The sequence below is a fragment of the Juglans microcarpa x Juglans regia genome, chromosome 4S (genome assembly GCF_004785595.1).
Source record: "Juglans microcarpa x Juglans regia isolate MS1-56 chromosome 4S, Jm3101_v1.0, whole genome shotgun sequence".
Taxonomy (NCBI): Eukaryota; Viridiplantae; Streptophyta; class Magnoliopsida; order Fagales; family Juglandaceae; genus Juglans; species Juglans microcarpa x Juglans regia.
In genome coordinates, this window is record NC_054601.1 from 13097131 (window position 1) to 13359109 (window position 261979).

The 261979-nt window shown below is 37.5% G+C and overlaps 3 protein-coding genes, 3 long non-coding RNA genes, 3 other non-coding genes and 2 pseudogenes across 10 annotated transcripts; 7 read left to right on the top strand and 4 right to left on the bottom strand.

The window, feature by feature from the left end:
* Positions 1–26455: 26455 nt before the first annotated feature.
* Positions 26456–27698, top strand: LOC121261971 (protein FANTASTIC FOUR 3-like). Its single transcript, XM_041164417.1, has one exon. The coding sequence runs from the start codon at positions 26738–26740 to the stop codon at positions 27515–27517; it is 780 nt and encodes a 259-aa protein (XP_041020351.1). The 5' UTR covers positions 26456–26737; the 3' UTR covers positions 27518–27698.
* Positions 27699–30926: 3228 nt separating this feature from the next.
* On the bottom strand, positions 30927–32832 carry LOC121262795. Its single transcript, XR_005940175.1, has 3 exons — positions 32518–32832; positions 31071–31167; positions 30927–30986 (listed from the first exon to the last, which is right to left on the bottom strand). It is a non-coding gene; the product is annotated as an uncharacterized LOC121262795 (long non-coding RNA).
* A 10842-nt stretch (positions 32833–43674) lies between these two features.
* Positions 43675–46021, top strand: LOC121261848. 2 transcript variants are annotated; one of them, XR_005940014.1, is made up of 5 exons: positions 43675–43929; positions 44036–44191; positions 44290–44356; positions 44825–44881; positions 45733–46021. It is a non-coding gene; the product is annotated as an uncharacterized LOC121261848 (long non-coding RNA). The 2 variants fall into 2 exon arrangements; XR_005940015.1 differs by lacking the exon at positions 44825–44881.
* Positions 46022–48139: 2118 nt separating this feature from the next.
* LOC121261847 lies at positions 48140–51041 on the top strand. The gene is made up of 2 exons (XR_005940013.1): positions 48140–48391; positions 50574–51041. It is a non-coding gene; the product is annotated as an uncharacterized LOC121261847 (long non-coding RNA).
* Positions 51042–57827: 6786 nt separating this feature from the next.
* LOC121262059 lies at positions 57828–62722 on the bottom strand (annotated as a pseudogene).
* On the top strand, positions 62619–62725 carry LOC121263921. Its single transcript, XR_005940403.1, has one exon. It is a non-coding gene; the product is annotated as a small nucleolar RNA R71 (small nucleolar RNA).
* Positions 62726–98459: 35734 nt separating this feature from the next.
* On the bottom strand, positions 98460–98561 carry LOC121263911. Its single transcript, XR_005940393.1, has one exon. It is a non-coding gene; the product is annotated as a U6 spliceosomal RNA (small nuclear RNA).
* Positions 98562–119787: 21226 nt separating this feature from the next.
* LOC121263856 (probable inactive patatin-like protein 9) lies at positions 119788–121748 on the bottom strand. Its single transcript, XM_041166936.1, has 2 exons — positions 120451–121748; positions 119788–120192 (listed from the first exon to the last, which is right to left on the bottom strand). The coding sequence occupies exons 1-2, from the start codon at positions 121387–121389 to the stop codon at positions 119959–119961; spliced, it is 1173 nt and encodes a 390-aa protein (XP_041022870.1). The 5' UTR covers positions 121390–121748; the 3' UTR covers positions 119788–119958.
* A 9966-nt stretch (positions 121749–131714) lies between these two features.
* On the top strand, positions 131715–159709 carry LOC121261974 (ent-copalyl diphosphate synthase 1-like). Its single transcript, XM_041164420.1, has 15 exons — positions 131715–131859; positions 132878–132964; positions 133381–133469; positions 133977–134256; positions 136142–136325; positions 136405–136619; positions 136926–137046; positions 137158–137270; positions 137697–137923; positions 138573–138688; positions 141021–141119; positions 141308–141547; positions 156857–156983; positions 158445–158639; positions 159284–159709. The coding sequence occupies exons 1-15, from the start codon at positions 131781–131783 to the stop codon at positions 159524–159526; spliced, it is 2415 nt and encodes an 804-aa protein (XP_041020354.1). The 5' UTR covers positions 131715–131780; the 3' UTR covers positions 159527–159709.
* A 5635-nt stretch (positions 159710–165344) lies between these two features.
* LOC121263916 lies at positions 165345–165451 on the top strand. Its single transcript, XR_005940398.1, has one exon. It is a non-coding gene; the product is annotated as a small nucleolar RNA R71 (small nucleolar RNA).
* Positions 165452–176755: 11304 nt separating this feature from the next.
* On the top strand, positions 176756–222179 carry LOC121262060 (annotated as a pseudogene).
* The last annotated feature ends 39800 nt before the right edge of the window (positions 222180–261979 follow it).

Genomic DNA, 261979 nt, shown 5'->3' on the forward strand with positions numbered 1-261979 from the left:
CACCACAATGCCAATCTCCATCCTTTCCTTCTCTTTTGTCAAGAGCTGCATCAACATTTACCTTCATATGGTCAAGCAATGGTGGTCTCCAGACTCTCCTTTCAGCACATGTTTCTACTCTTCCTTGATCCTCACCACTCTAAACATGAGCCAACTTAAAAGCCTCAAGATCCTGCATTGCCAATTGTAAAAACAGTAGAAGGACCATTAAACTTTTCATAAAAAACAAACTCATATCTCCTCCTCCATAAACCATGAAACATAGCAGCTACTAAATCCATATTATCATCATCTAATCTAGAAATGAGATCAGACCATAGAGACACAAAGACATCATAATTTTGACTCCATTTCTTGACTGAACTATTATCCTCCCCCCATACATCAGCTGCAGCAAGATATTTCCACAATACATGAATAAATGTTTCCTCCTCATTGTTGCAGACTGGACACTTTGGACTATTCACAATCATTCTCTTATACAATTTGCATCTGGTGGGTAAGATTCCATTAAGAGCTTTCCAAAGTAATTGTTTAACCTTGCCTGTGCTTGTCAACTTCCAAACTTTCCTCCAAAGCCCCTCATCATGATCTCCATCTGAAGACTCCCCATTCTTTTGTTTCTTTTTAACAAGATCAGCAAAATAAGCATTTTTCACAGAAAAGATCCCCTTGTCAAATAAATCTCAAATAATTTTATCATCCATCCCCTAGCACTGATAGGAATGCTCCAAATACAATGGGCCTCTTCTTGTCTAAAAACATCATGAACAAGCTCTTTTCTCCAACTCGTACTCTCCTCATCTATCAGAACATCCACTATTGCATTTGGCTCCAAAATGGTAATAGGTGATTGAATCTGAAAGGTGGAAGGGATTGGCACCCATTTATCTTTCCATACTTTTAACACTCTTTCCATTACCAACACTCCAAACAAACCCGGCCTTAACCAAATCCATAACAGACCAAATGCTCCTCCAAATTTGAGATAGACAGTAGCCTAATTTTTCATCCACAAAGTGACCTGTTGGAAAGTATTTCTCTTTATAAATTTGAGCCACCAATGAAGAGGGCTCTTGAATGATTCTCCACCATTGTTTAGCAAGTAAAGCTCTGTTAAAATAGATTAGGTTATGAAATCCTAACCCTCCCATGCTTTTTGATGTGCCAAGACTATTCCAACACTTCCAATGAATTCCCTTACCATCCTTTTTATAGCTCCACCAGAATTTAGCAAGTATAGCTTCAATCTCTTTAAGTAACATCTTTGGAAACCGAAATACACTCATTGTATATATTGGTATGGCCTGCAGCACACTTTTAATCAAGATATCCTTTCCCGCAGTTGAGAGAAAGGTTGACTTCCAACTATTTATCTTCCTTCAAATCATTTCTTTAAGCCCTCGAAAAGTGTTATACTTGGATTTTCCTACCACCATAGGCAAACCCAAGTATTTATTGTTGCTATCACAGATGACTCCTTCAACATGTTGTGATATACACTCCTTTGCAACAGCTTTAGTATTTCAACTTAAAAAAAATTGAAGTCTTCTGTTTGTTCAGAGTCTGTCTCAAAGCAACTTCATACACTTTTAATAAATGGAGAATATAAAACCATTCCTCCTGCTTAGACCTACAAAAAATCACACAATCCTCAGCAAATAAGAGGTGGTTGATCCTTATGCCTCCCCATGATGCTGCCATTCCCTTAATTAAGCCCCTCAATTCAGCTTGTTGCAACAAAACAATAAGTCCCTCAGCAAATCAAGAACAAGTAAGGGGACAGTGGATCCCCTTGACTTAACCCTCTTGAAGGCAAAATTACATCACCTGGAACCCCATTAACAACCACAGAGTAAGTGATGGATTTAACACAAGCCATGAGCAGCTTAATCCATCTTTTACCAAAACCCAACTTCTCAAACATAGTTTCAGAAAATCTCATTTCACCCTGTCATAAGCCTTAGACATATCTAATTTGATAGCCACACTACCCTCCCTTCCCTTTTGTCTAAACTGTATATTATGGAGAAGTTCACAAGCAACCATAATGTTGTCTGTAGTTAATCTGCCAGGGATGAAACCACATTGGTTCCAAGAGATAATTTTTGGCAACGCTAATTTCAGCCTATTAGCCAAAACCTTAAAAATAAGTTTATACCACACATTGCAAAGACTAATAGGTCTGTATTCATGAACTGTTTTGGGAGAATTATTAACCTTGGGAACTAAACAATGAGAATATGATTCAAACCTTGAGGCATAACCCCACTGCTGTGAAAATCAAGTACAGCTTGGACCACATCAGAGCCAACAATTCCCCAATGATCCTTGAAAAACCCTGCACTAAAACCATCTGGCCCTGGAAATTTGAAGGGAGACATTTGTTTTAAAGCTACTTCAACATCTTCTCTTGTGAATTCTCTTTCCAACTGTTCCCTCATGTCTAGAGAAATTATGTGATCTCAAACACTGCTGAACAGACCTGGTAGTGGGATTCGAGGTTTGAAAAACCTGAGAGAAATGAGTCAAAAACCCTGCTGCAATCTCTTCCTTAGTCAATAAAATATTACCTTCTCCATCCACTACCTTATTTATTAAATTCTTTTTCCTTCTTTGATTTACATAAGTATGATAGAATTTAGTATTTCTATTCCCTTGTGCCAACTAATGAGTTTTAACCTTTTGTTTCCATCTTACATCTTCCTGATGAAGTAAAAAATCCAACTTATTTTGTAACCTTTTGAGAACTCCCATATCATCAGCCCTCTCATCCCCATATAAGTCATCTCAGAAAAAAGGAAAAAACCTATATATGCCATTGCCAGCGCGCCGTCCCGCACCAATAAAAAGATACACTCCTCACGCAGAAAGCCCACTAGCTCCTATATATGTCCACCCAACCTTGGTATTAACAAAACCTCATGACCCAGAAAAGACCAGACCAAACAGGGTATTCACTAATTCCCTCTCTCACTCTCTCATTATAGGAAAGGTTGAGTTGTCCCTGTGCAGGTGAGGTGCTACTTGACATGATAACAATTTAATTTACATACGAAAAGATGCAACAAATAACCTACACAGAATATTTGATTGGCTTCTTTTTCCAATGTTAAGTCGATGGTAGACGTACGGGCGACGATATTAGTACTGAGACCAACAGTAAGTAGTTCTAGTCCCTCTCAAAAACGCCTGAAAAAACAATAAAAGGAAAACGGTGAGTTCTTTTCTTCACAATGGCTGACAAATAAATCCTATGCAGGATTCAGAGGATCCAATTCCAGTAGGGTATAAAAGGTGGACCACCATCCCGTAACCAATGGGATCAATTCTCATGTGATGTTGGGAATCGTGCTTCATGAGTGTGCATGTTTGTCTTTTTCCATTAATAATTAATACATAATTTTTATACCATTATCTAAATTCTTGTTTAATTTATTTAATCTCTTTTCTTTAATATATTTAAATTCATAAAATAGTAATTTTTTTTAGAGTATTGTACGTTTAAAAGTAATTAACAGTTGTGCATATATCAATTCCCATGAGAATTGAATTGTGACGGCCATAAGCAGTGGAAATAAGAATTTATATGAGGAATTTGCTTGGGCTAGTTGAAAACGCAGGCGCCAATGAAACATTGATCCATTGATACCAGCTTTTAAACTTTTGTTAGCAAAATAGAAAAAACTAAAATGACTTGTTCTAATAAAATTACTATGGTCTCGTAACAAACAAAGAGTATGAAGATTGGTTGTATTATACTTTCATTATCTTCTAATAAATTACTTGCCGCTAATGTTATATACAGTCTTAAAGTGTGCAGTCCCTGCTTATTCCTTTTGAAAAAAAGTAGAGACCACTATTAAAAAAATATTTTTTTCATGCGGGTTTAAGATTTATCAACTTTTTTCAAATGGAGTATGTGGGGACTGCACATCTTAACACTATACATATCATTTCTCAATATGTAAAGTATGTAACAATAAGCAAGTAAGCAATAATTATACTTTGAAATTCTATTTTTTATTTAAAATAGCACGATTACTTACAATCTTAAGTTTTACTTGAATACATCACTTGAGAATTCAACTTGGGTTCACAGGATACAAGAAGAAAATAAAGAAGTGGTTTCTCCTCGATTTTCTCTCTTTATAATTTGCTCTTTGGTTACTGGTGTTTTTCGTCGTGCCACTCTTCGTTTAATGATCCTCCATTTTATAAGGGTGGGAGTTGAGAATACTTGTTGGATTCCTACAATTGTGGTCTTTCTTTTCCTTTACCAAATTTATTTTCTTTTTTACTTTAACATGATAGGACTTTGAAGATTCTTGCAGTGGTCGCTTTGCTTTTTTCTTCTGTCAAATTATTTTGCTTTCGACTTGTAGAACAGAAAAGTTCAGGATATAAACAGTTTTTAATCCTAGTATTATGCTTAATTTCCTCTATCCCGTCTTTGGCTAATATAAGTGTTGGAGATCCTAGATCTCTTTTTCTCTGTCAAAATGCATGGAGGAAATAATCCAAAGGCCTTCCGTTAAAAAAAATGATAACCTCCAAAGAACGACAACAATTTGTAATTGGTGTCTGGTCTAAGTGAGGGGAAGGGAGACTTGATCGTTCCTCCTCCGCCGTAGGGGGAAAAGTGATGGATATATATGTATTGAGTTTTTTGTAGAGGGTAATTCCCTGCCATGCTTATATAGATGTGCTTTACTGAGAGGGGTGATTCCTTTGCCATGTTTTACAAAACATGCGTTTTTGTCTAAGAGTGTGACTCCATGCCACGCACTAATGCATGCATTCACCCTAGTTTTTACTGCATAATATTGCTCATTACATATTTACGAGCATTGTTTCTCATTGGTGATCTTGTCATTGTTGTGTAACCTGCCTTTGGTTTCAGTATCGAAACCATATGTTTTGATGTTGAAATAGACTGAGGAGTAATACACAAGGAGGAAGAGCTGATCCAGCCCGAGCAATAGGCAAGTAGGCCTATTTTCTATTATAGAACTTGTCTACCTATGAAAACTGTATTTATAAATATTATTCAAGTGACCAAGTTTGTTCGATAGACCATATTTGGGGGCGTACGAACTAAAGAGTTGGAGATGTATAATTAAACTCTTGGTACTATAATGTTTAGCCTTTAGACTAAACCTTTACTACTTTTCCGCTGCGAACCATATCTTTACCTTACATGTGCAGTTCTTTGTGATCGTTGCACACCTAACCTAATTCAAACCTTGGGTGTTGCCATGAGACAGGCACCCTTGGCACCATGCATCCTCATCAGGTCCTTTACCAAGGAATGGGACGCCACAGACAATGTATGTAATGATATAATGCACAATTTCATGTAAAAAGGGCCGTGAACATGTGTAGTGTGCATGATGAGGAATCACCCTCTAAGTAAAACACGTGCTCATAGTTATGTCGCGGAATCACCTTTTGAGAAATTACCCCATACATATATATATATATATATATATCGTCAAGGAGAGGAATCACCTTTTTCTCAAGCATATAAAACTCATGATATCATATAAAATTATAACACATAAAATCTCACACAAAGATGTTTTTAGATCATTAGATCTCACACAAAAATGTTTCAAATCTTCCAATCTCACATAGAGACATTTCAAACCATCAGATCTCACCCAGAGATGTCTCAAATCATAAGTTCTCACACAGAGACATTTCAAATCACCAAATCTCACACAAAGATATACAAGTTGCACCGGAGAACACATCAACTGGCTAACCAACTGGAAGACACCACACATGATACGCCCGAGGTATTCTCCTTCTCGTCTACCAAGTGAGGATAATACGAAAAAGTTCCACCCCAATCATTAAGAGGCATTTTCTTTCCTGTATGACATTAGTAGAAACGTGTCTTAGAAATGGCTCGGAGAATGTCTACCTGTTCACGATGGTTGACACACGGTAAGACCGACATACACACACTCACCAGTAATAACTACATCACAAATTCAAGCCATTCAAACGTCTAGATCTTAAAATCACAAAGTTAAGATATTCAAGCATTGCTCTTCCTCTTCTCTTCCTGTCAAACCCTTGAAATCACTTGCTTTCTTTGAAGATTACAACTTCAAAGAATATCCAACACTTAGTATCTTAGTGAGATTTTGGCTTTTACCTTAATCCATTTATAGCACGGAACTGCCATATGTTCTTATGATGTACTTCTGACTCCAGGCATGCTTGAATAGGACCCATTTGGTCTCAGTTGTCCCATTACAGGATGATAGAGATAGACTGTCAGGTCAAGGCACGCATGTCCTTACAGAATGCCTTGCGTCCAATCCACAATCTCTCATTGAGTGAGGGCCTCCCATGTGGTGCTGGATCATATCTCTAGGTTTAGACGGTATAGTCTGCAGTGTTGTAGCCTTTTCCCTGCAGGCCCACTCTAGACGTGATCTTTCAGATGGAGTGTGGGTTTCTGCGTACGACAATGTTGCCTCTAAGAGTTTTTGTGTTATTCCAAAAAGCTTGTACATCTGCTTGGGTCTGATCCTTGATCGTTGCTCACCATAAGTTTGTTCCTCGCCTTACGGTTCCAAGCATCCTCACTTCGTACGAATGATGCATTTTTTTGAACTATGAGCCTTTTCAGCTCCTCATTCTTTCCATGGAAACTTGCTTGCTTGGCACAGGTGAAAATTCCTTTATTACACCCTATGCTGAGATGCTTCTGCCAAGGTTTCTAGATGCACTTTGCAGACCACTTCTCTATTGGACTAGCTACACTTTGCATACCGCTTCTCTACATTTTTTACCTAACCAATGATGGAAGATCATCTTTGCCTTCACCTTGCGAAGGAAAGGCACTTTTCTTTGCCTTTCCTTTGTTCTCGAAAGTTGGTATGTCCTCTTTCCCTATGTGCTCCTCACAGACATATTTTACCCGGTCAACTGACTCGAAGCCACCACATAGGAAACGCCTGGAGAATCTCTCAACCCGTCTATCAACTTAGACCAATACGAAAGAGTTCCACTCCGATCATCACAAGGACCCTTACTCATTCGTATGAAACTCATGGCAACATGCCGTAGGAATGGCATGAGGACTCCTCAACCCATCCATGATGATTGATACACGACAAGACTCACGCACCCGAAAATCCACAACATCATCAATCTAAACCATTCAAATCCATCATCTCAAAATCACCGTGTAAATATAGGTCATAAACATAATGAAGAAGACGTATATTATTTTCATGCGAAAAAGAAAAAAGTTACAGATTATGCAAGGCTAAATCTAACAACATACCTACAACATTTATCCCACATTTTCAATACTATTTTAGAAGCTAACCTCCCTCAATATTATTAAGAATATTACCGTAGTGCTGACATTGCTCACTTGGTTGCTCTCGTTGAAACCACTTGCTTTCTTTGAAGACTTCGGCTCAAAATAAACTCCAACACTTACAATCTCAAAAATGAGATTTTTTCCCTTTTCCAATCCCTTTTATAGGGTGCGACAGTCAGGTGTCCTTTTGAAGTACTTCTATCTCCAAGCATGCTTAAATAAGAGCCCTTCAATCTTAACCGTCCCTTTGCAAGATGACAGAGACAGATTGGTGGAACAAGTCATGCAAATTCATGTGGTTTGTCTTTAATCTAGTTTGCAGTCCTTCCCAAGTAAGGGTCTCTCACATGGCATTGGACCATACCTCTAAGTTTAGATGATATGGCTTGTAGAGTTTATATTTTTCTTCGCAAACTCACTCCAGATGTGGTAAGGTCCCCAACATATCATGGGTTTAATTTTCCTCTCAGCCAAACCTTTTTACTCCCTTCATGGGTGATACCTTGAGATACACCCAGTCACCCTCTTTGAAGGTCAACTCCTTCATTCTTACATCGACATAACTCTTCTGCCTACTCTGGCCGTGGCCAACCTTTCCCTTATGAGCTTGACTTGGTCCTTCATGATCTCTACCCTAATCGTTCTAGCCTCCCCTACTTCGTCCTAACATAAAGGTGATCTATATTTTCTCACATACAAAGCCTCGTAAGGCTCATTCTGAATTATTGCCTGGTAGCTATTGTTGTAGGTAAATTCGATGAGTGGGATGTGGTTCTCCCATAGTCCTTTAAAGTCCAACACACATGCTCTCAACATGTCTTCCAATCTCTGGATTATCCTTTCTGACTGTTTGTCGGTCTATGGATGGTATGCACTACTAAATCTTAGCTCAGTGTCCATCATAATTAATTCAAACTTTTGCAAAAATGAGACGTGAACCTTGGGCACTTCATGGAGTCTGACTATCTCCCTTATTTATAATTGAGTCAATTTACTCAAGGTGTCCATCGTCTTAACTGATAAGAAGTGGGCACTCTTGGTTAGTCTATCTACATTCACCAAAATTGCATCCTTACCATTGGAGGTTTGGAATAATCCGACCACAAATTCCATAACTATGTCCTCCCACTTCCATTCTGGAATGTGTAAGGGCTATAAACTCTCAGTCAATCTCTGATATTCGGCCTTTACTCTCATACACGTGGCACATTTCTCAAAGAAGTGGATGATATCCCGTTTCAGTCCTTCCCACCAGAAACCTTTTTCGAGATCCCAATACATCTTTGTACCTCCAAGATGTACCTAGTATGGCGAGGAATGAGCTTCGGCTAGTACCCTTTCCAAATTTCCAAATTAGTCGGAACTACTATTCGCCCTTGATATAAAAAGGTTCCATTCTCAGCCATACTAAAATGCAAAGGTCCTTTCCCTCTTCAAACTCTTCATTGGATCTCTAGTAGCTTTTGCTCCTTCCTTTGTTGACCTTTTAGCTTGTCGAAGTCACTCACTCTTAATTCCTGCATCGCGGTGAGAAGGTCTCGGCCATACTAAAATGCAAAGGTCCTTTCCCTCTTCGGTCTCTTTGCCGGATCTCTAGTTGCTTTTGATCCTTCCTCTGCTTACTTTTTAGCTTGTCGAAGTCAATCACTCTGCATCGTAGTTAGAAGTTCTTACTGCAGTGAGACCTTCATCAACAGTTGCCTCATTCCTTCAAGAAGTGAATCCACATAAGTGGAACCTCCTACATCCTTAGACCTAGACCTACGACTTAGTGCATCAACAACTAAATTAGCTTTTCCTAGGTGATACATTATCCAGCACCGATAGTCACTTATAGTCTCCAGAAATCTCCGTTGTCCCATGTTGAAGTTCTTCTAGGTGAAGAGGTGCCTTAAACTCTCAATATTTGTGTACACTTCACATGCTTCTCCATACAAGTAATGTCTCCAAATTTTCAAGAAAAATACTATGGCTACTAACTCCATATCATGAGCGGGATAGTTCTTCTCATGCACCTTCAATTACTTAGATGCATAAGCTACTACCCTCCCTTCTGGCATCAAGACACATCCTAATCTGTACTTCAATGTGTCACTATATACCATGAATGGTTTGTGAGGCTCTGGTAATGCTAACATAGAGGTTGTGGTTAACCTTCACTTTTGTTCTTGAAGGTTCTAGTCACACTTCTCAGTCTGAATGAATTTGGCATTCTTCCTAATCAACGCAGTGAGAGAACTCAATAATCTAGAGAATCCTTTCATGAAACTCCTGTAATAACCCCCTAAACCTAAGAAACTCCTAACCTTAAGTATTGTGGTAGGATGCTGCCAATCCACGACTGCCTCAATCTTACTCAGGTCTACTGTAACTATTTCCCTGGATATCACATGACCAAGGAACTTAACTTCCCCTAACCAAAACTCGCCCTTGTTAAGTTTGGTCAACAATTAATGTTTCTTAAGCCTTCCTAGTACTAACCTTAGGTGATCTGCATGATCCTCGACATTCTTGGAGTATACTAAGATATCATCTATGAACACCACTACAGACATATCCAAGAATAGTCCGAATACCCTATTCATGATGTCTATAAATGTTCTTAGGGGCATTAGCTAACCCAAATGGTATCACTATAAACTCAAAATGGCCACACCTCATCTGAAATTTAGTATGTCACCTTCTTTAACCCTTAATTGGTGATAACTAAACCTAAGATCAATCTTAAAAAATGTTGTGGCTCCCTATAACTGATCAAACAAATCATTTATCCTTGGTAAGGGATACCTATTCTTTACGATCACCTTATTTAACTCTCTTTAATCAATGCACATTCTAAAAATCTCGTCTTTCTTCCTAACAAATAGTATTGGTGCTCCCCATAGTGATATACTCGGCCTAATAAATCCTTTAGTCAATACTTCTTGTAATTGACCATTCAATTCATTTAGCTGTGTTGGGGCCATCCTATAAGGTGCCTTATGTACTAGAATTATTTCAGGTTATAGTTCAATCGAAAACTCAATTTTCTTAGGAGGGGTAAATTTTGGTAACTCTCAAAATATTGCTGGAAACTCGTCTACCACATGTATTCCTTGCACCTTCCTAGACTCTTTCAGCTTAGGCACTAAGTTCACTAAATAAGCTTCGGGTCCACTCACCAATTCCTTATTTGCCTGCACTGAGGTAATTATCCCTGGCATTGATTGTAACTTACTGCCTCGGAACACTTTATCTCCCATTCCAGGCATTTAGAATATTACCATATGTTTTCTACAGTCAATACTCACAAAATGCCTAAACAACCAATCCATGCCTAGAATAATATCAAAACCCAATAAGTTGAACGCTATCAAGTCTACCTTTATGATGACTTCACCTATTTATAAGGAACAATCTCCAACCATCTTGGTGTAGAATATTGTTTCTTCATCTGGTAGTGCTACGAAAATCCTCTATTGCATTAGTGGATACGAATGACTGGGATGCACCTAAGTCAAACCAGGTACTCGCGCAATACTAAAACAGTCGTGAAAGTTCTCTATCTCATGAATGTTCTTCGTTTTTGCCAGTCGTGACAACCAATGAATTACGATGCTTTGTTCCATGATAGAGGCTACATGTTCCAAATTTTGAAAATCCTTAATCTCCAAACAAGCCACTGTATCCTTGTACGCATCTGCAATCCATCCTAGAATCGCTCCATTCGCAAACTCTCCATAGAGATAAGTTGATGGGTAAACCTTCCCAACTCCATGCATTTAGCAGTATACTGTCCTACCATCTTGCTGCGCTGGACCAAATTAGCAAAGTCTTTCGACTTCTACTATCTTACAATGGCAAGAAAGTATTGGCTGTCAGACTCCTTCAATCTTTCCCACGAAATCATTCCCATGGATCCCATCTCCGTTGGAGCAAATTGCTCATGTATAGTATCTTCTGATTTTCAGTGCATCCACACACTTTGAAAGTTCTCTCAATATCCATTATCCATTTCTCCACCTTCATAGGTCCTTTGTTACCTTAGAATCCTGTGTAACGGTAGGCTAGAAATCTCTCATACATGCACCCTCATTGTTCTTCCCTAGGGTTATTGACTTGTTGTATCTACATCTAACATTTATAGAGTTCGTGTTGCTGCTGTAGCACATTCGTGATACGATTAAGCGCCCTCACTAATTCACCTCTCTCCCATCACACGATTACCCGTAAGTTGCTCCTCTCAGTGAACTCTAAGTGGCACCATACTCAAGTCCTACCACACAACCCATAACACCGTGGTGCCAAGGGTGCCAGCAGATCAGCAACACCCCCTATTTAGATCGAGAATAGGCGTTTGATTTTCACAAGGAAGTGTATGTGTAAGCAAAATAGGCTTGTACGCGTAAATCGAAATAGAATAAGGAAATGTTTAGTTAGAGATTAAATGCTAGTTGTACTAGAGGTCTAAACCATAATAGCCTCATTCATTAACATAAATATCCATATGTCACTTTCACTTCCCAAATAATATTACACAGTACTATCCATTCATTTCCTACGCTCAGGTACAACAGACTACACATGATTCGTGGTCTGACTAAATAGTGCACCTTCCAAAAGTAACAAATAACTATTAATAGAGATAGACCTCCGTTACGTTTTCTTAGGCAGGTTAGATCCTTCTTCCTCGGGGTCCTCTCCTGGGGCTACCTCTGCATCAAAGTCTACTATTCTGATAAATAAAATCATAGGTAGGTTAAATAGCTATGAAAGAATTGATAATGAGAGATAATACATGTGAAATCGTAATACTTAGTTTCATGTAAAATATCTGTGAACACATATATTTGTGCATGGCGAGGACCTCTAGGCAAAAACATATGCATTCATAGTTATGGCGAAGAACTATCCTCTGAATAAAACACGAGTATATAAGCATGACGAGGAGCCACCCTATAAGAAATTACCCTTTGTGCATCTCAAGTATACATATTTATCACCAAGGCAAAGAACCACCCTCTTCTCTAGCACGTAAAACTCATCATATCTCATCATATAAATCTCACAATCAATCACTTCACCGTTCGACTCGGGGACACACTCCCACCCAGCCAATGTGTAAGCTAACTTACTTGTTTCAAATCATCTATCACACACATCCAGATATATTGGATTGGCCCGAGGACACACATCTAGCTTACTCACCTGCATCAACCGACTCTAAGATACCACACAGGCTACACCCGGGGAATCTCTAAACTCGTATATCAAGTGAGGCCAATATAAAAGCATTCCACTCAGATCATCACAAGTACCCTTACTCTTTCGTATGAAACTCATGGCAACATCTAATTGGAATGGCATGGGGACTCCTCAACCTGTCCAAGATGATTGACATACGGTAAGACTCACGCACCCAAAAATCCTCAACATCATCAATCCAAATCATTCAAACTCATCATCTCAAAATCACAGGTAAACATAGCTCATAATTATATTGAAAAAGATGTATATTATTTTCATGCGAAGAAATGAAAAAATTGTAGAATATACAAGGTTAAATCTCACAACATGCCCACAACATTTACCCCAGACTCCCAGTATTGTCTTAGAAACTAACCTATCTCAAAGGTATTAAGAATATTACGGCGGCGCTAACTCTGCTCCCTTCATTGCTCTCTTTGAAGCCACTTGCTCTCATTGAAGCCACTTGCTTTTTTTTTTAAAACTTTGACTCCAAAGAAACTCCAACGCTTATGATCTCAAAAGTGAGATTTTATCCCTTCTTCAATCTTTTTTACTGGACGAGACAAGCAAGTGTCCTTCTAACTCCAAACATGCTTGAATAGGAACCTTTTAATCTCAGCCATCCTTTTGCAAGATGACAAAGACAGACTGACAGGATAAGCCACACACGTTTTTGTGGCTTGTCTTTAGCCCAATTCGTAGTCCTTCTCTAAGTAAGGGTCTCCCACATGCAATTGGACCATACATCTGGGTTTAGATGATATGGCTTGTAGAGACGTAGTTTTCCTTCCATAGACTCACTCCAAATGTGACCTTTCAGGTGGAGTATGGGTCTTTGCGTACGACACTGTTGCCTTCTGAGCATTTTCGTCTTATCCTTCGTCCAAGCTACCAACATTTTCAGGCTTCCTTTCTCACTCTTTCTTGTTTGACCTGTTCTAGGTGAAAAATCCTTTCTTTTACCTGGTTCTTAGTTGTTTTAGCCAAACCTTCCACATTGTGCTGCTCGCCTAGTTGGATTAGTTGCACTTTGCAAGCCTCCGCTACCTCGTTTTCCATCTTTCCAAGGAAAGACTCTCTTCTTTTCCTTCCACTTGCCCTTGGAACGTGGTCTATCCCCTTGCGCTGTCACGATCCTTATAAGATGACAAGTGAGGAAAAGCCTCAGTGCTTTATTCTCTGATTGAGCCAGATCTTTGTGTCCATAACTACTACAAAATCTCCATCTACATCAAAAGTTACGGTGAGACTACCATGGTGGCTTTTCGAAAAATCTCAATAAGCTAAATTAAGACAAAATTCAAAGATGGATTCCAATGGAAACAAATATATGCAAGTAGATGATGCAAGGAAAGGTTTTACTTGACATACATACTTAACCAATTAAAGATATCCGAACAACAGTTAGTTCACGCAAAATTTTACCGTGTAACAAAACTCAAACCACTTTACACAGTTTTTGTACAAGTTGAAAACATACTCAAAATCCAGGTTTTAGAACATTCATTTTATTAATATGTGCACCATGGTCTCTGCTAAATGGGCCACCCACATATCCTTGCTCTCTTTGCCACATCACGGGTAACAACCGAGCATGCGACTTCGTTTTGAGCCACGCTTGGCTTTGCACTCCATCCTTCACCACAAAGTCCTCTAACCTTCACCATTATAGAGCTCATATCTTCAACTCGAGAGTATTACCATCTCACCTATGGACCCAACAACATTTTAGAATCTTCCTACATCCTAAAAAAGTCCAAACAAAGAGGAAACAAGGCTCAAACTCCATACAACCCAGACTATCCCATGGACTACATGATCTAACAACAATTTTTTTTCCCAACAAAATTTGCAACGCCAATTTGGCAACCAACCCCATGCAAAACATCAAACCCAAACTTCTATGGCTCAATCAAGCAACCAACACACCTAAAGAATCGAGATGTCATAGAAAATCATAGATGAGTACAACAACAATTTACAACAGATCACAAAATAGAGGCAACCCAAGTTTGCCTTTAAACAACAATCTATTTTTTCAGTCATACAACATAGGCATAGGACCAAAACCAGAGAACAACAACAAACCATTTCACAAACCAAGTAATAGAGGCACAAGAGTGAGAATATGGACAGTAAATGAGAAAAATTTCAAATCCTATCTCACCCATTTTTTAACTTGTTTAGAGAGTCACTTACCTCCATGCGGTGGGGGAAATTTTTGGATGACTAGTGCTAGGAGCTTAATGTTGGTTGCTACCCGTAGCTATTTACATCGGCTTAGGGGTAAGGATTTCTAGAGCTTGAGAGTGATGGGTGCTTCGAGCAGAGAGGGAATATATATATATATATATATATATATATATATAGAGAGAGAGAGAGAGAGCTTGAGTGGTTGTGAGGCTTTTCGACAATAGAGTGTGGCCGAAAAATGCTATGGTGCTTCAATTCAAATAACGTAGTGAGGGGCCCAAGTGGGTGAGAGTTTTCGGCACCGAGAGTGAGAATGGTTTGAGGTAGATTTTGGTGTAGAGGTGGTCGGTGGCCTAAGCAAGGGGAAGATCATGAGAGAAGGTTCTCATAGAGAGAGAGAGAAAGGAAGAGATAGAGAGGGAAGGTGAGAGAGAGAGAGAGAGAGAGAGAGATCAAGACAAATAGATAGAGAGAACTCACCATTATCGGCGTCGGGACAATTAGATGGAGAGGTGTAACACCAGTCCTTGTGGTAGAACTTTTTATAAAAATGATTTTAAGAAAGACGATGGGAATTACCGTTCGATTTAAAACCTTTTGTTTCCATACCCAGGGTGCAAAACTCTACATTATAAAATAAAATGTCCTTTGAGAATAAAAGAGGTTTACAGCGGAAAACATCAATTTTAACAATAAAAAGACCTCTCATACATTTAAACACTCATGCCTAGATTTTTGTGCTCTTCTTCATGGGCCGTGTCCTTCTTGACGTGTGCTGCTCATTCAGTTCCTGTGGGGGGATGAGCATGCATAAAAACTAAAATGAGTCGATGACTGATAAGCATTACTTCATACATACTCCCAGCCTTAAGTAAATAACGGTGACACTTGTCACCTTAGACTACAGGCCACATCACAGCTACTTCTGGACACTATTCCACAGTTTCTAACACTACTCACCATGCTCTACGCCCATCAACTACGGAATCATCCTTCTCTTTGCGACACGCCACATGGTGTATCGCTTCATCTCGTCGAGTACACTCCACATATACTCCTTTCACACACGCTACACCACATCACCACTACGGTCTACATGCCATATGGTGCATCACTCCACCATATGGAGTACACTCCACGTGTACTCCCTTCACACATGCTACACCACATAACCACTACGGCATACACGCCGTATGGTGCATTGCTCCACCATATGGAGTACACTCCACATGTCCTCCCTTCACACATGCTATGCCATATCACCACTATGGCACACACTTCACACCTACACTTCACAGCACAGTCCACAACACTTCAACGCACACTACACAGATATGCCTAACATTTCACACACAATACATCACATCACCACACAACACAGCGAACTCCACAATACTAACAGTACAGTCCACAACCTAACCAACCAACTAACATTTAACATAAATAATAAGGGATAGAGTGTTATGCCATCGACGGGATAACCCGTGCGTTGCTCGTTGTCCGGAATGGCCAGTGGCATCGGAAGCCACTAGCTTGAGCGGTAGCGGTCACTTTCGTGACCTTACAACGGGACTATCTCAGGGACCAGATCTAGGAGTTTTTGTGGGAAGATGTGGGCTATGCGAGGGTGGCCGACATGGTGGGATTTCATGGGTAGAGGGTAGCACCGCGTACGATGGCAGTCAGCCACGTGCAATGGCTATCTTGGCCACTGGAGGTGGCTACAGGTGCGAATCTAGAAAGGGCTGAGCATGAAGGGGCTTGGGAGGACCTTGGCAAGGTGGTGGTGGCTTCGGTAAGGTGGTGCGGCGGCTCCACGGCAGCAGATCTAAGCCTTGAGGTGGAGAGGAGCTGTGGAAGAAAGAGAGGGCTTGAGAGAGGTGGAGGGCTTGGCTAGCTTCGAAGAGCTCGAGGAGGAGTCACAGTGACCAGGGGAGGTGCTCGGTAGGGATAGGACTGATGCACAGCGGCACTAGGGCCGTCGGTGGCTGTAAAACCCTGTGAGACCCATTTCGGGAATGGGGCAAGGGGGAGAGAAAGGGAGGTTTTCGTGGCTTGGGTTCTATGGAGGGGGTCCATCCATGAGAGGGGAGGCCACTGGTGGCGGTGCGGTGGCCTAGGTTGCCGTGTACGGCGGCGCAAGGGTGATAAACCCGTGCGAAGAAGAGGGAGAGGGCTGTGGTGGGTGGTTCTGGCAGTGGTTGGAGATCGCAGTGAGGTGGTGGATCTGCGGTGGTGGCGAGGAGTGAGGTGGCTCCCAGTGGTGGCCAGCGGTGGAGTTGGGCTGGAGGATGAGGGATTCAGCTAGGGGAGGCGTACGTGTGAAGGAGAGGGAGGAGAGAGAGAGAGGGAAGGGAAAAGTGAGGGAGAAAGAGAGGGGACTTGGGTATTAAATCCAGGCCCTTCATCTTGGGATCTACAAGGCGATCTAACGTTGGGAATTAAACCACTGATTTGAAAATGCATAAACATTCACTTAATTAAAAACACTGAGAGGTATTAAGGTAGAATATTATTTAAACTAAACTTTAGTTTATAAAATAATATTTTTTCATCATTAATAAAATGCTGAAGTCTTATTTAATATTTTTAAAAGAATAAAACCATTTAATTAATTAGAGTGTTCAACATAATTCAAATCTCATAATATTTTAATAACTAAAGTTTAGTTTAATAATTGATATTAAAATGATTTTTGACAATTATAATATTTTTGGAGCTCTTTAAAAATATTATAATTGTCTTATTTAAAATCAAGCTTAGTTCAATAATACTAGAAATACCCCATATAAATATTTTCAGTGAATTTAAAACATTAGGCGTACTTTAGAAATCACATAATATCTTTAAAAATAAGCCTTCGAGATTCCACATGCATAACGAGACTCGCAGTCGCTAGAGAGAAGGGCAGAGTGTTACATAATTTCTATCCTCAGAACTTGCTTACGTCAGAAGGAAAGAGCGGGGTGTTACAAGAGGCCCGACTGTTGGGTTTGAGAGCCAGAAGGGACGGTTAGATGGAGAGGCACGATTATTGGGTTTGAGATTTTTTTAAACCCAAAATGGGTATGACTTTCAGGATAGAGAGGGGAGACTGAGGGAAAAAAAAGGAGGAAAAGAAAAGAGAAGGGAAAGAGGAGAAGAGAGGGTCTCGTTTTCGCAAAGGGTGAGGTGGTAGAGACGAGGGCACTAAGGTTTCAATTATAGGATGGAGATTGTCTTCACAAGCTGAACAAACTTGGCTCAAGGTTGGTGGAATTGATTAGTGGATAGGGGCGACAATGTGAGGGCATCACCATCACAAGGGGATAGACTATCAATGGAGTTGAGAGGAAAGAAAGATGAGGGACACTTCATTGGTACGGCAAAGAAAATAGTTGTACGTGCCGTAACGCCAAGTGGAAGACCCTCATTCAAGGAATTTGAGGAGTTAGCAAGCCAGAATGAGGTGCAAACCATGCCTTGGCCATCTGTCTCTGTCATCCTACAATATGATAGTAAAGCCTAAAGGTGTAATACCCCGCTCCTTCTTTCTGACGTAAGCAAATTTCGAGGACTGAAATTATGCAATAGTCTTCCCCTTCTCTCTAGTAGAGCCTCGTTATGTGTGCCAAACCTCGATGGTATGTTTCTAAAAATATTATGTAGTTTCCAAAGTACGCCCAGTGTTTTAAATGCACTGAAAATATTTATATGGGGTATTTCCAGTGTTATTGAACTAAGCTTGATTTTAAATAAGAAAATTATAATATTTTTTAGAAGCTCCAAAAATATTATAATTGTAGGAAATCATTTTAATATCATTTATTAAAATGATTTCAGTTATTTAAAATATTATGAGATTTAAATTATTGTGAAAACTCTAATTAATTAAATGGTTTTATTCTTTTAAAGATATTAAATAAGACTTCATCATTTTATTAATGATAAAAGAATATTATTTTATAAACTAAAGTTTAGTTTAAATAATATTCTATCTAAATTCCTCTCAGTACTTTTAATTAAGTTAATGTTTACTCATTTTCAAATCAGTATTTAAAACCCACCGTCAGATCGTTTTGAGGATCCTAAGATGAAGGGTTCCGATTAAATACTCAAGCCCTCTCTCTCTCCTCCCTCTCCCCTTGAGCCCGACGGAAACCCCCTCCCTCTCACCCGATTCTCACTCAGCCTAGCCTAGTGCCGCTGTGCGCCGCCCAGCCTCACTGCCATCGCCGGCGTCTTCCCCTAATGCCGGCAAGCAACTTCCTTCCACTAGTGAAGCCCACGCAGCCCCTCTCTCCTTCTACAGTAGCCCCACCGAAATGGGTTTCACCCATTTATCTCCTTCTTGCGCCGCCGTACGAGCCACCGAGCACCACTATGAGCTCCCCCTTCCTCCTCCCTTTGACCCAAAGTCGGTAGCCCCTTCCTCAGCTGCACAAAGTTCCTCCAACGCACGAGTTCTCCATATCCACGGCTGAGCCCCGCCTCCCACGGCCACTACACCACCACTAAATGCTTCCCCTCCCATCGGCGACCTCCCCTAACCACCCCTATGTCCAGCTGAGCCACCTAGCTCCCTCACTTTCTCTCACTCTCTCACGAACTCTCCCTCCACCTCACGGCTAGATCCGCCGCCTCTAGCCACAGTGGTGCCACCCTAACACCACCACAAGCTCCACCGCACCTCCCTCAGTTCCTCCATGGCCAACCATGACCAGCCAAGCTCCCCCGCCATTTCCATGCTTTGAGACACACGAATTTCCCTTGGAAACCCACGGCTCCGCCGTGTTCCACCACCCCAGCCACCATGAAGACCACCCTTAGCCTCCCCTAGCCTAGCCTAAGCCCAAACCGCCACTTTGTGTGGTGGACAGCCACTGTGTGTGGCTAACTGCCACTGTACACCCCAGCCACCGTGTTACACCCCTCACCGCTACCAAGAGGTCACCATGAGCCCTTCTAAGACCACACTTAGCTATCCAAACACCCAAACAGCCACTGTACGTGGGTTAGCAGCCACGTACAACCCTTCCGATGTCATCGACTGTGACGATCAGCGAGCAATGCACGGGTTATCCCGACAATGGTATAACCCTCTCTACCTTGTTATTTATGTTATATGTTAGTTAGTTGGTTAGGTTGCGAACTGTGTTGTTAGTATTTGTGGAGTTTGTTGTGTAGTGTGGTGATATGATGTGTTGTGTTGTGTACGTGAAGTGTTGGACGTAGTTGGAAAGTGTGTTGTGTAGTGTTGTGGACTGTGATGTGAAGTGTGGTTGTGGAGTATGTGCTGTAATGGTGACATGGCGTTGTGTGGATTGGGAAGAGTACACATGGAGTGTACTCTATGTGGTGGAGTAATGCACCATATGGCGTGTATGCCGTAGTGGTGATGTGTTGTGATGTGTATGAAGGGAGTACACGTGGAGTGTACTCCATGTGGTGGAGTGATGCACCATATGGCATCCATAGTGGTGATGTGGCATTGCATGTGTGAAGTGAGTACACATGGAGTGTACTCCATGTGGTGGAGTGATGCACCATATGACGTGTATGCCGTAGTGGTGATGCGTCGTGGAGTGTACTCTATGTGATGGAGTGATGCACTATATGGCATGTATGCCATAGTGGTGATGTGGCATTGCATGTGTGAAGGGAGTACACATGGAGTATACTCCATGTGGTGGAATGATGCACTATATGACGTGTATGCCATAGTGGTGATGTGGCATTGCATGTGTGTAGGGAGTACACATGGAGTGTACTCTGTGTAGTGGAGTGATGCACCATATGGCATGTATGCCATAGTGGTGATGTGTCGTAGTATGTGAAGGGAGTACACATGGAGTGTACTCCATGAGGTGCAGCGATACACAGTGTGGCATGTCGCAGAGATAAAGATGGTTGTGTAGCTGATGAGCGTAGAGCGTGATGAGCTATCTCGGGAACTGTGGAACAGTGTCCGGAGGTAGTTAAGATGTGGCCATTAGTCTGAGGTGAAAGGTGTCACCATGTTTAACTTATGGCTGGGAGTATATGTGAAGTGACAGAACAAGTGTAAGAGTGCAGCGGAAGCATGACTAGGGAATGTCACGAAGTGACATAGTTAAACCAGAAGTTGTGCTTGTGATGGGTGAGGAGTTAGTGTAGGAGTGACATAGCAGGATGTCAGGTGACGTGACAAGGTCACGGTATAGCTTGGGAGTAGTCTCGAGTTATATGACGTGACGTAAGGCATAGTTGTGAATGTAATCTTGTCGTGTTAAGTATTGGGATGAACTGTCAAAAAGGATGGGTAGCATGAAAAGTAATGCTAGTCGGGTTAAAAGAAAGTTCGTATCGGAGTATGGTGCTTGTCCTTACAAGCATGTGACCAACATGTTATATGTTAGTCTTAGATGATAAAGGGGTAAGGTACATGTGTAATCTAGTAAGACACATGTGCCAGACGGATTCACCATATGTAATAGATAATCTGTTCTAAACATGGTTACACGGTGCTTAAGTCTCAGAGTTGGCTTAGAGCCGTGTGGCATGTATTGATGGGAATGAGAATTTAGTGTGAGCTAAGATGCATAGAGGTAGTGACGGGTGTATTGTCTAGTATTGGGATGCGTGATTCCGTCAGTTGGAATCATGCGTCGAAATGTGGTTAACAGGAAGAGTAAGATGAAGGTCTTAGTGTCTTAATCTTAAGGTGAATCATGGATTCACTTTAGTGACTGAGCACTCGAGGTAAGACCTTGAGTTTGGAAGAGGTAGTGACCATAAGTTGACCCTGAAGGTTTTAACATAGTAAAGGGCACGTAAGAGCACAGGATAGAAGGAGAATGTTCCAAGTGAAGTATAGTTCTACTTCTAGTTTAGTTGCTTATGCATTAGATAAAGAATGACGTCAGGGTTATGTGTATGCGTATAGGTTGCCATCTGACACGCACATGAATGGACTGCATAATATGAAAGTAGCATGGAGTTCAGGTAAGTATTACATTCATACTCTTCTAAAGTTTTCTAAAATATACGAAATAAAAATAAAATGTTTTTCCCTCACGATGCCTTACGAAACGACACGAAAGATGTTTTACGAAAACATGCTAAGTATAAGTGTTCAAAGGTATACATATATATGGCCCTTCTTGGCAGCCCCATTTTACGCACCCAAAGTATTAATTGTACTCATGTGAATAGCTGACTATATGCAGTATCTATTGTATGTATTTTCCATGAAAAGAAATGTTGAGGCTTATGTTTGATGCTTTAACTGATGCTTTAAATGACGTGAAGAAAGTATGTTGTTTTAAAAGGTCTCTATGAACTAATGCTTTATGGATGCCATGAAAGATGATGTTTAAGCCCATGCTTTTAAATGACGTTTTTCCATGAAAGAACTGAAAAGATAGAGCTGAAATGAACTGAAAACAAAGGACTAAAATGATTGAAATGAAAGGACTGAATGAAATGAACGTTTAATGCATGAAAATACGTAATGGCCACATAAATGAATGAAAGGGTACCAATGGAATGGGCAGATTGCAATGCCGAATAAGTAGTACTGGTAGTGCACCCAGTGTTGCCCCCTGACAAAAAATGGATTCTCAACCCATGGCCACGGTCACGGGTGAAGTATGGGTCCAAAAGACCGCTAACCCCAATACACGGAGCGCAACAGTGTGTACTAGCCAATGAAAGTGATAAGAAAGAATGTATAAATGTATGAATGCATCGCATTCTTTAAGAAATGAAGGCACTGGTAGGTGAAACGTTTTACGAAAAGAAAGCCCATTTTTTACAGACTAATCACGTCCAGTGACGTTTTCAAACGAACGCACACATGCATGTACGTATAGTATGTATGGTATAATGAATGCATGAGTGAAAACCTATGTTATTATATTTTAACGGTATGAAGTAATGCTTACTGAGTATTCGACTCATTTTCATTTTTATGTGTGCCCCTCCCCTCACAGGAACTGAATGAGCAGTACGCGTCAGGACGGACACGACCCATGGGGAAGAACACGGAGGTCTAGGCATGAGAGTTTTAACTGCATGAGAAGCCTTTTTATTTTAAAGATTTATTTTTCCGCTGTAAACCTCTTTTATTCTCAAAACACATTTTATTTTATAACATAGAGTCTTACACCCTAGGTATGGAAGTAAAAAGTTTTAAATCGAATGGTAATTCCCGTCATCCCTTCTAAAATCATTTTATAAAAAGTCCCAACATAAGGATGGGTGTTACAAAAGGACTCCTACCCAAGATTACCTGGAGTTAGAAGTGTGTCAGAAGGGCGTCTAGCAGTCTTGCCCTATAAAAGGGATTAGGATATGAGATGAAATCTCTCTTTTAAGATCTTAAACACTTGATATCTCATGAAGTTAGATTCTTCAGAGGAAGCAAGGAAGGAGCGACGTAGCAAAGTAGTGAACCCGATGTTGTGAAGTAGGTTAGCTTCTAAGATAGTACTGGAGAATGTGGAATGAATGTTGTATATAAGAGGCATTTGCATATTCTGTAACTTTCCCCTTTTTGAGCATGAATAAATCTGGTTTGATCATTATATTTATCTTATGTTCATTTCCTTTTCTTTAAGACTTGAATGTGTTTGCTATTTTTTCCCTGATTTATAATCTCGGTGTGAATATATATCTCTGTGTGAGTAACTATACCATGCATAAATAATCATGGGACGAGCCGGAGTTCCCCGACCCATTCCTACAAAATGTCGCCACAAGCTTCATGCGGGTAAAGGGAGTCCCCGTGAATGATTGGGGTGGGGCAATATCGTAGTTGGCCACACCTAATAGTCAAGATGTAGAATCTCTCGGCATATCACGTATTGGTGTCTTCGAGTCAATTGGCCTGGTAGACATTTCCCCGGTACAACATATTATCTCTATATGAGAATTGACCTGTGTTGGGGTCTAGGCGAGCTAACTTGCACAATGTTGCTCGGGTAGATGGGATTTTCCCAATTTTGAACAATGGGGTGGCTGATCCCCTGTTTGCCCATCAAGCGACGTATATCTGTATGATGAATATCTATGAGATGAGTATCTGTGTGATTGAGATTGTGCCTTTGGAACCGATATGATTTTATAGACTTGATCTACTGGAGAGAAGGGTAATTCTTCGCCTAAATAATACTTATGCTTTAAAATATATTGTGTAAAAGGGTAATTTCTCAGAGGGTGATTACTTGTATATATATATATATATATAGATATATGTTTCATTAAAAGAGTGGTTGATCGCCATGTTTACGAACCCATGTATTTATGCCAAAGAGGGTGATTCCTTGCGAAGCGTATGTACATGTCATTTCACAATTTACGTAAAATTGTTCATTGCATCTTCAGGAGCATTATCTCTCATTAGCAATTTTTGTCATAGCTGCTTAACCTACCTATGAGTTCATCCTCAGAACTATAGAGTTTGACACAGAGTTAGAACCAAGAGCAATTCCCGAGGGAGAAGAGCAGATCCTGCTCAAACCCTGAGGATGTACGCTTGTCTCTATCGTAGGAGCCATGCATCATTTTGAGTTGTACTTAATACTTTCTAAGGGGAGACCACTTGTATTCAGTCTGCTGCTTATTAGGTGATGAACAAACCAGTTGGGGTGTATGTAACTCTAAGCTAATATCTATGGAGAATGACAGTAATTATTTTTATGATATGTTTTAGACTTCTAGTACTTCAAGGTGTTAGTTCACCAACTAAACCTCTTTTTTTCCATTGCGATTTTACATCTGTATCCAAAACGTGCACGTCCTTTTGGATGAGACATGCCTAACCCAACCAAACCCTAGCATTGACCGTCTAGTTGGCACCCTTGACACCATGAAACCTCGCCAAGACCTTTATCAAGGGATGGGGGGTGCCACAAATTGTGAAGCAAGGGTTCAGCCAAAGGGATGAACTGTTGGTCTGAGGGAGAAGCCGTTAGGGAGGGGGAGAGAAGATGAGGGAAATGCTTTTAGGGTTTTAAGGGACAGGAAGGGCTTGGCTTGGCTTGGCTTGGGGTCTAGTCAAGATTGGGCTTAGGTCAAAACATTTTTAGGCGTGTTCCTAATGGGCAACAAGACAAACATAGAAGCCAGAAAGAGAAAAGCAATGAGGAGAAGCAAACAAAGAAAAGGAAGAGGGGACGACAATAAGCAAAGGCTGGCTTATTCGTCTCAAACTTCACCTCCTTTTTTCCCCTTTCTCCTTGCAACAAAGAGTGAAAGTGGAAGGTGAGAATTATAGTTGATTTTATCCCAGACCTTGTGGATGAAGGCTGTAGGAGACAGTATTTCGTGCTTCATTTATTTTCTACAATTTCTTTATTTTATCAAGTCATGGTTACTCATGATCTCCAACATCGATGCCATTAATAAATAATCTGATCAATTGTCGAATATTAATATTGATTCGATGGAAGTAAAATTACTCCACCAATAGCCAATCACCACTGTAGACCCTTAGACATCAGTCGAATAAAAATGCTGAGAAGGGTCGCTTATATAGAAGAAACTACTCTTTCCAAAAACAAAATGAAATGTAAGAGCATAGTGGTAAAGCGTAAAGAAAAAATGTATAGGGCAAACTAACAATCCCAGACACAGAATATTATTGTACGCTTTACTGAGGCTGGAATTTTTGGAATTTAGGAACAGTAAGCAGAATGAGACACCATAATATTTTGTTTCGGCTCGAATTTTAAATAATTTTATCATGTTTTAGCCGAATTTTGGAATTCCGGCGAAGAAGCACTCTATTTATGATCTCTTACACTATATATTAATATATGATTTGTTATTTTTATTTTTTTATTTAAATATCTATGTATTAATGTATTAATGTATAAATATATGTATTTAAATAGAAGAATATAAATAATAAATCATATATTGATATGTAATACGAAGTATTTTCGCCTGCCTAAATATGTATTTCGGTTCGAAACATGATGTAATAGCACTTGTAATAATTATCATAAAAGTTCTACCTCTTGTAATTTCACTTTTTTATACAATTGATTTGTTGCTCACGTCTCTTCTTTCGGGAAAAGACAAGTGGGACCAGCGTGGATTTAATGTAATATATAAATATCATCGGTGCGTTTCTTCGATTGGTTGATTTTGACACATAAAATCATTTTATATAATTATTATAATTTTTTTAAATTTTTATGTAAAATATAATAAACACAATATTTTTCTATAATATTAACGAGAGAGAGTATGTATACAGTTCTTTCGGGAAAAAAAAAAACACCAGGGTATTGTGATTGCATGTTACATGAAGTGAAAGGAAGAACTAAGATCGTATCCATACAATTAAAAGTCACCATCTTATAATCTTATTTTACATCATACTAATAGATAATTTGAAGTTTATACATATTATATATATATAAATATAAAATATAAATTCAAAATGGTACACAAATACATACTTGTATTAAAATATTTCATCCCGATACTTAGATCGAAATAATTAATTAAAACAAAATTTAAAACTTTGGTGGAACCAACCAAAACTTTGGTGGAAAGGGTTGGTGTTGGTCCCAAAAGAGGAAAATTAAGCCATTTCGAGTAGAGGATGAACATTGATAAACTCTCGAGTCTTGACTCACTCCCCCCCATTCTTTTTTTTTTTTTTTTGAAAGGCACTCCCACCCATTCTGACTGTTTTTTGTATTTATAACGTCTGGCGGACTGAAGTTGTATAACTCTAGTGGGATTCATTATGTACCTCTCCCTCTCGGCTGCTTCTTCCTATAAATTCATACCTCACTTCCAGTTCTATCTCACATCATCCAGTCCTTTTCCCCTTCTCTCTCTCTCTCTCTCTCTCTCTCTGATCCATTTTCTTTTTCAGCCAAACCAAGAGGTGGGTTTTGCTCAAGTTCCAATCTTTCTAGCCCAAGACTAAATATTTCTCTGTTTCATCCTCTGTTTTGTCATTTAACATACCATAGAGTGAAGTAAACCATGTCTTTGAGTGGTGCTAATTCGTACGGCTTGAGTTTTGTCCAGGTTCTTACTAACAATTCCCACTATAGCAAAGAAAAAGACACCGAAAATGATAAAGTATACGTACACCCTCAAGTTAGGCGCTCATCCTTGAGGCTAAGCGAAGAAAGCCTTCGAATGTGCACCGAAAACTTGGGCAGCGAGACAGGTAGTGCTTGCACTGAAAGCGACATCGATGAAATTGATTTGTTTTCAGTAGTTAGCGAGAATGGTCAGTCGAAGAAGGCCTCGAAATTGCATGGATTTCGGGTGTCTAAGAAGTTGAATCATCCCTGGAGTTTTCCACCACCCTTGAAATCCATAAGTAGCTCGAGTGGTGTACGAGTTAAATCTCACCGGGAAGGAGGTAGGCTTGTTCTGAAAGCTTTCACAGTCCCTTCTTGTCGTGGCCTGTTTCATGCTGAGCGTGGGGATGGAAGGCTTAGGATTCGGATGGTTCAAGGTGAAGGAATTGGTGAGGATGGCGATGAGGAAGTTGCTCAAGAAGCGGAACCTGAAACAGAAGATGCTGAAGAGGAATTGGAAGAAGCAGAAGTTGGGGAAGATAGAGATAGTAGTGATGAGAAGATGTACTGGTGTGAGGAGGAAGAGAGAAGTGGAATTACTGTGGGTTTTGGGCCTGAAACGGCTATAGGGAGACTTCCCAGGCCGAGCAGGTGCATGGAAGGTGGGACTGGGAACAAAGCTTTACTGTATTTGGAGCCATTCTGGAAGGCTGCTTATAAGCTCTCTGTCTGAAAGAGATAACTATTATCTTTCTTTTTGGGTACCTTGTTTTTAGGTCAATTGGCATAGTACTTTTGATTTCTCGTGCATTAGGTTACTCAGAATAAGTTAATGTTACCAGTTATCTTTAAAATAAAATGTTCCAGAAACACAATTATTAACTTAAATTTGAATAAGCTACGTTTTGACGTAAGATTCATTGTACTCTCTGACCAAGAAGGACAAAGCAAAAGAAAGAAGGGACATTTGACAACCTATAACCAAGTTCGAGTAGAAAATATCTAGCTAGATGGCATAACTACAAATTGCCTCTATTTACTTGTGCCTACGGGTACCTCCTTTTGGTATTCAAACCGACTACCACATCTACAGAGCTCGCTTTGCCTGAAACATAAACGTTAATAACTTGTAAAGCATCCTAGACCATCATTTGTAAGCTGAACTTCCAAGTCTACCATGCAATGGTATCAAATTAATTATAGATAGAGATAAGCAGGATTAATAGTGCAGATCAATGCTTCCAGGGACTGTTTGGTTTCAGCAATATTGTAAAGATTAGCGACCGCAATGACTTTTTGATTGATGCACGCTTTTGAGTTTCATGCCCACGAGAAGTATTTTTTTGTAAGCCAAGGGCAAAACATCATGCAAGTTAACTGGTGTGCACAATCGAGAGTACGAACGCATTGGTAACTATCAGGCGTAGGGCCCAAGTGAGCAACATGCTGCACTGACATCATAAACTAATATCATCTTCCATGTGCTCGCTTTTCCATTTCTCTGATCCTTACGTGCATGGTTTCAACACTAATTAAGCAGTAACCCTTCTGATCCATATTCAAGTAGCATAAACAAAAGTGCACTTTCTATTTTTTTTTTTTCCCTTTTATTACAACACTATTTTTTTTATTAAAATTTAGGGTATTAAGAGGGTGAGGTTGGAATACGAGCAAGAAGCTAGGAAGTTAAAAATGGTTGGTAACGTTAAGTAGTGCAAGTAATGATGCCATGAGACGAGGGTGGGTAACATTAGTACCAAAAGGGGAAGGGCAGTGTCCGATCGTGGGGTTTGGGTGTCCATACATTACCCTATTTCTGGCTAAGGTTTTGATGGACATGATGGAATTGTCTACAACAGAGCCATCATTTTGCTCCGAACAGAGCCATCTTATTTGACAATATGTTCCTTTTAAGCAACCACTCCTTTTACCATATCTTGGGTGATCTCCTTCTTACCATATTATGTGACAGGTACTCTTTCTCGCACTCAACTATCCCTCTCCCCAATTTTGGAACCGAAAAAAAAAAAAAAACTATTTCCACCAAAATCCAACCCCATCCCTTATTGTCATTGGTGGTTCCACCGTACTAATTTTGCCATATTTTTTCCCTTTCAGAGTAATTTGGATTTAGAAATGAGTTGAGATAGTTTATGAATAGTAAAATAAAAGTTGAATTATTAATTATATTTTATGTGAGAATTTGAAAAAGTTATTTTGAAATTTGAAAAAGTTAAATTTTTTATTATATTTTGTGTGAAATTTTAAAAAAGTTGTAATGATGAGATGAAATAAGTTGAAATGAGTTAAGGTGGGTTTTGAATAGGGGTGTTCATCCAGGTTCCAACCCGGGAACCCGGGTCTACCCGGATCCGGAACCGGGTTTCAAACCCGGGCCGAAACCTAGACCGGGTTGGTCCGGGTCAAACTCGGGCCGGAACCCAAGTGAATCCGCGTTTTCAAAACCTGGAACTTGAACCCGGATTTTTTTTTTTTTTAACAAAAGTTTTTTTATTATTAATTATACTTCAAATATTTTGTCTCCATCTAGAATTTCAAATCATATTCTCAATAGAAAACCAATATAAATCTCTTTTAGTCTTACTTCTTAATACAACATAAGCATATAAACAATTAATTAACTTTTTAACTAAATGCATGTAAAAAAAAAAAATCAATATTCATCATGTAAAATGCATGCGACATACAAGATGCAATCAACTACATTGTTTGAACTAATTTGCTAAGAATATTACAAAACACATACATTGCTTTAATTAAACTCTAATACACAACAAATTGTTCGCAAAAAAATCAGGAATTTTTCCATCAATTAGCTCTTTCTTCTTCCAACAATTGCAGGATAGCTCTCTTGGCTAAATCAAAAACTAGTATTTGATGTTGTTGCACGACATATGGGAAAGGAGCACTTGTTACAACCGGTACAAACTAGAAGCAATATAATAGGTCATTGTTAGGTGGCTGATTGTTACAATCTGCAGTGCTCTGGAACTAATCTCAGTATAATTTATATGCTAGAAACTACTCGTTCATGCATGAAGTTCATGATTAGGTGGCTGATTGGGAGAGTAAAGCTGCTTATTGCTAAAATTTAGTAGAGCCTTAAGGCTCATCCCATTGGCAATCAGCATGTACTGCATTCCAAGAACATTGAGGAGCTAGCATATGTTCTGTATTAATCCTTGAGTACAACAAACTAAACCAGGAGAGTTTGAAAAGCTTACCAACATTTCAACAATGGATTTCGAGTCTAAGACAGCCTTATAACCTTGGTAGATGGGATCCTCTGAAGATTTAATTTCAGTTACTTCTGTATTACTATCACTAAAGTATTCATTGACACAACCTGCAAAGTTTATATTTTACTAATATTTATTGGCATGATCGAGCAAAGGAACATTGAAGCGTGATTAAAGTTTCAAAAGAATTTATTTGCATAAGCCAAAAAAGTTTTAATTTTCTAAATTTAAAGTTTGCATGCATTCAACTTCATTGTTGCTGTAATCTAAACAAATTTTACTAGTATATATGACTGGATGCATAGAAAATTGTGGTACCATACTACCATCATTGCAATTAGCATACCTGCAATAGATTTTCCTAGGCCTTCAAGCTTGAACACAGTAGAATGATGGAGGTCTTCCCCTGACCAATTTGGAAATATCAACAAACTTATGAAAAAATCTTTTGTTATAGATTGCGAAAAAGTTTGGACAATAACACTATAAATTTCATTGAAATCCATATGTGGCATGAAAATGGAACTTGAGCTATGGAATTCCAAAATTTCAGCAAGGTTAAGTATCATAAAACTACCCTTAAACTTCAGTTTGTTTAAATGAAATGAAGTTGATATACAAACCAAGGCTTATTTCATATCTTATGCAAATTACAATGGACTGAATATATTTATGTCTTAAACACTCCTTTGAAATAGCAAATGTCATTAAAACAAGATTCATTTGCAATTAGAAAAACTTAAGCAAGGCATGGCACAAAGCATAATAGTGAGTGTAAAAAGCTTCTCTAATAAATTGTGTACAACGAATTTTGCTACCCATATAACTACTTTAAGAAAGTAAGATTATGCAAGAAAAAAGTACTTACTCTAGATTTTTTTCAGCATGAATGGGAAGAGAGACTCACAGTAGCCTCTGTTGAAGATGAAGCTAGATAATCATCTAAAAAAATATTAAAAATGAGTTAGATAGATAATAAACCAAGATAGATAGATATTAAAAAAATACTTCAAGTTTCAAACTTACCTTCAAGATCTATCGACTGTACGTATTCTTCCAACTCCCAGATGTCGACAGGTTTGGTCCTTAACCAATTTTGAGTGCAAATGAGGGCTTCGACAATCTCTGGAGACAATGAACTCCTAAAAGAATCCAAGATGCGTCCTCCAATACTAAATGCGGACTCTGAGGCAATAGTGGAAATGGGGGTAGCTAACACATCACGTGCTACATCAGCAATGACAGGATAATTGGTGGCATTAACTCTCCACCAATCCAAAATATCAAAACTGGGTGATTTTTGTGCACACCCCTCCAACAAATATCGATCTAGTTATGATCTAAACTCCATAAACCCTTGCTCCTGAAGATATTTCTCTAACCTGATATCAAATTTAGTCGAGAAGGTAGTAGAAGTAGAAGTAGTGCTTGGCTTCCCTTGAGCCACATTAGAACTCCCCCCACTACCCACACGAAATTTGTTATACTGCTCAATCAAGCGGCTTAACAAGAGTTTAACCTTGACCTCTATCCTATCCGCCAACTCATCCCCTTTGCACTATTTCAACCAAAACTTCATTGCTATCATTTTATACCGTGGATCAAGCACAAAAGCAACATATATCATCAAGTTGAACCTATCTGTGCTACCCCAATACTTTTTATACTTACTTTTCATATTTATGCCCATGGTGCTAGTGATAATATCATAATATCATGACTATTGCACATATCATTTAATGTATCTTCAATTGTGCAGAGTTCTTGAAAGTATACATTAGCCGTCACATACAAAAATCCAGAAATGTTCAATGTAACATCATAAAATACTTTCAACAACTCTACAAAAATATGTGTTTTTTTCCAATCATCAACAGTGGGGTTCACGAATTCACTATCCACACACATATAATAGTGTTCAAAGGCTTGTTTGTGTTTTTTAGCGGTACTCAACATCAAATATGTGGAGTTCCATCTAGTAGGAACATCCAAGCAAATCATTCTCCCACTAATATTTTTCTTTACCGCACAAGCCTTGAATTTGGCAAATCTCGATGGTGATGACTTCACATATCTGACTGCATCTCTAATCCTTGTTACAAACTCATAAACCTCTCTCAAGCCGTCCGTAACAATCAAATTCAATATATGGGCAGCACACCGCATATGAAGAAACTCACCACCCAATATGGTACAATCACTATCCTTTATTCTCCTCCTCATGTAATCAACAACAACATCATTAGAGGAGGCGTTATCAACTGTAATGGTCAAGATCTTATTAATCTCTCAATCATGCAACCCCAAGTCTAACACCCTCTAAATAGTTTCGCCCCTATGTTGGGAATTTGGCAAAATTTTATTATTTTTTTGTGCAATTTCTAGTTGCAATCAATAAAATGTGCAGTAATGCACATGTAGTTCATATTTTGCACCGATGTCTAGGTATCGGTGGTTAGAGAGATTCTTTGACCATCCAACAATTTTTTTAGCTGTATCTTCTCTTCGTTATACAGCTTAATACAATCCTTTTTTAAAGTGATTCGGGATGGTAAAGTAAATCGATACTCTAAATCAGCCACATACTCAACAAACCCTTCATTCTCCACAAGCCTAAAAGGCAATTCACACCTAATAAAAAACTTAACGGTTGACACCCTAAGTTTTTCTGCATCATACTTCACTAGACTTTGTGGGTTACACACTCTTCCCTCTGCATCCCTCTTAACACCAAATGATTGACTTTTTTCAACTCCTTTAAATCTAAGAGGGGAAGTTTTACATGCATTCTGGAGGTGGTGTATCATAGATGATGTGTCATTCTTGTAATGGCAACTGTATAGCTTAGCGCAATAATTGTACTGAGCTTTTTGGTTATCATGGTCAATAGGTTGCACTTTAGTAAAGTGTTCCCAAACCACCGATTGGTTACTAGGTGTTTTTTTTTATTGCTTGGGCAAAGGTGAGATGGAATGGGTAGGCTGTTGTGTATATGTGGTTGATAGGGTTGGAAGACTCCCATGCTCCTCTACATCCACTGGAATAGATGAGGAGTTACCACCAACCCCTTGGGTTGAACCGACATTACAACTTACAGAATCTTCTTCCATCTGTTATTGAGTAATAAAAACCACCAAAAACAATATAATAAGTAATTAAACACTAATAATCAAATATAATAAAATATAACAACTACAACACTCTGGTGAGCTTCCTGACTCTCTCTCACAGTTGGGTAATTTAAATTTTCACCACAAAAGCTTGGTTTCTTTTCTGTCTTGAATTTCTTTTATCGTTCTGAACTCCATTGGAAGATATATAATTTCTTTTTAAAACTAATTCCTAGCGCACACAACTCAGCGATAAGAAAGGTTCTATAGATTACTTTTTAAAACTAATATAGATAAGTTAGAGGAAGAAAGAATAGTGGCGACTCTACGGGGATGTATTCAAAGAAGAATAATGCAATCACCCTTGACTTGGATGCAACCAACACCAAAAAATATTACATTAAACTACAATGAAGATAAAGGAGTTATAATTTCAAACAAGGAACATCAAGAACATTCTAAGTAGTTTTCCAAATTCTTGTTAGCCAAATCCTACATGCTCAAGCTCAAGTTCGCACGGAGAGATTTATAGAGACCCAAATCGAAATAAAAAGAAGAGAACAAACCTTGGATGACGGCGAGGACGATGGTGGGGTCACGAGGATGATGGGGTTTCTTCGATCGACAGATTCGGCACTGAGGGAGGCTAGGGTTCCTTAACGAGAGAGAGAGAGAAGGTTGAAGGGGGGCGGGGGGTTTTTAACCCTTGTGTCAAAACGACGCCATTTTGATTCATCAAAACGGCGTCGTTTTGACGCTGGGTTTGATTTTAAAAAAAAAAATCTAAACCCAGTACTCGGCCCGGGTTGACCCGGGTTTTGCAACCCGGGTTCCAGCCCGTACATGATCCGTGTCGGAACCCCATTTTTCAAGTTTCGGACCGGGTCGAGAAAAAATCCGGCCCGAATGAACAGTGCTAGTTTTGAATACAAACGAGACAAACCTAGAATATGTCAAATCTATTCTCCTTTCTTCTCTTACATGCGTCGCTCTATCAAAATTGCCGTTTGTCGACCTCCAAAAATGACTTTCAAACACAACCCTCCATGTTGCTTCTAAACCCTTGAGGCCATGTTTCATTTTAGAAAATTCATCTGATCATTATCAATTATTATTTAAATGCAAAAATAAAAAATCTTTTACAAATGCCAAAACTAAAAACACACCTAAAAATTTATATTAAAACATTTCTCGTGAATATATACTACCTATCCACTTTCACAAACCTCACTACACACAACTGATTATTTTTTATTTTATGAAAAAAAGTATTTAAAACTTTCTTTGTCCAAAACCAAATAAATAATACATCTCAAAAATATTTTCAAACGTTCTCAAAATCTTTTATAACCAAACATGGCTTATTGATTTGGAGTGTTCAATTTTCAGCTCATTTTGACTAGCCACAATTAGCAATTGTTCAAGCCTTTTTGTTTTCCAAGTTTTTCCATGCCAGTTTCGTCCATATTTCCACTCCTCTTTGGCCTAGATTTAAAATCCCTAAAACCCTCATCTATTGTCATCCACACATGCCTACCATGCACCGCCATGTTCCCTTTCATCTCGTTTGATCGAAGAAGACATGCACCAGTACTTCCTTCTTCCTTTATCAATGGTGTCTTTAGCCTTTAATTCAATTATAAAACCGTACGTAATTCACTACAAAAAAAACAAATTTTTGTGACTAGTTAATTCTAAAAAAATGACTATTTGTAACTAAAATTGATTACGAATAGTTTTTTAGTTGCAATAAATTGATCACAAAAATTTATTTTTCTTATAGTGATTCCTATATAGCTTGATCGAATATGGTTGTTTTTGTTGGCACCTGCCACTTCCATTAGTATTTTTTTTTTGTAAGATTCAATGAAATATTATTCACATAAAACATCATGTGAAAAGATCTCAAAAAATAAAAAGAAAAAAGAAAACAAATCCTATGACTAGGAAGCAAGATCTTAGGGCAATCAGCATGTCTTCCTCGAATTATGGTCACATGCATGAATTTACTATTTGTTTGTTGAAGTTACAACTACCTGCATGATTACTATCCTAATTGGCATGCACTAGATTCTAGATCAGTAACATTTTATCTTGAAATTTTATTATTCATTATTCTCATATATTATATATTATATATATTTTTTTAAAAATTTTAATTTTTTTTTATTTTATATTTCTTAAACTTAATAAATTTTTTTTATTCATCATTCATATATCACATTTTAATAAGAGAAAAAAATATAATATGTGATGTATAAAAGTACGACCAATAGAATTTTTCTGCATGCCTAACTTGTCATGGATAATTAATGCTTGATTTGACTTTCTATTTGTCAACTAGCAATTGTGAACAAAATCCTAGTCTCGTAGAAACAATGAATTAGACGGTAGACAGGACCCTGTTTATATAATCTGATTTTGATATTTGGGTCAACATTAATATCGTGTCATAATTATTATGGCCAAGCCTCCTCTCTAACGATAGCCTTTGTATGGTTCTTTTACCTTTTGACTTTGGGTTGTGGGGAATGGGGATCAGAGATTCTCCTAATTACTTGTCTCTTGATCTGGATGACAAAAAGGTGTGCTCATTGTGGTGTATTAGAATTCAATTAATACGCCCACAAATTGTTGATAAAAATTAATGTAATTAGGACTATAATATATATATATATATTGTTTTTACAATTTCTTGATGTCACTAATTAACTGCATGCTTCTAATTAAGTCCGAGTTGCTTGTACAAGAAACAAAGAAAAATACTGATCTGAACTTCCAATGCTTTTAAGGCAATGTGTTGCCCCCGTCTCATTCTTCAAGGATGATCCAGATCAGTGGAATGCATTTAATATGAGTATGAGATGTTGGTTAAAATCTCTGGCACGACACAAGGTTATGCCATTTCGAGTATTAGTCCAATATGCCCTAACCTTGAGGGCTTTTATGTATTTTGAATAGGGTTGTACATTTAAAACGCCAACCAGAACTTACTCAAATTTTTCGTACCGAATTACCTGATCTGGAATGAAATAATCAGAAATGGAGCTCTTCCATTCTACTTCCAAAATACTACAATTAGGATCAGTTAATACCTGTAATTGAAAATTGGTCCAGTCCCCGCAAGATTCAGCAGAGAGTCTCGGATGAAGTCGTTTCGTTTCTTCGACGCCAAGGCGTATGCAAATGTGAAAATGCAAACATAAAACAAAGCAATTCGATGAGTCTTACTAGGTTAGCAAATCGAAGCAGAGAACTTCGACATCCTTTTCAAGGGTTCTTTAAAAAAAGATAGCTTTGGAGAGAACGACAATGGCAGAAAGAAATATAGAGAGAGAAGGGTAAGAGAGATATGGTTAGGAAGGAGAGGATTTGATAAAGTAACCCGGTTAGTAGGAGATGTGGCACATTCTTGATCAAATATTAGCATTATTTCTTAATCTTCATGCATCTTTAAATTGGTGGATGATTTTCTCTAACCCCTTCTAACATTTTTGTATAGCATGGTAATTAAATTTTTGTAGTCATTAAATAATAATAAATAAATATTTAAAAAAAAGGTCGGGTCAAAATACCTGTTTTCCTGAAAATATTTTTGAATTGGGTAATCGGCTAATTGGCCAATCGGCCAAACGAAATACCCCTAGATCGGGTCGGGTCGGAAGGGCTATTTCCAGGCCGAGTAGAATGAACAGTCATTTTTTAATATATTAATTCTCCATTCATTTGTGAGCCTAGGAGTAGTTCAATAGCTCTACATATATACATACATATATAGAAAGTATGTGACGTTAGGACTTGCTGTAAACTAGGTCTTATGCATCCACAAAGGAGTAATATGATACATCTACAATCATTTTTATAACTTTTTACACAATAATGTTTTAAAATGAGGGTATTTATGTAAAGTGATGTTAAGTTACTTTATAAAAATACCCTTCATTTAAAATATAGTTGTGCAAAAAGTTGTAAAAAGTGTTGTATGTCTATAATTTTTCTTCTGTAAAATATTGTATAACTCAAGAGAAACATTCGGACCCAAGCCCTACGGTTCAACACCTAATCGCAATGACATTTCTCATCTTACTTGTGTCACTATGCAGCTCTTGTGAATCTACATTGATTGAAGTTGGTCTTGCCCGAACCACTTATATTTTGGGTGGTCTCACTACCATGGCCCGAAGGTGGCTGACAACCATTCATGGGTGGCAGCCACCCGTCTTGGGGTGAGGACATAACCGGTCAAGTTAACATGCTTAGTAGACAAAAATGTTCCTATTTTATGCAATGTTATTTAAACAAGATTAGGTGCAGGAGCATAAGACCTAAGCACTTGCACTCATATCACAATTGAATATATATATATATATATATATATATATATATATATATGCGCATGTGTAATATTCATTTGTCATCTCTCACACTATAAGAAAAATAAATTTTTGTGATTAATTTATTACAATTAAAAGATTATTCGTAACTAATTTTAATTACAAATAATTATTTCGTTAGAATTAACTAGTTATAAAAAATTATTTTTGTTGTAGTGTCAGAAAAAAAAAAAGAAAAAACCTATATATGCCATTGCCCGCAGTCCCGCGCCAAGAAAAAGATACGCTCCTCCTCACACAAAGAAACCCCACTAGCTCCTATGTATGTCCACCCAACCTTGGCATTAACAAAACCTCATGACCAGAAAAGACCAGACCAAACGGGGTATTAACAAAACCTCATGTCCCACCCCCAAAGCCTGCCCTAATACTCTCTCTCTCTCATTCTAGGAAAGGACGTTGCGTTATCCCTGTTTAGGTGAGGTACCACTTGACATGATAACAATTTAATTTACATACGAAAAGATGGAACAAATAACCTATACAGAATATTTGATTGGCTTCTTTTTCCAATTTCAAGTCGATGATAGACGTACGGGCGACGATATTATGTAGTACTGAGACCAACAGTAACTAGTACTGGTCCCTCTCAAAACAAAATCGCCTGAAAAAACAATAAAAGGAAAACGGTGAGTTCTTTTCTTCAGAATGGCTGACAAATAAATCCTACGCAGGATTCAGGGGATCCAGTAGGGTATAAAAGGTGGACCACATCCCGTAACCAATGGGATCAATTCTCATGTGATGTTGGGAATCGTGCTTCATGAGTGTGCATGTTTGTCTTTTTCCTCTAATAATTAATACATAATTTTTATACCATTATCTAAATTTTTGTTTAATTTATTTAATTTTTTTGTTTAATATGTTTAAATTCATAAAATAGTAATAGTTTTTAGAGTATTTTACGTATAAAAGTAATTAACAGTTATGCGTATATCAATTCCCATGAGAATTGAATTATGACGGCCATAAGCAGAGGAAATAAGAATTTATATAAGGAATTTGCTTGTGCTAGTTGAAAACGTAGGCGCCAATGAAACATTGATCCTTTGATATCAGCTTTTAAACTTTTGTTGGCAAAATAGAAAAAACTAAAATGACTTGTTATAATAAATTACTATGGTCTCATAACAAACAAAGAGTACGAAGATTGGTTGTATTATACTTTCATTTTCTTCTAATAAATTACTTGCCGCTAATGCTAAATACAACTTTAAAGTGTTCAGTTTCCGTTTATTCATTTTGAAACAAATAGGGATCACTATTAAAAAAAAGAAAAATTTTATTTACAATCCTGAGTCGGGGTTTGAATATGCAGTCTTATTGATGAATCAAGATAAAAAGAAAAAATCATTTTAAAAAAGATATTATTGTAATTTTAATTTCTTTTAAACATAACTGTATGAGCTTGCATGAGCAGTTCTAATTTGGAGATTATATGTAGACTAAATTTTTTAAAAAATAATTTTTTCACGTGTCCCGAATTTATCTACTTTTTTCAAATGGAGTACGCGAGACTGTACACTCTAAGACTATACATATCATTTCTCAATGGGTAAATTATGTAACAATAAGCAAGTATACAATAAATATACTTGAAAATTCTATTTTTTATTTAAAATAACAAGATTACTTACAATCTTAACTTTTACTTGAATAATCACTTGAGAATTCAACTTGGGTTCACACCAACAAGGATACATGAAGAAAATAAGAGAGTGATTTTTCTATGATTTTCTCTCTTTACAATTCGTTCTTTGGTTATTAGTATTTTTCGTCGTGCACCTCTTCGTTTAATAATCCTCCATTTTATAGGATTGGAAGCTGAGAATGCTTGCTGGATTCCAGCAGTTGTGGTCTTTCTTTTCCTTTACCAATTATTTTCATTCTTGACTTTAACATGATAGTACTTTAAAGATTCTTACACTGGTCGTTTTACTTTTTTTATCTTTTGTCAAATTATTTTGCTTTGGACTTGTAGCACAAAAAGATTGAGATACAAACATTTTTTAATCTTGGTATTATGCATAATTTCCACTATCCCGTCTTTGGCTAATATATGTTGGAGATCCTAGATCTCTTTTTCTTCAAATGCATGGAGGAAATAATGGCATGACGTTAAAAGGAATGATACCCTCCAGAGAACGACAAGAAGTTGTAATTGGTGTCAGGTCTAAGTGAGGGGAATGGAGACTACTTGACCGTTCCTCCTCCGCCGCAGGGGGGAAAAGTGATGGATATCTCAATGAAATAAGATTTTGCTTATCTTTTTCTTTGCAGACTGGATCTCCAGTAATCCCCAACTCTCACATCAACAAGTTGATCTACTTTTCCTGACAAAGTGGCCGGTAGGAAATCCCCAAATGCCATTTCTCATACGGCATTTCCCAAAAGCTAAAATAATATTTAGTCAGCAATTTAGACACAATAAATTTGATTAATAAAAATGATTAAAATTAAAAATACTGTAATTTTGTTGAATTTATTACAATAAATTTTTATACAATTTGTTAAATTTTAGTCAAAATATAATTTTGTTGAGTCTACTATTAGTACTCTAAGAGCATTCTCAATAGTTCATTTTATTATATCCTTCAAAATATATCACAAAAACTCATTTTTTTCAATTTTACCTACTGATTTTTACAATAGGTCATATATCAGTTTATTTATTTTTTTTCTATATCATTTAAATATTCTTTTTTAATGGTTTTTATTCATTTAAAATATTTCTTTTAACTACAAATGAATATGTAAAGGAGAGAGAAAATAATTAAAAATGTTTTAGAATTGTGAACACCATTATCTATATCTAGAGAATTACTATAGCAAAATATAAAATAAATATCAAAATACAAAATCCATTGGAAGGGTCTTTTGATCAACTTTCTTTATATTTTACAGAAAAATATATTTTACATGAGCCATTGTGAATGCTCAACATCAAATAACAAACTCTCTAAATCTATCACTATTCTATTAAAATATTTATTTTGACATTTTTTATTTATTTTAATTATAATGATAATTGAAATATTTATTCATTATTAAAAAAATAGATATTAATTTTTTAACGTTCATATTATTCCAATAGATCTAATTTTTTAACGATTTTCTTTTACAATGATTATATTCTTTTAACATATATATTTTTTTAATGATCATATTTTTTCGACGGTCATATAAAATTTCTGACCAGAAAGCATTAACTAGAAAATACCATCTCGATAAAAACAATCCAAGTCAAATATTCTTAGTAAAAGGATAAAGTCTCCACAGTGCAAAATATGATAGAAATCTATAGAAAAATGGGTATTCTATGGAGAGAATGCGTATGGAGAAAGAGGCGTTTTGTGTTTTCAGTTTTCACTGGCAGACGTTTTGTGGATGAGGCTTCGCGCGTGATGACTCGGGAAGAATATTTTTTGGCTAAAAAATGATCTGGCCATCAACTTGGATAGGTTAGATTTAGGTTTCGTTTTGAAGTTAAATTTTTTTTAATTTATTTCAACTCATTATTATAATTTTTTTAAATTTTAATATAAAATATAATAAACATAATAAATAATTCAACTTTTTTAAATTTTAAGATAATAATAATAATAAAAAATAATATTCTAATAATATTTTATCATCTCAATTCAACTCAACTCAACTCAGTTCAATATCCAAACGCAACCTTAATTAGCCAAGTACTTGATGGATAAAATTACTATTGATTTAGATAGTTCGAGGTAGATATATTTTAAACAAATTAGCTAAATCTTAGCTAAAGTTTGAATTTGCCAAGCTCACTACTAGTGCTCTTATGTGCCATTTTTCATTATCTTTCTTTCTTTCACGTATTGTTGGGAAAGAGACTCAGAACTCAAAAGGATCATAACATTGAAAACTTGTCTGTCATCCTAGACCTTCCTCCTCCTTTCATGTAATTCTCAGTGTTCTAGTCTGGTTTCCTCTGGTCGATCATTTATTTTGAACTGTTTCTCTTGTATTCTATGAAATGTTTGCAGTTGCAATATTATCATCATGATCAGTGTTGGATATAATATGAATAAAAGACAAAAAAAGATAAAGCCAATAGATATGACAATGATGAGATAAAGTCAGAAGAAGTTAGTAAGATAAAAAATTGAAAATGACACAAAACAAGTATGACTCAACTATATTAAATAAGAAAGAGACCTCCACAAAAGGAAATAATCTCTTCAAATTTACCGGACTTCTCTACAGACAAATCAGACCCCTAAGATTATTGGCTCATCTCGATATCTCTACAACAAAGACATCTTCTTCAACCTTCTGAGAACTTTACTTTTTTTTATTATATTGAGAGTTATAAAAGACTACAAGATATTCATGTAAAATCATTAAACATAATAGATGTCCTCCCAAACGATTGGTGGAGGTAGGTCTTTATTGTATCTCTCTTTATTTATATTTTATATGTTTTATTTATTATGTATTTCATGGGTATTATTGGAGTACTCTGGACATGCCAAAAAAATGCATCAATTAACAATCAGACATATAAGTGTCACTTGCTTAAATTTGGACGTTTATTTGGGACACATACATTTATGTCGGGCCATAAATAGAAGCCCAAGAATATGCCTGTCATCACAAGCTAGATAATAATTATGCAGATATATGTGATTAGTAACTAATAATATTTAGCAGTACTTATTAACAATAACGATAACATGTGCTATTTGAGATTCCAAGGGACGGCAACGACACCATTTGGCAAAAGTTGAGCTTCCGCAATAAGTTAAAGTTTTTCATTGGAATAACAAATATTCGAGCAACGACATCACGTACGTAATGTCTTCTCTCTGTATTTCGTGAAGTACAGAGAAGTGCTCGTTTGCTGCATCATGTACGAAAGCGTTGTCTCCTAGTCTTTGAGGACCGTGGAGTCATTGTATTACCGCACAGCATCTGCATGATAGTGTTAATAAACGGAGTCATGGCCGAAGCAATGGAGGACCCATGGAAGAACTTAACAGTGCATGAAGAGGAAGAAGCATCGATTGAGATGGGTGATCAGAATTTAGGAGTGTTCACTCCAATTCCACTCGAATTGATTAACATTTGAAGACCAATGTTGGGGTTAAAAATACTAGGTTCCAAAATAGCATTCTAGGCCCAATACATTAGGTGGCCCGTGGCCCTCATCAAAAGGTAGAAGGGAAAAGAAAGATAAGGACAAGACAAAGCAAAGCGTCAAGGCTCAAGGCTCAGGAAATGAAGTCAGAGATGTAAAGGAAGATGGAGATATGATATAAAGCTGACATTTCTCACCAACCAAGGCCTCAAAAAAATGGGACTTTCCTACCCAAAGAAAGGGAATAAACAATCTAGGATATGAGATTTGAGGAGAGTGAGAGAGGCTCTTGAGTAACTTTGGCTAGATTATTAAGGGGCTTTCTTCAACCTCACTTTAAGAGACTCCAGAGATATGATCTACTTTAGGTTAAAGTGGTCACTAAACACATTGTACAGTGACATGCAAGAGACTGTAAAATACTCACATTATAGTAGATTTAACATCTAAATGACTTGTAAACATAGGCTCTATGTTGAACCACGTAAATCTGTGTTTCATTCTCTCTTTATATATTCTGTATTCATTTATCATTTACTACTATGGATATATGTAAGAGCATCATACTAATGCCCCCATATTGCCATCGTGGGCTCCAAACCGCATCCTTAAGGCTCGAATCACCACCGTCGGCCTAAAATGATTCTTTCTTATGTTCCTGCCTACTGGACGATTTATGTCTATAATAGGTTGGCTTCGTCTGTAGGATTGACTTATTCCCTATACTAGAAGTGGGAGACGGATGATTTTTTGATTAGCGAAATCATCTCTGAAGAAGAGATAAAGTTTTCTCTCAAATAAATGTTACTTTTCGCCTCTTATTTTTATTTCGTTTATGTCAAATTAAGAGAGAGAGAGAGAGAGAGAGAGAGGCGAGAACCGAGTTCTCATCATGCACTATGCATGTAAGACACAGACCCTGTGAAGCCCAGGTTCGTGATCGAAGCCCAGCCCCATGAAAAACCAAAAACGGCGTCGTAAGCCTTCATCCCTTCTATCAGTTTTTTTTTTTTTTCTTCTCCATTTTCCCTCCCATCAGTTTCTTCCTCCCCCATTTTTCTCTGCCACGAAATCCCGTTTTTCCCATTCCCTTCCCGTTACTTAATCACTTTTATTTTTTTTTCTTCCTCACCCACAGCAAATTCGTTCCACTCTCGCTCTCGCTCTCGCTCTTCCTCATTCGCGTGCTGGTCGGAGATCTTGAGTGCTGCACGCCGCCGACCTTGCGTCTCAAGCCTTAGCCGCCGATGACTTCCACCGCCTAATCGACGCCGGTAAGGGCTTCGCCATTTTCACTCACCCACTGATTTTTCCCTCACCTGCACACACTCGAAATTTTCTCCCTCTCACGTTCATTCTCTCACTCTCCTACGATTTTAGTGAGGCTTTGGTGCTGCGATTTTGAAGGTTCAGCCCGTGGGTTTTTGGTGGATTTTCCCTGCGATTTTGTGTTGTTTTGGTGGTGTAATTTCGTTGTTCTCCTCGGATCCTCACAACCGTAGAGCCTCCAAACCAAAAAAAGTTCATAACGTTTAGGTAACTTCCTCCCTTCTACTTGTCTATTATGGGTGTTTCCATCGCATGATATCCTAAGATTCAAAGATTCAAGTGTTAGGGTTATTGCTGAATTACAGGGCAGAATTTTACGACTGGACAGCGTTGCTTCGCTCCCTTCTTCCACCGATCACCACACGACGCTAGGTATAGAATCTTGATGTAAACTTTCTTAGTCACCTGTTTACGTGTGTAAGATGAATGAAATATGATTTGCTGTATTTTGCTTTGGAAATAAATAGTAGTGACTCTTGTTGGGTGCTGGTTAAAATTAGAAGTTTTGGACATTTTTGTGGAGTTGTGAACGGAGAAAAGTTTGATGTGTATTTCTGTTTTGGTTGAGTTGTTGGTGCTTGCTTTTGAGTTATGGGCTGCTGAAGTGGGGTTGATATATTATTGATTATTTGAGTTTGATGTTGGATTTGGTGGATGTATAGGTCAATATTGAAATTGGTATTTGGTATTCTGGATTGAAGTGTGAGCTGTCTGGGTTATTATGTGGCTGTGAGTGCGTTAATTTGCTGAAATATGATTTGGAATTATGGGTTTTAATTATTTAGATTGAAGTTGTGTTGTTGGTCATTAACACTTGGTGTATATTTTTTTTATGAATAGGTAATGAGACTGGTAGTAGTCGAATTCAAGGCATAGATAATACATTGCAGGAGTTAGGTAAGTGGGGTTTTTATGCTAGGCTTTACACGAATTGTTTAGACTAATGTTGACTTTTTGAAAATTTTGCATGTTTTGTTATGAAATGAGAACTTGAGAAAAATAACCCTGGTCGTTTATTTGCATTACTCATGAAATTTGTATGAAAGAGGAAAAATGTTTTCTCACATGCATTGTGTAGATATGAGCTTTATTTTGTCATGCTGTATTTGAAATGTGAAAAAACAGCGATATTGAAAATCTGAAAATTTGTGCATTGATTAGAAAGATGCTCTAAATTTAGTTTTCAGTATGTGAGAATGATCTGAATATGTTACGATACTCTGTTTTGTTTTGATATGGCATTTGAAAACCTTTGGCATGGTGTGTTGATTTTCTATCTGACTCTGTCTCTCCCCTGCTCTGCTCTATTTGGGTTGGTATCAATTCTTCTGTCTTTGAGTGCACCCACTTTGAAAGCAAAATGGTTTTTATGTGGTCTTTCTTGTATGCACACCCGGGGCTTCGAGAATAATAAAGGGAAGATTCATCTATGTCTCTGTCCCGTTTGGCCACCAGGGATAACACAACCCTACCACGGGGGTTGAATATGGTCTCTGCTTTGTGAGATGCTTTATTTTGATGTGATAATGATGCTCAGGTTATGTTATGCCAAAGTACTATGGGTTTTATGTGTTTTAAAACCATCGCTCTGTTACGTTTGAAAATATGTTTTGTTCTGTATGATAACTTTGGAAAATATTTTGGTCTGCATATTGTACTCCGCAAATACTCATGTTTGCATGCTAGTATATGTCCTATGCTTACTGAGTTGTTGATAACTCACTCCTTATCTTTATAATATTTTTCAGATGATGTGGAGGGTCCAACTAAGGACCAGGCATAGGAAGTGTGAGCATGGCTAAGTTGAGGAGAGGGGGGTCAAGTACTTTAGGGTACTACTGTAAAAGAAGGAATCTTAATGTCTTTTAGTTATATTTATGTATTTGGTTTAATAGGACTTAAAGACTTATCAGTTTATTATGTTGAGGCTACTGGGAGATTGTGGAACCCTTAGTTTATGTTATTATTATAGTGATGACTTTGTAGAGTTTATAACGTGTCTATTTGGAAAATATAAGATTTTTACTGTTTATGAAATCTTTGGAGATTTTAGATGTGTTGGGAAACACGTTTATTCGTGACATATAGTAATTCTCTGACCTATCTGGGTATGGGGCGTTACAAACCCATTATGCATGATGAGAATCGAGTTCATGCACAATTGTGCACATGGGCGTGGACTGTGCACTTAAGTGCACTATGCACTATGGTCCATTGTGTGCGTAAGACATGCACCCATTGTGCATCAAGTGAGAACCAAGTGCATGGGCGTGAACACCGAGTTCATGCACCCATCGTGGAAATACACTTTGTACTTGAGTGCACAATGCACAGAAGGCATACACCCACTATGCATGCCATGCATAGTGGTGTGATGGGTGCAAGCTACGTGCACCCAAGAGACTCACGGTGGCAGGCTGGCTACCCGTCGCCCTTCACGAATGGCATCTTCTGCCTCCGGTCCCTCCAATGAATGTCCCATCAAAAGAGGCAAAGGTTGTTCCGCCTGGTTCTCGCCATTTAATGTCCCAAGGCCAACAGGAAATGGCTGCCAGCCAAACGTGAATGGAGTCGGGTTGTCAATGGCCACCATTTGGCTCACCAGCATCCTCTGCCGTGGGGATGGTGGTCCCCGATCACGAGGACCTCTGCTCGCGCAGTACCTCACCATTGCAATATTTACTTGCCACAAGAGTCCCTCGACTTGAACTCTATAGCTCGCTGCGAAAAGCTGCTTGGTCCTCCCTAATTTTAGCATCCTCTATCACCAATGGCAAGAGTCTCATCATGTTCAACCTAGGGGCAATGGTGTACAAGCATCAACGAACCACACTAGACCGGTTCATAGTGGATGCACCTTGCACGTCAAATGACGACATGAAGCTACTGGCAGCGTCGTAGCTAGTTATAGAGCCCTTTCACATGGAGCCCAATAGCGGCGACAGTTTCTATCGTCGACAAACATAGAATGAAGCTGATGAGAAAAAACAAACAATCCAAAGAAATCATCTAGACAAACATACATGAATTCCTGGAATTGTCAGTTTAGATGAGGAAAAACTTATGTGTTCAAAAATTGTCCACAATCATTCACCGACCATTTTACCTACACCCATGAAATTGAATAGCATGCAATAAAATAATTATAGATTAAGTTCACAGATTGCATGCTAGTATTCAAAGATTCCATGCTAGTATATTTAGATTAGATTTACAGATTCCATTCTAGTGTCAGATTCCTCATCCCTGCAATAGCCTCTTTTTTCAGTCTCACTCAACATGGTTTTTCATGAATAACTAATAAACTCTTTTATTGATATAGTGCTCTTTATTAAGAAGCACTAATACTTCTCATCTAGCATTAACAAGTTGTTCCCAGAAATTTAATATTGAGATTACTGATATAAGTTATTCAATGATGCTGTTAACACGCCTCACCTGAAAATCCCACGTTCCATGAATTATCTTAACAGATTCAATTATTAAAAACGTTTCCTATTAATCAAACCTTCAAAACATCATTTACATGTGCAGTATGCTCACTTTTATTCTTAGCAAACAAAGGTTACTTTGATGTCATACATGATCAGAAATTTAACTTCCCCAACATCATAAGGAATGTAAGGCCAAAAATGCTCTAGCTATAACTATGTTAATTCTAATGTCAATCCCTTATAGTGCAACCAGATCATGCTAACCTCACACAACTTACAGAGCATATCAATAACACTAACATAAACCCCACATATTATTTAATGGATCCCACACTCTACCCATATTTTTATCATAAACTAGTTGTGTTGAAATGGAAAATAAAAGTTATGCTCTACACATCATAGAATTTGTAACAGATAGAGGAATTACCAAATTACCTATTTTTCTTTACCCTCTCCATCAATAGAAGATTTTCCTAGCTGTGCTGAACAAAAGTATTTGTTCTACTGATCTCCCCATGACACCTTCATCAAAAGTATAGCTGTAGCTCAAAATACAAAATACAAAATACTCATGAGTAACTGCTGACATATTCATTGGGGCTAAGGATCTGTGGATTGAGTCTCTCTCTGAGACTCTAATTGTGTCCTTAGTTCTGACATTGTAATGTTGACAAGTTGCTCATACTCCTGCATATGGTCCCTCATAGCAGTGAACCACCTTCAATATCAAGCATGCGATTTTTGTAATACTCGATATTTTTCAGATTCTGTTCATTTTCCTCAGCAAGGCGTTCATACTCTTCATTGGTCACTCCAGGAACTGTAGATGATTCCAGCATAACAAAGTGGCCCAGCCCTCTAGAAGAGCCAGACCTATGTCCCAAAACCTCCCTAAAAATGGCTGCTGCTGCTTCATCAGTGCGATACTTTGGTTCTTTTGCATTCATCAATTCAACCATTTGATTCTGTGGTATTTATAAGAACCCAAACATCAGCCTTTTTCTTGCTCTAATCAGCTTAAAGCTCCCATTCAATATTATGTGTCATCACCTAACTAGTTGATCCTAAAATACATTAACGTTTATATATTCAGCTCACCAATTTTGAAAATGGATTATGAGCAATTCACTATGCAAATTGAGTGAAATTCCCAGCAATAACAGTATCTTTGATCTCTGCTGTAATTTTGTTGGGCATATAAGGTTGCTGCTTTCTTAACTAATACTGGTAAACAAATAATTAACTTATACTTAAGAGTAGTAAACACAATATCACAATACCATAGACTGAACCATTATCAATTTACTCGTACACAAAAATTGGAACTGAAAAAACCGTTTGCTTGTGCTTACATAATTATCTTTAGTGGATGGTGTGATGAATCTGCCCTTTTTATTTGACCAGTGCGCATCCTTGTAGAAATCAATTAGATTCCGGTCCTTCTAAATTTTTCATCAATAGGCAAACCAATCAAATATTCGGATCCCATTTCAAATAAAATGCAAACATTTAGAAAATGATTAAAATAAGTTTATACCCTTCTTTCCATTAGTACAACAAACGATGTTCTTCCACTTGTGTGGTTGACCATTTGTTTACACATATTCTCTTTGTTTTGAGTGGACATTTTCTTAAACAAAACACAAGTTGAAACTGACAAGGCATCAAAACATCTCGGTGATTAATAAGACATCATCTATGTTCTGTTTTAGCTATTTAGAAACCCACAAATTTTAGACAAAGGAATTTAGTAACAAGCTGTACATCTTATTCTCATTCCGGTTTTGATAGTCTTTAATACGTACCTTGAATTCAACACTAGCCCACCGACTGCATAACCACTCCCAAACTGGCCTCTCTACCATTGAACCTCCATGAACTAATGCCTCCTCATGTGTTGCATATTCCATGTATTTCCAGTGCAACATGTAATGAAACGCATTATATGCACGTGATAGTTGAGTTGTGACTGTCCGACGATGATTTTTCTTCGTCCAATCCAATACAAAGTCAGCCTACAAATGCCATTGTGTTATAAACCATTCATCAATATTTAAAACCTATTTTACTAATCTGGTTTTGTTAAAAACAGATGTCCAGTTGTGGGATTTTTCAGATTCTTGGTAATAAACCTACATGTCCCATGATAAATCATCTCAATGGTTAATCTCAGCATTGAGATATTCCCATTGAATGATTCACTACGTTCAAATCTCGTCCTCCAGCATTATTGAACATTGATGATATTATTGGTGATACTTGTAATCTGGATGGAATTTTATTTGTAATCATTGAAGATAAAAAACACTATACATTTACGTCATCAACATAAAAAACCTTCTACATTTAATCATTCAATGTAAAAAAACCTTACTCGAACTCGATCAATCAGTTCATCTTTCTCCTTTACGTCGACGACACTCCAGCTAACATGCCTCATTTCTGCATAGTTCTTGACGATCCATGTCACTCTCGTTATGTAGACTGTCTTGTTGTTACAGCTTGGGCCTGTCTTCCCATCTTTTATCTCCAATGGTATGTTGCCATACTTTTGCAGCCTCTCAAACTCCGTCCCTTTGGCTACACCCCTACCACGTGTACTACTCCTTGGTACTAAATATACCAAGCATAAAAATACATTAGACTAAATAAGTTGCAATAAGCTTTACATACCAAGCATAGAAATTTTCAGACTTTTATTTCGCAATAAGCTTTGTATACCAACCATAGAAATATAACTATTGCATGTTGCAATAAAATCCAACATACCAACCATAGAAATATAACTATTGCATGTTGCAATAAGTTGGCACTAGTTATAGAAATATTCAGACTTATAAGTTCCAATAAGTTGTATATACCAACCATCACCATATAACTATTGCATGTTGCAATAAGCTTTATTTAGTTATAGAAATATTCAGACTTATCATCTCCAATAAGTTGTATATACCAACCATTTAATTATGAGAGACTGAAAACTTGTAATAAGCTCAGATTCTACTGGTTTGTCCACTAACTTGTAAAACCTAAATAAATAATGTCTACTGGTTTGTGTTGTCTATTGGTTTGTGTTTATGTAAAAGTTAATCATCATAACAACATCATTCTTACCCTCAGATTTTGCATTCACCTGATCTGCTGGATTACAGTTGGGCAAAAATGCTGAACTTACATCATCTGGAGGTTGAGTGGAGTCATCAGATTCCACCTCCCTTTCATCTTTGAGAGTCCAACCTCTCGGTGCTTCTGGTTGCAAGTGTTGTCCAATAGGAGGCAACACTCGTGGCCCTGGTCCCACTATTCCTCCACCTCTCCCTCTATTTGCAAGAACCATTTCCCTAGCACGCAATTCCTACTCAGATTAGTGGTATGGATACAAAAGTTTTAATGTGCAGAATGTGCAAAAGGAGTGTAAGAAAATGGCCAACCAATTTGTTCAGGACTGCTGTGAGGAAGCTTGCCTTCGACCAGAGGATTCCAATATCCAAAACAGAGTTAAGCCTTCACCAATATCTAAACCGGACAACAGAAATATGCACAGCCAATTTCTACTCCTTCAGGACTGAATTGAGCAGAGTGGCTTCAACAGTGTTTTCTACCAGCTCATAATGCCTACAGATGGTTTGGCGCTTTTCACTTTTCATTCTCCCGCGCAAGTGTCCTCTCATCTGATCTCAAAGGTCATGCTAGTTGGGGATTTTGGATATCTGGACAAGTCATTCACAGATGCATCATGAGCAGTGCAATAGGCATCAGCAAATTGATAACTATTTTTTATTGATACTTTCAGTTACCACGTGATATATCCCAGTGAACCACTCTAATTTGTAGCAACTTTTTTATCAGTCAGTATATACTTTCATGTATTATATCCCACGTGAACCACTCTAATTTATATATAAGATTATTACTTTATAATTGCATGTATATTTGATTGTTAAATTTTATTGCAATGTATTCATTGACAGGTTTTCTAAAATCCTAATCTCACAAGTACGTAGGAAGATAATACGTACGTACGTATAATTATTGGTACTTCTTTATGTCAGCTAATAAACAAAAGAACAATTTAATTAAAAATTTGTGCGCTTTCTCTATATCAATATTCGAATCTTCAGGTTGATGATCAAATATTATATATATATATATATATATATATATATATGCTTAATGTCTTATATATACAAGTACCAACATTAAATTATTATGGCCTTATATAATTAATACATGAAAGATATTCATCACCACGTGTTATATTCGGCCAGTATTGATGCATACGTACGTAGGTATAAATATTGATATTTCTCTATGTCAGCTGATAAACAAAGTGGAATTTAATTAAAACCCACCATCGTACGTGATGATCTATATCTACATTTTTTCATCAGGTTGATGATCAAGTATTATATATATATATATATATATATATATATATATATATATATATATATGCTTAATGACTTATATATATAAGTACCAACATTGAATTATTATGGCCTTATATAATTAATACACGAAATATCTTCATCAACACGTGTTATGTTCGACCAGTATTGATGCGTACGAATGTATCAATATTAATACTTCTCTATGTCAGCTGATATACAAAGTGGAATTAAATAAAAAATTCCAACGTACGTCTATATCTACATTTTTTCTTCAGGTTGATGATCAAGTATTATATATATGCTTAATGACTAGTTATATATATAAGTACTAACATTGTATTATTATGGCCTTATATAATTAATACATGAAAGATCGTCATCAACATGTGTTATATTCGACCAGTATTGATGCGTACGTATGTGTGTATATATATGTATCAAAATTCTGTCATAAATAAAACCAAATTGTGTTATATTCATTTCAAATAAATTAATAGAGAGGATATTTATTCCTTGAATTCCCCTTAATATTGAAGGTACTAAAAACTAATAGAACCATAGCACGGTGAACCTCGCATCATAGCTAGGCAACCTGGGTAGGAAATTGACAAAATTGAATATATACATGCACTGATGGAGGAAGCCCAAGATTGAAACTTTCAAGGTATAATTGATACCCTTATAGATGATGCAGGACTTCGATACAGGCAAGAGAGTATATGTAAATAGCAATACGTACAGGCTACTGGATGATTTTGGGAATGATTCAAATCCAAAAATGGGAATTAATCATAGTCCCACCAAAATTAGATCACAACAGCGCAGTGTGTAAGCTTTCTCCCAATCGAATAGACTGTTCTCTCTCTCATAACTTTAATTTCGGTGGTAACTTTTAATGGAGGGTAGAAGTAGGTGAGAAAGAATATAAATTATCGGGAATGGAACAAAGGAGAATTTGCAATAGGACTATTGCAAATGGGTAGAAAATTTTTGCAACGCATAAATGTCATTGTTAATGTTTTAAAATTGTTGCTAACTAAATTAGCATTCCATATACCCGAGGTCAATTGCAACGATTATGTTGCAAGGAAATTATTTTGTCACAATTGTATCATTTGCAAAGAGAAATGAAGTTTCGTTGCAAAAAAAGTTATATATTAGCATGGAAAAACAATTTGTTGCAAATAATGGTTGCAAAAATACTTTGTGATTGTAGTGACGTGGACGAGTCATGTTAGATGGACATGCTCACTTCAAACAAAAACTTGAAGGAATATCTCGATTTTATTCGTCTATCAGTTGAATCCCTCGTTTCCCAAATAAGGAAAGCTCCTCTGAAACTCGTGCAACATCTCAATAGAAGGCACTATTGAGATGTCCCACTGCTAAATCTACTGCTAAATCTACTACTAAATCTATGATATCCCATATGATAAGGATAAGAATAGGTGAGATCCCATATTGTTCGGAAATGATAAGTTCTTGCTCTTTATAAGATTTCAATAGGGCTTCAATTGTATAATTGACTAGTCCTTTTGTTGCATAAGTCATGTAGTTTGAGCCTTCTATTGAGACGTTACAAATGGTATCAGAGCATATATCAATCACAAATGTGAGACTTGAGCTGTGTCACTTACAACGAACAGGTCCAACGAGGACGTCGGAAATTTAAGAGAATAAATTGTGATATCCTATATGATAATGATAAGTGTGAGTAGTATATATATGGGATCCCACATTGCTTGCGAATGAGAAGTTATTACTTTTTATAAGGTTTCAATGAGACTCCAATTATATCATTGACTAGTCCTTTTAAAATATAGGTAATGTGGTTTAGGCATTCGCATTACAAAATAGACTAAAATGGAAGCGGCGAGAGGTTCTAGCCTTGTTTCCTAACAATCTGCTGCTACGCTTTTCGTTTAGTAGAGGAATCACATCACCAACCATGTTGTACCCTTTCTGTAACTCTGACTTCTATGCTCGGGAGGATGGCGAGTCTTTGTTGGAAAAACTTACTCGCACGGAGAGAGAGTGAAGCAGTGCATAGAGAAAGACATCACTTGATAAAATGAAGAGTGAGTCCGCTTTCAAGCCAAAGAGCTTGCTAAAGTTAAATCCCATCTTGATAGTTGGACCAGGGATCTTGCGGGGTGCTCAGAGCGAGCCATGCGCTTTCTCTGGTGGTCAAAAGTGACGCATCCAACAATGCTACTAAGGTCGTGCAAGAAGAGTTCGCGCAAGTAAATGGCTAGTTAGCTAAGTCGACAAGAGTTGTCAAATGGGAGATCACCTAGCTCAAGACCCAATGTGCAGAAGAGGAGTCAAAACTTCAGTCCAAGCAGGAGCAACTTCAAGATGAATTGGAGAGTGTCCGAGCTCAGTTGTCATCCTCTCTAACCAAGAAGGGTTCACTCTCCCAGAAATATTCCAAGGTGTCTCGTAAATGGCGGAAGGTCTTGAAAGACCAATTGGGTCATGTGGCTGAAGTTAGGAACTTCTTTTGGTGTCATGGGTATTACTGGGGTTTCGAAACATGCAAGAACTATTTTGCATAGCTCCTTGTCCGGCCACCCTTGAAGGTGCATTGGCTCAAGACATTCCTCCCCATCCATCGGCTATGTCCGACCTTGTGAGCTTAGATCAGCATCTCATGCACGATGCGGTGTGTTTGAATGATGAAGATGCCTACATTATTCCCCCATCTGACACTGAGCCTTTCCTTGCTGAGTCCAACCTTGTTATGAGCCAAGATCCTGGCACTGAAAAAAGATTCGGCTCGAGTCTGCCCACCTGCCCAAGATCCTTACAGCCATTGTACCTGTTGTTGCTTCTTCATATTTTCTATATATGGCTCTCTCTTTGAATGGATTCTACCATCTCTTTTCCTATAATTTTTTTCTTCTTTTTTTCTCTTATGCCTTGCAAATTTTGCTCTGAACTTCACCCACGATGTTGAATGATGAGTGTACAATCGGTGAGATTGAAACGGGTAATAAAGATTTGATCAAGCAATTCTTGGTCGTCGAAATCAATTGAGCTCTTTATGAGAACATTCTGGCGACGTATTCCGGGCTTGGATTTTACGACTTTGCCCAGTTTTGGGGAGCACATATCTGTGGACCTCATCAAACGTGTCAAGAATGCTTTAGGTCCTTCATCATAACTGATCAGCTTTTAATTTTGACTTCCAAGCGTAGAAGCTGTCAAAGTAATACAAGGATAAATCCCAAGATCAAATTCACAGGAACAATAAGAATTCAGTAAATATTTCATATTCGCAACACAACATATTATCATTTGTGGTGACAAGAAATTTTGAAATGATAAGAAAACGGTAAACTAAATGACCTAGCAATGAACCAAAAAAATAAGAAATGAGAAATAAATTTCGAAAGTTAACCTCTTACTATGTCGACACCAAAATTGGGCTATTTACTAAGGGAGTGTGGAATGAATTAAGAGTGAAATTGTTGGGAAGTTCAAGCACAAGTAAATCTGAAAATAAAAGTGAATCTATTTTTCTAAAATTACTAAGAATCAAAAGATTTAAAGGAAATGTGTAGAAGTTGACTCAAACTTGTAAGAAGCAAGAAAACAAACACTTGGGATGCAATTTTCGTCCACTGATTTGGTGATGGATTTACTTCGCTTTTCATCTTCTCTCGACCATTCTCTCATTCCTAGAAATCATGGTCAGATAATATAGCAATGAACCACAATTTTTAATCTAATAAAATTACTTGACAAATTATATGACAACTCTAAAATAGTGAAAGAAAACCATTAGAGTCATGTTACTTGTTAAAATATCAATTGTGCCTTTACGTCTACAACTGAGCTAAATCAAGAACAAAGAACTCCAATCCTTTCTAGATGCAAGTTGAAATATAATTCATCAAATTAATCATCAAAAGCACAAAATATTAAAGAAAATCCAATCCCCAAATAGTTATGGGTTACTCCTTGAATCCCAAGATAAAATCTAGCCTATCATCTCTAGATTAACAAAATGCCCAAAATGATTAAATTCTAACATCTCTAGCTACTGTTCTAAATGAAAATTGCCGGAATAATCAAATAGATTGTTGCAGTCGAAAATCCACTACAAGAAAAAGCGGAAGAAAAACCAGCCGAAGAAGGAGAAAAAAAAGAAGAGACTACGCACGAAAAAATATTTCTCTTTTATACTGTGCGTTCAGCCTCTGCAATGTGTTTCATTCCCCGCGTTTTGCATTGCATTTTCTGCGTTTCATCTCCATCTGCGTTGCACGTTTATGCCCCTGCTTTTCGTGTCTCTCCCTCCTTTTCCTCTGTAGTGCACTGCTCTGCTATGAGACCATGATCCTTCTCTCTGCGTTTTGGTTCTCTGCAGTGCGCGCCTTCAACTGCGCTTTTCAACTCTTCGTCTGTCCGCATGGAAGCCCTGCACCATTTCCTCTCCAGCCCAGCGTCGTGAGTGCCCTGCTGTGAGGCCATGTTGTGCGGCCACAATCGTGCCTTCCCTGCAGTGTATTTCCGCGTGCGTGAAGCCTGCTGTCCGTGGAAGCCCTCTTTCATTTCTTTTCTTTGTTTTGTTTCTGATCCCCAGCCCCTTTCTTTTGCTATGCAGTGCATTTCTTTGGTTGCTGCCATGTTAGTTGAGTATTTCCAATAATACCCATGTACTTTTAACATCTTTTCCACAATGTCCTGCAACATAAGTGAGATATGAGAGTAAAATTTTGGGATATTAATTTTTAGTGTGGACCAGCTGCATTACAAGTGTAAAATATCAGAATTTAACATTGAGTCAGGTACTAAAAATTACTACATAATTAAGTGCTTAATTCATTTTATTGTTAAACAATTCATTCACTTTAGCAACTTAATCATGTAATTTTTGACACTTTATCACACCCCCCAACTAGCTTTTTGCTAGTCTCTAGCAAATAATGCGATAAAAATATTGTAGGATCCAAGAGTGAGCCACTAAACTCAAAAATCTCTACAAAAGATCAATCATATTGAAATCCTAGGCATTAGAATGTAGACAGGTCAGGTTATAGCTTAACACAAAAGCTTATAAAATTCTCAAAAGCTCAAACAAGGGAAATGTACTTAAGCTGAAGATCTTTGAGTACATCAAGTGTGTGAACAGATTTCCATTTGTTAGTTTCAAGATTTCTCACAATAGTTTCAGCCTAGCAACCTTTTCAAGAAAAACAAAAAGGTCTTTACTCCAATTCAAAACCATTACATTGGCGGCTTTTACGCTATCACACTTTGAAAGATTTTTTTTATTTATTTTTTTAAACAGATCCCGGTGATAGGCAGCCTTTTCCAATGTACTTGCAACTTTTTTTTTTGCATGATCTCTAGCCTGCCCCTTTTCTCATGTATTTTTACAACCAATTTCATTTTTTTTTTTAAATCACACTTTTCCTAGGCTATTAAGATATGGTTCATTGTAGTTCTTGCTAGTTGCTTAGAAGAAACCACTGGTTGTCATCAAACAAACAACAAAGAGTATCTGCTTGTGTCAATTAAGGTCATTGATCAATAGCTTTGAAATAAATTTCCCAAGTTTGAGTTTCTAAGACTTATCATAAGGTCTAGTGTCGAACTTAAACCTAAACCAATGGGAATTAGTGTAGCCCAAAACTTCAACTATCTGATCTTAAGTAGAGAAGTGTGAAAATAGTAGCTTGTCAGCAACAAAAAAATTCAGACCCCACAATTATAAATCCCGAGAGACTAACGGTAGAAGACTCTCCTTACCCCCAACTAAAAATGAGCAGTGTCCTCACTGCAAATTATGAATAAAATAAGGCATGGAAGAAAATAGGGTCGAAGGAAAATACCTGAGATGGCTGAAGGGATCATGAACGTAAAAATGAAACCAAAAAAATAAACAGTGCTAAACCTGAAAAGATATACTAAAGAAAAAGAAAAATGGAAAGAACAAAACATAGAAATGAAACAAATAAAAGCAGAAAAAGAAGAAGAAAAAAAAATTAAAAAAACAAAAATGAGCTAAGGACCATGAGAATAAGTAGGATCTTCCAAAGGAATGGAAGTATCCTCATGTGAAAGTTTTGCCAAAAAAAATTTAAGTCGTTGGCCATTGACTTTGAAAGTATTTCCATTTTGAGGATTAGTAATCTCAACAGCTCCATATGGAAACACAGCCTTAACTACATAAGGACCACTCCACCTCGATCTTAATTTGCCTGGGAATTGATGGAGGCGAGAATTGTAAAGTAAGACTTGTTCATTTGGCTCAAAATTCTTTTTCTGGATGTGCTTGTCATGTAACACCTTCATGCGTTCCTTTGACAATTTAGAATTGTCATATGCATCTCGCCTAAGCTCATATAATTCTGAAATCTAAAATTTCCTCACAGAACCAGCATGGTCAATGGAAAAATTAAATTGTTTAACAGCCCAATATGCCTTATGTTCAAGCTCAACAGGAAGATGACATGCTCTTTCATATACCAAGCGATAAAGGGACATGTTAAGAGAGGTTTTAAAGGCTGTCCTATAAGCCCAAAGTGCTTCAGTTAGCCTTAAAGACCAATCTTTTCTGTTGGGGTTGACTGTTTTTTCTAAGATGTGCTTAAGTTCTCTATTAGCTAATTCAGCTTGCCCATTCGTTTGTGGGTGATATGGAGTGGAAACCTTATGGTGTATACCATATTTTTTCATGAGAGCAACAAATAGTTTGTTGCAAAAATGGGTTCCATTATCACTAATGATAGCTCGAGGCATGCCAAATCTAGCAAAAATGTTTTCTTTCAAGAACTTAAGCACTACCTTATGGTCATTGGTTTTACATGGAATGGCTTCAACCCACTTGGAAACATAATCAACAGCCATGAGGATATATAAATAACCAAAAGAAGATGGAAATGGCCCCATAAAATCAATCCCCCAACAATCAAAAATCTCAATGACCAAAATGGGTTGTAAAGGCATCGTGTTTCTCTTAGTGACTGTGCCTAGTTTTTGACATGGCTCACAAGTTTTGCAAAAACTATATGCATCCTTAAACATATGCGGCCAATAAAACCCACTTTGTAAAATTTTAGCAACGGTTTTGTGTGCAGAAAAATGTCCCCCACAAGCCTCATTATGACAAAAAGAAAGAACAGCTTGTATTTCATGATCAGGCACACATTTTCTTATGATTTGGTCAGAACAATATTTAAACAAATAAGGATCATCATAGAAAAATGACTTTACCTCATGTTTGAATTTTCGTATGTCTTTAGCACTCCAATGGGATGGAGTTTGTCCTGTTACAAAAAAATTGACTATGTCAGCAAACCAAGGCAAATTCTCGACTGACATTAATTGTTCATCAGGAAAAGAGTCAAAGATAGGAACAGTGTGCTCATTTTCAGCAAATGTAAGCCGAGACAAGTGGTCAGCGACTACGTTTTCAGCACCCTTCTTGTCTTTGATGATAATTTCAAATTCTTGGAGAAGAAGAATCCATCAGATTAAACGTGGTTTAGCATCCTTCTTCGACAATAAGTACTTTAATGCTGCATGGTCAGTGAAAACAACCACAGGAGAACCAAGAATATAAGTTCGAAACTTGTCTAATGCAAAAACTATAGCAAGCAGTTCCTTTTCTGTGGTAGAGTAATTTCTTTGGGCTCCATTTAAAGTTCTACTTGCATAAGAAATGACATGAGGGAACTTATTTCTACGCTGTCCAAGCACAGCTCCTATTGCTACATCGCTAGCATCACACATTATCTCAAAAGGAATAGACCAAACCGGGGGCTGCATGATAGGGGTTGTAGTGAGCAAAATTTTCAGCTTATCAAAAGCAATTTTACAATAGGAAGTCCATTCAAAAGCAACATCATGCATAAGTAACTCACACAAGAGCTTAGAGATAGAACTAAAATTTTGAATGAATCTCCTATAAAACCCAGCATGCCCAAGAAATGATCTGATTTCTTTTACTGTTTTGGGTATAGGAAGCTTGGAGATAAGTTCGATCTTAGCTTTATCAACCTCAATACCTCGTGATGAGACTATGTGACCAAGAACTATGCCTTGTTGAACCATGAAATGACACTTTTCCCAATTGAGAAGCAAATGCTTCTCTTCACACCTGGCTAAAACAGCTTGTAAGTTAGTCAGACATGCATCAAAAGAACTACCAAACACAGAAAAATCATCCATGAATACTTCCAAACAATTTTCAATCATGTCGCTGAAAATACTAAGCATACATCTTTGGAAAGTAGCTGGTGCATTACATAGTCCAAAAGGCATTCTTCTAAATGCAAAAGTGCCAAACGGGCAAGTAAAAACTGTTTTCTCTTGATCTTCAGGTGCTATTTCTATTTGGTAAAAACCAGAAAATCCATCAAGAAAGCAATAGAAATCATGGCCCGCAACCTTTTCTAACACTTGATCAAGAAATGGCAAAGGGAAATGATCTTTCCTAGTGGCGGCATTCAACTTCCTATAATATATGCACATTCGCCAACCAGTAGAAATCCTAGTAGGAATCAGTTCATCTTTCTCATTTTTCACAATGGTAAGCCCATATGTATTTGGAATTACATGAATGGGACTTACCTACTTGCTGTCCGCAATAGGGTAGATGATTCCCACGTCAAGTAGTTTCAAAACCTCTGCTTTCGCTACCTCTTTCATGGTAGGATTTAGTCTCCTTTGCATCTCCCTAGAGACTTTAGCATTTTCCTCTAAATAAATCCTATGAGTGCACACAAGAGGGTTTATACCTTTTATATCTGCAATTGTCCACCCAATAGTACCTTTGTGCTGCTTTAAGACTTCCATAATCTCCATTCTTGATCTTGAGTTAGTTGGGCTGAAATCACCACTGGGAAGGTGCTGTCCGGATCCAAAAATGTATATTTCAGGTCATTCGGCAATAGCTTCAGCTCTAGTGTTGGGATTTCATTTGCTGAAGGCTTCAAACTTGCGGTCAACGGTGGGAGCTGCTCAATTTTTGGCCTCCATTTAGTCTCCAATTTATTTTCTGCATTAAAAACAGGAGAAACATCAATGGGGGTGTCATCAGTGACGAGATCACAAATATTTTCTAACTCAAATAGAAGGTTAGTGGGCTAGTATGCCAAATAAGCCTCTTCCTCAAGGATGCTTTCCAGCAAATTTACTTCTTGTGCATCTTCCAAGTTTTGAGGTTGCCTACAAATATTAAAAATATTTAGTTCAAGGGTCATGTTCCCAAAACTCAACTTTAAAACACCACTCCTACAATTTATTAATGCATTTGAAGTTGCAAGAAAAGGTCTCCCAAGAATCACAGGCGCTTGAAAAGAAGTTTTTAGTGTCAAATGAACATCCAACACAACAAAATCTACGGGGTAAAAAAAATTATCCACTTGAACTAATACATCCTCAACAACCCCTCTTGACATTTTAATAGACCTGTCTGCTAGTTGTAAAATGATAGGAGTTGGTTTTAATTCCCCCAAACCAAGTTGCTCATAAACATTATAAGGCAACAAATTCACACTTGAACCTAGATCTAAAAATGCTTGACCAATTTTTGAACTTCGTATAACACAAGCAATTGTTGGTGAACCGGGGTCTTTATATTTTGGTGGGGTATTGCTCTGAATTATGGCACTGACCTGCTCAGTAAGAAAAGCTTTCTTCTGCACATTTAATTTCCTTTTAACCGTACACAAATCTTTTAGAAACTTAGCATATGCAAGAATTTGTTGAATAGCATCCAACAAATGGATGTTAATCCTAACTTGCTTGAATATTTCTAAAATTTCATATTAGTGTTTGTCTTTGTGCAGAGGAACCAATCTTTGAGGAAAAGGAGCAGGTACAGGACATGAAATCTTTTCAGTTTCATTTCGTTCACACTCACCATTTTCAGCCTCATTTTGTACAGGTTTAGAGACCTTACTTGCCTTGTCTGAACCTTGAGCTGGAATGTTCACCACCCTACCATTTCTCAAAGTAGTGACTGCCTTCACTTGCCTTACATTTGAACTCTCAACCGCTCCTTGAGGTGGCTGACTTTGTGGATTGGGTTGAGGTTGTGCAGGTAATTTCCCTTTTTCTTGAGAACTCCATGCCGTAGTCATCTTTATAAGTGTGCTTCGAATATCATTTATCGCTTGAGAGTTTTGATTGTTGATTGTTGCTTGACCTTGCATAAACTGCTGCAAGGTGTTTGACAATTGTTGTACCGTCTCCTCAAGTCCTTTCTTTTGCATTGGAGGTGCCTGAATTGTGAGTTGAGATGATCCCGGAGCCAAGGCTGCTGGAGCTACTTGCTGGTCATTCCTCCACCCAAAATTTGGGTGGTTTCTACATCCTGGATTGTAAGAATTAGAGTAAGGACCAGAATATGGTTTTTGTATCATATTTATAGCATTAGATTGGTCCAACAATACCTCTTTGAATGTGGGGATCATGGGACACTCATTAGTTGAATGCCCATGATGCTCACATATGCCACACTTCTAAGAATTTTTATGGACAGCATGCACTTCATTTACCTTTTTCAATTCCATGGCTTCCATTTTTCTAGATAACAGGGTTAACTTAGCACGCAAATCATCATCTTCCTTTAAAGTATATTTTCCATGACCAGACTCAACTTGCCTAGACCTATCATGCACATCAGTTGTGTCCCAAGATTGAGCATTTTCAGCAAGGTAATCAAAATATTCAAATGCTTCCTCAGGCTCTTTGTCAAAAAATTCTCCATTACACATGGTTTGTACAAATTGGCGCATTTTAGGTGTCAAACTTTCATAAAAAAAACTTATCAAACGCCAATTTTCATAACCATGATAAGGACAAGAATTTAAAAGATCTTTGAATCTTTCCCAACTTTGATAAAAAGTTTCAGAATCTTTATGGGTAAAGTTCATGATTTGTCTTTTAAGTGCATTCGTCCTATGTATTGGAAAGAATTTCTTCAAAAATTTAGTTTGCATTTCTTGCCATGTGCCTATGGTTCTAGGTCTCAATGAATTTAGCCACGTTTTAGCGTTATCTTTCAAAGAAAATGGAAACAACTTTAGTCTAATAACCTCCTCAGTACAAGTCCGGTCCATGGATGTAGAACAAACCTCTTCAAACTCTTTGATATGAAGGTAAAGATTCACGGAATCCATGCCATGAAAATGTGGAATTAATGGAATCATTCCAGGTTTGAAATTAAAGGCATTTGCATTCAAAGGTTGGATTATGCATGAAGGTGTGCTAGTTCTGACAGGTTGTAAATAATCTCTAAGTGTCCTATTCTGATTCACTACTTCCCGATCATGATTCTCATTTTCAGCCATGGTACTATTAGTGTCAGAAGATGACTCAAGAGAAAGTGATGCTGAGGTAAAAGATGCTTGTGATTCTGTCCTAACGAACCGAGAAGTTTGGTCCCTAGTCCAACCAGTCATACAAACAAGAACAGAAAATAAACGAATATGCAAAATAAACACAAAAAAAAAAAATAAAGAAAAATGTCACCCAAGCTGTGAAGAGGTTCACAGCACTACAAACGTCTTCTCAACAATATGAGAATGCTCTGATAAACACCAGTTGTCCCCGACAAATGCGCAAAAAACTTGATTAGCTTTTAATTTTGACTTCCAAGCGTAGAAGCTGTCAAAGTAATACGAGGGTAAATCCCAAGATCGAATTCACAGGGACAATGAGAATTCAGTAAACATTTCATATTCGCAACACAACATATTATCATTTGTGGTGACAAGAAATTTTGAAATGATAAGAAAACAGTAAACTAAATGACCTAGCAATGAACCAAAAAAATAAGAAATGAGAAATAAATTTTGAAAGTTAACCTCTAACTATATCGACACCAAAATGGGGCTATTTACTAAGGGAGTGTGGAATGAATTAAGAGTGAAATTGTTGGGAAGTTCAAGCACAAGTAAAGCTGAAAATAAAAGTGAATCAATTTTTCTAAAATTACTAAGAATCAAGAGATTTAAAGGAAATGTGTAGAAGTTGACTCAAACTTGTAAGAAGCAATAAAACAAACACTTGTGATGCAATTTTCACCCACTGATTTGGTGATGGATTTACTTCGCTTTTCATCTTCTCTCGACCATTCTCTCATTCCTAGAAATCATGGTCGGATAATATAGCAATGAACCACAATTTTTAATCTAATAAAATTACTTGAAAAATTATATGACAACTCTAAAATAGTGAAAGAAAACCATTAGAGTCATGTTACTTGTTAAAATATCAATTGTGCCTTTACGTCTACAACTGAGCTAAATCAAGAACAAAGAACTCCAATCCTTTCTAGATGCAAGTTGAAATATAATTCATCAAATTAATCATCAAAAGCACAAAATATTAAAGAAAATCCAATCCCCAAATAGTTATGGGTTACTCCTTGAATCCCAAGATAAAAATCTAGCCTATCATCTCTAGATTAACAAAATGCCCAAAAGGATTAAATTCTAACATCTCTAGCTACTGTTCTAAATGAAAATTGCCGGAATAATCAAATAAATTGTTGCAGCCGAAAATCCACTACAAGAAAAAGCGGAAGAAAAACCAGCCGAAGAAGGAGAAAAAAAAGAAGAGACTGCGCACGAAAAAATATTTCCCTTTTATACTGTGCGTTCAGCCTCTGCAATGTGTTTCGTTCCCCGCGTTTTGCATTGCATTTTCTGCATTTCATCTCCATCTGCATTGCACATTTATGCCCCTGCTTTTCGTGTCTCTCCCTCCTTTTCCTCTGCAGTGCACTGCTCTGCTATGAGGCCACGATCCTTATCTCTGCGTTTTGGTTCTCTGCAGTGCGCGCCTTCAACTGCGCGTTTCAACTCTTCATCTGTCCGCGTGGAAGCCCTGCACCATTTCCTCTCCAGCCCAGCGTCATGGGTACCCTGCTGTGAGGCCATGCTGTGCGGCCACAATCGTGCCTCCCCTGCAGTGTATTTCCGCGTGCATGAAGCCTGCTGTCCGTGGAAGCCCTCTTTCATTTCTTTTCTTTGTTTTGTTTCCGATCCCTAGCCGCTTTCTTTTGCTATTTAGTGCATTTCTTTGGTTGCTGCCATGTTAGTTGAGTATTTCCAATAATACCCATGTACTTTTAACATCTTTTCCACAATGCCCTACAACATAAGTGAGATATGAGAGTAAAATTTTGGGATATTAATTTTTAGTGTGGACCAGCTGCATTACAAGTGTAAAATATCAGAATTTAACATTGAGTCAGGTACTAAAAATTACTACATAATTAAGTGCTTAATTCATTTTATTGTTAAATAATTCATTCACTTTAGCAACTTAATCATGTAATTTTTGACACTTTATCAATAACCTTAAAATCGTGCTCTGTTGTCCCGAGTATCCGAAGGAGAAGCCTGGGGACTACGTATTAGGAGAGGTCTAGGTCCTTGATCGGGACCTTAAACTCATGCTCAGTTGTGTCGTGCATCTGAGTGAGGAAACTCGGCGAAGTGTTGCTCATGATCGGTTGTCTGAGCATACGAGTGAGGAACCATGACAACGTGTTGGGCGAGGTTTAGGTCCTTGATCTGGCCTTAAATTCGTGCTCAGTTCTCCCAAGCATCTGAGTGGGGAACCTCGGCAACGTGTTTGTCGGGTTTTGTACGCAAATATATGCACATTGGATTGATTGGTTTAGAACTAGCACTTTTTTTTTAATGCAATATGATCTATACATCCTTGTTTCAAAGAAAAAGATCAATTCTTTAAGCGTAAAATTTCTTGAGTTGCTCGACATTCCAGGGGTGCTTCAATTCCTTTCCTTCCATGGTGGCTAGAGAGTAAGTGTAACAGAGTCCAGCCCGAGTCTATTAAGTATTTTTTGGACTTATATATGCAAAGCTCATTTGAGTTTTAATGAAGAATTTCAGAACAACTTACGGGGTCAAAAAAATTATTTAGGCAAAGTATGAATTTTTGATTGGGCTCAATGATTGGACGAAGACCCAAATTATAAATCATAGGCCAAGGCGGGGCCTGAATAGTTAGAACTTGGCCTAATAAAATTTTTGTACATGTCGTAGATGAGAGATTTTTTTTTGGTTATTTATGGCCTAAATTATTTTTCGAGTCTGAGCCCATTAATGTGTCCAATTTTTTTAAAGCACACTAGAATTACAATTTTAAAGTCCCCTTGTGATAAAATTTCTTAAATCACTGCTTTCTATATATTTAGACTCATGGACATAAATCAAACCGCCCCTTCTACGTAAATTTCTATCAAGCATGACGAGGCCAACACAACATTCAGTTCCACGTCCCCACGTGTCCAGGAAACAAGCATAGCACCTAACTTCCCACTGCATGCACATCTCTATCCCTCTACATTCACGACAACTGTCCCTGTATACATACAACGCATATCCATCTTCTAAACTAGGGTTGCCATCGCTTGGTCTTTTTGGTGAAAAGATTTTTTTTACATAGCCGCCAACAGGAACGCTGTAATACCCAGAGCCTAAGCCCAAACTAGAAGGAAGGCCAAGCCCACGACAATGTCGTTTTGGTACTTCCCTGACTGCAGTTTCTTGACAGACTGTTTCTTTTTTTTTTTTTCTTTCTTTCTTTGCTTTCCCTCCAGTTTCTTCACTTCCGAAAATCCCTCCACCTTAAATTCATTTTTTACCCACGTCTTTGCGGTTTGCTTTTCTTTTCTTTTTCTTTTCCATCACATACTCAAACTCTCACTCACCCACGGCGCCACTCGTTCAATTCACTATCAGATGATCAAGTCATCCTCCAAACTTTCTCTCTCGCTCCTTTTTTTCTCCGTAAGTTCTCACCACCCCATGACCCAGTCATTGCTCAAGCCCTTCAGTCTCACTGCCATGAAACACAGAAGTGTTTTTCCTCCCATGCAAATCGTATAACGAAGCCCTTCCCATCCAAGAAAATAACCGAAGCCTCTATCGCATCACAGCCAACCTTGTTTCACTTCTCGTGACTTCGCTGTACCAGACCACCACATTTGACACACTACGGCTCAGCCTCCATCAAACCCTCCACCAAGTTGCTGCCGCTGCTACCCTCTTCAACCATCACTCAACTGCACCAAGCTCCCCTTAACCCACGGCCTCAACCCATGCATGGCAACACCTCATTAGCCACCCTGTGAAAGCTGCCCAGACTCCATCTGCACGTAAAACCGACGCGACCACCCCTCACCTGACCACCACAGAAACCTCCAAGTGGCACAGCCATGAGCCACCCAGTTGCACCTCCCCAGTCCACTTGTGCTCCATGCTCTCAACCCACGGTAGCCCCTATTTTTAGCAACCAAAATACAGCATGTTGAGCCACAACCGAGCCACCCCAGCACCAACACTCTCCGCTTCGTCTTTAAGTGCCCAGAAAACACCAGTGGTTGCCATCCCGGGTCCGTCGTTCTTTGAACTTCTCGATATGCCCACGGCCTCATTTCCTCTCATGGCACCCTCTATCTGTTGCGTCTCACAGTGATTTTCATCTCTCTCCCCCTCACGTTTTGCTCTCTCAGTTCGTATTTCTCTCTCTCTCCCTCATTAGTTGGTCTCTCTCTCTCTAACCAGTGTTTTGTCGCCGCCCCCACCACTGTAAACAACCACCCTGCTCGCTGCCTTCGTGCCCTCCATCTATCAGTAAGGATGGTTCCTCTACCTTATACTGTTATGAATATGTATTTATAAATCTCCGTTAATCCAAAAGAGTAGCTATATGTTTTGTTTAATTTCTAAAATACCCTTATCATCAGACTAATTATAGGTTGATCATGTTTTGGTCTATATATATTAAACTCACTTTGTGTAGGTTTTGTTTTAAACACAAGATTTTATAAAGAAAATAAATAAAGATTTGAGATATATTATTTGTGATAATATATTTTTAGAAGTACATAGTAGTGCAAGATTTTTATTTTGAACTCTTTAAAGAAAAACTAATTAGTCTATTTTTATTAAATGAAATATTTGCTCTCCTACTTTAATCAGTTTTGTTTTAACGAGTCTTTAAACCAGAAATGTATTTTATGGCATAGTTGTATTTATTACTAATATTATTATGCAATTTTAGAAATATTTTGAGTTTAATAGTTATGTGGATATTGAGGAATTTAGGAAGTGATGATATTTTAGAATTAAGAGAAATTTTAGGTTTTGAGGAATTAAAATAGGTACTTCAAGTGTAATATGAGATTATCTGTTCATGAGAGATTTATTTAAGTTACATGAATTTATATAGGTGACGATTGACAATTATTCAATACTGTTGTGGAGAATTTTTGAAAAGTTAAGAAGCCCAGGTAAGCAGGGTTCATATACTAGTTTTGCATAAAAGAAATGAAATGAGGTTGACTTTGAAAATATGCATGTTTGTTTTTTGAAAAGAAATCTGAAAACGACCTCAGATGTTTGTTCTACATATGCATAAATTATATATAAGAGAAAGTATTTTCCTTCATGACTGGTGTAGACATGAGCTAATTTTGTACATTCACTTTCAAAACTAAGCAAAAAGAGCGAATTTGAAAATCTAAAAGTTTTTGCTATGAATAAATGAAGATATTTTGATTCTGTTTATTTTGAACATGTGAAGTGATCTGAAGCTATTCAGTATTTTGTTTTGATATGATGTGTCATTTGAAAACCTTGGCATGAAGTTCTGATTCTATATCTGAATGTGATTTGATTCCGATGATGTTCCGTTCTATTTTTGTTAAGGTCCTACCACAAGTATAATGGTGGTTTATAACCCTACCACGGGGTGAAACATGGTATACGGCCCAACCACGGGTATAATGGTAGTTTATAACCCTACCACAGGGGTGAAACATGGTATACGGCCTATCCACGGATATAATGGTGGTTTATAACCCTATCATAGGGGTGAAACATGGTATATGGCCCAGCCACGGGAATAATGGTGGTTTATAACCCTATCACGGGGTTAACATGGTATTTTTCCCGATGTAATGTTATGAGATGATATGAATATAATGTTTTAGTTTGGATATGCCAAAGAATTTTTTTTTTGGGGAACAAGTTTGTTTTTCTGAAAATCTCGCTTTGATATTTTGTACTAAGTTTTGTTTCTACATTCTGAAAGTAAATATGTTGTTTTTGCATTCTGAACATAAATGTGTTGTTCTACATACCGAACTTTATAAATGCTTATATTTACATGCTAGTATATGCTCTCTACTTACTGAGTTGTTGATAACTCACCCCTTATCTCCACAATATATTTTAGATATTTTGATGGTTCAGCTGAGGATCAAGATTGTGAGGCATTGGGTGAGATGATTTATGTATCGTGGATTAAGCATAGAAAGTTTTTATGAGTATTGGCCATTTTTATTAAGAAATTTTATTGTGTTATGATGACTTGGCATTTTGAAAATTGGTTATATTGAAGAAATTAGTTTGAATCGAAATTAGTGATAGGAAATAACTTTCCGACCTGTGCAGGATCGGGGCGTTACAAACACAACCCACGCCACCCAGCAGCTCAGCCCCGAAGCAACAAATGAGATCTCCTTGCCAAGCTCCTCCATGCAGTCTCTTGCACTGTAGCACCACCAACGTGAAACCCAACTACACCCAAGGCACCATAAGCCTTGTTTCAAGCACTGAAAAATAGAGCACCTGCTCCCTCCATTTCGAGCCACAACCCAGCCACGCACGGTGCCAGCTCTCTCTGCATCGTCATTACCTGCTTCGCCCCACAAAACTATAGCCACCGACGCAACAGCCCAGTGCTCATCTTGTTCGGCACCACCATCCATCTCACGGAAACTCAGCCCGTGTTGTCCCCTGTTTTTGCACACCTAAAACAAAGGAAGTATTCCTCCCACCTTGAGCCACTGCAACCACCCTTCACCAAGAACTCTATCATGTTGAGGCCCCACAGAAACTGCCGGTGAAGACACGGGACTTACACCCAGGTCCGCCGTGACCACCCCTCAGTAAGCCCATCGATTGTTTTCACTTACTGTCGAATTCTATCTCCGTGCTCTGTCTCACTGTTCTCTCTCTCTTTCTCTCTCCTTGTGCGACGCTATATGGACAACCACCATCACCTCAGCCTAGCGTCTATCGCGCCCCCACGATGCCGCTGCCTCTTACCTTTCCTTGGGTAAGTGCTGCTGCCTCCACACACGTCTTGGTCTTCCTTTCTTTTTGTTGTAGTTTACTTAAAAGGAAGTATATATATATATATATATATATATATATATATATATATGCATTTGATAACCTAGTAGAAGAGGGATTATTACCGTTATGCCCCTTTCATCATGAAAGCTTTAATCGACTATTGGTTTTCAATTCTACTACAGGTACCCGGCGTTGGTACCTGTTGGGGAATCGGCTGACGTCGTACTAGCTGATATTATTAGGAAACAAAAAGAAAAAAAAAACTACCAACGATTTCAAGCAAATCAAACCCACCATTCCAAACAGCGCCAAGATGGGGTCTTCATAAGCAAATCCTCCATCCCATAAAAAAGTTATTGTTTGTAAGTTTTATTGTTTTTTTCCTTTTTTTTCTTTTATTATCTTCTATGGCCTAGTACTTGAAATCACAGAAAGCCATGGACAAGAAACAGTCCCGCAAGTTCACACTACTTCTCCATCCGGACAAGAACAAGTTCCTGTAACAGTGTTTGGTTGCCGAGAAAATAGAGGGAAATCACGCAATAGTCCGTAACAATGTGTTTGATTGTCGAGAAAATAGAGGAAAATCATGCAATAGTCCCTAACAGTTTGTTTGGTTGCCGAGAAAACAGAGGAAAATCACAAGAGAATATCCTACAAATATGAGATTCGATACAATTGTGCATCTCTGTTCGTCGGCTTCATGTGGGTCTTTCTGTGTGCATGTGGTTGGAAAAAAAATGGATGAAATAAAAGCAGTGAAATAGAAGAATATTCTTAGAAAGATGAAAGTGAAAGATGGAAGGGGAATTGGAAGATGGAAGGGAGCTATAAAAATGGGAGAAAGGGGGATTTGAGTGGGAAGGTGGAAGACGAAGGGACTGCTGAAATGGGAGAGAAGGAAAAGACAAAGGAAAGAAGAGTAAATTTTTACACGTGGATGGAAGTGTATGCGGGAGGTTCCCAACCACGAGTGCGAGTAGAGTTTTTGTTTGGTTTTGGAGGGGTTTCATGTGCGTTGCAGTTTTTATTTATTTGGACTTAGACACATGTGGACTTTTATTGTTAAGTTGGTATTTTTTTAAAGAGACTAATATATGTTTTAACAGAATATTTATTAAGTAGATACTGCATGATGGTATTTTAGAATTAAGAGATATTTTAGGGTTATGAAAATTTTAGGTTTTGAAAAATTAAAATAGGTTATTTTAGCATCTTAGGCTTAAATATTGAAATACGTGTTCGATTGAAAATTTACAGGAATTACATGGTTATTTTATAGGTGACGATTAATATTTGTTCGGCATTGTTGAGAAAATTTTTGAAGGTTAAGAAGTCCAAGTAAGCGAGATTCCTATACTAGTCTTTGCATAAAAAGAAAATGAAACGAGGTTTATTTTTTTAAAATATGCATGTTTGTTTGAAAAGAAATGTGAAACAACCTCATTTATTTGTTTTGCATATACTCACAGAAATCTGTAAAAGAATGAAGTACTTTTTGTCATGATTGGTGAAGACATAAACTAATTTTGTGCATTCTGTTTCTGAAGTGTGAAAAAGAGTGAATATGAAAATCTAAAAATTTTTGCTGTGAATAAATGAAGATATGAAATTATCTAAATTTGTTCAGTACTTTGTTTGGATATGTTGTGAGTTCTAAAAACCTTGGCATGAGATTCTTTTTGTATTCTGATTAAGTCTGATTCTACTGTTCTGCTCGGTTTCTGTTACGGCCTAACCACGGGTTATAATAGTGGATAAAGCTTAGCCGCGGGTATAATGGTGGTTTATAACCCTACCACGGGGGTTTAACATGGTATTTGTCCCAATATGATGCTTCAATATGATGAAGATATGGTCTCAGATTTTGATATGCCAAAGGATTTTGAGTAAGAAAGTTATCTGAAAACTTCGCTCTGAAATTTTTGATAACAAGTTTTAATTTTGCATTCTGACAATCATGACAAAAAGTACTTCATTCTGACAATCTGAAAACTTCGCTCAGAAACAGAATGCACAAAATTAGTTTATGTCTTCACCAATCATGACAAAAAGTACTTCATTCTTTTACAGATTTCTGTGAGTATATGCAAAACAAATAAATGAGGTTGTTTCACATTTATTTTCAAACAAACATGCATATTTTAAAAAAATAAACCTCGTTTTATTTTCTTTTTATGCAAAGACTAGTATATGGTCTCAGTATAAGTTATCTGTTTACTGAGTTGTTGATAACTCACTCCTTATCTTCATAATATTTTTCAAATAATTTTGATGCATCAGTGGGAAGTCAGGAATAGAGAGTACTTGAAAGTTTTGTTAATCATAGAAGATTAAGTGCCTTAGGGTACAATGAATTTTTGGAGTCTTTTTGGTAGTGTTGATATTTTATGTTGCTTTGGTATTTTGAGTAATGGATATTTCTAATCTTTGTGGAAATGTTAATTATTGAGGTACTTCTTATGTGTTCTTATGTAGGAACATGGTTATTTGTGTTAAACAAATATGTTAATATTTTATGGAGATTTCTAGGTTATTTTAAAAGTGTTATTGGAGATGATTTTTAGGTAACATAAGTTAACTCTCCGGACCCACGGAGACAAGGCGTTATAGTAAGTTCCCGGCTTGTTCTACTTGATTACTTTGTAAGGACCCTCCCAGTTTGGTGCAAGTTTTCTGTCTGCTGAATCTCGAGTTAAGAGTGTCACTTTCCTCGTTAATGACTCCCCTAGCATGAAGCTCTGCGGCCTCACTTTCTTGTTAAAGTATCATGAGATTTTTACTTGGTAGTCAACATTTCGAACTCTAGCTTGCTTCATTTTCTGCTCTAGCAGGTTGACTCTCAGCTTCCTAGCTTCCTGATTGAATTCAGTTTGAAGAAGCTTAATTCTCGAACTTCCTATTCCAACTTTTGCGGGTAGGACAAACTTTACCCCGAATGCCAATGTGAATGGTATTTCCCTGTTTCTGTCTTTTCTGTCATCCTATAGGCTCATATTTTCCAGCCAAAAGTTCCTACTAAAGCCCTTTCTGTTCATCCAGCTTTCACTGGATCAATTTAAAAATTGTCCTATTCACTGCTTTGACTTGGTCGTTTGCTTGGGGGGGGGGGGTGTTCTCTGGCTTGAATAATGGTTTCTGATCCCCAACTTCACACACCAGGCTCGAACCCTTCATTCTCGAATGGTTTGCCATCATCTATGACAAAAGTGTGCGGTATGCCGAACCTACGTATTACCGATCTCCATAAGGAACTCGTAGTTCTTTTTTCTTTTTTGTAGTGATTGATGTCAATGCCTCAACTTCCACTCACTTTGTGAAGTAATCTACTGCCACGATAGCGAAATGTACTCCTCCTTTTCCCATAAGCAATGGTCCAATAATGTCTACCCTCCAGTGGGAAAATGGCCATGGAGAGCTAATTGTAACTAGCTCTTCCGAGAGTGCTTTTAACTTGTCGACAAATTTCTAGCATATCTCATATTTCCGTTTAAGCTTAATGGAGTCTTTGTGCATAGCGCGCCAATAAAATCCTGCTTGGATGGCCTTGTGTGCTAGCATATGTCCTTTTGCGTGGATCCTACGTACTCGTCTTAGAGTATCCTCATTGGCTTGGCTAAAGTCTAATGATAGCTAAACTTTAGCTAATATGTGCCAAAAAACCACCATATTGGATTGGACATCTCTATAAAATTTTAGACTTCTGCTACAGTGATTCTCCAAATTTGTAGGTGAACAGTAGGTTAGCCAAATATTAAAATATTCAATTCTCACTCCTCTTACAAAATATGTAGGTATTTTTTGTAATTAAGAAATTTGATTCGATTTATTATTATTAAATATAAAATGTGATAAAAATAAATAAATTAGTTAATATTAATTAGAATATTAATTATTAAGTTAATTATAATGATAAGTTAACTATAATATAATTATTATTAATATTAATATTTAATATTAATTTAATATTTAATAAATGTGATAAATATTAATATTAATTTAATTAGAATATAATTAATATTAATATTAATATTTAATGTTAATTTAATATTTAATAAATGTACTAAATATTAATTTAATTTAATTAGAATATAATTATTATTAATATTAAATTAGTAGAATTATAAAATGTGATACAAATAAATTAAATGAAAAAATTATTAAATTAATAATATTTTATTATTATATAGAGAGTAAATGACTAATCCAATGTGGAGATTGAATTTAAATGGAATAGCCAAATGTAAAAAAGTGTGATATTGACTAAATTTTGAAGATGAATTTGATCAAGCCAATGAGAATGCTCTTAGGACGTATTTGGCCTCCATTGCTGTGACAACTTAAAAATTGGCAAGACAAAATCTTTCCAATAGGCAATCCCAACCGGGAGCATGTACTGTGCTGATCTATTCCTTATCCTCCATGCTTCTGCCCTCTCTTCAGGCAATTTGGCATCTTTCAAGAATACTAAAACGTTTCATCCATCCTTCCTCATTGCTGACCTAATTGTTCAATCGAGATCCCTATCTGTTGGGGGGTCTGCACCAAATTCGAGCCCATTCATGCTAGCTGATCCGCTCTCATGTTTTGCTTCCAAAGGGCCCACTTCATGATCACACTTTCGAAGGCTTTCGAAGGTGCAGTTTTTGCTTCATATTCTCCTTGGATTTGACTAATGACCAACTTGGAATCACTCTAGATATCGATCTGTGTTGCCCAATTTCTCGGGCAATTGTTAGTCCGGCTAAGACCCCTTGGCTTGCTGACCTGTCGACCATTACCATCCACACCTTGCCTTTCTCTAGATCTACCAAATGACCCAGTTCCCATTTAGACTGGTATGACGCGGTTAGCTCAGCAACAAAGTTGGCCATGACTAGCCCCTTCAGGACAGTCATGGGACAAAAATCAATGCTAAACTCACTCAATTCTATGGCCCACTTTGCTAATCTCCCAGACATGTCAGTCTTATTGAGTATTGTTCACAACGGGTGCTCAGTGAAAATGCTTATTTTGTGTGCCTAAAAATATGGTTGGCATTTGTGGCCGGCTATTTTCATAGTGGAAGCCAATTTCTCCATATTTGAATATATCTCTACTCCATGAAGGGCTCTATTGGTGTAGTATACGGGCTTCTCTTTCCCATATTCAGTCTTGAGTAGGGTGCATTCCTCCATCCACTCGAAAGCCTTTCGCAAGACCTTAAAGAACCACCATCAACATTGAGTTTAGCCAACCCACTGTCGGCGGAGACCAAGCAATCAGCTTCGGCACTTGCACTGCAACAGGCACAACTGGACAGTTTAGTTCCCTCAACACCAACAAGTTAGGCAACCCCACAGATTTGAACTTTCGCATGCAACCCGAGATGTCCAGAATAAATCCTTTGACCATCCAAATAATACCCTTCCATTCATATTTCACATCTTCCACACGTGCCACACAATGAGCTCTCCAAAGAGCCCAAGAAATAAGAATAGGAATTATACCACGAAGCCAACGAACTTGTGAGGAAGAAGAAAGACGACACCATCAAACATTTAATACCCCTGTCCACACTCGAGTTAGTCGTAATCTAATGCCAAAAAATGTCGCAAAAAAAATCCCAAACTTTCCTCGGCACCTCCCCATCACAAAGCACATGGTCCATAGACTCCACTTTGTTTGACGCACAACTTTGACACTTTGAAAAAACAGGAATGTCAAGCTGTTTAATGGTTTCATCTACTGGAATGACATTTTGACGTGCTCGCCAACATAAAAAAGACAACTTCTTAGGCACATGATCTTTTCATAGCAACTTCTTCTAAAGACTAACATTCCCATGGGACCGAATAAGCTGCCAGGCCGACTTCGTAGAAAAAACTCCATCCACCGTGTGCTTCCAAACCCGGACATCATCCCCCTCTCGAACCCTCACTTGGAAAATTTTTTGAACCATATTCTCATCAACCAACTACTGAAGCCAAGCAAAATTCCAAACCGCCCCATCACATAAATTTCAAACTTGCAACTTGGAGTCGCCCACTACTAGTAACCGATCTGCAATAGGCCATCCCTAAGCCAATTATCATACCAAAAGTTCAAGGAACCCTCTCGGACCAGCCATCTCGAATGCCTTAACATCAAAGGCAAAACCTACAAAACTCCTTTCCAGAAACGGGATACCCTTGATATCGCCAGAACTGAAGCAATATGATCATTCCCCACATATTTTGAAGAGAAAAAATCTAACCAAAGAGATCCACCAATAAGCAATTTCCAGGCAAACTTCATGAACAAAAATTGTTGGACCTTCGAAAGATCCCGAATCCCCAAGCCTCTCTCTTCAACTGGCAAACAAATACTATTCCAGGAAACCCATTTACGTTTCTTAATCTCCACACTTGATTCCCAAAGGAAATTAGAAAAAGTTGACTTAAGCTTTGCAAAAACTCCTTTAGGCAAATTCATCATAGACAACAAATGAATGGGCATGCTATTAAGCACATGTTTAATAAGAATAATCTTACCGCCAAATGAGAGCAACTTGCTTTTCCAACCAGCCAACTTCTTTTGCACTCTCGTCAACATAGGGTCAAACATGCACAAAGTCATCCTCCCTAAATGCAACGGCATACCCAAATAAACACAAGGACAAACACCTTCCACAAACTCAGAAATACGCTTATGTTGTGCCTTCCAATCAAAAGAAATAGTTGAGGAGAAAAAACTAGAAGACTTATTCGGACTCACAAGCTGCCCCAATAAGCTTTCATACTTACGAATTACTTCCAGCAAATTCCAAATAGAAGCCTCCCCACCATTTTCAAAAATCAAAAGATCATCAGCAATAACAAATGAGAAATCCGAACACCCCCATTTGGATTAAAATACTTAACTTTCCCCAAAAGAAATTCTTTATGAAGCATCCAAGATAGCAACTCTTCCAACAACTGCTAGAGGGTGGTTCAACCATAATTTTCTGGATTGTGTTCGGCTAGCTTGGTCATCTAGAGAGGGTGGTTCAACCATCTAGAATTTGGTTATGAAGTTAAAACAGACTAAGGTTGCCTTGCGGGATTGGAATAAAATGGTCTTCGGTCATACTTTGGGCCAGATTTCTGATCTTGAAAAACAGGTTGAGGAGCTTGAACTCCAGTCTCAATCAAACTGGGATGAAAATTTAGATAGAGTTACAGGTGGCAAATGCAGACTTGGATACTTGGCGGCGTCGGGAAGAAATTCGTCTAAATCAAATGGCAAAGCTATAGTGGGTGGTGGATGGTAATTCGAACTCCAACTTTTTTCATGCCTGCCTAGCCATGAAACAGCGTAAGTGGATACTAAAGATGCATTCGAATGATGTGATGTTTGAGTCTCCAGAGAGTATTCACCAAGGTGCAGTTGATTATTTTTCTTCTTTTTTCTAAGGTGAGCCTCCGATTGAGCAACCTAACTTCGATGGTCTTATTGATCCAATTATTTCTGTGGAGGAAAATGCCTCCCTTGTTAGTGCGACCTCATTGGAGGAAGTATTTGCTGCTTTGTCCTCTATTCTGATTAATAGTGCTCTTGGCCCTGATGGCTTTGGCTTTGATTTTTATAGGAGTTGCTGGGAGGTGGTTAAAAGTGATTTGTGGAAGGCAGTGTTGGAATTCTTTGCATCTAAGTCTCTTCCCAAGTTTTTTACATCTTCTTATTTAGTGTTAATTCCAAAGGTGGACTCTCCAACAGGTTTTGACAAGTTTCATCTCATCAGTCTTTACTCAGTATTTTTTAACTTTGTTCCAAGATTATTGTGAATCGATTAACTAGTCTTTTGCCTCGACTGGTCTCGTTGGAGCAAGGAGCCTTTATTCCAAATAGAAGTATATTTGAAAATATAAGCCTCACGCAGGAAATGGTTCGTTCTATTAATAAGAAGAATCATGGCGGCTACATTATGCTAAAAGTTGATATGGCTAAAGCATATGACCGCGTGGATTGGAACTTTCTAACAAAGGTCATTGTTGAGTTTTGATTTTTTGTCTCAATTTTGTGACTTGATCTTCTTCTATATTTCTAGCCCTGGTATTCGGTTATGATGAATGGGACAATCAAAGGTTTTTTCCCAAGTCGTCATGGCCTTCAACAAGGTGATCCCTTATCCCTTTACTTATTTATTACCTAGTAGGAGATTCTTTCCCGGATGATTCACAAGAGTGTGGCTGAGAATAGATTGGGACATTTCCATCAGGCTTGAGGTACGCTTATTATTTCTCATTTAATGTATGCTGATGATATGGTTATTTTCTCTAATGGGTCAATATGAGAGATGGTCGGGACAAGCTATTAATAAACAAAAATCTGCTTTGTATTGCTCGAGTAAAATCTCCTCTACTCGTAAGAGGCATCTTTTCCATAGGACTGGTTTCGTGGAGGGGCACTTCCCATTCCAATATCTCGAAGTGCCCATTATTCTTGGTCGTCTGAAGCAAGTACATCTTGAAGGCATGGTGAATAAAGTGAGGCATAAACTCAGTGGTTGGAAAATGTGGCTTCTGTCTTCTGGAGGGAAACTGGTGTTGTTACATCATGCTATTTCAAGTATAGCCCTTCACCTATTTGTTGTTTTACAAGTCCCTCAAGCTGTAATTAATAAGATACATCAGCTGATGAGCTCATTCTTTTGGGGTGAGTCAAATGGAAAAGATGAAAAGAAATGGGTTGCTTGGAAGCACATTTGTAGGCTTGTGGCAAAAGGAGGTCTCGGACTGAGGCTTCTTCAGGACACTTAGACAGCCTTGCACATGAAGTTTGCCTGGAATCTTCTACAAGGTAATTCTCTATGGGCAACTTTTTTTTAAGGCTAAATATGTGGGTACGAAACCTTGGTTCCTTATAGATGTTGATAAAGGTTCGAGATTTTGGAAAATGATTGCTCACTGCATCCCTTTGGTGTTCAATAATTCTAAATGGGGAGTTAGAGAAGGAGATATTTTTTCTGGTATGACAAATGGCACGATAATGGTCCCTTGATTAATGAATTGCCAGTCGTGGGTCAGCCTTTGTTGAAGATCAAAGAGTGTCGTTTGTCAGACAGCTAGGATATGAATTTGCTAGAGAACTTAGTTGGCTTGGAGAATGTTGATGATATTCTAGTCTCTTTATCTGGTCCTAATTCAGGTAGGGATGTACTTGTCTGGACCCATACTGAGATAGGTATGTTTTCCGCTAAATCTGCATGGCATTGTTCTATTCAGTTTTAGAAGGCTTGGCACAAGGCTTTGAGTGTGGATGATAGGTTGTGTCGTATTGGAATTTCCATTGTTTCTAAATGTGAGTGTTGTCCTGCAAGGCATTATGAAGACAATAACCATGTTCTCTTTGAGGGAGATTTCCCTAAAAAAATCTGGTCATTTTTTTGCAACCTCTTTGGGCTTCCACTTGGTAGCAATTGGAAACACCAAGTCTCCTCTTGGTTCCGGCGCGCTAAGTCCTCTTCTCAAGTTGTTACTTGGAGTCTTTGGAGGAGAAGATGTCTAGTGCGAATGGAAGGCATCTTTGAATCGCATGAAGCGGTTGTCAAATCTATTTCTATATGGATTGCTTCCCTTGGTCAGTCGATTGATACTTCTTATAGTTTATCCCCGTTTTGATGTCATGATCCTTGAGGCCTTACGGATTAATCCCACTCCTTCAAAAGAGAGGTGGTGTCAGGTAGTCCAATGGCATAAACCTCCTTCATGGTGGTTTAAATTGAATACGGATGGTAGCAGTCTTGGTAACCCAGGTCCTAGAGGTATTGGTGGTGTTATTCGCAATGATACAAGATGGCTTGTGAGAGCATTCACCTCCCAAAGTGGTTTTGCTTCTAATAATGGAACTCCTTGCACTTCTTAATGGCCTGCGGTTGTGTATGTCCCTTCAGCTTTCTAATGTGGTTATTGAGGTTGACTCCTTGGTGATGATTTCTTTGTGGCATAGAGGACGATGTGGAGTTTGGTACCTGGAGGATTATTGGGAAGAGATTGTTGGTCTAGTTAATTTTATTAATTGTTGATTTCAGCATGTTCTACGTGAAGTAAATAAAGTGGCGGATTGGTTGGCCAAAGATGGTGCCAATGGTGCTACTTTGGTCTACACAAATACTTCTTTATTGCCTCGTGTCCTTAAAGGTTTGTTACGATTGGATTTATGGGGGCTTCCTTCTTTAAGATGTTGTTAATCTTGGCTTTGTTTTTGTTTTCAGTTGTTGTGTTACTCATTATATTCATAGACTTATCCGAAATTGTGAAATTATTTTTAGGGGCACTTCGGAGTTCAATTTCGGTAAACGATTTTCACTATAGGTTAATATGAATATTTAGAATTTTTTAGTACTAAGGTTATTATGCATTTTTTGGAGTGAATAGTAACCTCGATAAGCGCACCTCGTGCAGTATTTTTCAAAATCACAGTGTGGAATGTCCAAATTAGGTTAGAGATGTTTTGTTTCGACACCTAGAAAGATCTTAACCACACATAGTGAATAGTATTGGACACTTGGCACCATGAGGAACTATTAGATGGATTTGTGAAGGAAATCAAGGTGTGAGGTCATGTCATCCAAGCAAAATTTCGTTTCATTTGATCAACCAAGTTGTGCCAAACCAAAGAGGATTTCAATCCTAGCGAAACCCTGAATGGTTGGAATCCAATTGAAACTCAAAAAGCTTGGTTGAAATCGAAACCCTAAACGGTTTGACAAACCCTAAAGTTGGCCTCCAAACCCTTTTTAATCTGATTTCTAGCATTGTGTTTAATCATTTGATTAAATTACTTCCACATGCTATTAATTAGTCAAATCTTTGTTATGATATCATTATCCAACCTTTTAAACCTTAGAAATGTAATTGGGCCAAGAAAAATTAGATTTGGACTTGATAGTATCTCAAACCCTAACCAAACCCCTTTAAACCCCAAATTGAAGCCCACTTGGTTGAGACCCACCAAGGCCCACCAATTTGGCCACCTTGGCAAAGCTTCTTGAAGAAATTTCCTCCCCACAAGGCAAATTATTCACTGCCATTGGCTGCATCCAATAGTGCCATGATGTGAAGGAGAAATCCACCCCATCAACCTCCATATCTCATAGCTACTGCAGGTAGTCCTTCCCCCTCACTATTCTCCACTTTATGTCACATAGCCACCACCAATCAAGGTCATTCAAGCCCATAACTCCCCTCCAGAAGTCTTAAGTCGTGCAAGATACATTTCACTCCATTTTATCACTTCTTCACCCCGTTCTTAGAGAGAAACTCAAATAGCTCTCTCAGACTGATTTTGGGGTCTTTTTGTGTAGCATTTTTGACCCTTTGTAAGTATTTTTGTACAATGAATCCTTCATAAAAGTTATTCTTCTTTGAGTGTAGCTTCCATGGATATCTTATTAATCTTATTATATGCTCATTTGATCAGTCAAAAGTATTTGTAACCATGGAAAGGTCATTCTGGGCGTGAAACTGGAGAGTAACTTATGTTTTGGAATTTTAGACCAAACTAATGGACATATCTTGGTCCGAAAATTTTATGGAGTGTTGTTAGCATGTGTTTCTGAATGCTCATTGAGGTTTTATTGCATGACTAAAGCCTTGGATGATAGATCTAGAAACTTAAGTGGAAAAACAGTTTTTATTTTGAGAAAGTTCGAATATTTCGTGGTTTAATTTTATTCCAAAGGTTTTGATATTTTTATATGATGATCCTATGCCTCTTATATGCATGTTAGGATTTTATTTTGAAGATATTAGTACTAATTTTAAAGATATGATTTTTCTATGCAAAACGATTTCAGTTAGGCCTAAGATTTGATTTTTTTTTGTTAGATCCATGTTTTATGAGTTTTATCCATGTGATTTTAATTTTGATGGTTGGATCTTCATTAGGACACATTTTTAAACCATATGATATTTTAGTTTGAAGATCACATCTCTTTAAGCCATGGATCAAGAGATTGATCAAAGTTAATTGAGAGAAAAGTTTTTGTTTTGAACTAAGTGTAAAACCAAAAACTCCAAGTGTTGTTTTGTGATTTTTAGTGACTTTTTTTTTTATGATTTAAAGCATGGTTGATCTTAGGATGATGTTATGAATATGTTAGAAGTAAGATTTGATTTTTTTGAAATTTTTGGAGATGTTTTTATTAAGGTCAAAACTTGTGATTTAAGGGTTTACTTTTTGTTAAAAAGTTTAGGTCTTTTTATAAAAAGTTTGATGTTGATGATTAGATTTTTCTTAACGAATATTTTAAGTGTGTTTTTTTTTTTAAACTTAGGATAGGAAGATCTTTGTTACAAAATTTTGGTTTAATCATGGGTTTTGAAGATGGAAGAAATTTCAACCACAAAATCAAGGGAAAAATCTTATGAATATTTCGGCCATAGTGAGTTTTCCATTGGTTTAGCTCTGTGTATGTGTGACGGGTAAGGGAACTACAATTTATGTTCGTATGTTGTTATATATGTCATGTCATGTCATGTCATCACATTTTTATCTATTACACAAATTATTCTATCACAAAATACTTATCTGTTACATAATATATTTTGTCTCATGTTACTACCTGTTTCAAATATGTCACATTATGTATGCCATTTGTTACATGTATGTCATGTCACGTAATATTCACTATCATATGTTATGCCATGTTATGAAATATTGTATGTTACATGTATGTCATCCTATCTCGAATACAGTTTGTGTATCTCAAGAACAGTCTTATTGAGTTATTCATGTTAATCACGACCCTTAGTGCTAGGATAGGCTAATATCTTAGTGAAACTCCTTTGTTCACGTTGGAGTGTCTAAATAGGTGTGAAATTCTCTGGGTTGACAAAGTACAGTCAACAGGTTGCAAATGGGGCCTAACTAGCTAGTCATTGGAGTGCGCCAAGCACTAACGCCGATGGAACCACACTTTATTTTACGTGTGTCCATAGCAAGTGTGGCACAAACAATTCATGGGGCCACAACAATTGTGGAGCATACACTACGTGAGACGCAGCAATTGTGACACACAGAATACGTGGAGCCACAGCAATTGTGGAGTACGTATTAACGCACTCATAGCTGGTATAAACACCTATGTTGTGATGCGATAATCGGTGGGTACACACGGCTTAAGGGGACCCATGTAGCACCCATATAGTCACTTTATTAATTAAGTCTATTGAATAAGATTCTAAGTACATGTATTTCACGTTCAAATCATGCTTCACGTTATGTTATGTGAAGCATTCTTCACAACAATTTCAACAACATCGAGAAGCGAAACAGTTCTACCGGCTGTTTGATCTCTGCTCTGGAGAAGAGAAAAAAAATCTTGCCAACCAAAAACTGTGGCTCACTTAACGAAATGTCAACCTCTGGCAGCTCTTGAGGCCGAGCCACCACAATATCCACAAAACTCGTTCTAGAAGAAGCCCCAGATGCACACCCCAACCGTCCCTCCAAACTCTCTGTCGTGCGCTAACTAGAACCCCCCGCAGCACCACCTTGGCCCACCAGTGAAGCCGTACGAACTACAGCCTGGGCCATGTTACAACCCTAATTGCCTTCCAAAGCCAAGAGAAAAAATTTAGGGTGCCTTGTTAGCAAAAAACAATGCTTGGAGTTTTTAAAATTAATCAACGAGGATGAGATAGGATGGAGATGCTGAGCTTCATCTGCTAATATTTTTTTCCAATAAAGTGTATCCATCAAACTTATATTGTCAATAAGGACAGGGTAGAAATTACAATTTGTCATCGTTACCATCACTACCAAAGCATCGTCGTGTAGATACTGTACTCCTTTGCAATCATCTTCATCAAGATGATGACCTTTTCTCCATTTCTTCTAACTTCGATGGGACCCTCGATAGCGTATGTCTCCATGAACGCAACTCTCCAGGCATACGCTTTCCTTGTTTTTGCGACTCACCACCTGCTACAAGCAACTCACCACCTACAACAAAGCCACTTGCTATAGTTCGAATTTCACTTACCTAGCCTTGTACTTTCGGGTCTTCATCTTGTTGTTGGCCTTGATTTTCTAGGTGCTCCCTTCGTGGTGGTTCCCAATAGTTAGGTTGTAGATGGGTGGTTGGTGCCACAAGTTGGCCCGAACATCTCCACTCTGCTATAAACCATAGTAACCTCCCTGTTCTGTATTAGTCATTCGATTTCCTTCATTAAATTTGTGCATTTGTCCGTTCTGCACCCATGGTTGTTATGGAACACGCATATTCATTGTCGCATCATGCTATGCAATGGGAACTTCAGCTTTTGTGGCCATACCAATTGCAGGTCATCCTGGATTTGCATTAAGATGCGTTTTGGGCTGGTATTTAGAGGATGAATAGTGGAGGCCACTGCAAAAACCTCTCAGACCACTTTCAATACCTTCCCCACACCTCTCGAACCTTATCTTGCTAGGCTTCTTTTCTTTTGCTAGAAGACACTCTTGAGCCTTCATGTAGCCTTCTGCCAACTCCATTAATCCCCTAACTATGCTTGGTATCTTTCTAGGAATTCTAGTCGCAAAGGCTCCATCAAGTCGGATTCCTCCCAACAAAGCAGTCAAGACTACCTATTCGTCTTGAGCATCCACATGAAATTTTTTCTAGTTAAAATGACTAACGTAGTCCCGTAATGACTCAACTTCATTTTGTTTGACTATCAACATGTTAGCCAAGGGCCTCATTCATTGTCTACCCCCAACAAACTAAGTTAGGAAATGCATCCCCAGCTCCTCAAAAGTATCTACCGACTTACAGGGAAAGCTTTCGAACCATGTCTATGGCACCATCTTCCTCATATAAGTCTAGGTGAGGATTCATGGTGTCAAGGATGTTGGGCAATCGGTCAATATTCAAGAGGGAATTGAAATAGGTGTCTAATGTTTCAAATGGAAGTATATGTTTAAGATGTTTAACTTATGAAATTGTAGCAGAATTTAAGCAGAACATGTTGCAGTAACAACGTTGACAATTAAGTAGCAGAATACTAAACTTTACGAAAAAGAGGCTTCTCGCCCTTCATTAAAACCTCCAAATGTTACATCATTCAAAGTACATAAGATGGTGGATTGATTAAAAATAGTCTCCAATCTTAAAACTGTACATCCTAACGAAAAGCACAAGGTAGCTACAGTAGGTACTGGTACTAAAGCGAGTACTAGTCACTGTAATTAGGACTCAGGCGAGATTGACTCTTCTTCCTCAGGCACCATGCCTAGGTCTTATCTTGCATCAAAGTCTATGGTCCTGAGAATGAAACCATGGGTAAGTTAGGCGGCTATGACAAAACTGCTAATGAGAGATAATCTTACCAAAGATGCTGTGAAAAGTTTTCGTGAAACTACTAAATGAACACATATATGCGTGGCGAGGAATCACCCTCACTCTTATAGCTACATGCATCCCTTAAACATGGCGAGAAATCACCCTCTCAGTTAACACATATATACATAGGCATGGCGAGGAATCATCCTATCTAGATGTTGCCCTTTCTTTATGCAAAATACATAAAATCACATTAGTAATATTATGGCGAGGAATAATCCATCCCTATATAAGTATAAAACTTGTAAAAACTAGTATTTGGCCTATCTCAGCCCAATAAGTTTCTTCCACTACACAGGTGTTCATCACATAAATATTCTCCACAAAGGTAGGTATTCGCCACATATGCATACGTTAGCCACACAGGCCTTTTACACAGATATACTTGTTGCACCAAGGATGCTTCTCGTGTGATGTACGTGGCAACGTTTCACAAAATGGTTAGGGGAATCCTCTATCCCATTCCATGAATATAGATTCATGCTAACGACTTCTCACACAAAGACAAACACACTCACACCGAGATAAAGGGTTCCCACACAGGGTTTCAGAGTCATGTATTGAAAACAGTTAAAACATCGAAAACATTGAAAGTCAATGAGTAAATATAAATATAAACATAAAAATTGAAATATTTATTCATGCTTGTAAAATGGGGGAGAAGTTATAGAGATAATGCAATATCTCTAATAGTTAACATTCATCTCACATTACCCAATACTGTCTTAGAAGCTATCCTACCTTCATCTGTTGAAGGTTCTTTTGTTGTCTCTTCGCTCCTTGCTTTCTGAAGCAGTTGCCTTCACGAACTCTTAGTGAATAAGGTCTCAAAAGTGAGATTGTCAGATGTCCTTTCTAACTAATCTCTAACTCCAGATCTATAGTAAGGGTTTTCTTTAATCCGTCTATAATACTGCAGGATAACAGAGATAGATTGCCAAGCATGGTCCCCCTGTAACACCCCGTATTTTAGTGTATTTTTACTGAAGGATTATTTTTTATTGTTCAAAAATTTATCCTCTTATTTTAAAATTGGTTGGATTTTTAGTAAGTTTATTTCTATGATTTTAATTTGGTGAAAATTATTTTTATGTGCTTTCCAAATATTTATTTATTGTTATGCATTTAAATTGCTTTTAATATTTAAATTAATTACCGTGGGATTTAATTATTTCAATTTGACTTTACCATTACGTTTAAATTATTTTATTTAACTTGTAGTTTTAAAATCGTTTCCGTTTGATCATTTTTGTGACCCAAGTTATGAGGATTGGACCTCATTTCTTTTCCCCTCTTTTTCTTTCCTCTCCTTTTCTTTTCCTCCCTTTTTTCTTTTTCTCCTTATTTTCCTTCGGTTTCTTCTCTCCCGCGCGATCTCTCTCTCTCCTCTCCTCCGCCCGTTTCTAACGTCCCCTCCCAGCGCCGCTGTCCGTCGGCGATGGTCGACACAGCCCGGTCCCTTGCATTCCCCTGCCGCCGGCCGTCCTACCCCACCAATATCACCTCCGTTCGTGCCGCCGTTAGTCCTCACGAAGCCCACGAAGCCGCGGCACTCTTTCCGCCGTTGCGCCGCCGTCGCACCGCCATTGGCCACCATCTTCCTACCACTTCATCCCCGACCTCTTGGCAACCCAATGGACCCAACCCCGGCTCCGATCCGTCACCGGTGAAGCTCCACCATCTACATTTCCGATTTGGGCATTTTGGTCTTCTACCGCCCATTTCGCCGCCACCCACGGCAAACCACCACCACCACTAGCTTCACCGACCTCCCTAGGCCCTACCCTATCAATCTTGGGTCTTCGTTTGCCTCCGTTTGAAAGTTGGTATTGTGACCCACGGCCACAGTGTATTTCACACTGTGGTGTTGCTCAAACGTCGCATTTTTCAACTTCGTGATCCTCAGAAATTATTATATTGCATTGTAAGTATTTTCCTTAAAGAACTTTCGTGATTTAAATATATTTTTGCACTAACACATATTATCTGTGAATTGGTTTGTTTTGCCGGACTGAGTCCGAGGAGTTTCGGGGGTCGGATGGATTGTGGACGGAGTTGTTGTGTGTTTGTTTGCATTGTGAATTGTGGTTGTTGGTTGTTGGTTATGGCTTGTTCATGTACATCGCATATTGCACGCATGATCATGTTTGTAAAGAAAACTGGGTTTTCACATGATTGCATACATATTCATGTGTTTATTGGAATTGGATTTTCATGTGAGTAAAAGGAAAAGAGACTGTAGGGATGGTGGTGAGCAGGGACGGTGGTAGAGTCCCGCCTGTGATTTCCGCCTACAGTGCTCTGTTAAGTATTCATTGTGTGTAAAGGAAATGTAGGGATGGTGGTAGAGTCCCGCCTGCGATTCCCGCCTACGGTGCACGCGATAGGGATGGTGGTAAGCAGGGATGGTGGTTGTGTCCCGCCTGTGATTCCCGCCTACGATGCACGCGGTAGGGATGGTGGTAAGCAGGGACGGTGGTAGAGTCCCGCCTGCGATTCCCGCCTACAGTGTCCGATAAATGGGTTGTTTGTGTGAATCATTTTCTGGGAAAATATTTTACGGATATTTTGGGCCAAAATGGGATTTTTGGCGTGTGTTGGAAATAATCATTTTTCTGGGAAAAAATGGTATTTTATGGCTAAATGTATTTTGTTATATTGTTGGTTGCATTAATGTATTTTTATCCCGAGATTTGTTTGGTTTATACTTACCTGTGGTACCATTTTATGGTATCGCAGATTTTGATGCAGATGATGATGACGAGCCTTAGCTTGGCTCCGTTGGAGGAGTGATCTGGGATTGCTCCTGTTTAGTGAGTTATGTTTTTATCAATTACTGTATTTACCTTTTGTATTATATTTGGGATGACTGTATAATTTTTAAAGATAAATTGTGTTGAATATTTGTATTTAAATTTCTGGTACTTAGTTGACTTATTTATATTATCCGCTGCGACTTTTATTGTGCACCTTTGCATGTTGCACACACACTTGAGCACATTTCGTTAGGATGCGTGACCATGTTGTCACCATCCTGACGTCACGATTCCCTTGTTTTTGTACGTGGGAGTCGGGGCGCCACAGGTGGTATCAGAGCAGTTCGGCTCTGGGTAAAACCACATATTCCATAGGTGTAGTACCAGAAAATTTTAAAATTTTGATTTGAAATTATTTTGTTGGGAGTATATTATTTTAATTTATTTTATTTATTTTATTGTATGTTAATTGTTTGTTTAATTATCTTATTTTTGTTATTTTAGTTTATTTAGTTATTTTATTATATGGCAGGCAATTTTACTTGTTTCAATTATTTTCTTGTGTACTATTTCATTTGTTTTATTCCTTTTGTCTTATGATATTTTATTTTGTTGGTTTTATTCTATTTTATTTTATGTGATATTGTTGTATTTTAATTTATTTTACTATAATTATATTTTTAGTTTGTTTTAAGCTGATAGTGGGGTTAAGGGTTACGCTATGGCAGGAAAATGGTACGACCAAGAAGGCAAGCTAATGAGCCCGAGGATGAATTACCGAGGGGTGATGGAAATTATGCCATGGCGAGGGCGTTGAATAGGATGACGGAGTTTCTTCAGCAGAATTTTCGTCCACAGCAAGGAGAGCAGGACAGGGCGATGCAGGCCGGGTGCACCTGTGAGCGCTTCTTAGCGCATAGGACCCTTGCTTTTTCTGGTGAAGATGATCCATTACGGGCTAGAAGGTGGATTCAAGATCTAGAAAGAACGTTTGAAGTCTGTGGATGCACTAAGGCCCAGAGGGTATTATATGGGAGCTATATGCTGCAAGGTGAAGCGGCAAATTGGTGGGAGACCAAGCGGTCACTTTTAGAGATGGAGTTGGGATCCTTGGCTGCTGTGTCTTGGCAGCGTTTTAAGAAAGAATTTGATGATCGATTCTTTCCTGTTTCGGTGAGACGGCAAATGGCTCGGGATTTCAATAATTTGGTTTAAGGAGACATGACTATCGAGCAGTATGCAAGGAAATTTATGGAGCTTGGACGGTTCGCTCCTCACCTCATTGCTACGGAAGAGATGCGAGCTGAACGTTTCCAAGAAGGGTTGCGCCCTCAAATCCGCAGGCAGGTCGCATGCCTAGAAATCCAGAACTTTCAGAGGTTGGTCAATGTGGCCTCAATTGCTGAGCGAGAGCGAGGTGCTGTGGTAGGCTCCCCTCCGGGTAAGAAGCGACTGAACGTTGATGGTGAAGGGAGCAGCTCCGGGTCGCCACAGAAGTTTGTGCAAAGGATCGGGGCCAGAGCGCAGGCAGCTTCCGGTATACGTATTAGGGGCCGAGCTCCAGTTTGTGGTAGATGTAATAGAGCCCACGAGGGCGAGTGTCGTCAGGGTTGGAACCAGTGCTTTGAGTGTGGTCAGACAGGGCACTTTGCTCGTGAGTGCCCTAATTGGACCCAAGGAAATCAGGGTGGTCATCGCAGTGGTAGGACTAATCAGAGGCAACTAGTTTAGGCTCGGGTGTATGCGGTGACTCCTGGTAGTGCTGGCGACGAGATTCCAGGGACTCAGGACGCTGGAATTATGGCAGGTATGGGTCTAATCTTACCTTTCGTAATGGATGCCATGTGTGGTTTATTCTTGGGTTTTGGAAAGTTATGCAAGCTGTACCCATGCCCGTTGAGTGTTGGAGGTTGTGTGATTTTCTTAAGAGTGTTCTGGTTGTATTGGGTATCCTGCTTTAGAGTGATGTTTGGCCCTACAAATTTCGAGGACGAAATTTTATTTTAAGGGGGGAGGATGTAACACCCCGTATTTTAATGTATTTTTACTGAATGATTATTTTTGATTGTTCAAAAATTTATCCTCTTATTTTAAAATTGGTTGGATTTTTAGTAAGTTTATTTCTATTATTTTAATTTGGTGAAAATTATTTTTATGTGCTTTCCAAATATTTATTTATTGTTATGCATTTAAATTACTTTTAATATTTAAATTAATTACCATGGAATTTAATTATTTCAATTTGACTTTACCATTACGTTTAAATTATTTTATTTAACTTGTGGTTTTAAAATCGTTTCCGTTGGATCATTTTTGTGACCCAAGTTATGAGGATTGGACCTCATTTCTTTTCCCCTCTTTTTCTTTCCTCTCCTTTTCTTTTCCTCCATTTTTTCTTTTTCTCCTTATTTTCCTTCGGTTTCTTCTCTCCCACGCGATCTCTCTCTCTCCTCTCCTCCGCCCGTTTCTAACGTCCCCTCCCAGCGCCGCTGTCCGTCGGCGGTGGTCGACACCGCCCGGTCCCTTGCATTCCCCTGCCGCCGGCCGTCCTACCCCACCAATATCACCTCCGTTCGTGCCGCCGTTAGCCCTCACGAAGCCCACGAAGCCGTGGCACTCTTTCCGCCATTGCGCCGCCGTCGCACCGCCATTGGCCACCATCTTCCTACCACTTCATCCCCGACCTCTTGGCAACCCAATGGACCCAACCCCGGCTCCGATCCGTCACCGGTGAAGCTCCACCATTTACATTTCCGATTTGGGCATTTTGGTCTTCTACCGCCCATTTCGCCGCCACCCACGGCAAACCACCACCACCACTAGCTTCACCGACCTCCATAGGCCCTACCCTATCAATCTTGGGTCTTCGTTTGCCTCCGTTTGAAAGTTGGTATTGTGACCCACGGCCACAGTGTATTTCACACTGTGGTGTTGCTCAAACGTCGCATTTTTCAACTTCGTGATCCTCGGAAAATTATTATATTGCACTGTAAGTATTTTCCTTAAAGAACTTTCGTGATTTAAATATATTTTTGCACTAACACATATTATCTGTGAATTGGTTTGTTTTGCCGGACTGAGTCCGAGGAGTTTCGGGGGTCGGATGGATTGTGGACGGAGTTGTTGTGTGTTTGTTTGCATTGTGAATTGTGGTTGTTGGTTGTTGGTTATGGCTTGTTCATGTACATCGCATATTGCACGCATGATCATGTTTATAAAGAAAACTGGGTTTTTACATGATTGCATACATATTCATGTGTTTATTGGAATTGGATTCTCATGTGAGTAAAAGGAAAAGAGACTGTAGGGATGGTGGTAAGCAGGGACGGTGGTAGAGTCCTGCCTGTGATTCCCGCCTACAGTGCTCTGTTAAGTATTCATTGTGTGTAAAAGAACTGTAGGGATGGTGGTAAGCAGGGATGGTGGTAGAGTCCCGCCTGTGATTCCCGCCTACGGTGCACGCGGTAGGGATGGTGGTAAGCAGAGACGGTGGTAGAGTCCCGCCTGCGATTCCCGCCTACAGTGTCCGATAAATGGGTTGTTTGTGTGAATCATTTTCTGGGAAAATGTTTTACGGATATTTTGGGCCAAAATGGGATTTTTGGCGTGTGTTGGAAATAATCATTTTTCTGGGAAAAAATGGTATTTTATGGCTAAATGTATTTTGTTATATTGTTGGTTGCATTAATGTATTTTTATCCCGAGAGTTGTTTGGTTTATACTTACCTGTGGTACCATTTTATGGTATCGCAGATTTTGATGCAGATGATGATGACGAGCCTTAGCTTGGCTCCGTTAGAGGAGTGATTTGGGATTGCTCCTGTTTAGTGAGTTATGTTTTTATCAATTACTGTATTTACCTTTTGTATTATATTTGGGATGACTGTATAATTTTTAAAGATAAATTGTGTTGAATATTTGTATTTAAATTTCTGGTACTTAGTTGACTTATTTATATTATCCGCTGCGACTTTTATTGTGCACCTTTGCATGTTGCACACACACTTGAGCACATTTCGTTGGGATGCGTGACCGTGTTGTCACCATCCTGACGTCACGATTCCCTTGTTTTTGTACGTGGGAGTCGGGGCGTCACACCCCCCCTTGGTCCTTTAACTTTCCTTGAGCGTGGCTTGAGTCTAACTTTTGTGTTAGATAACGTGACTTGTCAAGCCTTCACCAATCATTGCAAAATCACTCTCGATGTGACCCTTCAGATAGAGTGTGGGCTTCTGCATATGGCACTATCACCCTTCCCAATCATTTCGTGTTATCTCGAAAAATTCTCATGTCTAGGTTGGTCAGTCCTTGACCGTTGCTCATCCTTGGCATGTAATCCTATCTCCCCTTGGGCGGGTAACTCCTATCTCGTTTGAGTTCACTAGCCTCTTTAGCTCCTCATTCTCTTCTTCACAGTAGGCAAATTTTCTAGCTCACCTACCATGGTTGAGTCACTGATCTCCATCTTGTTCTTGAATATTCCAGTAGGGCTTCCTACAAGTTGCTTGCTCGCCTAGATGTTGGACTAGCTGGACTTTGCATCTTTCGCTGCTATTCTTCTTAGACCACTGGAGTATTTCTCATATTTTGCCTTCCTCTCAACTCGAAGATTGGGCTGTCTCCTTTTGTGTCAGGCGGTTCCTCACATTCTCCCCACCTTATAAGGAATTTCATCATCGACATTTGGTAGGGCTCTCCCTTACATGGTCCTCTCAAGGGAGGCAAGTTCAAGTGGGGGACCCGTCCATGCCTCTGGTCACCTTCGACTGCAAATGGGGCTTTCCCTTAATTGCATTAGCGAGCTGACCTTCTTCATTTAAGGTCGAGACACAAGATGACCGCTCATGTCTCCTCCATCTTCTTCTTCAATCATGTCCACCAGTCGATACATGATTTTGGGAGGCATGGCTGCCCTCCTGGGAGTTCTTTCCTCCCACACCATTTCATCTCCCAAGGGTTGTTGATTTTGAGTTGAAGATTAGGGAGAATGATGACCTATTTATAGCGGCATCCTTCCTTGTATATTGTCTTTCCTACCATACCTCGTGCGTTACAACTCATATTTGCGGCTTGAATAAATATGGGACTACTCCCACTTGACCCACTCATTTTTCCATGTAAACTCATCGTTTCCTGCATCTCCGCACTACACATTTACCAAGGGTACGACCTTAGGTCTCAATCTATGCCCCTTCCTATCTACGATACCTACCTGCCTTTCTTCGTACATAAGATTCAGTTATAACTGAACTAGATCTGGTTCAGTTACTTGAGGTTGTTGGTTCTCGAAACTTCTCCTAAGTTAGAAAACATGGAACACATTGTGTATACCTTCGTATTCCGTAGGTAACCAATCTCGATACGCCACTGAGCCGACCCTTTCCATCACTTGGTAAGATCCAACATATCTTAGGATCATATTTTTTTTATCCCAAATCTCTTAACAACCTTCATTGGGGACGCCTTAAGGTACACTCAATCGCCCTCTTTGAAAGTTAGCTCTATCATCCTATTGTGATCGTAATACTTCTGTCTACTTTGAGTTGTAGAGATCCTTACTCATATGAGTTTGACTTGTTCCGTCATCTCTTGGAAAATCTCTAGTCCAAGTAAATGGGTCTCAACTACTTCATCCCAATAGATAGGTGAGCTACACTTCCATCCATAAAGTGCCTCATAAGGGTCCATCTAGATAGTCACTTGATAACTATAATTATACACAAATTCAATAAATGGGATGTGTTGCTCCCAATGTCCCTTTAAATTTAATATACATTAACTCAGCATATCCTCCAATGTTTGGATGATCTTTTTTGATTGTCCATCCATTTGAGGGCGGTACGCATTGCTGAACTTTAGTTTCATGCCCATCACCCTTTGTAAACTCTCCCAAAAGTGAAACGTAAACTTAGGGTCTCGATCGGATAATATAGTCTTGGGGACTCCATGTGACCTCACCACTTCCCTTATGTACAGCTGGATGAGTTTGCTCATCATATCCATATTAGTGACCAGTAAGAAGTGAGCATTTTTTGTCAATCGATCTACTACTACCCATATCACATATTTACCTGCAGGAGTTCGAGGTAAGCCAACCATGAAGTCCATAGCAATGTCTTCCCATTTCCATCTGGGAATGGGTAAAGGTTGCAAGTTTCCCTCCAGTCGATGATGCTCTGTCTTTACCCACCTACACGTATCACATATTTCGATGAAGTGGGCAATGTCCCTCTTCATCCCTTCCCACCAATATCCCTTCTTGAAATCTCGATACATTTCTATTCCTCCTGGATGCATGGCGTATGGTGAGGAATGGGCTTCTACCAAAATTCTTTGTATATCCTCTGGGTCATTTGGTATCGTTTTTCGCCCTTCAAACAACAAGATCCCATCCTCACCCACTCTAAAATGGGCAAGTCTTTCACCCCTGCCAAATTTTCATTGGATCTCCAACATGGGCAAGTCTTTCCCCCAGTTCTGCTTTCCTTGTCCTCGACTTGTGACTTAAGGCATCGGTAACTAAGTTAGCCTTACCTAGGTGGTACTTAATCTCACACTGGTAATCGCTAATGGTTTTCAACTATCTCTGTTGCCTCAAGTTGAGGTTCTTCTTTGTAAAGAAGTGCTTCAAGATCTTGTGGTCCATGTACACCTTGCACTCTTCCCTATAAAGATAATGTCACCATATCTTCAGGGCAAACACTACTACGGCTAGTTCCATGTCATGAGTAGAGTAATTCTTTTCGTGATCTTTAAATTGTCTAGATTCATAGGCTACCACCTTGCCTTCTTGCATTAGAACACATCCTAAGCCATACTTTGACGCATCACTGAACACAACAAACGGCTTATTCGGCTCTGGTAGAGCTCAGACGATAGGAACTAGCTAACCGTCTCTTCAGTTGCTCAAAGCTCTACATGCACCGATATATCCAAACAAACATAACGTCCTTCCTTGTCAATGTCGTGAGAGGACTTGACAATTTAGAAAATCCTTCCACAAACCTACGATAATAACCAGTTAATCCTAAGAAACTCCTGATTTCCTATACCAAGGTGGGTCATTTCCAATCCATCACCGCCTCCACCTTACTTGGGTCTACCAAGATTCCCTCCCCAAAGACAACATGGCCTAGAAATCGTACTTCCTCCAACCAAAATTTGCACTTCCTCCAAAATACATAAAAACACATTCATAATATTATGGCGAGAAATAATCCATCCCCATATAAGTATAAAACCTGTAAAAATCAGTATTTGGCCAATTTCACCCTAGTAACATTCTTTCACAACACAGGTGCTTATAACATAGATATTCGCCACACAAGCATACATTCGCCACACAAGCTTCTCACACAAAGATACTTGTTGCCCCAGAGATGCTTCTATTCGGCCAACCAACTCAAGGACACCACCACATGATACGCCAAGGGATCCCACATCCCGTCTATCAGGTATAACCAAATACAAGACCATTCTACCCCGCTCCGCACGAGGCATTCTCCGTTTTAAGTGATGAACCTGACAACGTTTCACAAAATGGTTTAGAGAATCCTCTATCCCATCCCATGAATATAGATTCACGCTAACGACTTCTCACACACAAATAGACACACTTACACTGAGATAAAGGGTTCCCACATAGAATTTCATAGTCGTATTTTAAGTAGTTAAAATATCGAAAACATTGAAAATCATTGAGTAAATATAAATATAAACATAATGCTTCAAATATTTATTCGTGCTTGTAAAATGGGGGGAGAAGTTATAGAGATAATGCAATGTCTCTTACACATAACATTCACCTCGCATTACCTAACACTGTCTTAGAAGCTAACCTACCTACCTATGTCAGAAGTTCTTTTATTGCTTCTTCACTCCTTGCTTTCCGAAGCAGTTTCCTTCTCGAGCTCTTGGTGAATAAGGTCTCAAATGTGAGATCTTGTCCCACGTCTAGGTCCATTAAATAGAGTGAGATTATCAAATATCTTTTCTAATGGATCTCTGACTCTAAATCTACAGTAATGATTTCTTTAATCCTTATCTATCATTTTGCAAGATGACAAAGACAGACTTCAAAGCATGGTCCACACGCTTTGTCCTCTGACTCTACTTAAGCATGGCTTAAGTCATACTATTGTATGAGACGATATGACTTGTCAAGCTTTCACCTTTCATTGCAGAACCAATCCATATGTTACCCTTCAGATGGACGGTGGGCTTCTACGTATGGCACTGTCACCCTTTTGAGCCCTTCTATGTTATCTCAAAAATTTTCCATGTATGGGTTAGTCAATCCTTGACCGTTGCTCCTCCTAGGTGAGTAATCCCCTCTAGCCTTGGGTGAGTAACTCCTGTCTCATTTGAGTTCACTAGCCTCTTCAGCTCCTCGTTCTTGTCTTCACAGTAGGCGACTTTTCTAGCTTACCTACAATAGTCGAGACACTCATCTCCACCTTGCTCTGAGACATGTCAGTCGGGTCTCTTACAAGGTGCTTGCTCGCTCAAATGTTGGACTAGCTGCACTCTATATCTCCCGCTGTTGTTTTCCTTAGACCACTAGAGTATTTCTCATTGTTCGCCTTTCACTCAACTCCAGGAATGGTTTATCCCCTTTTACGCCAGGCAGTTCCTCACAATGTCCTTGTCGAGCCTTTAAGGGTCAATGGGAAAGCCCAACATGCAATTTCGTTTGGGACACCTTATAACACCATGTGGTCCCTATACATTTCAATGTGCTCAACAGGGTCTTTTGTGCCTTTAAACGTCTCTGTTTAATGGTAAATGGGTGTTCCTGGACTCGAGCAGTGAACGGTAAGTGGGTGTCCATTATCAAGTCATCCATTGCAATCTACTTGTCTTTCATCTTCCACCCCATATCATCAGTTTTATTTTGAATTTCCTCTACCAAGGCTTGCATTCCTTTATCAATAGCCTAACCAATCCAAATGACAGGCTTGTTCAGCTCCTCACTGGTCTTAGTTTCCTCTTCTACCCATCTATTTGCCACACTTTCTCGATCCTCCTCAACCTTGGGCTCAATGACCGCATTATCCTTAACGTGAAGGGCACTCAAAACATCCTGATTCTTCTTAATCAAGGCCTGCATATCCTCAGTAGTTTCCCTAAAGCATTCTTCAAGTGCAACAATTTGTTCATCCAGAGCAGGAATAGGGTTAGACTGCCCTACTCTTGCCATCGCACTATGCGACTTGTGAGTTTAAATCAGCATTATAGGAACTTGGGAGTGACCAAATTTAAAAGGCACTACGTTCCCAAAGACAACACCAAAAATTTTCACTCCAATTCCTGTTGGATTGATTAACACTAGGCTTCGAAGATCGACCAACAAGAAATAAGAATGTAACTGATCAGGGATGGTCGCTAAGTGGCCAGGAAAAACTTCGATGGTTAAGTCAATTGACAAAAGATATTAATTGTAGTCCAGCTCGAGCTTTTATAGTTTCCATAAAGAAGAATAATCCTTCTACCTAGGTACATATCGTAGTACTTATAGAGAGTTGAGCAACCCCATATCCTTCATTGTTGACAAATTTAGTAGTAGTGAGTGGTTCCTTGTAAACTGGAGTTCATGTCCTATTTTACTTTTGAGATAATCCTCCTGATAATATTTGACTAATTCAACTAATAAAATGTTCTTCTTTAATGAGACAGGCTTTAGTGGGCCCCTGTTGAGCCCAATTATCGAGTTCTCATTATTTGGCCCACCAAGGAGCACTAATGAAGAAAGGCAAAAAGTGTTTGGTTGGCAAAGTAATTTTGTATAGAGTGAGAGGTAGAGAACGATTGAGATCCATGTCAAAATCTATTCATCCTCAAATATTTTGATAGAGAAAACCCACTAGATCAAATGGACTCTGAAAAAGAGGTTTTTTGGTTGCTACTTCGTCATTTACAACTATCATGTATGAATCGGAAAATAGATGTTCAAATCGGAAAAACAGTAGGCTAGGTATTGGAAGCAAATATCCAGGAAAATGGAATATGATGGGACAACTTTTTGATGGTGAAGATGGAGATAGAGTTGAAGACAACTCTGGCAAGGGAATGCACAGTGACAGTGAAAGAACATAAGTTTTGGGTTCCTTTCAAGTACGATAGCCCAATTCTGCTTTCCATGCAGCATGACCGATCATGGAGGGAAAGTGTAATGTAATGGAGGGCCCAAGTCACATGGTGTATACTCTAAAAGGATTAGTCAATGATATAAATGGAGGCCCATTAGAACATTATAACGAATAATAACTTCTCCTTCCAAAGCAATGCAGGATCTCATGCACCATTTACCCTTATCATTTATCAGAATGTGATATCACAATCTCTCCCATTATATTCTCGACGTCCTTGTCAGGCCTGTTCGTCGTAGGTGACATGGCTCAAGTCCCACTCTTCTAGTTGGGATAGGCTATTATACAATTTCTCAATTTGTGCGTGTCATCCTTGCTCAGGAGCCATGTTAGTAATCTTCTCTGTATTGTGATACCTCACTCTTATAAATGATAAATGCAGGTGGTATATGAGATCTCATATGTTTAGAAATGAGAAGTGCTTGCTCTTTGTAATGTTCAGATGGGGTTTCAATTGTATCATTAACTAGTCATTTTAGAATATAGGTCATATGGTTTGAGTATTCCATTGGGGGTTACAAATAGTATCAGAGTCTATCCCAACAAGAAATGTGGAACTTGAGCCATGTCACCTATAATAAACTGGCCTGACGAGGACGTCGAGAATATAAGAGGGGAGATTGTGGGTCCCACATTGTTTGGGAATGAGAAGTTATTTCTCTTTAGAGTATAGGTTATGTGACTTGAGCCTTCTATTGAGGGTATTACAGAAAGGCCAAATGTCTAAAGATGAGATCGAGGCATTACAGAAAGCAGTGTCAAACAAAAGACAAAGAAAACGGATATATATTTTGGAACTAAAGAGTTTGGAAATGAAGGAGGCAACGGATATGGTGCACATACCGATGTAGAAAATAGCCGGGCCAAGATCCAGGAACTTAATGGATGATATATTCCGTGAATGGGGACCAAATATATAACAGCAACCCAAGTGACATGGAGGACATGATGGGCCTGGCCTAAGACTCAGTACTCTGAAACTCCCACTCAGCAGTCATGGGCCAACCTAGTAATTAGGAGTATGCAGAAGGGAATTAACACAACAATGAAGCGATAATTCTTGAATATGAGAGGAAGTAGCTAGCGTGCACACGTCAAGTAATTTTATTTTTGGACGGTGGGTGACTATATATATATATATATATATATATGGTGTCGTTTATGCTTCTTTTGTGTGCTGCTTTGAATACACTACTTTTTGCAATTTTAATTGGTATGGACATTATAATTGAATGCATTGCGTACTGTGAAGTCAGTACTACACATAATTACGTCGATTATTATGTTTCTTCACATTTTAGCTTTCATTAATTGATTAGAAACAGGACGTTCCACATCATGAAGAACAATATCGATCCCGAGTTAATACAACATGGAACATCCTGATCTATATCCACAACTTCTCTTTCACACATACTTATTATATTAGTGCTTATTCGTTTGCCAAGATCTGATCGTCAAGTACTGCAGTTAACGACTCCCAATTTTATTAATAAACTCTCGTATTTAAGAACATATGAATATTGTGGACTTGGATCCCTCATATTCATGTGTAGAACTAGATCGAGTATTGCCCCTTTTTATTTATTGAATCATGAAGTTAGGAGTTGATCATTTGCAAATCAACCCCATTGGCAATGGATTAAGAAGTCTCTCGATCGCATGCCTAGATGATCATGATCGCAAGAGGCCGTGTAGCTATAAAGGGAAGGCACATGGGCCATATATGTCGCCATAAGCGGCTCTGGGCCACACTCATTAGTTGGAATTGTGATCCAATAATGGGAGATGCATGTATAGGCTGAGGTTGCTAGACTAGATGAGGGAAACGTACGTGCATGGTGGCTATGCCGCTATGGTCTAGTAGACAACGGTAAATCTGAAAGTAGTAAGGCCTAATTAATGTCACTTCCATATATCTGTTCAAGAAATGTAGTAAGGGTATTTCAATCTAACATGAGAGTTGTAAAGGAGCACTTTGATCTAAATCATCAAGTGAATTATTCTTACTTCCTAACCCGCTCTTTTATAATAGATATATAGATTTTAAAAGTATAAGAGATCCGGACAGTAATAAGACCACGCAAACTGCAGGAGGTAGTAGTACCCCAACTTACAATATTACTACTAGTGGTACTTGGTTGGCCGTGCTTAAGTTGCACTAAACAATGAGTAAAGAAGCTTCCCGTGATGTTTCGCAGATCAGTCATGGCCTCCCTCCAGATTTCGTCCAGCCCATTTCCACCCTTCATTTTTAACTCCAACATCTTAATTTGTCCCTACTCGATCTCTCTCTTGCTACTTGTGAGCACAGTCTTCCTCTCACTAGATTCTCTCTCTCTCTCTCTCAATCACATTATAGTCAGAACAAAAAAGCAAAAAAAAAAAATCAGAAAGAAACCGATCGCATCTGCAATGTTGCCAGGGGCTTGTCTTTGAGTAACTACAGTCTAAGTTATGCCACCATAAAATATGTAATGCACCATACCCATATGTCCAAACTTGTTCTCGAGCTCCACTCGTGCAGTGCACACGTAATATTAGGTTTACCCTACTTTAGCAACTTGCCACGTGACTACGTCTTCTACAGTGACACTACTACAAAGTAGACTGTAGGTAGTACTATAGAGTAGTAGTACTATAGTTCCCACTTGCATGCAATAGTTAGTTGGTCGACAGTGGTAGATCGTGTATATATAATACACATGATCCATGAGTGCACAACAAGATTGCAAATAACTTCTCACATAATTTGTGTCGGCGGGTTTTTGTCGTATCAGTCATCAGATCTTAGCACTGGCATCTCTAGAAAAATAGGATATTTGTGACGAATTATTTATTATATATAAAAATAATTATTTATAATAAAAATAAATTAATTTTAATAGAAAATAATATTTTTATATAAAATGTCTTGTTATAAATAAGTAACTTTTTTATAGTGTCTTCTTTCTTCATCAAGTCTAATGATTCAATACATAAATAAAACATTAAAATTTGATAAATAATTTATACAGTTTTAAGTATCCAAGTTTCGTATATGTACTCTCTTTAAAAAACGTAAGTAAATCTTAGACTCATTAATTTATTTTTTATCATGAGACTCACTTTTTTTCAAATGATGTAAACATGACACGAGGCTTACAAATTTCAAGACTACATTTAACATTATTCTTAAAATTTTATATAGATAATCTTAAATATTATAAAATACGCTTAATACCTATATTTTTTCTAAAATTAAAAATATATATATTCCAAATATTACCTGTAATTAAGCCAGCTAGCAAGCTAAACTCTGCCTTGCTCCACGAGATAATACAAGTCATATGTAGTAATGGTTAATTAATTAAATAAATAAATGATAATTAATTATAATGAGTTTGCAGATGTTAGAAGGGGTGTAGCTAGCTTAGATTAAATAAAGAAGCTAGCAGTACTGGGTATAGATCTTGCACACGTGGAGGGTGATAGAATCTTGGGCGTCCTGATCATGATCTCCTCCGCCGCAGCATGTGTGCCAAGTGTAAACTAAACCATATGATATTAGAGTCTCCTACAGCTTAAACAAATTACAGATCCAAACATGCATGGGACAACAAACAGCACAACAGCGGATCTTCAGTACGTACCACCTTGCAGACTCCGGCCACCTCCTGATTTTCACCATTAATGTTCTCAATCTCAAGATCCCATGGACACAATTACGTGTTCACAGCATTCTCGAGAAAAATGGCTGACTTTTGGAGTTGAGATTAAATTGCTTAATTTGTACTTTAGTTTTTTTTATTTTTTTAGTTCTTAATTTTGACTTGTGACATGTCACATGATAATTACCTAACTTCTCAGTAAACATTAATATCATTTTAGAGGAAATGGAATCCCGAGAGAACAATGAATTTAACACGTATCACTTTATGAAAAACGAGTAATTCATGTGACAAGTTATTTATGATAAAAATTGACTATTTTAATTAAAAAAATGATAATTTTATAATAAATAACTAATCACAAATACAAGTTTTTTTTGTAATATATGTAGGCTTCAGTTTTTTATTCTTGAAGCTTAGGGACATATTTGTGATCGAAAACCTAATGATTAATATTAACATTTCTCAAAAACAAAATGTCTAAGTTTTGATAATGGCAAGCAAATGATCTGTAGATGGACAATCAAACGTGCATGGAATAATAAATAGAAGAGGAAAAGATATGGTTTTCTATGGCCTTTCGTTTATATATCAAGCTAACTGTCCGACATTTCAGTTCTATAAAATCTACATATATATATATATATATATATATCCCCTTATATTTAAAAGCCGCTATAAATGGATGAACATGAATGAATAGTACAAAAAAAAAAATTTCCATCAGTGCCCCTTGTAGTCTATGTTTTTGTGTCTCTCGTTCCTGATTTCTTTTGTTATTTTAGTCATGATTTTGGTTCTTCTTCATTGGGTCTCAAGCATCTAGTTGGTGCTACTGTTTTGTGGTGTGATGTTCGGCTTGTTGATAGGAGGGATGGAGGGCAGAGTCGTGTTGTGTTTTTCCAGCGTCTGCAGAGTTTTGAGACTCGAGTAGAGAGAGAAAGAAATTATATTGTGTTGTTTAGAGTTTTTCTTCTTTCTCTTCGCCGCTAGTAGTCTTCGTATAGTTTTACTTCTGCATCTTTTTTTTTCTTTTTTCGGCATGTTCATTTTCTTTATGCATGTTCGTTTCCATTTTTTCCCTGTATGAATGCAGAAACAAACCCGATGCTAACCCAATGGATTTTAGATTGTCTTGCTTCCTTTCCTTCGTTTAAAGACTTTATTTACTTGTGGGTTTTTGGTTTGGAGAGAGAGAGAGAGAGAGCGGGGGGGAGGGAGTTGCCGTGAGAGATGGGTTCGTGCGTGGTGGAAGGAGGATGAACTATGGGTGGCTGGAAGAGCATGGGGTAGTCGCCGGAGGAAGGGGAGTTCGGTGGTGATGGTGCGGTATCATGGGGATGGCGTACGGCGGCGAAATGGTGGAGAAACCGTATGAGACCCATTCGGGAGAGGGAGTTGCCGGGAGAAGAGGGCTGCCATGGGGGCTTTGATGGTGGTTTGCGTCCATGCGGGTGGTCCGCAGAGGAAGAAGAGCTCGGTGGTGGTGGTGCAGTGGCATGGGGACAGTGTACGGCGGTAGTTCTAGTCTATTTTTCCACACTTTTTTTTATGTTCAAGGTCAAATGTGTCAATTAAACCATGTTCATAATCCAACCATTAGCATACTCTGGATTTTGAATTGGGAGCGCCTTGTATTTCAGGTAAGAATATCTATCTTCTCTATTGTAAAAGCAGTTATCGCCCAATGTTTTTTGGGGTGATGGTCATTTTTACGTTTTGTCCCTCTATCTAGCGGAGTGTTGTGTATTTTATTCTTTCCTTGGCTGTCTAATGCTTCTTTCACCAATTGAAACCAAATCCCATAGAGAGAGATGTGAGGCTTCTGAATGTATTCCTAGGGCTTGACGGAAACCACCTTTCAATGGCCGACGGCAGCCAGCTCGACGGAAACTCTACTTTTTGAGTTAATCTTGACTCCATTTTGGAATAATTAGGAAAGTGAATTACACAAAAAAAGAAAAGAAAAATCTATAATTAGTTGAGGTTATTTTGCCTATTTGTATTATTAATTGCTTTTGAAATTTAGAGGTGATGTTCTGAAAAAATACCCATTAGCATACTGTCAATTATTTTTTTTAATAAACATATTTGCTCTTAATTTAGTCTAGGTTGATTTATAATAAGTCCCAATATGGTAAGTTTGCAGCTTTCTATCAGTTTACACAGCAGAAGCTCCCAGGTTGTAAACCAGTATTAACACCAGCTTGGGTAACTTCTCAAATTCTACTATTTGCTTCTGACTTTCATAATCTATTATTCATCCTAAATTGTGTGCTTGTGGTGCTGAGAATCTCTTATGCAGGTCATTTCTATATTTCTATTGCTGGGTATCATCTTCATTCCTATCGGCCTTGTTACTCTTCATACTTCCAGAAGTGTAAGCGTTCTCTGTAGTTACTTTTAAACTTATCATGTTGTTGCCTCCATACCCTTTTGTACCTGAATAAGTGCAATGATTATATTTATTTAAAATTTGGCTTCTAGGTTGTTGAAGTTATGGAACTCCTAGCTTCTCTCTTTTTCTTTTTGTTTCTGTTTTTGTCTGATCTACTTGTGATCTGATGGTTTTTGTGGTTTTTGTGGTTTGATGGGTTTTTGGTTTTTGTTATCTGATGATTTTTTTTTTGTCGGGGGATTAACCATGCATGTTGCAAAGTTCCAATTATGGGTTGGAGGATGATTTTAAGGGTCTTGTTGACATTGTGCAGCAAAAAGCATTTTATTTTCATGTTCCCAATGGGTCAGTTTCAATGGATATGATATTTGTTTTGTTTAATCTTTATTTCTTTTTTTTTTTTTTTTTTTTTTTTTTTTGTTCTTTTTAGACATGGCCTTGTGTTTCCAATCATACTAATTTTTATTGCATATTACACTGAAAAAGTAGTTATCGAAGAAATGCATGTCGATATGGCAGAGAACTTCGTTGCAGAAAAGAGACGTGAACTAATAGAGGTTGATGATAAATAGGCATTTCTAAATGATGAGCCTGTATCGCCTACTGAACTTGAGGTTTGTCGGTATGCTTTATAATATTGATGTAGAACCGGTCTACATGTGCTTTTGAAAGCTTTGGGTTTGAAGAATTTGTGAACCTAGGGGTCTACAATTTCTGAAGAGTGGTTTAAGGTTTGTAGATTGAATTATGGCTCCAAGAGATTGAATTTTGATGGATAAAAGACTAGCTTAGACTCTAATAAAATACTTATTACATGACCTTTAAATCTATACAGTCCTTGCGAATTACACAAGTCAATTCTGAAATCACTTTAAAGGAAGCAATTTGACCCTCATTTCATGGCTTTCTTAGATTTGTTTTATGGAACAATAATTCCATTTGCAATCTTTGCTGGAAATAGGCCATAGAGTAAGTCTATAGTTGACTAAGATTATCACAAATACTCACTTATTCAATCAATTATGCTCATTTTGAATTTTTCCTATTTCTTGTCATAAAAACATAATTGAAGATGAGCTGATGACTGCAGCATAATATGTATGGAAATATACATACAGTATACTGAAATGAAGTAATTTGCTATATTCTAAGCTATTACAGTTTAAATATCAATGTCTTTATGTTGTATGTAATGAACACTTTAATTAATTTGTGCTATTATCTGCTTCTACAGTGAACTTTTATATTTTGGTAAATTTTTTTTTTTCAATTGGACAAACATGCCTTGCACGTTGAGCCACTGCTAGTATATATTAAAAGCGCCTATAGGTATATGAATAGGAATGAATAGTATTTTTGTTTGACACTTTCTATTCCACTTATGCCCCTATATAATTGATTGTTATTACAGTTATGCCCCTAAATACTCTGTACAAGATGAATAGTACTTTTTCGTCCAATTTTACCCTCAATTTTCTCAATTTCCATCATTTTGTGTTTTTTTCCCTCACCAACTATGTAAAGTGTATTTTTACAGTAATTCACTTATCTCTTTACAACTTTCTTCTTATCTAAAGGTTGGTCGAAATCTCTTTCTTCTCACTTTCTCACGTTTTCAATATCTTTTACTCTCTACTTTCTCACACAAACTTCTAGATTATTCAACGTTAAAATTTCTCTTCTTACTTATGAATCTTGCTGTTACATGGGTATGAATTTTTTCATCTCTCTTCTTAGTTGAAGCTCTTTAGATTTTTAGAAGCTGGTTTTAATTAGGTGTTGTTCAAAATCTGTTTTTAAATAACTTTTATTTAATAAATTGTTGCTATTATATACTTCTACAAAGAGATTTTATGATTTTTTTTTCCCTCTAACCAGATGCTACGTACAAGTATGGAAGTTATGAAAGTTATGATATATATATATATATATATACACATATATATATCATGATAGTGTAAATCCTTGTCCATCCATGCGTGATCTTTTATGAAAGTTATGCATTTTTTTATCTTTTCATACGCGAATGCAAACAAAGCCTGTCCGAGATATTATTCGGAGAAGGCCATTAGACGCTTTTTTTTTTGTCATTATTTTTTTTTTATACTCTTAAACATTTTTTTTTTTAAATTATATCATCATTAAAAAATATTTTCTTAATTATTAAATAAAAAAAATAAGAAAAATATCTCAGGACCTCCTTGGCCAAGCATTTTTGTAACATTCCAATAGAAGGTGCAAATAATATAGTTTATATTCTAAAAGAACTAATCAATGATATAATTAGAGCTCCATTAGAATTTTATAAAGAGTAAAAATTTCTCATTATCAAACAATGTGGGATCTCATACACCACCTACTCTTATCGTTATCATGTGAGATATCACAATCTACCTCTTTTAAATTTCTGACATCTTTGTCGGGCCAGTCTGTCATAGGTGGCACGGTTCAAATCCCAGATTTCTAATTGGGATAGGCTCTGATACTATTTGTAATACCTCAATGGAAGACCCAAATCACATGACCTCTACTCCAAAAGGACTAACAATTAGAACCTCATTAAAATTTTATAAAGAGCAAAAACTTCATATTTTCAAGCAATGTGAAATCTCATACATCACCTACCCTTATCCAGCTTATTATATTAGGTATCTCAATTTATTTTTTAAGGCTCATTTGGATACATAAGTTATCTCATCTTATATCATCTAATTTTAATTAATAATTTTACTATTATTTTTAAATTATCTTATTTTATCTCATTTCATTTTTAATCGGACCATAATCAAACAAATACAAGTAGATTTTAGTTAGTTTCTGCGGTGGAAGATTCCCGGCACCTAAAGGGGATATGCCCATATACATGCATATATATTCATGAAGAGTTTTTTAGGTGATGTCATCATGGGGGCGGGGTCCGTAGCCTTTCGGCGCTTTTGATCTCTTCGAACTCGTTTCGTGAAAAAGATCCATTATTTTCACACTGGTTGAGCGTACAAAAATTATTCGTACGAACAGTCCTGACAGAGGACTCAAAGTAAATTGTACCGGCCACCATAGGTAGGAAGTACAATTAACAACGGTAACAAGAACATTAATTTTGCTCCTTCTCTGTCGGTAGTGTAACTAACACACGTACATATAAATCCCCATACAAATCAATGCGAACATCGATCTAACTCTTGCTTAACAAAAGCATATGAAGAGATTGGTTAATGTTCGTATCTTTTGAAAAATAATTGTATTGCTCGTTCTAATTAATTTTATCAAATGCAGTCATGTCATGTATAAATATTATCACATTAATGTTAATTTGGATATTAATTCTATCTCAACTCATTTTAATTAATTATTATAATTTTTTTAAATTTTAACATAAAATATAATAAATAATTTAATTTTTTTTAATTTTAAAATAATAATAATATTAAAAAATAATATTCTAATAATATTTTATTCAACTTTTAATTTTTATCTCAACTCAACTTAATTCAATTTAATATCTAAATACAGCCTAAATATGATTGAGAATGATAAAATATATGAGGTATAGCTCAATCCTTTATAAAAATTTTGAGATAGATATAATTGTTTACATTATATTTTTTATCACTCTGATTTACATATAGGTCAGACTCTCCTTACTAATTAATGACTTAACATATAGAATATTTAATTAAATGAAATAGAATATAAAGTCATGATTCAAATTCAAGATCTTATCTATTCTAATACTATATAAAATTATTATTTATATTAAAAGAATAAACTGATCAAAAATATAAATTTAATTATTTATATTATATTTTTAATATATAATAGGTCACACCAAGAAGTAAATGTAAAGAAAAGGGTAGACAGCTTGGTCGTGAAAATATTGTGTACGAAGAAGAGAACAAAGAGAAGCAGCAGCAAAATCAAAGAAAAGCCGAGGTAGACAATATCTTTACCAGGATCTACGTGATATCATGTATATACTATGTTCATGCAGATAGAGCTGGGAAGAGTGGGGAAGGGAGGAGAGAGAGAGTTACACGTGTGCATAAGATCTGAGAACATGTCAGAATGGGTGTGGTTTGGATTGAACACTGTTGTTCCACTAGTGTTCCATCCGAGTCCTAGTCAGAGATCAGACATTAAGATGTTTTTGATAATTTTTAACGTGCAGTACTTCCTTTCAGCTTTGCTGGAAACTCATTGGGTCAACGAGTCAGTTGTTGTTATTTGGATTTTGGACTGTCTTCATGCATCAGTACTCGTAAACATTTGGACGCTGAAACCATCAAAGCGACAGAGAGAACGAAAATTTCAAGAAGTATATAAAATTAGAAAAATACTACTATGTTCACTCTTTTTGACAACTCTATTTAATTATTGGTTAATTTTTTTTTATTTAGTGATTAAGGAAGTGATTTTAAATTTATTGGTATATTTTTTTATTTTTTAAATATATTTAAATATGTTAAAAAAATATGAAAAAAAAAAAAGAGAAAAAAAAACTTTTTTTTCACATTTTTTTAATACATTTAAATGTTTTTAAAAAATAAAAAAATACATCAATACACTTAAAATCACTTCCTTAATTACTAAGTAAAAAAAAAAATTAACCAGCGTCAAAAAAAACAGTAAGTGTGGAGCGGCAAACTAGTTATTCCCATAATAGATATGATGGAAATGTTGTTATATATAGCATATTATATACTTTATATATGGTTGAATATAATTTTTTATCTGAGATATGTAATTGACACATGTCATCCTTCGACTAGTACTGTTGATTGTCAAATAGCACTCTGATTAAATTTGATGGTTATACGATAAAAAAATATAGACAACATGACATGATAATCTTATAAGCTGTCTTTAGAATCTTAGAGGTGTAAACAAGTCGAGATTCAGTGCGTAACTAATTAGTTAGTGGTCCAGCTTTATTCGTTTAATTTTATTCAAACACGAGCCAAGCTCAAGTTTATTACCAATTAAGACCTGTTTGGGATTGCGATAAAAATATTAAAAAGTATTTAAATAGTCTTAAAATTTTTTTAATGAAAAAAATTAAGTTGTTTGAGTATTACATACTAAAGTACTTTCAATCTCAAATAAGCTAAAAAGTATATTTGAAAAAAAAAAATCATTTTTTATACTTTTTCAAAACTAACACGTGAGTTCAGATTGAATATATCTATTATATAGATGATAAAATTTTAAATTGTCCACTTTAGACAATTCAAGAGTTGTGCCCAAATATATTTTGCGAACAATAGGGCACAACTCGGCTCGAAAGGGTCTAAGGTTCAATTGAATATGAAAATAATACTAAGTATCCACTTCTAACTAGTAAATTAATCAAGTCTATTAATCATATTAGGGTATTTTATGCAAATTAATCATATTATTTTTAATGTCTTTATTTTATGGAAATAATTCAAATTATTTGGGTTAAAAATTAATATCCACTTGGGCTTATGGTTTATATTTTAATTAGGGTATTTTATGTAAATTAATCATATTATTTTAATTTGGGTATTTTATGGAAATAATTCAAACTATTTGGGTTCAAAATTTATATCCACTTGGGTTTATGGTTTATATTTTAATTGGGGTATTTTATGCAAATTAATTATACTATTTCAATTGGGGTATTTGATGGAAATAATTCAAATTATTTGGGTTCAAAATTAATATCCACTTGGGTTTATGGTTTATTTTTTAATTAGGGTATTTTATGCAAATTAATCATATTATTTTAATTAGGGTATTGTATGGAAATAATTCAAACTATTTGGGTTCAAATTAATATCCACTTGGGTTTATGGTTTATATTTTAATTAGGGTGTTTTATGCAAACTAATCATATTATTTTAATTGGGTATTTTATGGAAATAATTCAAACTAGTTGGGTTCAAAATCAGTATCCATTGAGTATTTATGGTTTATATTTTAATTATGGTATTTCATGCAAATTAATCATATTATTTTAATTTGGATATTTTATGGATTTTATGCAAATTAACATACCAACATATTTTCACAAATACACTAACATGCCAACATATTTTATGCAAATACACTAACATACTAACATATTATCACAAACACACTAACATACCAACATATACTCCATTTTTTCACAAATCACACAATATACCCAAATACATACCAACATATTTCATTTACTATAATTATTTTCACAAATCATACAATATACCCAAGTACATCAACTACCAAAATACATTATTCCATTTTTTTTTTTACAAATCACCATATTATTCTTACCCAGATGTTTAACAAATCTTACCTCAAATCTGGGCAATCCAATAAATCTCCCCAAATTACCAATACATACATATGAGAGAAATCATAAATCAAATTTTCAAAATTTTAAATTAATTCGAAATACATAAATTAATTCAAAAAAAAATACAAACCTCAAGTTCTCCTACACTATGAACCAACAAACAAAATTCTAAGCACTCTCTCTCTAGAACATACTCTCTCTCTCTCTCTCTAACACACACTTTCTCTAGGATGTTGCCACTCTCTCTCTCTACTACAAGCTCTCATCTATTCAGATGGAGATGAAGACCATCGTGAATGAAAGACTAGAAGTATATGGCTTTAAATTCTGGAACGTTGCATTCTAACTGTGTTTTACCCGTTCGAACACGAAGTTTTCACAATGGCGCCTAACTTTAGCGCTCTTTAATTCATCCCTTATCTGATCAAATTTAAAGAGTAGATTGCTCTGTAGCCAACTCCCATTGGCAAACACAGAATATGTCCACAGAATTTCCATACCTCTATAGCCAACTCTCCTTCAAACAAAACATGATTTTGGTCTTCATATTTTCCATGTTGACAGCAGTCACACTGAGACACTATATGGAGGCCGATACAACATAAACAGTCATCAACACATAACACCTGATTCCATGCCTTCCACATTGTTACAGAGAGTTTTGTCGGAAGGAATTTATGCCACAGCCATTTATCCCACTCGATTTGTTGTCCTCGAACATGAACAAAGTCCCAAGCATATTTAGTTAAAAACAAATCATTTTCATTTTTAGTCCATATAAGCAGGTCTGAACCCCCTTTGCAAACAACAAGTGACTCCAAAATTTTGTCTACATTAGCTTGCCCCACCAACCTTTCCAATAGATCACATCCCAACTGTTTGAAAGCTTACACTCTTTAACTTTAAGAAATGGACAGTCCACCGCCTGCAAATAATCTACTAGAGGCCTCGATCCATCCATTTGTCTTACCAAAAAAATACTTCTCTCTTCTTTATCCTCCACTTTGAATTATTCAGGACTAATGTGTTGTGAAATGTTGTGCAAAACATACACACACCAACGATGACAAATAAAGTAAAAGCAACACAATCAAGCACATGACACACAATATACGTGGTTCGGCAAATTGCCTACGTCCACAGAGCTACAAAATTCTTATTAACAAAGGAGATTACAATCACTCAATTTCAACTCACACTCTCTAAGGCTTTTTGCTCTCTCACAAAATATGCACTCACTAGACAATTGTTCTCTCTCACAATATACTTGACGTCGTACAAAACAAGTCTCATATGATATATTTATAGTAAATGGTGCTGGAAATCCTAATCTGGAAAAATCTATGTACTTCACTCGAGCAGCATGTCGAGCGCGCCTCGTGCGAACGACCAAATCAACATTAGCTCGAGCGAGGTGTCGAGTAGGGTCAAGCGAATACTAAGGTTTGTATCTTGCTTGAGCTCACTATCGCGCGGGACTCGAGCAAACCATTGGACTTGAGATTCATTCGAGCCCAGTGTTGAGTGCATGTCGAGCGAACTTTGCTCGAGCGCACATTTAGCATACACCTTTTTCAGCTCCAAAACTAGTCTCCACATACACCTCAACAATCTCGCACTTGGAGACTGGGTCTTCACATGCTAGCCATTGTTTCCAGTCAAGCCCTGTCATCTCTGCAGCTCACAGGTCCCAACTCCTGTTTTCAAGCTAGAAGACGCACTGAAGTCAAACCCGACTTCATTCTTCCACATATATCGCCCTTAGTCAGCACATTCACTAGGTGACTCACAGCTTCCACTGCACTAGGAGTATCTGATCTCGAACCAATCTTGTCAACCTTAACCAACTTTCTCAGGCTTTCATGAGGAACATCAAAGTTGACTCTTTTTGGCTTCCTCACATGTTTTGCGCGATCAAGCCTGCCTTTTTGTAATCTTGTATTTTCCTGCACATCACTGGACCCTGACGTTAAATACAAAGACTTAGATCTCTTATCATGCGCAAAGACCAGTGCACCCTTAGTGATTTTCCAAGCACCTCCAGAGAATGCTACTGCAAAACTGCTGTCATCAAGCTTTCCCACAACGATCTGGTTTTTCTTTAAATCTGGAACATGTCTAACTTGTTGTAAAGTCCACACGCTCATATTTGGAAGTGTGATGTGCACATCACTCACTCCCACCACATCCAGTGCGTCTCCATCAGTCGTATACATCTTTCCAAAATCACCAGCAATAGAATTCTGCATGATTTCTTGATGTGAGGTGCTATGGAATGAAGACCTTGAATCCAACACCCAATCATCAATCGGATTGTGCATTGCAAGAAGTAAGGAATCATGAATTTTTTCTGCCAATACGTTTACAACATCATTCTCAGCACTTTCTTGATTCCTGCAGTTTCTCTTGATGTGGCCTGGCTTGCCACGACTCCAGAACGTGATTTGTTACCTAGATCTCATCTTACTCTTCCCTCTGCTCTTGGAGTTTGACATGTCTTATTTTCTGCCCCTTTTGTCAACAATCAGGGCCGATCCAAAACCTGATGACTCACTCGAGTCTTTACTACGTACCTCTTCAGTAAGTACCATGTCACGTATGTTGTCGTAGTTCAGTTTCATCTTGCTGGCTGAACTACTCACAACCATCCTCATGGCCTCCTAACTATTTGGCAACGATACCAACAGAATCAACGCTCTGATCTCATCATCAAACTTAATCTCTACAGAAGATAGTTGATTTGTTCTCGTATTGAATCCATTCAAGTGTTGGGCTAAGGAGATACCTTAATATTCGTATACTGTTTTTTATACATATTTGACAAAGTCGTCATGAGATCTACCATGGTTCTCTCCTTACTGACATTGTGTGCCACTATTCTAGACAAGGTCAACAGAACAAGCTCTAGAACCTGTTGATCTAACAAAGTCCACTCAGCATCATCTATGTTCTCCTGCTTCTTTCCCAACAGTGGAAGATGGAGCCTCTTCCCCTAGAGATAATCTTTGATCTGCATCTTCTAGTACCTAAAATCAGTGTCGTCAAACTTCTCGATCCTGGGTGCGATTATTAACCAGAGGAGATTATTAACTAGAGGTGGAGCCTACGTCCACAGATCTACAGAAATCTTATTAACTAGAAGAGATTATAATCACTCAATCTCAACTCACTTTCTAGGGCTTTTTGCTCTCACACAATATGCACTCACTAGACAATTGTTCTCTCTCACAATATGCTTGAGATCAAAATAAGTCTAATATGATATATTTATAGAAAACGGTACTGGAAACCATAATCTAGCAAAATCTGCATACTTTGCTGGAGGGACGTGTCAAGCGCGCCTCTAGCGAACGACCAAATCAACATTGTTTCAAGCGGGGGTCGAGTGAACATTAGGGTTTGTGTCTGGCTCGAGCTCACTATTGCGCGGGACTCAAGCGAACTCTCAGACTGGAGCTTCACTCAAGCCCAATATTGAGCGCAAGTCGAGCAAACTTCGCTCAAGTGCACTATTGAGCACACATTTAACAAACATATTTTTCAGCTCCAAAACCAGTCTCCACATATACCCCAACATAACGGGATACTTTTCAAAATCATTCTCCAAAACCTTGTCCCCTAATACATATCAATTAGCGACAAAGACAAATATATTTTTTCATATTTATATATAAAACTGCCTAATTGTAGAAATACTTTGGGGAATGCTCATTAATTTCATTCAAACGTCATCAAGAAGATAGCCTTTTCTTTTCTTTACTCTTCTTCATTCTCTTCTTCTTCTTCTTCTTCTTTTATTTTTTGAATCATGGCCTTGTAATTATTAATTCCATGTAGGGCGGTTTCATAATTTAAAGAGGTTGCTTGCACGAGTGCCATATCCTATCCTAATGCTCCCAGAAGCACTGAGAATAACATGAAGACTGAAAGAAGCATGTATTTAACACAACCAATAATAAAGTTTAAAGGAGCAGCTTCAATGCTTGGTTTGGCGGAAGTGTGGATGATTCTTAAATTAGATCAGTACTATAACTTGGTTCCTAATCAAATGGATTCTTTTCTGCACTCTCATAAATATCACTTCAGCCTTACACCTTTCTGTTTTGATGGTATCTATCTTGGATCTTAATCAATGGGTTTTTGAAGTTTAAGTGGTCATCATCATCATCATCAAATAAATTAGATTTCCCACCAACTCTTTCTTTAAGCTCCCCCCTCCCCACTGGCTATCTCTCTGCATATTGTTTTATAGTGCTCTTCTCCTACTTTGGTTACTAATTAAATGCATTTTAATTTGTCTTACTCTTCTGACCAACCATTTCTTGACACATAGTAATATTGCACGCACTATATGATAAAAGATGAACTTGTTCATGATGAAATGCACAATCAATACCATATAGATCAATTAATTGAGATTCTTAAAGTTATTAATCGAATTTTAGAGCCTAGTAAAATAGAGATAGAAATATATATGAAATGGCCCTCCACATCATTTATTGAGCATGTATTCGCTTGAACAGTTATAAATGTTGTAGGGTCTATTTTTTGTATGTATTTATTTTCCATTTTACCTTCATCATTTTTTTTTTTTTTTTTTTTTTTTTACCAACAATGATACCCATTAATGTAACACGCTAGCTTGTACATTTTAATTGATTTTCCACGATAATAGACTGCATATGAAAAATAGTCTAGATGCTTAAACAAAGTTTCTCTTGGAACCATATAAAACAAATAGAGTTGGGGCCTGAAATATGCTTTTAGTAAAAGAAAGAAACAAGTTAGACAGCCCTTCTTAAAATAATGTCTGACGGGAACCCAATTACTCATAAGTGCATGGAAAAGCCTACTGTTTATAAAAATAAAATAAAAGAAAAAGATCCTCCTACAAGAAGCTTTTTACAAGCTCTAACCATTATTAAAATGTGAAAAGTAATTAAAGCTAAAAAGACATAATAAAATATATGAAATCTTGGAGCTTCTGAAGGGGGAATCTATCTAGCGAGCTTTTTATAGTTCTGGTGTGCTTTGTTTTTCTGTTTTACATTATACGCTTGCTTAATGTATTTAACAAAGGGAAATGATAGGGTTATTATTCTCCTACTACTTATTTACTATTTTTTTTTATATTTTATTTTTTTAATATTTTTTATTTTACTTAATGGTTAAGAAAGTGAATATTAGTAAAATTATATATATATTTTTAATTTTTTCTTAATGATTAAGGATGTTAAAAAAATACTTAAAAAAATAAAAAAAAAAACTTTAAATACATTGTAAGTAGTAAATATATAGTAAGAGGGCAATAACCTTGTCACTACCCTTAAGCAAAGTTATTGGGTATATTTATGGGACAAAACAATAATTATTGCAAGTAAAGACTGCAACTTTAGTCACAAGTTACCAAAACCATGACTTTAGTCAATGCTCCATAAGTTTAGAGAGGTTAGTTACAAGTTACAACTGAAATGGAGAAAGTCATTTCATAGAGGTTGGGGTTGGACTGAGGGACGTAGGTCTTAGGTTATCCTTTGAGTATTCCCCCATTTCCCCCCATGATTCAGAGGTTGCTTCCCATAAAGAAAAATGCAATCTCAGCCACTTACCTGACTCAAAATTCAAAATCACATTTTCGGTAAACTTTTCACAAAATGAGTCTGATGTATGTATGTGTTGTATATATACTAAACATAAAAAGCATCCTATTCTCATTTTTTTTTTTTTTTTTTTTTTTGTTTATAGTTTCTTAAGGATTTAGCTCTCCTAGATCAATTCTTGTATAAACTCTAGAGTCTAAAGTGAGAGAGAGATAGACGCGGTATAGAGTGGGTTTCACAACATTTCTCGGACAATATTAAATGCTCGATTAATAAGTTATGTGAGATTCAATTTATGTGTCTAATTTCAAGCATTTTTTCTGACAAATCTCATATCTCTTCACGCATTTCACATGCATATATACCTTCTTCCTCCACGATTTATGTCTCAATTCATCAACTTCCTTCTAAGATTGTTCTCCTCATCACCACTTCGTGAAGTGGTTGGGCTTTCTAACCCCTCTTCGGAACACTAGAAAAAAGTGAGCCACTAATCATGCAATGACTCACTTTTACCGTTTTGTGCTCTATGCTCGTGAAGAATTTACATGTTTCTGTCACTTCTCTTTGCTTATCATCCAAGCATATTATAACGATTTTAATCTATTAATATATGTTATCATATGCAAGGGAAAAAAAAAGATTCTGCTGTTTGTTGCTTGCAATAAGAGAACATATATATAAGCTCCATAGCAAATGAAAAGAGATTTCTGTTATTTAATTTGGACTTGGGAGTATGGCCAGTTTGACCCATTTTCCAATATTGTCCAGTTCTTCAAGTCTCTCTTTGTATTTGTCGCAGTTTTCTTTGTCAATTTTTTTTCCTGTATTTTCTGTATCCCTTAAATTTATATTATCTTTTCTTTTCATCTTAGATATTTTGCATGCCATCAATTATTTTTGAGGAAAGAAAAAACAAAGAAGCCATAGTGTTAATAACAAGAAGCTAGAAATCAGACTTTTTCAGTACCATATATGCATGCAGTCCTTGCCCTTGGCAAGGGAAAAGTGACCAGAAAATGGACCCTTTACCAGCAATGAATTCAGTTGAAAATGAACAAAACCGAATTATGACTTGCCAAAATGGTAGGGGTCCCCCAAATTAAAATGCCTGTTCCTTTCGTATCCAATTAGGAAATTTCATTTCCGAGGAAAAATCCAATTCAAAAGTTGGGGGACTTTATGTCCGTCCCTCACCTCAATTGAAAGCAACACCAACTTGAGTTACCGTCTTAGGTAATTACTGTGAAAACCCTTAGGATTCCATTTCGCATGTAAAAAAAGTGGTGTCATGTGTGTGTGTTTGTGCCAACATTTGTTTAAGTTGTCAATCTAAGTGGCTTTACCTAATGTCATTATCACCCATTTATAATATATTAAGGTGTTTTTTGTAAGTATATTCTACCTAACTTCACTATCTTTAGACTTCCAGCCTTTTAAGATACCACAATTAAAGACCAAACAACTTAAAATAAATGCCTAAGAAAATGACACAAAGTAACGAATTAGGGGCCCCATTAAATGCTCATCTTACCACACTAGTGGCTCTGCCTTGTGCCAACACTAGCGGAGTAGTTTTAGCTAATTATAAATTGACGTGATTTAATATAATACCTCAAATTTATTTAAAGATCTCATATTTAATAACTTTTTTTTTTAAAAAAGAAATCACCTAAGATTTAGATCTTACAGTTTCATTTCTCAAAATATATAATAATCGAGATCCATGGGAGGAAAGGCGATGCTTCTCTTTTGCAACTTTTTAACAAGGTGGTATTGAAAAGGTGGTTTTGTTACAGAGTGATGTTTATCTCCTGACCTTAATAACAGATTTTGATTCGTTTTTCCTTTATCCATAATACTGCTTCTGTTTGTTGCCATAAATTCATAAAAAGTGGGAGACACAATTACCCTAAGCGACCATTTTCCCATCTCAGGGTTCGAGCAAAAAGAAAGTTAAACATGTTATTTAAGTAGGAAAAAGCTCACAACCGGTCAGGTAAGTTCATCATTTTTACACCAGCCATTAAGGATTTGCCACGTAAGAGACTTAGCAAACTATACTTTACACTCACGTTCACTGGATTACACTTTTGGATCTATTCTCTCTCTCCCTACTCCATTCCCGTTGCCTGCAAGTCCCTCTCTCTCTATGAATCCACTAAAAGCTCAGCATTCGCTTTCACTTCTCGTTCAAGGCCTCGAATCCACAGTGCCTTTGGAGGTGATTTCTCTCCCTTTGATTACCGTATGTTATTCTTTTGGCTTTCGAAGCAATTTTTGGGATTAAAATTTTTGAATCAGTGTGCTGCTCGTTATGTAAAAATGGTTTTGTCGTTTCTCGTACTTTCTTGGCAACCAAAATGTGGTTAATGCTCTCGTAACTTGTAATTTATAGACCAGATCTTGTACATGGAACTTGATAGGTATTAATTAAAATTGTAATGTCGAGAATTTACTTTTTTAAAAAAAATTAATGTTGGGTTGGTTATGGTTATTCTGAAAAGATTTAAACTTGTGTTTGCAACCGTGAAAGGAAAAAACGTGAAAGAGAATAGGGAGCTTGGGAGTTGCAGAGAAAGGGAAATAAAGAGGGGAGAGGAGAAAGAAAAGGGGAGAGGCAGAGAGAGAGTATGTGCTTGAAGAGAGAGAGAAAGCGATGGGAGAAAGATATCAGAAATCAAATATAAAAGTGTAATCTACTGCATGCGGGTATAAATTTGTGATTGCTGCAATGCTTACGTGGCAGATTCATAGTGGCTGGTGTAAAAATGGTGAACTCACCCGACCGGCTGGTAGCTTTACAAAGCTATGATTCTTGGCATAATTACAAGAAATACGTCATAGGTCACAAAATGTTTAAAAAATGATATATTTTCTTATTACAAATTAGATCTCACATATTAATAAATCATATCAATTTATAGACTTATTTTAATAATAATAAAAAAATTGTAAACCTAACATTTCCGTAAACAAATAAATGATAAAGAGTTATTTCCTTTGACCTCGTTTTACAATGAAGAGTATCAAACCTCCAAAGAGACTTATAAGTCTAAAATTTATTAGATTAAATAGTAATTGGGGCAAACTGAAGAGATTATGGATGAAAAATAATTGGGAAATGATTTTTACAGTTTAAAAACATGTAATTTCCGTGTACTTTCTTAAAAGAATAGAAAAAATATGGGACTTATAGGATAAAAACTTTCTTTTATGATAAATTTCACATTTTTCAAAATGAATGACATTCTAGTTCTAAAATGTATCTACCATTGCTTATACTAATTTCAAAGCCCTCGTAAAGTTCGGCTTTCATGAATATGAGAATGAGAAATGTTACAGACGAGATTATACAAAATAAATTTATAAATTGATGAAATTTTATAAAATTCTTTAGATCTATTTTATAATAAAAATAATTTTATAATTTAACCTATCATATTAAATCACATCAATTTATAAATTTATTTTTGTTTAATCTCTTTATGAATAAAATATTTTCGAGAATTACTACTTTAGACTGCCCCCATTAGGTAGTTTATTGGGGTAATGGATATTGCATGAATTACGTGTATATATAAAATCACAATATGTTGTTAATTATTTATTGGTATTTCTTTAACGATTCAAATTAAGACGGGACACGACAGAAAGAGCCATAGAGAAAATAAACTGAAAAGGTTATTATTAACTGCTATTTCACTCCGAAACATTGACTGAACCTGAGGTTGGTTCCAATGTCTCTAACAAAACACAGAAAAACAAAAACAAAAAAATAAAAATAAATAGAGAACCAAAAAAAAAGAAAAAGAAAAAACAACCTAACTAACGGCCAGTAGCGAGGGGGCTAACGGCGGATTCCTTGCAGGGACTGGGCGGAATGCTGTTCTTTCGCGATGCAACAAGCCGTTGTACCAAGTTCTCGATCCTCTGCCCGTTAGTCTCCGTCAGCAACCGCTTCCCGCCAAACGGTAACGATTCCACCCCCTTCTCTTTCAGCACCTCCTCCTGCTCCTCCATTCTCGGACCCATCACTTCTTCCCTTAACAAACCGTTCGCCTGCCCACGTTTCACCCAGTCAGTAAAACAGAAGAAAAATCGCAAATGTGTTTGGTTGCCAAGATAAACTAGTAAAACAGAACGTTTAATCACGAGAAATCTCAAATTCACTTTAACCATACCAAGGAATTATAACAGACCAGCTTATAGTGGAGTGCGCTCTCTTTTTATTTCTTTATGTTTCTGGCATTTTCTAGCCATCCAAACAGATCCGATTCCTAGAGTAAAGCAAAGAATGTAAAACAGTGTACACGGTACCTGAATTCTCACGTAGTCCGTACTATTCCAGCAGAAGGCGTTCCCCAACATCTGGTCAATTGTCTCGGAAACTCCATCAAGCACAATGTCAACCACCGAAGACGTCGAGCACTCACCGTTATAACGGACTACTTTCTGTCCACAGCCAGCACCACTCGACGGGCCGTTACCTAGCGAAAGGACCAACAGATCCTCGACGCCGTTTACGGAAGGGAAGTCGCGCTTGTTGTGGAGCACGTGGGTGACGGCCGCTGCCGTCGGGTTGTTCATCACGAGGCCGCCGTCTACGGCGGAGCATGAAGTCTTTCCGTCAACGGATGTCAGATTAAACGGTTTGAAGAGGCTCGGTGTGGCTGATGTGGCACGGCACACCTTCCAGAGCTCAAAGTTGAAGCTCTGCGACTCGGACGCGTCGGCTCTGGAGAAAACGAAGGGTGCCGAGCTCTTGAGGTCGAAGCAAGGAATGAGGATAGGCTTACACGTGTCCTTCAAGGTCAAGACCGTGCCGTCTTCTCTCTTGAACACTTCCTTGAGCACCTTGTCCATGCTCTTACCGGAGTATCTCCGGCGCCGGCGGAATAATCCCGCAAGCCTGAGTTTGAAGAGTTCAGAGTTTCTGGCAGAGATCAGGTTAACGGCGTCTCTGGCGGAAAACAGAGGGCGGCCGGTACCGTCGTCGGCGGAAAGCATGGCAGCGAGGAGGGCGCCGATGCCAGTACCGGCAATGAGGTCGAAAAAATCTGCGATTCGGGCTTGAGGATCGCCGGTGTTGAGGCGGATCTGATCCTCGAGGCGAATAAGGGATGCACCGGAGACAATGCCAGTAGTTCCACCGCCGTCGATGCTAAGAATACGAGTCTTCTTGGTGTGCTCGCAGTGAGAGAGCCATTTCTGCTCCAGCTTGGAGAAGATCTCCAGCGTTACCTTGCTGAGCTCCATTCCTCTATATCGACGTCTCTCTCTATGTATGTGCAGCTCTTTAGATAGAAAGAAAAAAAAAAATATTGAAAAGAAAAGGAAAATAAGGTATCAGGGTCACAGAAGAGGGTGGGTTTTAATTGTGATTCTGCTGCTGTTAAAGAATGTGTCTGCGGGAGAAGGAAATGAGGAGAAAAGGGAGGGAAAGGGCAATCACGCTTTGCAACTGAGAGCCATTAATGCATGGATGAATCACACCCGCTCTCTCTCTCTCTCTCCAAATCTCTCTGGGTTTGAGGGTGGAGATTCTGGTTTCTGGCGCACACTTGAGTCTGTGTGCTCTGAGAGTGAAAACAAACAGGGCAGTGGAGTGAAGGATATGGGCCTTTGGATGCTTATATACTCCATCCATCTCTCTCTCTTTATTGTACCGTCTTAAAAAAATAATAAAAATAAAAAATAAAATAAAATAAATAATTATTTAGTTTTATTTGCATTTTTTCTAATTTCTAAACGAGGGTTAATTAACATGAATATTAATGTTTTCTTTGGGTTTTTCTAAGAACCTTTATACTTACATTAGCATTGGTTACTCTATGCATATGTAAATTCACATTTTTTAAAAAATAATTTTACATATAAAAAAAATATCATATTAGATTATGTATCTTTGTGATAAAGTAATAATAAAATATTATTAATAATTTTTTAAAATTATTATTTTTTTATATATTTTGTAATTAACATCCACTACATTTGTAAAATAACATCTGTATAGTGAATAATAAAATAATACTTGTAGAGTGAATAGTAAAATAACATTTGTCGGAAGAGAGATAAAAAAAATAGTAAAATAAAATTTGAAGAGTGAACAGTGCATCTTTAAATTTGTAAAAATACTGTTCATAACTATACAAATATGTAAATAGATATATACAAATATATAATTCAATACAATCTAATTTAAAATCATATTATATAAATATATAGATGCATATGCATATTTATAATCTAATGGTAGTACTCTTACATACGTGGTTGGGGTGTCCTTGCACGTGCAACTGAGCGTGTTTGTGTCAGTTTAAGGGAAGCGCTATCCTCGGCTATTTATCAGGCTCGTCTGGCTCTCGTGTTTCTTATTCTTCGGTTATTTCAGTATTACATTTATTTACTTTTCTTTTAGATTTACAGATTTCTTCAAATTTTATATTACTCGAAACAAGCCACAGCGGCACAATAGAACCATCGCGGAACCAACCTAATGTTCTTGCCCAGAAAATTCGTCACAGCTTCATTAATTTATTTTTTCTAAGCAAATTACGTCAGTTGTTTTTTTTTTTTTTTTTGGAGTGTTTAATTTAAGGAGTCATATCTCATGTATCCACTCCAATATAGAGGTGGAGATGGAGTCCCTCCACCCCGATCTATAGCTTATCCAGTGGTTTGGATTAGACTGGGAGACCCTCCATCCATTTCTCCACAGAATGCCTGATTGCCTTGATTGAAAGGATGGAGGTCGCCACTCCAACCCAATCCTGTCGAGTTGGGCTACGGGCGGTTCATCCTCTATCCTTTGTAAGAGCATTTATAATATCTCATGTAAAATATATTTTTCTGTAAAATATAAAGAAAAATTGATCAAAAGACCTTTATAATAGATTATATATTTTGATCTTTATTTTACATTTTGCTACAGCAATCTTCTAGATATAGAGAATACTGTTCACAATTCTAAAATATTTTTAATTATTTTTTTCTCTCATTTGCAAATTCATTGACCTATTATAAAAATCAGTATGTAAAATAGAAAAAATGAGTTTTGGTAATGTATTTTGAAAGATAAGATAAATGAATCATTGAGAATACTCTAAAAGTTCCACTATTCTCTTTTTTATGTATATGCACAACTTGATATGGTCAATATGTCAGATTATAAAATTATTTTTATTTTTCTTTTAAGCATATGAAGACTTTTGTTATCAATAAAAAAATTGAATAATATTACTTGATTATCCGAAACTTACCGCTCATATGATCCTTTTGATGTGACATCAGAACCATGCACATGTTTTATTAAAAAAAAAAATAGAAAACACAAACCCAAAAGATATAACAAAAAGATTTTTGTTTTTTTTTTTTTTTTGTACGCCCTTTTATATTTTTTAAAAGATATAACAAAAAGATTTTATCATAAGTAAACATGCTCTCCTTTTTATTTTTGAAATAAATTCTCGTATCATTTTCAACATCATTTTGCATTTTAAATTTGCACGTGGTCGGACAAAAAGATATGTGGTAAATGATTATTGGTGATTACACAACATAACTAAGGGCTTGGTAAGTGAATATTCACAGGGTGATTTTGATGAACAAATAAAAGTTCAAGAATGAAAAAGCCAGAATTGAGATCCAAAGATCAATAATTCAGGCAAAAGATAAACCACATGGATTAAATTAATAATTAACGTTTTTTAAAATAATTTTGAAGGATCATGCTAATTAATCTTACCAAGTATTGAAATAAATAAATATAGATACATATACACATATATACACACACGTTAGAAATGATATTTACAGTCTTATAGTGTGCATGTTTCGGGCACTTTTTTTAAAAAAAGTAAGATAAATATGAGATCTATATAAAAAATTATTTTTGTAATGATGGACTCCATTTTTTTTAAATAAAATGTGCGGAATTTGTCATCCTTAAGAGTATATCTATTATTATTCTATATATATATATATATATATATATTCTACAAAAAAATTAATACAAGATAAAATTTTGTCCGTGTTGCCTTGGTAGAGAGGCAAGCGCACTTTGTGCGAAATAGTACCAAGAAGAGAACATGTTTTTTAAATACAATAGTGCATTTAAAAAAAAAATGAAATAAGAAAAATAAAAATAAATAGTTCCTTAATATTTGTTATCATGAATAACTTAGCTTAGAATATACTATGCTCATTTAATCAAACCGTACTTCAAAAGGGTTGTTCATTTGTTAGTATAGATGGGAATTAAACCAAAGTAAAAACAAGTAGAGTTTAATTTTTCTTTTTTCTTTTTTTTTTTTTGAAAAAAAAATTATTATTGTAGCATGCATCTTTAGTAACCAAAAGTACCGTTAATTGAACTACCTAAGATTTTATAATTTGCACTATCATTTATGACTTCACCATTAAAATAGTACCACATGTTCTGCTTGTAATTTATCGTGACGAGCATATCGATCGAGTATATTATCAAAAGTAAATAGCTTGATTTAAATTGCTAAAAAGTACGATGAAATTACTTGAGTACACGGATTTGGGCACTTAAAGAAATATCCCAATTAAGTTATTGAAGAAATTGACGAAGATATGAATAGTACTTTTGTTACTAGAATTCGAAACATATTTTGAGGACTTTAAAAAATGAATGAAATACATATATATACTTACACATACATATATATACATTATATACATACATATAATAAGTTATTTTCATGATCGTCATAAAAGACGATTTTTGTTGCAATCCTATTCGGTGCTACAATTAGGAGTGGGCGGCGGGCTCCGTCCACCATTTCCAACCGCCACCTGGTCGAGGCGGGGCCCTCGTCTGCAAATAGGGAGCATGCGGGCAAATACCCGCATGTAGCTGGGCTTTGGGGGACTGGGCCAAAGCCCACTCAAGATTTACCTCATATGCTCGACCCAACATATATATATATATACAGTTCTTCTATATACAGTTGGAAGATACAACCAACGTGCAGTCGTTCATGCCACGTTAGATTTAAAATGAATTGTTTATTTTTTTTCTAAACGCACATGTTCTCTCTCATCAGCTCTCTCTCTCATCAACTCTCTCTATCTCTCACTTCTCGAGTCGTCTCTCTGTCTCCCATCAACTCTCTCTCATCAGCTCGGTCTCTCTCTCTCATCAGTTCGATCTTTTTCATTTCCTTAATAAAGAAAATATGGACAAATACCCATTTGCTAAAAAAGAGAGGAAAGATAACTACCTTGTAGAAGAAGACACAAAACCATCAAGACGCGTAGGCTGGCCACAATCACCGGTTGAAAGGGATATTCGAAAATGGTGGCCGTAAAGTCTAGGCAGATGGCCAAACAAGTGAAGGCCCATGTGGCGGTTGTAAGCGAATGGAAGGCGATAGACCTAAGGTTCTTTTCATTATGCTAACAAAAAAGTGAGACGAAATTGCAGGAAAATGATCGAAAAATACATATTATCAACAAAGCATCCGTTTTGGAGCCGTTTTGGTTTCGTGTTTTTCAAGATACCTTGAATTTAAACCCCGAGCTAGCTGGATATACGTGTTTGTGTGTGTAATAGTTAGGTACAATCAAAATAAAATCGGCAAGCTGTTAATGTAACATAAATGAGGAAAAGATGAAGGGCAAGATTACGTTGTACTACCTCTAAGCCCTATGTTCATTTGTCACAAAGCAAGAAGACATGGACCAAGTACCTCCTAATCTATCCCTTTGTTATAAATGATGGAAAGAAAGGACAATATTAAGTTGTATCAGACAAACCTTCGATCACTTCAGTTGAACAGTGGTTCTCACAGCAAGGATAGGAGACATGGACCACATACCTCCTAATCTATGCCACTATCCCTCCTATTTTTACAAGGCTTCATTATTTCTCTTCAATCTCTCTCTCTCTCTCACTTCTACGTTTTTATATAAAAAAAAAATGAGTAAGTATCCTTCATGTGTCTGCCCAAGTGAATCCCTCTCTCCCCTTCACTGATTCATTATTCTCAAGCTGCTTCTCTTTGCCAATTCTTTTTGGTCTAAGACTCACCAGGTGTGATAGTAAGTTCAGATGAAATAAGTTAAAATAAAAATTAAAAGTTGAATAAAATATTTTAAAATTTTATTTTTTAATATTATTATTATGTAAGATTTGAAAAAATTAAATTGACATTCCAATCCCGCGATCTCCATAGCCACTACTCTCCCTCTGATCTGCCCAAATCTACACAGTGCATAGCCTGTTTTTGTCAGTGCATGAAGTAATTCTGCACCTCCACCATCTCTCCTCACTCTTGTCTCTTCTATTTAATCGTTTTAATGGTTTGTTTTGTTTTTCACTTATTTTTATAGATACTATGAACTAGGAATGCCCCATTCCGACTCCATTAAAATAGCACAAATCCTTGGTTTGGGCCTGCTTTGGGAAACAAATATTTTGGGCTCCTTTAATCTCTATCTTTTATTGGGCTCCGTTTTAAGCCTTCAAGTGGTGCACGATCCATATAAAACCCATATTATTTTGGGCTGAACCAGCCCGTAGTAAAATATTGAAAAATAACATACAACTTCTTTTGGGCTTTTGAAGTATTTTTGGGAATAGTCCATTTCTTGATTAATGGTTTTATATAACCGAAATAATTAAAGCTAGCAATAGCAAACAAAACAAAACAATCTTACATATGCAAATAAAAACACTACAGATCTAGTAAATATTGATTGTTTTCTAAAAATAAATAATAATACCAAAAGTAGGATAAGAAGAATCATTTTGCCCATTATAAGACTTCGTTTGGTTACACAGCTCAGATGAGATGAGATGAGATATTTTGTTGAAAATTAAATAAAATATTATTAAAATAAAAATTTTTAATATTATTTTTATTTTAAAATTTGAAAAAATTGAATTATTTATTATATTTTATGTGAGAGTTTAGAAAAGTTAATAATAATGAGATGAAATTGTTTTGTGTATCCGAACCGGGCCTTAGTCTCCAATTGATTCAAGATAATTCCAATGAAGAAGCCCTATAATCTCTTTGGTATCCAAACTAACCCGACCCGACCTGACCCGAATTGGAGACTTATAAGCGAAACCACTTGTTTTAGTGTGCTTTTTTTTCAACTGATGACAGAGATTAGGTTCCAAGACACAGCAAAAGAAAAGCACAAAGCAATACTGCTGTAGATAAATCCTAGGCTGCAAAACTTTTTGGCAGTACTGTATATTGAGGGGTTCATTCATCCAGCCCAAGTCATTGCCAATATCAGCAAAACTGAATTGAAAAACCACTTAAAATATAATGTTTCATCAATTGGCCTAACTGAAAATGATAAAATGTTTTGTGAGTATGAAGAACAAACACTCATGCAACAGAACTATAAACACAGAGACAAAGCACCAAGAGCATAAGATTCTGTGTTTTTCTTTTTTTTTTTCTTGGCTATTAAATTATGATCAGAAAAGAAAGAAAAATTACACAAATAAGAGAAACTTATTGTTCAAGACAAAGAGTACACTAATTGAACATTTACAATCCCCTGATAAGAAATAACAAAGTTATCAAAATATAGAAATACAGCTTACAATATATGCTCCACAACAACACCTTGAATTGTATGTAACTCTTAACAAAAATAGAAAATTCATCTGTTGACTGAATGAATAAAAGCAAGTTAAAAAAACATAAGAAGGCTCACAAGTAGGCCTGCAACCCGGCCCGCCCAATGCTATTTTGGATCCAAACTAACCCGACCCGGTGACATTATCTTTCAAGAGAGAGAAATATCCTGGCGTCCTTTCTGGAATCTTCAACCTTGGAACTCATCAGACAACATCTTCTTTGTGACTTTACCTTTATGGAGAGCTTCATCTCCAATCTCGTGATGTTTGTAACTCCAACATCTCCCAAAATCAGCCCATCCAAACATCGGAACTAAAAAATGGAGTTTCCAACGGTGATATTGAAGTCTCTGCTTATTTGTTGCCCAAGGAAGAACCCGTCACCTATCCTTCCAGTTCTTTCAACCAAACAAACTCTGACCTTGAAACAGAGCCTAAATCCCCCAAAACTTCCCTCTTGGGTCAGTTCATTTATAAGATCTTCTCTTGAGGAAAGTCTCTGCTCTATGTCTAGCACTTGGGATTTTGAAAGCGTCAATTCCTCTTGGACGGTAGAAAGCTCTGCTGCAGTTGTCTTAAGTGCTTCTTCAACCTTCTAATTTTCAGCAATCTTGTCATACAAGCCCTTGAGCTCTTCTTGTAGGGAAGCCATCTTATCTTCCATTTCTTTTGCACTCAGTTTTGCAACTTCAAGTAATCTCTCAAACTCCAAGGCCCTCTTTGTCTCGGAATCGGCATGCGATCCACTTTGTTTGTGTAGATCCTCAAACGTTTTCCACAAGCTCTGCAACAAGTTCTACTGCCCCACCGTCAACGTCGACAAGCTCTGGAGCAGGCGCTTGTTCTTTTCGGGTGATCGGTTTCGACCGATATTAGATTAAATGAACCTGTTATGGGTTTTGACCCGTTGAACCCGACTTTAGTTGGGTGGGCCTATATCGGGGCCTTTCGGTTTGAATGGGCCAAATCCTTTTATGATATACATATAATATATTGTATAATAGGATAATTTTATAAAATAATAAAACTTTTATAAGATATTTTATATAAAATACTCTTTATTTAAAATATAATTATATAAAATATTATAAAAAATATTGGGTAAATCATTTTTCTTTATGCACAGGCATACTCACAAGATAGTTCGCATATTAGACACATCACCAGTCAAGAGTCAAAGCAAAGTTTTTACACTAGTGGCCAATAACTTAGCAGAAATGCTTTGGGACGATAATTTAAATTTTATCCCAAAAAATAATTTTGGAGACGAAATTGAACAAAACCGTTCGATAGCATTCCAACAAAAAAATTTTTTGGACGATTAAATTTCATTTCATATATATGGTCAACTGATAAAATCATTACATTCGACTGTGAAGTTTTTTCGAACGCATTAGGTTGAGTGGCCAATCGAAATAAATTCGTTCAAATGCATTGACATGAAAAAATGTTCGAACGTTAAATTTAGTAGTCGAAATACAACTATGTTCAAACATATTACGTTAAATGTTTGATTGGATTATGATATGTTCAAAATTTCGAATGATTTACTAGGAGATGACGTTCAAACATGGAATATAGTCTTCGAAAGTAGACGTAATGTTTGATGTCATCAGAAAGCATTCAAATGTTTATTACGCTCGAATGGTATCCACTTGACGTTCAAACGCCGATTATGGATTACATTCGAATATTCTTTGTGATCGTTCGAATGGTTTGACTAACTATGTTCGAACGGTTGCTTGTCGTTCAAACAGTAAGATTTTGATTTTACCCAATAATGAAAAAGTAAATACACATACATGATATCTTAAAAAATGCATTACAATTTTTTCAATAAACATAAAAGTAGTCTCATAAGTATGAACTAAATAAATAAAACAGTAGTGTTCATGATACAAAAAGAGTTGTAAATTCTATATAATGTAAGTCAGTTGCATGGAGGCTTGAATTGTTGCATAAACATCTGTATTTGGAGTTGTATTTCTCTCATGAACTCCTCTTGTTGATGATCTTGTTGTTTCAATAGCATCTACATGTCTGCTTCTTATTTCATTTGAGCATCTAGCTTATGTTGCCTTGTCGTCATTTTATTGATGTCATACCTCGCTATCTCTAATAATATAGATGTGTTGGAGGCATTGTTAGACGATAAGGGCAAACTAGAAGGCTCGACATAATGATAGAAACCCCTCAAATATCATAAATGTGGTGGACCTAGAACTTTTATAAAAATGTCAACGTCACTTGTTTAGGAATTTTGATCAAACGTAAATTTAGTACGTAAGGCAAACATTTTTTCCTACACATAAGAGAAAGAATTAATATTGCTACAAATATTCAAATATGTTTAATTAAAAAAGATGATATTACTTATATAATTTTTATAAGCATCAGAATGAGTCCACTCTCCATTACGATCGGTATGTGATGCATTATATAATTTTGTTAGATCGTAATTAGATATTTTATTTTAATACAAGACATATATTTTATAAAAATAAAGCCATTAAAATATGACAAAAAATAAACTTAAACAATAAAATATATAAAATAACATTATCAATTTTTAGAGAAGCGATGAAAAGATTTTGAAAAATCTTTAAATTCGATTTATTTATTTTATTTATAGAATTTTGCTTATACATAAAAGTTGTAAATAAAGTCGTTTAATGGTAAGTCAATTTCCAGCAAACTTTAATAACTTATTATCCTGACAATTTTTCAATCGGATGTAACAGATATTCGTTTGATTGGTTATTTCTTTTCTGAGCGAGCGACTTAGTACATGTTCGAATGAACACTTTATTGAGGACGAAATTATTCGTCTATAAGATCTCGTTTATTTTCAAAAAATATTTTATTACATCTTATTTCATCTTATTTTATTATTATAATTTTTTAAAATTTCTATATAAAATAAAATAAAAAATTTAATTTTTTTAAATTTTAAAATAAAAATAATATTAAAAAATATATTCTAACAATATTTTATTCAACTTTTTAACTTTAATTTTATCTTATTTTATTTCATCTCTAAAAATAAACGAATTCCTAAATATCTCGTTCGGACGTAATCTTTCTTGTTCAAATGGTTAGCGACTTTCGTCAATGTGTAGAGATGAATTAAATTTAAATTTCGACCTTACGATTATTTTTGAGATGAATTTTAATTGGTAAGCATAAAAAATTCGTCTAAAAATACGTTTTTTTCTTTTTCTTTTGCGTCATTATCACTGAAGATGTAAAAATTATGTGGCAGCAGATTTTGAGAAAACTTTTTCAAGAATTTCTGGCAATTATTAATTCTGGCAATTAATTTGACAAAGATGTTTGCCGTTTTTTTCCGCAGTTTGACTGTAACTTTCCACCTAAGAATATTTTGTCCTATTCGAATGCTTAGCGACTTTGTCGGTCGGTGTTTAATTAAATTTAAATGTCATCCTTAAAAATTATTGTGTGAAATGAATTTTGATGAAAAAATCTTCTTGTAAGTGAATTTACATACTAAACTGTATATTCATATTGACATATAAAATATCTATTTAATAAAACAGTATAAATTAATACAGAAATAATTTTTATAAGATAAAAGATCTTTTTATTCTTTCAAAATTTTCTTTTTCTTTTTTATTTTTTTTAATAAAAAAAATCATATCAACGTCTATACGGGTTAAACAGCTTCTAACTAACAATGCATAATTTTAATTGGTCCAAAAAAGTTCGTCTAAAATTTTTTTTTTTTTTTTTTTTATTGTAGTTTTTCATTATGACGTAAGACGTAAAAATTATGTGGCAGCAGATTTTGAGAACTTTTTCATGAATTTCTGGCAATTACCAATTCTGGCAATTATTTTGACAAAGACGTTTGGGGTTTTTTCCTGACTTTGTCTATAACTTTCCCAAGGTAAATATCTTGGGAACTCATTTCCGTCCACTTATTCCTTTCCTAGTCTCCCTCTGAAATGCTCCTACTTTCGCTAAACCTTCCTCTCCACATCTGGTATGCCTGAAGATCATGTCCTCGCATTCAAGCCTTTTCCATCTCTCTCCTGCAATTTCCTGCATTCTACCACGATCTTGTTTGTCCTTCGAGTGTAAGTTCTTCACCTTCGCAAATCATATAAAGTTTATAATTTTTACTTGTTTTTGAGCGTTGCTTCCATACCCATGTAAGAATATTTGATGATCGAATACCCTGCTCAAGTCTTTCATGATTCTGACCATATATAAACTTCGCTTGGTATGCTTTCTAGCTATGATATTCTTCCAGAGGAAAGATCAAGAAAAGATCTCAAAAGCTTGAGAGCTTGAGTTTTTCTCTCCGTTTGCAGCCAGAGTCAAAAGTCTGTGAAAAGTACTAGTACTTGTGTTTCTGGCGGTGGTTTTAGAAACGAGAAATAATGGTTCCAGTTCCCAGGGCTGTTATCACTTTAAAAAAATAATAAGTACGGAATTTATATAAAAAATAATAATTTTTTAACAATAAATCTAGATCCACTTTTTTAACAGTAGACGTAACATTACACTTTAGAAATTTAAAACGTAATTTGCATTCAGTGCATGGAAATACAGATAGTAGTGGGTTCCGTACTAGTTCATCACTGGAAGTTTGCTTTGATCGTTCGATTCCTTGTCGTCCAGTTTCTTTCAATAAGAATATAAAAAAATATAAATATTTTAACTAGAAAACGATTTACATAAATAAATTTATAGACAAAGGTGCTTTAATGTGATATATTATAATATTATATGATAAAACTAATCTTATTTAAAGTAAATCTAATGTATTATATGAAAAAAAATTCTTTTATCAGTTACTATTTATTACTTCATACTTTACACTCTATGAAAAATACCTTCACATCCTATAAAAAAAATTAAATATGTATAGTATAAAAGTAAATAATGATTGATACATATAATTTCTCTTATATGAAATCATATCGATTTTTTAATATAAGTTTGTAGAATTTTTTATATACCCGTTGCACTTATCATACAAAAAGTAATTCCAAATAATAGCATTCACTTATCAAGAGGACTACATCTGTAGCTCATGTGTATTATACCTGCTAGTGTTATTTGCAATATCGCTATCATATGATCTTGTAGGTGTCTGGTCATTGGGGGCTAAAGATCACAAGCGACGAAACTCTCCCTTGAGATGCTGCCCTATATCCAATCCCGGGACTGGTCAAGGTATATACGAGCATGGGGCGCCGTACTAGAATGAACCTATACCATGCAGACGTACAGCTGCTGTAGAAAAAAAAATAAGTGTGTGGTGGCTACTGATTATATTTTTTTCGAGAATACTAAGTTTAGGTGGACTAAAAAAATAATTTCTTTTGAGACTCGTGGTCTTACGTTTGGAGAAGTGTTATAGTTTTAAAGAGTTTTTATAAAAATAAATCTATAAATTAACGAGATTTTTTATTATACATTAGATCTACTTTATAATAAAAATATATTTTCAATATAATGTATCATATCATTAAGTCACATCATTTGTGAATTTGATTTTGTAAAATCAAAGTGTGACTAAAATATTTCTCTTCTATTTATATGAAATGCATTTATATAATTAAACCAATTATAATGTCTCCAAAACTCAGATGGGTTTCAACATGATGATGATCTGCCGGTCATAAAGTGGCGTGAGGTTGTAGAGGATCACACTGATAGGGAAGCAGATGATCTCAAGGTGATTTGAACATTTTTTTTTTCTTCAACCATACATTTAACTTTTTTTTAATGATAATGCTATAGACAGTTTTTAAATACAAGTTTTTATAAAAAAACTTGAGCTGTTGAAAAGAGATATATTTTATTATTTATTTTATATCTTAACAAATTGGACTTATAGAGTGTATATATCATTAATTTTTTAAAATAGTTTCATAATGTTTCATATCGGTATTCGAAGTACGTAGTTATGATTTTAATGTGCCATGCATGTTTTACTGGTAGTATTTTTAAAAAATAGTAATACTATATACAAATTTTAAATAAATAAATATTGTATAAACTCTTAGTAAAAAATTGAGTCTCACTAAAAACGAATAGGCTTATTATTATTATTTTTTTTTTTATGTCGGATCTAATTATTTTATAAAGGAAGACGACAACATCTTTTTGAGGCTGTGTCGGATCTAATCATAAGAGATTTGTACGTTCATTGATCAAATCATATACGTGCATGTACGTACAGGAACGCGTGGACTCCATCAAAAAGATGTTGTCGTCGATGAATGATGGAGAAATCAGCATTTCAGCTTATGACAAAGCCTGGGTTGCTCTTGTACAAGATGTCAATGGAAGTGGTCTTCCCCAGTTCCCATCTACCCTTCGCTGGATTGCCAACAATCAGCTTCCCGATGGTTCATGGGGTGATGGTGAAATCTTCCTCGCTTATGATCGGATACTCAACACTTTAGCCTGCGTTATTGCCTTAAAATCATGGAATATTCTTCCTGAAAAGTACCAAAAAGGTATTAATTATCAGGTTTTTTTTTCTTTTGTGAAATAAAATGAGTAATTCAACATGTGAAATATTTAATTAAATGAAGTAAAGTGTATATTCAAATTTTAAATATTGGATTTTGTTTTAATACCACGTGAAATCATCATCTATCTCAAAAGTTTAAATTGATAAAAAAGATTGATAAATACTAAGTAAGAGCTTACGTGCAAGGCACATATTCCTTGTCGAAATGCTACTGTATTTTTTATATGGAAAATATGAATATTAACATACATATCAATTAGAACAACAAATATGATAAATCATGTAAAGATAATCAAGAATCTATTCAATAAATTTTCCATATGATTATAATTATATTTGAAAAAGTGAAAGAAATAGAAAATGTAAAATTATTGAATACATAGCAAATGAAATGTTTAGAACTCATTTCATTGAAATCATAAGAGAAGATGTATTGCTCCACTCGTTATATGACCAATCAGACATATAAATAATAACAATAATAATGTTTTTCTTATAAATGAAAAATAAATAATATATTTTTAACTGTCTCAGAAAAGTACTATTAGATATAATTTTTATTGGAACATAAATGTAAAACTAGACTATTCATTTCAAATTTAAAAAAGTATAATGTTTTTTTCTTCAATTCAAAATAATATTAGTTTAAAAAGTATTATTCAATATGATTCATTATTAAGATAAATAATATGAAGACAACTATTATTATGTTTAAACGATATCCTATGGCAATAAAATTTTATTCTTTAAATTTAAAGAAAATATTTTTATTTTTGAACTTAAATATAATATTATTAATTTTCTCAAATTTGGAATTGCAATATGGATCTTAGAAAGTAAAGCATGGTCTTACTAAAATACTATTTTTGTTACCATAAAAATAAAATAGTGAATATGATAAATAAAAGTCCAATTATAAACTAATGCATAAATTGGAATCAAAATAAAAATATGTGTGGTGGGTGGGGACGATTAGAATAATATAAAATTTAATTGTATTTTTAATGATGAATTAGAGGACAAAAATGTAATTGTACAAATGAGGGCAAAAGCGTAATTGCTTAAATGGGATAATGCGAACTAAAACAAAATCTACCGTTCATGCGACTATAACCTCTTTTATTGTAGAGTGTGTGTGTCTATATATATATATATATATATATATATATATTGTATAGGGGTGTAAAATTCTCGGTCAGGATTGGACTGGACTGAAAACTTGCTTGGTTAGTTTCGATCCTCTATTTGTGGGACCGAATGGGTTTCGGTCCAGTCTCGGGGTGGAATTTTTTCACCCCGGACAGGACCGGACCAACAGAACTACAAATATGTATTTTTAAATATTTTCTTTTATAAATTATATATATTATTTTATGTAGTAGTTATATAAGTGAATTATGTAATTTTCATCTAACTTATGACTATTAACAATATAAAATGCTAAATATATAATTATTAATTAACTAATATATAATTGTTTTGATAATTTGAACAACTTCTTTTAGGCTATTTTTAAGTAAAAAATGTTCAAATAAAATTAAATAGTTGTATCATTCAAAATTATAAACTTTGTAGGCTTTGTTTTTAAACTAATAGGTCGAAAATCTAGATTGCTGGATTTTTGCATGCTTCAAGAATGATGGGGTTTTTTTTGTATGATTGGGCCCCATTTGAAATTGGCTTGGATCGATATGGATGGATCGGACCAATAGCTAACGGTCTGGTCCACTAGGGTGATCTTCCGGTCTGGTCTGATCCTAGAAAATGATGTTTCGGTCCATCTTCCTTGGACCGGACCGATTTACACCCCTCTCTCTCTCTCTATATATATATATATATATTATAACGTGGGCTTGCCATTGTAATAGGAATTTCATTTTTGAATGAAAATATGTCAAAGCTTGAATCCGAGAATGATGAGCACATGCCAATTGGCTTTGAAGTTGCTTTTCCTTCGCTTGTGGAAATTGCTCGAAGTTTAAACATTGAAGTACCTTACGATTCTCCTGTCTTTCAAGATATATATGCAAAGAGAAATGTAAAGCTCGAAAGGTAGATTTAGTTCATTGCCCAAACTTCACTCAAAAATTCGAAAAAGGTCGACATTCCTGATTATTGTCTTTTGCGATAGGATTCCAAGGGACATCTTGCATAAAGTGCCCACAACTCTGCTCCATAGCTTGGAAGGGATGCCAGACCTAGACTGGGAAAAGCTTCTTAAACTAAAGTGCCAAGATGGGTCCTTCTTGTTCTCTCCTTCGTCCACTGCCTTTGCAGTCATGCAGACCAAAGACCTAAATTGTTTGAACTACTTAAAAAGGGTGGTCCAGAGGTTTAATGGTGGAGGTAAAAGCTATGTCTTTTCAACAATTAATAAAAGTAAACTTATAAATGACATGATTTCACATAATATGTTAGATCTACTACGAAAATAGTTTTACAATTTAACGTTTTACACCAAGCCAAGCCAGTTTGTGAGTTTACTTTTATGAAATCTCTTTATAGCTAAAGCATTTTTTATGATTACATATTGATATTATAGAAACTTCTTCAATTGCCTCTCTCTTGTTACAATAGATTTTTTCTTTTTTTCTTTTCCGCTTCGAATACGCTATTGCTTTCCGGTTTTTCTAAGCTTCATTCTGCCTTTAGTCCCCGCCGTGTATCCAGTGGACTTGTTTGAACACATTTGGGCAGTGGATCGGCTGCAGAGGCTAGGAATTTCCAGATACTTTCAGCCAGAGATCAAGGAATGTATAAATTATGTTTCCAGGTATATCTATATATATATATATATATATAATTTGACCCATGCCACTGAATGAGTATTTTATAATCAGGTATCAATTCAGATAAAAATATCTATTAATTTTCAATTTTTCAGATATTGGACACATAAAGGGATATGTTGGGCGAGAAATTCAAAGGTTTATGATATTGATGACTCGGCCATGGGATTCAGGTTACTTAGGTTGCATGGCCACGAGGTTTCCGCTGGTATTTCGCCGCTCAAAACCTGTAATTAGACGTACATTATATATGTAGCGATCGATATGATCGGGGTTTTCTATATAAATTAATGAAACGGACAGTACTAGGGTGCACACTAAATGTGCACTTTAAATATGCACACCAGTGCAAATGAATCTTTTTATGTTTTTTAAATATTTTTTAAACATCCTCGACTATTAAGAAAAATTAAAAAAAAAATCAAAATTTATTAATAGTCACTTCCTTAACTTTAAAAAAAATCAAAAAACAAAATAAAATACATAAGTGTGCACGTTTGGAATGGGGACGTTTGAGAGTCATAGTACTATCATTTTCCTAATGAAAAATTATATATACTAAACAGCCCTATACAACACATCTACTGAGAAAAAAACTCTAAATTAATTATGTTTTTTGACATTTTCATGACAGATGTGTTCCAGCATTTTGAGAAAGGTGGGGAGTTCTGCTGCATTGGCGGGCAGTCTACACAGGCTGTGACAGGAATGTTTAACCTGTATAGGGCATCTCAGGTGCTCTTTCCAGGAGAGAAGATCCTTGAGGATGCAAAGCAATTCTCATCCAATTTCTTGAGAAAAAGACAAGCTGCTAATCAGCTCTTTGACAAATGGATCATTATGAAGGACTTATCTGGCGAGGTATATAATATGATCCGTCGATCCGTCTGATTTCATAAATTGATGCTTATTTTATATTCATTAACAAAATGGCAAAAAGTAATTACTTGGCTGCTTGATAGTCAAAAGGCTAGCTACTAGAAATAAAGAAGTGGATTCCGAGATGAGATTTGTGAGTTAAATTTTTTGAATATATAGTAGTGAATAGTAGTGAAATGAGTAAAAATGATCTCAACTCACATCTCAATCTAACCTACTCAGCTTATTGCTGTGTATTAAGATTTCTTCAAGTTTACTGGTGAACCCACGTTGGCCTTAAGGGAGGCATAGCCCCCAAGATATTTTGAAATTTCAAAATGCCCCTAAATTTTAATTATAATTCTATAAATATAGAGAATACATTCTCAAAAAAATTTATAATCTTCATTATATGCTCTCTAAAATTCTCTAACATTTTAAGATACGTAGGTTAGATAGATATAAAAGTAAGCTAGCCCTACAATATTTAATATTATTCATAAAACATATATGCGGGGACATCAATAAATATTTTAGGGTTCAATTTATGTGCATATATCTCTTCTACAGTAATTTAGGATTTAAACCTATGAAAAGCCAATATCTGTTGATGATCTAGCGCGCAGTTAATGGTAATAGCGATATAAAACAGGTAGGGTACGCACTGCAATTCCCATGGTATGCAAGCTTACCTCGCGTGGAGACAAGATTCTACTTAGAACAGTATGGAGGCCAAGATGATGTCTGGATTGGCAAAACCCTTTACAGGTACTTCTGGTCTCTCGATATATATAAGGTTTTTTGAAAATCCAGTTCAAATTAAACTATCTTAATAATTAATTTAAAAAATGAGAAAATAAGCAAATAAATTTAAAATTATTTAGAAACCCATAAAAACTAAAATGTGCTTATTGTTTTATTTAAAAATAATATACAAAGAACCCTTGGGAGCGGAATGGGTGTCAAGCCGGTGGCCGTAGGTAGAGGGATAGGTTCTCCACCCTCGCGGGTTGGGTTGTTGCCACCTTGCGATGGTTCCGAAAACCACACATTACAAGAAATTGGATCTTTTCCAACGCCACATTTCGCCGCAAATAACCCCATATTTCGCGGCAAAAACATTTTAACAGCAATTTATGCTGCGCCGGAGGTTTGTCGCAATTGTTGACTCATTTAAAATATTACCCAGCGAAACCAAAATATCGATGCGAAAACGATTTATTTGAAGCGAAAAATTTCACCGCAGATATTGTTAAGTACGCCGCAAGTATCATTGGGATCCCAGTGTCATATCGCTGCGAATATGTTGTTGCAGCGTTTCACGTCATCGCTAATACGCCGAAATTCGCCACAATATATTTGCACTCATTTGCAGTGTGTTAAGAAATCGTCGCAATAAATGTTTTTTGCGTCCCATTAAATCGCCGTGATTATTACTAGCGGCGGTTAAATTCGCCGCAATAGACCCACACACGTCCCCCAAGTCTGCCGCAAATGGTTCAATGGAGCGAATAGTTTTTCACGGCGACAAGTTTTCGCCGCCAATATACTTTTTTTGCAGCGAAATCTTTTCGCCGCCAAAATCCTGAACGGCATTTTTACTCTTTCACGACCAGATTTCCTCGCCGCAAAAAAAATTTGTGTTTTGAAATTTTATTCACAGCGAACTGGAAATCGCCGCGAATGGGTTTTTGACCCTGCTACCAAACTAGTATATAAAATGCATCATTTTTTTTGGGTACCTAATTTCCTGTCGAAGAACTCATTTACAATATTACCAAGTAGTACTTTAATCCAATAGAAAGACCATAATAGCATATATATAAATTAATTTCAAGTTTCCATTCAATACATTAATACATTGGTACATCAGCCAGCCTTTAAGGTTACTACTATACACTGGCATATGGTACATTAATTGAAGGCAATTAAGTACTACAAATGGGAGCAGCTAATCATGTCTCTTACAAGCTTTAAAGTACAAAAAACATCCACAATACAAATGTCCATCCAGTTAAAACAAATATGAAAACAAATGGTGGGTGGACGTTGATCCGCAACTTCGCACATCGATCATTGATGAGGTAGACTTGGTGATTGAGCAGCAAACACTCCAGTTGTCTGGAACTGTGTTATCACCCAAATATACACTGCCTTCTACATGAGCTGCGCAAAAGAAATATCCAACAATCGAAAATCTCCAAAGTGACAATTTTTCTTGAGAATTTAGTTGCACACGAACAACCCAGCGAATAGCCCCATATTTTTCTGCTATTAATGTTTAGTATTTAAAACCTTTTTTTACATTCTAAACCAAAACATCTAGGAAAATAAATCATGTACAAGAACCATGATGAATTCTAGCTAGCTATCTAATAGTAATGTCCAACATTTGAGATGTAACTAATAAACCAACGTAGGGCGGCTTGTTGGCCATCCGCTTTTGGGAAGGGCATCACTCTTAGGGGATTTTTTTAAAACAGATTAATTTTTCGTGGTTTTCAAATTATATTATCTATTTTAAACTCTTTTTTTATTCTTATTTTTGTATTTGATTTTTCATTTTTTTTTAACAAGACTGCTGAAGACTGAAGTGTCGTTTAAATGTGGCTTTGATTGGTTGCCACGTGACAACTTACCCTTAAATGAATTAACGAAAGATAGACGTAAGGATAATGTTTAGGAACGTATATATTTCGGTGAGAATTAACGAGATGACGAAGGATCAGACAGACGATCAGCGTTGAAGCATGGTTTCGACTCATTAAGAGCGACACAATAATATTGTTCGTCATAAGCTGTCCCTTTATTGCATGCGGTAGCTGTCACTTTAGAACATAAATTATCATAGGATCTTCTTACAAAAGTACCACCTTTACGCAGCAGGGAAGCCGAATGTCATTATGTAGTTCTACTGTCATTATGTATGTCTACTTCAGGCTAGTTTGACACAAATTAATAATACACAAGGATCGATGGTTCCATCTTTCCGATGGAAAATCTAAACTAATATTCAAACCATCATATGTATGCAAGTTGCGAAATTTAATTAATTCAAAATCTGTACAATACTCATTATTCTTGTTGATTTCTTCTGTAGGATGCTCTTTGTCAGTAATAAAACCTATCACGAACTGGCAAAATTGGACTACAATGATTGCCAAGCATTACATCGGATGGAATTGGATACTATTCAAAAGTAAGTACAAAGAATGAGACGTGTATTTCTTATTGATCTTTGAAATATCAATAGTATAAATTATCTCTTACAATCAATTGATAATTGATGTCACAATATCAATAAATATTAAATTAAGGATCTCGAAATTGACTGAATAATTGTTAATATATTGAGAGGTTATGCAATAATGATCCACATATATATAGGTGGTACAAAGAATGCAATCTGGGAGAGTTTGGATTAAGCAAAAGAGCTCTTCTGTTGGCTTATTTTTTGGCAGCAGCCAGTATTTATGAACCGGAAAGGTCAAGGGAACGACTTGCTTGGGTTAAAACCACAGCCTTGGTCGAGACAATCGCATCTTATTTTGATAAGGAAGAAATGAGGAGAGCCTTTCTAAATGAATTCGTGAAAAGCAACAATCCACGAGACTACATTATCAGGAGGTAAATTTAAATTTGAAATTAATTTCTAGAAAGTTTTTAATAAAAATGGTTTGCCAGAAAATTTCAAATGAATCTTGTTTTGGATGTGTTTCACCACTAACTGATCTCGACCATTAACCTGTGACAAGAAAATATGGTGGCTCGATATGCCTAGTGCACCTCGATACCAAAGTTAGAAATATAAGTATGATGCCTTGCGATGAGAGATCACAAAAAGTTATATTGGATTGCATGCTACTGTTGGCTCTTTATATAGATGCCGATTATTATTGATAATGATAGTTTGATTTTTTTCCCAAATCTCAAAGACTCGATTATCGAGTTCCTAAGGTTTGCTTTAAGAAGGAAGGGGTTACCATATCGTGGGTGAATATCTCATTGTTTCCTTAGGAGGGAATATCTCTAGCTATCGACGACGGTTACCATATTAATACCATTAGGTGGTGCGATTTTAAGGCGGCAAGCATACGGTGCACTCGTGGTCTTTCAACTCATTAGGCTTCCCGTATGGACCTTACTCGGAATTGTTGGGCTCGTATGATGAATATAAGAAAGCCTTTCCAGTTATCTCGCAAATTCCTGTCACTTTGGCCTGGCTGGAGTTTAATAATTATGAACGGTTTTTGTCTAGTGTATCATTGGTTTTGATTGGCAGTTCGTGCTTGCGTGTCATGGGGGCTGTAAGGGCTCTACATTTGTACCTCGTCACATCACCAGATCATGGGATCTGTTCGTAGCGATCTTGTTGTCCGTCTACTCATATTCTTCCTAGGGTACTTCAAATATTGCGTCTCCTTTTATAAATTGAATTTCTCTTCCCTCTTGTCACCTCTTTCACTCATGCTTGCTCGTCTTCCACATTGTTTGCATTCTTTGTTGAAATCGTAACTTTCCTCCTTGTGTATCACTTGTTTGTGTCAGTGGCTTGCTGAGACATTTCTTGTGTTCCTTCTCGTGGATCTCCCCTCCCCATTGACGGGGTCCTCGGGGGCACCAGAGTCCTCTATCCACGACGTGCCTTATTACGAAGGTTTTGACTGGTCTTTTGTCCTCGCTACAATTGACCTTAAGAAGTTGAGGGATTCGTATGGAATCCACGATTTAGTGATTCTTGAGCTTCCTCCCCGTGGGGCTGTTGACTTTGAGGGTTTCGCTAAGAAGGTGGTCGTCACTACCTATGCCCTATCTCATCGGTTATGGCTTCCGTTTTGGCTGCCGGTGCATGATGTTCTTGACTTCTTGAGCTTGCCTTTCAAGAAGAGGTAAGGGAAAGATAGCTGACCTTGGGTTCCTTTCCCTCGACCATCTTAGGTGGCGAGACCGAGGGACCTTCTTCACCATTATCATAGAGGAGGCAGTGTCATCCTTCCTTGTTAGGGAGGAAAAGATGGGGGGAGGCAAGGGGCAATCCCCGAAGATCAACCCCGCTACAACAGGTTCTTCTCAGCCTACTAATGAGGGAGAAATAGGTGCCCTTGAGGGTGGCACCTCGCCCTCACGTGCTGATGCCTCTAACCCTTGTCTTCTAGGGTCTTTTCGCTGCTTGACTCCCTTCCTCAGGGTGAGGAGTACCTCTGTCCATCTCGACCCTCGAATGTGCAGGGGTCTCAGGCAAGGGATGATTCTTTTCCTTGGTAGGCCGTTTGTCTATTTTGGCCCTTATTTTTTCTTGGAGTTGGATTCTTATATCTGTATGGGATTTTGTTAGGGTGTGGATCAACTTGGCCGTCTGGATCATTGATGGCTGGACTTACTTGGAGGATGAAGTTCGATCTAGGCATATATTCTCCTTTTGGGCGTGGAAGGAGGTCATGTAGCTACAGTTTGAAAAGGCTGAATTGGAAGTGATCCTCGATTAGGCCAATGGCTAATTACACTCGTTGGAGGGTCACCTGGCCAATCTTCGTGAAGACGCAATGACCTCAGGGGCGAGCTTGATTGGGCTAGTGGGGAAACTGCCTGTGATCACATTGAACTGAGGGTGCCGCAGGAAGAAAGGGCTTTAAGACAGTAACAATTGTCTCGCCTTGAGAAAAGGGTTGAAGGAGACCAAAGGGCACTGTCATGAGTTAACTGAGATTGTGGTGAAGGCTGGTGAAGCTCGTTGACGTCTGTGGCTTGACCTTAACGAGGTGAAGGGGGAGTTGGAGGAACTTTCTGGTCGGCATTCAATGATGAAGAAGGATTGCAAGTGGATGGACAAGAGAAAAATGAATTGACAAACTCTATGTTGTGTCTCGATAGGAGAGTGAAAGCTTGTGATTAGTGAATTAAGTACTTGGAATCTAAGCTGGCTACTTACAGTGAGGAGATCATTTGACTCACCCCACAAGTCTTGTGGCCAAGTCTGTTCGCAACAGAGCCTTCGATTATGGCTATGACACTGGCCTGGAAAGGTTGAGGGCCTTCTTACTGGCGAACTCTCAGACCGACTTGAGGACGTTGAACCTTGAGTCTTTCAAGGCCGACCGTGTTTCCTGATAGTTCGTTGACACTCTAGGGAGGCACTTGATGTCTGACGTGTTCCCATCCACAACTCTTCCAGCACCCCCAGCTCTGCCAGTTCCTCTTTTTTGAATATATGCCTATCTTGTTTTCTTGGTTGGCATTTTTCTTCAAGCAGTTTGTATTTCAAATAATTGATTTCCATAATATTTTTCATAGTCCTATTTTATTATTGTGTTTTGTGCATTATTATTGCTTTGTGCCTCTAAATTTGACCATGTTAGGCGAAGGTCGCATAGTCTGTAGACTTGCACGCTGGTATCACCACCGCAAGTCGAAGGACTCGACCTCGATGGGCGAGGGTCACATAGCCTGAGGACTTGTGCAGCCATTTCATCACTGCGAGTCTAACGACTTGACCTCGGTGGGTGTGGATCACGTAGTCTGAGAACTTGCGTGCCCCGTCACTACAAGTCTAAGCACTCAACCTCGGTGGGCGTGGATCGCATAGTCTGAAGACTTGGGGTACCCTTTTAGTCATCGTGAGTCAAACGATCTTAGTGGGTAAGGGTCTCGCAGTTTGAGGACTTGTGCACCCGTTTCATCACTGCAAGTCTGAGGACTTGACCTCGGTGGGAGAGGGTCACGCAGTCTGAGGACTTGCGAACCCATTTCATCACTGTGAGTCTAAGGACTCGACCTCAGTGGGTGAGGGTTGCGTAGTTTAAGGACTTGCACGCTTGTATCATCACGTCGAGTTTAATGAATCTACCTTGGTCGGTGAGGGTCGTGCAGTCTATGGACTTGCGTGCCCATATCATCATTGTGAGTCAAATGACTCGACCTTGATGGTCGAGGATTGCACATTCTGAGGATTTGCGCAATCGTTTCATCACCGCAAGTTTAAGGACTCGACCTCAATGATGTTATCATTCAAGTTGGAGATCATGAGAGGGAATCAATCAATTTTATTCGTTTTTCTTGACCGCTTAATGATAGAAACTTAGGGATAGTATTTTTTTCGATGCTCGCCATTTTATGGATGTGGTAGTTCCTTTCCCTAGCCATTTTTTAAGCGGTTTGAGCCTGGTCAATTGTTGGCAATCACGATATACGGTCCTTCCCAATGGAGGCCAAGTTTTCCTTCTTCTTGTGTGGTTGTTTCGATTTTTCTTATAACCAAGTCGCTTATCTTGAAGGTCCTGGGCTTTGCTCTCTGGTTGAAGTAGCACTTCGTTCTTCTTTTCTTAAGGCTCGTTTCGGCCTCAGCTTCATCCCCTTTCTCATCTAGAAGTTCAAGGAGCTCTTCTAATGCTTTGTTGTTCTACCTTCGATTGAAATGCTAGATACGGTATCTCAATATCCCAATTTCTACGAGGGCCACAACTTCATTCCCGCATGTTAGGGTGAATGAGGTCCCCCTTGTCGGAGTTTTAACTATGGTTCGGTATGCCCACATAACACCTGGAGTTCTTCTACCCACTCTCATTTTCTATCTGTAAGTTTCTTCTTTAGGATCCTATATAGGGATTTGTTGGTCGCTTCCACTTGTTTGTTGGCCTGGGGGTGTTTAGGGGACAAGCACTTGAACTGAATCGTCAACTTTGTACACCATTCCGGATAATGCTTTGACTCAAACAGCCTTCAATTGTCTGAGATGATGCCTGGGAAATCCCAAAACGACATACAATGGTCTTCCCCAGGATCTTGGTGATGCTTTTCACTGTGATTTTTGCTAGGTGTTCTACTTCTACACTTGGTAAAGTAATCTACGACGACGGCCACAAACCTTACTCCTCCTTTCCTTAGTAGGAGGGGCCCTAATAGGTCAATTCCCCATTGCGCAAATGGCCAATGGGCCATTATGGAGGCGAGCTTGTCTGGTTGACAGTGTGGTATTGGAGTGAATGCTTGGCACTTCACGCACTTTTTGACAAATTCTTTCACATCCCTGAGGGTATGAGGCTAATAATAACCCACCCTCACGACCTTTCTCTCCAAAGCTTGCCCTCTAGAGTGATTCCTACACACTTTTTCATGTTTCTCTACTAGGATGTATTGGACTTCCTATAGGAAGACACACCTCAATAAGGGGGTCAAGAAACCCTACTTATAGAGGATTCTAATTATCTGGGCGAATTGTGCGGCCTATCTTTTGATCTTCCTTGCCACTTCCTTTTCTGCTAGGAGTTCTCCAATTTCTAGGTAGTTCACCACCTCTTAAGCCCACTCTGGTTCTTTTTGTCTCACTTCGGCGACCTCAGTCCCGACGACCGGGACTTCCATAACTCTGTGTTTTACTTCCTATGGCAGAATGGACTCTTTCATCCCCGAAGTTGTTCGTGCTAGTTTGTTCGCTATGCTATTACCCTCCCTTGGTATTTGTTTGATGCTGAAGCGACAAAATCAATCACGTTTCTCCCATACCAAATGTAGTACTTCTTCAATTTTCGCCTCTCATTGTGTACACTCACAATACTTGGTTAACGACTACTTGGGAGTAAGCTCTTACCTCGACTCGGTTGCTCCTTGTGCCTCTACTATGGATAGCACTACAACCAATGCTTCGTACTCAGCTTCATTGTTGGTGGTTCTGAAAGTGAGTTTTGCATGTAATGATGTTCCTGCCCAGAGTCGCTTGTTATATGGATCCCTACTCCCCCGCCAACGCGGTAGGATGAACCATTGACGAAGACCAGCCAAGGCTTCTTGACTGGTGTGGTCGGCACTTCTTCGGGAAAGTTAGAACTCTCTCAGCTCAATTGACCAGCTTACTAGGCACCTGGAGGCATCCGGCTTCAACAATATCTTCCCTATAGGAGTTTCTATAATAACTTTGATGGGATCAACTTGGAAATACGGTCACAACCGCCTGGCTGTTGTTACCAACATGAAGGCTATCATCTCCATTCAAGGGTATCTTGACTCCGCATCCCATAGGTTCGGCTTGTGTAGTATAATGGCTTCTGAGCAACCCCTTCTTCTTTGAACATGGTCGTTGACATGGTGTGGGGCGATATCGCCAAATATAAGTAGAACGCGTCCCCTTGCTCGAGTTGGCTTAGTAGTGTTGGGCTAGATAGGCATTGCTTTAGTGCTTGAAATGCTTAATTGTAGTCATTGTTCCAAGGGTGTACCTTGCACAAGACCTTAAGAAATGGTAAGCATTTTTCTGTGAATCTAGACACAAATCTATTCAGTTCTCCTACTCTACCAGTCAGCCTCTGGGTCTCGTCGATTTTTCGAGGGGGCTTCATATCTATGATTGCTTTGATTTTCTCCGTGTTGACCTCTATTCCTCTCTAAGACACTATGAAACTAGAAATTGGTATGGTATAGCAAAGGCTTCCCTCAAATCCTCCAAGTGCTAGGACGACTCCTTGCTTTTAACTAGTACAGTCCTCGATCTTTTCTTCGTCGATTGCGTTCATCCAAATCTGATTGTACCCCTAGTAGATGTCCATGAAACTTAGCATGCAGTGCCCAATTGTGGAGTCAACAATCAAGTCGATGTGTGGTAGGGAGAAACTGTTCTTTGGACAGGCTTTGTTTAGGTTAGTGAAGTCCACACACATCCCTCCACTTGTTGTTGGGTTTCTTCACTAGTACGACAATGGATAACCACTTAGGGTAGTGGGCTTCACTAGTCGGTAGTGGACGCGTACTTCTCCTTGTTGAAAAATCTCCTCTTCTGGCAGACCGTCTTACTGGCAGGGTCAACATAGAGGTGATGCTAAATGATTACGTTGCCTATTTCGGGCATATCCTCGCGGCTCCATGCAAACACATCTCTATGTTCAACCAGGAGCTACTTCAGTGCCTCTCGAATCTCGGGCTACAGCTTGGTCCCGATCTATGTTGTAGCCTTCGGCCGCTCTAGGTGCAATGTTACCATCTCTAATGGCTCATTTGCCTATGCTTATTACAAATTTTCTTCATCCCACGAAGGAACCTCAACCTAAATATGGTTTTTTAATGTACAGACATCCACTCCCCCTGTCTTGAGCTCTTGTACAAAGACCTCTCGAGCTAAGGCTTGCTCGCCTTGAATCGCTTATACTCCTATCTCTGTCAGGAACTTCATCTTTAGGTGATAGGTTGAGGTGACGGCTTCGATGTTGTTCAATGTCGGGTGCCCCAATATAGCATCGTAGGATGAGGTGGCTCTAACTACTAGGAAGTCGGTTATCGTGGTGGTGGTGTGTGTCTTTTTCCTGGCTGTGACTGGTAGGGTTATTGCACCCAGGGGATGTACTGCATCTCTGGAGAATCCCTTTAATGGCGTGGACAATGGTTAGAGTCTACTAGGATCAATATCCATTCTGGCGAGTGCATCCCAAAAGAGGATATATCCTGACCTCCCATTGTCGATCAAAATTCTTCTGGTAGTGTAGTTTGTGACTAAGAACATTACTACCAATGCATTATCTTGCGGATCTAGGACTCCCTTCGCAATCTTGCTCCTCAAAGGGGATGCTCTCTTTTTATCTTGCCCAGCAGGAACACACTTTTATGTTGGATGCAGAGGTCCCTCCTCCAGCAAATCCTCTTGCTATCATATGGATCTCCCCCATTGGTGTCTTGTTGTGGTTTGGGTTTTGTCGAGGAGCATGCCGATAATCTTCCCTTGTTGGCCACTGCCTTTTAAGGCTCTTGCTTTACCGGACATTTCGATCTCACGCCATCCTTCGCCCAGGCACTTGTTTCACAATCAGCCATTGTAACTTTCGGCTTCCTTCCTACTCTTCTTTTCATCATGTAGCAATCCTCCATCTAGTGACTATCCATCTAATGGTAGGTGCAAAAACATTGTCCTCTCCTTGCCTAGTTGCCTCCCACTGGTCCGATCAGCCTTTTTTTGATTGTATATTCAAAATGTTGTGAATGAATCTCGAACCACGTTTACAGGGGAGCGCTCACCTTTCTCGCTTTTTGTCATGGTTGCTTTGCCCATATTTCTCTGAGGTTCTTCTCTTGCTCGATCTCTGAGGGTTCCTACCTGCTTCCTTCATCTCTACTTTTCGTTGTGCAAGTAGGGCTTGAGGAGTGACTTCGGCTTTGACAAAGTCGTCGACCCTATCCATGAACTCGCTCAGTGTTGATGGAGTCCTCCGTGATAACTCCACCATGAATGGGCTTCGAGACCATACGCCCAGTGTAATTTTCTCATTTCATCATCAGTGGTTAATCGTCCTTGTTGACCTGAGTGAGGTATGCCTTCAAGCTCTCTTCTTCCTTCTACTTATTGGTCAAGAGGTATGTTGCATGTCGTCTTCACCTCCTGCTAGCCATAAATTACGCTTGGAATTGCTTGGCCAATTCTTCGAAACTGTCAATCACCCCCGACCGCAACGTTCTGAACTAGCCTCTCGCCATGCCTTTGAATGTCAATGGGAAAGCTTGACATGCTATCTCTCCGGGAAATCGGTGAAGCGTCATGTGTGGTTGAAAATTTTCCTGGTGATCTACTAGATCTCGGGCCTGTTGTACAGCTCTATCTATGAGACCTTGAATTTTGGTGGGAGCGGCATTGCCAGCTCCTCCATGCTATAGGATAAATCTGTGCAGTTGAGCAGTTGATCGATCGAGGACGACCTGATCTTCTTGGCCATCTCCTCATATTTATCAATGAGACTACACAACTCGTCGTGCAACTTTTTCTTCTCCGCCTCCTTGGCATTCATCCACTTGCATTGTGTGCCTCCCCATATGGGTTTTCATTGTGGCTTGGCACGACTCCCACGCCATAATCAGGATCTTTCTGTCTAAGGCTCTCATTTTCTCGTTGGAAAGCCTCCATTGCTACACCCATCTTCCTTAACTATTCTTGCATCTCCAAAAGCCATGCTTCCATATTTGTTCAAGTGGTTTCTTGTTCATGGGTTGTGTGGGAGCATGTTGTAGTAGGCATGCAAAAACTATATTGAGATGTCATATGGAGTTCTATTGTGATCCCATAGACAACGCCACTATTTTGGACGTATTTCACCGCCAACTCATTTTGACTGTTAACATGTGACAAGAAAATATTATGGCCCGATGTGCTTGGTGCTCCTCCGTTGTCAAATTCTGAAATATATGTATGTTGCCTTGTGATGAGAGATCATAAAAAGTTACTTTGGATTGCTAGTGTTGACTCTTTATATAGATGCAAATTATTGCTGATAAGGATAGTTTGATATTTTTCCCAAATCTTGGGGACTCAATTATCGAGTACCCAAGGTTTTCTTCAAGGAGGAAGGGGCTACCATATTGTAGGTGAATATCTCTTTGTTTCCTTAGGAGGGAATATCTCTTGCTATCGATGACGGTTACCACATTAAATGGTGCTATTTTATGGCGGCAAGCGTATGGTGTGCCAGTGGTCTTTCAACTCATTGGGCTTCCTGTATAGGCCTTACTTGGTGTTGTTGGGCTCGTATGGTGAAGATACAAAAGTCTATCCTGATCTAATATATATTTCAGATTTATTTACATTTTTCCTTTTGGAGAATTTCGTACTGGACTGATTTTTTTGGTCCATCAAAAGTTTGGACCAGATCGCTTTGGTTCGGTCCATTCAGTCTTATTGGGGTATTTCGGTCTGGGTCATTTTTTCAATTTTTTTTCATGTTTTTAACAAAACATTATATAAAATGATAAAAAACAATGAAGAAAATGATATAATCTAAATTGTCTAACTAATTGTGTATTTAATTAATTAAGTATAATAAATTAAAATGTAATTAATAGGATGTGCACTATAAATAATTAGGTTACAAGATAATTAAATAATTACTTATAATTAGTTAGAAGAAAACTACATAATTACTTACTTTTAATTTATATAACTACGTACTTAAGAAAATTATAAAATGTCATATAAAAAATTATTTAAAACCTTATATATATTAAATTCGATCTGTCTAGTACAATCAGGGAAGAAAAAACCCAACTCCTAGATCGGACCGCTAATTTAATTTCTTTAATTTCTTATACCGAAACTGATCGATTCCTTAATCAGTCCAAAGGAAAAACCTTACATTTTGTTTTGAAAGGACACCCCTTATTACAAGGCTTAGGCCCTATTTGGAAATTAGACTCAATTGAGATTAACTCAGTTCAGTCTAATTTTAAGCTGAATCTAACATTCAAATACTTAAGTCTCAAATTACTAAATTCATCTAAACTTAAAACCTATTTATACGTGGGACTCATAACCTTTTCCAACTTAACACATCTTTACACACGGGATTTATAACATTTTTTCAATTTTCTATAAATACATCTTAATTTATCTTAACATCCAAATACATCTAAATTCATCTTAGGTGGGCCCCACAAAACTCATTCCACTATCTTAACTCACTACTATTTATAAAAAATTGAACTCATATCAATTTAGCTAAACATCCAAACGGGGCCTTAGAGGTGTTAAAACAAATGTATCTTAGATAAAGTTATATAAGATCGAGGATTATCTCTATGAGAAGAGGCTCTACCTTCTACTGTTGGGAAATATTCAAATTTTAAAATTTATCTTCTAAATCAAATTATGCTACATGAATGATATGTGGTGTAAATGCTTTCAAGTTAAATTATTTTAATAAATAACTAAAAAAGTTATTTAAAGGAAAAAAAAACACAAGTATCCCATGGTGACCGCCACCATTGGATGGCTAGCTTAAGCACCATCTGGCCACCAGCAACACTCTAAATTTGGCTGCCCTCAACTGCCAGAGACTAAGGCAGCCCAGACCAAGCGACCATGGTGGTCAAAGGAACAACCAATAGCCGCTTGATCAAGATTTCCTATAATGATCTTGGCCCAATTTGGGCCCTACAAGGTCGTCAGGCTAGCCACCCCATAGTGGCAACCACCATGGGAGGGCTATTCGTGTCTAACCTTTTTTTTTTTTTTTTTTTTTTTTTTTTCTTATTTTTGATTTTTTTTAAAAAATTTTATTGAGAAGATAGTCTATTAAGTTTTGGTGTTTTCAAGAATTAGAAAGGCATTAATTATAGACCTACCTCGAGAGGGTGGGAGCTTCGGCTCCTTCCCCCTCCCCCATCCTCCACCGTCCCCGTTGTGTAGTGCTCTGTTTTTTTGTGTTTGTTGTGTTTGTTGTGTTTGCAGGCTAAATAAGGGAGAATCGTGGATCTTGGATGTCCGGCGACTATAGATCAGCACGTGCCTCTCCATGGCGTTGCCCAACCGCCGATCTTCAAGACTTCCAAAGGCGGCGCCAATCGGAGCGGCAAGTTGCTCGCACGAGCGGCCAAAAGATCTAGGAGACGTTCGGCGAGCGGCTCTCTCGCGACGTCAAAAGGCCCTCTGCAGTCGTCAAGCATGACGCCACTGGGGTCTGTGAGTCTGGATCTTCTAAGATCGGTCGGCGGTTTTCTCCTAGGGTGGCTCGTGTACTGCACGCGCTACTGTAGCCGCGTGGAGTATTGTTCTTTTCTGTTTGCTACAATAGTTTTTCTATTGTAGTTTATTTTTGTGTTCTATTTTCTTTTTTTGAAAAGAAAAATTCAAAAATGTTGTCCCTTCGGACCTTGGTCCGAACAGTGTGATGTCCCCTCTCCGCTTAGGAGGTGTATGGGGTTGGTGCACCCTACTCCGCGTAGTCGGGGTATGGGTTTTGTCGTTTGGTTACTATTTCTCTGTCGGGGACAGAGTTTGTGCACGACGAATCCTTTAGACCTGATCTTTAGAGATCTGTCGTCTGGACTAGACCATGTCAGTCACGAAAGTGTGCTGGGGAGCTATTGACATTTGTAATCGACTTTTTTAAGTCAAAGTTGTATGTTTTTTATGAATAAAATGTGGTCCCTTTTATAAAAAAAAAAAAAAAGAAAGGCATTAATTACATGACAAGTGTTGTATGTTTGGGAAACAAAAGCATTTTTATTAAAATATTATCCTCTACTTCAAAGACGGTTTAGGTTGCGAAACAATAAATGTAGTGATAAGGATACAACTTTTAAGTACTCTCTCGTACAAGAAAAGTCAATTGATGATTTTCAATCATAGCTTCTATCATAACATAAATAGTTGCACCATTAGTGTCTAATTTCTAACCTACAAATCAGCTGTATATCTAAGCTTTGTACAAATGAATATAAGAGGAATGCAAGAATACACGACTCTTTTAAGGTTATGACAATTATTTTGTCAAACCTTTTTGTGGTATTCAGATCAGTCCTGCAGTATTAACATCCATCTTATCATGGTTTTCGAATCCTCCACTCCTTCTATTCGGTCCTTCAACACTATGATACACATGCTTTCTATTAAGCTCACTTCTACCAATTAGCAACTTTAGTGAAGTCAGGTTCTACCCCTTCTCTCAAGTCAAATCCTCTTAGGCTACATTGATGGTTCTCTCTCTGTACCATTTGAAACCATTCTTGATAACAATTGTCCCATTCCAAACCCAGCTTATGTTTCTTGGAAACAAACATATCAACTAATCCCGAGGCTCATCTACTCCTCTCTCTCTGAAGAAGCAATGAGTGAGGTTCTTGGATTGACCACTGCTAGAGATGCTTGGAAATCTCTTGGGAATCCTTCTATCAGAAATCCAAGGCCAAAGAACTCAGGATTAAGGATGATCTTCAGCTCATGAAGAAAGGGACCCGAATTGTTGGTGAATATTCTCGAGCCTTCAAAAACCTCTTTGACCAGCTTGCAGCCATGGGCTGCTCAGCCGTGGATTGGCACCTGAATTCTCCACTTTCTCCACCACCATGCTATCACATTTTCCTCTACCCCCTTTTAAGGACATCATTCCCAAGGTAGAGAATCATGATTTCTTCATCAAATCTATTGAAGGGCATTCTAATACAGTAGTAGCATTCACTCCTAAAAGAGGAGGTCGTCACCCCCATTGTGGTGGAAATCAAGGCACTCGAAACCAAGGCTCTCAAGGTGGGCGTAGCAACTTCACCAATAACAAGAACTCCTCCACCACATAGCAACCCAAACCTGTTTGTCAGATTTGTGCCAAAACTGGTCACACTGCGGCTGTTTGCTAGGAACACTATAATCAAAATAGTCATGAAGCTCACATTGTAGAAACTTTCTCTTCTCCTTCTAATTCATTTGATTTATATATTGGTAGTGGTGCTTCCTCCCACATGACAAATGGCCGTGCCCAACTTGATACCTCCACCTCCTACACTGGTATTCATCAGGTCTTATTTGGTTCACTCAAACCCAATTCTTCTATTTCTCTTCGTGATGTTCTTGTTGTGCCTCGTATCACTAACAACCTTATCTACATTAGCAAATTGATTTTTGATAATAATTATTCTGTCAAGTTTTTCTACTCTGGTTTTGTCATACAAGATTTGCACACAGGAATGGAGTTGGGAGTCGGTAGATGTATTGATGGCCTCTATGTTCTTAACCTCGGACACCTAACTTTTCTTGCTTCTATAAAAAATAACAAACTCAGTGCATCATTTTCATTTTGGCTTGCTCGATTAGGGCATGTCTCAAATCATGTACTTGAGTTTTTGAAGAAAATGGTCTTTTATCTGTTACATCAATTTTGCCAACACCCTCTATCTACTCTAGCTATCAACTTGGTAAAAGCAAAAGACTTCCATTTCCTATAAATAAAAATCCCAGCACTTTTGTCCTAGATTTAATCCACTATGATTTGTGGGGACCCTCTCCAAATCAACTTTCAGTTTTATGTGATCTTTCTTCTTCAAGCTTTCAGTTTTATGTGATCTTTGTTGATGATCACACGAGATTCACCTGGTTCTACCAGTTAAAAACCAAAGCTGATTTCTATGGAACATTCATTTGTTTTCAAAGGTTGGTTGAAAATCAATTCAACACTAAAAGCAAGGTTTCCCAATGTCATGGTGGAACTGAATTCACCAATTTTCACTTCAAGACTCACTTGGAAAAGAAAGGCATTCAACAACCAATTTCCTGCCCATACACACCCGAACAAAATGGTAGAGTAGAGCGTAAACATTGGCATATAATTGAAGTTGGTTTAACATTGTTGTTTCACTCACATGTTTCTTCCTCACTTTGGGTTGAAGCGTCCTTAACAAGCGTCCTTAACAACTACTTTCATCATCAATCGACACCCAACTTCAATTCTCAGAGGCAACACTCCTTATGAACTCTTGTTTGGTAAGAAGCCAAGTTATTTACTTTTCCTAACTTTTGGCTGTTTATGCTTCCTTTCTTATGTGATTATCAATCTCATAAACTATCTCTCAAAAGTTTTCCTTGTGTTTTCATTGGCTATAGCTCTACTCATAAAGGCTTTCAATGTCTTGATCGTAGCACACGAGTCTATATCTCAAGATATGTCACTTTTGACGAACAAAATTTCTCCTTTCCAGGAAATTCTCCTTCTCATTTTTCATCACTCAATGATTTTGTCTCCTTTTTTGATTCTCCACAAATCATATCAATTCCAAGTTCTCCACTTCCAAGTTGCACCACTACCATTTCCTCCTTTCAACCTACAATATGTCTTCCTTTCGCACTCAATCCAACTGCTCTACTCCCACATTAAACGGCTCCTTCCATTTCAATGTCTCCTACTCCTTCTGACATACCAAACACCTCTATTGTCCTAACACCTCCATCTCGTCAAAGCTTGCCCACACCATTGCCATCTGCTCCTATTAGCACCCACAACATGATCATAAGTGCTAAAGCTGTCATCTCTTGGCCTAAAGCCTATCATGCTATCACTTCATTACCTTCCACTCATTGTGTCCAGTCTGTATTAGCTCTTAAAGAACCAAAAGGCTTCAAATCAATCTAAAAACATCCTGAATAAATTTCTTCCATGGCTGACGAAATCCAAGCTCTAAAACAAAATGAAACTTGAATGGATTTTGGTTCCTCGGCCACCAAATAAGAATATTATTGGCTCTCGGTGGGTTTTTTGAACCAAACTCAAACTTGATGGAAGTGTTGAACGGTACAATGCATGTTTAGTTGCTAAAAGATACACAGATTCCTAGCTTGGTTTTCACTGAAACCTTCAACCCTGTATTGAAAGCTTCCACCATTAGAATGGTCCTCTCTCTTGCTATTAGAACACATTGGTCTCTTAGACAACTGGACGTTAAAAATGCTTTTCTCCATGACTCTCTTTGTGAAGAAATATATATATGTAGTAGCCTCCTGCTGACACCAATTTTGCATATCCAAATCATGTCTGTAAATTAAAGAAGGCTCTCTACGGATTGAAATAAGCACCTCATGCTTGGTTTCACAAGTTCAACGGCTTCCTTCTCAAATTTGGTTTCCAATGCAGTCGTCTTGACCCTTCTCTATTTGTTTATCATCAATCTACATGCACCATTTACTTGCTGCTCTATGTAGATGATATTGTTGTCATCAGCAACAATAATGAGTTTCTTACCAACTTCATTAAGCAACTTGGATGTACCTTCTCCATTAAGGATCTCGGGCCATTGCACTACTTCTTAGGCATTGAAGTTCATCATCAATCTCATGGTTTATTTTTATCACAGACCAAATATGCTCTTTATCTTTTTGACCAAGCAACCATGACTGATAGTAAATCAGTTGCTACTCCAATGGTCATTGGGCAACACCTTTCTAGTGTATGCCAACCCTAGTAAGATCCAACCCTCTACTAGTCACTCGTTGGTGCTCTTCAATATCTCACTATCACATGGCCTGACTTGTCCTACTCTATTCTCAAACATAGCCAAAGAAGTCAACCTATTTGCAGCAGGACGGAATTCGGAGTTACTCGATACAACATGGGTTTATCCATACCCATGCAGTACTTTCTCACCGCTTTTTTATATAAAAGACTAAAAAACATGGATGGAGAAGTGATACTCATCATGTGCTATTAGTTGCAGAAATTCGAATACAAAGAAGAATGGGGAGGCAATCCTCGGGATTTTGCTTGAATTCCTAAAGCATCTCTCATTGGAGGCAATAGTTGATCAGGACGGACAAGAAATCATCCACCATTTACGGCAAGCGGTGAGTTTCTTGGATTATCATAATACGTCCAAATAAACTATGAACTATTTTGCATAATTTTAAACAGTTTCATGTTGCTAATCTTATTTTTAGCTTATTTATTTTTTTAATTAATAAGTTTCCTGACATGACATTTTAATGTCACGTGGCTAGCTTCCATTGATTGCCATGTGAAAACCTTGACGTTATCAAATTGGAGCCTTTAGCTTCTTTATTTTTTATTTTTTGTAATAAAAAATAGAAAAAAAGAAAAAAATGGAAAGGGTCCAAAAATTGGAAGAAAGGATTTAACTGCAAAAATTGGATGAAAAGATTTAACTGCAAAAATTTGCATACTCAAAAAGTAAGTGATAAAAATTTGAAACCTAGTGAGTGATTTGAGAACGAGTTAAAACTCAGGAACTGATTTTGTAAATAGGGCCGGCCCTTTCATCAGGCAAGTTAGGTAATTGCCTAAGGCTCCTAATGGAATAAGGCCTCAAATTTATATATATATATATATATATATATATAAAGAAAGTAGAATTTAAAAAAAAATATATATATATATACCCAATAATAAATTTTAATTAACTCAATGAGAATGAGAATATAAATAAGATCAAATAGATATTATATTATTATTAGTTTTTAAAAGTATCACATATAATAATTATTTTACCTATTCTCATTCTACGAATACACTTCTCTTTTATCATTATTAGTTTAATATATAATTAATGTGAAAATTATAAATAGCAAAATTTAATTTTTCAGTGTTCATAAAAGATTTTTATATAATCCTTTGAAGAGGCAAGGGCCCTTTTTTTTCAAATGTGAAAGTTGCTTATAGAACTTTATTAACAATAATGATTATAATTGTGTCTAAGAGTCTAAAATACTTGTAAAACTAGATTTGATAAAATTCTCTCTAAATAAAAATTTTTCTAATAAAGATTAAAGTCAGGTATTAAATGAAAATGTGGTATAAAATCTTAATCAATAATTTTACTTTACAAAATGATAGGAATTATTTTTAAATAAAAATAAAAATAAATTTATTTAATTTTACTCAGAAAAAAAAAGAAAAAAAAGAAAAACCTCACTCAAAATTTTAGCCTTAGGCCCCGGAACATATTGAGCCGGCCCTATTTGTAATTAACCCTTCATTGAGCCTTTAATGTTGTCCCAACAAAAATCCACATAAGCAATAATATACTAATTTGTAGGCTTACTATATATGTTTGTTTGTCTTTCACTTGAAAGGATAGTTTTCATGATCAAATGCATTTTGATTCATTAATTCTCGTGTCTGTTTTCATGCATGTTTTAACAGGAAGAAGCCAATACCACATAATTATAGCAAATTATGTCAAAATGTTTAATTTGGTGGCCTTATATGTAAAGCATGCCACATTAAGTAAAAGGAGTGAATAACTTTTTTTTCATTGTTCTTTGTGCGTGTGGTACTATTAAATATAGTGGGAGAAGTGGCTGCTTGAGTGGTATAGCGACGGCGATAGGCACAAAGGAGAGGCAGAGCTACTCGCGCATATGATAAATGTCACTGCAGATCATTCATTTTCAGAAGAGCTATTGTCCCATCCTCAATATAAGAGACTGTCCGGCCTCATTAACAAAGTCTGCTACAAACTTAGCTCATACCAAAAGGACAAGGTTTGTTTACAGAAAATATCAAAATGTTAATATTTTAGGGCGTAAAAGTTAGGCATTCTCTTTAAAAAAATTTACTTTAATTTCATATGAATCCTAGATGAGCTCCATCATTTTTGAATTGATTGCCTGAACTTGCACATTATCATTGTACAAGTTATTTTTCTTCGAAGAGAGACACACAACTTCAAATATGTAGATATATAGGATAGATATTACTTAGCTCAATATTTATTCTAATAAGCTATTATTTGTCATTTATTTTATGCAATATGGAGAACGGTTATGACACTTTTTTCTATAAGCATGACATACATTTTGGCATATTTCTGACCAAAAACAGTATATTATATGGGACGTTGTTTGTAAAAGCAAGCCATTACCAGCCGCTTGTCTTTGTTTTTTGATGTTTTTTCTTTTTTGAAACCTTTCCATTTGGGTGATTGCAATGCATGATTCCAATGCATTTTCTGATGAAAAAGATTATTGAAAATTATCTTAAGAATATAATATAAATATTAAATTTACCTATTCTCATTACCTTAAGTTTTTTCGACAAATGATGAATTCACACTTTCATTTTCAGATAATAATATCTTGGAGGTTCCTGATTTTCTAATCGTGGGTGGATTTTCTAAATCATGCAGGTAGACAACAATTGCAGCCACAATATTACTTTATATGCTAATTATTACGTCACAACCCCAGAAATAGAATCTGAGATGCGAGAACTTGTGCAATTGGTACTCCACAACTCCAAAGATGACATTCATTCTGATATAAAGCAAACATTTCTCGCAATAGCAAAGAGTTTATATTATGCAGCTTACTGTGATCATGAGACGATCAACTTCCACATTGCCAAAGTACTATTTGATAGAGTAGTTTGAGTCTTTTGTATGTGTACATTGATTCTGTCATTATGTTGAGGAAGAGAAGATTTTTGATGAAATCTTCAAAAGAAAGAAACTACTTTGAGTAGTGCTCAGTCACTACTTGTATATCTATTATATGACAATCAGTTTAAACTCTTACAAAACTTTGTAAACCGACATGATCTCTACACAAAAAAATTCCATATACAACATGACACCACGAATGACCTCATCCGAACCACTAGAACTCAAGCTCATCAACGATTGAAGTCACTAGCAATCTCTAAGAACACAATTAATGATGTGTTTCGCATAATGATCACCGGGCTCGATGCCTAAGCTAGTTTTCTAATTCTTAGAGAGAGTTTTTGTTTGTAGGAGTACATGAGAATCGATTTCTGACTTGGAGTTGAGATTTAATATTTTCTATTGAGGTGGGCCTCATTTCTTGCGCCAAGGTCTTCCATCTCCCATACGGGGTACCACGCCATCACGTGTAATGCAGTTTGGTTCTCCCGAGCTGCATCCCCTGTGGTGGATGGGTGAGTGCGGCCACTACTTGGGCATTTTCTCAGGAACAATGCCTCCCATCGGATTATTCTATCTTTGCTCTGTATCTACACATTTGATGCAGTGTGGCGTCCTTGCAGGTCATCTGGCTAGGGTTGTGTCAAAGCAAACGATGACGTTTTCCCATCTCCCATGATGATCCTTTTTTCCCATGTGGGCTCTAGGCCCTCTTTCCCCTTCATCGCTTGGTGGATGGGTTACATCATGACCGTTGGGCTTCTTAGACCTAATCCAGGCCCATTGTGGTGGGAACTGAAAAGTTCCTTTCTAGTTACCCCACAAGTTCATACATCACGTGTGCGGTGGGAATTATGACACTTCAATTGTTTGTAATGTTCAACGGATCGGTTTGTATCCGTTGTGCATACCGGTATACTTCCACACATTTAGGGTTGCGTGTGGCGGGTTGATCCCACGCTCCCTTGTGTAATGGAAATCACTGGATCTGTTTTCGCCGTTTCCCTCTCTGTGACACTTGTCACTTTCCCACTTAGGCAGTCAAATCGGCACAGTTATCTATTTAAACTCGCATCCCATCCTCCGTTTTCTCTCGTCCTTCTATTGTGTGAAAGAGTTCCCAATTTTCATTTCTGCAACTTCCTTCATCCTTTGATAATCCCTAACCTTTCCTTTTCCTATCTTCGATAGAGCGTTAGAACACCTCTCGTTTCTCATCTCAGGGTTCACATTCGTCCTGTCTTGAGGGGTTTTCTAGGGTCCCAAAGGTCTTGATTGTCCTAAGGTGCAGGCCAATTTCCAGTTGTTTGAGGGGTTCCATTGGTCCTTGGTTGTCTTCTCTGCAAAATTGAGGTCGATGAGGACCTTTTTTAGGGTGCTTGACTCCGTCAACTTAGAGGGTTTTCTCGCAAAAGTGGCATTAGGGGTGTAAAACAAAACCGGTAAACCGGACCGGATAATAAACCACCATAGTACATTCCTTTCCTCCTCTTCTTGTTCTTGTTCTTCTTGTATCTTGAATCCTTTGGTTGTAATCATGGAATCCATTTTCATGACCCTTCCAACACCAATAATAAACCACCACAGTATATTCCTTTTCTTGTCTTCTTTTTCTTTTTACCTTTAGACTAACATTTAACATCCCTGACATATACTTGAAAGTGAAAGGTAGAGGAAAGATAGTAACTATGTTCAACTCCAATGTGGAGGGGGTGAGGGAAACATGATCTTACAAAAGAAAGGCTATCTTTTTTTTTTTTTTTGGCTCAAAATGGCTTCTAATGGATAAAACATGCGTTAGTTTGAAAGGCTCAAACGTTCATCCTAAATTGACCTTCATCATCTCCTAAGTATAATCAACCAACATGCCACATACCATGTAATAACATTCTCAATAACTAAACAAGTCAAAAGGGAGAACATGTTATAATTCAGTGAACTTCACTCAAGGAATATCTCTCATAATCATGCATGTGGTAGTCGCAACTAATGTTCAAGGGTGTCCACTAATTGTACGTGTTTAACATCCATCTAATGACAAGTCTTAGTTTGTGCTAAAAAAGAATTATGAGAGTATCTCAATAGAGAACTAAGGTAGAACCATAGACTCGAATGACACACATTGAAATCTAATCTAAATTTCAAAGCTTTATTCATGCAAAAATTATGCACTTGGGCATTTTCCATCTTCCAACCAAAGGCTGACTTTGTCCTCAATGTCAAATACAAAAGGTGCAAGATCATAAAGATGAAGTAAGAAAGATATCACTTGGAAAGTGAAGGAAAAATCTGAAACAACCAAGGAACTCACTGCTGCAAAAAAGAAAAAAACAAAACAAAACAAAGCAAAGCAAAAACAAGAACAAAAACAAAAACAAAAGTAAAGAAAAAGATAGAAAAATGAGCTAAACTACAAAGGTGCATGCAATGGAACTAAGTATTGTAAACAGGGTTAGCAGCAAGAGTGTTCTCTTTTGCAGGATCCAAGAGCTCCACAAGGGGCTTCAAACGTTTCCCATTGACCTTAAATACCCACCCATCCTTTGGATCTTCAACCTCTACAGCTCCATTCTCAAAACTACATTTCACGAGAAAAGGATCAATCCACCTAGACGTAGCTTACCAGGATGGAGATGCAACCTAGAATCATATAAGTGACCCGTTGGTGAGGCTCAAACTGTTTTCTCACAATATTTCTATCATGGAAAGCTTTCATCTTCACCTTATTGATTCTAGAGTTCTCATAGGCGTCATTCCTCAACTCTTCCAACTCTGCCAACTAAAGCTTTCTTTGTTTGCCTGTAACACTCAAATCAAAGTTAAGGGCCTTGATAGCCTAGTATGCCTTATGTTCTAGTTCTGCAGGTAAATGACAAGGTTTGCCAAAAACAAGCCGATAAGGGGACATTCCAAGGGGAGATTTAAAATCTCTATGGTATGTCCAAAGGGCGTCAGATAGACGTAAGGACCAATCCTTGCAATTGGGGTTAACTGTCTTCTCCAAAATCTACTTAATTTCCCTGTTTGCAAGCTCTGCTTGTCCATTGGTTTGTGGGTGGAATGTTGTAGAAATCTTATCCACCACGCCGTACCTATGCATCAAAGCCTCAAAAGAACGGTTACAGAAGTGTGTGCCTTGATCACTAATGATCACCAATGGTGTACCAAACCGAGATAAAATTTTCTCTTTAAGAAATTTCACCACAATAGCATGATCATTGCTCCTGCAAGGTGTAGCTTCAATCCACTTAGACACAATAGAAGGGAAAGGTCCCACAAAATCTATACCACAGCAATCAAATACTTTAATTATGAAAATTAGGTTTAGAGGCATCATATTACGATGGGACAGAGCACCAAGCTTTTGGCATCTTTCACATGATCGGAAAAAATTGTTAATGTCCCTAAACAAGGTAGACCAATAAAATCCACATTGTAAAATTTTTGCAATAGTCTTTTTGATAGAAAAGTGGTCTCCACATGCATGTAAGTGACAAAAATTAAGAACACTTACAATCTCATCGTTGGGGATGCAACGTCTCATAGTTTGGTTGGGGAAATATTTAAATAAGCAAGGACCATCCCAATAAAACTACACACAACCAAAAACTTACGCTTGTCTTGTGCACTCCAGATAAAAGGAATCTCGCATGCCGCTAAATAGATCACAATATGGGAAAACCATGGTAGGTGAGTAACAACAAACAACTGTTCATCTAGAAAGTCATGATGAATAGGTGGAATAGTGTTGGTATCTTTGAACATCAATCTAGAAAGGTGGTTAGCCACAACATTCTCAACACCCTTCTTGTCCTTAATTGTGAGATTGAATTCCAGCAAAATAAAAATCCATCGGATTAGTCGTGCCTTAGCATCCTTCATGGAGAGAAGGTACTTAAGAACGACATGATACTTAAAAACAATGATAGGATATCCAATTAAGTAAGCACGGAATTTATCTAATGTAAAGATTACAGCTAGAAACTCTTTCTCAATGGTAGAGTAATTCATTTGAGCAGTGTTCAAAGTTCTACTAGCATAAGAAATAACATAATGTTTTCCATCCTTCCGTTGCCCAACCACCATTCCCACTACATAATCACTTGCATCACACATTATTTCAAAAGAATGACTCCAATCAGGTGGCTGCACAATAGGTACAGATGTTAGGCTATCAATAAGCATTTTAAATGCGTTTTCACAGGCATTTTGCAACTTAAAAGGAGCATCATTAACAAGAAGACAATCGAAAAATTTGGTATAAACCTTCTAGAAAAACCAGCATGACCAAGGAAGGATGTTACATCTTTAACATTTTGTGGACTTGGAAGCTTTGAGATTAACTCAATCTTGGATTGGTCAACCTCTATACCTTTAGAAGAAGTAACATGACCTAATACAATGAAGGTACCATGAAATGGCACATTTTCCAATTAAGCACCAAGTGTTTCTCTTCACAGCAAACCAAGACTCTCTTCAGATTTATCAAACGAGTCACCAAAAATAGTCAAATCATCCATAAAAATTTTCATACAATTTTCAACCATGTCACTAAATATGGTCATCATGCAGCGTTGAAAAGTAGCAGGCATATTACACAATCGAAGGTACTAGGGTCCTTGTACTTAGGAGGAATTCACTGCTCAAATAGAGAACTAACTTGCTCTGTCAGAAATGTTGTCTTCTTAACATGGTGCTTCCTCTTAATTGTACACAAATTTTTGAGAACTTGTTTAATAACATGTAAAAGAGAGAGGTTAATCTTTACCTGCATGAGGTGCTCTAGGATTTCATTGCTAGGATCCAAAGTTCACATACTCGATTATAAAGCTTGAGGAAATGGTACTTTAACTGAGCTCTTTATTACTTCAGCTTCCTTGAGTAGTTCGGCACCACCATTGCTTTGTTCCTCTTCAAGATCCTCTGACTTATCAGTTGTTGGGATGTGTAAGGACTTATCACTTCGTGTCACGATAACATTGAGCTCCTTCAAATTTCCCTTTGCCAGATGTTGACCTTAGGGTGTGGAATGAGTTTGAGAAGGGAACTTGCCACACTCCTTCACACTCAAAAGAACTCATCAACTTGGATATATGGCTCTTTATCTCCTTATTTTCCTCAACAACCTTCGTAACCAAATACTTAGAATTTTGATAAGTTTTATCTTATGCCTCAATAAAAGCTTGCAAAGTGTCTTCTAAGGGGTTCCTAGAAGTGAAACATGCATGATACGGTGTAGCGTAATTCCTAGGTGGTTGTGCTTGTACAAGGTTATGAGTGTCAGACTTCCAACTAAAGTTGCGGTGATTTCTCCAACCGGGATTGTAACTATCCAAGTGTGTAAAAAGAATTTTGTACATGCCAAGAGAATTGCAATGTTCCGCATACACTCCTCTCATCTCAATAAGTGTGGGAAAATCTTGTGCAAGATGATCTACTCCCTAACAAACAAAACAAGGTTTAGGAGAATCAGCTTAGGGAATGCTACAAGTTGCCATAGTTTCCTTCATCTTCAACGCCTCAAACTCTCTAGTTAGGCTCTCCATCCTTGCCTTCAATTTATCTCCTTCTCTGAGATGATAGATGCCTCCACTAGAATGATTTTGATTGGGGCGTGCTTGATTGGTACTATCCAAAGCATTCTGTCCTGTCCAAGTGTGAGCTTTTTTCAGCAACTTCATTCAAATACTCCATTGCTTGATTTGGATCCTTCTGCAAGAACTCACCATTAAACATCATTTCAACAAATTGACGCTCTCTAGGAGTAAGACCTTCATAAAAATAGCTAACTAGTCGCCAACTCTCATATCCATGATAGGGGCACAAGTTAAGTAACTCTTTAAAATGTTCCCATGCTTGGTATAAAGTCTCACTATCCTTTTGCATAAAAGTTGAGATTTGTCTTTTCAAAGCATTAGTCTTATGATGAGGAAAGTATTTATTAAAGAAATCTTGGGTCATCTCACCCCATGACCCAATCGACCTTGGTCTCAATGAATACATCCAACTCTTTGCGCTATCCTATAGTGAGAAAGGAGAGAACTTAATTCGAACAACATCTACAATGTCAGGTTGGCCATGAAATGTAGCAACAACCTTCTCAAACTCTCTAATATGCACATATGGATTTTCACTCTCTAAACCATGAAAAGTAGAAAGAAGTTGTATCCAACCTAGTTGGAAATCCATTTGAGGAATATTAGGTGGAAATATGATGCACGATGGTGCTACTGTGAGTGTAGGCTGCAGGTACTCTTGTAAAGTCCTAGGTTGATCTTCATGCACACTTATGTTATATGAAGAGAATGAAGCAATGGAATGTGTATCAAAATTAGATAGCATGTCAAATAGATTGAAAAAGAGAGTATCAGTGTCCACTTCGGGTCTCCTTGCAAATCTACCTAACTCGTCTCTATATCTATGCATGCAAACATTAAAACACTAAATCTAAAATTGAGAGAAAAACAAAAGAAAGGAACGAGTTTACCACCTTTAGTGTGTCAAGTTCAGCAAACCTATTTTTAGAATGCGCTTCTTGAATCGTCTACTCGGTAACGGCGCCAAAAATTTGATTACGTCCAAAAAAGAACGTGGCTGTCATATAAAAGATTGGGGTGTCGATTCCACAAGGAGATGGTAGAAACACTAAAAACTACAAGTTTAAGAGAGAATATCAACATCAAATATCTAGATAGAAAGGATAGATATTACTTAGCTCAATATTGATTCCATTAAGCTATTATTTGGCATTTGGCATTTATTTATGCAATAGTTATGACAGTTTTTTTCTATAAGCATGACAAACATTTTGGCATATTTCTGACCAAAAATAGTATATTATATGGGATATTGTTTGTAAAAGCAAGTGGCCATTACCAGCTTGTGTCATTGTTTTTTTGATGTGTTTTCGTTTTTGAAACCGTTCCATTTGGGTGATTGCAATGTATGATTCCAATGCATTTTCTCATTAAAAAGATCATTAATTCTATTTAGTAAGGCCGATGTAAGTGTGAAAATTATCTTTATTTTATGTTAAGAATATAATACAAATAATTAAATTTTCATCATTTCATTAGCTTAAATTTTTTCAACAAATGGTGATTTCACACTTTCATTTCCGGTTGTTAATTTCTTGGAGGTTCCTAATTTTCTATTAAAAAGATCATTAATTATATTTAGTAAGGGCGATGTAAGTGTGAAAATTATCTTTATTTTATGTTAAGAATATAATACAAATAATTAAATTTTCATCTTTTCATTAGCTTAAATTTTTTCGACAAATGGTGATTTCACACTTTCATTTCTAGTTGTTAATTTCTTGGAGGTTCTTAATTTTCTGATCATGGGTGGATTTTCTAAATCATGCAGGTAGACAACAATTGCAGCCACAATATTACTTCAGATGCTAGTTATTACGTCAAAACCCAAGAAATAGAATCTGCGATGCAAGAACTTGTGCAGTTGGTACTCCACAACTCCAAAGATAATATTCATTCTGATATAAAGCAAACATTTCTTGCAATAGCAAAGAGTTTTTATTATGCAGCTTACTGTGATCGTGGGACCATCAACTTCCACATTGCCAAAGTACTGTTTGATAGATCAGTAGTTTGAGTCTTCTGTATGTGTACATTGATTCTGTCATTATGTTGAGGAAGAGAAGATTTTTGAAGAAATCTTTAAAGGAAAGAAACTACTTCGAGTAGTGCTTAGTCACTAGTTGTATATCTATTATATGACAACTAGTTTAGACACTTACAAAACTATGTAAACTAACATGATCTCTGCACACAACAAATCCATATACAACATGACACCACCAATGACCTCGTCCGAAGCACTAGAACTCTAGCTCTTCAATGATTGAAGTACCCAGCAGTTTCTAAGAACATTATTAACGCTGTGTTTCGCACAACGATCCCCAGGCTCGATAGTCTAGCAACACAAGAAATGTAAGGGCTTGAGGGTAGTGAAACTCCTTTGATGCCTAAGTTAGTTTTCTAATTCTTAGAGAGATTTTTTGTTTGTAGGAGTACATGAGAATTAGTTTCTAACCTGGAGTTGAGATTTGATACTTCCTATTAAGGTGGGCCCCAATTCTTGTGCCAAGGACTTCCATCTCCCATACAGGGTGCCATGTCATCATGTCTAATGCAGTGTGGTTCTCCCAAACCACGTCCCCTGTGGTAGCATTTCAGAGGGAGTCTGATACGGCACTTTGTTTGTGTAGATCCTCAAACTTTTTCTACAAGCTCTGCAACAAGTTCTACTGCCCCATCGTCAACGTCGACAAGCTCTGCAGCAGGTGCTTGATCTTTTCGGGTGATCGGTTTCGACCGATATTAGATTAAATGAACCCGTTATGGGTTTTGACCCTTTGAACCCAACTTTAATTGCGTGGCCCATATCGGGGCCTTTCGGTTTGATTGGCCAAACCCTTTTATACACGAGTAGTAATATATATACAACATATTGTATAACAATATTATAAAATGAGGATATTTTTATAAAATGATGTTATTTTTATAAGATCTTTTATAAAAATACATTTCATTTAAAATATAATTATATAAAATGTGTAAAAAATATTATGTGTAAATCATTTTCCCTACTCACAAGATAGCTCGCATATTAAACACATAGTCAAATCAAAGTTTTTATACTAGTGGCCAATAACTTAGTGAATATGTTTCTCTAAACACACTGCTATCCAAGGACAAACATTTCAAGTCATCAAGTTAGTACTGAAACAATCACAATATTGAACTTATGTATTGGTTATTCGGTAATAGTCGATCTGAATTATTTCGAAACTGAATTGAAAAATTTCCATTTCCAACCCATTTCATTTTGGGTCAGTCGGATGAGAAAAGTCAGGTTGGATTGGGTAAACAGTTTTAGCGTTATATATGTTTGTCTACAATTTTCTCCTTCCAAGTTATACATAATGAAAAGAGATATAAGGATTTTTTTTATTAGATGTCACTACTACAACATAGGGTTTTTGAGACGAAAATTTTCATCTCAAAAAACTACGATATTGTCCCAAAACTTTTTTCGGGACGAAAAAAATCGTCCCAAGGTCATCCCAATACCATTATCTCAAAAAGTTTTTTGGGACGATAATTTAAATTTTGTCCCAAAAAATAATTTTGGAGACGAAATTGAACAAAATCGTTCAATAGCATTCGAACGAAATTTTTTTTTGGACGATTAAATTTCATTCCAGATATACGGTCAACTAATAAAATCATTACATTCGACTGTGAAGTGTTTTTGAACGCATTGGGTTGAGTGGTCGATCGAAATAAATTCGTTCAAACACATTGACATGGAAAAACATTCGAACGTTAAATTTAGTGGTCGAAATACAACTATGTTCGAACATATTACGTTGAATGTTTGATTGGATCATGATACGTTCAAATTAGGGGTGGGCTCTGCTGCCCCGCCCCGCTTTCGCTCCGCCCCCACATGGCGGGGCGGGCAACCCCGCTTCACCCATGCGGGGGCGGGGCCCCCCGCCCCGTATCTAGGGCCACTAGCAGGGGCAGGTGGCGGGAAGGGCCCAACCCCGCCCCGCATTTCCCCCGCCCCCATTTATATATATATTATTAAATATATATTTATATTTTACAAATTGTGTATATATAAATATATATTATAATTTGTTAGACTTGTTCACAAAATATACGTTGACAAATTTAAAAACTACATAGTTTAAAAACTAATACACTACAATTTACACAAAATATGCACTAGCAAATTTAATAATTACATAGTTTTTAAATTATAGTCATATTTACAAAATTTAAATTTATAATTTGGATCTAAAAATGTATTTTTAATTACTTTTGCACTTATAAATAATTTTTAAATCAAATAAATGTAGTGTTCATTTTAAGTGAAAAGAGACGGAGCGGATTGAGAATCCGCCCCGCACCCCGCCCTGTAGGGGGCGGGTAGCACCCCTAGTTCGAATGATTTACTAGGAGATGACGTTCGAACATGGAATATAGTCTTCGAAAGTAGATGTAATGTTTGATGTCGTCAGAAAGCGTTCGAACGCTTATTATGCTCGAACGGTATCCAATTGACGTTCAAACACCGATTATGGATTACATTCGAATATTCTTTATGATCGTTCGAATGGTTTGACTAACTATGTTCGAACGGTTGTTGGTTGTTCGAACAGTAAGATTTTGATTTATCCAATAATGAAAAAGTAAATACACATACATGATATCTTAAAAAATGCGTTACAATTTTTTCAATAAACATAAAAGTAGTCTCATAAGTATGAACTAAATAAATAAAAGAGTAGTGTTCATGATACATAAAGAGTTGTAAATTCTATATAATGTAAGTCAGTTGCATGGAGGCCTGAATTGTTGCATAATCATCTGTATTTGGAGTTGCATTTCTCTCATGAACTCCTCTTGTTGATGATCTTGTTGTTTCAATAGCATCTACATGTATGCTTGTTACTTCATTTGAGCCTCTAACTCATGCTGCCTTGTCGTCATTTCATCGGTGTCATACCTCACTATTTCTAATAATCTAGAGGTGTTGGAGGCATTGTTGGATGATGAGAGCAAACTAGAAGGCTTGACATAATGATAGAAACCCTCAAATATCATAAATGTGGTGGACTCAGAACTTTTATAAAAATGTCAACTTCACTTGTTTAGGAATTTTGATTAGACGCAAATTTAGTACGTAGGGCAAACATTTTTTCCTACACATAAGAGGAAGAATTAATATTGCCACAAATATTTAAATATGTTTAATTAAAAAAGATAATATTACTTACATAATTTTCACGGGCATCAGAATGAGTCCACTCTCCATTACGATTCGTATATGATGCATCATATAATTTTGTTAGATCGTAATTAAATACTCTACTTTTATTACAAGACATATTTTATAGAAATAAAGTCATTGAAATATGACAAAAACTAAACTTGAACAATCAAATATATAAAATGTTGGGAATAACTGTAGATCTAAGACTAACTCGAAGTATAGTAGCGGAACTAAACGAAAGAAATTGATGACAATCACACAGAAAGAACACCAAGAATTAAGTGGTTCGACTCAAAATGAGCCTACGTCCACTGGTGGGGTCGGTATCGAAGATTTCACTATCAACAGAGATGGAGTGCAGATGAATACAACAAAACTTCGCAAGGAAGTTATCTCTCAAACTCACTCTAGACTTCTCTCTCAAGAAAACACTTAAAAACAAGATAAAATGATTTCTGAAGTCTATCTCAAAAAGGAGGCGCCGTTTGATATTTATAAGAAAAGTGAGAATTCACTTTTGTGAACATTGGCTCGAGTGAACATCGAGCGAGTGTCGAGGGAGAGTAGGTTTTATGCACTTCGCTCAAGCCAATAGTTGAGCGAGAGTCGAGCGAAGCTCTCTACCTGAACTCCCTTGAGCTGGGTGTCGAGCGAGGGTCGAGCGTAGCTCTCTGACTTGGATATTGCTCGAGCTGAATGTCGAGCGATACTTGAGCGAAGCTCTCTGTCTGACTTCGCTCGAGCCGAGTGAACCTCCGCTCGAGCGAACCTACGACACATGCACTGTTCAATCTGAATTCAAGCCACCTCTTAACAAATCTCCACCTTGGCTTAAACTCTGCCAATTTCAACACAAAAAACCTCCGACCACAAAACCAATCCCCTCCAAACAAATCTCCTACGGGAATAACAAAATGCAAACACCAATCAAGTCCAAACAAAGTTTGAACTTGTATACTGCAACTGGCTTAGTCATCATATCTGCTGGATTCTCTGTAGTAGCAATCTTCAGAATCTGTATAGCACCCTCTATAACAATCTCTCTGAGAAAATGGTACCTGACATCAATGTGCTTCGTTCTCTCATGATACATTTGATTTTTGGTCAAATGTATTGCACTATGACTGTCACAGAATACTGAGATCCCATTTTGTTGTAAACCCAAATCATTGACCAAGCCTTTCAACCAAATGGCCTCCTTAACAGCCTCTGCTGCTGCCATGTACTCTGCCTCGGTAGTTGATAAAGCAACAGTAGATTGCAGTGTTGCTTTCCAACTAATAGCTGACCCACACAGAGTGAAAACATAACCTGTCAATGATCTTCTCTTATCTAAGTCTCCAGCATAATCAGAATCAACAAAACCAGTAACTTTGGAACTGAGATCGACATCTCTATCAAATATTAACCCAAAGTTCAGGGTTCCCCTCAGATACCTGAGTATCCATTTCACAGCCTACTAATGAGTCTTACCCGGATTAGCCATATACCTGCTAACTACGCTCACGACCTGTGAAATGTCTGGGTGGTTGCAAACCATTGCATACATGATGCTACCAACTGCACTTGAATAAGGAACACTAGCCATGAACTGTTCCTCTTCATCTGCCTGAGGAGATAGGCAAGCTGAAAGCTTAAAGTGCGTAGCAAGTGGTGTACTTACTGGTTTGGAATCAAACATTCCAAATCTCTGAAGCACTTTCTCAATGTACTTTCCCTGTGACAAGTACAACTTTCCAGCTTTCCTATCTCTGAAGATTTCCATTCCCAAAATCTTCTTCTTTAAGCTTAATATCTATGTTCCTCAGATCCATAATGATTTTATTAAATTCATCTAGGTGTTCAGAAATAAGAGTACCTTCCTTCATTTTGAGAGTGTATAACCGTTGTTTCAAATACAACCGGTTGGTGAGAGATCTCTTCATGTACAGATTCTCAAGTGCCGACCAGAGACCAGTTGCAGTCTCCTCGTCAGCCACCTCTCTTAAAACTCCATCAGATAGTGACAAAAGAATAGTACTGTGTACCTTTTCTTCTTCTTCTTTCGAAGGAGCCGGAGAATCGTCAGATACTGACACTTCTAATACTTTTGACAAGCCCTGTTGTCGCAGTAAAGCCTTCATCTTGATGCGCCATAAACTGAAACTGTTCTGACCGTCAAATTTCTCCACTTCGAACTTAGCGATAGCCATCCCTCCAGATCACCCTGAGCCAAGCTCTGATACCAGTTTGTTGGGAATAACTGTAGATCTAAGACTAACTCGAAGTATAGTAGCGGAACTAAACGAAAGAAATTGATGACAATCACACAGAAAGAACACCAAGAATTAAGTGGTTCGACTCAAAATGAGCCTACGTCCACTGGTGGGGTCAGTATCGAAGATTTCACTATCAACAGAGATGGAGTACAGATGAATACAACAAAACTTCACAAGGAAGTTATCTCTTAAACTCACTCTAGACTTCCCTCTCAAGAAAACACTTAAAAACAAGACAAAATGATTTCTGAAGTCTATCTCAAAGAGGAGGCGCCGTTTGATATTTATAAGAAAAGTGAGAATTCACTTTTGTGAATATTGGCTCGAGCGAACGTCGAGCGAGTGTTGAGCGAGCGTAGGTTTTCTGCACTTCGCTCAAGCCAACAGTTGAGCGAGAGTCGAGCGAAGCTCTCTGCCTGAACTCGCTCGAGCTGGGTGTCGAGCGAGGGTCGAGCGAAGCTCTCTGACTTGGATATTACTCGAGCTGAATGTCGAGCAATACTTGAGCGAAGCTCTCTGTCTGAATTCGCTCGAGCTAAGTGTCGAGCGAATGTCGAGCGAAACTCTCTATCTGAATTCGTTCGAGCTGAGTGTCGAGTGAATGTTGAGCGAAACTCTCTGTCTGACTTCGCTCGAGCCGAGTGAACCTCCGCTCGAGCGAACCTACGATACATGCACTGTTCAATCTGAATTCAAGCCACCTCTTAACATAAAATAACATTACCAATTTTTAGAAAGACGATGACAAGATTTTGAGCTTGCATAATGATGAATCTTTAAATTTGATCTATTTTTTTTATTTATAGAATTTCGCTCAAAGTTGTAAATAAAATCATTTGAATGGTAAGCCAATTTCTAGCTAACTTTAAAAACTTACCCTGACAATTTTTCAATCGAATGTAAGTGATATTCGTTTCATTGGTTATTTCTTTTCTGAGCAAACGGCTTAGTACATGTTCAATGAACATTTTATTGAGGACGAAATTATTTGTCTCTAAGGTTTCGTTTGTTTTTTGGAAACATCTCATTTCATCTCACTTCATCATTATAACTTTTCTAAATCTCTACACAAAATAAAATAAACAATTCAATTTTTTTAAATTCTAAAACAAAAATAATATTAAAAAATATATTCTAATAATATTTTATTTTATTTTTTAACTTTAATCTCATTTTATCTCTAAAAATAAACGAAACCTAAATATCTCGTTTGAACGGAATATTTCTTGCTCAAATGGTTAGCGACTTTCGTCAATGTGTAGAGATGAATTTTAATTGGTAAGCATAAAAAATTCGTCTAAAAATACGTTTTTTTTTTTTTTTTGTGTCATTATCACGGACGACGTAAAAATTACGTGGCAGCAGATTTTGAGAGAACTTTTTCAAGAATTTCTGGCAATTACTAATTCTGGCAATTAATTTGACGAAGATGTTTGCCGTTTTTTCCGCAGTTTGACTATAACTTGCCACCTAAGAATATTTCGTCCTATTCGAATGCTTAGCGACTTTGTCGGTCGGTCGGTGTTTAAATTTGGTCCTTAAAAATTATTTTGTGAGATGAATTTTAATGAAAAAGTCATATTATAAGTGAATTTACATATTAAACTGCACATCAATGTTGACATATAATTTTTATTTTATTTTTCTTTTTAATAAAAAAAACTATATCAACGGCTCATAACTAACAATGCCTAATTTTAATTGGGTCTAAAAAAGTTCGTCTAAAAAAACCTATTTTTTTTGTTGTAGTTTGTCATTATGACGTAAGACGTAAAAATTATGTGGCAGCAGATTTTGAGAAAACTTTTTCATGAATTTCTGGCAATTATTTTGACAAAGACGTTTGGGGTTTTTTCCTGACTTTGTCTATAACTTTCCCAAGATAAATATCTTGGGAACTCATTTCCGCCCACTTTTTCCTTTCCTAGTCTCTCTCTGAAATGCTCCCACTTTCGCTAAACCTTCCTCTCCACATCTGGTATGCCTGAAGATCATGTCCTCGCATTCAAACCTTTTCCATCTCTCTCCTGCAATTTCCTGCATTCTACCACGATCTTGCTTGTCCTTCGAGTGTAAGTTCTTCACCTTCGCAAATCATATAAAGTTTATAATTTTTACTTGTTTTTGAGCGTTGCTTCCATACCCATGTAAGAATATTTGATGATCGAATACCCTGCTCAAGTCTTTCATGATTCTGACCATATATAAACTTCGCTTGGTATGCTTTCTAGCTATGATATTCTTCCAGAGGAAAGATCAAGAAAAGATCTCAAAAGCTTGAGAGCTTGAGTTTTTCTCTCCGTTTGCAACCAGAGTCAAAAGTCTGTGAAAAGTAATTGTGTTTCTGGCGGCGGTTTTAGAAACGAGAAATAATAGTTACAGTTGTAAGGCTATAATCACTTTAAAAAAAATAATAAATACTGAATTTATATAAAAAATAATAATTTTTTAACAATAAATCTAGATCCACTTTTTTAACAGTAGACCTAACATTACACTTTAGAAATTTAAAACGTAATTTGCATTCAGTGCATGGAAATACAGAGAGTAGTGGGTTCCGTACTAGTTCATCACTGGAAGTTTGCTTTGGCCGTTCGATCGATTCCTTGTCGTTCAGTTTCTTTTAATAAGAATATAAAAAAATATAAATATTTTAACTATAAAAGGTTTACATAAATAAATTTACAGAGAAACGTGTTCTAATGTGATATATTAGATGATAAAACTAATCTTATTTAAAGTAAATCTAATGTATTATATGAAAAAAATTTTTTTTTATTAGTCCTTATTCATTATTTCATACTTTACACTTTATGAAAAATACCCTCACATCTTATGAAAAAAAATTAAATATATAGAATATGAAAGTCAATAATGATTTATACATATAATTTCTCTTATATGAAAAAATGTCAATTTTTTAATTTAAGTTTGTAGAATTTTTTATATACCCGTAGCACTTTTCATACACAAAGTAATTCCAAATAATAGCATTCACTTATCAAGAGGACTACATTTGTAGCTTACGTGTAATATACCTGCTAGTGGTATTTGCATCGCTATCATATGATCTTGTGGGTGTCTGGTCATTGGGGGCTAAAGATCACAAGCGACCAAACTCTCCCTTGAGATGCTGCCCTATATCCAAACCCGGGACTAGTCAAGGTATATACGAGCACGGGGCGCTATACTAGAATGAATCTATATCATGCACATATGTATGGGCTACTGAATATAATTTTTCGAGAATATTAAGTTTAGGTGGACTAAAACAATAACTTTTTTTGAGACTCAAGGTCTTAAGTTTAGAGAAGTGCTGTAGCTCTAAAGGAATTTCATAAAAATAAATCTATAAATTAACAAATTTTCTTATTATACGTTAGATCTACTTTATAATAAAAATAAAATTTTAATCTAATGTATCATATCAAGTTATATCATTTGTGAATTTGATTTTGTAAAATCAACTTGCAACTAAAATATTTCTCTTCTATTTATATGAAATGCATTTATATAATTAAACCAATTATAATGTCTCCAAAACTCAGATGGGTTTCAACATGATGAGGATCTGCCGGTCATAAGGTGGCGTGAGGTTGTAGAGGATCACGCGGATAGGGAAGCAGATGATTTGAACAATTTTATTTTATTTTTTCAAACCATACTTTTAACTTTTTTTTTAAATACACAAGTTTTTATAAAAAAAAAATTGGATCCCACCATAAAAAAGTAAATTTCCAGACTTCATGTACAAGTTGTGTGAAATGATCACTATTTATTCAAAACTCTTAAAAGGATAGAAAGAGATATATTTTATTATTTATTTTATATCTTAATAAGTTGGACTTGTATAATGTATATATCATTAATTATTAAAAATAGTTTCATACTGTTTCAGATCGGTATTCAAGTACGTAGTTATAATGATTTTAATGTGCCATGCATGTTTTACTGGTAGCATTTTGAAAAAAATAGTAATGTTAAATTCAAGTTTTAAATAAACAAATATGGTATAAACTCTTAGTAAAAAATTGAGTCTCACTAAAAAAATAGACTTTTTATTATTATTTTGTTATGTCGTATCTAATTATTTTATAAATTAAGGAAGTGGGAGAGATTTGTACGTTCATTGATCAAATCATATACGTGCATGTACGTACAGGAACGCGTGGACTCCATCAAAAGGATGTTGTCGTCGATCAATGATGGAGAAATCAGCATTTCAGCTTATGACACAGCCTGGGTTGCTCTTGTACAAGATGTCAATGGAAGTGGCCTTCCTCAGTTCCCATCTACCCTTCGCTGGATTGCCAATCAGCTTCCCGATGGTTCATGGGGTGATGGTGAAATCTTCCTCGTTTATGATCGGATACTCAACACTTTAGCCTGCGTTATTGCCTTAAAATCATGGAATATTCTTCCTGAAAAGTACCAAAAAGGATTAATTATCAGGGTATTTTTTTTTTGTGAAATAAAATAAATAGTTCAACACGTAAAATATTTAATTAAATAAAATAAAGTATAAATTCAAATTTTAAATATTGGATTTTGCTTTGATACCACATAAAATCATCATGATCAATCTCAAAAGTTTAAATTGATAAAAAAAAGATTGATTTTATTATTTATTATATATATATATATATAAAAACCCTAAGTAAGAGCTTATGTGCAAGCTGGCACATATTCCTTGTCTGTATTTTTTATATGGAAAATATGAATTTTAAGATACATATCAATTAGAACAATAAATATGATAAATCATGTAAAGATAATCATGAATCTATTCAATAAATTTTCCAAATGATTATAATTATATTTGAAAAAATGAAAGAAACAGAAAATGTAAAATTATTGAATACATAGCTAATGATCAATCAGACATATAAATAATAATAATAATAATCATGATGATGTTTTTCTTATAAATGAAAAATAAATAATATTATTTTTAATTATTTCAGAAAAGTAGTATTGGATATAATTTTTATTGGAACGATAAATGTAAAAGTAGACCATTCATTTCAAATTTAAAAAAGTATAATGTTTTTTTTCTTCAATTCAAAATAATATTAGTTTAAAAAGTATTATTCAATATGATTCATTATTAAGATAAATAATATGAAGACACCTATTATTATGTTTAAACGATATCCTATGGCAAAAAAATTTTATTCTTTAAATTTAAAGAAAATATTTTTATTTTTGAACTTAAATATAATATTATTAATTTTTTCAAATTTGGAATTGCAATATGGATCTTAGAAAATAGAGCATGTTCTTACTAAAATACTATTTTTGTTACCATAAAAATAAAATAGTGAATATGATAAATAAAAGTCCAATTATAAACTAATGCATAAATTGGAACCAAAAAATATTAATTGAATTTTTTAAAATGAAAATATTATTAGTCCAATAACTGTGATTTTTTCTTTTATGAATTGTAATGAAAAATAATATGACTATAATTGTAAAGTTTTTCAAATAATTTTATATACGAAAAATACTATTATATATTTTTAAATCTAAGAAGAAATATAAAAAAAAAATCCTAAGCTGTTAATTTGTTCCACAAAAGTTCAATAAACCAAAATATTTAATTTAGATTATTTTTAAGTTCATTATTATTATTACTATTATTATTATTATAATTTTATTCTAACTAGGATTAGAATAACAGAAATTTAATCATATTTTTAATGATGAATTAGAGGACCAAAACGTAATTGTGCAAGAAAAATTCTACTTATCATCTTCACACATCAACACCACTTTATTTTTATTTATTTTAACTTTTTTTTGGTTTTATTGTTCTTAAACTAATTAAATTCTTCTAGTCATCATCCATACACTATACATTGATAAAAGGAAAAAATAATTAAAAAATAAAAATATGTGTGTGTGGGGACGATTAGAATAATATAAAATTTAATTGTACTTTGAATGATGAATTAGAGGACAAAAATGTAATTGTACAAATGAGGGCAAAAACGTAATTGCTTGAATGGGATAATGTGAACTCAAACAAAATCTACTGTTCACGAGACTATAACCTCTTTTATTGTAGTGTGTGTGTGTGTATATATATATATATAAATAGGGTTGTAAAATTCTCGGTCAGGATCGGACTGGACTGAAAACTTGTTTGGTCAGTTTCGATCCTTTATTTGTGGGACCGAATGGGTTTCGGTCCAGTCCCAGGGTGGGGTTTTTTCACCCTGGACAGGATCGGACCGACAGAACTACAAATATATATTTTTAAATATTTTCTTTTATAAACTATATATATTATTTTATATAGTAGTTATATAAGTGAATTATGTAATTTTCATCTAACTTATGACTATTGACAATATAAAATGTTAAATATATAATTATTAATTAACTAATATATAATTATCAGTTTTGATAATTTGAACAACTTCTTTTAGGCTATTTTGAAGTAAAAAATGTGCAAATAAAGTTATATAGTTGTATCATTCAAAATTATAAACTTTGTAGGCTTTGTTTTTATACTAATAGGTCGAAAATACAGATTGCTGGATTTTTTAGCATGCTTCAAGAATGATGGAGTTTTTCGTATGATTGGGCCCCCATTTGAAATTGGCCTAGATCGATATGGACCGATCAGACTAATAGCTAATGGTCTGGTCCACTAGGGTGATCTTTCGGTCCGGTCCGGTCTGGTATACGAAAATGATGTTTCGGTCCATCTTTCCTAGATTGGACCGATTTACACCCCTAAATATATATATATATATATATATATATATATATATATATATATATATATATATATATATATATATATTCTAACGTGGGGTTGCCATTGTAGTAGGAATTTCATTTTTGAATGAAAATATGCCAAAGCTTGAATCCGAGAATGATGAGCACATGCGAATTGGCTTTGAAGTTGCTTTTCCTTCGCTCGTGGAAATTGCTCGAAGTTTAAACATTGAAGTACCTTACGATTCTCCTGTCTTTCAAGATATATATGCAAAGAGAAATGTAAAGCTCGAAAGGTAGATTCAGTTCATTGCCCAAACTTCATTCAAAAATTCGAAAAAGGTCGACATTCCTGATTATTGTCTTTTGCGATAGGATAACAAGGGACATCTTGCACAAAGTGCCCACAACTCTGCTCTATAGCTTGGAAGGGATGCCAGACCTAGACTGGGAAAAGCTTCTTAAACTAAAGTGCCAAGATGCAGGGTCCTTCTTGTTCTCTCCTTCCTCCACTGCCTTTGCAGTCATGCAGACCAAAGACCTAAATTGTTTGAACTACTTAAAAAGAGTGGTCCAGAGGTTTAATGGTGGAGGTAAAAGCTATGTCTTTTCAACAATTAATAAAAGTAAACTTATAAATGACATAATTTCACGTGATATATTAGATCTACTACGAAAATAATTTTATAATTTAACGTTTTACACCAAGTCAAGTCAGTTTGTGAATTTGCTTATATGAAATCTCTTTATAGTTAAAGCATTTTTCATGATTACATATTGATATTATAGAAACTTCTTCAATTGCCTCTCTCTTGTTACAATAGATTTTTTCTTGTTTTTTTTTACGCTTCGAATATGCTATTGCTTTCCGGTTTTTCTAAGCTTCATTCTGCCTTTAGTCCCCGGCGTGTATCCAGTGGACTTGTTTGAACACATTTGGGCAGTGAATCGGCTGCAGAGGCTAGGAATTTCCAGATATTTTCAGCCAGAGATCAAGGAATGTATAAATTATGTTTCCAGGTATATCTATATCTATATATATATATAATTTGACCCATGCCACTGCATGAGTATTTTATAATTAGGTATCAATTCAGATAAAAATATCTATTAATTTTCAATTTTTCAGATATTGGACACATAAAGGGATATGTTGGGCGAGAAATTCAAAGGTTTATGATATTGATGACTCGGCCATGGGATTCAGGTTACTTAGGTTGCATGGCCACGAGGTTTCCGCTGGTATTTCGCCGCTCAAAACCTGTAATTAGACGTACATTATATATGTAGTGATCGATATGATCGGGGTTTTCTATATAAATTAATTAAACATACTTGACTATTAAGAAAAATAAAAATAAAAATAAAAATTTATTAATAGTCAATTTTTTAATTATTTAAAAAAATAAAAAAATAAAATAAAATTAATGTGTGCACGTTTGGTATGGGCACGTTTGAGAGTCATAGTACTATCATTTTCGTAATGAAAAATTATATATACTAAACAGCCCTATACAACACATCTACCGAGAAAAAACCTCTAAATTAATTATGTTTTTTGACATTATCATGACAGATGTGTTCCAGCATTTTGAGAAAGTTGGGGGGAGTTCTGCTGCTTTGGCTGGTAGTCTACTTAGGCAGTGACAGGAATGTTTAACCTACACAGGGCATCTCAAGTTCTCTTTCCAGGAGAGAAGATCCTTGAGGATGCAAAGCAATTCTCATACAACTTCTTGAGAGAAAGACGAGCTGTTAATCAGCTCTTTGACAAATGGATCATTATGAAGGACATATCTGGCGAGGTATATATGATCCGTCGATCCGTCTGATTTCATAAATTGATGCTTATTTTATATTCATTAAGAAAATGGCAAAAAGTAATTACTTGGCTGCTTGATAGTGAAAAGGCTAGCTACTAGAAATAATGAATAGATTCGGAGATGAGATTTGTGAGTTAAAATTTATAAATATATAGTAATAAATAGTAGTGAGATGAGTAGAGATGATCTCAACTCACCTCTCAATCTAACCCGCTCAGCTTATTGCTGTGTATTAAGATTTCTTCAAGTTTACTGGTGAACCCACGTTGGCCTTAAGGGAGGCATAGCCCCCAAAATATTTTGAAATTTCAAAATGCCCCTAAATTTTAATTATAATTCTATAAATATAGAGAATACATTCTCAAAAAAATTTATAATCTTCATTATATGCTCTCTAAAATTCTCTAACATTTTAAGATACGTAGGTTAGATAGATATAAAAGTAAGCTAGCCCTACAATATTTAATATTATTCATAAAACATATATGCGGGGACATCAATAAATATTTTAGGGTTCAATTAATGTGCATATATCTGCTGATGATCTAGCGCGCAGTTAATGATAATAGTGATATAAAACAGGTAGGGTACGCACTGCAATTCCCATGGTATGCAAGCTTACCTCGCGTGGAGACAAGATTCTACTTAGAACAGTATGGAGGCCAAGATGATGTCTGGATTGGCAAAACCCTTTACAGGTACTTCTTGTCTCTCGATATATATAAGGTTTTTTGAAAATCCAGTTCAAATTAAACTATCTTAATAATTAATTTAAAAAATGAGAAAATAAGCAAATAAATTTAAAATTATTTAGAAACCCATAAAAACTAAAATGTGCTTATTGTTTTATTAAAAAATAATATACAAAGAACCCTTGGGAGCGGAATGGGTGTCACAGGCCGGTGGCCGCAGGTAGAGGGAGAGGTTCTCCACCCTTGCGGGTTGGGTTGTTGCCACCTTGCGATAGTTCCGAAAATCACAAGAGGTGGTAGCGGCACACTTTGCGGGCCACCTCCAAACCAACGTAGGGTGGCTTGTTGGCCACCCGCTTTTGGGAAGGGCATCACTCTTAGGGGATTTTTTTAAAACAAATTAATTTTTCATGATTTTCAAATTATATTATCTAATTTAAATATTAACTTAACTAAACGTACTGAGAGATGTTAAGATAGAATATTATTTAAACTAAATTTTAGTTTATAAAATAATAATATTTCATCATTAATAAAATGATGAAGTCTTGTTCAATATTTTTGAGAGAATAAAACCATCTAATTAATTAGAGTTTTCAACATAATTTAAATCTCATAATATTTTAAATAACTAAAATCACATTGATAAAATTATTTTCTACAATTATAAAATTTTTGGAGCTCTTAAAAAATATTATAATTGTCTTACTCACTACAACAGAATGTGTGTTTTGCGACAGAGAAAACTGTCACAAAAAGATGGCAAACCATCACTAAACATATTTGGTGACGGTTTGAAACCGTCACCATGATCGTCACCTAAAGTGCGTCACAGAAAACATTTGGTGACGGTTTACTGTTCAACCGTCACAAAAAATATTTTTAGTGACGGTTGGAAGTGTTCCGTTCGGTACAACGTTCGAACGTTCCTTTTTTTGTGACGGTTATGAACTGTCACAGAAAATCACGTTCGGACGTAAAATCAAAAGTTCGGACGTTATACCCGACCGATTGGCGTTCGAATGAGAGAAGTTGACGTTCGTTGGATATTGTGTTCGAACGTATCATATTTACGTTCGAATGTTAATGCGTCCGAACGTTAATTACAATAAACGTTTGAATATTTGTTCGAACGTAAACGTAAATGTTCAAACGTAGCGCGTTTAATGTTCAGACGTTATTTCGAATGCAAACGAAGGAGCGTCCGAATGCAAGTTCTTTGTTCGAACGTTAGTCGCTTTACCGTTCGAACGGTTTGTTCGTTTTAGCGTGAGTACGTTCGAACGTATAGTTTAACGTTCGAACGATTCAATTGTATTTACGTTCGAACGTTTGTTACAGTGTGAACCAACGTTCGAACGATTTTTATTTACATTCGAACGTACAGATCAGAAATACTAATTTCATAAAATTTAAAAACATAATACCAATTGTATCATATTACATACCCAATTAACAAGTAACAATGTCTTATAAAAGTACAAAATTAGATATTAAAACTAGTCAGAAATATTGATAAAATTTATTTCTTCTTTTTCTCTCGCCCACGGAGATTCTGTTGCAACGACATAACACGCTCCATTTGCACCATCATCTCCCATTGCACTTGCTCTTGCACTTCACTGCGTATTCTTTCCTCCTGGTCTCTCTGTTGGTCCTGCAAACGCGTCTCTAAATGAGACTGTCGTTCTAAGAGAGACTCTAACTCTTGTTGTCTCGACCTGATATACTCATTCTCACGCCGTGCAGCTTCTAAATCTGCCGTAAGATTATTAATTTGTGAAGCCGATGGGGTTGAGGAGGATGAACATTTATGCTTGATAGATCGTCCCAAACCTCTTGCCATACTAGACTGCGGCCCGAGCACTTGCGTGAATATGTCTATGTCACTAGGAGAGGATTCCTCAGAAGCCGACTGCATCTCCAACATTTTGCTCTGCAATTTAAAAGGTAATGATCGTAAATAATTAGTAACGTATTAAAAGAAATAGAAATAAGAAATAAACTATTAAAATATTATATAAATAATTTATTTAACAAAATTAACACTGCTTACATAATTATCTGCAGCGACAGAATCCATCCACTCACTATGCTCATTAGTGTGAGCAGCAGCATAGACATGAATGAGGGAAAAGTTTTCAGGATCATCACGTTTCTAACAAAGCGACAATATTAGCAATTTTAAAAAGATAATATTAGTACTTATCAGAAATAATATCAGGAAAATAAATGAATTCTATAATTTTTTAATTACCATTTTTTCAGCAAGACAGTGGAATGACCTTGAACCGGCACGATGGTGGACAGTCAGAACGGATCTATTCTGTGCATTTGTAGAACTCAAGTGCTACAAAATATATTAAAAATGTTAATTGTAATATGTATACATATAATATATAAAACGAATATGAATGTAAATAATTAAAAGATATAAATGTAAAATATCTGATAATCTGGAGATGCGAAAAGATCACAACACTTTCTCCAATCATCTAACTTCATCTGCTGAAAAGGAGACTGCGCAGCCTCTTTCAACGTCTCAAACTTCTTGAAGTCGTCATGACATCGTCCTTTGTGACATCGGAATAGTGTAGCCATCAACTCATTCACGGTTCTCAAATCCTCGCTACGACCAAAGTCGAGGTCGAATTCATCCTAATAAGGGAATCAGGTAAAAAATATAATATTAATCTAGGTGAAAAAAATGTACTGAAAAGTAAACTCACCAGCACACGACTTCGAATGTGCTCCTTAATCTCATTCGGAACATCTCGCCATGAGCGCACATAAAATGGAGCATATGCTCGAACTACTGTGCCAATATAGGAGGAAAGTGCTGCTGCACTATCATCCACTCCTCCAGTAGAATTATCAGGAATTGTGATCTTCAGTTTACCATGCCTTCTATTTTTTTCAAGAGAGATTCCACGTGTATAGCCACGACCGCGACGTGCAGATGCATCAACTACATGATAATAGATATACTATAATTATAATTATATAGTTATTGAGAAAAAAGTATTAACTATATATATAATTATCAACGACAATATTTCCTTACTGGTAGGTGTCGACTAGCTGTTGTTCTCTTCTGTGTTAGCTTGATCTTCAGGAACGGATTCTTCGAGTGGGAAGTCCTCAATGGGTTCAGGACTTGGACTTGGCGGAAGCACATTTCTTCGTTGTCGTTTTGGCGGCATTCTTGAAAATAATTAATTATATTAAAGAAAATTAATTAGAAAAAATTATGAAAATTCAAGATATTTTATAGTCACCTATATGAATAAAATATTTAGTACTTTTATTCTTCAGATGAATTTTCCATGCTTGTTTCAGAATCTCCATTAATAACATCTTCATCATCATCATGCACCTCTTCTTCATCATCTTTATCCACCTCCTGCCTGGATTCTGATTCGTCTTCATCTTCTGACTCGTCTTCTTCTTCTTCCTCCTCACTAACTTGAATTGAATGATCATTTAATACAGACGGGTCGAGATGTACGGGTGGGACATCATCTCTACACAAGGGGAGCAACTCGAGTGCATCGAGGTCAACAAACAAGTTAATACCCTCTCCATCTTCCTGGTATGCCTTAACAATCGGAGTGTCATCTTCATCTCTACTATTCTCGTAATCTGCACTCGTTCCTGCTTCATATATATTTCGAGGAACAAATTTTTATACGACTCGCCAAGTTATCTCCCCACTATCTTCATCAACACTTTTCATTGGATCAATCAAGTAATAGACTTGGGTAGCTTGACAAGCCAATACGAATGGATCATCTTCGTACCATTTAGATGCAGTATTGACACTCGTAAAGTGATTATCCCTATGTATCGAAACCCGACCACTGCCTAGATCCCACCAATCACATTTAAAGACATATGTTACAGACCCACCCAGATATTTCAATCCGATAATATCACGTATGACACCATAATAGTCAATATCATCTGTTCCATGACTCCCCTCGACCAACACACCACAATTTTGAGTCTTTCTATTACGTTCACGGTCCAAAATATGGAATCTATAACCTCGAACCGTGCATGCAGTATTTCGAAGTGCTCTATTTGAAGGACCACGGGCCAATGCATACAATTCAGAAGAAATTGATCCGGGATCACGAGCGCATTGTTCCAAAATCTACAAATTGAAATAGTATATATTTATTATTTCATTATCCAGAGTTAAAAATTTCACAATATAACATATATATAATTTTAGTTCATACACGTTCTTCAAACCATTTGGGAAATTCTTCCTCGTGTCTTGCCTCTATATTTTCTACGCCTTCCGTCCTAAGTTTGTCCATGTGGTCACTGTTATAACATGTTGCAAAAGAAGTATATTTTGAGCACAACAATTCTAATTAATTTAAAAAAAACTATAATTATTCAAAGAAATGAAATGACATACCTAAGATAATCATCAATCTCTTGGCAGTTATTTAGCACATACCACCGAACTTTACCCAAGTCTCCATCAATTAAATCGTAACCTGTTTGTGCACCCAAGGGTCGTACATTCTGGAAAAACACTGATAGCTCACGAGGAGGCGGAGTAGCAAGATCAACATTTTGCTCTTGACGATTAAATCGTGTCTCAACACCACGAAGATATAGAGAGCAAAATGTTAACCATTCATCGTGTATATAGGCCTCTGCTATTGAACCCTCAGCTTTGGCTTTATTCCCAACAGTGCGCTTCAATCGACCCAAATATCTTTCAACTGGATACATCCAACGGAACTGCACCGGTCCACCCAGAAGTACCTTTCGCGGTAAATATATTGCTAAATGGACCACGACATCAAAAAATGATGGTGGAAAGATCTGCTCGAATTTACATAGTATAGTAGTAATGTCTTCTTCCAATTTCGACAACACATCTCGATTTACTACCCGAGCGTACAAATCCTTGAAAAACATACATAGTTAAGATATGGCCACACGTACATTAGATGTAAGCTTCCCACAAATTCCCACAAGTAATAACTTCTGTAAAAATACGTGACAATCATGACTTTTCAATCCATTGATTTTCCAATCATCAGGACTCACACATCTACCAATATATGAAGCATAACCATCTGGCAACTTTACACCTTGCAACCATTTGCAGAAATCCATCCTCTCCTCCCTCGTCATCGTAAAACATGCATGCGGCATGACCACCCTGTTGCCTTCCACCCGTAAATGCAGATTATGTTTAATTCTCATTCTCTCAAGATCTTTCCTCATCTTGATAGTGTCTTTCGTCTTTTTGTTAATACTCATCAATGTATCCAGTATATTATCACAAATATTCTTCTCTATGTGCATTACATCCAAACTATGTCGCAACTTGCATGACGACCAATACGGCAAGTCAAAAAAAATACTACGCTTTGTTCAATTCAATTCTGGTACGGCTTGTTTTCTCTTGTTCGTTCCCCGACCTTTGCCAAAATTGTTCGCTCTAACATGTTGCAGTTGTTCTACTATCTCTTCTCCAGACAACTCTTTTGGTGCAATCCTATCCTCTACTCTCCCATCAAACTTGGCACATTCTCTTCTCCATGCATGATTTGCTGGTAAATAACGTCGATGACCCATGAAACACAACTTCTGAGAAAATTTTAGCCACTCACTAGCAGTTTCTTTATTACACGTCGGACACGCTAACTTCCCTTTCGTACTCCAGCCTGAAAGATTCCCATACGCCGGAAAATCATTTATGATTCACATTACCGCAGCATGCATATGAAAAGATGTCAACTTAGATGCATAATAAGTTCTAACCCCTGTTTCCCATAACTCTTTCAGCTCTTCAATCAACGGCTGCATGAATACGTCAATATCATTCCCAAGTGATCTAGGGCCAGGGATGAGTAAAGTTAACAAAAAGTTTGGCGCCTTCATGCACCTCCATGGTGGAAGATTGTACGGAATCAATACCACGGGCCAAGTGCTATAACTTGTACTCATATTCCCAAAAGGGTTGAATCCATCGGTTGTGAGTCCCAGGCGCACGTTCTGAGCTTCTAACCCGAACTCTGGATACTGATTATCGAAAGACTGCCACGCAAGTGAATCAGCTGGATGCCTCATATACCCGTCATTCTTAACTCTTTTCTCCTCGTGCCACCTCATATCATGAGCTGTTTTCTTACACATATATAGTCTTTGCAACCTAGGTTTCAAGGGAAAATACCGCAACACCTTAACCGAGATGTTTTTCTTACCTTTCCACCTCGACTCTCCACATACATGACATGCTTGTTTCTCCTCATTCTCCTTCCAGAACAATACACAATCATTCTTGCATGCATGTATGGACTTGTACTCAAATCCTAATCGCTTTCTCAACTGTTTCGCTTCATAAAAGTTCTTCGGCAATGCAGACCCTTCGGGAAGCACCTCGTTAAATAAGTCCAATACCATGTTTATTGCTTTCGTCGACATCCCACACAATGATTTAATTGAAGCAACCGCACAATAAACGACATTTTGGAATGTTTTGTACAACCTGGGTAAAGCTCGCGCTTTGCATCTTCCCACAGTGAAGGGAAATTTTCACAATCAGTCCCTGATCCACCAATTGAGGCATTGTCGTTAACCTCATCCATAAACATCGCACCTCCAATGTCACTCAACATCTCCTCCATCTCATCATGCTCATAATCATAATCCATGTGCCGCAAATAATTGTGATGATCGACCAATACATCTGCTGACCCTTCATACGGCTCACCATGCAATACCCATCGCGTATACCCCAGATCCATACCGTTCACAAATATATGACGCTCTACTTCATCCAATCCTATCGCACACAAATTTTTACACCCTCGACATGGACACTTAATGTAACCACGACTATCAGCAGAAGCTCGTACAAAATCAATGAAAGTTCTTACTCCACATGCATAGGGTACGTAATCCTTTCCAAGTCTATCGTCCAGACGCATCCAATTTTTGTCCATTTCTAAAAACATCTATATATTAATAACACGTACATTGAAAATTCACATGCATGTCATGCTCCAATTCTCATTACTTTTTTGATAAGGTAGTTGGTCCTATCCCATTCGAGATTATATTCTCCATATTGCACAAATCTCGTCACTCTACTAATTTCTAAGTTAGTAGAAATTTCGGCAGCACCTCCCCATAATTCTCCAAGTATACATGTTCAAATATCGGGATTGTGACCCTACGAACAGTATACCCGAAGAACAGTAGAAGAAGACACCGAAACTTCATATTAAACGTGGAAAGTAGCGAGTAACAAAAATGAGCAATACAGATAATATAATCTCAAACTGTCCACACTGAACAATTCAGGAATCAGTGGACACATAAATGTACACTGATTCCCAAACGGGTCTAAGGGTATTTATGCAATGTCACACGCATCTAGCAAAAAATCATACAACAATATCTCTATATTGTTAAACTAAAGAGGGATGGAAGATTATGTGACCCTACGTTTCGTGTCTTGTACACAACGAGGGAAAATGATCTTGAAGAAATGTTTAAATTTTGGTCTAATTACTTAACCGTCACAAACTGTCCGACTTTGACAACTCTCAAGGTCGAAGAGATTATGACAGTCAAGCAATTAGACCAAAATTTAGAGATTATAATTGTTATATATAATTTTAAAGGTTATTATATAATTTTAATTATTATCATTCCACAATTATAATCTTAATTGTTATACTTAATTGAGTGAGTTATTTACTTATATAGACAATAAGTATATAATTTTTATATAAGAATCTATTTGATCCTTATTTCCTTTCTTTTCAGTTTATAATAAATAAGTATATTTACATATTCAAACTCTACTTATTTAGTAGTTTCAAGACTTTTTTATTGAAGAGTATTTTAAAGGTTATATTATAATTTTAATTATTATCATTCTTAAAATATAATTTTAATTGTTATACTTAAATTGTAAAAGAAGTATAATATAATTTTAAATATTATAATTCTTAAAGAGTTAGTTTTATTTGTTATTACTTAATTTCAAATATTATTATAAATATTTAATTATCATTCTTAAATTTCAATGGTTATACAATAATTTTAATTATTATAATTCTTAAAGAGTTACTTTTATTTATTATTACTTAATTTGAAATATTATTATCACAATTTTTCAAATCCATATCACAAAAACATATTGTATAAATATCATAAAATTCAAATAAAGACAAGAAATAAAAATTTTTTCTTACCAAAACTCAACTCTCTCTAACTCTCTAACTCAACTCTCTCTCACTCTAACACCCTCTGTGTTGCGCGCACGGGAGAAGAAGAAATGATCCGCTTCCTCCCGTGCGCGTACTGATTAAGTTTTTAAAATTATTAGTTTAAACGTTCGAACGTTTAAGTTGTACGTCCGAACGTTATATTCTAAAATTATTCCCGCTCATAACGTTCGGACGTTTACAGTACACGTTCGAATGTACCCTTTTTATTTATAACATAAAATCTAGCGGGAAAGTTCCCGCACTTTCCTCATATATGTTCAAATGTATCACAATTTTTCGTTTGAAAGTTCGTAAATTTACAGACGTTCGAACATTTAACTTAAACGTCTGAACGTACATTTCATCAAAGTGTTACCATATTTGAGGGGGAAATTTCCCGCACTAATTTAACTAACGTTCGAACGTTAACATATTTGGTGTTCGGATGTACATAATTTTCTGGTGATTTTCATCAAATAACGTTCGAACGTATAGTATAAACGTCCAAACATCTGAATAATCACACAGATACCTTAATCGAGCGAAAAATTTCCCGCTCTTACTTTAACGTTCGAACGTTAACTTGAAACGTTCGAACGTAGGATTCCTACTATGCTAACTTATAATATATTTGTAACAATGTAAACATATTCAAACGTCATTCACAAATAATAATTTAAATATTTCAAGTCCATATCACAACATATTCGTAATAACTCACAATATATTCACAAAATAACATGCCACATGTATTAACATATTTCTAAAGTTGAGTAAGCAATAAACATGTATTAACAAAGCCTAATGAAAATATATTTCTAATAAGAAACACAATATTTCAAATTCATATCACAACATATTTACAATAACTCACAAACTATTTACAAACTATACAAATAATAATCACAATATTTCAAGAGTAAGCATAAAATCACAACAACATATTGATAAAGTTTAGAAATATACCTAGCACTCACAATATCTTCTTACAAATCAAAATCTTCCAACTTCCCAAAACAAGCAATCCTTCAAAAAAATACAACACTAACTTATTAGAAATATTCTATAACAAAAACACATTGTATAAATATCATAAAATTCAAATAAAGATAAGAAATAAAATTTTTTCTTACCAAAACTCAACTCTCTCTAACTCTCTAACTCTCTAACTCAACTCTCTCTCACTCTAACACCCTCTCTCTCTCTCTCTCTCTCTCTCTCTCTGTGTTGCGCGCATGGGAGAAGAAGAAATGATCCGCTTCCTCCCGTGCGCGTACTGATTAATACCGCAAATTATTAGTTTAAACGTTCGAACGTTTAAGTTGTACGTCCGAATGTTCACGGTCTAAAATTATTCCCGCCCATAACGTTCGGACGTTTACAGTACACGTACGAACGTACCCTTCTTATTTATAACATAAAATCTAGCGGGAAAGTTCCCGCACTTTCCTCATATATGTTCGAATGTATCACAATTTTTCGTTTGAACGTTCGTAAATTTATAGATAAACGTTCGAACATTTAACTTAAACGTCCGAACGTAAATTTCATCAAAGTGTTACCATATTTGAGCGGAAAATTTCCCGCACTAATTTAACTAACGTTCGAACGTTAACATATTTGGTGTTCGGATGTACATAATTTTCTGGTGATTTTCATCAAATAACGTTCGAACGTATAGTATAAACGTCCGAACGTCTGAATAATCACACAGATACCTTAATCGAGCAGGAAATTTCCCGCTCTTACTTTAACGTTCGAACGTTAACTTCAAACGTTCGAACGTACGATTCCTACTATACTAACTTATAATATAATATATATACTACATTATATATATATATATATATATTTATAACTATATACTACATTGTATAGTATGATAGCATAATACTTTAAATGAGAACATAAATGTATATAATATATAAATTATACCATATATATAAATCAATAATATATATTAAATTGTTACTTATTAAATTCTTTATTATATACTAACTTATAGTATAATATATATACTACATTTTATATATCTATAACTATATACTACATTGTATAGTATGATAGCATAATATTTTAAATGAGAACATAAATGTATATAATATATAAATTATACCATATATATAAATCAATAATATATATTAAATTGTTAGTTATTAAATTCTTTATTATATACTAACTTATACTATAATATGTATACTATATTTTATATATCTATAACTATATACTACATTGTATAGTATGATAGCATAATACTTTAAATGAGAACATAAATGTATATAATATATAAATTATACCATATATATAAATCAATAATATATATTAAATTGTTACTTATTAAATTCTTTATTATATACTAACTTATAGTATAATATATATACTACATTTTATATATCTATAACCATATACTACATTGTATAGTATGATAGCATAATAGTTTAAATGAGAACATAAATGTATATAATATATCAAATATACCATATATATAAATCAATAATATATATTAAATTTTTACTTATTAAATTCTTTATTATATACTAACTTATAGTATAATATCTATACTACATTTTATATATCTATAACTATATACTACATTGTATAGTATGATAGCATAATACTTTAAATGAGAACATAAATGTATATAATATATCAAATATACCATATATATAAATCAATAATATATATTAAATTGTTACTTATTAAATTCTTTATTATATACTAACTTATACTATAATATGTATACTATATTTTATATATCTATAACTATATACTACATTGTATAGTATGATAACATAATACTTTAAATGAGAACATAAATGTATATAATATATAAATTATACCATATATATAAATCAATAATATATATTAAATTGTTACTTATTAAATTCTTTATAATATACTAACTTATAGTATAATATATATACTACATTTTATATATCTATAACTATATATTACATTGTATAGTATGATAACATAATATTTTAAATGAGAACATAAATGTATATAATATATAAATTATACCATATATATAAATCAATAATATATATTAAATTGTTACTTATTAAATTCTTTATTATATACTAACTTATACTATAATATGTATACTATATTTTATATATCTATAACTATATACTACATTGTATAGTATGATAGCATAATACTTTAAATGAGAACATAAATGTATATAATATATAAATTATAATTGTCTTACTTAATATCAGGTTTGGTTCATTAACATTGGAAATACCACATATAAATATTTTCAGGAAATTTAAAATATTCGAGGGCTTTAAAATACTGGGCTCACTATAAGAATCAACTACTAACATTAAAAACACGCCTTTGAGGTTCAACACGTAAAACGAGACTTGCAATCGTTAGAGAGAAGGGGCGGACTATTACATTCTCTCCTCCTTGTAATAAATTCCGTCCTTAGAATTTGCTTCCGTCAGAAAGAAGGAGCGATGTATTACATTCTCCCCTCCTTAAAATAGATTTTGTCCTCAAAATTTGCTTAGCGTTCTAGGAATTCATGCAATGTCCAAAGAATTTGTTTACCCTTACTATGGACCCGTTCATACTAGTCCTCGCGTTGTCTTCACGCATCTCCGCGCGCGTTCAGCATCTCAGTTAGTTCTTGTATAGAACTTTGCCCTCACATTTTGTCACTCTTCCGTCGACATGCTTAAAGTCAATTTGAAATACTTGAGCCCATCCATCATGTAGCGCTCATACCTTCTACACTAAGATTCTTGCCAGCAAGGCTTGAAGTCGTCATCTCATCTTCCATCTCGATCCTTACTTAGCTCACGGTCGTTCAAGCATTTCCTAACTATCGCAGTCCATCTAGCATTTCTAGTCTATTCCTCTCATAACATGGGACTATTTCTATACGTTCCTAACATCTCATTATTCATCCCTCCTCTTCTAGCTACGTTCATTCTCTATTACTTCCTTCATGACATGCACTTAACATGACCTTTCCTAGTAGGTGCGCCATTTTGACATGCATGCAGTGTTTATGTCATACTTATAAAATGCTATAACAGTTAAAGGAAAAATACTTTCTTATACTTACTGTAGGACGAGACATGCCTTGGGAAGACATCAGTCTAGGTTTTTCCTTCACTTGCAGTTCTCTTCTCAAAAGTTTTCTTTCTCTGGAAAATTTTTTTTGTCTTTTATTTTTAAAAGAATTTTATAGAGTCTAGCATAACTTGGGTTTTGCTCTGATACCACTATGTAACGCCCGCCTTTGTGGTGGGACCTTTAGAAAATGATTTTAAAAAAGAGACGGGAATTATTGTTCGTTTTAAAATTACTTTTCGTTTCATGTCAGGATACAAAAGACTCCATGTTTCTAAAATAAACCGTGTTTCTTAATTTAAAGGGTTACAACGTAAAACATTAAACTTTATAAATTAAAGTCTTTCATACAAAATGTTATGCCTAGGCTTCCGTGCTCTTTCCCTTGGGCCATGTCCGTCCTGACGCTTTCTGCTCAGTTAGTTCCAGTTGGGGGAGTGGTATACATAAAAACTAAAATGAGTCGAATACTCAGTAAGGATTACTTCATACAGTTAAAATATACCAACATAGGTTTTCAGTCATGCATTTATCACTCTATACATATTATACGTACATGAGACATATATCCATTTTGAAAATATCACTAGGTGGGATTTTTGTTAAAAAAAGTTTTTTTTTCGTAAAACATTTCTCCCATCAGTGCTTTCATTTCTTAAAGAGTTCAATGCATTTATATATTCTTTCTTAGCACTTTCCTTTGGCCGGTATACACTGTTACGCCCCGTGTGTTAGGGTTAGCGGTCTTCTTTTGGACTTGGCTTCTGCCGGTGACCACGAGTTGGGAACCCCTTTTAGTCAGGGGTAGCACTGGGTGCACTACTGGTACTACTTACCCAACATTGCAATTTGCCCATTCCTTTGGTACCCTGTCATTCAGTCATGATCGTTACGTATTTTCATACATTAAAACATTCATTCATTCAGTCCTTTTTTTTCTTTCATTCCTTTCAGTTATTCCTTTCAGTCATTTCTTTTCAGTCCTTTTCATTTAACAGTTCATTCATGGAAAAACGTCATTTAAAAGCATGAGCTTAATCATCATCTTTCATGACATCCATAGAGCATTAGTTCACGGGGACATTTTAAAACACTTTCTTCACATTATTTAAAGCATCATTTAAAGCGTAACGCATGAGCCTCATATCTCATTTCATGAAAATACATACAATAAATACCGCATATAATCATCCATTCATTTGCATACAATTAATACTTTGGGGTGCATAGAAAGGGGCTGCTAAGAAGGCTCATACATACGTATACTTTTAAACACTTAGCATGCTTTTCATAAAACATAATTTCCTTTCACTTCGTAAAGCATCGTTAAGAGAAACATTTCTTTTTTATTTTCATATCTTTTAGAAAACTCTAGAGGAGTATGAACATAATACTTACATGGACTCCAAGCGATACTCATTTCATGCAGTCCATTCATGTGCGTGTCAGATGACAACCTACATACATACACATAACCTTAGCGTCATTCTCTATCTAGTGCATAAGCAACTAAACTTAGAAGACATAAACTAGTCTTCACTTGGACTTTTCCTCACTGTGACACACTCTTCTTATATCCCGGTCTTCTATGTTTTCTTTTATTACGTTTCCTCTTTCTATGTCCTCCTTGAGGTTACATTTTCTAAACTCAGTGTTATACTTCAAGGTCTTGTCCTTTGAAGTGAGCCTCCATGATTCACCTTAGGGTTAAGACACTAACACCTTCATCTTATTTTTCTTATTAACCTTATCCCGATGCATGACTCAAACCGACTAAGTCACGCATCCCAATCCTAGACAATACATACGTCACTTCCTACATTCGAGCTTACGCTTCCTCATCGTCATCATCATTCTTATCCATGCATATCACACGACTTTAAGCCAACTCTAAGACTCAAACATCGTATATCTATGCTTAGGATAGATTACCCATTACAAATGGTAAATTTGTCTAGCACATATGTCCCACCAGATTACATATGTACTCTACCTCCTTATCACTTAATATCAACATATAACATGTTGATCACCTACTTGTGTAAACAAGCCCATACTCCAATACCAACCTTCTCTTAACCGGACCAACATGACTCTTCATGCTTTCATCCCAACACTTGACACGACATGACACTATTCATAGTTATACCTCCCGCCATGTCACGCACCTCAAGACTACTCTCAAGCTACACCGTGACCTTGTCACGTCACCTGACATCCTGCTACGTCACTTCTATGCCAACTCCCAACTCATCATGAGTACGGTCCCTCACGTGCTCCTGTCACATCGTGACATCTCGTCGAGTTCCCGGTACGTCGCTCTTACACTATTCCTCGCTCATTAGAAGCACGACTTCTTGTTTAACCATGTCACTTCGTGACATTCCACCGTCATGCTTCCGATGCGCTACTCTTACGCTATCCTGTCACTTTACACATACTCCCATCCATAAGTCAACTACACGGTGACATTTGTCACCTTAGATTACAGGCCATATCACAGCTACTTCGGGACACTGTTCCATAGTTTTCGACATTACTCATCACGCTCTATGCTCATCAACTACGCAATCATTCTTATCTTCGTGACACGTTGCACGGTGTATCACTTCACCTCATAGAGTACACTCCGCGTATACTGCCTTCACATACGCTATGCCATATAGAGTACACTCCACTTGTACTCTTCCCGTCCACACAACGCCATGTCACCACTACAACACATACTTCAGAACCACATTTCACAGTATAGTCCACAACACACTTCCCAACTACACCCGATACTTCACATACACATCACATCACATTACTACACTCACAACGAACTCCACAAATACTATTAGCACAATCCACAACCTAACCAACCAACTAACATAATACCGATAATAAATGGAAAGAGAGTTATACCATCAACGGGATAACCCGTGTGTTGCTTGCTGTCTAGTGTGGCCAGTGGTGTTGGAAGCCACTAGCTTGGGCAGTAGCAGTCACTACCATGACCTTACGACGGGACTATCTCTAGGACCGGATCTAAGATTTTGGCTACAAGATCTAGGCTGTGCGAGGGTGGCTGACAAGGTGGGGAGTCCGTGGGTGGCGGCTAAGGTCGTGCACAGTGGCGGTTAGCCACGTACAATGGCTGTTTGGGTCATTGAAGATGGCTACAGGTGTGAATCTATGCGTAGAAGGGTTGGGTTGTGGTCCTGAGGTGGTGGTCTCGTGGTGGTTCCGAGGTGGCACACGTTGGAGACACGATGGCTCATGGAGGAGTTTAGGCCATGGGTTTCAACAAGGGAATTTGGAGGGAGAGCTTGACTGGTCGTTGGTTGGCCATGGAGGAGCTTAGGGGGTTGCTGGTGGAGCTGTGGTGGCGAGGTGGAGGCGGCGGATCTGGGTTGTGCGTGAGGGAGAGTTCGTGAGAGAGGGAGAGAGCGTGCCAGAGGAGGGAGGCTCGACTGGGCATGGGGGTGGCTAGGGGAGGTCGTCGGTGGGAGGAGGAGCTTCTGGTGGTGGTGCGGTGGTCGTGGGAGTGGCTAAAGGCGGCGCTAGGGGAGAAACCCATGGGTTTCGTGTGTGGCCTAGGGAGTAGCTACGGCGGTTGGGCCAAGGGGAGGAGGAAAGGGGCTGGTCAAGGAAGCCCTGTGGTGGTGCTCGGTGGTGGCCTTGGCTGACGACAGCGGCGCTAGGAGGGAATGAAATGGGTGAAACCCATTTCGGTTGGGCTACCGCAGGAGGAGATAAAGAATTGTACGGTGGCTGCCGATGGTGGGGAGGTGCTTGCCGGCGTGAGGGGGAGCCATCGGTGATGGCAGTGAAGTTGGGTGGCGTACGGCGGCGCTGAGCTGAGGAGAAGAGAATCGGATGAGAGGGAGAAGGGGCTTCCATTGGGCTCAAGGGGAGAGGGAGGAGAGAGAGAGGGAAAGAAGAAATGGGGGAAAAAACTAAGGGCTATAGGGTTTTAATTACAACCCTTCATCTTGGAGTTTTCAAGACGATATAATAGTAAGCTTTAAATATTATTTTAAAAATACGTAAACATTAATAAAATATAATTTAAATTAAATTTTAGTTTATAAAATAATATTATTTTATCATTAATAAAATAATGAAATCTTGTTTAATATCTTTGAGAGAATAACTAAAATTAGAGTTTTCAACATAATTTAAATCCCATAATATTTTAAATAACTAAAATCATATTGATAAAATGATTTTCTACAATTACAATATTTTTAGAGCTCTTCAAAAATATTATAATTAGCTTACTTAAAATCAGACAATAATATTAAAAATATCTCATATAAATATTTTCAGAATATTTAAAATATTTAAGGATTTTAAAACACTAGACTTATTTTAAGAATCAATTGCTAATATTAAAAACATACCTTTAAAATTCGGCATGTAAAACGAAACTCACAGGTGCTAACGAGAAGGGCCGACTGTTACATTGTTTGACACAAATTAATAATTCACAAGGATCGAATATGGTTCCATCTAGCCAATGGAAAATCTAAACTAATATTCAAACCATCATATATATGCAAGTTGCGAAATTTAATTAATTCAAAATCTGTACAATACTCATTATTCTAATTGATTTCTTCTGTAGGATGCCCTTTGTCAGTAATAAAACCTATCTCGAACTGGCAAAACTGGACTACAATGATTGCCAAGCATTTGCATCGGATGGAATTGGATACTATTCAAAAGAAAGTACCGAGAATGAGACATGTATTTCTTATTGATCTTTGAAATATCAATAATATAAATTATAATGAGATATCGCATCAATAAATATTAAATTAAGGATCTCGAAATTGACTGAATCATTGTTAATATATTGAAAGGTTATGCTATAATGACCCACATATATATAGGTGGTACGAAGAATGCAATCAGTTTGGATTAAGCAAAAGAGCCCTTCTGTTGGCTTATTTTTTGGCAGCAGCCAGTATTTATGAACCGGAAAGGTCAAGGGAACGACTTGCTTGGGTTAAAACCACAGCCTTAGTCGAGACAATCGCATCTTATTTTAATAAGCAAGAAATGCGGAGAGCCTTTCTAAATGAATTCGCGAAAAACAACAATCCACGAGACTACATTATCAGGAGGTAATTTTAAATTTTAAATTAATTTCTAGACAGTTCTTAATAAAAATGGTTTGCCAGAAAATTCCAAATGAATCTTGTTTTGGATGTGTTTCACCACCAACTGATCTCAGCCATTAACCTGTGACAAGAAAATATGGTGGCCTGATATGCATGGTGCACCTCGATACCTAATTTAGAAATATAAGTATGATGCCTTGCGATGAGAGATCACTAAAAGTTATCTTGGATTGCTAGTGTTGGCTCTTTTTATAGATGCATATTATTATTGATAAGGATAGTTTGATCTTTTTCCCAAATCTCAGAGACTCGATTATCGAGTTCCTGAGGTTTGCTTTAAAAAGGAAGGGATTACCATATCGTGGGCGAATATCTCATTGTTTCCTTAGGAGGGAATATCTCTAGCTATCGACGACGGTTACCATATTAATGCCATTAGGTGGTGCGATTTTATGGCGGCAAGCATATGTTGCACTCATGGTCTTTCAACTCATTAGGCTTCTCGTATGGACCTTACTCGTGAATTGTTGGGCTCGTATGGTGAAGATAAGAAAGCCTCTCTAGTTATCCCGCAAATTCCTGTCACATTGGCTTGACGGGAGTTTAATAATTATGAACGGTTTTTGTCCAGTGTATCATTGGTTTTGATTGGCAGTTTGTGCTCGCGCATCATGGGGGCTGTAAGAGCTCTATGTCTGTACCTCATCACATCACGAGATCATGGGATTTGTTCGTAGCGATCTTGTTGTCTGCCTGCTCGTATTCTTCCTAGGGTACTTCAAATATTGCATCTCCTTTTATAAATTGACTTTCTCTTCCCTCTTGTCGCCTCTTTCACTCCTGCTTGCTCATCTTCCTCATTGTTTGCATTCTTTATCGAAACCTTAACTTTCCTCCTTGCATATCACCTGTTTGTGTCAATGGCTTGTTGAGACATTTCTCTCCTTCCTTCTCGTGGATCTCCCCCTCCCCAACCGACGGGGTCCTCGGCGGCACCAGAGCCCTCTATCTGCGACGTGCCTTGTTACGAAGGTTTTGACTGGTCTTCTGTCCTCACTACAATCGACCTTAAGAAGTTGAGGGATTCGTATGGAATCCCCGATTCAGTGATTCTTGAGCTTCCTCCCCATGGGGATATTGACTCTGAAGGCTTCGCTAAGAAGGTGGCCCTGACTACTTATGCCCTATCTCATGGGTTATGGCTCCCTTTTTGGCTGCCGGTGCATGACATTCTCGACTTCTTGAAGTTAGTGCCGACTTACCTCCACTCCTACACTTGGAGAATCTTGATGTGCTATTGTGTGGCTTGGAGAATGGTCTTGGAGCCCGCTCGAGTGGAGTATCTCGATTTGACTGTTTGGGAGTTCCTCACTACCCATGCGGTTAGGGCGTTGGAAGGCAACATTTATAGCTTTTGTTCTCGCCCCCGATATAACCTCACGCGAATTGAACGCCGTCATTCCAATGCTAAACAGTGGCAAAAAAGATCTTTTTTATTTCTGGCCGAGGATGAGAGTTCCCTAGTAAGGAGGGTGATAGGATAGACTTTTCAGTCCGTGCCATATGGGGGGAATCAGCTGCTTCCAGTGATAAGAAAAGGCCCGACACGACCCTGCTAGAGAAGGAGGGGAAATGGTGCCTGAGCTTGTGCCTCATGTGGACCTGACTTGTTTTGGAACAAATTTGGAGCCTCCTCATTCATCGGGCGATTGTTTTAGATCGGCTCAGGTCCCTGTGGGAAAGCAGTCTCCAGTCCAACAAGATTCTCTTAACTCGGATGGTATGGGTGATTGGATGGGGCAGGCCCTTATAGACTTGGCCATGATCCTTGACTTTGAGTTTCCCTCTTGGGAATTCGACTTCGCTCGCTTGCCAAGTTTTATCCTACCATCAATTCCGTCTTTCGACTGGGAGTAAGTTTTCGAAGAGGAGGACGCGAACATTGATGCAGCTTTCTCCAAAGGCCTTCTAGACTTTTCTCACGCTTCCCAAGATACGACCTTGTTGGGTAGTCAAGATTTAGGTCCAGACTAGCAAGCTGCAGGCCGAGCTTGCCTTTCAAGAAGAGGTAAGGGAAAGATAGCCTACCTTGGGCTCCTTTCCTTCGACCATCTCAGGTAGCGAGACGGAGGGACCTTCTTCACCCATTATCATAGAGGAGGCAATGTCATCCTTCCCTGTTTAGGAGGACAAGCATGTGGTGAAACCATTCTGAGTCAAGGGGGGAGGCGAGGGGCAATCCCCGATGATCAACCCCGCTACAATAGGTTCTTCTCAGCCCACTAATGAGGGAGAAACAAATGCCCTTGAGGGTGGCACCTCGCCCCCATGTGCAGATTCCTCCAACCCTTGTCCTCTAGTTGGTTTCCACGGCTTGACTCCTCTTCCTCAGGGCGAGGAGCGCCTCAGTCCATCTTGGCACTTGTATGTGCATGGGTCTCAGGCAAGGGATGATTCTTTTCCTCGATAGGCCGTTTGCCTATTTTGGCCCTTATTTTTTCTTATATCTGTATGGGATTTTGTTAGGGTGTGGATCAACACGTTGCCTGGATCATTGATGGACGGGTTGACTTGGAGGATGAAGTTCGATCTAGGCATATGTTCTCCTTTTGGGTGTGGAAGGAGGTCATGTAGCTATAGTTTGAAAAGGCTGAATTGGAGGTGATCCTTGATTAGGCCAATAGCTACTTACACTCGCTGGTGGGTGACCTGGCCGGTCTTCGTGAAGCCGCAATGACCTCAAGGGCAAGCTCGACTGGGCTAGTGGGGAAACTGCTTGTGATCACTTTGAACTGAAGGTGCTGTAGGAAGGAAAAGGGCTTTAAGACAGTAACAATTGTCCCACTTTGAGAAAAGGGTTGAAGGAGACCAAAGGGCGCTATCATGAGTTAACTAAGATTGTGGTGAAGGCTAATGAAGCCACTCGACGTCTGGGGCTTGACCTTGACAAGGTGAAGGGGTAGTTGGAGGAACTTTCTGGTCAGCATTCGATGATGAAGAAGGATTGTGAGTGGATGGACAAGAGAAAAACGAATTAAAAACTATATGTTGTGTCTCAATAGGAGAGTTAAAGCTTACGATTAGTGAATTAAGCTCTTGGAGTCTGAGCTGGCTACTTACAACGAGGAGATCATTCAGCTCACCCCTCAAGTCTTGGCTGCCATGTCTGTTCGCAATAGGGCCTTCAGTTATGGCTACGACGCTAGCCTAGAAAGGTTGAGGGCCTTCTTACTGGCGAACTCTCAAACTGACTTAAGGATGTTGAACCTTGAGTCTTTCAAGGCCGACAATGCTTCCTGATAGTTCATTGACACTCTAGGGAGGCACTTGATATTTGACGCGTTCCCATCCACAACTCCTCCAGCACCCCCAGCTTTGCTGGTTCCTCCTACTTGAATATATGCCTATCTTTTTTTCTTGGTTGGCATTTTTCTTTGAGCAGTTTGTATTTCAAATAATTGATTTCCATAATATTTTTCTGAGTCATATTTTATGATTGTGTTTTGTGTGTTATTGTTGCTTTGTGCCTTTAATTTGACCATGGTGGGCGAAGGTCTCATAGTTTGTAGACTTGCGCACTGGTATCACCACCGTGAGTCAAAGGACTCGACCTTGGTGGGCAAGGGTCACGCAGTCTGAGGACTTATGCGACCGTTTCATCATTGCGAGTCTAAGGACTTGACCTCGATGGGTGTGGATCGCACAGTCTGAGAACCTGCGTGCCCATCACTGCAAGTCTAAGCACTCAACCTCGGTGGGCATGGATCGTGTAGTCTGAAGACTTGGGGTACCCATTTAGTCATCATGAGTCTAAGGACTCGATCTCAGTGGGCAAGGGTCGTGCAGTCTAAGGACTTGTGTGCCCGTTTCATCACCGTGAGTTTAAGGACTCGACCTCGGTGGGTGAGGGTTGTGCAGTTTGAAGACTTGCACACTTGTATCATCACTGTGAGTCTAATGAATCTACCTTGGTCAGTGAGGGTTGTGCAATTTGTGGACTTGCGTGCCCATATCATCATTGCGAGTCAAAGGACTCAACCTCAATGGTCGAGGATCGCGCAATCTGAGGATTTGCCCAACCTTTAATCACCGCAAGTTTAAGGACTTGACCTCGATGATGTTGTTGTTCAAGTTGGGAGACGCATGAGAAGGAATCAATCAACTTTATTCATTTTACTTGATTGCTTAATGATACAAACTTAGGGATATTATTTTTTTAGATGCTCACCATTTCATGGATGTGGTAGTTCCTTTCCCTGGCCATCTTTTAAGTAGTTTGAGTCTAATCAATTGTTGGCAATCACGACATACGATCCTTCTCAATGGAGGACAAGTTTTCCTTCTTCTTGTGTGGTTGTTTCGGTTTTTCTTATAACCAAGTCCCTTATCTTGAAGGTCTTGGGCTTGGCTTTCTAGTTGAAGTAGCACTTCATTCTTCTTTTCTTGAGGCTTGTTTGGGCCTCAGCTTCATCCCCTTTTTCGTCTAGCAGTTCAAGGTGCTCTTCCAATACTTTGTTGTTCTACCTTCAATTGAAATGCTGGATACTGTATCTCGATAGCCCAATCTCTACGAGGGCCACAACTGCATTCCCGCATGTTAGGGAGAACAAGGTCCCCCTTGTCAGAGTTTTAACTATGGTTCAGTACGCCCACAGAACACTTGGAGTTCTTCTACCCGCTCTCATTTTCTATCTGTAAGTTTCTTCTTTAGGATCCCGTGTAGGGATTTGTTGGTCGCTTCCACTTGTTCGTTGGCCTGGGGGTGTCTTGGGGATAAGCACTTGAATTGAATCCTCAGCTCTGTACACCATATTTGGTAATGCTCTGACTAGAACTGCCTTCCCTTGTCTGAGATGATGCTCTGGGGAACTCTAAAACGGCATAGAATGGTCTTCCACAGGAACTTGGTGATGCTGTGATTTTTGCCAGATGTTCTACTTCTACACACTTGGTGAAGTAATCTATGACGATGACCACAAACCTCACTCCTCCTTTCCCTGGCTGGAGGGGCCCTAATAGGTCAATTCCCCATTGCACAAATGGCCAATGGGACATTATGGAGGTGAGCTCGTCTAGCTAGCAGTGTGGTATTAGAGCGAATACTTGGCACTTCGCGCACCTTTTGACAAATTCTTTCACGTCCCAAAGCTTTCCCTAAAGAGTGATTCCCGCACACTCATTCACGTTTCTCTGCTAGGACGTATTGGATTTCCTATGAAAAGACACACCTCAATAAAGGGGTCGAGAAACCCTGCTTATAGAGGATTCTAATTATCTGGATGAATCGTGCGGTCTATCTTTTGATCTTCCTTGCCTCTTCCTTTTTTGCTAGGAGTTCTCCAATTTCTAGGTAGTTCACCACCTCTTGAGCCCACTCTGGTTCTCCTGGTCTCACTTCGGTGACCTCAGTCTCAACGGCTGGGACTTCCATAACTCTACTTTCCACTTCCCATGGCAGAGTGGATTCCTCCATCCTCGAAGTTGTTTGCGCTTGTTTGTTCGCTATGCTGTTATCCTCCCTTGGTATTTGTTTGACGCTGAAGTGACAAAATCAATCACGCTTTTCCCATACCAAATGTAAGTACTTCTTCAATTTTTCGCCTCTCATTGTGTACACTCCCAATACTTGGTTAACGACTACTTGGGAGTATGCTCTTACCTCGACCTCGATTGCTCATTGTGCCTCTACTATCGAGAGCCGTACAACCAATGCTTCATACTCGGCTTCGTTGTTGGTGGTTTTGAAAGTGAGTTTTGCATGTAATGATGTTCATGCCCAGAGTCGCTTATTATATGGATCCCTACTCCCCCGTCAGCGCGGCAAGATGAACATCTAACATAGACCTGCCAAGGCTTCTTGACTAGTGTGGTCACCACTTCTTCGGGAAAGTCAGAAAACTCAGCAATAAAGTTTGTTAGGGCATATCCTTTCTTTGCGTGTCATTGCAGATAATCGATGCCGAACTCTCTCATCTCAATTGACTAGCTCACTAGGCACCTAGAGGCATCTGGCTTCTGCAATATCTTCCTTATAGGAGTTTCTGTCATTACTTTGATGGGATGAGCTTGGAAATACGGTCACAACCACTTGGCGGTTGTTACCAATACGAAGGCCATCATCTCCATTCGAGGGTATCTCGACTTTGTGCCCCATAGGTGCGGCTTGTGTAGTATACTGAATTCTCAGCTGCCCCTTCTTCTTTGAACAAGGTCGTTGACATGGGGTGGGGGTGATATTGCAAAATATACGTAGAGCGTGGCTGGAGGAAACTGTCATTTGGGTAGGCTTTGTTTAGGTTAGTGAAATCCACACATATCCTCCACTTGTTGTTGGGTTTCTTCACTAGTATGACATTGGATAACTACTCAGGGTAATGGGCTTCACTAGTCGGTAGTGGATGCGTACTTCTCCTTGTTGAACGATCTTCTCTTCTGGCGGACCTTCTTGCTGGCAGGGTCAACATAGAGGCGATGCTAAATGATTGCATTGTCTATTTCGGGCATATCTTCGCGGCTCCATGCAAACACATCTCTATGTTCAACCAGGAGCTACTTCAGTGCCTCTCGAATCTCGGGCTGCAGCTTGGTCCCGATCCGTGTTGTAGCCTTTGGCCGCTCTAGGTGCAATGTTACTATCTCTAATGGCTCATTTGCCTGTGCTTATTGCAAATTTTCTTCATCCCACGTTTCCATGTCATAGTTGAGGAGGACCAGTAGGGGGAAAGGAACCACAACCCGAATATGGTTTTTTAATGTACGGACATCCACTCCCCCTGTCTTGAGCTCTTGTACAAAGACCTCTCGAGCTAGGGCTTACTCGCCTCAGACCTCGCATACTTCTACTGATGGGCATCAAGATGAAACTAGTCTTAGAGATTCTTTGCAAGTTCCAAGTAGGTCAATTACAAGGTCAAGAGCCAAAAAGATTAAGGAGGCAATGCAAGGATTGACACAATCCACTTGGGATGAAGATAGTAAGACTCCAACACTCAAGATGAACTTGATGGATGAAGATCCAATTTTGACTCATTTGATAAGCTATGGAAGAGGGCAACGACAAGACTTTAAGGCTTTGGGCTCTTGAAGGGTTTCAACTTGTTTAATTCATTTAAATGACTTATTTTATTAGTTTAGAATTGTTGGGTTTAATTATGAGAATGACTTAAGGGGGGTCTATTCAAGGGCATGTTGGAAAATTTATTATTTTGTTGAAGTAGGGTTTTAAGAAGTACTGTAGCGAACTAGGGTTTCAAAAGTATTGTAGTGCATACTGAACCCGCGACACTATTCAGTCAAGGATATTTTTGGACGTTGGGGCTTTATTTTGGCTAGGGTTCTAATTAGGTTTTGATTTAAATACTCTTTGTTGCCTCATTTTAAGAAATTTATGAAATTTGATGAATTTATTCATTGTGAATTGAGTTTTACTCCTCTTGTTCTTAATTAAGCTTTTGAACTTATCAAGGGTAAATCATAACCTTTGTGGCGTTCCTCTTTTATAATCTGGATTTTTTAGACGGGTTCTTCAATGGGTCTAGATTTTAATATAATCTAGATTCTTGAAACTAGTTCTCATCGTGTTTAGATTCTCTATCGATTGACTTGATTTTGACTTTCTTGGGAAGTTTTCAAATTGATTGTGGGTTCAAGGGATTTCATTCCCGCGGGTTCATATCATTTGGTATTCAGAGTAAGGTTTCCAATCATGTCTGATTCTATCTTTTAATTTCTTGTATCCTTAAATTTAATCATAGGGCTACATTGTTCTAGGGTTGCCAAAAAAAAAAAAAAAATGCAGAAACAAAAAGTAGGCTACTGAAATTCTTAGAGTTTTGGGTTTGGCTGAAATTTGCATCACCTAGGGTTTCAAAATTCTAGGGTTTAATGCATCTCTAAGTTTGTCAATTGTTTGGCGTGCCATTCCATTGGATTCTCTTCTATTTCGTTGTCAATTCTTGTGTGCTTGAATTCAATTGCTTAATTTTCACAATTAAGTAATGTTGTTTATGATTGAATTAGAGAAGAAAAAGTAAAAGAAAAGAAAAGAAAAATTCAAAAACAAAAAAAAAAAAAAAAAAAAAAAAAAAAAGAAGAAGAAGAAAAGAAAAGGTAGCATATTCAAATGTTGCTACATAGTTACAACATAGAGAAGGAAATATAGTTATTGATTGAGCTTTATCATCAATGGGGCTGAATACATCTTTCTAGTTGGTATCTTATTTTATAATTACTATTTTCTTCGTACAAATTCCTTGAGTCTAGTGTCATTTTATTCCTTCCTTGTTTCTTGGATCTATATTACTGGTTAGAATAATACAATGTTGTATTGTCTTGATTTTAGTTCAACTAGCTCTTAAAGAACTTGAGCGGGAAAACTATTAGAGGTAAAAGGCAAGAGAGTGTGAGACTATTATCGGAAAAAAGTCAATTAAGAGTGAAACACGAGTGGAGTGTCATTATTTGAGTGTAAACACGTAAGGGAGTGTGTGTGGTTTTCCACTAACATTCTTTTGTGCAGCACTTTATAATATCTCACCGGAGTGGCTTTTCACCAAAGGTGATGCCAGATAAATCATCCATTGAGTTACAAGCCATGCAACAACAGTTTGAGCGGTTGAACCTGATGTTGGGTGAAGTGAGGGATAGTATGAATCATCAAGAAACAATGATTAAAAATCTGCAAGGTGGGAGAGATAGGAGGCGACGTGAGTCTAGTGTTGAAAATGGGTATAAGAAAGAAGAGTATGGTGATTCTCTTGTTACTAGGTGTGCACTCAATAGACAAATTAAGATGGATGATATAGAGAAGCAGAGCGAGAACATTTTTCATACTAGATGCCACATCAACAACAAAGTATGTAGTATGATCATTGATTTGTGGAGTTGTATTAATTTGGCTTGCACTACTTTAGTTGCAAAAATTGAATTTACCTACCTTGAAACACCCTAGACCATACATGTTGCAATGGTTGAGTGATTGTGGGGAGGTTAGGGTAAATAAATAAGTGCTAGTTTCTTTTTCAATTGGAAAATATCAGGATATGGTCCTTTGTGATGTAGTGCCTATGCATGCTGGCCATATTTTGTTGGGGAAACTGTGACAGTATGATAGGAAGGTGATCCATGATGGGTTAAGGAACATGTACAGTTTTGATAAGGATGGAAAAACAACCAAACTCGCTCCTTTAGCTCCAATACAAGTCCATAAAGACCAATTGAAACTCAAAAATAAGATTGCTAAAAAATGAAAGAGTGAAAATGAGAGTGATCAAAAAAGGGAGAGTGAGAGTGAGAGTGATCAAAAAAGAAATAGTGAAAATGAGAGTGATCAAAAAAGAAAGCATGTAAGTGAGAGTGATGAAAAAAGAAAAAGTGAAAAAGAGATTGAGCTAAAAAGTAAGAATGAAAGTGAGATTGAGCTAAAAAGCAAGAATGAAAGTGAGATTGGGCTAAAAAGAAAGAATGAATGTGAGATTGAGAAAAGAGGAAATAGTGAGGTCGAAAAGGAGAGAAAGAGAAAAATGAGAGAGAAAAAAGATGAGCGTGAGGCTGATACCTCAAGAGAAAGAGAGAATGAGTTGAAAAACAATAGTTAGGTCGAGAGTTCAAAAAGAAGGAAAAGAGAGTGACAGAAAAATTGAGAGTGAAAAGCAAAAAGAGAGTGAAAGGAAAAAAGAGAGTGAAAAAGAAAAAGAGTGTGGAAAGAAAAGAGAGAGTGAAGAAAGTGAGAGAAAAACAAAGAGAAAAACGAGTTTTTATGCTAAGGCGAGTCTTAATACTAACGAACTTGACGTATCTTTGCCTAGTGTTGTTGTCTTTTTGTTGCAGGGATATGAGGTCGTGTTTTCTAGATGTGTATTAAGTGGTTTGCCATCTATTAGGTAAATAGAGTACTGCATTGATTTTGTGCCAGGTGCGACAATTCCTAACCAACCTTTCTTTGAAGAACATGAGTCCTTGACATACTTAAAGGGACAAGGTAAGTCGTTGACTATAATGCATGCTAAGTGGGAGGACTGTATTGAGACTTTTCCTCATGAAATCAATTACACACAAGGGAAGGAAAATTTTGTAGTTGATGCTTTACCAAGAAGGTATGTCCTTGTCTTCATTTTATATGCAAAATTATTGAGATTTGAATATGATAAGGATTTGCATGTTAATGATGATGACTTTTTTAGTGTGTATGGAGTGTGTGAGAAGGTGTCGTTTGGTAAGTGCTATAGACTAGATTGATATTTGTTTAGAGAGAATAAACTTTGTGAGCCTATTAGTATTATGCGTGAGATGCTAGTGCATGGATGTGGTTTGTTGAGTCATTATGGTGTAAAATGGATTTTAGATGAGGTGCGTGAACGTTTGTGGGAGTATCATTTGCCATACATTGACTTGTTGCATAAACGTTTGCGGGACTATCATTTGTCTTTCATTGAGTTTGCATATAATTGGAGTAGTCATTCTGGTGTCAAGAAAACTTTAGACATTTTGCATGAACATTTCTACTGGTCTAAGATGAAGAGAGATGTCAATCGCATTTGTGGCAAGTGCATTACATGCAGAAAGGCCAAATTTAAGCTCTTGCCGCATAGGTTGTATACACCCTTACCTGTTCCTAGTGAGCCATGGGTAGACATATCTATGGACTTTGTTTTGGGGCTGCCTAGGAAAGAAAGGAGTAGAGATTCTATTTTTGTGGTTGTGGATAGATTTAGTAGGATGGTACATTTCATTCCATGCCATAAAACAAACGATGCCACAAACATACCTGACTTGTTTTTCAGGGACATAGTGCGAGTCCATAGTGTACTTATGAGTTTGTTTCTGATAGGGATGTTAAATTCCTTAGCTACTTTCGGAATATGTTGTGGGGAAAATTGGGTACTAAGCTTTTATTTTCCACTACTTGTCATCGACAGACTGATGGTCAGACTGAAGAAGTCAATAGGACATTAACTCATCTTTAGGTGATTTTGGGAAGATGGGAGTCGTTCGTCAGGAACTTCATCTTTAGGTGATAGGTTGAGGTGACGGCTTTGATGTTGTTCAACATCGGGCGCCCCAGTATAGCATTGTAGGATGAGGTGGCTCTGACTACTAGGAAGTCGGTCATTGTGGTGGTGGTGTGTATGTTTTTCCCTGCTATGACTTGTAGGGTTATTGCACCCAGGGGATGTACTGCATCTCTAGAGAATCCCTTTAATGGTGTGGACAATGGTCGGAGTCTACTAGGATCAATATCCATTCTGGCGAGTGCATCCCAAAAGAGGATATATGTTGATCTCCCATTGTCGATCAAAATTCTTCTTGTAGTGTAGTTTGTGACTAACAACATTACTACCAATGCATTATCATGCGGATATAGGACCCCCTTCTCAATCTTCCTCCCCAAAGGGGATGCTCTCCTTGTATCTTGCCCAGCGAGCACACAATTTTCTACTGGATGCAGAGGTCCCTCCTCCAGCAAACCCTCTAGCTATCGTACGGATCTCGCCCATTGGTGTCTTGTTGTGGTTTGGGTTTTGGCAAGGAGCATCTCGATAATCTTCCCTTGTTGGTCACCGCCTTTTAGGGCTCCTGCTTCACCGAGCATTTCGATTTGACTCCATCCTTCACCCATGCACTAGTTTTGCAAGTTTCGAATGTTCCGCAATCAGCTGCTGCAACTTCCCGCTTCCTCTCTACTCTGCTTTTCATCATGTAGCAATCCTCCATCCAGTGATTATCCGACTGATGGTAGGTGCAAAAACATCATCCTCTCCTTGCTTGGTCACCTCCCACTGGTCCGAAGAGCCTTTTTCTGATTGTATATTTAAAATGTTGTGAGTGAATCTCGGACCACGTTTACGGGGGATGGCTCGCCTTTCTCGCTTTTTGTCATGGTTGCTTTGCTTATGTTTCTCTGAGGTTCTTCTCTTGCTCGATCTCTGAGGGTCCTTACCTGCTTCCTTCATCCCTGCTTTTCGTTGTGCAATTAGGGCTTGATGAGTGTCTTCGGCTTTGGCAAAGTCGTCGACCCTATCTATGAACTCACTCAGTGTTGATGGAGTCCTCCATGATTACTCCACCATGAATGGGCTTCGAGACCATATGCCAGTGTAATTTTCTCATTTCATCGTTAGTGGTTAATCGTTCCTTATTGAACCGGGTGAGGTATGCCTTCAGACTCTCTTCTTCCTTCTGCTTATTGGTCAAGAGGTATGCTGCGTGTCATCTTCACCCCCTGCTAGCCATAAATTGCGCTTGGATTTGCTTGGCCAATTCTTCGAAACTGTCAATTACCCCTGACCGCAACGCTCTAAACCAGCTTCTCCCCTTGCCTTTCAATGTCAATGGGAAAGCTTGACATGCTATCTCTCCAGGGAATCGGTGAAGCGTCATGTGTGGTTTAAAATTTTCCAGGTGATCTACTAGATCTTGGGCCTGCTGTACAGCTCTATCTGTGAGACCTTGAATTTTGGTGGGAGCGGCATTGCCAACACCTCCATGCTATAGGATAAATCTGTGAGGTTGAGCAGTTGATTAACTGAGGGCGACCCCCATCTTCTTGGCCATCTCCTCATATTTATCAACGAGACTGCACAACTCATTGTGCAACTTTTTATTCTCTGCCTCCTTGGCATTCATCCACTAGCATTGTGTGCCTCCCCATATGGTTGTTCATTGTGGCTTGGCACGAGTCCTTCACTATAATCGGGATATTTCTGTCTAAGGCTCTCATTTTCTCGTTGGAGAGCCTCCATTGCTATACCCATCTTCCTCAACTGTTCTTGCATCTCCAAAAGCCATGCTTCCATATTTGTTCAAGTGGTTTCATGTTCATGGGTTGTGTGGGAGATTGTTGTAGTAGGCATGTGAAAACTACGTTGAGATGTCACAAGGAATTCTATTTGGATCCCATAGATGGCGCCACTATTTTGGACGTATTTCACCGCCAACTCATTTCGACTGTTAACATGTGACAAGAAAATATTGTGGCTCGATGTGCTTGGTGCACCTTCGATGTCAAATTCAGAAATATATGCATGTTCCCTTGTGATGAGAGATCATAAAAAGTTACTTTGGATTGCCAGTGTTGACTCTTTATAAAGATGCAAATTATTGCTGATAAGGATAGTTTGATCTTTTTCCCAAATGTTGGGGACTCGATTATCAAGTACCCAAGGTTTTCTTCATGGAGGAAGGGGTTACCATATCGTGGGTGAATATCTCTGTTTCCTTAGGAGGGAATATCTCACATTAAGTGGTGCGAATTTTATGGCGGCAAGCGTACGGTGTGCCCATGGTCTTTCAACTCATTGGGCCTCCTGTATAGGCCTTACTCAGTGTTGTTGGGCTTGTATAGTGAAGATAAAAAAGTCTATCCAGATCTCACATATATTTTAGATTTATTTACATTTTTCCTTTTGGAGAATTTTGTATCGAACTGATTTTTTCGGTCCACCAAAAGTTTGGACTAGATTTGTTCAGTCCATTCAGTCTTATTGGGGTGTTTTAACAAAACATTATATAAAATGATAAAAACAAATGAAGAAAAATGATATAATCTAAATTGTCTAACTAATTATATATTTAATTAATTAAATATAATTAATTAAAATGTAATTAATAGTATGTGCACTATAAATAATTAGGTTACAAGATAATTAAATAATTAATTATAATTAGTTAGAAGAAAACTACATAATTACTTACTTTTAATTTATATAACTACTTAAGAAAATTATAAAATGTCATATAAAAAATTATTTAAAAACTTATATATATTAAGATTGGGTCTGTTTGGTACAATCCGGGAAGAAAAAACCCAACTCCAAGACTGGACCGATAATTTAATTTCTTTACTTTCTTATACCGAAACTGACTGATTCCTTAATCAGGCCAAAGGAAAAACCTTACATTTTTGTTGAAAGGACACCCCTTATTACAAGGCTTAGGCCCTGTTTGGAAATTAGACTCAATTGAGATCAAGTCAATTCAATCTAATTTTAAGCTGAATCTAACGTTCAAATACCTAAGTCTCAAATAGCTAAATTCATCTCAACTCAAACCTTTTTATACGTGGGACCTAGAACATTTTTCAACTCAACACCTCTTTACATGGGACCTACAACCTTTTCAATTTTTCATAAATACATCTAAACTTATTTTAGGTGGGCCCCAATAAACTTACTCCACCATCTCAACTCACTACTATTTATAAAAAACTGAACTCATCTCAAATTAGCTGAACATCCAACTGGGGCCTTAGAGGAGTTAAAACAAATGCATCTTAGATAAAGTTATATAAGTTCGAAGACTATATCTATGGAAAGAGGCTCCACCTTCCACTGTTGGGAAAGAAGCTCGAGAGTTTGGATGATGTTGAGTGGACCCTGTTAGATTGACAAGTTCTGGAGATTGTTTGGCTAACCTTATTCATAACAGTGGCACACAATGTAAGTAAGGAGACAACCACGACGAATCTCGTGGCGACTTTGTCAGGTATGTATGAAAAGCTATCGACAAATAATAAAGTGCACTTGATGAAAAAATTGTTCAATCTGAAGATGTCAGAAGGTATGTATGTGGCCCAACACTTGAATGAATTTAATATGATCACAAATCAACTGTCTTCTGTAGAGATTGAGTTTGATGATGAGATCAGAGCATTGATTCTGTTGGCATCGCAGCCAAATAGTTGGTAGGCCATGAGGATGGCTGTGAGTAGTTCAACCGGCAAAATGAAACTGAACTATGACGACGTATGTGACATGGTCCTTGCTGAAGAGGTACGTAGAAGAGACTCGGGTGAGTTCTCGGATACAGGATCGGTCCTGAATGTTGACAATCAGGGAAGAAGACATGACAAGTCAAGTTTTAAGAGTAAGGGGAAGAGCAAGACAAGATTTAGGCAGCAGATCACGTGTTGGAGTTATGGCAAGCCGGCACATTAAGAAAAACTGCAGGAATCAAGAAAGCTTGGAAAAGTTGGCTAACGTTGCCAAGATCGGTTTGAGATCGGATATTCCTATTCCAGTGGGAGTTGTGAGTCACCTAATAGATTTGCTGACTAAGGCCAATGTACGTGGAAGACTGAAATCGAGCTTGACTTTAGTACGTCTTCTAACTCAAAGACGGCTGCTGTGAGCTGCAAAGATGATAGGGCTTGGCTGGAAACAGTTTCTAGGGAGACCTAGTCTCCAAGTGAGAGATTGTTGGGTTGCATGTGGAGACTGGTCTATGAGCAGAAAATCGAGGAACAGTGAGTTCACTCGATAGTGGGCTCGAGTGAAGCTCACCCATGAGTTTGCTCTAGGTGCACTTGACAGTGGGCTCGAGCGAGACACAAACCCTAGTGTTGGCTCAAACCACACTCGAGACCCCGCTCGAGCCAATATTCATTGGCTGTTCGCTCGACACGCCGCTCGAGCAAAATAGTAATTTCTGTTAGATTAGGGTTTACAGCGTCGTTTGCTATAAATATGTTATATTAACAAGTTTTTATAAATAATTGTTTTGTAAATAATTATAAAATATTGTTTAAATGATGATTTGATAGAGTATTAAAAAGCGGTGGGACCCATTGAAAATATACTTGGATGTTGATTTTTTTAGAGCTTTTATGTTGATGTAATAAATAGTGTAGTGATATTTGAATGCCTTTATACCATACTCAATTCATATGGTATATTTTGATTTGTAAGATTCAAATTTTAAAATATCTTCTAAATCAAATTATGCTACGTGAATAATATGTAGTGTAAATGCTTTCAAGTTGAATTATTTTAATAAATAACTAAGAAAAATAGAACACAATTATCCCGTGGTGACCGCCACCATTGGATGGCTAGCTTAATGTAGAGAAATAGAAGATAAGATGTTTGAAAGAATTCTGTTTTTTAATGTGTCACTTGTGGTATACATGCAGTATATATAAGTGCATCGAAAACTAATTTGCTAAAAATCTGCAACATTTAAGTTTGCAATTTAAACTATGCACAGCTATACAATATCAAGTCCTCAGAATTGTATCTTCCTCATTCCTGACTTTCAGCTTCAATTTCGATTTTGATGGATTGCAGCAGATCTATTATAGCAGGATCAATCTGCTTGAGTTGCGACAAGATCATGCTCTTGAGATTGCTCCTGATTTCCAGTAATGATTTCATTCAAAATCACTTGATCATCTACAGGCCCCCTCAATCAGTAGGGTAGATTGTGGACATTCAGATTGGTTCTAATAGTTTGAAAATGCTTTGGCGGCAATGGTTTTGTTAGCGTATCAGCTAACTGGTCATGACTGGAGATGAATTGAACCTTGAGTTCCTTACGGTGAATTTGATCCCAAACGAAGTGAAAATCGATCTCGATGTGTTTTGTTCTTGTATGAAACACTGGATTCGATGCTAGATAGGTGGCACCGATATTGTCACACTAGAGAATAGGTGGCTGCTTGACAGAGATGCCAAGTTCAGAGATTAGTGACTTTAGCCAGATTAGTTCAGTTGCAGTATTGGCGAGAGCCTTATACTCAGCCTCTATGCTACTTCGAGCAACTATTGGTTGTTGTTTACAGCTCCAGGAGATCAAGTTGGAACCTTGATAGATGCAATAAGCACCTACAGATCGTCTATCATCTCTGTCGGCTGCCCAATCCGAGTCTGAGAAAGCTTGAAATTCAAAGTTTGCTGCTTTTTAGATGAGTAGTCCCACTAGCAACACTCTAAATTTGGCTGCCATCAACTGCTAGAGACTATGGCAGCCTACACCAAGCGACCATGGTGGTCAAAGGAACAACCAATAGCCGCTTGATCAAGATTGCCTAAAACGATCTTGGCCCAATTTGGGCCACTACATGGTCGCCAGGCTAGCCACCCCATAGTGGCAACCACCATGGGAAGGCTATTCCTGCCTAACCCTTTTTTTTTAAAAAAAAAAAATATTATTGGGAAGATAGTCTATTAAGTTTTACTGTTTTCAAGAATTAGAAAGGCATTAATTACATGACTAGTGTTGTATGTTTGGGAAACAAAACCATTTCTATTAAAATATTATCCTTTACTTCAAAGACGGTTTTGGTTGCAAAACAATAAACATAGTGATAAGGATACAACTTTTAAGTACTCTCTCGTACAAGAGAAGTCAATTAATGATTTTCAATCATAGCATAAATAGTTGCACTATTAATGTCTAGTTTATAACCTACAAATCAGTTGTAAATCTCTCTCTCTCTCTATATATAAGCTTTGTACAAATGAATATAATAGGAATGCAAGACTACACTACTCTTTTAAGGTTGTGACAATTATTTTGTCAAACCTTTTTGCGGTATTCAGATCAGTCTTGCAGTACTAACATCCATCTTGTCATGGCTTTCGAATCCTCCAGTCCTTCTATTCGGTCCTTCAACAATATGGTACACATGCTTTCTATTAAGCTCACTTCTACCAATTAGCTACTTTAGTGTAGTCAGAGTCTACGCCTTCTCTCAAGTAAAACTCTCTTAGGCTACGTTGATGGTTCTCTCCCTGTACCAGTTGAAACTATTCTTGATAACAATTGTCCCATCCCAAACCCAGCTTATGTTCCTTGGAAACAAACAGATCAACTAATCCTTAGTCTCATATACTCCTCTCTCTCTGAAGAAGTAATGAGTGAGGTTCTTGGATTGACCACTGCTACAGATGCTTGGAAATCTCTTGAGAATTTCTTCTATCATAAATCCAAGGCCAGAGAACTCAAGATCAAGGATGATCTTCAGCTCATGAAGAAAGGGACCCGAATTGTTGGTGAATATTCTCGAGCCTTCAAAAACCTCTTTGACCAGCTTGCAGCCATAGGCTGCTCTGTTGATGATTCTCATAAAGTCCATTGGTTCTTATGTGGATTGGGACCTGAATTCTCCACTTTCTCCACCACCATGCTATCACATTTTCCTCTACCCGCTTTTAAGGACATCCTTCCAATGGCAGAGAGTCATGATTTTTTCACCAAATCTATTGAAGGGCATTCTACTATAGTAGTAGCATTCACTCCTCAAAGAGGGGGTCGTCACCCCCATCGTGGTGGCAATCGAGGCACTCGAAATCAAGGCTCTCAAGGTAGGCGTAGCAACTTCACCAATAACAAGAACTCCTCCACCACACAGAAACCCAAACCTGTCAGGTTTGTACCAAAACTGGTCACACTGTAGCTGTTTGCTAGGAACACTATAATCAAAATACTTAAGAAGCTCACATTGTAGAACCTTTCTCTTCTCTTGATAATTCATTTGATTGGTATACTAGTAGTGATGCTTCTTCCCACATGACAAATGGCCCTACCCAACTAGATACCTCCACCACCTACACTAATATTGATCAGGTCTTATTTGGTTCACTCAAACCCAATTCTTCTATTTCTCTTTGTGATGTTCTTGTTGTGCCTCATATCACTAAAAACATTATCTCCATTAGAAAATTGATTGCTGATAATAATTATTCTGTCAAGTTTTTCTACTCTGGTTTTGTCATATAGGATTTGCACACTGGAATGGAGTTGGGAACCGGTAGATGTATTGATGGCCTCTATGATCTTAACCACGGACACCCAGCGTTTCTTGCTTCTATAAAAAATAACAAACTCAGTGCATCATTTTCTTTTTGGCTTGCTCGATTAGGGCATGTCTCAAACCATGTACTTGAGTTTTCAAATAAAAATGGTGTTTTATCTGTTACATCAATTTTGCCAACACCCTCTATGTGCATTAGCTGTCAACTTGGTAAAAGCAAAAGACTTCCATTTCCTATAAATAAAAATCCCAGCACTTTTGTCCTAGATTTAATCCACTGTGATTTGTGGGGACCCTCTCCAATTCTTTCTTCTTCAAGGTTTCGGTTTTATGTGATCTTTGGTGATGATCACACGAGATTCACCTGGTTCTACCAGTTAAAAACTAAAGCTGATTTCTATGAAATATTCATTCGTTTTCAAAGGTTGGTTGAAAATCAGTTCAACACTAAAAGCAAGGTTTTCCAATGTGATGTGGAACTGAAGTAACCAATTTTCACTTTAAGACTCACTTGGAAAATAAAGGCATTCAACAACGAATTTCCTGCCCATACACACCTAAACAAAATGGTAGAGCAGAGTGTAAACATTGGCATATAACTGAAGTTTGTTTAACATTGTTGTTTCACTCACATGTTTCTTCCTCACTTTGGGTTGAAGCGTCCTCAACAACTACTTTCATCACCAATCGACACCCAACTTCAATTCTCAGAGGCAACACTCCTTATGAATTCTTGTTTGGTAAGAAGCCAAGTTATTTGCTTTTCCTAACTTTTAGCTATTTATGCTTTCCTTTCTTTTGTAATTATCAATCTCAAAAACTAACTCCCACAGGTTCTCCTTGTGTTTTCATTGGATATTGTTATACTCATAAAGGCTTTCAATGTCTTGATCGTAGCACACAACGAGTCTATTTCTCAAGACATGTCACTTTTGATGAACAAAATTTCTCCTTTGCAGGACATTCTCCTTCTCATTTTTCATCACTCACTGATTTTGTCTCCTATTTTGATGCTCCACAAATCATATCAATACCAAGTTCTCCACTTCCAAGCTGCACCACTACCACTTCCTTCGCTCAACCTATAGTTTGTCTTCCTTGTGCACTCAATCCATCTGGTCTACTCCCACATTCAACAGCTCCTTCCATTTCAATATCTCCTACAACTTCTAACATACGAAACACCTCTATTGTCCCAGCACCTCCATTTCCTTAAAGCCTACCCACACCATTGCCATCTGCTCCTATTAGCACCCACAACATGATCACAAGAGCTAAAGTTGACATCTCTTGGCCTATCATGCTATCACTTCAGTACCTTCCTCTCATTTTGTCCATTCTCTATTAGCTCTTAAAGAACCAAAAGGCTTCAAATTAGTATGAAAACGTCCTGAATAAATTTCTTCCATGGATGACGAAATCCAAGCTCTAAAACAAAATGAAACTTGAATGGATTTTGGTTCCTCGGCCACCAAATAAGAATATTATTGGCTCTAGGTGGGTTTTTCAAACCAAACTCAAACTTGATGGAAGTGTTGAATGGTACAATGCTCGTTTAGTCGCTAAAGGATACACAGATTCCTAGCTTGGAGTTCGCTGAAACCTTCAACCCTGTAGTGAAAGCTTCCACCATTAGAATGGTCCTCTCTCTTGCTATTAGAACACATTGGTCTCTTAGACAATTGGACTTTAAAAATACTTTTCTCCATGGCTATCTTTCTGAAGAAATATATATGTAGTAGCCTCCTAGAACACCAATTTTGGATATCCAAATCATGTCTATAAATTGAAGAAGGCTCTCTACGGATTGAAACAAGCACCTTGTGCTTGGTTTCACAAGTTCAACAATTTCCTTCTCAAATTTGGTTTCCAATGCAATCGTCCTAACCCTTCTCTATTTGTTTATCATCAATCTACATGCACCATTTACTTGCTGCTCTATGTAGATGATATTGTTGTCACCAGCAACAACAATGAGTTTCTTACCAGCTTCATTCAGCAACTTGGATGTACCTTCTTCGTTTAGGATCTCGGGCCACTACACTACTTCTTAGGCATTGAAGTTCATCATCAATCTCATGGTTTATTTTTATCACAGACCAAATATGCTCTTGATCTTTTTGACCAAGCAGCCATGACTGATAGTAAACTAGTTGCTACTCCAATGGTCGTTGGGCAACAACTTTCTAGAGTAGGCCAACCCTACTTAGATCCAACCCTCTACTAATCACTCGTTGGTGCTCTTCAATATCTCACTATCACATGGCTTGACTTGTCCTACTATGTTAACACGGTATGTCAATTCATGTATGCCCCAAATGAAGATCATTTCCAAGTAGTCAAAAGGATCCTTCGCCATGTCAAAGGAATAATTCATTTTGGCTTCAACATTTTATCTCAAAGCTCTAATGATTTTGTTGCCTACTCCAACGCTGATTGGGTTCACTGCCCAGATACATGTTGATCTACATCAGGCTATGCTATCTATCTTGGTTCAAACTTACTATCATGGTGAACTAAAAAGCAACTAATTGTCTCTCGATCCAGTGCTGAATTCGAATATCAGTCCCTAATTGAACTCACTATAGCTGATATCGTTTGGCTTTTTCATTTGCTTCATGAACTTCGCATTGGATTTCAATGGCTAGCTACTCTACATTGTGATAATTATAGTGCAATCTGTCTCAAATTTGGTCCAAACACATTGCATTGGACTATCACTTCATACGAGAACAAGTTGTTGCTGGCAATCTCATTGTCAAATTCATTCCATCACATCTTGCTGATATTTTTACTAGAAGTCTTCCACGATCTCAATTTATTTTACTTCGCTCCATGCTCGTTGTGACACCATCCCCAGTTAGCTTGAGGGGGGTGATAAGGATACAACTGTTAACTCTCTCATACAAGGAAAGTCAACTGATGATCCTCAGTCATAGCTTCTATCACATCATAAATAGTTGGACCATTATTGTCTAGTTTATATAGCCTACATGAAATCAGCTGTAAATCTCTATATATTTATTTCTAATCTTTGTACAAATGAATATAAAAGGAATGCAAGAATACATGACTCTTTTAAGATTGTGAGAATCATTTTCTCAAACCTTTTCACATAGCCAAAGAAAGTCAACCTATTTGCAGCGGGACGGAATTCGGAGTTACTCGATACAACATGGGTTTATCCATACCCATGCAGTACTTTCTCACCGCTTTTTTCATATAAAAAACTAAAAAACATGGATGGAGAAGTTATACTCATCATGTGCTATTAGTTGCAGAAAGTCGAATACAAAGAAGAATGGGGAGGCAATCCTCGGGATATTGCTTGAATTCCTAAAGCATCTCTCATTGGAGGCAATAGTTGATCAGGACGGACAAGAAATCATCCACCATTTACGGCAAGCGGTGAGTTTCTTGGATTATCATAATACGTACGAATGAAAGCAATGCAAGTACAGATGAACTATGAACGTTTTTGCATAATTTTAAACAGTTTCATATTACTAATCCTATTTTTAGCTTATTTATTTTTTAAACAAGTGTCTTGACATGACATTTTAATGTCACGTGTCTGGCTTCCATTGATTGCCATGTGACAACCCTGACGTTATTAAGTTGGAGCCTTTACCTGATTAATTGGATGAAAGGTTTTAGCTGCAAAAACTTGCATACTCAAAAAGTAGGTTATAAAAATTTGAAACCGAGTGAGTGATTTGAGAACGAGTTAAAACTCAGGGACTGATTTTGTAATTAACCCTTTATTGTTGTCCCAACAAAAATCCACATAAGCAATAATATATATATTTCGTAGGCCTGCTGTATATGTTTGTTTATCTTTCTCACTTGAAAGGTTGGTTTTCAGCATAAAATGCATTTTGATTCAATAATACTCGTGTTGTTTTCATGCATATATGTTTTAACAGGAAGAATTCAATACCACATAGTTATAGCAAATTACGTCAAAATGTTTAATTTGGTGGCCTTATAAAGCATGCCCCATTAAATAAAAGGGCGTGAATAACTCATTGTTCTTTGTGTGTGTGGGTACCATTAAATATAGTGGGAGAAGTGGCTGCTTGAGTGGTATAGCGATAGCGATAGGCACAAAGGAGAGGCAGAGCTACTCACGCATATGATAAATGTCTCTGCAGGCCGTTCATTTTCAGAAGAGCTATTGTCCCATCCTCAATATAAGAGACTGTGCGGCCTCATTAACAAAGTCTGCTACAAACTTAGCTCGTACCAAAAAGACAAGGTTTGTTTTTAGAAAATATCAATAATGTTAATTTTAGAGCGTAAAAGTTAGGCAATCTCTTTAAAAAAGTTTACTTTTCTTATGAATCTTAGATGAGCTCGATCATTTTAAAAGTGATTGCCCGAATTTGTACATTTTATGTGTAACACCCCGTATTTTTTAGTATATTTTTAATGAAGGAATTATTTTTATTGATTCAAAATTTATTCTCTTGTTTTAAAAAATTATTTTTGAAGTGCTTTCTTTAAATTAATTATTGTTATGTGTTTAAATTTCTTATTGAAACTTGTTGTTGCGTTTAATTATTTATTTTTATTTTAATCACTGCGTTTGAATTATTTTATTTCACTTGCTGTTTTAAAATCGTTTCCGTTGGATCATTTTTTTGTGACCCAAGATCTGAGGATTGGACCTCATTTCTTTCCCTAATTTTTCTCTTTCCTCTTTGCTTTTCTTCCTTTTTCCTTTTTCTTTTTTTCTTTCTTTTCTTTTTTTTTTCTTCTCCCCTGGTTTCTTTCTCACCCCAACGTCGCCGTGAGCCGGTGGTGGCTGACACCGCCCGGCTCCCCAGCTTCCCCAGCCACCAGGGATGCCACCCCTCCATTTCCAGCCCCAACCGCGCCACCATTAGCCACCACGAGCACATTGAAGCTGCGGCATTCCTTGCACCGCTGCGCCGCCGTCGCGCCACCTCCGGTCACCATCTCTTCACCACATCATCCTCGACCTCCTAGCAACCCAATAGACCCAACCCCACCTCCGATCTGTCACCGGTGAACCATCAATATTTCCGTTTTGGATATTTTAGACTTCGACCGCCCTCTGCGCCGCCACCCACGACCAACCACCACCACCACTACCTTAACCGACATCCCTAAGCCCTACCCTATCAATCTCGGGTCTTCGTTTACACCCATTCAAAAGTAGATTTTTGAGACCCACGGCCACAGTGCTTTTGGCACTGTTTTGTTGCTGCGTTGCCGCTTCTAGCACCTTTGTGATCTTTCAAAAATTATATTATAGCATTGTAAGTATTTTTCCCAAAGACCTTTTGAGTTTTAAATGTATTTCTGTGCTAATTCATATTTACTATAAATTTATTGGTTGTGCCGGACTGGGTCCGAGGAGTAAGGGGATCGGTTGGATTGGATGATGGAGTTGTTTGTGTGAGATTGGTTTATGCTAGGAAATGTGTTGGCTGTTTCGGGTTTAAATATTGGTGTTTTGAGTTTGACGTTGGTCATGATGAATATTGGTGATTTTAGGAAGTGATGATATATTTTTTGATTATTGGTTTAGTGTTTTGGAAATGTTTAGAAGGGTTTGTTGGGGCCTTTTAACATTTAGAAGTGTTGAGATATTTTTTTCCTGTTGTGGAGTTGGGAACGGAGAGAGAGTAGTGTGTAGTGTTGTCTTGGTTAAATTGTTGACGATTGCTTGGGAGTATGAACTGCTGAAATAAGTGTGAGTTAGTGATAACCGGAGTTGACATTGGTTATGATGCTTGTATTGGACAATCTGAGATTGGTATAGAATATTTTGGGTCAAAGTGTGGGCTGTCCAGATTGTTATTTGGTTGTTTGAGTTGGATTAAACTTGTTGAATTATGGTCTAGAAATTGGGTCTTAAGTTGTCTAAGACAAATTTTGTGTTGTTGGACTTTAATATTTAGTTTATATTATTTTTATGAATAGGTGACGAGACAGATAGAGACCGTATTCAAGTCATAGATGATGCGCTGCAGGAGTCAGGTAAGCGGGGTTCCTATGCTAGATCTTACACGAATTATTTGAGACTGAGGTTGATTTTCTGAAAACTTTGCATATTTTTGTGGTGAAATGAGAACTTGGGAAAAAAAACAAAACCCAACCTTGGTCGTTTATTTGCATACTCATGAGATCTGTATGAAAAAGAGAAAAATATGTTCTGACATGCATTGTGTAGACATGAGCTAAATTCTGTCATGTGATTTCTGAAATCTGAAAAATGAGCGATATTGAGAATATGAAAAGTTGTGCATTTATTTGAAAAGATATTATGGCTTTTGTGTTCAGTGTGTGTAAACTGTCTGATTCTGTTTTGATACTCTGTATTATTTTGATATAACATCTGAAAACCTTTGGCATGGTGTACTGGTTTTTGTATCTGACTCTGTCTCTGCTTTGCTCTGCTCTGCTCTGTTATGCTCTGCTCTGTTTGGGTTGGTACCATCTTCTCTATCTCTGAGTGCACCCACTTTGGAAACAAAGTGATTTTATTGTGGTCTTTCCTGTGTGTACACTCGGGGCTCCGAGAAGAATAAAGAAAAGATTTCACCTCTGCCTCTGCCTAGTTTGGCTACCGGGGTTAGCACAACCTTACCACGGGAGTGAAACATGGTCTCTGCTCTGTTTGATACTTTGTTTGGATCTGATGATGATACTCAGTTTATGTTATGCCAAAGTATTATGGATTTTACTTGTCTTAAAACCATCACTCTGTTACTTTTGAAAGTATGTTCTGTTCTGCATGATAACTCAGGAAAATATTTTGTTCTGCATGCTATACTTTGTAAATGCTCATGTTTGCACGCTAGCATATGACTTCTGCTTACTGAGTTGTTGATAACTCACCCCCTATCTTCATAATATTTTTCAGATGATGTGGAAAGTCCAACTGAGGACCTGGATTAGATTGGTGAGCATGTTTAAGCTGGGAGAGGATCTTAGAAGAAGGAATTATGATGTCCTTTAGTTTTAATGTCTTTTAGATTTAATTTTATCTTAGGCTTGGGCTTAATAAGACTTTTGAAGTTATTAGTTTGATTTGTTATGACTACCGGGAGATTTTGGACTCCTTAGTTTATGTTGCTGCAGTAATGACTTTGTAGAGTTTCAATGTGGTTATTTAGTGTACTTGAGATTGAGTTTTGCTAATAAAGTTTTAGAGTTTTATTTTAGTTCATGTTCTTAAGTGACAGGTAATAATTCTCCAGGCCAATCGGGCTTGGGGCGTTACATTATGATTGTACAAGTTATTTTTCTTCGAAGAGAGAGACACAAGTACATCAAATATGTAGATATATAGGATAGATATTACTTAGCTCAATATTTATTCTATTAAGCTATTATTTGGCATTTGGCATTTAATTATTCAACAGTTATGACACTTTTTTCTATAAGCATTATAAGCATGTTGGCATATTTCTGACCAAAAACAGTATATTATATGGGACGTAATTGTTTGTAAAAGCAAGCGGCCATTACCAGCTTGTGTCTTTGTTTTTTTTGTGTTTTCGTTTTTGAAACCTTTCCATTTGGGTGATTGCAATGTATGATTCCAATGCATTTTCTTATTAAAAAGATCATTAATTCTATTTAGTAAGGCCGTTGTAAGTGCCAATGCAAGTGTTAAAATTATCTTTATTTTATGTTAAGAATATAATATAAATAATTAAATTTTCATCTTTTCATTAGCTTAAATTTTTCAACAAATAGTGATTTGACACTTTCATTTCCAGTTGTTAATTTCTTGGAGGTTCCTAATTTTCTGATCATGGGTGGATTTTCTAAATCATGCAGGTAGACAACAATTGCAGCCACAATATTACTTCACATGCTAATTATTACGTCAGGACCCCAGAAATAGAATCTGTGATGCAAGAACTTGTGCAATTGATACTCCACAACTCCAAAGATAACATTCATTCTGATATAAAGCAAACATTTCCCACAATAGCAAAGAGTTTTTATTATGCAGCTTACTGTGATCATGGGACCATCAACTTCCACATTGCCAAAGTACTGTTTGATAGAGTAGTTTGAGTGTTCTGTATGTATACATTGATTCTGTCATTATGTTGAGGAAGAGAAGATTTTTGAAGAAATCTTTGAAGGAAAGAAACTACTCCGAGTAGTGCTTAGTCACTAGTTGTATATCTATTATAGGACAATCAGTTTAAACTCTTACAAAACTTTGTAAACCGACAAGATCTCTGCACACAACAAATCCATATACAGCATGACACCACGAATGACCTCTTCTGAACCAGTAGAACTCTAGCTCATCAATGATTGAAGTCACAAGTAGTCTCTAAGAACACTATTAACGATGTGTTTCGCACAACGATCACCAGGCTCGATAGTCCGACAAAATAAGAAATGTAAGGGCTTGAGGGTAGTGAAACTCCTTCGATGTCTAACTTAGTTTTCTAATTCTTAGAGAGAGTTTTGTTTGTAGGAGTACATGAGAATCAGTTTATGATCTGTAGTTGCGATTTGATACTTCCTATTGAGGTGGGCCCCATTTCCTGTGCCAAGGTCTTTCGTCTCCCATACAGGGTACCATGTCATCACGTCTAATGCAGTGTGGTTCTCCCAAACCATGTCCCCTGTGGTAGATGGGTGAGTGCGGCCACTACTTGGGTATTATGTAAGCAACAGTGCCTCCCATAGGGTTCTTCTGTCTGTGCTCCATATTTACACATTTAATGTAGTGTGGCATCCTTGCAGGTTATCCACATAGGGTTGTGTCAAAGCAAACATTGACGTTGTCCCATCTCCCATGTCAATCCATTTTCCCGCTTGGGCCCTAGGCTTTCTTTCCCCTTTATCGCTTGGTGGCTCGGTTACATCATGGCCATTGGGCTTCTTAGACTTGGTCTAGGCCCGGCCTAGTGGGAACCGAAAATTTTCCTTCCAATTACCCCACAAATTCCTACGTCACGTGTGCGGTGGGAATTACGACACTTGAATTGTTCATAATGTTCAACGGATGGGTTTGTGCGTACTAGTACACTTCCTCATGTTTAGGGTTACGTGTGGCGGCTTGATCCCACCCTCCCTTGTGCAATGGAAATCACTTGATTTGTTTCCGTCGTTTCCCTCTCCGTGACAATTGTCACTTTCCCGCTTGGGGCAGAATCGACACAATCTTCTATTTAAACTTGCATCCCATCCTCTGTTTTCTCTCATCCTTCTATTGTGTCAAAGAGTTCACAACACTTCATTTCTCCAACTTCCTTCATCCTTTGATAATCCCTAACCTTTCATCTTCCTCTCTTCAATAGAGCCTAAGAACACCTCTCGTTTCTCATCTCAGGGTTCACGTTCGTCCCGTCTTGAGGGGTCTTTTAGGGTCCCAAGGCTCTTGATCATCTTGATGTGCGGGGTTGTTTCCAGTGTTTTAAAGGGTTCCAGTGGTCCTCGGTTGTCTTCTCTGTAGAATTGAGGTTGGTCAGGACCTCCTTTTGGGTGCCTGACTCCGTTGACCTAGAAATCCCAGGGGGTCGTCGACTCAAAGGGTTTTGTTGCTAAAGTGGCAGTGCACCCTTCCATGTTTTCTAATGGACTGTAGCTTCTTTTCTGCTGCCCCATCTAAGATGTCTTAGATTACCTTAGGTTGGCTCCTGTAATACCCCGCTCCTCTTCTCCCATGAGTCATGCAAATTTCGAGGACGAAATTTATTATAAGGAGGAGAGAATGTAATAACTCGCTCCTTTCTCTATCGATTGGTCATGAGTCTCGTCTACGCATTTTAAATATTGAAGCCGTGTTTTAAATATAGCGGTTGATTTTAAAGTAAGCCCAGTGTTTTAAAGCCCTCGAATATTTTAAATGCCCTGAAAATATTTATATAGGGTATTTCCAGTATTATAGAACCAAGCCTGATTTTAAGTAAGAAAATTATAATATTTTTTAAAAGCTTCAAAAATATTATAATTGTAGAAAATCATTTTATCAAAATGATTTCAGTTATTTAAAATATTATGAGATTTAAATTATGTTGAAAACTCTAATTAATTAGATGGTTTTATTCTCTTAAAGATATTAAACAAAACTTCATCATTTAATTAATGATGAAAGAATATTATTTTATAAACTAAATTTTATTTTAACTAATATTCTATCTTAATTCTCAAAAAGCACCCAAAAAGCATAAACTAAAGCGATCGAGATATGCCCCATTTTGGCTTGGGGTCGTGATACACACGCATCCAAAAAATATTTCTCACATGAAAACCCAGTTTTCAAAAATACACATGAACATGTATGCAATCATGCGAAAGCTCAGTTTTCATTTACAACATGAACATGCGTGCAATTATGCAATGTACATGATACGACACAAAATCCAACAACCAACAAATCCCAACATAGTCCAGTCACACAATCCACTCCATCCTCCAATCCATCTGACCCCCTTACTCCTCGTACTTAGTCCAGCACAACCAACCAAATCACAGTAAAAATGAGTTAGTATAAAAATACATTTAAATCACAAAAGTTCTTTGGGGAAATACTTACAGTGCTATAGTATAATTTTCAACGGATCACGAAGGTGTTAGAAGTGTCGGTAGAGCAACGTAACAGTGCAAAATGCGATATGACCGTGGGTCTCAAACTGCTAGATTTTAAACGGGGACAAACGAAGACTTGAGATTACTACGGAACGGCTTAGGGATGTCGGTGAAGCTCATAGTGGCGGTGGTTGGCCGTGGGTGGTGGCATAGAGGGCAGTTGAAGTCCAAAAAGTCCAAAACGGAAATGGAGTTGGATGGACTTCACCGGTGGCAGATCAAAGCTGAGGATGGGTGCGTTAGGTAGCTGGGGGGTAGCGGTGATGTGGTGATGAGATGGTGGCCAATGGCGGCGCGACGGCGGCGTGTGAATGCAAGAGGTGCTGCGGCTTGAAGCCGTGCGTGGGGGCTCACGGCATCGGGAGAGGGGCTGGAAACAGAGGGGGGTGGTCACTGGCTAGTGGGGAAGAGATTGGGAGGGGCGGTGACGACCACGACGGCACATGGCAGCACTGGGTGGAGGACGACGCACGAACGGGAAGGGAGACAGAGGAACTTCGTGTGCGAGAGAAGAGAGAGAGAGGAGAAAAAGAAAATGAAGAGGAAAAGAAAAGAAGAAGAAAGGAAAAAGAGGAAAAGAAAAAAGGAAAAAGAAAAAGTGAAGGAAAGAAAAGAGGTTCAATCCTCACATTTTGGGTCACACAAATGATCAAATGAAAAAGATTTCAAAACAGCAAGTTAAATAAAATAATTTAAACGTAGTGATTAAATGAAAATAAAATAATTAAACCCAACAATAAACTAATTTAAAATAAAGAGCAATTTAAATGCATAACAATAATTAATATTAAGAAAGTATATCAAAATAATTTTTTCACAAATTAAAAATCATAAAAAATAAACTAATGAAAAATCCAATAAATTTAAAATAAGAGAACCAACATTTAAAATAATTAAAATATTCCTTCAATTAAAATACACTAAAATACGAGATGTAACATCCTCCCCCCCTTAAATAAAATTTCGTCCTCGAAATTGTCAAGGTCAAACATTAAAGCTAGGACACGAATAAGATTCGGCTAAGAGTAGACTTAAGATACATACCGCCAGGGTCAATCAAAAAAATATGGATATTGCTCCCTCATGTTGTCTTCTCTCGCCCAAGAGAAATCTTGAGCGAATGGATCGCCCCATAACACTTTCACCAAAGATACCGTCTTGGACCTTAACCTTTACTCTTTTCAATCCACTATCTGCTTCAGGGCAACATCATAAGTAAGGTTAGGCTGAAGTTGAATGCGTTCAGGGTTGACAAAACATGATTCTTGTTGTCCAAAACTCTTCTTCAACGATGACACATGGAACACATCATGAACTTCCCCAAAATAGTCTGGCAATGCAACTCTATAAGCAACAAGCCTAACCTTCTCCACAATCTGAAAAGGCCCAACATAGCTTAGACTAAGCTTTCCCTTCTTACCAAAGCGCTTAACGCCTTTCATAGGAGAAACTTTGTGATAAACCCAATCACCTACCTCAAAGGATACGTCTCTTCTCCTCCTATCTGAATAACTCTTCTGACGATTTTGTGCTTCTGCCATTTTAGTCCTTATAAATCGAGCTTGATCTTTCATTTCTTGAATTATCTCAGGCCCAATTAATTTACTCTTGCCAACTTCATCCCAACACATAGGTGATCTACACTTCCTTCCATACAAAACTTCATACGTGGCCATCTGAATGGAGACATCAAAACTATTATTGTGACAAACTCTATTAGCGGCATATGATTCTCCCAACTCCCCTGAAATTCCATGATACAAGCTCGCAAGCTCTATTAGCGGCAGACGATTCTCCCAACTCCCCTGAAATTCCATGATACAAGCTCGCAACATATCCTCAAGTGTCTGAATAGTGCACTCTGATTGATCATCAGTTTGAGGGTGATATGTAGTACTAAACTTCAACTTAGGCCTCGTTTGTTTTCAAAAAACATCTCATCTCATCTCACTTTATCATTACAACTTTTCTAAATTCTCACACAAAATAAAATAAACAATTCAACTTTTTCAAATCCCAAAACAAAAATAATATTAAAAAATATATTCTAATAATATTTTGTTCAACTTTTTAACTTTAATCTCATCTCATCTCATCTTTGAAAACAAACGAGCCCTTAATGCCCAAAGCTGCCTGCAAATTCTTCCAAAAATAGGACGTGAACCACGGGTCCCGATCCAACATAATACTCTTGGGTACTCCATGCAAACGCATTATCTCTTTGACGTACAAATGGGCACTCTTGGTCAACCAATCAACAATCACCCAAACCAAATTCTTCCCACTAGGGGTCCTCAGCAATCCCACTACAAAATCCATAGAAATGTCATCCCACTTCCACTCAAGAATAGGGAGAGGTTGAAGTTTACCAGCAGGTTTTTGATGCTCAGCCTTAACTTGACGGCACATGTCACATTTCTCGATAAACATGGCGATATCCATCTTCATCCCTTCCCACCAGAAATTTCTCTTTAAATCTCAATACATCTTTGTCCTTCCAGGATGAACTGAATAAGGAGCCACATGGACTTCTGCCAAAATTCACTCTTTAAATTCTGAATCTCAGGGAATCACCCTACCATCCCGAAACCGAAGAATACCATCTTTATCCAAACTATAGTGCAAGGGTCTTCTAGACTTCCTGACTCTCTTCCTAATGGCTAACAACTTTGGATCCCTTCTTTGGAGAGCCTTCAATTCTTCAAAATCAACTACTCGGACATCCAAAACTGAGGATAACAATTTTTCTTGCTGCGAACTCTCAATAAGAAGTCTTCTCATCCCACAAAGGAGAGAGTCCAAACCTGATGACTCTACCTCGTCCACTTGTTGAGACTTCCTACTAAAAGCATCAACGACTAGATTCGCCTTTCCTGGATGCTACTTGATCTCACATTGGTAGTCGCTAATCAATTCTAACCATCGCCTCTGCCTGATATTGAGATTCTTCTAAGAAAACAGATGCTTCAAGCTCTTATGGTCAGTGTAAATTTCACAGACTTCTCCATATAAATAATGTCGCCAAATCTTAAGTGCAAAAACTATAGCTGCCAGTTCCAAATCATGTGTGGGATAATTCCTCTCATGAATTTTTAACTGAGGAGATGCATAAGCAACAACTCGTCCTTCTTGCGTGAGAAAGCATCCTAACCCGAACGTGGATGCATCGCTAAAAATCACAAATGGCTTGTGTGGCTCTGGGAGTGCCAAAACAGGTGTTGTTGTCAATCTTCTCTTCAACTCTTGGAAACCCTCTTGCATCTGTCTGACCATACAAACTCAGTATTCTTCCTAGTCAAACCAATGAGAGATCTAAATAGTCGAGAAAATCCTTCCACTAATCTTCGATAATACCCGGTAAGTCCCAAGAAACTTCGTATCTCATGCACTGTTGAAGGGTGAGGCCATGACAAAACAGATTCCACCTTGCTAAGATCTACGGCCACTCCCTCTTGGGAAATCACATGTCGAAGAAGCTTAACTTCTTCCAACCAAAATTCACATTTACTCAGCTTAGCATACAATTGATGCTCTCTTAACCTCCCAAGTGCTAGATGAAGGTGACAAGCATGCTCTTCCAAATCTCAAGAATAAATCAAAATGTCATCAAGGAATACCACCACAAATGAATCCAAGTAAGGTCGAAACACCCGATTCACCAAATCCAAAAAGGCGACAGGGGCATTAGCCAACCCAAAAGACATCAGTATAAACTTATAATGCCCATACCTCATCCTGAAAGCTGTCTTGGGCACATCCTTATCTCTTATCCTCAATTGGCAGTACCCTGATCTCAAGTCAATCTTCGAGAAGAAAGCTGCTACTTGAAGCTGGTCAAACAAATCATTGATCCTAAGAAGAGGGTACTTATTCTTGATAGTCACCTTGTTAAATTCCCGGTAGTCTATACACATTCTGAGAGTACCGTCCTTCTTTTTGTCAAATAAAACAGGCACTCTCCAAGGTGAAGTACTAGGCTGAATGAATATCTTATCAACCAGTTCTTACAATTGAGTTTTCAACTCTTTTAACTCAGCTAGTGCCATACGATAGGGAGCCTTATGCACAGGAGCCACTCCAGGTTCCAAATCGATAACAAACTCCATCTCGCAAACGGGAGGCAACCTGGGCAACTCATCCATGAACACATCAGGGAATTCTTCCACAACTGGAATATCCATTAAAGACTTGTTCTCAGATGGCATAGACACCCCTTGAACCAAAAAGGCATTTGCTCCACAAGCTATATCTCTCTTTGCTTGAATTGCAGATATAACTATTGGTCTTCTTTCAACTTGCTTGCCATGAATTCCAAATAGTCTCCATCCGAAAGTTGAAAACCAATTACTTGACTTCTACAATTAATATTTGCAGAATATCGATGCAACCAATCCATTCCCAAAATTATGTCAAACCCAAGCAACTTGAATACAATTAAATCTGCCTCAAATGTCCTCCCACCAAAATCCAAAGGACAGCCTAAAGCGACTTTAGAGCACCACACAATCTCACCATTTGGAAGAGTCACTACCATGGATAGTGATAAAGGCTCCGTGACTAGATTGCACATCCGTGCAAAAGTGGCTGACACAACAAATTGAGACGCCACAGAGTCAAACAAGTACAGGCATAAAAATCATACAGACGAACTCTACCTGAGGCAAACACATACACCAATGAAATTCAAAAAAATCAACCCACGCCAAACATCAAATCCAAAGATTAAACTAAATGCATACTAGTAATCACCCTGGCATCGTGAGTCTTTGGAGCCTCGTAATCAATATCTCCGGGAGTCACAGCATAGACCCGAGCTTGCACCAGCTGTCTCTGGTTGTTTCTCCCACCACGTCGACCTCCTCGACCTCCTTGAGCTTGGTTGGGACACTCACGAGCAAAGTGCCCCGACTGGCCATATCTGAAACACTGGATTCCCCTCTGACCGCAGTCGCCCTCATGGGCTCTATTACACCTATTACATACTGGAGCTCGACCTCCTGCATGAACACTGGAAGCTGCCTACGATCGGGCCGCAGTCCTCTGCACAAACTCGTTTGGCGACCCAGAACTACTTCCTTCACCAACAAAACTCCGTCTCTTGTGACCCAAAGGGAAGCCTACCACAAAACTATTTTCACGTTTCGCAATAGTGGCCATATCCACCAACCTCTGAAAATCTAAAATCTGGTGACAAGCTACTTGTCTGTGTATCTCATGTCGCAGACCCTCCTGAAAACACTTGGCTCGCAACTCTTTAGTGGCAATGAGGTGGGTAGCGAACCGCCAAAGCTCCAAAAATTTTCTGGCATATTGCTCAGTAGTCATATCTCCTTGAACCAAGTTATTGAATTCTCGAGCCTTTTGTCGTCTCACAGAAACAGGGAAGAAACGGTCGTCAAAGTCTTTCTTGAAATGCTGCCAAGACACAGCTACAAAAGATCCTAACTCCATCTCTAGGAGTTGCCGCTTAGTCTACCACCAGTTTGCCGCTTCGCCTTGCAGCAAGTAACTCCCATACAACACCATCTGGGCGTCCTTGCAACCACAGACTTCAAATGTCCTTTCAAGATCTTCAATCCACCTTCTAGCCCGGAGTGGATCCTCTTTACCAGTAAAAGCAAGGGTCCTATGCGCTAGGAAGCCCTCATAGGTGCACCCGGCTTGGACCGCTCTATTTAGATCTCCTTGCGGCGGTCTAAAATTTTATTGGAGGAACTCTGTCATCCGATTTAACGCCCTTGCCATAGCGTAATTCCCATAGTCTCTCGGTAATTCATCATCGGGCTCATTAGTTGGCCTTCTGGGTCTTACCATCATCCTGTCATAGAGCAACCTTTAACCCCACTTAAAACTCCGGACAAAATCAAACATAACCAAAAGCAACACCAAAAGTAAAATAAGGTAAAATAAAATAATACAATGTAAATTAAAATAGAAATAAACCCATAATATATCATACTTTAAAATAAATAATTTCAATTTACAACGTAAAAAAAAAATTCTGGTACCACACCTAAGGGACATGTGGTTTTATCTAGAGCCGAACTGTTCTGATACCACCTGTGGGTCCCCCAACCCCCATGTACGGAAACTCGAGAATTGAGATGCTTGGATGATGACAATATGATCACGCATCCCATTGATAGTGCCAAGTTTTTGCACAAGCAATAGTGTACAATGGACAACACAACGGATAATTTAAGTAAGTCAACTAAGTACTAGAATTTTTAATACAAATTTACATAAATAAAATGTTTAAAAAGAGTTATACAGTTATCTCAAAAAAAATATAATACAAGATCTAAATACATAAACGAGTGATGCCAGATCACTCCTTTGGCGGAGCCGAATCCTCAGGCTCATCCTCAACATCATTTGTATCAAAATCTGCGTTACCATAAAAAGGTACCGCAGGTAAGTATAATCCAAATAACCCTCTTGAATAAAAAATACATTAATGCAACCAACAATTATGCATGCATATGATGAAATATGCATTAGTCCCAAAACAACATTTTTCTCGAAAATGAGTATTTTCCAACGCACACCAAAATCCCATTTGGCCCAAAATATTTCCTTAAAATATTTTCCCGCCATTTTCCCAAAAAATGGGTCAAATCTATATTCCACCATTTTCGTAGAAAATGGTCCAAAACAAATAATCCATTTTAACCGTATGCACCATGATCTCCTCTAGGGATCATCTGCACACCCTAGCTCCCTTCGTCACATCACGGGTAACGACTGTGCGAGTGACTTCGTAACGAGTAATGCCCAATTCCGCGCCCAGCGCGTTCGTAGCCAAGCATCCTCTAACCCCCACCAGCAGAGGGGCCACGTAGTCGGCACGAGAGCGTTATCATCCCGTCCGATCCCGTTGTAGCCCAATGACAACCCAGGGGATGTCACTTAGTATATTCCACTCCCGAGAGACCAGAGGAGCTCCACCGAGATAATGTCCCATCTCGGCTTGGGGTCGTGATACATACGCACCTAAAAATCATTTCTCATATAAAAACCTAGTTTTCAAAAATACACATGAACATGTATGCAATCATGCAAAAACCCAGTTTTCATTTACAACATGATCATGTGTACAATTATGCAATGTACATGATACGACACAAAATCCAATAGCCAACAAATCCCTACATAGTCCAGTCACACAAACAACTCCATCCTCCAATCCATCCGACCCCCTTACTCCTTGGACTTAGTCCGGCACAACCAACCAAATCATAATAAAAATGAGTTAGTGCAAAAATACATTTAAATCACAAAAGTTCTTTGGGAAAATACTTACAATGTTATAGTATAATTTTCGAAGGATCACGGAGGTGCTAGAAGTGGCGGCACAGAACCATAACAGTGCAAAATGCACTATGGCCATGGGTCTCAAAATGCTAGATTTTAAACGGGAACAAACAACGACTTGAGATTACTAGAGAATGGCATAGGGATGTCGGTGAAGCTAATGGTGGTCGTGGGTGGCAACGTAGAGAGCGGTTGAAGTCCAAAAAGCCCAAAATGGAAGTGGAGTTGGATGGATTTCACCGGTGGCAGATCAGAGCTGAGGATGGGTGGGTTAGGTAGCTTGGGGGTAGCCAGTGATGTGGTGAAGAAATGGTGGCCAATGGTGGGGCGACGGCGACGCGCGAACACAAGAGGTGTCACGGTTTGAAGCCGTACGTGGGGCTTCACGGTGGGGCGAGAGGGGCTGGAAATGGAGAGGGTGGTCGCCGGCCAGTGGGGAAGAGATTGGGAAGGGTGGTGATGACCACGATGGTGCATGATAGCACTGGGTGGAGGACGACACAAGAACAAGGAGAGAGAGAGAGAACCAATAAATTAATTAAAATATTTATTCAATTAAAATACACTAATTTACGGGGTGTCACACAAGCTCCCTCTCTTTCTCCCACACTTTCCCTTTTCCCTCTCACTCAACTCATGCATATGCCCCCCTCCCCGTTCAGTCTCTCTCTCTCTCTCTCTCTCTCTCTCTCTCTCTCTCAGTTCAGAGCCACCATGAGCCACCCAGCCTCACCGCCACCACCGATGACTCCCCTTCACGCTGGCGAGCACCTCCCCACCATCGACAGCCACCCTACAGCAGTCTCTCTACTCCTGCAGTAATCAACTGAAATGGGTTTCACCCATTTCTCTCCCTCCTAGCGCTGCTGCTGTCAGCCAGGGCCACCATCGAGCACTACCATGAGCATCCTCTGACCTCCCCCTTCCTCCTCCCCTTGACCCGAAGCCGGTAGCCCCTCCCTCACATGCACACAACTCTTCCAAAGCACAGGTTCTCTATACCCACGACTGAGCTTCGACTCCCACGACCACCACACCACCACCTAAAGCCTCCTCCCTCATCGACGACCTCCCCTAGCCACCCCCATGCCTAGTCGAGCCTCCCTCCTCCCGCATTCCCTCTCACTCTCTCACGGGTGTTCCTCCACCCTTTTACCCAAATCCGTCATCGTAGGCCACTGTGTCGCCTCTACCTTGCCACCACAGCTCCACCAGCGACCCCCTAAGACCTCCATGGCCAGCCAATGACCAGTCGAGCTCCCCTTCCATTTCCCCTGTTTGAGACACACAGATTCCCCTTGGAAACCCATGGCTCCACCGTGCTCCACCACCCCAGCCACCCTCAACCTCCCCTAGCCTAGTCCGAAGCCCAAACCGCCACTTTATGTGGTGGAGAACCACCATACATGGTGGATAACCACTTTACACTGCCTTAGCTACCACCCACGGACTCCCCACAATGTCGGCCACCCTCGTAAAGCCTAGATCTAGTAGCCAAAATCCTAAATCCGGTCCCTAAGTTAGTCCCATTGTAAGGTCACGGTAGTGACCACTACCTCCCAAGTTAGTGGGTTCCGACGCCACTGACCATGGTGGACAGTGAGCAATACACGGGTTATCCTATTGATGGTATAACTCTCTTTCCCTTTATCCTCATTATTATGTTAGCTGATTGATTAGATTGTGGATTGTGCTGTTAGTATTTGTGAAGTTTCCTACGTAGTGAAGTGTTGGGCACATCTGTGTAGTGTGTTGTGAAGTGTTGTGGATTGTGCTGTGAAGTGTGGGATGTAGTAGTGATGTAGTGTAGTGTTGTGAAGGGAGTATACATGGAGTGTACTCCATGTGATGAAGTGATGCACCCTATGGCGTGTATGCCGTAGTGGTGATGTGGCGTAGTGTGTGTGAAGGAAGTACACGTGGAGTGTACTCTATGAGGTGAAGCGATACACCATGTGACGTGTCGCAAAGATAAGGATGGTTGCCTAATTGATGAGGGTAGAGCTTGATGAGTAGTGTCGGGAATTGTGGAATAGTGTCTTAAGGTAACTGTGATGTGGCCAGTAGTCTGAAGTGACAAGTGTCACCGTGTAGTTGACTTATGACTGGGAGTATGTGTGAAGTGACAAAATAGTGTAAGAGTAGCGTAGCGGAAGCATGATGGGGGAATGTCACGAAGTGACATGGTAAAACAAGAAGTCATGCTTGTCATGGGTGAGGAGTTAGTGTAAGAATGGCGTAACGGGAACGTGATGAGATGTCACGATGCTACAGGAGTACATGAGGGACCGTACTCATGATGAGTTAGGGGTTGGTGTAGAAATGATGTAGCAGGATGTTAGGTGACGTGACAAGGTCACAATGTAGCTTGGGAGTAGTCTCGAGCTAAATGACGTGACATAAAGTGTAGTTATAAATGGAGTTTTGTCATGATAAGTGTTGGGATAAACTGTCAAGATGGATGGGTAGCATGAAGAGTCGTGCTAGCTGGGTTAAGAGAAGATTAGTATCGGAGTATGTCGCTTGTTCATACAAGCATGCGATCAATGGATTATATGTTGATCTTGGGTGATAAAGGGGTAAGGTACATGTGTAATCTAGTTAGACACATGTGCCAGACAGATTCACCATATATAATGGGTAATCTTTCCTAAGCATGGTTACATGGTGCTTAAGCCTCAAAGTTAGCTTAGAGTCGTTTGGCATGTATGGATGGGCATGAAGATTTAGTGTGAGCTAAGATGCATGAAGGTAGTGACGGTTGTATTGTTTAGGAATGGGATGTATGACTTCGTCGGTCGGAATCATGTGACAGAATGTGGTCAATAGGAAGACTAAGACGAAGGTCTTGGTGTCTTACTCTATGGTGAATCATGGAGTGGATGAGCACTCGAGGTAAGACCTTGAGTTTGGAAGAGGTAGTGACCGTAAGTCGATCCCGAAGGTTTTAACATAGTAAGGGACGCGTAAGAGTACGGATAGAAGGAGAGTGTTTGAAGTGAAATATAGTTCTATTTCTAGTTTAGTTGCGTATGCATCAGATAAAGAATGACGCTAAGGTTATGTGTAAGCATGTAGGTTTCCATCTGATACGCATATGAATGGACTGCATGATATGAAAGTAGCATGGAGATCAAGTAAGTATTATGTTCATACTCTTCTAGAGTTTCTAAAAGATAGGAAATGAAAATAAAAAGCTTTTCCTTTACGATGCTTTACGAAATGACACAAAAGATATTTTACGAAAGCATGCTAAGTATAATGTTTAAACATATACGTATGTATGGCCCCTTCTTGGCAGCCCCTTTTAATGCAACCAAAGTATTAAGTATATGCATGTTAATAGATGACTATACGTAGTATCTATTGTATGTATTTTCACTAAATGAAATGTGAGGCTTATGCCTTATGCTTTAAGTGATGCTTTAAATAATGTGAAGAAATTGTTTTAAAATGTCCCTATGAACTGATGTTAAATTGTCCATATGAACTGATGCTTTAAATGATGCCATGAAAGATGATGTTTAAATGACATTTTTTCATGAACAAACTGTTAAATGAAAAGCACTGAAAGAGAAAGGACTGAAAGAAAGGATTGAATGAATGACGTTTTAATGTATGAAAATACGTAACAGCCATGACTGAATGAAATGGTACCAAAGGACTGGGCAGATTGCAATGCTGGGCAAGTAGTACTGGTAGTACACCCAGTGCTGCCCCTGACTAAAAGGGATTCTCAACCCATGGCTAGGGACAAAATCTAGGTCCAAAGGAAGAACGCTAACCTCAACACACAGGGTGTAACAGTGTCTAACGGCCAAAGGAAAGTGATAAGAAAGAATGTATGAATGCATTGAACACTTTAAGAAATGAAGGCACTAACAAGAGAAATGTTTTACGAAAAGAAAAACATTTTTTAAGAAAAACCTCACCTGGAGACATTTTCAAAACGAATGTATGCCCCATGTACGTATAGTTTGTATGGAGTGATGAATGCATGACAGAGAACCTATGTTATTATATTTTAACTGTATGAAGTAATGCTCACTGAGTATTCGACTCATTTTATTTTTTATGTATGCCCCTCCCCTAGAGGAACTAAATAAGCAGAACGTGTCAGGACGGACACGGCCCAATGGGAAGAGCATGAAAGTCTAGGTATGAGAGTTTTAAATGTATGAGAGGCCTTTTTATTTTAAGATTAATATTTTCCATTATAAACCTCTTTCATTCTCAAAGCATATTTTATTTTATAACGTAGAGTCTCGCACCCTAGGTATGGAAGTAAAAAGTTTTAAAACTAACGGTAATTCTCGTCATCCTTTCTTAAAATCATTTTATAAGAAGTCCCACCACAAGGACAGACGTTATAGAAGAGGCCGGAATGATCTCCAAGGGGTACAGGGCTGCACCTTCAAGGAAAATATTCGATTGGAAGAACAGGAAAAAAATTAAGAGAGTATCCCTTACCTTCTCTTATTCTTTGCTTTAGCTTTTCTTCCTTTCTTCCATTGAGGACAATGTATATTTAAGTTTGGGGGAAAGGAAATTCTTTTATTTAAAAATAATAATAATAATAATGATGATGATGATGATGATGATGACGACGACGATAAAAATAGTATGGTTTGATGAATAAAAAGCTTATGATAAGAATATGATTGAAATTGATTATAATTTTTCGGAAAAATTCTCTTTGCTAAAGTCTAGTTGTTAATTCCTTACTTGATCTTACTTAATTTGATATTTTCTATGTCCAATGAATGCTTCTTATGATTAGTAATCGTTTGTGCATACCTAGAGAAATTTTATGTGAATTTGTATAGTCTCAACTTACTCTAGAACTTGTTTGATTACATTCAAGGTGAAATCCTAGATAGAATATTACTAGAAAGATGATTAAGGTATTCTTTGGACCAATTGAGCCTTTCAAACTTACCTATTTATTATCGTTATCCCTAGCCACCCCTTTGAGCTTTATTGAATTATATTTTGGTCTTACAATTTTGTTTCTTGTAAATCTCATATTCCCTACCCTATTTGAGCTTAAACATTGATTTCCTTGCCTTTCAAAAAAACAAAGTTTACACAAAGTCACAGACTCACAAGAGCATGAAAGGCAAGAGAGGTAGAAGGTTTACAAGTAAAGTTAATAATAGCAATATTATCAAAATCATAAGTTTAGAGGTGTGAAGAATCAACTTGTCTACTATGTGGCCAACAAGAAAAGGCCGATGGGAGTCATACAATAATGTAGTTGAAAAGTTATTTTAAGTATTTCCCAAAAAAGAAGAAAAAAAAATTCCAACTTGCCAAATAGAGGGGTAAAGAGAAAGATATTTGAAAATACAATAAAGAGATGTATGTTGAGAGATTCACAAGGATTGAGAAAAGTTATGTTTGTGTTAGAAGTGAGAATGCTCTATTTATTCTCTTGATATTCAAACTGAAGTTCTCTTACTTTGTTTGAATCCTACATTTTCTTTGTAGCCCTCACACTAGCCTAACATTACAAACTTAATAAAGACTTATTGATTCCTTATGATAGTTTATGTTCTACATTAGTGGTTTGTGATTTGAAAAGCAAGCATGTGGAGTGTCTAGAGATTCATTAATTATTTACTTGTTTGGATAAAATTATTCAGGGAGCTAATGATGAAGTGAGAATGGAGGGTATGCATGAATGTGGGATGAATAATGCGGTGGAATTGAGTTTTGAATTAACTTGTGGACTTGATTGATCTTGAATGACATCTTTGAATTACAGACGTTAGGCAATCTTTCAGGCAATAAATTTTATGAATCAGACCAATGCTTGTTTTAGTTGTCTTTTTCTTTTTCTTTGCTCAAGGGCGAGCAAAGCTTAAGCTTAAGTTTGAGGGTATTTGATAAGTGTGATTTTTTACGTAACTTTTATTTGATAAGTTTGTGTCATTTTTTCTTCAATACTATTGATTTTATTTTATTTATATATAGGTTTTAGTTTTCTTGGATTTGAAGGAATTAGAAGATTTAGTGCAAAAGGAGAGTATTTTGGTACAAAAGAAGATATTACGGAGCCAAACCGATGAAATGTGATGAGATCTAAAGAGAGCCGAGGAGATTTAGGCGAGGAGACTCAATGGCGACAAGAGTTAGGCGAGGAGCGGAATATTTTACACTTTCACGCCCGTTGATTTGTGACCTCTATGCCCGTTCATTTGGAAAGGGTCGTATGGTCTTTGTGACCTCCACGCCCAGTCATTTGGAGAGGGTCGTGTGGCTTTTGTGACCTCCACGCCAGTTATATTCAGTACACACAACATCTACCCAGTGGGACCCTTCTGAGTTCCGCAACCAATTTGTTGACCACCAAATCCTTCTCAACTCCATAAATCAAGCTGCTTATTATTGAATCTTCTATTTTAGATAATTTCGTTATTCTTGGGATTATTTCTTTTATGTCAATATTTATCTTTAAAAATTATTTTCAATAACTTTAGGCTAGATTGTAGCCGCATTCCTGATTTGAATTTTGATATCTATTTAATCCTGGCTTGTGGGATGAATAGAGGAGAGTTAGAGTTTTAGAGTAAAAATATTCTAGAGTTTATTCTTTAAGTTTCTTTCTAGGAGGCGGATTTAGAGGTCAGAGGCGAGAGCCATATGTTTCATCAACCGATTCCAAAGAAGAACACTAGTTTTATTCTTTTTGTTTTCAATTTCATTATGAACTAATTTTATTTTCTAGAGTTTTGATGTAGTCTAGTATTGAACACACAATTTAAATTTAAGTTATTGTATTTTTAATATTTCCATGATTGAGTGTTTATTCCTTGTTCTTAATGCTTGCAATTTTCTAGCTACTTATTGTTCGATCTATTGAATCGCAATGAGACCAATAGGTGATTTGTGATTAAAGCTCTTGGATTAATCATCATTAGGTGAGCAAAAGTAGAGATACTTTACTGGGATTAATGTGATTTTCAAGAAAATCCAAAGAGCTTAATGAGTCTCCAATTAGTTAAATTCACATTGAGATATACAGTTATTGATTGGATATATTTTTAGTATTGTTCGAGAGAAAATATTGAATAGTTAAGAGATTTTTATCATCAAATTGGGATAATTGGAATTCTATAACAAGGAAGAGTAAATTGTGTTGTATTTGATAGCTGAAATCAAAAGCTCTAGATCTATTCTTATTGTCTTTAAAATCTTAATTTTAATGATATTTTCTTCAGTTTAATTTAGATAATCTATTCTTCAAGTTTTGGTTTTCCAAATAGTAATTAATTTAGGGATGATGCTACAGTTCCCACTAGGGCTCCCGCTGGGAGCTCCTGCTGGGGTTATAGCATGTGTTTTCATATGTTTTTATGTGGTTTTTTAAGTTTTTTTTATATAAATTTTTTTAATATTTTTTAAAAATAAATTAAATTTAGAATATTATTAAAAACACTTCTTTAATTAGAAAGTAAAAAAAAAAATCATTAAAAAATACTTCCTTAATCACGAAGTAAAATAAAAAAATATTTTTTTAATATTTTTTATTTTACTTCGTGATTAAGAAAGTATTTTTTAATAATATTGTGAATTTTTTTATTTTTAAAATATTTAAAATTGTTAAAAAATCTATATAAAACATAACTTAAAAAAAACACATTAAAACGCATGCTAGAGCTCCAGCGGGAGCCCCTAGCAGGAGCTCTAGCATTATTATTAATTTATTAAATTTCAGTACTCAATAGCATAATTAATCATTGTGGGTTAGACATCTGTTTTCTTTAAAAATACTTTACTATTTGTTACGATTCTGTACACTTGCAGATGTTTTCACCATAACAATTTGCATGGGAAGTGGGCTGGAGGGCTTCTTACACATATAGAAGCTAATAAGGCTAAAATGAAACTTGAGTGTTGATCTTTTCTACCGAATATAATATATAAAAATCAGCTCAAGATATTTCCTCTAGGTGGAGTGTAGAACGGAAAGAGTGAGATGGCCTTGTAGGCCTTCACTACAAGTACCCTTTTGGCCCTCTTGAGCAAATCTGATCAGACATGTTGGGGTGCAATCACTTAGCAAAGAAGCAATGCTAAGGTGGTGGCCAAAATCATGGGCCTTAATGGGCCTAAATCTAGTGGGCCTCAATCTTGGTCCAATCAAATATCCAAGGTTAAAAATGTTTGATAATGATGTCATAACACAAATTTGAAAGATTAATAGCATGTGGAAGAAATTTAATCAAGTGATTAAAGACAATGCTAGAATTCGATTCAGTTAGGGTTTGGAGGTCAACTTTAGGGTTTGGATAAAATCGTTTAGGATTTCGGTTTCAACCATGCTTTTGGGTTCTTAGTTGGATTCTAACCATATAGGGTATTACTAGGATGTAAATCCTCTTTGGTTTGGTACAATTTGATTGGTCGGATGGAATAGGGATTTTGCTTAGGTGGCATGATCTTACACCTTGCTTCTTTTAAATCCATCAAATGTTCCATATGGTGCCAAGTATCTAATACTATTCACTATGTGGGGATAAGATCTTGCCAAGTGTCCAAATAAAATTTCTCTAACCTAATTTGGACATTCCACATGGTGATTTTGAAAACAATGCACTTTGTGCACTTATCGATGTTACAATTCACTCCGAAAAAGTGCATGATAAACTTAGTACTGAAAAATCATAAATATTCATATTAACCTACAATGAAAATCGTTTATCAAAATTCAACACCGAAGTGCCCCTAAAAATAATTTCACAGTTTCGAACAGTCATTTTGTCCAAAAATATGAAAATGTCCTAAATATGCATTCTGACACTTCTAACTACCTCAAATAATTAAAATCACACTTCTGGCATCATAGTGGGTGATAACACTAACGATGTTGTCAGACTAAAACTTATGCAATTGGTCGATTCATGAAAACTTCTGGGGTTTTCACTAGATTCCTAAAGCCAATAGAAATTCCACTAGTGAATTTCTAGCAGGCTCTTACATAGGTACTCTATCATGTCTAACGCCCATTCCGGTGCTCTCGGCCTTACCTTTATGATTTCGATCCCCACGACATGTACCTGCATTGTTCTAACGATCGCCTGTTTTGGTAAGGAGAAGTCCTCCTGTCCCGAGCTGGTTCTTGCTAGCTTGTCAACCTTCTAGTTCTCTCCCATCGGCACCTATTGGATACGAAAATACTGGAAACAACTGCGTTTTTATATTTCTTCTGTTCCTTACCCTTCACGGCGAACTCTCCTAAGACTTGGTTGAAGACTAAATGGGAGTCGGCTCTCACTTCAACTTCTGTGGCCCCTAGCATTTCAACTTCCGAAATATCGGCCAGCAATGCTTCATATTCTGCTTTGTTGTTAGTAGTTTTGAAAGCGAGTTTAATCGCGTAGTTGTGTTCTTCCCTAAAGTCCGTAGTGATATGCACCAAACTCCTCCAACACCGCAAAACGAGTCGTCAATGAAAACCTATCAAGGCTTTCTTGTAGGTGCTTCTTGGACGGAAGTTAGTGAATTTGGCTATGAACTTGGCCCAGATTTGCCCCTTTATAGCATTCCTGATTGGGGGATCATCCCCAATGACAAGAATATCGCAGTACATCTTCATAAGCGAGAGTGGGCTCACATATAGTTGGTGTATTCTTAGCTTCGGGAACACCAGGCGGAAGTTTGGACCAACGCCCTCTTGATAGAGGCCAATGTCGACCCGTTCCTGGTGGTGTCAGATCGGTCTCTTGTGACGGGCCATTATTTCTTTTGGGAGCCCTTGCTCCTTGTGGCTTGAAAAGGCCCTCTGATACCCCGTTGGGGGCAGGGGAAGAAGAGGCCTCGTTAGGAGGACGAGGTGGCCACCCCAATTGGGAAGATCTTGAGGCTAACTTAGACATCCCTTCTAGCCCGCCGAGCGATCAGGAAATGCTTACTGGTCTCAACAATGACTTCCCAGAGTTAGAAGCAGTGCTCCCTGAGGCCTTGCAACACTTGACACCATGCTTGCCCACGAAGCCCACTATTATGGGGCATTTTGTGGTGGCTGATGTCGTCCCAACTGCATTGGGCACTACCAGCAAGGGATGATTGATGATTCCTGAGGATCCTTCTTGCCAGATGGAGGGGACCTTTTGTAGTGACGTTGACAACAATTCACGCCTTTTGTGCCCTAGCCATGCCACAAGCTTTGATGGCTAGGCGCCTCCCGAAACCGCTACTCCAAGGGCTTTTCTCTCGCGAAGACACCGTAATGCTAAGTGAGGATGGGTCTTCAAGTTCCTCTTTCTCAACCAAGGATTCTATTAAGCAAGAAGCCTCCCCCACTGCCACCTTCGAGGACGTCACAAGTTGATTTTGCGCACATTAGCCCTCCTTCGTAGCCGAAGGGTGAGGTGGTCAACGAGCTAGCTCTCGAAGGACCCTCGACATTGCAAGCGTCTAATGCCCCCAACCCTTTTTCTAATGGGCCACTGAGTGGCTCAACATCTCGGGGTGGTGAGGATTATTCCACATCTCACGCATCGGGGCTGAGGACCAATGGAGCAAGGGCCGATGTCATAAGGGAGGTGCCCGATTTACTTAAGAGCATCCTAAAGGAGGTGGCCAATTGGGTCAAGAGCATGCTTTCTACAGTAGGACTTTTGCTTCCCTTTCGATCTATAGTAGCAGTTCTTGTTGTCTGACAGGTTCAGGCGCAAAACGTTCAAGCTTAGGGGTGCAATGGAGCATAACAGTAAGGCCTTCCCTGAAGTTGAGGCTTGGAATGCATCCTTGGTAGAGATCATGGATCGCTTCAGTAAGGAAGGGTCTGACCTCCAAAAGGGCATGGAGGAGTTAAGGCAAGAGGTGCCTCACCACTAATCCAAAGCTAGGGCTACTGAAGAGTGGACTGGGGGACGAGTCCCACTCGCAATTCAAGAAGGATTTGTATGTGGAACTGCGTGAGTTGCACTCGCAATTCAAGAAGGAGCGGGCGAGGGGACTAGGGGATGACCTCACTGTTGCCAACAAGGAACTCAACAAGCTCACTTCCTAGTTAGTGGCGGCGGAGCAGCTTATAAATCAGGCTTGGAGCCGTGAGTACACCCGAGTATTGAAGTACATGAAGGGGCATATGGAGGCGAACCCTTAAGACAATGCCAAGAGCTTGGACTTGGCCCTATTTGCTTCAAATCAGGAAATCTCGACTCCCTTAATTCACTTGACTTGAAGTTATGCCCTAGAGCCTTCCTTGAACCGCTCGTCGCCCTTGAGTGTAGATATTTTCCATTTTATATGTAATTTTTATGTCTTTCATCCAGCTGAAATTTTGTACATGGTGACATTGAATGTATAATAAATGTGATTCTTGGCATCTTGTCTTTCTACCTTTACACTTGTTTTTGGCAGTTTACATGTCTTTAATACCAACTTGACTTGGGACTCGTTTAGCCTTATCCTCTATGGTGTGTCTCTCAAATGTGTGCTTGCCACCCACTGTGGCTTGATGTGGGTGGGGGTCCTCGACCCAACCTATCTCAAATGCTGGACATATGTTAGACAGCCAGGCGGGAGATGGACTCGACCGCGCTGGGTGGCAGTCGAAACCAGGACACTTGGAAGAGGTGTTTCATCATGTGATCGCTAGGGTGTGAGTGCGGAGCACTGACTTCGATAGCTTGGGGAGATGGATTCGGCTACTCTGGGTAGCGAGGAGAAACTGGGACACTCGGGAGAGGTGTTCCCTACTATAGTCGCCAATGTGCAAGCATCGACTTAGATAGCAGGGTGGGAGATGGACTCTACCGCTATAGGTGGCGAGGGAGACGGGGACACTTAAGAGAGGTGTTCCCTCCTATGATTGTCAGGGTGTGAGTGTGGAGCATCGACTTAGATAGCCAGGCAGGAGTTGGACTCGATCACTCTGTGTAGTGAGGAGGGACTCGGAAACTTGGGAGGGGTGTTCCCTCCTATGATCACTGTTCGCATAAAAATATGCAAGTGCACAGAATCGTAACAAGTAGTAAAGTGTTTTAAAGAAAACGGATGTCGAACCCATTAGGAATAATTATGCTATTCAGTATTGAAATTTACTAAATTAATTACTATTTGAAAAACTGAAATTTGAATAATAGATTATCTAAATTAAACTGAAGGAAATACCATTAAAATTAAGATTTTAAAGATAATAAGAATAGATCTAAAGCGTTTGATATCACCTAATAAATCCCACACAATTTATTCTTCCTTGTTATAGAATACCAATTTTTCCAAGTTGATGGTAAAAATCCTTTAACTATTCAATATTTTCTCTCGAACAATACTAAAAATATCTCCAATTAATAATTTCATATCTCTATATGAATTCAACTAATTGGAAACTCATTAAGTTCCTTGGATTTTTCATGAAAATCACACTAATCGCGGTAAAGTATATCTATTTTTGCTCAACTAATGATGCTTAATCCTATAACTTTAATCACAAATCACCTCTTGGTCTCATTGCGATTCAATGGATTGAACAATAATTAGCTAAAAAATTGCAAGCATTAAGAACAAATAATAAACACTCAATCATAGAAATATTAAAAATATGGTAACTTGGACTATAAATTATGTGTTTAATACTAAACTACATCAAAGCTCTAGAAAATAAAATTAGTTTATAATGAAATTGAAAACAAAATGAATACAACTAATGTTCTTCGTTGGAGTTGGTTGATGAAGCATGCAGCTCTCGCATCTGACCTCCAGATCCGCCTCCTCAAGAGAAACTTAAAGAATAATCTATGGAATATTTTTTACTCTCCAACTTCGACTCTATTCTTTCTCTCATCCCACAAGCAGAGATTAAATAGATGTCAAATCCTCAAATGTAGAAACAAGATAAATGCAGCTACAATCTAGCCTAAAAATCGGAAAAAAATTGTTTCTAAAGATAAATGCTAACATAAAAGAAGATTATCCCAAGAATAACGAGATTATCTAAAATTGAGGATTCAGTGATACGCGGTTTGAATTGCGAAGCTTGAGAGGATTTCACAGGGTAGATATCGTGTGCGCTGAATATAACTAGTCTCCTCGGCCAATGGCCGAGATGTAAGGTTCCTGACGGAGATGAAAGACCTCTCTCGCCAACCTATCGAGTGGTAATGCTACTCACATTTTCTAGTTGTTGTCAACGATGTCATTTAGGTTGGTTGCTTAAGTTGGTCATTTACTGCTCGCCCGGAACCTTGTCCCCAATGGCCGAGATGAAAGACCTCTCTCACCAACCTATCGAGTAGTAAAGCTGCTCGCCTTTGGTAGTTGTTACCCACGATGTCGTTTAGGTTGGTTGCCTAAGTCGGTCGTTTAGACTAGTCGCTCGTAGCCTTGTCGCCAAGTTGTCTCACCCAAGAGGCAAAGTATCTGGCTCATCGCCTAACCCTTGTTGCCATTTGTCAATCTAGATTCGTAGTCTCTTATTTTGTACTAAAATGGTCTCCTTTCACACTGGATCTTCTTATTCCTTCAAATTCAAGAAAATTAAGAAAAATATATAGAAATAAAATAAAATCAATAGTATTGAAGGAAAAATGACATTTTTCATAAATAAAAGAGTAATAAAAATTAAATAAAAATCACACTTATCAAATACTCCCAAACTTAAACTTTGCTCGCCCTAGAGCAAAGAAGAAAAGAAAGACAATTAAAACAAGTATTGATTTTATTCATAAAATTTATTGCTTCAAAGATTGTCTAAAGTCTATAATTTAAAGGAATCATTCACGATCGATCAAGTCTCAAAATTTAATTCAAAACTCAATTTCACCGCATTATCCATCCCACATTCATGCATACCTATCATTTTCACTTCATCATTAGCTCCCCAAATAGTTTTGTGCAAACAAGAAAATAAATAATGGATCTATAAACACTCCATAGGCTTGCTTTTCAAACGCCACTCTCTACTAATGTAGAACAAAAACTTATCACAAGGGATCAATAGGTCTCTATTAAGCTTGTAATGTAAGGCTAGGGTGAGGGCTACAATGAAAATGTATGATTCAAACAAAGCAAGAGAACTTAAGTTTGAACACCAAGATAATAAGTAGAGCATTCTCACTTCTAACACAAACATCTCTTCTTAATCCTTGTCAATCTCTCAACATATCTCTCTTTATTATACTTTCAAGTATCTTTCTCTTTACCCCTCTATTTGGCAGGTCGGAATTTTTTTTTCTTTCTTTTTTTGGAAATATTGAAAATAACATTTCGACTGCCTTTTTGTATGACTCACGTCGACCTTTTCTTGTTGGTCACACAGTAGACAAGTTGACTCTTCACACTCCCAAACTTAAGATTTTGATAATATTGCTATAATTAACTTTACTCATAGACCTTCTACCTCTCTTGCCTTTCATGCTCTTGTGAGTCTGTGACTTTGTGTAAATTTAGCTCTCTTGAAAGGTAAGAAAATCAGTGTTTAAGTTCAAATAAGGTAGGGAATATGAGGTTTACAAGAAAGAAAAATATAAGGCCAAAATATAATTCAATAAAGCTCAAAAGGGTGGCTGGGGATAACGATAATAAACAGGTAAGTTTGAAAGGCTTAATCAGTCCAAATAATGTCTTAATCATTTCCCTAGTAATATTCTGTTTAGGATTTTGCCTCGAGTGTAATCAAACAAGTTCTAGAGTAAGTTAAGACCATACAAATTCACAAAATTCACATAAAATTTTTCTAGGTCTGTAAAACGATTAATGATCATTATAAGCATTCATTGAACATAGAAGATATCAAATTAAGCAATATCAAGTAAAGAATTAACAACTACACCTAAGTAATGAGAATTTTTCCTAAAAATTATAATTAATTTCAATCATATTCTTATCATAGACTTTTTATTCATCAAACAATACTGTTATTATTATTATTATTATTATTATTATTATTATTATTATTATTATTATTATTATTATTATTATTTAAATGAAATAATATTCATTCCCCCTAAACTTAAATATTACATTGTCCTCAATGGGAAAAATGTAGAAAAACTAAAGCACATAATGAGAGAAGGTAAGAGATGCTCCCTCATTTTTTTTCAGTTCTGCCAATTGAATATTTTTCTTGAAAGTGTAGCCGTGTACTCTTTGGAGATCTCATCGCCTCTTCATTCTTGCAAGAATGAAAACAAAAGACTAATATTAAGCAAAACTAAAATAAAATAAAATAAAAAACTTGGGTGGCCTCCCAAACGGGTTACCACAAAAGGTCTCGACCACCGAGAGCCCAACTTTCCAGGGAGGAGTCGAAGTCTTTTGTTAAATAATAAAACCTTCTGCCCGACTTCGAATTCCCTTCTCAAAATGTGCTTGTCATGCCATCTTTTAGTTTTATCTTTGGAAATCTGAGCATTGTCACAAGAATCATTGTGAAACTCATCCATCTCGTTGGTCTGTAGTATTCTCTTCAAACCAACCTCTTGTAAATCAAAGTTCAATGTTCTCATCGCCCAATAGGTTCTGTGTTCTAGCTCCACGGGTAGATGATAGGCTTTTCGATAAATGAGCCGATAAGGAGACATCTCGATTGGTGTTTTGAATGCGGTCTAATAGGCCCATAGTGCATCGTCTAACTTTCTCGCCTAGTCTTTCCAAGAGACACTCACAGTCTTCTCCAGTATGCGCTTCAGCTCCCGATTAGACACCTCGACCTGGCTACTCTTTTGATGATGGTATGGTGTCGCCACGTGATGGGTAACTCCATACTTAGTCAGTAGTGCTTCAAATTGGCAATTGCAAAAATGCTTCCCTCCATCACTGATTATGTTCCTTGGAGTGCCGAATCTGGAAAATATGTTCATCCGCATGAAATCCACTACGACCCTTGCATCACTAGTAGAATATGAGGCGATCGCTTCCGCCCATTTGGAGACATAATCTACAGCAACCAAAATAAATTTGTTAGAATATGTGGATGGAAAAGGAACCATGAAATCTATACCCGAAACATCAAATAATTCAATTACTAAAATATTGTTTAAAAGCATCTCATGTTTCCTAGAAATGTTTCCAACCCTTTGACAATGGTCATATAAATTAACAAAATTAAAAGATTCTTTAAAAATAGTCGGCCAATAAAAGTTGTATTGTAAAACTTTCGCTGCAGTTTTTGCTCCACCAAAGTGGCTGCCCACTTCCAATGAGTAGCTGTGTTTGAGTATGTCCTCAGGTACATATATCCTGATTATCTAGTCCACACAATGACGATATAGAAAAGGTTCCTCCCAAAAATAATATTTCAAGTCAGAAAAGAACTTCTTCTTTTGTTGATATGTCATCTCGGCAGGTAGAATTCTGGACATCAAATAATTTACCATGTCGGCCTACCATGGAACAACTTGTATAGCCAATAATTGCTCGTCTGGGAAGGTCTCATTAATTGGAAATTTCTCCTCACTTGTCGCCTCTCTAAGCTCAAGACGAGATAAGTGGTCGGCCACTACATTCTCGGTACATTTCTTATCTTTTATTTCCATATCGAACTCTTGTAATAGCAAAATCCATCTTAACAGTCTTAGTTTTGCGTCTCTCTTCAATAGCAAGTATTTAAGAGCTGAATGATCGGTATAGATGACCCCCTTAGAACCTACCAAATAAGAACTAAATTTGTCAAAAGCAAACACAACTGCTAACAATTTTGTTTTTAGTAGTAGCATAATTAAGTTAAGCTTCTAGTAAGGTATGACTTGCATAATAAATAACATAAAAAATCTTATCTTTTCTCTGCCCTAAAACAGCCCCTATAGCATAATCACTAGCATCACACATTAATTTAAAAGGAAGATTCCAATCTAGTGATACAATGATAGGTGCTGAAATTAATTTCCTTTTCAATGTTTTAAAAGCATGCAAACATTCATCAGAAAATTCAAATTGAGTATCTTTAATCAATAGATTGGACAGAAGTTTAGTAATTTGGAAAAAATCCTTGATAAACCGACAACAAAACCCGACATGACATAAGAAACTTCTCACGCCCTTCACATTGGTCGGTGGTGGGAGTTTGTCAATAACTTCTATCTTTGCTCGGTAGACCTTAATTCCCTTAAAGGAAATGCGATGGCCAAGCAATATTCCCTCCTCGACCATGAAGTGAAATTTTTTCCAATTTAAAACAAAATTTGTCTCCTTACATCTCTGCAAAATCAAAGATAAATTAGATAAACAATTATCAAAAGAGTGATAAAAACCGAGAAGTCATCATGGATGAATTCTAAAAAAATTTTCACCATGTCCAAAAAGATGAACATCATGTATCTTTGGAAAATGGCTGGCACATTGCAAAGACCGAAAGGCATGTGCCTATATGCAAAAGTGCCATAAGGACAAGTGAAAGTAGTATTCTCTTGATCCTCGCGTGCAATGACTATTTGATTGTAACCAAAATATCCATCTAGAAAACAGTAGTAAGCGTGGCCAGCAAGTCTTTTTAGCATTTGATCAATAAAAGGTAAGGGAAAATAGTCTTTTCAAGTTGCATCATTCAGTCTTCGATAGTCTATGTATAATTGCCATCATGTGACCGTTCTCATCGGTATGAGTTTATTGTTGTCATTCTTGATCACAGTTGTCCCTCATTTCTTTGGGACGACTTGCACTGGACTTACACATGCACTATCTGAGATTAGATAAATGATCCCAGCAACAAAAAGCTCCAATATATCTTTATGCACCACTTCTTGCATCGATGGATCTAATCTCCTCTAGGGTTGGACGATCGGTTTAAAATTATCCTCCATTAAAATCTTGTGCATGAAAATTGAATGACTAATTCTTTGATGTCCGAGATGGTCCAACCCAAGGACATCTTGTGTTCCTACAAGACTCTTAGCAACTTCTCTTCTTCTACATCAATCTAGGAACTGTTAATAATAACTGGAAAAGTAGAGTCCTCGCCTAAGAAAGCGTAACTTAAATTTGATGGAAGCGGTTTGAGTTAAAGCTTGTGTGGTTCCTTACTTGGAGATGTCGGCCGAGATGAGTTTAGGTTTTCCACTTCTAGTTTTATTGAAGGAGAAATGGATGGTGTAGCTTTCAAATATCTCTTACACTTCCTAACCTCTTCATCTTCAGATTCAATAGATGTAGAGTGAGTAAGATATACCTCAAGTGGTAGCTTTGGAAATTCAGCTCCATAAGTCTCATTGGCCTTGACTATGTCTCGGTCGCTTATTTGAAAACAAGGACGTACCTAGTAAGGGAATTCCATAGATTAAATATGTTAAATGTGACCTGCTATGGTGGTCAGCTTTGCGTCTTGAAGACCTAGTTTCCTGAAAATAGAGAAAGGCATTAGATTAATACTTGCCCTTAAGTCGCATAAAACTTTATCAAAATAGGAATTTCCTATAGTGCAAGGTATCGTGAAACTCCCTGGATCTTTCAACTTAGGTGGTATCTTCTTTTCTAAAATTGCACTACTCTCCTCGGTCAGCATTACAATCTCATGATCTTCCAACTTCCGCTTGTTTGATAATATATCCTTCAAAAAATTTGCATATTTTGACATTTGCTCTAAAGTTTCAAAGGGATGAATATTAATATGCAGTTGCTTAAATATACTCAAAAATTTAGAGAACTGATTATCAATCTTATTTTTTATTAATCTTAGCAGAAAAGAAATTGGTGGATCATAAATTGAAGGAGAATAAGTTTTAGATATAAACTCCTTGGATTTCTTGTGTTTTGCAACCCTTTTATTCCCTTTAGTCAATTTAGTTTGCTAGTCGGTCAGATCTCGCTCTGCTTCTTTCACCTCGTACTTGGTTTCCTTCTTCTCGGACTCCACATTGTCAGCAGCTTTTGCATCTCTCTCGGTATTTATTGTTTGTGGCTGGTCATATATCCGCCCACTTCTGAATGTTATGGTTTTGACATATTCCTTTAGATTGGTCACAGTGTTGCTCGTTAAAGTCTCTGTTGTCCTCTTGGTAAGCATGTTTAAGAGTTGACCGATTTGCGCCTCAAGATTGAGGATTGAAGCTGAGTTGTTTTGGATCACCATATCATCTTTTGCATGTACTGCATAAACATATCCTCAAGTGTCAGTTTCTTATCTTGCTGTGGAAACAATTGAGGTGGTCTAGCCGGCCTTTGATTATTGCTCCATGAAAAGTTAGGGTGATTTCTCCATCTGGGATTAACCATGTTTGAATAAGGATTATTTTGACGTTGGAAATTAGACACATAATGAGCTTGTTCATAACTTGGTTGGGCAAAAGGATTCCCCACTTAACAATCTATACTTGAATGATTTCCTGCACAATGGTCACAAACAACATTAGTTTGAATAGTATTAACATTCATCTTACTTAGTTGTTGTGATAGATTTGTCATACGTGCCGCCAATGTGATAATAGAATCAAGTACAAAAACTACAGCCGTCTTTCTTGGCAATGCTCTATCCGTAGACCATTGATAGTTATTCGATGCCAATTCTTCCAGAAGTTCATATATGGCTTCATAGGTCTTACTCATGGGTCCCAAACCATTGTAAAATGTTTATACTTAAAGCCAGGCTGGGACATCGTGATGTAGACACTTGCGCAATAAGTCCTTGTATCTTTCTGATGCCCCATATAATGATTCACCCTCAATTTGGATAAATGTAGTAATATCATTCCTTAACTTCGCTGTCTTGGCCGGAGGGAAATATTTTGCTAAAATTTTTTGTGCCAACTCCTCCTAGGTGGTGATGATGCCAGGCGGTAAAGAGTTCAACTAACCTTTTGCTTTTTCCCTAAGTGAAAAAGGAAAAAGTCTCAATCGAATCGCGTCATCTGTCACTCCGATGTGTTTAAAAGTATCACAAATTTCTAGAAAATTTTCAATATGGCCATTAGGATCTTCTTGTGACAGCCCCCAAACTGGACGGTTTGTTGAATCATTTTTATGACGGCCGGCTTGATCTCGAAGTTATTGGTTTGTATAACTTGCCACCTTATACTAAATGTCTCCCCATTGACAGAGGACATAGCATAGTCTCTTTATTAATCCAACGTAAGGCTCTTTCAATCTCAGGATCGAAAAGTGTATGCTCTAATGATTTAGATCTGGACATGCACTTCTAATACCTGAAAAGAAAAATCAAACTGAGATCTAATTTAATCCAATAAAATAAAATACAAAGTAGTAAAAATCTAGCTAGTATCAATATCAATAAAAAATAACTATTCCCGGCACGGGCGCCTAAAACTTGTTCACATAAAAATATCAGTAAGTGCATAGAATTGTAACAAGTAGTAAAGAGTTTTAAAGAAAACGGATGTCGAATCCACAAGGAATAATTATGCTATTGAGTATTGAAATTTACATAATTAATTACTATTTAGAAAATTGAAATTTGAAGAATTGATTATCTAAATTAAACTGAAGATAATAACATTAAAATTAATATTTTAAAGATAATAACAATAGATTTAGAACTTTTGATTTCACCTATAAAATCCTATACAAATTATTCTTCCTTGTTATAGAATTCAAATTATCCCAAATTGATGATAAAAATCTCTTAACTATTCAATATTTTCTCTCAAACAATACTAAAAATATCTCCAATTAATAACTTCATATCTCTATATGAATTTAATATATTGGATACTCATTAAGTTCTTTAGATTTTTCATGAAAATCACACTAATCGCAGTAAAGTATCTCTATTTTCGCTCAACTAATGGTGCTGAATCCTAGAGGTTTAATCACAAATCACCTCTCAGTCTCATTGCGATTAAATAGATCGAATAATAATTAGTTAGACAATTGCAAGTATTAAGAATAAGGAATAAACACTGAATCATGAAAATATTGAAAATACGATAACCTAGAATATAGATTGTGTGTTCAATGCTATACTACATCAAAGCTCTAGAAAATAAAATTAGTTCATAATGAAATTGAAAACAACAATAATAAAACTAGTGTTTTTCGTTAGAGTCGGTTGATGAAGCATGTAGCTCTCGTCTCTACACTCTAGATCCGCTTCCTCGAAAGAAACTTAAGGAATAATCTCTGGAATATTTTTTATTCTCCAACTCAGACTCTCTTCTTTCTCTCATCCCACAAGCCGGTATTTAATAGATGTCAAAACCTCAAATGCTGAAACAAGATAAATCCAAGTACAATCTAGCCTAAAAATCTAAAAAAATAGTTTCTAAAGATAAATGTTAACATAAAAGAAGATTATCCCAAAAATAACAGGATTATCTAAAATGGAAGATTCAGTGATATGCGGTTTAAATTGTGGAGCTCGGGAGGATTTTATCGAGTAGATATCGTGTGCACTTAATATTTCTTTATAAATAAAAGAGTTATAAAAATTATATAAAAATCACACTTATCATGGGTCTTGATTGTTTCCAGATGTTCGGCGGGGTACTTGGACCCAACGTACATCTCTATTTGGGGAGCTCTAAACTTGGGGAGTAGTTGGATGACCATCATTTTGGTGTCGTAAGGGAGGTATGTGCTGCTTAGCAAAATGTCCACAAAGGATGATCCCCGCATTCTCTTTGCCATTACCTCATATTTTCCCATGATCCCCCTATTCTATTCGTCGCTCATCCTCTTGTGTTCTTTGTCTTCAGGCGGTATCTCACCAACATTTTGCAACTCCTCCTCCATCCACTAAATCTGACTTGGCTCGACACCTTCCCTGAACTCGAAATTTCTTTATTTCAGCGCCTCATTCTCCCATTGAGGGCTTCCATATTCGAGGCCATTTTCTTCGTGCATTCTTCCATTCCTGGAAAACTTCCTTCCTTGTTCGTCGATGTAACTTCCTGCTCAAGGGTTGCTCAAGAATGCGTCGTGGCAAGCATACGAAAGGCACGCTAATTCTGCTAGATCAAAATAACTATTGATCCCATAGAAGACGCCAAATGTTAAGGTGTGTTCACACCGAATACCTGTAAAAGCAGAGAATGGGGTGGTCGGGTATGTCCCTGACACCTCCGATGCCAAAGTTAGAATACATTTTTACTAGAGAAAATAGAGAAAGTGTTAAGAGTTTGTTCAGAGTGATTAACTTGGCTCCTTTGCTTTCTCCTTCTTATATATACTCATGTCCTCTAAGGGATCTTTGACTTGTCTCTCACTGTAATGATCACCTCTTGTTCCAGATGGCAAGGCGTCGCATTTAATATGGCTGTTCCAATCTGTAATAGGAACTTGACCCCTGGTGCTGGCCATTCAATGTCACGTTTAATGTAGCTGGTCTTGTGGGGACAGGAACACGACCGGCCTTTCCCCTAATAATGTGGCGCGTCTGAGAGTATGTTTACGTGCTTCTCCCCTCCTAGGCTGACATGGGTTTTCTCCCTTTCATTTCTTAGCCCGCCAAGTCACATGCCTTATGTTTCAATGAAGTGGGCCAGTCTGGGTACATAAACTATTTTCCGCCTACCTTGTAGAAGAAGACACAAAACCATCAAGATGCAGAGGCCACAATCATCGATTGAGAGGGATATTAAAAAATGTTGGTTGTGAAGTGTAGGCAGATGGCCAAACAAGCAAAGACACATGTGGTGGTTGTATCGGATGGAAGGCTATGGACCTAAGGGTTCTTTCATTATGCTAACACAAAGTGAGATGAAATTGTACGAAAACGATTGAAAAAATCAGATTATCAACAAAGCATCACTTTTGGAGGCGTTTTGGTTTCGTGTTTTTCAAGATATCTTGAATTTAAACCCCGAGGTAGCTGGATATATGTGTTTGTGTGTGTAATAGTTAGGTACCGAAGAGAGGAGATAGGGGTACAATCAAAATAATATGATCCGCAAGTTAATGTACCATATGCGGGTCAAACTCACTAACTGTCGGTTTCGATCCGACTAAAACTCTCCAAAATCTCAAATCGTCTGCCATCCCACCCCAAATCTCAAACCCTAGCTGCCATCCCTCCCCATTTCTCTCTGTCATCACCGTCAACTCCATTCGTCATCACTATTGACTCCATTCGTATTCCCCTCGACTCCAACAACCAACAACCACAACATCAAACAAAGGGAAAATAAGGAAAATCACATGGCCATTCTGACTCAAACAATACAATCACATTCACTTCCCCATGACCCAATAACGTAGCCCTCGTCCACTAAGCAACCAGAAACTCATCACAATCAGAAGAAAAACATCATGCAACCCGACTCATACCCATCGAGGAGAATTTCGTCAATACGAAAATGGAAAGAGTGGAATAACTAATCGGCGGCAAGTTTGGAAGGGAAGGAGGCGAAGCGATTCTGGAGAAGGGAGAGGAAGATGCAGGCATCAACGCTGGTGGTGGTATTCTCGAGGCGATCAAGCAAGGATCGGAAGGCAGTGTAGGACCGCATCACCGGACTACTGGCACTCGTTCAAGAAGTCCTCCACAGTAAGCCCCATAAGTTACTCAACCACTCAAAGCGTAGCAGCATCAACTATAGGGAGAGGAGATTTTTTGCAGTGCAGAAGAAAGGGAGATGAGATGGGAGGAAGAAATGTTCAGGACGTGGAAATGACTTTTAAGTTCTCAACTAGTAGACGGGTTGACCCAACTCAAGTCGGATCGGTTCTTTTCTTGTTGGTCTGGACACCAGGTCTGATCGGATCGGGGCCATAATTAGTGCGAGTTGGACGATGTGCAAGCCTACCATATATGAGGAAAAGAAGGACCTCTAGACCCTACGTTCATTTCCCAAAAAAGCAAGAAGACATGGACCACATACTTCCTAATTTATCCTCTTATTTTAATAAGGCTTCATTAAGAAAAAAGAGTGGTGGGTCACACCCACCCCGTCTTGGGGTGCAGGTAGCTGTTCTAACTGCGATAGTATTGCCCAAAGTCTAAAATAATTAATGATATATTAAATTTGATAGTTTCAAGAAATTTACCAAGTTTTCATTTTCCATTTCCTTAATAAAGAAAATATGGAGAAATACATTTGTCAAAAACGGAAGGATAGAAACCTACCTTGTAGAAGAAGGCACAAAACCATCAAGACGCGTAGACCACAATCACCGGTTGAAAGGGATATTCGAAAATGGTGGCCGTAAAGTGTAGACAGATGGCCAAACAAGTGAAGGCACATGTGGCGGTTATATATAGGCAGATGAAAGGCGAGGGACCTAAGGTTTTTTTTATTATGCTAACAAAAAGTGAGAAGAAATTGTAGGGAAACGATTGAAAAATACATATGATCAACAAAGCATCCTTTTTGAGCTGTTTTGGTTTCGTGTTTTTCATGATATCGTGAATTTAATCAACCCCGTACTAGCTACCATAAATGAGGAAAAAAGGACCTCTAAAGTCGAAACCCTATGTTCATTTGTCACAAAGCAAGAACACATGGACTACATACCTCCTAATCTATCCTTTTGTAATAAATGATGGACCACATGTCTCCTAATCTATACCATTATTCAAACCGTTATTCCTCTGAGTCTTGTTTGATTCATAAATGAAGTGAGATAATTTTAGTTGAATTAAATAAAATATTATTAAAATATTATTTTTAATATTATTATTATTTTTAAATTTAAAAATTTTGAATTGTTTATTCTATTTTATGTGAGAATATAAAAAAAATTATAATGATAAGATAAAATGAGTTGAAATGAATTTTGAATATAAAAGAGGACTTATATTTTTATAAGGCTTCATTATTTCTCCTCAATCTTCTTTTTTCGTTTTTTTACTTATACGTTTTTATAAAAGAAAATTGAGAATTTATTCTTTCTCTGTACTCCCTCGGCCCTTTCTTTCTCGCCATCATGATTCATTATTCTCAAGCTTTTCTCTTTGCCGTATGGTAGACCACTCTATCACATGGAGTACACTCCGCGTGTACTCCCTTCATATACACTATGCCACACAGAATATACTCAGCGTGTACTCTTCCCATTCCACATGTCACGTCACCAATACATCACATACACCACAACCACACTACACAGCATAGTCCACAACACTTCACAGCACACTTCTCAACTATGCCCAACACTTCACAGCGCACTACACAGATATGTCCAACACTTCACATACACAGCACATCACATCTCCATACAACACAGCAAACTCCACAATACTAATAACATAGTCCACAACCTAACCAACCAACTAACATTTAATATAAATAACGAGGGATAGAGGGTTATACCATCGACGAGATAACCCGTGCGCTACTCGCTGATCATCATAGCCGATGATGTCGAAAGGGTCGTACATGGCGGTCAACCCACGTACGGTGGCTATTTGGGCATTTGGATAGCTAAGTGTGGTCTTGGAAGGGCTCATGGTGGCCTTGTGATGGTGGCATGAAGCGTAACATGGCGGATCTGGTAGTGTGCAGTGGCGGTCAGTCATGCTTAGTGACTTTCCACCGTGCGTAGTGGCTGCCCACCACATAAAGTGGTGGTTCGGGCTTAGGGTTAGACCAAGGGAGGTTGCTGGTGGAGTTGTGAAGGCTCGGTGATGGTGGCACAGAGATCCACTGTGCTGGAGGGGAAACTGGCTGTGTGTGAGGGGGAGATGTCGTGAGAGAGTGAGGGAGCATAGGTGGCAGATCGGAGCCATGGGTGGTTGGGGTAGGTCAATGGTTGCCTGAGGATTCGGGAGAGGATGGTCACACACCATGGGTGGTGGTGTACGGTGGTGGAGATGGCCTAAGGGGAAGTGGGCATCCGTGAGAGAGTGAGGGAAGGTGAGCATGCATGGTGGCTCGGCTGGACATGGGGATGGCTAGGAGAGGTAGTCGGTGGCCAAAGGAGGTCCCGATGGTGGTGCGGTGGCCGGAGGAGATGGAGCTCCGCCGTGGGTGTGGAGAACCCGTGCAAGAGAGAGGTGGACTTCATTGGGGCAAATGACAGGGAGATGGAGGCCGAGCTCGCTAGACAAGGATGGCCGGTGGGAAGGGAGGCTACCGTGGAGGTCGTGGTGCCGGAGGATGGCGCACGGCGGCGCAGCAACATTAAGCCTATTCGGGTTGTGCACTGCCGAGAGAGAGGAAGAGAGAGCGTGAGAGAGGCAGACCGGTGTGGGGCGGACTCGCCTGAGTGAAGTGGTGCCGATGGAAGGGGCGGCGAGGCTCACAGGCGCATGGCGGCACCGGGCTGGGCAGTGGAGGAATCGGGCATGGGGGAGAGCTGCCTACGACGTATGCTGAAGGAGAGAGAGAGAGAGAGAGAGAGAGCCGGGGGAAAAGTAAGGGAGAAAGAGAGAAGGGTTGGGCCTTTATTCTAAAACCCAGCA

What these genes read in the sequence shown, in the direction of transcription:
- LOC121261971 (XM_041164417.1), top strand. Translation starts at nt 26,738, where the DNA reads ATGTCTTTGAGTGGTGCTAATTCGTACGGCTTGAGTTTTGTCCAGGTT.
- LOC121263856 (XM_041166936.1), bottom strand. Translation starts at nt 121,389, where the DNA reads ATGGAGCTCAGCAAGGTAACGCTGGAGATCTTCTCCAAGCTGGAGCAG. An exon ending in CGGACTACGTGAGAATTCAG is followed by an intron (nt 120,193 to 120,450) that starts GTACCGTGTACA and finishes AAACGTGGGCAG; the next exon opens with GCGAACGGTTTGTTAAGGGA.
- LOC121261974 (XM_041164420.1), top strand. Translation starts at nt 131,781, where the DNA reads ATGTCCTCGCATTCAAGCCTTTTCCATCTCTCTCCTGCAATTTCCTGC. An exon ending in TCCTGAAAAGTACCAAAAAG is followed by an intron (nt 134,257 to 136,141) that starts GTATTAATTATC and finishes CCATTGTAATAG; the next exon opens with GAATTTCATTTTTGAATGAA. An exon ending in CCAGAGGTTTAATGGTGGAG is followed by an intron (nt 136,620 to 136,925) that starts GTAAAAGCTATG and finishes TTCTGCCTTTAG; the next exon opens with TCCCCGCCGTGTATCCAGTG.